The sequence below is a fragment of the Macaca nemestrina genome, chromosome X (assembly GCF_043159975.1).
Source record: "Macaca nemestrina isolate mMacNem1 chromosome X, mMacNem.hap1, whole genome shotgun sequence".
Taxonomy (NCBI): domain Eukaryota; kingdom Metazoa; phylum Chordata; class Mammalia; order Primates; family Cercopithecidae; genus Macaca; species Macaca nemestrina.
Genome location: NC_092145.1, coordinates 25,779,097 through 26,023,527, shown reverse-complemented (window position 1 = coordinate 26,023,527; position 244,431 = coordinate 25,779,097). Strand labels below are relative to the sequence as shown.

General features: G+C 46.2%; 4 protein-coding genes and 1 pseudogene across 5 annotated transcripts; 3 read left to right on the top strand and 2 right to left on the bottom strand.

Annotated features, from left to right (window-relative positions):
* Nucleotides 1-10,832: 10,832 nt before the first annotated feature.
* LOC105468457 (apelin) lies at nt 10,833-20,490 on the bottom strand. The gene is made up of 3 exons (XM_011718627.3): nt 20,064-20,490; nt 14,102-14,273; nt 10,833-13,403 (listed from the first exon to the last, which is right to left on the bottom strand). Exons 1-2 carry the CDS (start codon nt 20,128-20,130, stop codon nt 14,107-14,109), a joined length of 234 nt encoding a protein of 77 aa, XP_011716929.1. The 5' UTR covers nt 20,131-20,490; the 3' UTR covers nt 10,833-13,403; nt 14,102-14,106.
* Nucleotides 20,491-110,970: 90,480 nt separating this feature from the next.
* LOC105468459 (X-prolyl aminopeptidase 2) lies at nt 110,971-141,791 on the top strand. Its single transcript, XM_011718629.3, has 21 exons — nt 110,971-111,275; nt 114,094-114,167; nt 115,977-116,087; nt 117,219-117,282; nt 118,250-118,354; nt 118,609-118,695; nt 119,637-119,783; nt 122,492-122,593; nt 123,749-123,830; nt 124,154-124,349; nt 125,451-125,540; nt 126,959-127,068; nt 127,759-127,836; nt 128,955-129,026; nt 131,504-131,564; nt 132,823-132,892; nt 133,482-133,586; nt 134,313-134,372; nt 135,009-135,085; nt 139,874-139,963; nt 140,561-141,791. The coding sequence occupies exons 1-21, from the start codon at nt 111,227-111,229 to the stop codon at nt 140,753-140,755; spliced, it is 2,025 nt and encodes a 674-aa protein (XP_011716931.1). The 5' UTR covers nt 110,971-111,226; the 3' UTR covers nt 140,756-141,791.
* Nucleotides 141,792-152,160: 10,369 nt separating this feature from the next.
* Nucleotides 152,161-167,470, top strand: LOC105468460 (SAM and SH3 domain containing 3). Its single transcript, XM_011718630.2, has 8 exons — nt 152,161-152,405; nt 160,254-160,349; nt 160,709-160,855; nt 163,225-163,366; nt 164,607-164,755; nt 164,904-165,113; nt 165,260-165,410; nt 165,914-167,470. The coding sequence occupies exons 1-8, from the start codon at nt 152,349-152,351 to the stop codon at nt 166,102-166,104; spliced, it is 1,143 nt and encodes a 380-aa protein (XP_011716932.1). The 5' UTR covers nt 152,161-152,348; the 3' UTR covers nt 166,105-167,470.
* Nucleotides 167,471-177,052: 9,582 nt separating this feature from the next.
* Nucleotides 177,053-216,611, bottom strand: LOC105468461 (zinc finger DHHC-type palmitoyltransferase 9). 2 transcript variants are annotated; one of them, XM_071088881.1, is made up of 11 exons: nt 216,423-216,611; nt 215,986-216,053; nt 214,635-214,796; nt 201,601-201,761; nt 196,021-196,179; nt 186,918-187,055; nt 185,940-185,986; nt 184,972-185,076; nt 183,479-183,582; nt 182,979-183,075; nt 177,053-178,599 (listed from the first exon to the last, which is right to left on the bottom strand). In XM_071088881.1, the coding sequence occupies exons 4-11, from the start codon at nt 201,707-201,709 to the stop codon at nt 178,483-178,485; spliced, it is 876 nt and encodes a 291-aa protein (XP_070944982.1). In that variant the 5' UTR covers nt 201,710-201,761; nt 214,635-214,796; nt 215,986-216,053; nt 216,423-216,611; the 3' UTR covers nt 177,053-178,482. The 2 variants fall into 2 exon arrangements, with proteins under 2 accessions (XP_070944982.1, XP_070944981.1); XM_071088880.1 differs by having other exon boundaries at nt 214,495-214,796; nt 216,423-216,610.
* Nucleotides 216,612-216,890: 279 nt separating this feature from the next.
* Nucleotides 216,891-243,456, top strand: LOC105468566 (sal-like protein 4; annotated as a pseudogene).
* Nucleotides 243,457-244,431: the final 975 nt, after the last annotated feature.

Genomic DNA, 244,431 nt, shown 5'->3' with positions numbered 1-244,431 from the left:
TCATTCACATGCCCATTCATTCATTCGTTCATTCAGTATTTAGTGCACACTCATTAACACAGTGGTCACTGCGTATGTCCTGGGCTCTAACTGGAGCAAACAGGTGGGCTCACCAACTCTCTTCAGTTGAAAAGTATATTGAGGTGGAGGGGACCATCTTACTTCCTGTGTCAACCTCCATTGGAGGAAAAGGAGTTGACATACCCAAAGGAATGGGATCAGGGGGTCTCTGTGTGTCAAGGGGTACACGGAGAATGCTTGCTTTCTGTAGCCTCCTGTTTTTCACCTATCCCCTGCTTAAGCCTTCAGGAAACAGATCTTTGTGTGGTCTGAATCACCAAAGGCTTGGCCAGACATGCTAGAAGTTTCCAGCAGCCACAGCTATGTGAAGTTAGAATAGGCTACGTTGGGAAGTAATGAGTTCCCCATCACTGGAGATGTACAAGCAGAGGCAAAAAATCCTGCCCAGTGAGGGCCGTGTAGAGCCCACAGAGCACAGTGATTCAGAGCTCAGATTCTGGAGCCAGACAGCCAGACTTCAAATCTTGGCTCAGTTTACCAGCTGTGTGACTTTGGGCAATTCACTTAATCATACTGAGCCTAGATTTCCTCATCTGTAAATGGGAATGATAAGAGTTTCTACCTCATGGGCTTGTTGTGGGGATGGAATGAGTATAATATATAAAGCACTTAGAACAGTACATAACATATAATTGCTCAAGAAATGGTAGCTTGTATTATCCCTTGATGGCCCAACAAAGGTCCCTGCCAAGCTTGGGATTCTATATGACTATAGGTCACAAATCTTCCTGTACACGGAGAATCAGAAAGGGACTCTGGCAAGGGTAAGATTCTGTGCCGACCAGACAGCTGGCTGAGGGTAGCACCTCAGAGCTTTGAGCTCACCACTTGTGTGCTTCCAGCAATGGTTTTCCTTTCCAAGTACTTTTGGATCCAGTGTCTCAATTGGGTCTAAAGACAACAGCAAAGGGTACAGTTACCATCCCCTTGAGATAGATAGTGGAAAGTAAAGCTAAGAGGGGGAGAGTGGTTCTCCTACCAAGTGGCACAACTGGGATGAAAGCTTCCTTTCTGTCACACCACCTCACAATCCCCAGGGGCGCCATAAGGGGAGGACAGCAGTTGGGAAGGGGCAAGTCATGGGCTGGGCGGAGGAGGAGCCCAGCATGACAGTAGCCTATGAAAATCAACTTTCCACTGTCTGCACTTCTACAAGGAGGAGTTGAGGCCAAAGCCAGGGAGCAGAAGAGGGTATTTCCTAGAAATGCTGCGGGTGTGGCTGGTGTGCTCCACCCATGGGCAAAAGACAAGGCTCGGCCTGCGTGTGAGCACTCACTTGGAGCTGAACTTGGAGCCTCCAGAGCTCCCATCCCTCTGAGCTCACTCAGAAAGCTTTCCTTTTGGGCAAAGTCCAAGGGGGTCATTCAACTGTGATCTGACACTTCTGCTTTCAACCTAATAGCTCAAGTATTTAACGGATGGCTCATGGCCTCACCAAGGGCTTTTGCTTGCTGAGACTAGCAAGGTGGGCTAGTGTTTTCATGCCATTTGGAGGAGCAATGAGAAAGGATTGTTTAAAAAAAAACCTTGCCTGAGAACAAGAGTAACGCCCTAACTCGTGGCCTCATGAAGCTCCAGGTTAAAATGCACATGTCACCTGGGAGAATGGGAATTGGACAGGGGCAATAGTGAAAATCTTTAATAGCCAGCAAGGTCTGGACACCACCTGACTAGAATGTTTGCTGGCCAGAAACACGCTGTAGGGATGCACCAGCCCAGATAGAGGAAAACAGCAGCCCTGGATGTGGGCCGTGGCAAGGGCAGGGTGAAGGGAGGGTTTGCTCCTTGAGGCCTCTCCCATGAGCACACGCAGGAATCAGATCTGCCTGTGGCCACCAGAAGGTATGGAATTTCCCACAGCAGCTGTGGGGGGTGGGGCAGGGTTGGTGTACCTGGTAGGGAGAAAACTGGTGGGAACATGGGGTTCACTGAGGGAAGAGCTCCTTGGGACAGCTTGAGGGCCAGACAGCCTAGGACAGTCCTGTAAGGATGCAAATGGGGCCTGGCTTGGCCTTGGAGACCCAGATGCTGCCCTCTGCCCTCGCAGACTTCACTCCTGGTGCCTCTGGGTTGGCAACTCCTCTCCCTCTCTTAGTGAACAGGCATACGGACTATAATATGCTACACAGCGCGGAGCAAATATGCATACCCATTCGGTGTTCACACAAGCACATGCATGGAGCCCACGTATGCCCATGACCTGTAGAGGCACCCTCTCACCCTCTCAAGTCAGGGGGGCACACCCGCAAAATTGTTCAGACTCAGAATCTTGGAGTAGAAGCAATTTTAGAGCTGCCCCCCTTAAAAAAAGTCGTCTTTGATTAACACCAGTCAGCCACTCCTCTACACACACTTTGGCCTTTGCTCGTTCTCACACCTCCTGCCGAACAGGAAAGAGGAGATGACCTCGGGAACTTTCTTATAATGGCCTGTGCCTAGACTTGGCGCAAGCCCCAAGAAGTCCCTGCAGTTCCAGAACTGAGCCAGCAGGGGGCAGCCTCTCATGATACACTGGGTTTCCCCCAAAGAATAAGCAGGCTTGGAGGAAAAAGGGAGGCCGAGCGCGAAGAAAGGGAAACATATAAGAAGTTTCCAAAGTGTCAGGCCATCAAGCTGACCCAGATGCATGTAGCCAGCCACTCCTGTGGGTGGGGAATTCTCAACGCCTCATATTCAGCTGGTGAATTTGATAGAGTCTGGGCAAGTTATCGGAAGAGGATGTCTTAGTGACCATAGTACATCCTGCTTGCCCAGCCTAGAGCCACAGAGGAAATCAGCCAGCACACAGGAGTTCAGCGAAATCTCTCATTCTGCAAGTCACAGACTCTCTCAGGGCCTGCCTGCTTCGTTGTCTGTGAAATGGGTTTAACAATAAACCACATCTGCTTCCTCCCACCTTGGTGCTTTGGACACAAGCCCTGTGCTCCCTCTGCTGAGACCTCCTTTCTCCAGCTTAACTCCTGCTCACTCCTGAAGTGTCAGCTCCCACTTTACCTCCAGGAAGCTTTCGCTGACTCCAGATGGTGCACTCAGTGATAAACTTCCTAGAGGCCTGTTTTTCGCCTCCGGGGCCCTTGCCACAGTTCCTGGTTAGACATTCGGTTTTGATTTTTGAATAACATCTGTTTCCCTCTCCAGGTTATAAGGAATGTGGTACAAAGTAGGCCCTCAATAAACATTCAGTGAATGCTGAGAAATGAATTCCCATAGCCCCTTTACAGATCAAAAAGCACTTTCACATGCAAACAGGGTGGTCTTCATGGCACCCGCTAAGAAAGGTGGGTTTTTTTCCCCCTGTTACACGCACAGCACTCTCTACCGTACCAAACATTTTAACTTCAGAAACTTCAGTCACTAGAAGCCCGAGAGGGAGCCGGAGATTCTTACTTCCATTTTAGAAAAGCTAAAGCTGAGGCCCAGAAAGGTGAAGTGACTGACCCAGGCTTGGAACTTGGAGGAGTCAGGATGTTTAAGTCTCTGCATCCCGTGCTGGAAGGTATGATCATTATATTCCCTTGTTATCACTGTCAGCATCATCACCTCCATCGTGGCTATGGCCATGCCTAGTCTGGCGAGGAAGTGTACGGTTGGCGAGCACAAGGGCTTTTGGAGGTGGCGGGGAGAAGTCTGGGTTCCAATTCTAGCCTCACCTGCAGGTGACCTTCAGGGCTAGGAGAGCATCCAGGGAGGCTTTATGGGGGGAGGCAAGCCTTGGCTAGAAGTTGGAGGACGCAGAGAATTGGAGGAAGGTGGAGAACCTGGGAAGGGAAGTCTGGGGAAACTAGAAGAGCACCGGAAGTGGGGTTTGGGTGACTTAGGCTGCGGCTTTCCCTGCTTCTGCTTCCTAAAAGATGGGCATGAAGCTCCCTCCCTTGCAGGTCCTGCTGAAGCCAGTGCCCAGGCTGAAGGCCAGGGGAACATCCCTGGGGTTGCAGGGGAGAGGTACAGAGGGCACTGTGGCTACAACAGCTAGTGAGGGCTGTCACACCCTCACCACACACCTCCTTTCAGTGGCGTCTCCCAGAGGAAAGGTGAGGACCGAGTCTTTCTCCACTGTTCCTCCTCCACTGTCCCTTGCATGGTGTCCTGCACAGATTAGGCGTTTTTGTTGTTGTTGTTGTTGTTGTTGTGTTTGTTTGAGACGGAGTCTCGCTCTGTCATCCAGGCTGGAGTGTAGTGGCACAACCTCCACCTCCCAGGTTCGAGGGATTCACCCGCCTCAGCCTCCTGAGTAGCTGGGACTACAGGTGCCCACCACCATGCCCAGCTAATTTTTGTATTTTTACTAGAGACGGGTTTTTGCCATGTTGGTCAGGCTAGTCTAGAACTCCTGACCTCAGATGATCTGCCCACTTCGGCCTCCCAAACTGCTGGGATTACAGGTGTGAGCCATCGTGCCTGGCCAAGGGTAGGTGTTTTTTAGCTGATTGTCCGGGAGACTGATTATTTGGGGTAGGGGTAGGCCAAAGAGCTCTTTCTAGGCTTGAGTTCTAAAAGTTTGGGCATAGATTGAGAGAAGGGGAGCTCCTTTTGAAACTTACACAAGGCCTGGGACCTAAAACTTGACAGGCAATTTGGGAGTGGGAATGGGGGTGGGGCAGGCTGTGGAGCTGAGCTGGGGAGTAGCCCAGAGTAGAGGGAAGGAGGAAAGAGGATAATCAGATCAGAAGATCTCTGCGGTGCTGGAGGTGGAAGGGGCGGTGTGGTGAGATCCCCTACTCCATCCCCCTGCACTCCTCACTGGGACCTTTTTTCTCCCTGCTTTGTTTATCCTCCCTTATCTTTCCATATCCCTCACATCTGAGGAGTTGGGAATTTCCAAAGGAGAGAGGAACTCCAGGCTTCCAGAAAGTTCAGGAGCCTAGAGACATGGGGGATGAAACCCCCCATAACATATGCCAAAGTCACCAGCCTCTATCCCTACAGCTGCTGGAGAGGGAGCCAGAGATGTCTCTGCCTAGAAGGAAAAAGGGGCACCCTCTTCCCAGCAGGCCTCCCACAGCCCCTAAATCACAAGCAGTTCTGTTGCCCTGGGACTGAGGGTGCCAAAGCGAAGCCCATCCCCTACAGACGAGAGGTGACTGCAGCCCTGGAGGGAATGATTGGCATTTCAGCAGTGCCTTTGCCTTCCTTTAAAGCAATGCCACCTTGTTTCTCTCAGTTCGTTTGCACATACCACAGAAGATCTTTAGACTAATGGCTTAGCCTCTGAGTGCCTCAGTTTCCTCAGCTATAAAATGGGATTGTGATGGGAACTGAATAAGTCAGGACAGGTGAAGCTCCTCAGTGCTTGGCACATGAGAAGCACTCTATATGAGCTTCCTAGGACTATCTAGCTATGTTCTTTTAAGAGTTCACTTACCCTTTCTGAGTCCCACTTTCTTCATTTGTAAAAATAACAGGGCTTAGGGTACTGAATGATCTGTCAGACTCAAGTCAGCTCTGCCCTTCTATGATTCTGTGTGTTTAAGGTAGGGAAAGCAGAGATTGTCATCCTATGAAAATAGATGAGGGAGAACCAGGACCCCTAATAGATGAACAGACCTGCCTGGAGTCGCACAGCCAGTTACTGGCCAAGCTGGGGTTAGGATCCAGAGCTCAGAACCCCAAGTTTCACACCACCTGGCTAGCTCTGCAGCAGTGTGCCAATTTTTTAACACTCAGAGAAGATCAGAAAGCATTTAATTTGTGCAAAGGGGGAAGTATGGAATGGAGGTTCCAGCAGCCACTGGGGTTATGGGAAGCTTGTGCAACCCACGTAACCTAGCAGTGGACTCCCTCATTGGCTTAGGTTCCCATTTTCCTGCCATATGCCCAGTTCTTCTCCCAGAGCTCCTCCCTACAGGTCCCTGGGTCAGGTCCTGAATTGCCTCTGGAGAGCAGCCTGAATCACCCCCCACCGTTAGCTGGGACCCCAACAAAGCCCTAGTCACAAGCAGGTGCTTCACATCTACCCACCCAGGTGTCCTGGGCAGGTGAGTAGGCTGAGGCCCAGAAAGGGCCAAGGAAAGACTTTGCTAAGCTACCCAGAAAGCCCTGGGTAGAAGCAGATTCAGGACTGGAACCCAGGTTTCTGAGCCCCTGGCCTTGTGCAGAAAGGAACCCCAACGGCCAAGCAGGTGTCCTGAAACAGGTGCCTGGCTCCAGACTTCCAGACAGATCAGATGTTAATGGTGAGCACTTAACACCTTTGGAGAGGCCTCCTGGGCTGCTGCCTAAGCTAAGCTTCTACAAAGAAAAATGCCGAGGACCAAATCTGTCCCTGGGGAGGCCCTGTAGGTTATCTGGGAGACTAGAAAATTCCAGTGGCTGAGGCACACTCATGGTGGGAAAGAGGACCCTTAGCAGGAGCAAGGAAGCTGTCATAGTTTGTTTTCTGTAGCCACAGACTGGGTAACTTATAAAGAAAAAAACTTTATTTAGCTCACAGCTCTGGAGGCTGGGAAGGCCAAGAGCATGGCACTGGCATCTGGTGAGGGCCTTTTTGCAAATCATAACATGGTAAAATGGCATCACATGGCAAGAGGGCAAGAGTGTGCCAGCTCAGGTCTCTCTTCCTCTTCTTATAAAGCCCCCAGTTCCACCATAGGGGCACAATCCTGATCACTTTATTTAATTTTAATTACCTACCAAAGGCCCCACCTCCAAATACCATCAACATATGAATTTAGGGATTAAGTTTCCAAAATATGAATTTGAAGGGTTCATTCAAGCCATAGCAGCAGCTGACCTGAGCCGGGGACAGACCCAGGTTTGAGGATCTACTCACCCATGAGTGGCTCTGTGAATTTGAACAAGTGACCTCACCTCCATGAGCCTGATTTTTCATCTATAAATTGGAGATAATGATGGCTGCCCTGTCCAGTTCTCAGGGCTAGAATGAGGCTTAGCAGAGATAATAATAGCTCCCACTTAGTGAGCTCATAACATGGGCCAGGCACTGTGCCAAACACTTTCCCTGCATCATCACAGTCAATCCTGACCACAGTGCTATAAAGTGGGCAGCAGCATCCTGCCCAAAGCAGAAACATGGGCTCATCCAGATCAAGACCCTTGCTGCAAGGTCACACAGGTGAGTAAATGGCGGTGCCAGGATTTGAACCTTATCTGACTCCAGACTTCTCCTTCCACTGGAATCACTCTGTCAGTATGATTATTATCAGAGGCCATCTCATAACCAGTGTATTAAATCACTTAATTCTACACTTTGCTGCAGAATGTAAGTCTTCCCCTTGTGCTCCAGGCAAGGGTTCAGGGGCTGAGTTGAAGGGCTTGCTGATGCTTCATTTGAGACAGAGCTGGGCAAACTATGCCCTGCCACCTGCTTTTATAAAGTTTTTTTTTTTTTTAACACAGTCATGTCCACTGGTGTATATATTGTGTATGGCTGCTTCTGCACATGCCAGAAACTTTACCTGCGTCATCACAGTCAATTCCGACCACAGTGCTAAAAAGTAGGCAGCAGCATCAAACTCAAAGAGGTTTGAGTTGGGATAGAGACCATATGGCTCAAAAAGTCAAGAAAACTATCTGGCTCTTTACAGAAAAAGTCTGTTGGCAGCTGATTTGAAACATTCAAGGAAGTGTCCTGGATGCGACTTGGACTTTTGGCTGAAGTCCAAGACAGCGGCAAGGGGTGTCCCTTGCTGGGCTCCTTCTCTGAGCACTGGCCAGTACATAGGAAAAGCTGGATTTTCAAAGGAGTCCTAGAGAAGAAGCCTTCCTTTGGAGAGTTACCGAGAAATGCTGGCTAAGTCAGCGGCCCTTCTCAAGCCGGGAGAGGAAGACATTGAGTAAATCTCTGCCATCTCCTCTGGCAGTTAGCTGGCACAGGCACACTCTGGTCAGAAAGAAACTTTGGATTGAGACATTTCAGTTGAATAACCTTTAGGCTTGGAGAATTGAATTCTTTAAGGACCTCAGAATGGCTGCTCAGGCCAGGCCTCACGGTTCCCTAAATGCAGAGGAGCCCAGCCCCTACAAGGGGTACCGAGCCAGCCAGGCCTACGGGAGAGTCTGAAATGTTAGATTTCTAAGCAGTTTTTTTAAAATTTATTTATTATTATTGTACTTTAAGTTGTAGGGTACATGTGCATAACGTTCAGGTTTGTTACATATGTATACTTGTGCCATGTTGGTGTGCTGCACCCATCAACTCATCATTTACATCAGGTATAACTCCCAATGCAATCCCTCCCCCCTCCCCCCTCCCCAAAAGAAATGAAATTCTGACACATGCTATAACATGGATGGACCTTGAAGACATAGGTTACATGAAGAAAGCCAGAACCAAAAGGCCACATATTGTATGATTCCATTTATATGAAATGTCCAGAAAAGGCAAAGCTACAGAGACTGAAAGCAGACCAGTGGTTGCCAGGAACTGAGGGATTTGGAGAGAAATGGGAGTGGCTGCTAATGGGTACAGGGTTTCTTTTGAGAATTATGAAAATGTTGTAAAATTGATTGTGATGAAGGTTGCACAACTCTGAAAGTATACTAAAAACTACTGAATTTCACAATTTAAATGGGTACATTAATTGTACGGTATGTGAGTTATATCTTAATAAACTGTTATATTAAAAGAGAGAGAGAAAAAAAAAAGATTTCTAAGCAGTTATGGCTCATTTTACACCACACCTGGGGTCCTGAAAAGCTGTGTGTGGTCTGAGTCTGTTTGCCTCCCTAATCTCTGTCATTTCAGAGGCTGCCTAATTCCGGATGGATTTGAAAGAGTGTTGGTTTTCAGGTTCTCTGCCCCCACTCGTCAACCTCTCAGCTCAGGACCTCCAGTCCAGCAACAATCAGTTAAGTGAACTCCTATTTCTTTTCCTAAGCTCTGCATTTTGAAAAACAATGCCCTACTCTGCTTCTGTTGTATTTATTTGGTCAAGATATCTCCAAAGGGTAGTAGCAACGCATATCATATGTCCAGCCTTCTTTTGGTTTGAGGTCTAATTATCTTTACAGAAGCCACCAATTTTATTTTCCTTATCCCCTGCCCCAAGGAGGTCACACTTGCATCCACCCAGTAGTATCCAGTGGACTACATATGTTCCATGGACCCTGGTGGCTGCTCCCCCTTCCTTGTCCCCGCCGTCACTGCCCATCATCCTTTCGCCAACTTAACCAAATGCTATTGTGCCTTCTAGGGCCTGTTTTTATCACACTTTTATTAGCTTTCCCTGATCCCACCAGTCCATAGCGTGCCATCTTGTACTACGAATTCGTATTGTATTTACTAAGAATATCAAACACAGCTAGGCGTGGTGATTCATGCTTGTAATCCCAGCACTTTGGGAAGCCGAGGCAGGCGGATTACTTGAGGTCAGGAGTTCAAGACTAGCCTGGCTAACCTGGTGAAACCCTGTCTCTACTAAAAAATAATAAATAAATAAATAAATAAATATACAAAAAATTAGCCAGGCGTGGTGGTGGGTGCGTGTAATCCCAGCTACTTGGGAGGGTGAGGCAGGAGAATCGTTGGAACCCGGGAAGTGGAGGTTGCAGTGAGCCGAGATCACGCCACTGGCTTCCCTCCAGCCTGGGAGACAGAGCGAGACTCTGTCTTGGGGAAAAAAAAAAAAAAAAAAAAAGAATATCAAACACGTTTTGTATCTAATTCTTCTTTCTAGTTAGGGGACCTTCTGTAGTACTGTAGAAAGAGTTTGCCTTGTGGAATTTGAAGACCAGATTCTAGATTCACTTATCTAATTCACTGTACACTTATGGGTCGGTATTAAGTTGTCCTGCCCCATGCTCCACCCGCTTCTCCTTGCTTTCACGTGAATTTAGAACTTTGGGGATGATTAGGGAGGTTACAGACTAATCAGCATAAAGTCAGTCCACCTGAAACCTCTGCCTAAAACCAGTTCCTCTGATGACCTGTTTGCCTAAAAGTCAAACTAGTAATTTTTAAATAAGGCATTTTGCACCAGTTTTCCCAAGAGGCACTTCCAACGTAACATGATTTTTTTTTTTTTTTTTTCCCAGATGGAGTCTGGCTCTGTCACCCAGGCTGGAGTACAGTGGCGTGATCTCAGCTCACTGCAACCTCTGCCTCCTGAGTTTAAGCGATTCTCTGGCCTCAGCCTCCCGAGTAGCTGGGATTACAGGCGCCCGCCACCATACCCAGCTAATCTTTGTATTTTTAGTAGAGACGGAGTTTCACATGTTGGCCAGGCTGGTCTCAAACTCCTAACCTCAAGTGATCTGCCCGCCTCGGCCTCCCAAAGTGCTGGGATTACAGGTGTGAGCCACTGCACCCAGCTGTAACACTGCATTTTTAAATCACTATCACAACTTGCAGCATTTTTTCAATAATGAGATTGTTTTGTATGCTTGGGGGTGACTTTTTCTATTTTCTCTCCTATTGAACATTTTTATGACTTTTTAGGGAGTTTGTGTGAAGACCCTTTCTTTAAAATTGTATATTTCTAGCACTAAATATTTGTCAAATCTATAGGATTTCCCATGAGATTTATCAAATGAACCCATTTCGATCCCTCCTCTCTGCTTCTCACTGAGTTTTGCTTTGTAATGTGTATGCATGTGTGCACCTAATGGGTTTATTAACCAAATTAGCATGTACCCAATGTTCCCTTCTGTTATGCAAGATATTGGCATTTTGACAACAAGCATGAAGTGAGACAGATGGGGCAGAATTATATTCAACTCTTTGCATTTTATTATTCAGGCTATCTCATTTATCAAGCAACTCCACTTTGTGAAACATAAAATGATACAAACAGTCATTATCAAATGTATTTATTACTGAAAACATAACATTTTTCAAGAAAGGCAAACCGGCTAAAAAGTCCTGAAAGTGTTCAAAAGTAGATAAAATAGCAGAAGACACCCACCAAGGATACAAAACAATTTTTAGTAGCGATCCTGCATTTAATCAGCATGTTCTTAAATAAATTGCTTTTGAAAAATTCTTTAAATGACACTGCCAAAAAAATGAGGACACCCAAACAGATGCCAGAAAACCTGTAAGGGCTGGATTTTATGTGACCTGGTCATTAAGCATAGGGATTCATTTTGTGAGCTCGTGGCAAATCGGTTTGAGGCCAGTTGACCTAGAAGCGATTTGGGATGCAGGCACTTACCTCCCTGCACGTGCAATATGTGGGCATGGGGACAATCATGGCCCCCAGGGGAAAGGAACGCCCCTCCTGAACATGACCTCCAAGAGTAAGGGCGAACTGTCAGCTTTTAACTGTTTATTTTAAAGACATATTTACACAGAACAATCTTTACAAACACATTGAACACAGGGGAAGGGAACAATTTTTTAATGAACAGGGCCTTAATATCTTTGCATAAATTAGTATAAGAATCATAAACAACCACTTTAAATAAGGCAGCCCCCCCAGCCCACCCACTACCCTCCTCTGTTCCCTATCTCCCAGCTTTCTCAGCCGTTCCCCACTTTCTCCCCTTCCCCACGGGGCTGGGCTTGGCTGCAGGTCATGGCAGGCCGATGAGGCAGGAGATACAGAAAGGAAGCGGGGAAAGAAGGCCCAATCCCTGATGGGGGCGTCAGTGGCAGAAGAGACTTTCTGGGCATCGACCAGTCCCCACTCCAAGCATGAGCCTTTAAGCAGCAGCAGCATTAGCAGCAGCAGAGGTAAAGGAAGGCTTGTGGGGGGGCGGATAGGCAAACATTGGGGTTATTGTGGGACTTGGGGGGCCCTGACTCCCCCGTCCCCACACACACAAAGTTGGGCATCAGGCTCTTGTCTTCCCTTTCTCCCTCCTGGGAAGCCTGCTCAAGCAATAGGTGAGAAAGCTCCCTCCAAGGAATGGCTGGTGACGGCCCCTCACGGAAGCTGGGGCCTCCCGGGGAGAGGGTGCTATTCCTGCTGCACTTCCTCCCATCCTTCTTTCCTTCCTTCCCTTCCTTTGCTTTCTTTTCTTCCTCCTGTCCCTCCTTCCTTCTGCCCTTCCCTTCCTTCTTCTCCCCTCTCCACCTCCCCCAAAGGAAAAGCCCTGGAAGGAAGGTCCAGTCAGCACGAAGGGAAGGCCATGGAGTCCAAGGATTGAAGGCTACCTCATGCTCCTGAAAACCAGCACCACTGGCGTTGAACGGTAGTCTCAGTTCCTGAGCTGCCCCTATGAGAGTACCCCGGGTCTGGGAATGCTGCCAGAATGGGGGCAGCTGACCAGTTATGGAACCTTCCAGCCCAGCTGGGGGAATGGTGCAGCAGGGGTAAGTCAGGGAGGTGGGAGCAGCTCCGGCCCTACAACAGGATAGTTCACAGCCAGCTTGCCTCTCCCTTCTCTTCCCCTCCCAGCCACCCCCAGCCCCAGCCTCGGGAAAAGGCACTTCATTTGCTTTGAAAAGACATCATCAAGAGGGAAGAGAACATCATAAAGTAGGAGATGGGAGACCTGGTCCCCATTCCGGCTCTGCAATGACTCCGAGCAGGTCACTCCCCTCTCCAGGCTTCTGTTTTTGCAGGCGTTTGCCTAAGAAGGCTAAGTGGATCTCCAAGGGTCCTTTCAGTTCTAATATTCTGTGATTCTTGGCAAAAACAACCTCTTGCTTGGCTTTTACTCCTGGGAGGGTATAGAGCCATGTCAGACCCAGCACCCTCCCCTCCTGACTTAGAGTTTGGGCTAGCTGGGGATGGGGTGTGGGGACAGGAAGAAGGGAGTATTGGGAGGCACAGTAAGGCAAGAGAAGTGACAAAGGACTTCATAGGCCCCTCTCCTTTACCTCTTCCTTAACTGAGTAAACACCGATGCTCCACCCACTTCACCAGAGCTCCCCCCGCCACACTTCTGTGCCCCCAGTGTTCCCTGTCTGGATCCCCGCAGCCAGCACCTCTTAACTAGAGTCTCCCCTTGCTTTTCTCTGCATTCCTCCCTGGAGGCCAGGTGAGGGGTCCAACTGACAGGAAAACAAGGGATCTGCTGGAGCCCGCAGAAGGGAGCATTTCCACCCCGGGCCCAGGGCAGACATGAGGAAGGAAGGCCCAAGTGAAGGGTTGGGGCGTTAGATGAGACAGGCAGGGACTAGAGCAGTGGGGACCTGGAGAAGAAGGGAGGCTTTCCGGGGCTGGGTCTCCAAAGTCAGTCCAGGGAGGGGCCAGGAAGATGGACTGGACGGATCCTTGTGAGAGAACGGGAATCATCCAAACTACAGCCAGAAACACGCCACTGGGGGAAGCAGGCAGGTGAGAAGAGCCAGGCCCATCGGTGGCTACAGCAGGTGTGAGGTGAGAGCTGAATGGACGTGAGGCCTCCAGAGAAGCAGACCAATCTATGGAGGAGACAGAACCACAGGGGGTGGGCACTTGGGGGCCCCTTCAGTCCTAAGGAGACAAAAATGACAACAGAGAAGTCATGGACATATCCTAGACTAAAGGAACTCCCCAGGAAAGGAGAGGAGACCCCTTTCTCTCTCTTCCCCCAACTCCACTCAGCCCAAACCTCAAGCCCAAGGCCCCTGAGTTGGTGCCTGCCTGTCCCCATTGCAGTGGGACAGCCAGCAGACCAAGTGAGGGACAGAATTCAGCTCTCCTCTCTCTGCTGTCGCCTTGGTTCTTCCCTCCTTCTCACAGCTCCAGGCAACCACAGCCACAGCTGTCCTCTTGTTCTCTGCCTGTGAGCCCCTAGAGCTCTCTGCCTCCTTCCCCAACTCTGGTGACAATCTACACTGGACATCTGTAGGTTTGCCCTGGGCACCCCTCCCCAGCCATTAAGGTCCACCAGAATGTCTAGAAATCTCTAAGCAGGCCAGCCTCCCCAACCCCAGGCAGCAGGGTGGAAGGAAGACTGGCCCCAAGTGTCAAGCCCCTCTCTGGGCCTCAGACGAGGAGATCGTCTGTAAAATAAAGGCGCTAGACAGCTGCCCCATAAGCTGTCTTGCCAACTCTAAGTCCCTATGCGTGTGGCGCCAGGACTGCTTGATGGATGTGTCTGGCCAGTGCTGAGCTGCAGGGTCACCCGGCTTCTAGGCTGTCCCTCTCCCTCTGCTTTAGCGCTGTCCACTGAGCAGAGGCTCAAGTACCTGCTTCAGAAAGGCATGGGTCCCTTATGGGAGAGGCGGGGCCGCTGGCGGCGGAATTTCCTTCGACCTCCCTGCCAGGGCCCTGGCCCGTTCCTCGACCCTCTGGGCTGCACCAGGTGGCGGACATTGCCCTCTTCCAGCCCATTCCCATAGGGAAGCTGCATCAGGGGCCCTGCAGGAAGGAGAAAGCCTGTTAGTGAGGAAGGCTGTTGGAAATGAGCAGGGGCCGCAGACCACAGGCCCACGGGAGGGGTGGTCTCTCCATGTGGCGGCACTTCTCATAGATTTTCTTTGTTTCTCTTGTTCATATTGAGGGAAAATTTGCCATTTCTGCACTGTCCTGGCACAAACGGAACCTACTACTCACATCTTGCCATTGATGCAGCTGATTTTCTGTCCTTTTGACAGTTATATCATGTTGCCGACAGGCACAAGTGGGTTCTTTGGAACATCATTGGGGGGTGTGCACTTTGGGGCGTCATGCCTGTACTTGGCTGGGTGGCAGGAGGCAGTAATCACCATGGCACCCCTGCGACTGGTACACTTCAAACATTTTAGACATATGACATTACAATGACCCTCCCACCACCATGTACCCATCACCCGGATTCAACACTTATCCAGATGGAGTCACATATGCTTTAGTTATCCCTTTTCTATTTTCCTTGACTGCAGTATTTTAAAGCAAATCCCGAACATCACGTCATTTTACTCCTACATCCTTTGATATGCAGGATGACCCACTTTTGAGTACTAGGGAGCTCATATCTCGCCCCTGGGTGTCTCATCGGTGGTTAGGCCTCTCTAGGGCACCAAGTCCTCCCAGTGGATGGGGCTGGGCCAGGCAGGTTAAGAGGGAGGGGTCTCCGACTCAGCCTGCCTCATACTGTCACCAGATTTAGAAACCTGAGACCAGATTTAGAGACCAATAAATACTGCACGAATATTTGAAAATGAATAAATGAGAGAATGGTCACCTTCAGCAGCATGTCCGTGCACCAGGAGCGGGGTGCGCTGCTGCAAGTTGGTACCTCCCCATCAATGCCCTACCTCCTGAAATTCCTGGATCACACCCTGCATCCTGTGTCTCATGTAAATTCCTTCCATTTCAATCTCAACTGGCTTCTATTCTGCACTCTGGGGCTCCTCTTTACATCTGTCCACATCTGTCAGGAGGCTTAGAGTAGAAGCTTCCTGACACCAGACTGAGCCCTGACAATGGAATCCAAGTGGGGCAGGGTATCCTTGGGTGCAGTAAGGGAAAAGTCATGCAGGCCGACTCTCATGAAGCCTACAGTCCATGCAGGGAAGCTGAGCTGCTACCCCCAAGACAAGCCTGGTTGGTGACAGCAGGCTGTGTGAGGAGATGAAATGGTGCCGGGGAAGAGGCAGCCAGGCAGGGTACTTGTGCAATGCCCAGTACGGGCCTGTGCAGATACAGCATCTGAGGCCAGAGATAATGAGTAACAGTCTCTCTCCCCCTGCACACCATCTGATTTGCCTGCATCTAGATTCCTGTCCCTTGAGCCCCATTGCCATCTACCCAGGAATTCCCACCACTTGCTCACAGTTTCCACAGAGCCTCCCATTGGATGCTCACACCCCAGTGATACCGCTGGCAGTTCCCCCTTCCCCTCTGCCTCTGCCTCCAACATCCCCACACTGTTCCTTCCTTGGCTCCTTGGCTCTTGTGAGTCCTCCTCCACTTGCACACAATTTCCAAGTGTTTAGGCTCCTCTTGGGCCAAAAGTGGGTGGGTTTGGCCTTAGGGCTCTCTTCCCCCAGGGCTTCTGGGCCTGCAGTTCTCCCCACTCACACCCAGACATACCCACCCCCTCCACAAATACATACATAAACACATATTCTCCAATCCTGCACCCTCCTTCCCTCTTTCCCCAAGAAAAATCGCCAGGTCCATGAGGACCCCGCTGTTGAGTTGGGTCATTTGGTTAGCTAGCCACAATTCCATGCCAACTTGTTCCTTAAATTCATAACCTATGAGAATTAAAAGAAAAATTATCTTAGCACTTTGGAGCAGTAAGTATGGATGGAACAAGTGGGCTGCTTCTGTCTGACTATCACAGAGCTACCCTCTTGGCGCCATCTGTGAGGGGGCTGGGGCTGGAGAGGGGGAGGAGGGAAAGACCTTCACTAAGCTCCCCACCACAGCTGCTTCAGCCTCTGCCTTGAGTTCTGGGGTCCCCACAAGGCTCACCGTGATCACTGAGGATGGATCTGAATGATGCTGATAACGCAGGGGAAGGACCTAGGGGCCTTGTGAAGTGAACCAAGTCAACTCTTGGCTCTCACCTCTGCACCTTGAACTGCTGGGGGTGCAGAAGGGATGGGGCAGTGGCGCAGGCCATTGTAGCTCAGGGTGGTGGCAGACATGGAGAAGAGAAGCACCGTGCCAGGAGGGGGAGGGCGTCATCTCCATGTGCTCAGCACCCAAGATTGTAAGTCTGTGGCAGTCAGAAAGGGAGGGCTAGAGGCCGTATGTCAGGATGAGGAGCAGGGTTGGTGGTTCTGACTCTGGCCAGGAAGATGTCTAGACTCTAGGTCTGCAGAGAACCGCTCTGAGCTGACTGAGCCCCCAGCCAGGCTCTGGAGACCAGCCCCAGGCCTCTTGCATCCCTCCCATTGGGTGGGGGACTCATTGTCCTCAGCATCACCGAGCTCTGCTGGCTCCTCCCGCACTCTGAGCCCATCACCCACCTGTTTCCTACTTTTGATTCTGAGTCTGGCTCACCATCAGATAAGCTGACACCTGAAACCCTGGCTTTATCCTGTCCAAAGGAACAAATTAGAGGTTGTTGATTCTCATCACTGCAGAGGTCTTGACTGTACAAAAGAATTCCCCTTTAGAAATGGAGGCCAGCCCTAATGCACTTAAATATTTTCTTCTAGCTCATTTGCTACGTAAAAGGAGGCTGGAGCAATCTCCCAAACAATCTTGAGCCTAGAGAGATTGGAGCCATTGCCTGCTGAAGCGCCATCAGCCATGAAGCTATAGCATCTCTATGCTGAGAACCGCAGTCGGGGGAGGACAGGATTTGACTTTCATGCAATCTGAACTCCAACCCTGCCAACGCACAAAGAGGTACGTGCGACTTTTCAGGAACATGCCAGCCTCATCAGGAATGACGCACCTGTTTTTCCTCTCAGTCTGGCCTGTCTTGTGATGACTTTAAAAGCCCAAATGTGTCCTCCGTTGGGGACCCCGCTGGCAATGCCCCTCCACTGCTCTGTGGTCCTGCATGTGTCTCTTTGTCTGCCCAGCCCTCCATCCTAGTCGCCTTCTCCAGGGCCCTGTGCTGTCTCCAGTGCCAGCTTTGCTGCCCTGGGATACATCATGCTCTGTCTGGCGGCCCTCTGCTTCCCTTGCCTTAGTTCTTTGCGTGGAGAGGCCTGGCTCAGGTTACACGGGTGCTTAGTGCTAAGGACTGGGGATGGAGTGGAGATGCCCTTCCCTGAGCAGGAGGGGTACAGTAGGCTCTCCTCACACTCCCACTGTGACTGCAGGCTTTGAGCTGGGCCTGCAGAGGGGGAGGAGAAGGGGAAAAAGAGAGGTACTCAGAGACTGAGGGACACTTGGCCCTGGCCCAGGAGTTCTCAGACTCACAAGAGCAAAGTGTATCCGAGGTCAGGAGGCAGTGGAGGAGTGTACACGGTGGTATCGGGGTGATGAGAGGCGGTGTGGAGAGGGGTCGGGGGCGGACATTCCAAGTCAGGACAGACTGTGGAGAGGAGGAAGTATGGTTTTCAGGCTGGAACTTTGACTGGGGACTCTGGCCGGGGACAGCATGTCAGTCTGGGCCAAGGACAAAGTGGTTCTGGGATTCCTACTTCTAACCCAGGACAGGAGCCAGCAGGAGCAGGACATGTGTACCTGGACCCTTGGCTGGTGGCCACCTCCAGGGACGTGCCCCTTCTTGGCTCCAGGAGAAGTCAGGGAGTAGAGAAGTCAGTGAGAGCCCTGAAAGTTTCCAACATGAGGCTTGAGCAAAATGTGAGGGCAAGGAATTTACCCAAATCAGAGTAGACAGATTACCTAATGAAGACGGGGGTATTAAAGCACGAAGTGGCAGACTCTGGACCAGCCACACCGTGTTCAGGCATCCTGGCCAACTTCCCTTCCCTTGAAACCAGCTGTCTCCCCTTTGCTAGTACTGTCCCAATGGCTGGGCCCCAGGAGGGTCTGAATGGTTGTCTATTGGCTAGGGGTCTCCCCACAGCCTGTGTGGGGAGCACCAAGTGTGCAGATCCAGAAGCCCCACCTTCCTCTGGAACACTCTCTCTGCACCCAGTCTTTTTCTTCCCTGAAGGCACCACGCTGGACTATTTGCCTGTGGTGGTATTGTACAAGTATCATGCCTTGTTAATGACACCAGATGGTAGGCTCCCTGAGGACAGGCTGGTATGGTGTATCATTTGTATCTTACATTTGTATCTTACATTAGTATCTTTTGCTCCCTCTGTTACCTGCCTGATAGGAGTTTCTGTGGAAAAAACCTGCCCACTTCTTACTGTCGTGGTGGCTGACTTCATGCTCAGGTCTTGAAGAGAGAGATCACTGGCCAGCTACCTGGAGGCAGGAGGTGCCAGCCCCAACCACCACGCCTTTCTGAGAAGTCAGGCAGTATTCCCAGGGCCACAACAGGGCCAAAAAGCAAGAGCAGAGAAAGGAGGTGGCCTGTGATGAGAGGCAGGCAGAGCTGGCTGGACCCCTCGGAGGCTCCTGGGCTGCATGCCACCCTCCTGTTCTGGAGGGTTTGGAACCACGTAGGACCCTGTGCCCTTGCCCTAGGAAACTCGTTGCTCTGCCTTCTCCTTCTTTCTGCTCCCACCTCCCTGTGACTCCAGCCATGGTCCTGGCGTTAGTCCACCTGGTCTTGGCCTTCCCCTTGTGTGGTGCCAGGCAGGCAGCAATGACAGCCAGATCATAGGACTGTGGCAGCTGGAGGTGGGAGCTGGCAGCCCCAGGAGACATTGACACGCAGAGGACAGGCAGCCCGGGATGGGGCTGCTGGGGCGTGGGTGGGGACCAGGCTAGGGGCGGACGTGGGCACTAGTGCCAAGTATTGGCAGGTGAGGGCAAAAGGACACCCCTTTCCTGAGCTGCAGGGAGGGGTTGGGTCAGGTGCTGTGCTTCCTCCTTTGGTGCTTAGCGACAGGGAGACTAAGGTGAAGCATGCCCATGCCTGGGACAGAAAGAAAGGCTGGAGCCAGGATGTAAGAGAACCAAGTATCTGGGGGTGGGATGGAGGCAATGGGGAGGGCATCCTGTGCAGGGGAGGAGGCCAGCCAGGACCTTGGGGTTAGGGAGGAGAAGACCAGCCCAGCCCGGCTGGGCCCGGCCCTGCCTTAGGGAGGCTGCCTCTGCTCACACATGCAGGCCAAAAGGAGCAACAGCTGGGCTCCATGCCGCCACCCCCTCCGCGCACTCCTGCCTATGCAACAAGTGTCACGTCTGCATGTTGGCACATCATCCCCGGTTTCCCGCGCCCCTGGACCGGCGGGAGGCTCCCAGCCTTCAGGGACCAGAAGACGTTCAACATGGGAGCCCAGCCCACCCGACTCTGGTCAGTTCCTTCCATCGATCCACGAGGGAGCGGGCATGTCCCCGGCCTCCACCCTCACCACGCGGGGTGCAGGGCATGGGGCACGCGGCGCACACCTGTGGTCCTGCGCTCCTGGGACTGCGAGCGACAGTTAGGAGGGTCAAGGTGACGGGCAGATGATGCCAGAGGCCAAGTTGAGCCCCGCAGAAGAAGCAGTTCTTGCGGCCAGCCGCCCCATGGCCCGGGGCGCCCTGTCAATCTGCTGCCTGGCGCTGGCCGGCGCGTGGCTGCTACTGCACGGCTCGCGCCGGGCTCCCCGGGAGGCGGGGAGAGTGCGAGGAGGGCGGAGGGAAAGGAGCGCGCCGGCTGCAGCCCGGGCGAGCGGGAGGGCGCGCACTCACCTCCACACACCGCGGTCAAGGAGAGCCAGAGCAGCAGGAGCGCCTGCACGCAGAGCCGCAGATTCATGCTGCTCCTCGGGCCGCCGCGGCCCCGGCGAGCCGGCGCGGGGGAGGAGAGGTCGGGCGCCAGGAGGCCAAGAAAGGCGCAAGCCGCGGCTGGCGCGTGCGGGCGCGGAGCTCGGGAGGCTCCCTGGCCGCTGAGTGTGCGCGCTGAGCCCCGCCGCTCGCGCTGGCCGCCTCCGCTCTTCTGCAGCCTCCTCTCCCGCCGCGGGGCAGCGCCGCGAAGCTGGCCTCGGCGGCTCCGGGAGCGGCAGCGGCGAGCTCTTTCCTAGCAGCTGGTTGCTCAGCCGCGGCTGCAACTGCCCCTGACCCCGGCTGCCAGCGAGAATGCTCCCCGCTCACTCCAGGGGCTGCATTTTGTAGCTTGTGGCTTGGCCGCGAGCCCACTTGGTCATGTGGTCATCGGGAGGGCTAGAGGGGGGGCAGGAAGAGGGAGAGGGAGCGAGCCTCCCGCACCGCCCCCCTCCAGGCACGCACTCTGCAGCCCCAGCCAGAGCGCAAGAGGGAACCCTGAGGTGGCCCCACAACAAAGGCTGCGCAGCCTCTCTGACAACCCACAACCGCTCCCCGGACAATGCCCGTCTGGCCGGGGGCCAGAGGGTTTGCAGAGACCTGAAGGATTTCAAACACAGGAAGCATTTGGGGCGGTGGAGGGGCACACTTAACCCTTTCTCACCTTGCTTCCTTCACAGCTGTCAGGAAACCTAGGCGCTTAGGGAAGGACTCAGTCTGGGTCGCCTTCACTCACGCCCTCTACCTCTGACCCTGACCCTGGTCCTTGCCCTTGCCGCTGGCCAGCTTCAAGGGTTTGGTCAAGACACCCACACACTGGCCTTCCTCTCTCCTCTGCATTTTCAACTGGCTCTGAATTGGGGGTGACTGCCTAGGCTTGTGCCCAAGGCTTAATTGCCCAGCACCCTCATGTTCCCTGCATCCCCCAGGAGGCACCCTCTACCTGGAATGCCCCCACCCCACCTTTCCGTGAGCAATTCATTCTTGCAGCAGCACCTCAAATCCCATCGCATCCAGAAGCCTTCCCGGGATAACACTAATCCAGCAAGGGTTGCCCCTCAGCTCCTCCCCACTGTTGGGACATGCGACAGCTCCTATGGTGTCCCCTTTCTTGTTCCCTGGAGCTGTCCTCATTCTAGTTCCCCATCATGATAAGAGGCAGGTGGTTTACCCAGCTCCACACAGTCAAGGCTGGATTCATTTTGGGTGTACTTGGGATTCCGGTTTAGAAGCGGGTCCTGAAGTTGTTTGCCTTTCCAGACTGGACTGTTAGCTCCTTCTGTAGCTTGGGAGCTCCCAAGGCATGGGGCTGCCTCCCTCATTGGACTGGGAACCCCCTAAGGTAGGATACTGTCTTCTCACTCTTCTGGATCTCTCCAAAGTCCCCAATATCTTGCTCTGCACATAGGTGGCACTCAACACATATTAAAAGACTGAATCGAAAGGTGTCTCCACCTTTCAGCAAGCTAGGCAGTTTGCTTGAAGTGTAAGTCCAGATTTACACAAAAGATACATTGGACAGGGTGCATGTGTGCCATAAAAGACATGAGAGACCACGGCATATTTAAAATATTTTTGAAATGTTACAAAAATCCTATATATACACAATGTATTTATTATCAGTCTGGCTCCGCCAGAAGGGTTACCTCCATAAGGGAGGGATCTTTGCTTTGTTCACAGCTGTGTCCCCAGACCTAGAACAGTGACTATGACATGACTGGTACTCAATACATAATTTTGAATATATGAATGAAATTTTCAAAAACATCTTTACTGCCTAAATTCAGGTAGCAGGAAGGGAATAAGATAAGGTTCCCATTACTAGCCTATGGCCCATTAACCACACTCAAGTAAAAAAAAGCGTGTGAAGCATGGTACCCCTCTTCATCCTTGAGACCCAGGATATGAGTAGCAGGCATGGGTAGCAGGAGACCATTCTCCCTTCACTGTTCCCCTGGAAAGAGTTTTCTTTCTTTTTCTTTTCTTTTCTTTTTCTCGCTCTCTCTCTCTCTCTCTCTTTTTTTTTTTCTTTTTTGAGACGGAGTTTTGCTCTGTTGCTCAGGCTGGAGTGCGATGGTGCTATCTCGGCTCACTGCAACCTCTGCCTCCTGGGTTCAAGCAATTCTTCTGCCTTAGCCTGAGTAGCTGGAATTACAGGCATGCGCCACTACGCCCGACTAATTTTGTATAAATTTTTAGTAGAGACGGGGTTTCACCATGTTGGTCAGACTGGTCTCTAACTCCTGACCTCAGATGATCCACCCGCCTCCGCCTCCCAAAGCGTTGGGATTACAGGCGTTAGCCACCATGCCTGGCTGGAAAGCGTTTTCTAACCAGGAGGAGAACATCTGGCTTCTAGTCTCCACCCTCATTTGCTATAAGGCCTTGCCATCATCACCTCAACTCACTGGGGTTCATGGAGGTGATAATCTCTGCTCTACCCACTTCAAAGTTGTTATGGGACTAAGTGAGATAATGTGCCTGAAGGTACTGTGCAAATTAAGAATAAGCCCTTGCAGAGTTGTTTTTAGGAACCTTGGTGCTCCAATCCTTGATTGGACAAGCCCATGCACACCCAAATAAGTGTCCCCCATAACTAGGTTAAAAGAAGCATTCATATTTAATTGCACATTTACTAGGGTGTGTATGGCATATTGCTAAGTGGTTAGAACACATAGCGCTTTCCAATACAATAGCTACTAACCACATTTCCAGTGAAGTTTAAAATTCAGTTCCTCAGTTCCACTGACCATGCTTCAATTGCCCATATGTGGCTAGTGGCTACTGTATTGGACAGCACAGAATAGAATCTTCAATCATTGAAGAAAGTTCTATTGGATAGAGCACTCATTCATTCTTCTTTTTTCTATAGTCCATATTCCCACCCTACCTTGCCTTCAAAATGTACAAGGTGAGGGAAAAAAACATAAAAGCAAACCAATAGAAATTCAAGCCAAGCTGAAGGCATGCGTTTACAGTAAGATTTAAATATCTGACACCTGGAATAATCATTTTTTAATTGAATCCTTCCTTCATTTAACCAAATTACATCCTTTTTTTTTTTTAGAGGCAGGGTCTTGCTCTGTTACCCTAGGGTGAAGTGCAGTAGTGCGATCACAGCTCAAAGCAAGCTCAAACTTCTAGGCTCAAGTGATCCTCCCACCTCAGCTTCCCAAGTAGCTGGGACTGCAGACATGCACCACCATACCAGGCTAATTTTTAAATTTATTTTTGTTTTTGTAGAGACTGAGTCTCACTGTGTTTCTCAGGCTGGTCTTAAACTCCTGGTCTCAAGCAGTCCTCCCATCTCGGCCTCCCAAAGTGCTGGGATTGCAAGTGTGAGTCACCATGCCTGGCCACATCTGTTTTTGTAGTCCCAGATCCAAGATTTCATCTTTCTTTCTCAGGACACTCTTGCCCACAGCAACTTTGCCCTCTCCATAACAGCTATGGCTGTACCTTTCATTGGTAGATGCTCTCACGGTGCATTGGGAGCGCTTTTGCATCTGCACACTGTGCTCTATGAGCCTGCTGTAATTCTGCAGAGAGGACCCATCACCACCATATCCATTCAGGGGTCAAGGCTTAAGAGGCAAGGAACACAGCTCTGATTGCCCACTGTCAACCCCTTGTAGGCTCCCAGATATCTTAATATCAGATTGAAATGACCAGTTTTTGAATATCTGTATCTATTTGCCAGACTTTAAGGTCACTGCTGTGATAGCAGGTAGCACAATGCCTGGCACATAATTGATACTTCACAACTGCCTGTCAGGTAAGTAAGTAACTGTTGGCCCAACTCTGTTCTGTCTTTTGTTCAGGATGATACTATTGAATGAATATCAGCAGAATAAATGTTTTAAGGCATAAGTCTCCAATCCCTGGGCCATGGACCATTATGGCTCCCTGGCCTATTAGGAACCAGGTCTCACAGCAGGAGGTGAGCAGCAGATGGGCCAGTGAAGCGTCATCTGTATTTACAGCCGCTCTACATTGCTCCCATTACCACCTGAGCTCCACCTTCTGTCAGATCAGCGGTGGCATTACATTGTCATAGGAGCATGAACCGTACTGTAAACTGCACATGTGAGGGATCTAGGTTGCATGTTCTTCATGAGAATCTAATGCCTCGTGATCTGTCACTGTCTCTCATCACCCCCAGATGGGACCATCCATTTGCAGGAAAACAAACTCAGGGCTCGCACTGATTCTACATTATGGCAAGTTGTAGCATTATTTCATTATATGTTACAACAAAATAATAATAGAAATAAAGTGCACAGTAACTACAATGCGCTTGAGTCATCCTGAAACCATCCCTCCTAACCCTAGTTCATGGAAAAGTTGTCTTCCATGAAAACAGCCCCCGATGCCAAAAATGTTGGGACCACTGTTTCAAGGTATTTCTCTGGAGGTGGGAAGGAGGTACATGAAACTGTCCACACTCTCCTGCCCTGAGGAGCAAGTAGCTGTGAAGTTGCTGGAAGCGTTGCTGCATTTGGGGCTCAGGACCTGTGGTCAGCAGCAGGACTGTTTCCAGTCAAGGTGAGGGACAATCCTGGAGGCAAGGGCAGGACTCAGTGCATTGTTGGGGACAGAAATGAGATAACTGACTTATGTGAGTTCAAAGTGTGACTTGTCCCCCTCATCAGAGCTATGCACACGCTATTCAGTTCTGCTTATTGTCCTATGCCACCACCAGCCACTGCTGTTCAGTTGACTCACCCACCTCTTTTGTGGGTTAAACAGTGTGAGGCATTACAAAGAACTCAACTTTTGGAGTTTCACATAACTGAATTCAAATCCTGTCCCTCAATCCCATTTGTTAGCTGTGTGACCTTGGGCAAATTATTTAGCTTCTCGGAGGCTCAGTTTTTTCCTCTGTTAAATGAGGATAATAATGGTACCTAATTTTTTATGTGTCCCTCCAAAATTCATATGTTGAAAAAAAAATTTTTTTTGAGACAGTTTCACTCTTGTTGCCCAGGCTAGAGTGCAATGGCATGATCTTGGCTCACCATAACCTCTGCCACCCAGGTTCAAGCGATTCTCCTGCCTCAGCCTCCCGAGTAGCTGGGATTACAAGCTTGTGCCACCACACCCAGTTAATTTTTTGTATTTTTAGTAGAGAGGGGGTTTCTCCATGTTGGTCAGGCTGGTCCCGAACTCCTGACCTCAGGTGATCTCCCCGCCTCAACCTCCCAAAGTGCTGGGATTACAGGTGTGAGCCACCGCGCCCTGCCTCATATGTTGAAATTAAAAGCCCAAGGTGATGTGTTAAGAGGAAGAGCCTTTTGAGATTGATTAAGTCATGAGGGCTGCACCCTCATGAATGAATTAGTGGTCTTGTAAAAGAAGTTGGAAGGGGCACCCTAGTTCTCTTTTTGCCCTTCCGTCCCTTCTGTCACATGAGGACATGGTGTTTGTACCCTCCAGAGGAAGCAGCATTCAAGACACCATCTAGTAAGCAGAGACTGGGCCCTCACCAGACACAGAAACTGCCAGCGCCTTGATCTCAGACTTCCCATCCTCCACAACTGTAATAAATAAATTTGGATTATTTATAATTACCCAGTCTCGAGTATTCTGTTATAGCAACAGGAATGGACAAAGACCTTATGGTTGGGAGATTAAATGAGATAATGTATGTAAAGTACTTAGCACAGTCCCCAGCCCATGGTAGCTGCTCATTCGATGTTAGTTTTCTCCTCTTCCTGACCTGCCTCTCCCCCCACCTTTGGGTCTGTCCTCTGGCCTTCTGAAACTGATGAGGAAGAAAAGGCTCTGATATGGTTTGGATCTGTTTCCCCACCAAATCTCATGTAGAATTATAATCCCCAGTGTTGGAGGTGGTGTCTGGTGGGAGGTGACTGGATCATGGGGGCAGAGCTCTCATGAGACTGGGTAATTTATAAAGAAAAGAGTTTTAATTGACTCACAGTTTCACATGGCTGGGGAGGCTTCGGGAGACTTACAATTATGGTGGAAGGCAAAGGAGAAGCCAGACACATCTTACATGGCAGCAGGAGAGAGACAGAGGGAGGGGAAACTGCCAAACACTTTTAAACCATGAGATCTTATGAGAACTCACTCACTATTATGAGAACAGCATGGGGGAAAGGACCCCATGATCAAATCACCTCCCACCAGGTCCCTCCCTCAACATGTGGGGATTACAATTCAAGATGAGATTTGGGTGGGGACACAGAACCAAACTATATCACTGCCTAACCTCAAAAGTCACACTCTTCCCTCACTGAACATCAAGAAGCAGTTTCTCACTTTTTGGGTCCACCTATCACTTTATTTGAACTTCTAGCACCTAACTCATACTGTCTTGAATTAGGAAGCCATGAAGCACATAGTGGGTAAGCACATGGGTTCTGGAATAAGGCAGCTCTGTCTCTTACTAAATAGGTTACTTTGAGCAAATTGTTAACCTTTCTGAGCCTTAGATGCCTCATCTGAAAAAAGGGCTAGCACCTAGCTCCCATTGTTATTGAAAAGACTAAAAGAATCAATACCTATAAAGTATTTGACTGAGTTTTGTTCTTATAGTAAGGGAAGCATTGTGTAAATGTTACATATTCCCATGGGTATTTGTGTATATCTGACTAATATGACATAGTAACACTATGTCTCATTCATTTTTATATTCTCACTAGCAGTGCTGTTGCCCAAAGCAAATACTCAATAAATGTTTGTTGAATGAAAGAAGGAATTGTATATTCATATTAATAATTGCTCTAGGTTTATGATCCATATCAAGTGTCTTTATTTGGGCAAAATCATCACAACTTGTCCAACAGGTTCTTAGATGGGTCAACACTAACAGCTAATAGACATACACAAAGAGGTGACCATCTTCCCTCCCCTCATTGTGTAGTAGTTGTTTTTACTGGAGTAATGCAAAAAGTAGAGTGGGGAGAGGACATCTGAAGAAGGATCAACCTGGCCAGCAATCAGAGAGATTTCACAACAGCAAGAGCCCCAACCCCTCATCATGCAGATGGAGAAACTGAGGTCCAGAAAGGAAAAGCGACTTACCCCAAGCTACACAGAAAGCTGGTGGCAAAGTCAGGACAGAGCCTAGGTTCAACTAAATCCCAACTCCTGTTTTTCCTTCTGTGTCTTCCCAGGATAGGAGTAGTGCTCACTGGCCAAGCAGTCCCCTAGCTGGCTGCAAAGGCACAACAAAATGACTGTGGTTAGGCACAGGATTCTTATTCCACAGGCCAGCCCTTTTGGAGCATCTCAGAATGAGTCTTCCATTGTCACTCATCTAATTTGTTCCTTAAGACATAAGCTAAATTAATGAGCAAAAGAAGTTCAGTAGCAGCAACATCGGGAAAAAGTATTTATGAAGAGCTTCAAAGCTTACCCTGCCTCTGAAGCTACTTAACAGGAACTTGGGGGGAAAAAAGCACAGGCCAGCTGCTAGTTGATGCCTCACTAACTAGCTTCATGACAAATTATCTTTGCTCAGTTAACCACCACCAGAGAACATGAATTTTTCACTCTCTCATTACTGAGTATTTGTCTTTCTGATACTAATGGCTAGAGTTGAGCTTTCTAACTCATTTATAACCACCAGAGCAGCCAGCACAATGCTTGCCATAGAGTAGTAGATGCTTAAGCCATATTCATGAATTCACTTTCCCATTCTGGGTGTGAGACGATTTAAATCAGAGGACATGATGTTCATTATGTGAAACTCAGCCTGGAAATTTACTCTGTGAATCAAAAGACCCTAATGATCATTTTGAGGGAGTAATCTCTTTGTTGGACTTTGCTGGGGTTTCTTTTTCAGCTAACTGTATGATTCTTGTCTTGATGCCCAATGCCTCTTAATTGTGATCACCAGCTAGGTCCTAAGCCTGGCCACAGACCAAGATCTTGTCTTTCACACTTGCCTTCTTCCCAAGCACACAGAGTCAAATACTAGCCATCACAAGGTATCACATTTGCAAAAATTAGAGAAGTAGCCACTTTGCAGCATAACCACATTATCTCTATTCACATCTCAAGTGTTTAATACTATATTCAAGTCTCTGCATGCTAATTCCTTCCATAGGGCACCTTTCAGCCACAGCCACATGGGCTCCAACTGCCCTGGAAATGCTTATTCCATTTTTCTGTTTCTTCCAACTTCTTTGCAAACTACATACCTTCTCAGATCGTACGATATATTTAAGGAACACCAGGGGTTCCCACAGATATGCCTTCCTTGACACAATACCCAAGTACCTGAAAAATGTTATGTCAATGGAATTCAGATAATCAGCTATATTTCAAATGTCTTTGAAGGGTTCACAGTTTATTAGCTGAATAAGTCCTAAGAGAGATTCTCCGAGGTGAAGAACTGTTCTTCTATTCCTGCACCCAGCCCAGCCCAGCCCAGCTCCACAGAATTACCCCCTTTTCCCTACATCCTGCTTAATTCCTTCTGATCCTCTCCCATAGCCACACAGGTCCCCGTTCCTCCTGTTTGTCTTTCAGAGCAGTTTCATTTCCTCTGCACATCCTCTATGACGTCTCCCAGGAGCCTCCATCCTTCCTCTCTCCTACAGTCTATAAATACCCTGGTCTCCCAGGGGAGGCATGTGAATGCCTTCCTTAAGCAGCAAGGCCCTGTGAGCTAGGATAGCCACTCCCAAAGGAGCAGGTTTATCTCCAAAGTCCATTGAACCTTTCTTCCTCTTGCTTTGCTGGTTAATATTATCTGGGCTTATATCTTGAAGGATATTATATGTCTCAAATCTGGCACCTTTGTTTGCAGAGCCAGGGCAAAGACTGTTGAGGACAAGGTATTGAGTCTATGACCAGTTCCGTTATGGGCTTAGAGTTCTGGGATAATAAGGTCAAAGTCAGAGAGATAATGAGGTCAGCTTTGTTCTATCCCAAACTCAAGTTTGGATTGACACCCATCACCACCTGAATCCTAACCATGGCCACAGACTGAGATCTTTTGAGGTTCTCACTTTTTGACTTTCATACATTTCCCATACACATAGAGAGAGTCAAATATTGTACTAAAATTTAAAATGTAACACTTTTGGAGAAAAAAGAAAGAAAACTAGCCATCTTAAAGCAAAACTCTATGTGTTAATTTCTCAGGGATGCTATGACAAATTACCACAAACTTGGTGGCTTAAAGCAACAGAAGTTTATTTCTTCTCACTTCTGGAAGCCAGAAATATGAAATCAAGAAATCTCTAGGGTGAGAAGTTTATGATAAATTAGTGAAGTGATAGACATGTAAATTAGTTTGATTGAATCTTTCTACAATGTATGCATAGATCAAAGCCTCACATTGTACCCTATAAACATGCACAATTATCATTTGTCAATTAAAAATAAATAAAGAGAAAATGAAAGTGTAAGGGAGAATTCTTCCTTGCCTCTTTCATCCCCTGGTGGCTCCAGGCATTCTTTGACTTAGGGCTGCATCCCTCCGATCTCTGCCTCCATCTTCATCTTCACATGACCTGACCCTTTTGTCTATGTGATATCCTTCTGCCTCACTAGGTTCTCACTCCGTTCGTTACTCAGGCTGGAGTGCAGTGGCGTGATCATAGCTCACCATAACCTAGAACTTCTGGCCTCAAGAAATGCCCCTGGCTCAGCCTCCTCAGCAGCTGGAGCTACAGGCACCACCACAACCAGCTGATTTATTATTTTTTATTTTATTTTTGTAAAGACGGGTCTTGCCATGTTACCCAGGCTGTTCTCAAACTCCTGGACTCAAGTGATCCTCCCACCTTGACCTCCCAAAGTGCTGGGATTATAGGCATGACTGCCTCACTCTTATAAAGATTGTCAGCATTGGATTTAGGGCTCACCTGGATAATCCAGTATGATCTCTCTTGAGTTCCTTAACCTTTTTACACCTGCAAAGACCATTTTCAAATGAGGTGTCAAATTTACAGGTTCCAGGGGTTAGGACATAGACATATCTTTTGGGGGGCTACTATTCAACCCATTACACCCCACTACCTCCATTTACATTTCTGGCATGCTGGAATCAACAGAGCATGAATTTTCTGCCAATTTAACCTCCAAATAGCTGTCAAATCTACACTTCTCTATGTTTCTGCTGCCCTATTCTTGTTCCAGCCCTGTCATTCCTCACACATCATTCTCCATAGCAACCAGAATGGTTATGCCAGTTGGCTTGAAAACCTTCTGTGGCTCATGGCTCTTAGGACCAAGACCAAACTCTTAACCATGGCATGCGAGGCCCTGCATAATCTAGCCCCTACCCACCTCACCAGCCTCTTCTCTTGCCTCTCATCCTCTTTCTGTCTGCAATGCCATGTCCCTCCTGTCACAGTGCCTTCCCAATACTTTTTCCTCCTACTGAACGATTCTCTGCCCCATCTTCTGGCTAACGCCTATCATCCATCAGCTCATCTCTAATGTCAAATCACTCCTCAAGAGATGTTTTCTTTGGCCCTCAGACTGGCTGAAATTCCCCTGTAATCGCTTCTCATAGTTCACAATTCAGTTAGTGTTCAATTAATGTCTGGCTCACCCTATCCACCCCTCACTGTCCAACTAGACTGAGCTCCATAAGGGCAGGGGCCATGGCTGTCTGGTTTCATGACTGTGTCCTCAGCATCTAGCCAGTATCTAACTCATAGTAGGTGTTCAGTCATTTTCTGAATGAATACATAAATGAATTAATGAATGAATGAATAGGTCTGAACATCTGTGCTTTGGTCCCTCAAGTTCTTTTCCTAAAAAATGAGAAAACAATGTTTCTCTCCCAGGGTTGAATAAGAGTCCAAACAAGAGAATGAAAGGGAAGGAGCTTTATAAACCATGAAATGCCTTACTAATTGGAGGAATTATTACAATACTGGCCAATGTAACCAGCCTTCTGGGGGAATGGGAAGCGCACTGTGCACAGCTTAGGGTTAGCAGGAGGAACAAGGGTGAAAGCGGGGAAGGATACTTGAGGTCTACATTCCTCTGGATAAGAAGAGTTTCTGTGGCTCTGCTATGTAGGATAAAATTACAAGAACATTCAATTCCCCTGCTTCAGGCTTGAAGCTTATAACTTATCACCCTCTGGGATCAAGAAGAAAATGCCATTCTGCTCAGGTGTAAATATTGCCAGGAGTCACCTCGGGTATTTAGGATTTTGATTGTCTTCCTTTAAAGCATCTGACCCAGGTGCAGGCTGAGGATAGGGTGACAGCCTCCTGGGCTGGCTCCCTCTTGACTGGTGCTTCCCATAAAGTGATCTGTCAGCCGTGGCACTTGCTTAAGGCACTGCCCAGCTGACAAATGGCTTTGAAGTGTGCCTCTTGGCTTTGCGTTCTTCCACTTCCTGGTCTTCTTGGCTTTCACTGTTAGCAGCAGGCGGAGGGGTTGGCAGGGCTGGGGGCGGGGTGCGGGGGAGGTGGTATCACCTCCTTCCTCTTGCTTCTCTAGCACGTCCATCTAAAAAAACATCCCAGGAGGCTTGACATTCCAGGTCTTTGGTTTCTTACATTTGATTTCCCTAGACCCCATCAAGTCATAATCTCCTTTCCTGCAGGAAAGGGATACTTCCACCTCTTCCTCCATATCCTCTTAGCTCCTTGCATTTGGGTCAAGAGACCTAAAAAGGCCATTTCTTATTTCCATCTTGTCTTCCATTGTTTTATCCCCTGGGATATCTATGCATTCATGGCCCTGAGATGCCTCACTGGTCTGGAATGTTCAGGGCGAGCCGATCCTCTGAATCATAGACAAAGAAACTGGAAATAGGAGTGCTCATTAGGCTGTCATTTCCCCAGTTTCCTCCTCTGACCTGGATGTCTTTCCACTGGTTTGGTGGTGTGCTTCCCTACTCTGTCCCACTGGCTTTTGAGGTTCTGTCTACATAGCCCCAGAGAGGTGAATAACAGGAGCATGTCTACACATAATCCAAGCAAAATCCTCAGTTTTGTCTCAATGATTTGGGCATCCCAGTACAAAGGACTACTTCAGTAGCAGGCTTTGGGATAATTTTCTCTAATAGTTACCACAGAATTGAAGCTGGAAAGGACCTTGAAGTTTATCTGTTCAAAGACATCCTCCTTTTTTGTTTATAGCACTATAGAGGTATAATTGACATACAATGCCTGCACAAGTTTCATGCCGTGTACAAAAGTGTACAATTTGCTAAGTTTTTACGTATACATACTGTTATGAAACCATCACCACTATCAAGTTTTCATCAATCCCTACAGTTTCCTCCCACCTCTTTGTAAACTCTCCATCCAGCCCCTCCCCTCTGCTCCATCTCCAAGCAATCACTTGGGGATAATGCTTTCAAGCAGTCACCTGGGGATGGAGGAGAGAGGAGGGGCTGGAGGGAAGGTTTTCTTGTTAATATATAGTTTGCATTTTCTAGAATTTTTAATAAACAGAGTAACACAATATGTACTCTTTTTTGCTGGCTTCTTTCACACAGAAAAATTATTTTGGGATTTATTCCTGCTGTTGTATGTATTAACAGTGTTTTGTGTATCAGCAGGTCATTACTTTTGAATTGCTGAGTGGTTTCCACCATATTTTGTTTATTCATTCACCTGTTGATGCACATGGATGGTTTCTTTTTCTAGTTGTTGGCTATTGCCAATAAAACTGCTATGAGCATTCATATACAAGTCTCTGTATGGACAAAGTCTTTCATTTCCCTTGGGTAAATACCTAGGAATGGAATGCTAAGCCATATGGTAGATGTGTGTTTAACTTTTATAAAACTACCAAACCATTTTTCAAAATGGTTATACCATTTAACATTCTCACCAGTAGAGTAGGAGAATTCCAGTTCCTCCATATCCTCACCAACACTTGGTATGGTCAGTCTTTTGTTTGTTTTCTTTATTGTGGTGAAATGTATATATAACAAATTTACCATTTAGACATTTTTAAGAAGACCTCATTCATGTATTTTTTAAATGTAGGTAATTACACATAACAAATTTTAACTGTTGTTAAGTTTATATTTTATTGGCATTAAGTATATTTACATTGCTCTGCAACCATTACCACCATCCATCTCCAGATCTTTTACACCTTTCCAAACTGAAACTCTGTACCCATTAAACATTAACTTTCCATTTGCACCTTCCCCAGTCCCTGGCAACCACCATTCTACTTTCTATCTCTATGACGGTAACTACTCTACTACCTCACATAATCGGAATAGTACTTCGGTCAGTCTTTTTAACTTTAGCCATTCGAATAGATCTGTAGTGATATCTCACTGTGGTTTTAATTTTTGTCTCCCTAATGGTTAATGAGGTTAAGCATCTTTATATGTGTTTATTTGCCATCCAGATATCTTATTTGGTGAATTGTCTGTTCAAATATTTAGTCCATTTTTTATTGGTTGGTTTTCTTAGTATTGAATTATTTTAACAACTTTATTGAGATATCCCTCACATACCATACAATTCACCAGTTTAAAGTGTACAATTCAATGGTTTTTAGTATAGTTACAGAGTCGTGCAACCACCACCGTAATATAATATTAGAACATTTTTATTATCCCAGAAAGAAACTCCATATCCATTACCAGTCACTTCCCATTCCCCTACCCTTCCATCCCCTGGCAACCACTAACCTTCTTTCTGTCCCTACAGGTTTGCCTTTTCTGAGCACTCGTATGAATGGAGTCATACAATATTGGCCTTTTGTGTCTGGCTTCTTTCACCAGCATAATGCTTTCAAGGTTCATCCATGTTGTGGCATGTATGAGAAATTTATCCCCTTTTACTGCCAAATCATATCCAATTGTTTGGATATATCACATTTTATCTATCCATTTATCAGTTGATGGATATTTGGGTTGTTTTTATTTTCAACTATTATGAATAATGCTCTATGAACACTTGTGTACATATTTTTGTGTGGATGTATATCTTCAATTCTCTCAGGAATATACCTAAAAATATTTACTTAGGCCATATGATAACTCCATGTTTAACCATTTGAAGAACTGCTAAACTGTTTTCCATAGCAACAGTACCACTTTCCATTCCCACCAGCAATGTGTGAGGGTTCCAATTTCTCTATATCCTATCCAAATACTTATTTCTGTTTTTGTTTTTATTATAGCCATTCTAGTGTGTGTGAAGTAGTATTTCCTTGTGGTTTTGATTTTTCATTTCCCTTATGACTAATGATGTTTTATGTATTTGTTGGTCATTTGTATATCTTCTTTGCGGAAATGAGCCTTTGCCCACTTTTTGATTGGGTTATTTGTCCTTTTATTGTTGAGTTGTAAGAGTTAATTACATGTTTTGGATACTAGGCCCTTATCAGATATAAGATTTGCAATTTTTTCTCTTATTCCATGGGTTGTCTTTTTTCTTTTTCACTTTCTTTATAATGTTCTTTGATACACAAAAGTTCTTCATTTTGATGAAGTGGAATTTATCTACATTTTCCTTGGTGCTTTTGGTGTTGTATCTAAGAAAAAACTAATCTAAGAGCACACAGATTTATACCTATGTTCTAAGACTTTTATAGTTTGACCTCTTACGTTTAAGTCTATGCTCTATTTTGAGTAAATTTTTATGTGTGATGTAGGGAAGGAGATCAACTTCATTGTTTTGCTTGTGGATATCCACTTGTCCCAGCACCGTTTGTTGAAAAGACTATTTTTTCTCTCATTGAATTGTAAACAGTATTGTTTCTAAATTTCAGTTTCCAATTGTTTGTTGCTAGCATATAGAAATAAAGCTGACTTGTATATATTAATTTTGTACCCAGAAACCTTGCTAATGTTATCTATTAGTTCTAGTAGATTTCTTGTAGATCCTCCTGGATTTTCTATATACATGATCATGTTATCTACAAATGAAGACAATTTTACTTCTTCCTTTTTAAATCTAGATGCCTCTTATTTCATTTTCTCGCCTCATTGCACTGGCTAGAACTTCCAGTAAAATATCAAATAAGGGCAGACATTTTTGTTTATCTCCTGATCTTAGGGGGAAAGAATTCAGTAGTCAACCATTACATGTTATGTTAACTGTGGGTTTTTCATAATACTCCTCTTCAAGTTAAGAATGTTTCCTTCTATTCCTAGTTTGTTGAGAGTTTTTCCTGGGGATATACCCAAAGAATTATAAGTCATGCTGCTATAAAGACACATGCACACGTATGTTTATTGCGGCACGATTCACAATAGCAAAGACTTGGAATCAACCCAAATGTCCATCAGTGACAGACTGGATTAAGAAAATATGGCCCATATACACCATGGAATACTATGCAGCCATAAAAAAGGATGAGTTCGTGTCCTTTGTGGGGACATGGATGCAGCTGGAAACCTTCATTCTAAGCAAACTATTGCAAGAACAGAAAACCAAATACCACATGTTCTCACTCATAGGTGGGAATTGGGCAATGAGATCACTTGGACACAGGAAGGGGAACATCACACACCGGGTCCTATTGTGGGGAGGCGGGGGGAGGGATAGCATTAGGAGATATACCTAATGTAAATGATGAGTTAATGGGTGCAGCACACCAACATGGCACATGTATACATATGTAACAAACCTGCACGTTGTGCACATGTACCCTAGAACTTAAAGTACAACAACACACACACACAAAAAAAAGGATATTGGATTTTGTCAAGCGCTTTTTCTGCATCTACTGAGATAATCATATGTTTTTTCCCTTCTTTTGTTTATTAATATGGCAAATTACATTGCTTGATTTTCAAATGTTAAGCTGACTTTGCCTTGCTGGGATAAACCCCACTTGATCATGGGTGCATCCTCCTTTTTCTATATTGTTAGATTTGATTTGCTAAAATTTTAGCATAGATGTTTATAAGGGATACTGATCTGTAGTTTTCTCATAACATCTTTTTCCTTTTTTGTTATCAGGGTAATGCTAGTAATAAACTTAGCTAAAATGAAAAGGGAAATATTTCTTCCTTTACAATTTTCTGGAACAGTTTGTTTAGAATTGGTATTATTTCTTCTTGAAATATTTTGTAGAATTTACCAATAAAGTTATCTGACACTGAAGTTATGTTTGTAGAAAGGTTTTTAGCCACAAAGTCATTTTTTAAATAGAGGGTTATTCATAGTGCCTGTTCTTCCTGAGTGAGTTTATGTGTTTTGTGTCTTTCAAAAAATTTTCCATTTCATCTAAGTTGTCAAATTTATTGGCAAAAAGTTGTTGTTCATAATATTACCTTAGTATTCTTGTAATATTTGGAGAATCTGTAGTTATGTCACCCCTGTCATTCTTCATACTGGTAATTTGTGTCTTCTTTCTTCTTTTCCTTATTAGCCTGGCTAAAAATATATCAATTTTATTGATTATCTCTAAGAACTTCAGATGTTGTCTAAGAACTTTCAACTCTAAGCTTTTGGCTTAATTTGTTTTCTCGATTGTTTGTTTCTTTTCTATTTCTTTAAATTTCTGCTCTGATTTTTATTATTTTCTTTCTTCTACTTTGGGTTTAATTTATTTATCTCTTTCTAGTTTCTTTTATTTTATTATACTAGGGTTATAAGTATAATAACTAGGTTTAAGTTCTAGGGTACATGTGCACAACGTGCAGGTTTGTTACATATGTATACATGTGCCATGTTGGTGTGCTGCACTCATGAACTCATCATTTACATTAGGTATTCCTCCTAATGCTATCCCTCTCTGCTCCCCCAACCCCACGACAGGCCCCAGTGTGTGATGTTCCCCACTCTGTGTACAAGTGTTTTCATTTTTCAACTCCCATTTATGAATGAGAATATGTGGTGTTTGGTTTTCTGTCCTTGTGATAGTTTGCTGAGAATGATGGTTTCCAGCTTCATCCATGTCCCTACAAAGGACATCAACTATCCTTTTTCATGGCTGCATAGTATTCCATGCTGTATATGCACCACATTTTCTTAATCCAGTATATCATTGATGGACATTTGGGTTGGTTCCAAGTCTTTGCTATTGTGAATAGTGCCACAATAAACATACATGTGCATGTGTCTTTATAGCAGCATGATTTATAATCCTTTGGGTATTTACCCAGTAATGGGATCACTGGGTCAAATGGTATTTCTAGTTTTAGATCCTTGAGGAATCGCCACACTGTTTTCCACAATGGTTGAACTAGTTTACACTCCCACCAACAGTGTAAAAATGTTCCTATTTCTCCACATCGTCTCCAGCACCTGTTGTTTCCTGACTTTTTAATGATCACCATTGTAACTGGTGTGAGATGGTATCTCATTGTGGTTTTGATTTGCATTTCTCTGATGACGAGTGATGATTACCATTTTTTCATGTGTCTGTTGGCTGTATGAATGTCTTCTTTTGAGAAGTGTCTGTTCATATCCTTTGCCCACTTTTTGATGGGGTTGTTTTTTTCTTGTAAGTTTGATTGAGTTCTTTATAGGTTCTGGATATTAGCCTTGTGTCAGATGAGTAGATTGCAAAAATTTTCTCCCATACTGTAGGTTGCCTGTTCACTCTGAGGGCGGTTTGTTTTGCTGTGCAGACGCTCTTTAGTTTAATTAGATCCCATTTGTCTATTTTGGCTTTTGTTGCCATTGCTTTTGGTGTTTTAGTCATGAAGTCCTTGCCCATGCTTATGTCCCAAATGGTATTGCCTAGGTTTTCTTCTAGGGTTTTCATGGTTTTAGGTCTAACATTTAAGTCTTTAATCCATCTTGAATTAATTTTTGTATAAGGTGTAAGGAAGAGATCCAGTTTCAGCTTTCTACATATGGCTAGCCAGTTTTCCCAACACCATTTATTAAATAAGGAATCCTTCCCTCATTTCTTGTTTTTGTCAGGTTTGTCAAAGATCAGATGGTTGTAGATGTGTGGTGTTATTTCTGAGGGCTCTGTTATGTTCCATCGATCTATATCTCTGTTTTGGTACCAGTATCATGCTGTTTTGGTTATTGTAGCCTTGTAGTATGGTTTGAAGTCAGGTAGCATGATGCCTCCAGCTTTGTTCTTTTTGCTTAGGATTGTCTTGGCAATGCGGGATCTTTTTTGGTTCTGAAAACTATGATAACTGATTTAGGAACTGTGATGTTAATTTTATGTGTCAACTTGACTGGGTTAAGGGGTGCCCAGATAGCTGGTAAACATTATTTCTGGGTGTGTCGTGAGGATGTTTCCAGAAGAGATTAACATTTGAATCTATAGCTAGAGTAAAGAAGATTACCCTCACCAACACAAGTGGGCATTATCCAATCTTTTAAGGGCCTGAATAGAAGAAAAGGGTAGAGGAAGAGCAAATGTGCTCTCTCTGCTTGAGCTGGAATATTCTTTTTCACTTGCTCTCAGACATCAGCAGTCCTGGTTCTTGGGCCCTCGAACTGGAACTTACGCCATTGGCTCCCTCATTCTCAGGCCTTTGGGTTTGGACTGGAGCTACCTGGCTGGCTTTCCTGGGACTCCAGCTTACAGACAGCAGATCTTGGGAGTTCTTAGCCTCCATAATCATGTAAGCCAATCCCTCGTAATAAATATCTTTTTATATATCTCCATATCTATCTATCTCTATATCTCTATATCTATCTATCTATCTATCTATCTATCTATCTATCTATCTATCCTATTGGTTCTGTTTCTCTGGAGAACCCTAAATAATTCAAGAGTATTATTGCTTTCTAATATAGGCATTTAGTGGCATCCTATGAGTTCTATTATCTTGTGTTTTCATTTTCATTTGTTTAAAAATACATTCTAATTTTCTTTTTGACTTCTTCTTTGACTTATGGATTATTTAGAAGTGTGTTATTTAGTTTCCAGATATCTAGGCATTTTCCAGAGATCTTTCTGTTATTGGTTTCTAATTTAAATTCATTATAGTCATAGAATATACTTTGTATATACTTTACATAACTTGAATTCCTTTAAATTTATTGAAACTTGTTTTATGACCCAGAATATGGTCTATCTTGGTACATGTGCTGTATGCTTTTGGAAAGAAAGTACATTCTGCTTTTGTTGGGTGGAGTGCTCTATAAGTATCAATTAGGTCAAGTTGGTTGATAGTGTTATTCATATCTTCTATATTCTTACTGATCTTCTCTTTGCTTATTCTATCAATTATTGAAAGATGAGTCTTGAAATCTGCAATTTACAATTGTGGATTTTTCTATTTCTACTTGAAGTACTGTCAGGTTTTTTTTTTTTTTTATTATACTTTAAGTTGTAGGGTACATGTGCATAACGTGTAGGTTTGTTACATATGTATACTTGTGCCATGTTGGTGTGCTGCACCCATCAACTCGTCATTTACATCAGGTATAACTCCCAATGCAATCCCTCCCCCCTCCCCCCTCCCCATGATAGGCCCCGGTGTGTGATGTTCCCCTTCCTGAGTCCAAGTGATCTCATTGTTCAGTTCCCACCTATGAGTGAGAACATGCGGTGTTTGGTTTTCTGTTCTTGTGATAGTTTGCTAAGAATGATGGTTTCCAGCTGCATCCATGTCCCTACAAAGGACACAAACTCATCCTTTTTGATGGCTGCATAGTATTCCATGGTGTATATGTGCCACATTTTCTTAATCCAATCTGTCACTGATGGACATTTGGGTTGATTCCAAGTCTTTGCTATTGTGAATAGTGCTGCAATAAACATATGTGTGCATGTGTCTTTATAGCAGCATAATTTATAATCCTTTGGGTATATACCCAGTAATGGGATGGCTGGGTCATATGGTACATCTAGTTCTAGATCCAGTACTGTCAGTTTTTACTTCAGGTATTTGAAGCTCTGTTATTGGGTACATAAACATTTAGAAATGTTATGTCCCCTTGATGAATTGACCCTTTCATCAGTATGAAATGAACTTCTTTGCCTCTGGAAAATCTTTTTGCTTTGAAATCTACTTTATCTCATATTAATATGGACATTTCAGATTTCTTTTGATTAGTGTTAGCATAGTATATCTTTTTTCCATACTTTTAATCTATTTCTAACTTTGGAGTTAAAATGTTTTTCTTATAGGCAGTATATAATTGGCTGTTGCTTTTATATCCAATCTGGTAATATCAATCCTTTATTTCAGTATTTGAGCCATTTACATTTCACTTAATTATTGATACACTTAGGTTTAAATCTATTGTTTTGTTATTTGTTTTCTATTTGTCCCATCTATTCCTTGTTACATTTTTTTTGGCTTGGGGATTAACTGTATGTTTTTGTGATACCATTTTTTCTCATTTATTGGCTTATTAGCGATAACTTTTTGTGCTGTTATTTTAGTGATTACTTTTAGATTTGTTATAAACATCTTTAACTTACACAGTCTACCTTCAAGTGATATGTACCACATCACATATACTATAAAAAATTTACAATATTGGGGGGCGCACCCAAGATGGCCGAATAGGAACAGCTCCAGCCTCCAACTCCCAGCATGAGCGACACAGAAGACGGGTGATTTCTGCATTTTCAACTGAGGTACTGGGTTCATCTCACTGGGGCGTGTCAGACAGTTGGCGTTGGTCTGTGAGTGCAGCCTGACCAGCAAGAGCTGAAGCAGGGCGAGGCATCGCCTCACCTGGGAAGCGCAAGGGGGAAGAGAATTCCTTTTCCTAGCCAAAGTAAATTGAGTCACACAACTCCTGGAAAGTCGGGTAACTCCCACCCTAATACTGAGCTTTACCAAGGGTCTTAGCAAACGACACACCAGGACATTATATCCCACACCTGGCCCAGAGGGTCCCACGCCGACGGAGCCTCCCTCATTGCTAGCACAGCAGCCTGAGATCTAACTGCAAGGTGGCAGCGAGGCTGGGGGAGGGGCACCCACCATTACTGAGGCTTAAGTAGGTGAACAAAGCTGCTGGGAAGCTCGAATTGGGTGGAGCCCACCACAGCTCAAGGAGGCCGGCCTGCCTCTGTAGACTCCTCCTCTGAGGATGGAGCATAGCTAAACAAAAAGCAGCAGAAACCTTGGCAGAGGTAAATGCCCCGTCCGACAGCTTTGAAGAGAGCAGTGGATCTCCCAGCACGAAGGTTGAGATCTGAGAATGGACAGACTGCCTGCTCAAGTGGGTCCCTGACTCCTGAGTAGCCTAACTGGGAGACAACCCCAACTAGGTGGAGACCAACACCTCACACCTCACACCTCACACGGCGGGGTACACCCCTGAGACAAAGCTTCCAGAGCAATAATCAGACAGCAACACTCGCTGTTCAGCAATATTCTATCTTCTGCAGCCTCCACTGCTGATACCCAGGCAAACACGGTCTGGAGTGGACCTCAAGCAAACTCCAACAGACCTACAGCTGAGGGTCCTGACTGTTAGAAGGAAAACTAACAAACAGAAAGGACACCCACACCAAAACCCCATTAGTACATCACCATCTCACCATCATCAAAGACCAAAGGCAGATAAAACTACAAAGATGGGGAAAAAGCAGGGCAGAAAAGCTGGAAATTCAAAAAATCAGAGCACATCTCACCCTCCAGAGGAACGCAGCTCATCGCCAGCAACGGAACAAAGCTGGATGGAGAATGACTTTGACGAGTCAAGAGAAGAAGGCTTCAGTCGATCAAACTTCTCAGAGCTAAAGGAGGAACTACGTAACCAGTGCAAAGAAACTAAAAACGTTGAAAAAAGAATGGATGAACGGATAACTAGAATAATCAATGCAGAGAAGACCTTAAAAGAGCTGATAGAGATGAAAACCATAACACAAGAACTACGTGACAAATGCACAAGCTTCAGTAACCGACTCGATCAACTGGAAGAAAGAGTATCAGCGATTGAAGATCAAATGAATGAAATGAAGCGAGGAGAGAAGTGTAGAGAAAAAAAGAGTAAAAAGTAATGAACAAAGCCACCAAGAAATATGATATTATGTGAAAAGACCAAATCTACGTCTGATTGGTGTGCCTGAAAGTGATGGGGAAAATGGAATCAAGTTGGAAAACACTCTGCAGGATATCATCCAGGAGAACTTCCCCAACCTAGTAAGGCAGGCCAACATCCAAATTCAGGAAATACAGAGAACGACACAAAGATACTCCTCGAAAAGAGCAACTCCAAGACACATAATTGTCAGATTCACCAAAGTTGAAATGAAGGAAAAAATGTTAAGGGCAGCCAGAGAAAAAGGTCAAGTTACACACAAAGGGAAGCACATCAGACTAACAGCAGATCTCTCGGGAGAAACTCTCCAAGCCAGAAGAGAGTGGGGGCCAATATTCAACATTCTTAAAGAAAAGAATTTTCAACCCAGAATTTCATATCCAGCCAAACTAAGTTTCATAAGTGAAGGAGAAATAAAATCCTTTACAGATAAGCAAATGCTTAGAGATTTTGTCACCATCAGGCCTGCCCTACAAGAGATCCTGAAGGAAGCACTAAACATGGAAAGGAACAACAGGTACCAGCCATTGCAAAAACATGTCAAAATGTAAAGTCCATCGATGCTAGGAAGAAACTGCATCAACTAGTGAGCAAAATAACCAGCTAATATCATGACAGGATCAAGTTCACACATAACAATATTAACCTTAAATGTAAATGGACTAAATGGTCCAATTAAAAGACACAGACTGGCAAATTGGATAAAGAGTCAAGACCCATCAGTTTGCTGTGTTCAGGAGACCCATCTCATGTGCAGAGACACACATAGGCTCAAAATAAAGGGATGGAGGAAGATCTACCAAGCAAATGGAAAACAAAAAAAAGCAGGGGTTGCAATCCTAGTCTCTGATAAAACAGATTTTAAACCATCAAAGATCAAAAGAGACAAAGAAGGCCATTACATAATGGTAAAGGGATCAATTCATCAGGAAGAGCTAACTATCCTAAATATATATGCAGCCAATACAGGAGCACCCAGATTCATAAAGCAAGTCCTTAGAGACATACAAAGAGACTTAGACTCCCACACAATAATAATGGGAAACTTTAACACCCCACTGTCAACATTAGACAGATCAATGAGACAGAAAGTTAACAAGGATATCCAGGAATTGAACTCAACTCTGCACCAAGTGGACCTAGTAGGCATCTATAGAATTCTCCACCCCAATTCAACAGAATATACATTCTTCTTAGCACCATGTTGCACTTATTCCAAAATTGACCACACAGTTGGAAGTAAAGCACTCCTCAGCAAATGTAAAAGAACAGAAATGATAACAAACTGTCTCTCAGACCACAGTGCAATCAAACTAGAACTCAGGACTAAGAAACTTAATCAAAACCACTCAAATACATGGAAACTGAACAACCTGCTCCTGAATGACTACTAGGTACATTACAAAATGAAGGCAGAAATAAAGATGTTCTTTGAAACCATGAGAACAAAGATACAACATACCAGAATCTCTGGGACACATTTAAAGCAGTGTGTAGAGGGAAATTTATAGCACTAAATGCCCACAAGAGAAAGCAGGAAAGATCTAAAATTGACACCCTAACATCACAATTAAAAGAACTAGAGAAGCAAGAGCAAACACATTCAAAAGCTAGCAGAAGGCAAGAAGTAACTAAGATCAGAGCAGAACTGAAGGAGATAGAGACACAAAAAACCCTCCAAAAAATCAATGAATCCAGGAGCTGGTTTTTTGAAAAGATCAACAAAATTGATAGACTGCTAGCAAGACTAATAAAGAAGAAAAGAGAGAAGAATCAAATAGATGCAATAAAAAATGATAAAGGCGATATCACCACTGACCCCACAGAAATACAAACCAGCATCAGAGAATACTATAAACACCTCTATGCAAATAAACTAGAAAATCTAGAAGAAATGGATAATTTCCTGGACACTTACACTTTCCCAAGACTAAACCAGGAAGAAGTTGAATCCCTGAATAGACCAATAGCAGCCTCTGAAATTGAGGCAATAATTAATAGCCTACCAACCAAAAAAAGTCCAGTACCAGATGGATTCACAGCCGAATTCTACCAGAAGTACAAGGAGGACTTGGTACCATTCCTTCTGAAACTATTCCAATCCATAGAAAAAGAGGGAATCCTCCCTAACTCATTTTATGAGGCCAATATCATCTTGATACGAAAGCCTGACAGAGATACAACAAAAAAAGAGAATTTTATACCAATATCCCTGATGAACATCGATGCAAAAATCATCAGTAAAATACTGGCAAACTGAATTCAGCAGCACATCAAAAAGCTTATCCACCATGATCAAGTGGGCTTCATCCCTGGGATGCAAGGCTGGTTCAACATATGCAAATCAATAAACGTAATCCAGCATATAAACAGAACCAAAGGCAAAAACCACATGATTATCTCAATAGATGCAGAAAAGACCTTTAACAAAATTCAACAGTCCTTCATGCTAAAAACTCAATAAATTCAGTATTGATGGAACATATCTCAAAGTAATAAGAGCTATTTACGACAAACCCACAGCCAATATCATACTGAATGGGCAAAAACTGGAAGCATTCCCTTTGAAAACTGGCACAAGATAGGGATGCCCTCTCTCCCCACTTCTATTCAACATAGTGTTGGAAGTTCTGGCTAGGGCAATCAGGCATGAGAAAGAAATAAAGGTATTCAGTTAGGAAAAGAAGAAGTCAAATTGTCCCTGTTTGCAGAGGACATGATTGTATATTTAGAAAACCCCATTGTCTCAGTCCAAAATCTCCTTAAGCTGATAAGCAACTTCAGCAAAGTCTCAGGATGCAAAATCAAGGTGCAAAAATCACAAGCATTCTTATACACCAGTAACAGACAAACAGAGAGCCAAATCATGAATGAACTCCCATTCACAATAGCTTCAAAGAGAATAAAATACCTAAGAATCCAACTCACAAGGGATGTAAAGGACCTCTTCAAGGAGAACTACAAACCACTGCTCAGTGAAATAAAAGAGGACACAAACAAATGGAAGAACATACCATGCTCATGGATAGGAAGAATCAATATCGTGAAAATGGCCACACTGCCCAAGGTAATTTATAGATTCAATGCCATCCCCATTAAGCTACCAATGAGTTTCTTCACAGAATTGGAAAAAACTGCTTTAAAGTTCATGTGGAACCAAAAAAGACCCCACATTGCCAAGACAATCCTAAGCCAAAAGAACAAAGCTGGAGGCATCATGCTACCTGACTTCAAACTATACTACAAGGCTACAGTAACCAAAACAGCATGGTACTGGTACCAAAACAGAGATATAGACCAATGGAACAGAACAGAGCCCTCAGAAATCATACCACACATCTACAGCCATCTGATCTTTGACAAACCTGAGAGAAACAAGAAATGGGGAAAGGATTCCCTGTTTAATAAATGGTGCTGGGAAAATTGGCTAGCCAGAAGTAGAAAGCTGAAACTGGATCCTTTCCTTACTCCTTATATGAAAATTAATTCAAGATGAATTAGAGACTTAAATGTTAGACCTGAAACCACCAAAACCCTAGAAGAAAACCTAGGTAATACCATTCAGGACATAGGCATGGGCAAGGACTTCATGTCTAAAACACCAAAAGCAACAGCAACAAAAGCCAAAATTGACAAATGGGATCTAATTAAACTAAAGAGCTTCTGCACAGCAAAAGAAACTACCATCAGAGTGAACAGGCAACCTACAGTATGGGAGAAAATTTTTGCAATCTACCCAGTTGACAAAGAGCTAATATACAGAACCTATAAAGAACTCAATCAAATTTACAGGAAAAAAACAAACAATCCCATCAAAAAGTGGGCAAAGGATAAGAACAGACACTTCTCAAAAGAAGACATTCATACAGCCAACAGACACATGAACAAATGCTCATCATCACTCGCCATCAGAGAAATGTAAATCAAAACCACAATGAGATACCATCTCACACCAGTTAGAATGGCAATCATTAAAAAGTCAGGAAACAACAGGTGTTGGAGAGGATGTGGAGAAATAGGAACATTTTCACACTGTTGGTGGGAGTGTAAACTAGTTCAACCATTGTGGAAAACAGTGTGGCGATTCCTCAAGGATCTAAAACTAGAAATACCATTTGACCCAGCCATCCCATTACTGGGAATATACCCAAAGGATTATAAATCATACTGCTATAGATACACATGCACACATATGTTTATTGCGGCACTATTCACAATAGCAAAGACTTGGAATCAACCCAAATGTCCATCAGTGACAGACTGGATTAAGAAAATGTTTCACATATACACCATGGAATACTACGCAGCCATAATAAAAGATGAGTTCGTGTCCTTTGTAGGGACATGGATGCAGCTGGAAACCATCATTCTCAGCAAACTATCGCAAGAACAGAAAGCCAAATACCACATGTTCTCACTCATAGGTGGGAACTGAACAATGAGATCACTTGGACACAGGAAGGGGATCATCACACACCAGGTCCTATTGTGGGGTGTGGGGAGGGATAGCATTAGGGGATATACCTAATGTAAATGATGAGTTAATGGGTGCAGCACACCAACATGGCACATGTATACATATATAACAAACCTGCACGTTGTGCACATGCACCCTAGAACTTAAAGTATAGAAAAAAAAAAAACTTTACAATATTATATGCCCATTTCTCCCTGCAACCTCTGTGCTATTGTAGTCATACATTTTGCATTTACATATGTTATAAACCTCACACTACATTGTTATTATTTTTGCTTAAACAGCCCACTATTAAAGATATTTAAATACTTTTTAAAACATCTTACCTATTTACCTGTGTAATTAATTATTTCCAGTGTTCTTCCTTCCTTTGTGTAGATTCATATTTTCATCTATTATTCTTCTTCCATTTCTTGTAGCGTGGGTCTGCTAGTGATAAATTCTTTGAGCTTTCATACAACTGAAATGTTTTTATTTGGCCTTCATTTTTGAAAGATATTTTTGCCTGATACAGAATCCCTGGTTAACAGTTTTCTTTCCTCTTTCAGTGTTGTAAAGATTTTGCTTCATCGTCTTCTCACTTATATTGTTCACAATGAGAAATCTTTTATTTGTCCCTCTGTATATAATGTGTCTTTTTTCTCTGGTTGCTTTTAAGATATTCTCCTTATCACTGGTTTCAAGCAATTTGATTACAAGATGTCTCAGCATAATTTTCTTCATGTTTCTTGCACTTGGCATTTGTTGAGTCCCTTGAATCTGTGGGTTTATAATTCTCATCAAATTTGAAAAAATTTTGGCCATTGTTTCTTCAAACTTTTTTCTGGTCCCTTTTCTTTCTTTTTCTCCGTCAGGGATTCCAATTACACGTATATGAGGCCATCTGAATTTTTCATACTGTTCACTGATGCTCTATTCATTTTGTAATTCTCTTTTCTATGTGTGTTTCATTTCAAATCATTTCTATCTCTGTGTATTCAAGTTCACTAATGTTTTCTTCTGCAATGTCTAATCTTTTATTAATTCCATCCAATGTATTTTTTACCTCACATATTGTGGTTGTCATTACCATAAGCTTGATTTGGCTGTTTTCAAAAATATCTTCCAGCCAGGCATGGTGGCTCATTCCTGTAATCCCAGCACTTTGGGAGGCCGAGACGGGCGGATCACGAGGTCAGGAGATCAAGACCATCCTGGCTAACACGGTGAAACCCCACCTCTACTAAAAAATACAAAAAATTAGCCGGGCATGGTGGCGGGCGCCTGTAGTCCCAGTAACTCGGGAGGCTGAGGCAGGAGAATGGCGTGAACCCGGGAGGCAGAGCTTGCAGTGAGCCGAGATCGCGCCACCGTACTCCAGCATGGGCAACAGAGCAAGACACTTTCTCAAAAAAAAAAAAAAAAAAAGTCTTCCATGTCTCCACCTAACTTTTTGAACACACAGAATACAGTCGTAATTAACTTTTTTATCCTTGTCTGCTAATTCTAACATCTGTGTCAGTTCTGCTTTGATTTCAATTAATTGATTTATCTCCTCCTTATTAGTCACAGTTTCCTGCTCTTTCCATGCTAGGGAATTTTTTACAGGATGCCAGACATTGTGTATTCTACTTTGTTGTTTGTTTATATGTCTTAATTTCTATTATCAGTGGTTCTCATCTAAAGGCAATTTTGTTTGTCTGAAGACATTCTTTGTTGTTACAACTGGAGGGTGCTGTTGGTACCCAATAGGTAAAGGCCAGGTATGAGGGTAAACGTCCCGCAATACACAGGACAGCCCCCACAATAAGAATTATGAAGCCCAAATATGTCAATCATTCTGAGGTTGGGAAACCTTGCTGTAAGTATTCTTGAGTTTTGTTCCGGGACTTAATTAAGTTTGTTGGAAATTGTTTGATCCTTTTGGGTCTTTCTGTTAAGCTTTGTTAAATGAGACCAGAACAGTATTAAGTTTAGGGCTAATTATTTCACCATACTGAAGCAAGAACCTTCTGTGTACTCTACTTGTCTTAGTTCACTCAGGTTGCTATAACAAAATACCAAAACTGGGTAACTTATAAACAACAGAAATTTATTTCTCACAGTTCTGGAAGCTGGAAGTTTGAAGCCAGGGCACCATCATCATCTAGTTCTTGGTGAGGGCCCACTTTCTGGTTTGTAGATTGCTATTGCTTCTTGTTGTACCTTCAGAGGACAGAGAGAGAGAGAATGACAGAGAGAGAGAGAGAGAGAGAAAGGAATCAAGCTCTCTCCTGTGTCTCCTAAGGGCATTAATCTCATCATTGGGGCTCCATCCTAGTGACCTAGTAACCTCCCAAAGGCCCCACTTCCTAACACTGTCACCTTGGGGGTTAGGATTTCAACATATGAATTTGGGGGGCAGGGGGTACATAAAAATTCAGACTGCAGCACTACCCAATACACTAATTTTAGCTGCTTGGGAGCAGGCACTATTCCCAGCCCTGTGTGAGTTATGAGCACTGTTCTTTTAACTATTTGGGATAGTCCCTTTTCAAACATTAAACAGTTTCCTCACGTGGGCTAGTGAATCTACATTGAGTTTGTTCCATCCTCACTTCACTGCTAGTACCCAACCTCAGAACATTCTAAAGATGCTTAACACTCATTATATCTCACCCCCACCCCAGACCTACTCCTCCTCCTGTATCTCCAGTAAATGGTGCCAGTCCCTTAAGTTAGAAACTCAGGAGTTGCCCTCCACTTCTCCCTCCTCATCACTCCAATATTCAAGCACTTATCAAATGCTGTCAATTTGATCTTGCCAGTGTCCCCTGCACCCTGTCCTTACTTTCCAGCCTCCCTGTCCTTGCCCTTTTTAGACCATCATCATGTCCTGCTTGGGCCCTTCATGTGACAATCCCAGCTTGCATCTCCAGCATCCCCCTCCCCCTCCGCCATACACCCTCACTTCCAGTGCTGCAGAACCTTTCATTGCTTATGAAGCAGGCCTTGCCCTTTCACAACTCTATGCCTTTGCACACGCTATTCCCTTTGCCTGAAATATAGTTCTTCTGTTTTCTGCCTGGCAAATTACTTCTCATACCTCAGATGTCACCTTCTCTGTCAAGCCCTCTTTGATTTCTTGAGGCACCTATTCACCCCTGCCCCTCCATGCTCCTGCTATGTTCTGTTTACACTGCGTTAACAACACTGGTCACATCTGTTTGCACTGATGCTTTCCCTATTGCTATAGCTCCTAGGGATCTAACAATCCCTATATGTGCTTGCTATGGACTGAATTGTGTCCAACTTCCAAAAAACTCATATGCTGAAGCCCTAACCCCCAATATCACTATACCTGGAGATAGGCTCTTCAGCAGGTAATTAAGGTCAAATGAGGTCATAAGGGTGGAGCCCTAAGCAGATAGGACTGCAGCCTTATAAGAAGAAGAAGAGATCTCTCTCTCTTCCTCTGCCGTGTGAAGACATAGCAAGAAGGAAGCCATCTACAAGCCAGGAAGAGAACCCTCACTAGAACTTGACCATGCTGGCACCCTGATTTTGGATTTCCAGCCCCCAAAAGTGAGAAAATTAATTTCTGTTGTTGAAGCCACACAGTCTCTGGTATTTTATTAAGGCAGCCAGGCTGACTACTACAATGCTTAATGCATGGTGAGTGCATTTTTAAATGAATGAAAAAGGAAGAAAGAAACAGAAAAGGGAGAGGTGGAACAAATGGGGAGAAAGATGAAGAAAGTGGAAGATAAGAATAAGAGAAACTAAGGAAACAGGAGGAAGAAGGTAGAGGATGGGAATGAGCTCATGAAGGAGCCAATATCTCAGTGGAGACCATGCCAGTGTCAGGGAACTACTGCCAACAAGGAGGCAGGTGGGTACAGGATCCAGGGCCAGTGGTGAGCATCCAGGCGAAAGACTTTTACGAGTGTGTGTGTGTGTGTGTGTGTGTGTGTGTGTGTGTGTGTGTGTAATTTTTTCCCCTAGAGGTAGCCTAGAGTGGCCACCTTTGTGCTTTTCTCAGAAGCTGTGTCCTCATTGGCTGGGCAACAGCTGGGTGCCCTTGCCTCCCCAGCCAAAGGCAGCCGCTGTCCACACCCGGCTGCCTGAGGGACAAGGAGGGTGTTTACCCAATGGCCTGTGTCCTCAAAGGACTCTGCTCTCAGTTACACAGCCAACAGCTGGCCCCGAAGGGGCCTCATCCTAGCAGCCGCGACCTGGCAGCTGCTGCAGCGTTTAAGTTTCTACTATGAAGATGCTTCCCCCATCCTCATGCCTCCTCCCAGGGGTGGGCATGAGGGGCACTTACGAGCTGAGACCTCACAGGTGACATTTTTTAAGCTGCTCGTTCTGCATGAACAGTCCCCAAAACGAACACTAGACTTTCTGTCGCCCAGGGCTTGTGCAAATTGGTTTCAGACTCTGCCACCCACTGCCGCAGACAGCAGCGCTCTTCCCAGGAAGAAGACGTTTCCTGGCAGGGTACCGGGACGGAAGGGCGGGGGCGCAGGGCAGTGCCAGCCGGGCCCAGGAAGTGAACACGCTGGGCCCGCGAAGCAGCGCGTCGCCTGCCCTGAGGGGGGCAGTGCAGCGCCCGCCGCGCGCCTTCGCCAGTTCCCTGGCACCGCTGCCCTGTCCACAGGCCGGGAGAGGGCGTGGCAGCGCGCCTACGCGCCGGGGGCACTGGGGATCCCGCCCCCACGCTGGTTCCCGCGCTTGCAAGAGCCTCAGAGCCCAGAGACAAGGGGGTGTCGGCTCTACCCACCTGGCCCAGCCCGAAGGAACAGGGCCAACATTTTGAAACCAAACCAATAACAGAATTGGAATACTTTTGATGGCTTTTTATTTTCCTTTTCTGGAGGAGAGTTGTGGGGCGGGGGTGGGGAGCTGGTGAAGAGAATCGCAGGGCGCTGCGGCTTTGAGGGCGGGTTCCCTGCGCAAGCAGCAGTGCTCACAGTGCGAGCAATCATGGCTAGGCCCAGCCCGCGGTTAGTTGGGTGCAGGGACGTGACAGGACCGCGAGGGCTGGTTCTTTAGTCTATTGTTCCCACTCCGTAGAAAGGACTCCTAGCAAATAATATACTGCTAGTCCCAGCTTTCCCATTGGAATGGAACCCCTTGCTTTGCTTTGCTGTCGCTATTCAGGATGGGGATTTTGTCCATGCAGAAAGACATTTACATTATCTACACTGGAATGCCGGCCCACTAGCCTGGCAAAATGCTGGGCCAGCTATTAGATCGGGACTTGTGGAGGAGTGGAGATTTGCCTCCATTCAACAAGTCACATACTTCCCTGGAAGCTGGGAGGAGCACCCCTAAGTCCACCCTCTCCTGCCTGGCTCCTTGGTAGTGCTTCTCAAACATTATCACTTGGACAAATCATCTGGGGTCCTTGTTAAAATTCTGATTTAGAAAATCTGGGGAATCCAGTGCCACCCGAGACTGCATTTTTAACAAGCTCCCAGGTGATACAGCTACTGCTGTGCACCACACCTTGAGAAGCAAGGGGTAGAACATTGCTCTCAACTGTGGCTGAATATTAAAATTAACTTGAGGAGCTTTAAGAACTAATTAGGCCAGGACCCCCACCCCCAAGATACTCTGATTTAATTGGTCTGGTTAGAGTTAGGCTTTTTTTATTATTATTTTATTATTATATATATTTTTTATTTTGAGACAGGGTCTCTCTCTGTCACCCCTGCTGGAGTGGCGGGATCGTGGCTCACTGCAGTTTCAAACTCCTGAGCTCAAGCAATCTTCCCACCTCAGCCTCCCAAGTAGCTGGGACAACAGGCACAAGCCACCATGCCCAGCTAATTTTTTTATTTGCTGTAGAGACAGGGTCTCCCTATGTTGCCCAGGCTGGTCTTGAACTCCTGGGCTCAAGAGATCCTCCTGCCTCAACCTCCCAAAGTTCTGGGATTACAAGTGTGAGGCAGTCACTATGCCTGATCTAGGCTTTTTTTTTTTTTAATTAAGCTTTTTGGGTGATTATAATGGGCAGCAAGATTGAGAGCTACTGGTATAAGCAGCTATGAGGAAGGACTTTGGCTGTAGCCAGACCTATTGATTTCATACTGGGCCCAACTGTAGGGTCCAGTTTATGACCAAGATTAGGAATTCAGTTTGTGATCAAAGAACATAATTGGTCCATCTGGCTTCAAACAATTCATCTTACCTCACGTTCATTCAATCTTCAAATATTTATTGAGCCATTGTGTTGGGCACTGTGCTAGCTACTAAGGATTCAGCAGTGAGTGAGACAGACATGGGAAGGTGGTGACATGTTTAAGCAGGCAGGTGTCATGATCAGATTTGCATTTTAAAACGATCAGTCTGGCTGCAGAGTGAACAGATTGGAGAGGGGCCAAGTGGCTGTGTGCAGAAGCTCTTGCAATAAACCAGGTGAGAAATGGTGGTGTAGGCCAGGGTGGTGGTAGGGAGGAGCAGAAGAACTCAAGGGTTACTGAAGAGGTGAAATCAACAGGACTTGGTAATAGATTTGACGTGGGAAAATGTGAGAGAGGGGGACTGTCAAGGATAACTGCTAAGTTTCAGACTTAGGCAACTGAATGAATGGGGGCACTGCAGAGAAAAAGAGGCCTGGAAGAGGACAGTATTTGGAAGGAAGGTCATATGTTTGGTCCAAGTGAAGCTGTCAAGTATGTAGTTAGATAAGCTGTCTGAAACTTAGAGGAGAGATCTGAGCTACAGATGTAAATTTGGGAATCATGAGGATAGGGGTATGAATCGATCACCTGGATAAAGCTTGTAGAATGGTAAAAACAAACAAAAAAACAACTCAGGGTTTGAAGAACTCTATCACTTACTGGATTGCTCTTCCAAGGTTCCTACTATTGGGCTATGCTAACCTTTCTGCTTCCTAATCACTGTCATTTTTTAAATCTCATTCATTAAAAACTTTTGGTAAAACAGTTCATGGTTTTCTTCTCTTCCAGAAACCCTGCCATTCTCATGGATGACTTCTACACTCATGCAGACATCCCTTCCAATGTCGTGTTCTCCCTATTCTTTGACTTACTCATCTTTGCCTCCTGCACTCCTCCTCAAGCTATACTCTGGCACAGTCACACCTTGGGCTTTGACATTGCTTTCAGCTGTGCCACTTTAAAAATCACTCTTTCAAGCCTCCCCGCTCTGCTGCCTTCTCATCTTCCAGTTTTCTTGTGTAATTATTCCCATGAAAACTGTTCTTCAACTTCATTAGGATGGCCAGCCCACTGACCCTTCTAATTCTTGCCACTTTACCAGCCCTCTGCTTTCCTCACTTCATTATCTAGCCTAGAGTCTGCTGTTTGTCAATTCAATATCAAAGATTGGCAGAGGCTGCCATGCTCCCAACAGATCCTGGATAAGAGGAGGGGAGGCTGAGCTCTTCTGTGAGTGTGCAGAGGGTATTAAAGTTGTGTGCTGTGGATTAAAATTCAGATCTGGGTGTTCTGGGTGACATAGGAAGATGAACCCCTATTTTGTTTTGAAAGTGGGCGTACCTGCCTTCCATTCTTGCCTGGACAGGCCACAGCCCACCTCAAGCTACTAAAGTGCCTGGGGGCCAGAGGCAACATGTTCCTTAAAGAAGCAGCTGTGGGTCAGCTCAAGTGTTTGAGCAAGTGTTCAGATAAAGTTCCGGAATACTGGGTCTTGGAGCATAAGAACGTGATATTAGCCTAGACTGTTGGAAGGGTAGGTGTCCCTGGTCATTTACAGTTAAGGACCTTAGATCTGATGTTTGAGTAGCATGGACTTGGGGCTAGGGTTGAAGCTGGGCCCATATTCCAGCCAGAGGAAATAGCAGAGATAAAGCAAAGGAGGTGGGATGTGTACAGCACTCCCAGCCAACAGTGAACAATTTAATTGGCTGGTACAGGGTGTCTGGGAAGGAGTTTGAGACTCCACTGCCCATCCTGATCCTACACTTGGCCTTTTGCCATTTGAGAAACTAATTAATAGACACATATTGTGATAGAGAGTGAGATTGTTGGGGGTCGGAGGGTCCCCACCCGGGAATGACTGGAAAGGGTCTGCACTGGCAGACTTAGGCTCTTCTTAGAAGATGTCACCTATTCTAGGAGAGTTGTGACCAATTTAAACCAGACACACTCTTGGCCCTTTTTTGCGTCATGGACCCTTTAGCAATCTGTTGAAGCCTTTGGTCCCCTTTTCAGAATAATATTTTTAGATGCATAAAATACAAAGGATTTTTTGATTATTTCTTTAATTTTTATTATTATTATACTTTAAGTTCTAGGGTACATGTGCACAACGTGCAGGTTTGCCACATATGTATACATGTGCCATGTTGGTGTGCTGCACCCATTAATTGGTCTTTTACATCAGGTATATCTCCTAATGCTATCCCTCCCCCTTTCCCCCACCCCATGACTGGCCCTGGTGTGTGATATTCCCCACCCTGTGTCCAAGTGTTCTCACTGTTCAATTCCCACCTATGAGTGAGAACATGTGGTGTTTGGTTTTCTGTCCTTGCAATAGTTTGCTGAGAATGATGGTTTCCAGCTTCATCCATGTCCCTACAAAGGACACGAACTCATCCTTTTTTCTATGGCTGCATAAAAATATAAATGATTTAAATGGAAACCAAGTATAGTGAAATACAGCTATCAACTTTTTCTTTTTTTTTTTTTTTTGAAATGTGGTCTCACTCTGTCTCCCAGGCTGGACTGCGGTGGCACAATCATAGCTCACTGCAGACTCAAACTCCTGGGCTCAAGTGATCCTCTCACCTAGACCTCCCAAAGTGCTGGGATTGTAGGCATGAGCCACTGTACCCGGTCTCCAACATATTTTTTAAAATTTGTGATATCTGCGCTTCCTTATTAGCATATTATATAACAAAATCTAGCTGTGAGTCTTATAACTATCACAATTTCAAAGCAATGATGAACATATTGCTATTCAAGAGACCTGCTTCATTCTAATGTGATATGAAAATATGTGTAATTTCTGCTGGTGGCCAAGTCACAGGTCCTGTAATACTATGGTGGTTTATTACCTGCATTCATGATTGAAGGAAATACTAAAATGTAGCTTAAAGATTGCAGAAACAAAGATGCAATTTTCCCCATCTACGTTCATGAATCCTCTGAATTCCAGCCACAGACCACTTAGAGGAACAGGGACCCCAAGTTAAAGATCCACATAGCTTCCTGGTGTTACTTTGTGGACATTCCCTTTATCTTAGTCAATTGGGGCTGCTATAACAAAAGCCTACAGACTGGGTGGCTTATAAACAATAGAAATATATTTCTTACAGTTCTGGAGGCTGGGAAGTCAAAGATCAAGGCACCAGTAGATTTGGTGTCCAACGAGGGCCCAGTTCCTTCATGGATGGCAACTTCCTAGCTGTATCCTTGCAAGGTGGAAGGGCCAAGGGAGCTCTCTTGGACCTCTTTTATAAGATTGCTAATACCATTCATGAGGGCTCTGCCCCCATGACCTAATCACCTCCCGAAGGCCCAACCTCCTAATATCATCATGTTAGGGGTTAGGATATCAACATATGAATTTGGGGGGACACAATGTCTCAGATCATAGCACCCTTTATCTCAAGTCTCCTTGCGGGAGGACTCTTTTCCAGGAGCATGGTTGGTGATTTGGTTTTTAGAAACAGGCTGAGGCTTGGCCTTCCCTCCACTGCACTCTTAGAGCCTGGGTTGTTTGAGTTTCTCTTGTGGTGGGTAGTACTTTCCACTTCAAGTAGGGTTCCTCTTTCAGCTCATGTCAGCTGAAGGTCTGCTAAGTACAAGGCTCTGTGCTAAGTCCTGGGCACAGGAAGTTACTCCACAAAGAGATGGTTATCAGTAATAATAACTCCCATTTACTAAACACTTTTCACATGTCAGACACCATGTTGACACTTCATTCACTCATTCATTCATTCAGCAGAGATTTACTGAGTGCCTACTATGTGCCACTGTTCTAGAAGCTGTAGGTAGAGCAGTGACTAAGACAAACTCCCAGATCACATGAAGCTTACACTCTAGTAGGGGAAGACAGACGATATACAAAATAAGTAAGCAAGGAGTGTGCCAAAATAGGATAAGTGCTATGGAGAAAAACAAAACAGAGAAGGAGGAGAAGGAATGCCCAGAGAGATGAAAGCAATGTCCGATTAGTTGACCAGGGAAGGTCTCCCGGAGGAGGTGGACATTTCAGACTAGGCATGAATGATGCTAGTGAACCTTTGCAGATATTTGAAGGAAGAGCATTCTAGGCAGAGAAAATAGCTAGGCACGGACCCTGAGGCAGGAATGTGCTTAGCTGTTTGAGGCATGTGGAGGAGGCTGGTGGGGCTGGAGAAGGGTGGGTGAAAGGAGGAGTGGTAACTACGAGAGCAGAGAAGAAATGAGAGGTGGGGGTGCCAGATTGCACAGGACCTTGGAGGTCTTATGGTGACCTTGGCTCTTACCCAGAGGGTGATGGGAAGCCATTGGAGGGACTGAACAGAGTCCCCACAACAATGCTGCTGCATGATAGTATTAGTATTCTCATTTTCAAATGAGGAAATGACAGCTCAGAAAAGTTGAGTGACTTGACTAGTGAGTGGCAGAGCTGAAACTGGACCATAGACCTTTCTGGAGGTCACATGCCTCCTCCCTCCACCAGCCCCAGGCTCGGAGTGGGGCCAGCATGTTCTCTACTCCCTTCTACTTCCTCCAGACTGTTGTTCCTTTGCCATATCCCCAAGGACCATACAGTGCTCTCTGTCCACCATTCTTGCTGTATCCACCAACCTCTGCTACTGGACTATGAGCGCTTTACTTACTGAGCATCTGCAATATGCCAGGTACTATGTTAGATTCTGAGCATAAAACGATGAATAAGAGAAGTCAGCTCCTTGCTCTCCTGGAGCTTTTATTCTAGTGGATGGGAAAGACGGGTAAGTCGGAAAATTTCAAAAAGCTTTTTTTTTTTTTTTTTTTTTTTTTTAAGAGACAGGGTCTCACTCTGTCACCCATGCTGGAGTACAGTAGCGTGATCATAACTCACTGGGCTCAAGTTATTCTCCCGCCTAAGCCTCCTAGGCACATGCCACCACACCTAGCTGTAGCTATGTGCGTGTGTGTGTGTGTGTGTGTAGAGATGGGGTCTTACTATGTTGCTCAGTCTGGTCTCAAACTGGGCTCAAATGATCCTCCTGCCTCAGCCTCCCAAAGTGCTGGGATTATAGGCATGAGCCACTACACCTGCCAAAAAACTCTTTAGTAATAAGAGGCGTGCAGAGAAAAGAGAGTAGCTATTTTATAAAGAGGTGGGGAAGGTCTCTGTGAAGAGGTGACATTTAAATTGAGATCTGGATCATAAGAAGGAACCATCTCAGAGGGAGAGCATTCCAGGCAGGAAGTATGGGAGCAAAGGCTCAAAGGTGGTCATGAGTTTGGCCTGTTAGAGGAACAGGAAGAAGATGCATAGGAAGGGATGGGAACATGGCAGGAGGTCAAGGTAGAAATGCAGGGGCCAGATCAGGCAAGGCCTTCTAGGTCATGAGCATATGGGAATCCACTGGAGTGTTTCAAGCAGGAGAAGGAAATTATCTGATTGGTGTCTTAAGATCATGCTGACTTCCTTATGGAGAATGGATTGGTGGGGAGAGGGAGGTTGTAGAAAAGTGAAAGGATTTAGGATACGTTTGGTGAGGAAGTCAACCAGATAGCCTAATAGTTTAGATGTCATGGATGAGGGAAAGAGAGGAATCAAAGATGGCTTCTATATGGGGGCTTGCACAACTGCATGGATGGTGTCTGTTCGGGTTGCTACATCAAAATACCTTAGACTTGGTGGCTCATAAACAACAGAACTTCTTTCTTATAGTTCTACAATGTGAGTCAAAGATCAAGGCACCAGCAGATTCAGTATCTGATGAGGGCTCACCCTCTACTTCATAGATGGCACCTTCTTGCTGTGTCTTCACGTGGCAGAAGGGGCAAACAAGCCCCCTGAGGCCTCTTCTGTATGTGCACTAATCCCCTTCACCAGGGCTGTCTCCTAAAGTCCCCACCTCTTAATACCACTGCACTGGGGATTAGGTTTCAACATATGAATTTTGGGAGGAGAAGGGGGACCAACATTCAGACCGTAACAGAACTGAGGAAGGCATTGGGGGAGTGAATTTGGAAGAAACGTTGAGTTGTCTTGAACATATCAGTTTGAGATACCTGCTAAACATCCACATAGTAGTGTCAAGTAGACAGTTGGATTTATGAGTCTGCAGTTCTGAAGAGCAGTCTAATCTAAAGATATAGAGTCCGAAATATTGTCATTATGTATACCCACCTAAGCCGAGCACAGTGCCTGGCATATAGCAGCCAGCCTAAAATTTGGGTTGGTTGTTTGAATGAATGAATGAATGAATGAATGAATGAATGAAATTCTTATAGCTTCAGAATGAGATAGATCTTGGTTCAAATTTAAATCCTGGCTCTGCTACTTACTAGTTTAACCTTGAACAAGGTATTAAACCGTTCAGAGCCTCAGTTTCCTCACCTGCAAAATGGAGATAGTAACAATACTTATTCCATAGGGTGATTGTAAGGATTATACTAAATAAACCATGTAAATCACCCAAGGTGCTTAGTACAGTCCCTGGTGCATAGTAAGCATTCAGTAAATTGGTGGCTGTTACAATATTCAAAATATGAGATAGGCCCCAAGAAAGCAAGCCTTGGACAGACACTCCAGAGGGCAACCCCACAGGGTGGAACAATGTAGCTCAGCTATATGTATGAGGCAGTAATGCCTAGTGGGTAGGTGTTGCTCCTTTGAACCAAACTGTCTGGGTTCATAATCCCGACTCAGCCACTTAGTAGCTTACTTAACCTCTATGTGCCTCAGGGGGGGTTAGAAATTATTATTATTTAATCTCTAAAATAGGGATAATAATAGACCTACCTCATAGGGCTGTTGTGAAGGATTAAGTGAGATAATCCATGAAAAAGGCTGAGAACAGTGCCTGGCTCATATTAAGGGCTCAATCAGTGTTAGGAGCTATTATCACAGGGATGTAGGAGGGAGGGGGATGCAAATAGGCTTCAGCTGTGCCCTTGACCTCCCTCCAGAGAAGACAGTATTCAGCCCTGCCAGGCAGCAGAGCCCGTTTCATGCAGCTCTTCTCTCCCAGCACTCTCCTTCCTACTCCTCCCCGGCTGTGGCCTCCCAGTTTTTGCAACTCCCTGAATAGCTTATGAACCTTTGCCAGGGTTGGTGTGGAGAAGGCCAACTCCTCCAGTGGAGAGGGCTGCAGAAACTCAGCCTCCCTTCACACTAGGGAAAGTGTTAGCCACAGACTACAGGCAAAGAGAATCCAGATCCCCGAGCTGCCTGAAGTTATCTAGAAGCAGAGAGAAATAACCAACTGAGACAGTCCCAGAGGGCCCCCCCAAGCTTCTTTTCCATTCAAATGCTCTCTTTGTTGCTAAGAAGCAAACCTAGCCCATCCCCACTGGCACCAGCCTGCCCATTGTTTCCCTAAGAGACCATCCCAAGCCAAGTGCTAGGGCTACCTCTCCCTTACAGGAATGGTAGCCTGGAGGTCGCACTGCAGTAAGAGCATCATATAACCAAAATTCTCCACAGCTAATGGTTCTAGAACAGGACTCAGGTCAGGTGTCATGGGCAGACCCATAAAGGGTCCAATCACTGAGAGCATTTGACCTGCCTCTTCCCCCCAGGGTTGGCTACCTGTGGTGATTAATGCTCTGAGGCCTCTGACATCTGAGCAATGGACTGACATCTGAGCAATGGACACAAGGCTAGAGCCTAATCCCACGTACATTTGATCAAAATGGTAGGCCTTGTGGGTTTGTTCCACAGGTGAGAAAGCATTAAATATTCCACTGGAAAGACACAATGGAGAGATTGCATAAGTAGATGGTTCTTTAGCAGAAGGAGATAGATGGATCTGAAGTGGGAAGTGCCAGAAGAACCCTTTCTCTAACCAGGAGGGGCCTCTTTGGTATCCTTGCAGCTTTTAGCTCTCAATGTGATCAGTAGACTGTCTGCTTGACTTACCCAAACTCCCACTTCCCCTCCTTCTGTCAGGTATCTCCCTGAGGGCTATTTATCTCCTCTGTGTTCACCTTCCATTCAGCTGAGAAAGAGGAAGGAGGATTTCCCAGCTCTGTCTTCACCCATGCTTTTTTTTTTTTTTTTTTTTTTTTTTTTTTTTTTTTTTGGAGGCAGAGTCTTGCTTCGTTGCCCAGGCTGGAGTGCAGTAGCGTGATCTCGGCTCACTGCAACCTCCACCTCCCAGGTTCAAGCGATTCTCCTCCATTTCACCATGTTGGCCTCAGGTGGTCCTCCCGCCTTGGCCTGCCAAAGTGGTGGGATTACAGGTATGAGCCACCATGCCCTGCCCTTATTGGAGTTTTACGGGCATATTCTGTGATGTTGAATGTCTAGTCTATAAAGGATTGCCTAGAGAAGACAGGGGGCTTAAGGAACCTTTGAATGCCCCCATTGGTTTTGGAGAGGTGGTGAGACTTTTGGACTCAAATAATGGCTACTGTGATGTTAACTGTCTTTATTGATTTATAGAAGCTACAAATGGTGCGGTGTACAAACCACCCCAAACCTTGGTGGCTTAAGACATCAGCAATCATGTTATTACCTCTCGTGGTTTCTGTGGGTCAGGAACTCAGGAAGGGCTCAGGTGGTGGTCCTGGCTCTGGGTCCCTCATCAGGTTGTAATCAGTGAGTGGCTGGAGCTGAAACAGTATGGGCTGGGGAGAATGGGGCTGGAGCAGCTGGGGACAGGCCAGACACCTCTCACTTCATGTAGTCTCAGAGATCTTCACATGATCTCTCCATGTGAGTCGGTTTGGGCTTCCTCGCAGCATGGTAGCAGTCTTCCTCACAGCATGGTAGCAGTCAGACCAATCACAGGGTGGCTCGTGGCTCCAAGTGCAATTATTCCAGCAAGCAAGGTGGAAGCTGTATCCTCTTCTAAGACCTCGCCTTGGAAGTCATCTAGCTTCACTTCTGCCATAGTCACAAAGCTGCCCAGCTTCAGGGAGAAGGAACATAGGCCCTACGTCTCAATGGGGGAGTGTCAAAGTCATACCGTAATATGCTCATGCGGGACAGATGATACTGTCACAGCCATTGTGGGAAAATACTCCCTACGACACCAATCCTACTTCCTGCTGTTCCTTCAGTTGAACCTCAGACAAGCCTTTTGCTTTTTTGCTTGCAGCTGTCAGCTGGTCCCTTACTCTGGGTGCCCTTCTCTCCTCTCCAGTGCCTTTGGGCCCCAATTGGAGTCCTACCTCTTAAAGTTTCCCTAAAGGCTTCCATAAGCACAACAAGTGGTAGTTTTCCTTTATTCATAGCAAGCAGATATGTTTGATAGGCCAAAGAGTTGCTCCACATTTGGTCAGGGCCAGTCTGACCAATGGGTAGGTTTCCACATCTGGGCCCTAATGCCTGGCCAAGTGAAACATCTAGATTCTGAAACGTCCTCCTCATTCTTCCAGGGTCTCAGAACCTCAGGATGACATAGCTTCTGGCCATAAATGCTAGGACAGAGCTATGTTCATAGTGCAATGTCTCTTCCAAGGTAGGCATGTGGGCAGATGAAGCTCTGTGCAGAAGGCCTTGGCAGTCAGATGAGAGATGGCAGTAAAATGTGTTGGCAAGGGCCTTTGGCTGGGAATCAGGAAGCCAGGGTCCCCGAACCAGCTCTCTGGCTAATTTGATGCCTTCATGATCTGAGACAAACCCCCCAATCTCCAGTGGACCTCAGTTTCCCTACCTCTGCAGTAGAGCTTGCCCTTCCTATCTGTGTGGTGAGCAGATAAGAAGAGAGACAGGGCCGGGTGTGGTGACTCACACCTGTAATCCCAGCACTTTGGGAGGCCGAGGCGAGTGGATCACCTGAGGTCAGGAGTTCGAGACCAACCTGGCCAACATGGAGAAACTCGTCCCTACAAAAAAATACAAACATTAGCTGGGCGCGGTGGCAGGTGCCTGTAATCCCAGCTACTTGGGAGGCTGAGGCAGGAGAATCACTTGAACCCACGAGGCAGAGATTGCAGTGAGCAGAGATTGCACCATTGCACTCCAGTCTGTGAGATAGAGCAGGACTCCATCTAAAAAAAAAAGAGAGACAGGAAGAACCTCTCAAGAGTAGAAAATGCTAATAATTCTTGTACTGTATTTGTTTCTTCTCTCAGCCACCACTTCCTTCCTCTCCAGCATGTAGGCTCCAAGGTAGTGGGTGAGTCCGTGGATGCATGATTATGGAACTGGGATGGGCCAACAGCCTTTCCCTATACACATACAGTAGGACTCAGGTAGGCTGGGTTTGGCAATGTGGCCATTCCCCAGTTGCTGAAGGGCTTACCCCGGCGGATTTGGTGAGGCTTAGCAAACAGTTAGGCACAGAACTAACAATTCCACCCTACTCTGCTCCAACACCCACTTCCCCACCCCCATTAGAATGTTCCTTATTAGGCTACTAATTGGCTGTGTGGCCTCAGGTGGATTCCTTCCCTTCTCTGGGCCTTAGTTTCCATTGAAGAAAGTGAACTTATCACCACCCCTGCTTCTGGAGAGGAGCTTAATTATTTCTTGACCCCCATCATTTCTATTGTGCAAGGGTGGCATGTGGTCTCTCCAGGGCTGGGAAGCATTAAGTCAGAATAGTTGTCATAAAAACAATACATGCTTTCCTCAAAATATAGGGGGCTCCCGTAGGCACCTTTACCTCTTGGGACTTAAAGGTTGGCTGAGGCAGAGTGTGGGCCCAGAAGTTAGCAGACCAGCGAGGCAAATCTGGACGTGTGAAGTGACCTTGGCTAAGTCAGAGAATCCCAGACGCGCAGAGCTCAAAGGCACTGCCAAAAACCTCAAGCCCATCAGCTGTCGGCCTCCAGAATGAATGTGTCCCAGATGACGTTCACATGGCCACGTCAGAATTTGGGGCAATTCTCCATCAGCTGAACCTTCATCCCCCTTCCTCCCACTCTGGAAAGCATATCACTTCTCGCGGCTTCTGAGAAGAACTTGCACATGTGCACAAAGGCTGGCCACTGCAGCACTATTTGTAATAGGGAAAAACTCAGAACAACCTAAACGTCTCCCACCAGGGGATTGATTCAATCAATTATGGGACAGCCATATTACAGAATGCTATGCAGATACTTTTTTATGTATGAGGCATAAATGTGTGGATAAAGTTATCCAAGACCTATTTTTAGTTTATTTTAATCGACAAATAATAATTGTGTCTATGGAGTACAATGTGATGTTTTGATGTACAGCTAGCCCTACTTATTCATGGGTTCTACATCCAAGCATTCAACCAGGCTTGCATGAAAAATATTTGGAAAAAAATAATGGACGCTGTGTCTGTACTGAACACGTACAGACCTTTTTCTTGTCATGATTCCCTGAACAATATAATAACTATTTACATGCCATTTACGTTGTATTAGGTGTTATACATAACCTAGAGATGATTTGAAATATAAGGGAGGATATGCATAGTTTATATGCGAATACCATGCCATTTTATATCAGGGACTTGAGCATCCTTAGATTTTAGTACCTGCAAGCAGTCTTGGAACTGCTATATGTATACATTGTACAATGATTAAATAAAGTTAATTAGCATATCTAGCACCTCACATACTTATCAATTTTTTGTGGTGAAAAGCATGTTGTTAAGTGAAAAAAAAAAAAAAAAAAAAGCTGTGGGGCCGGGCGCTGTGGCTCACATCTATAATCCCAGCACTTTGGGAGGCCGAGGCAGGTAGATCACCTGAGGTCAGGAGTTCGAGACCAGCCTGACCAACATGACAAGATCCTGTCTCTACTAAAAATACAAAAATTAGCCGGGCTTGGTGGCGTGTGCCTGTAGTCCCAGCTACTCAGGGAGGCTGAGGCAGGAGAATCTCTTGAACCCAAGAGGCGGAGGTTGCAGTGAGCCGAGATCACGCCACTGCACTCCAGCCTGAGCGACAGAGTAAGACTCCATCTCAAAAAACAAAAAACCACCTGTGGGACAATATGTATGATACAATATATATGATAAAACATACACAACTACATATTTCTATAGGTACTTTACATATACATGTAATGTATGCACGGTATGCAACTGCAAGAACAAAAGTGTAGGATACCCCAAACTCTAACAGTGTTCGCCCCCAGTAAAGGGACTAAAATGAGAAACGTGTCTTAAGGAGTTCTTTCCAAAAACCTAAATACTTTGGATTTTTGCCAACGCGAGTTGATTCATCAATTTATTTTCTAATTAAAAATGCACTTTCACAGTAAAGCATATGAAAAGGGGCACAGAAGCAGATTAGTGGTTGCCAGGGGTTAGGGATGGCTTATAGGGAAGGGGTGGGCATAGGTGGGAAGGAGTAGCACGAGGGAGTCTATTGATGGTGGTAGTTATGCAAAACTATACACGCAATGAAACTGCATAAAACTGTGCACACAAACACGCACACACAAATGGGTGCATGAAAAAGATCAAGAAATCTGAATCAGGTCTGGAGTTCACTTAGTGGCATTGTACTGATATTATGTCCCTGGTCTTGACATTGTACTATAATTATGTAAGATGTTACCAGCGGGGAAAGCTGCCTGAAGAGGACATGGGACCTCTCTATATTATTTTTGCAACTTCCTGTGAGTAGTTCTTTGAAAATAAAAAGTTTACTAAAAGGGGGGCACAAAAAGCTTTTTGAATATTTGGAGGTGATGGAAGTGTTTCATATCTTGAATGTGGTAGTGGTTACATGACTGTGTACCTTTGTTAAATCTCATTGAACTTGTACACATCAAAGGGTGAAATTATGCCTTCATAAACCTGACTTTGAAAAATCTCAGGCCAGAACTGCTCTCATTTATTAAGATGAAGAAATCATTTACAAGCTTGTATGCTTTGTCATTTATTTCAAAATTACATGCAACACACTTCACGATGACCAGTGACGCCTGTGCCCAGTGGGAGGTCCCCGTTAGATGCTCAGCCACCTCCAGCGATGAGGAGCCCATCACTTAATATTGCAGCCCATACCATTGTCAGGAGAACTGTAATAGAAAGTTCTTTATTAGGCCTGTAATCCCAGCTCTTTGCGAGGCCTAGGCGGGTGGATCATTTGAGGTCAAGAGTTCGAAACCAGCCTGCCCAACATGGCAAAACCCCTTCTCTACTAAAAATACAAAAATTAGCCGGGCGTGTTGGTGCATGCCTGTAATTCCAGCTACTGGGGGTGCTGAGGCACGAGAATCGATTGAACCCGGGAGGTGGAGGTTGCAGTGAGCCAAGATCACACCACTGCACTCCAGCCTGGGCAACAGAGTGAGACCCTGTCTCAAAAAAAAAAAAAAAAGACAAGAAAAGAAAAAATAAAGTTATTTATTAGGCTACTAGTTAGCTGTGTGGCCTTGGGTAGATTACTTCCTGTCTCTGGACCTTAGTTTCCTTATAAGAAAAGATGACCTCTGAGATCCCTTCTCACTCTAACATTCTAAGTCTCTAAAACTGGGAATTTACCTCCTTGTAAGTTTTGACCTGGTTTTGCCTTCTGGAGTCACACAGAACTTAACCCCTTGTGTGATGCCAACAGTCAGCCAGCCCATCGTACACTAGAAATCAGCTAGCAGCTCAGCTCCCTAGGGCAAACATCATCCCCTGGCCTTTCCCATTGTCCTCCTAAGAAATGGAGTTGCAGGATCTGGTGTTGGTTAGGATCACAGGATCAGGAGTCAGGCAGCCTGGAGTCTGACTGTGGACTTTGCCACTTCCCACTGTGTGACCTTAGGCAGGTCACTAGTGCAATCCTCAGTGTCCTATCTGTAGAAAGGGAATTAGTAGTACCAGCCTCCTGGGGAGGGAGAGGGCATAGGCATTAAATGAGGTAACTTGTGTAAATCAGGATGTGTGGTAGGCAGGATAATGGACTCCCCAATATCTGCACATCTTAATCCCCACAACCTGTGAATATATTTTGTTACAGTGGCAAGATGGAATTAAGACTGCTAATCAGCTGACTTTAAAATAGGGAGATCAGCTGGGCATGGTGGCTCATGCCTATAATCCCAGCACTTTGGGAGGCCAAGGCAGGTGGATCACCTGAGGCCAGGAGTTCGAGACCAGCCTGGATAACATGGCAAAACCCTGTCTCTACTAAAAATACAAAAAATTAGCCAGGTGTGGTGGCACGCACCTGTAATCCCAGCTACTTGTGATGCTGAGGTAAGAGAATCGCTTGAACCCAGGAGGCGGAGGTTGAAGTGAGCCAAGAGCGCACCATTGCACTCCAGCCTAGGCAACAGAGCGAAACTCCATCTCAAAATAAAATAAAATAGGGAGATTGGGGAATGATCTTGGATTACCCGAGAGGCCCAATATCGTCACGAGGGTCCCTATAAGTGAAAGACAGAAACAGGAAAGTCAGACTCAGAATGCAGCAATGTGAGAAAGACTCCACTAGCCATTGCTGGCTTTGAAGATGGAAAGGCATCCTGAGGCAAAGCACGCAGGCAGCCTCTCGAAGCTGAACAAGGCAGGGAAACAGATCCTCCTTTCGAGCCTCCAGGAGGAACACAGCCTTGCTGCCCCTTGATTTTAGCCCAGTGGGACTCCTGTTGGACTTCTGGCCTACAGAACTGTAAGAGAATACATTTGGGGTTTGGTTTGTTTGTGGGGTCTTTGGGGGGATTGTTTAGTTTTGTTCTTGTTTTTGTAGAGACTGGGTCTTCCTGTGTGGCCCAGACTTGTCACAAACTCCTGGCTTCAAGTCATCGTTCCACCTCAGCCTCCCAAGTAGCTAGGACCACAGGCACACACCACCATGCCTGGCTAATTGTTTTTAAATTGTTTTGAGGAGGTCGGGCACAGTGGCTCATGGCTGTAATCGCAGCACTTTGGAAGGCCAAGGTGGGCGGATCACTTGAGCCCAGGAGTTCAAGACCAGTCTGGCCAACATAGCAAAACCCTGTCTCTACTGAAAAATAAAAAATTAGCTGCGCCTGGTGGTGCATGCCTGTAGTCCCCACTGCTGAGGAGGCTGAGGCAGGAGAATCGCTTGAACCCAGGAGGTGGAGGTTGCAGTAATCTGAGATCAGGCAACTGCACTCCAGTCTGGGTGACAGAGCGAGACTCTGTCTCAAAAAAAAAAAAAAATTCTTTTGTGGAGATGAGGTCCTTGCTATATTGCCCAGACTGGTCATAAACTCCTGGGTTCAAGTGATCCTCCTGCCTCAGCCTTCCAAAGCTCTGGGATTACAGGCATGAGCCACTGTGCCTGGATCATTTGTGTTGTTTTAAGCCACTAAATGTGAGGCAATGTGTTGCAGCAGCAATAGGAAACTAGTACAGATGGCTGCCACTCCCTCCTGACTGGTCTCCCTGCACCCACCCTTGCATCTCCCAAATTCATCCCTCACAGCACAGCCAAAGCAATGTTCCCAGGACCTTAGTCAAACTAAGTCTCATCCCTTAATACAACTCGTCTCCCTATACCTCAAATGTGCCCCAGGACCTTTGAACCTGCTGTTCTCTTTGTTTAAAAGATGCCATGATCCCCTAAGTAGCACCTAATCTGCTTTCATAAACTAGCTCAAAGATGAAAATGCTGCTTCCTCAAGGAAGGCTTGAGGAACCCATCTGGGTCAGGTTCTCTGGGTAATAGCTCCCTGTCCTCCTCTGTAGCCCTTGTAGGTTTTAAAATAAATCCATGTGTTGATATGCCTCGGGGCTTATTGCCTGCCTTTGCTACCAGGCCTGTAAGCTTCCCAAGGGCAGGGACAGTGTTTGTCTTACTCACCTCCCTTAGCCCAGTCGCTGGCACAAAGGAAGCACTTAATAAATGGTAGCTATTATCATTATTTTATTTCTGAATCCTCACCATTCTGATCACCTCCCCAAACACTCCCTAGTTTGAAGCGTCCTTTCTGTAAAGTGGTACCCCTACCTTGGCCTGGTGCTCCAGGGGTGGTATGAACAACAAAAAGTAGAAACTGACAGTGCTGTCCCCACCTACTGGGGACATACCACTTCTATTCATGCTGCTTAAGGCTGCCTTCCTTTATCACCAATTTCATCGTACTCTCAGCTGCAACAGAGCTGGAGGTCACTTACACCTACCCACCCACTTGCTGCAATCAGGACATCTGCCAAGCCAGCTCCCAGCCATCCCGTTTCTGGATGATTGCTTTTTGTAACCTAAGTTTCAGCTTTACTCTCATTCCTGTGGGGTCCCATCATTCGCTTGGGCCATTGTTGTAACCTGTCCCAATCTTTCCATGTCCCTATTCAGCCAGCCATCCTATTAACCAACCCTCCTGGCCTCATGTCATCTACAAAACTGAGCAGTGCGCGTCCCTGTGCCTGCTTCCAAATCCTGGCCAACAATATGGTGTAGGACAAAGGCCAGGAGCAAGGCTCTTGGAAGTGCTACTGGAGAGTCCCTGAGGCCCGGTATCCATCTCAGGGGGCAGCGGAAGGGGGTGTTTAATCAGCAATTCAAACTGTGCCCAGACCAAGTTCTTACAAGGCTGTGAAATTGGGAATGATAGTAGTTTCCTAGGGTTGCCATAAGAAAGTACCACCAACTGGGTGGCTTAAAACAACAGAAATGTATTTGCACGTATCCCTGTGTAATAAACCTACATGTTCTGCACTTGTATCCCAGAACTTAAAGAAAAATAAAGACAAACAAAAAAAAGAAAGAAAAAAAAGAAAAGAAATGTATTTGCTCCATTCTTGGAGGCTACAAGTATAAAATCAAGGTATCAGCGGGAAAATTATCCCTCCAAAGGCTCTCAGAGAGAATCCTTCCTTGCCCCTTCCAGCTCCTGGTGACTCCTGGTGTTCTTTGGTTCATGCAGCATCACTCCAATCTCTGTCACATGGCCTTCTTTCTGTGCACATCTCTCTCTGCATTCTTGTAAGGACACGGATCGTTGAATTGAGGGCCCACCCTACTCCAGTATGACCTCATCTTACTTAACTAATTACATCTGCAGTGAGCTTATGTCCCAATAAGGTCACAATGTGAAGTTTGGGGTGGACATGAATTTGGGGGAAAACGCTATTCAACCCACTACAAATAGCCATTCTTTCTCACAGGAGCTTCATGAGGGCCCAGAGGATAAGGTAGCACAGGGCAGGGCTTCTCAAAGTGTAACAGCCAAGAAGCACCTGGGGATCGCGTTAAAATGCAGATTTGGAGCCAGCCAGCCTGGGGTGGGTCTGCATTTCTCACAAGCTCCCAGGTGATGTCCTTGCTGCCTGTCCTGCTTTGAATAACAAGGATGTAGGTGAAAGAAAGTGCTTTGAAAACAGGTGTCAGGTAGGGGGATTACATTTCTTTTGTAATGAGTTTTTCTCACACTCTTGTTTCCCCGCACCTGAATCTTGTGTGAACTGTAGAAGAACAGAAAAAGTGTTTTCATTTCAGTCCCCCCAAAAGCAGACCCGGAGACAAGGACTTGGATTCAGGTAGTTTATCGGGGAGGTGGACATAGGGAAAGGGAGAAAAGGGAGAGAAGCCAATGAAATGCCACATTAAAGAGCAGGTTGCCCTTAAGGCAACTGGAGCTCCATCCTGCAGAGGACCACTGGGAAACTGTGGGGACACTCCTCAGAACTGTCCTGTCAAAGAGTTGGGACATTTGCCCACCAATTCCCCTCCCCCATCAGTTGAAAGTTACCCTGGGGATGTCAACTCCTCCACACTCTCCCAAGTGCTGCGGAAAGTCCTCCCTCCAGCAGAGAAGTTGCAGGTGTCCGAGGTGGAAAATAGTGGCATGCTGCGAACAGCCCTGTCCCACAGCTAGGTGACCTCAGCTAGGCTGAAGAGATGGGGGAGGGAGGGGGGTCATCATCATCTGCTACAAAAAGCTTCCGGGATTTGCATGTCATCTGTGTCTCTACTATTCTGAGTGCATGAGAGACTCAGAAGAGCTCTTGCTTACAGTTGTGATTATGACTGTCATCCAGCACCAGTGAACACCTTGCCCATAGGGGTGTCATGGGAGAATCTGCTGATGGCCTGCTGAAACCCACATGTGCCCTCGCCCCTCCCCTAGGCCTGCCTTCCCATTGGTAAAATAGTTTATACTATGGGTGCATGTGGAGGAAAATCCACCCCAAAGTAATGTAATCAGTGCTTCAGGGTCACCTTAGGAAGAAGATACTTCCCTGCCTCACAGTTCCTACCTTCACCTAGTTCAGTTGATCTGCACTCTTGACATTCAGTGTTACCTTTTATCCACATAATGATCCTATGAGGTAGTGGCTATGATTGTCCCCATTACATAGCCAAGGACACTGAGGGCCAGAAAAACCAATATCACTTATCAAAGGTCATTCAGTAAGTGACAGAAGTGGGATTCAAACACAGTCTTTCTGATTAACTAGACTCTGTGGATTCCATAGGAAAAACTAGGTAGTAGGCTCTCATGAGATTTAAATCACTAATCTAACCACACTTCTAGGCTGACCTGCTAGATGAGAACAGCAAGAACTGCTTTTATTCACATGCAGCTTCTTGTCCTATTAGAACACAGTGGGTCCATTAGAGGCTGATTCTTCACATTAAAAAAGAATTTACAACAAGTAAAATCGTGTATGAGTCAGTGTGTATTTACTTTTTATGAGTCAGTGTGTATTTACTCTGTGTTGGTATTTACTGGGAGGGATGGATTCACTGGGATGAATGGATTTTTCTTAGATAATTGGTAAATGAATAGATGCCAATTCTAATAAGCAAAAGATGCCATGGAGAAATGAAATAAATTAATTCAATGATTCAATATCATCAGTTTTCAAAACGTCACTAGAGAATTTCCTCAACTAGGGACTTTTCCCAGCACATCAAAGGTAAGATTTTACTCCCACAAGCATGTCAGGAACACACTTATCCACAAAATACGACAAATCCATCTTCTTCTGTATTTGGGGCCATTTTCTCTCCTTTTCTAAGCAGTGAACTTCCCGAGGGAAGGAAGGGTATAGGTTCTTTAGACTTCCCTGCACACTTTGTGGGCAGGGCCACAAGGTGTGTACGCAGAGAAATTTCAACCCCTAAATTCAGGATGCCAGCACTTGAATCCACAAGTCTCTTGGAGAGGGAGGGAAAGAGAGTTTTTCTACATTTCTTTAATTCTTGATGCTTTGGGGGAGGACACATTTATTGCTCACCATGGAGAACCCAGAAAAGAAGAGCCCCCAGTCTCTGCCTTGAAGGAGCTGACAGTCCATTGGAGAAACAAGTGGAACACACTGGAAACAACCCATGCACAATACAGGAGAGCTGGGGAAGAAGCGACTCTGACTGTAAGTGCTGAAGGGGCCAAGGGGCTTGGGAAAGGGAGAGATCAGTGTGGACCGAGAGGAGAGGAGGTGGAATGGAAAGAGCACTGGGCTGGGAGTCAGGAGTCCTGGGCTCTAGACCAGATCCTTGCCTAATTCTGTGTCATCTGATGTGTTCACTTCTCTCTCTCTCTCTCTCTCTCTCTTTAGACAGGGTCTCGCCCTGTTGCCCAGGGCTGGAGTGCAGTGGTGGAATCTTGGCTCACTGCAATCTCTGCCTCCTGGGCTCAGGTGATCCTCCCACCTCAGCCTCCTGAGAAGCTGGGACTATAGGTGCGCACCACCACACCCGGCTAATTTTTGTATTTTTAGTGGACCCTGGGTTTCACCATGTTGTCCAGGCTGGTCTTGAACATCTGAACTCAAGCCATCTACCCACCTCGGCCTCCCAAACTGCTGGGATTACAGGTGTGAGCCACCACTCCTGGCCATGTTCACTTCTCTCTTACAGATCACCCTCAACTATCTTGCAGTTTAGCAAGATGGTCAGAACTCCTCCAGATGCACGTGATGCCCCAGGAGGAAGAAGGTCCATTTATTCACCCAACATCTTCTGAAGCCATATGCACCAGGCACTGTGCCAGGCACTGAGAAGCAAAAGTCAAACAGCTATGCTCAAATAGTTGCAGCTCCTCACCCAGCTACTGCTGCTTTTGCATCTTTGCTTGTGTTGTTTCATTCCCCTGCACCACTCTCCTCATTTTGTCCTTCTAGGAAAACTATCGACTCTTCAAAGCCCTGGCCAGGAATCACCTTGTTTGCAAAGACTTCTGTCTTAGGACGTTCAGGTTAAACAGAATACCATAGACTGGGTGGCAAAAAAATATTTATTTCTCACAGTTCTGGAGGCTGGAAGTTCAAGGTCAGGGCGCCATCATGGCGTGGTTCTTGGTGAAGGCCTGCTTCCTGGTTCGCAGGTGGCCATCTTCTTGTTGTATCCTCACATGTCTCTTCTTCTAAGGGGCTCTAATCCCATCATGGGGGCTCCACTCTCATGACCTAATCAGTTCCCAGAGGCCCTACCTTAATACCATCACCTTGGGAGTTAGGATTTCAACATATGAATTTTGGAGAGACACAAACATTCAGATCACGACAACTTCCCTGAGCTCCCATTCTACCCTCATGCCCAGCAGAGTTACTTCATTCGTCCCCTGGGCTCCCGTCAGTGGACCTGCATCAGTGCCCTTACTCTGCTGGACTGAGATGGTCTCTGGAAGCCCCTGGAGGACAGGCATCAAGACATATCTTTGTTCCTAGTGCTGCAAAAGGCCTGGCCCAGAGCAGGGGCTCCTTCAGTAAATGTTTGTCAAATCACACTGAACCAAATCAAACTGAATAGGATCTCCATCAGATTTCAATTTCATTTGTTTTATGGTCACCTTTGGGAAAAAGGGAGCTTAGAAACATTTGCTGTCTGTGACAGAGAGGATACCGAGAGAGGGGCTTGGAGGCGTTTGATCAAATGGAACATTACAAAAGAGTCTATAAATGGAGATCAGTGCTCTGCTGCCACCCCTACCTCATGCTCCAGTTGACAACCCAAACTCCAGAGGGGCCCATTTAATAAGCCAGGACCAGGCATTATTGGTGTGGCAGCTGCAAAGGTTCACTGGGCTGGGGATGCCCATCGTGCTGACATAGCTGTCCTCCCTCCCCCCAGAGTTGTGCAAAGCAGCAGACTTGTACCACAGATGAGCAGAGGGGTGAGGCTGATCAGCCCATGGTGGGATGGCCCTTGGCCTCCGCTGTCTGTCCATCTTGTACCCAGCCCCACTATGGGCAGAGGGAGAAGGCAGAGAAAAATAATAAAGAGTAGATGGCAGAGTCTACGCTTACATCCCTACTTCATCCTGAGCGACCTTGTAAATTAGCACACAGGGCCCAGGGGACAGCATGTGTCACAGCTCAGTTCGAGTTCAGCCATTTCCACCCCTGGAGCACAGAAAGCTGGGGCAACATCCTGGCGCACAGGGGGCAATGCAGTCTCTATGTTTTGGTGCCACTTTTCTGTGCTGTCTTGGAAGCGAATAGAATGTGACTCTTCCCAACCAGAGAAGCTGTGAACACCACAGGTCTGCCATCTGTATTCGTCCAGGGGCTTGTTGGGGTCAATGCAGCTGGGATAAGGAGAAGGAGCAGAGGAGAGAGCCCCAGTGGAGGCCTGGCGGCAAAGACTGCCCCTTATCATGAGACACCATAACACTGTGGCCAGAGCTGGAGGCCAGTGCAAGAGTGGGAAGAGGGGTCCAGACTAGACCCTGCTGCACACTGTTAATACTCCATCCTTCCATGCAGAAAGGCCCAGAGCTGATGAGTTAAAGCCTGCGATGAGGATGGCAGGCAGGTGAGTGATGGAGTAGACACCTGGGACAAACTTCTAAGCGAGTGTCTTTGCAAGAACCTTAGCTTGTTTCTGGGTACAAAGTTCCATGTCCACCGCCACCTCAGAGTTTAGGCCCCAGAGGAGGCCTATGCATAGGATTCAGGCTCAATCTGAAACAGGTCTGGGCTCAGCCTCAGTCTGTGGCTGGCAGCCCAGTCCAGCTCACTGGGCCCGACGTGGCCTGCGTCCATGTGCTTGGCTTCATTAACACCAAGCTCTGACCAACCCCAGTGACCAACCCCCTGCCCAGTCTCTAGGAACAACTTCAGTTAAAACTTTGTAAGATGCCAGTAAATAGCACAGTAATGAAATCCACAGATGAGCTAAAACCGGACTGTTCAGAATCAGCCAAGGATGAGTTGGAGTCTCCAGGGGGCCCAGCAGGCTAGAAATATGGTGAGGAAATAACCATGTGAAATTCAGCCTGGGAAGGGGCCAGCAAACGTCATGTGCATGCTGCCAAATTCTCCCCACAGTTAGCAGGAAGCGGGAGGGCTGCGGGGAGCAGCCGAGCTAAGGGAGACAGAGAGGCGGGATGTGGTAGGGGCTCAGAGCGGGTGGCCCTGGTCCAGTCATTTGGGGGTGAGTCTGTAGAGACAGTACACGGACTAAAGAGCAGGCCCCTGCCCATGTGGGCCCAGAGCAACTCCAAGGCAGGCCAGCAGGACCAAGGAGTTCCAGGGGGAGCAGAGCTTTAGGCTGGACAGGAAGAGTATTATGGATGAGTCATTCGTGGGACAGCTTTGTGTCAAGGTACCAAGATCTCTGATGCTCACCTGTCCACTGGGGAGCCCCCAGCAAGCCCAGGAAATACTAGAGGCAGCAAATACGGTAGTGATCCAGTCAGACAGACCCAGGTCTGACTCCTGGCCCTGTTCTGAACCTTTAAACTAGTTATCTAACTCCCATCAGCCTCAGTTTCTTTCTTTCTTTCTTTCTCTTTCTTTCTTTCTTCCTTTCTCTTTCTTCTTTCTTTCTTTCTTCTTCTTTTTCCCTCCCTCTCCCTCTCTCTTTTTTTCTTTCTTTCTTTCTTTCTTTTTTCCTTCCTTCCTTCCTTCCTTCTTTTTCTTTCCTTCTCTCTTTCTTTCTTCTCACTCTGTCACCCAGGCTGGAGTGCAGTGGTGCCATCTCAACTCCCTGCAACCTCTGCCTCCTGGGTTCAAGCGATTCTCCTGTCTCAGCCTCCCAAGTAGCTGGGATTACAGGTGTCCACCACCATGCCCAGCTAAATTTTGTATTTTTTTTTTAGTAGAGACAGGGTTTCGCCATGTTGGCCAGGCTGGTGTGGACCCCCTGACCTCAGGCGATCCACCTGCCTCAGCCTCCCACAGCGCTGGAATTACAGGCATGAGCCACTGCGCCCAGCCTAGCCTCAATTTCTTCATCTGTAAGATAGAATGTTAGACTTTCTTCATATGGTGTCCTGATGACAAAATAAGATAATACTTGTGAAGCAATAAGCATAATTGTTAGCACACAGCATCAGCCAAGAGGAGGAGGAGAAGGAAACCAATGACCCCTGGTGCTGCTGGAGCCTTGTGTCCTTCCTTGTCCCTTCCCCTCAGAGCCTGACCTCCTTGGGGCTATAAACCAACTATTCTCTCTTCAGCTGGAAAATAGCTGGCCCCTCCAAACACTATTCTCTGCCAATGCCTCGTTAACAAGGCATTGCCACTTTAATAGCCAATCATGGTCGACTCTCTTACTCCATCCACAACTCCTGCATAAATGGAGACAGCCTTTACCTACAGCAAAAATATTGCACTTTGAGCTTTTCCTCAAAGATTTATTTTTAAAAAGTCCTAATGTGTTATTTGTAATAGACTACATCTCAACATCGAGACTGGTTAATTTTGGTTGCTGTAGCCCAATGAGGGCCCACACTATGGATTCCATCCTTGTGGACCACTTTCCTGCATTCTAGCCCTAGCCACGGCCTCAACCCTAATTGAACCCAAACCCTGGCCTCAGCCTGAGCCCCCAAGCTCTAATCTGCTCAGGCTGAGCCCCCAAGCTCTAATCAGATGAAATGTGAAAGGCTTAGGCCAAACTCATCTCCACTGTAGGGAAAACAACCTAAAGACATCTCATGGCAATGACACTGGCTTATTGGCTCCTTCTCTCTCAATTATGAGCACTCGGTGAAACTGAAGTTGCATAGAATAGACTCCCCCAAGGAATGGGAGACCCTTGGAACCTACCCTTTAAGAATCTGTCATCTCAAGTTGGTAATGACAACAGCTAGGAATCCAAGGACAAGCCACAAATGGATATGGTGTTCTCTCTTGTTGGATCAATACTAAAGGACCTGTGGGGCCTGCTGCCATGGTGAGGAAGAGCCTTTGAGGGTACCCAGGCTGGACTGGATGTAGGGAGTAGGCTGCTGATCTCTCATAGATCCAAGAAGTGTTTGAGCATCAAGTCTTTCTCATCCTTCAATGCCCTTGAATTAGAACAACCTCCAGCAAGAGGTTGACCCACTGGTAAGATTCATTGCCTGGGAACTTGGCCCAGACCGCAGCAGAGAGCCTGGCCTTCATCTAGGCTGTTGCTTTCCATGAGCAGTTCTTGTCTGATACTAGGAAGTGTCCTGTTGGATTTTCCAGGCCAGCTCCACTTTCCCGCATCTTGTGCCTTAGTCAGACCTTGTGTCCAGAATTCTGGTTCAGAACATGTGTTCTGTATAAACAGGAAGCCTAGAAAGAAAATATGTAACCAGCTCTTATCACCTCCATCACGTCAATGCCCCCTTAACACAAAGGCCTTCTCTGGCCAGCTCTAGCTGGCTATATTCTTGCTGTTAACTTGCTTTTAACTGGGTCCTTATGTCTAGCTACTTCACAGAGTAAATCCTAGCTCCCCATCTTCTGCCTAAGGGGATGTGTCTCCCCATCAGGCTGAGAGTTCTCATGGGCAGGGCCTATCCTTTCCGCCGTTTTGTGTTCCTGTGAACAAGGCTCTTGCACCCAATGGACACTTTTATTTATTAATTCATCCAACATATATTTGCTGACTGCCTGCTATGTGCCAGTCTCTAAGTTAGGACATTGCAGTGAAAAATCAAAGTTCCAGCCCTCATGAACCTCCCATTTTAGTGGAAGGCAAAGGGGAAGGCCTAGAAGTGGAAGCCAAGAGGAGGCACTTGTTCAACCATCAGGTCTTGAGCACCCACTGTGTCCCGGGCTTTAGACTAAGTCCTAGAGGCACAATGCCATAGCAGAGCCACTCGGTCAGGAGGAGCCACCAGCCAGGGCAGCGTTCTGGCCACCCTCCCAAAGGAAACGTTTCCCCCCAGGATCCTGGCTGGAGGTGGTGCCACTGGCCCTGGCCAGCCACCTACTACCATCCCCATCCCTTCACCCTTTTCTTCACCACAAGCAGCACAGTTGGTTGTGCTGTGGAGAGTCGTTCACCCATACATCCACAAGGAGCCACATTGGTGTTTCCTTGAAGGCCAAGGAGAAGAAGAGGTGGTTCCCAGGTCAGCCTTGGAGAGAGGCATTAGCATCCTTCCTTTGGGGGCTATTGTTAACATCTCCATTGCCTGTAATGACCAACTGACCAGTGGGGGAGTCAAAGCCCATGGCCCCTCCCCAGCTGCCCCCACAACCTTCTTGTTCCAAGTGGACAGTCTAGCAAGGCAGGTTTCTGGGAGCCAGGGCCCTACTGTGGAACTGGAGGAGGCCCAGGAAGATTTTCTGGCCTGGGATTTGGCTGAAAGGGGAGAAACAATTGCTTTGAGAACAAAACACCAGACCTGAGGACTGATCCCAAGCAAGATGTCAAGATAGTGACCCCAGGAGGCTAAAGGGATCATAAGGTGAGCATGGAATTGTGCTGCTCAGATCTCTCTCCAATAGAACCTTCTGCAGGGAGCAGAATTAACTGACAGCTCTAGCTGCCACACTTTTGGATGTATGGTGGTGTTCACCATAGGCTGCTCCCAGTCAATGACTAAGCCTGGCAGGGATACCAGTTCTGGCCCATTCCTGCCTGACATGGGACTCCTCCAACAGGCAACCCTTGCTCCAGGATCTCCCATCAATCTGACCAGACTTCCTCAGAGCTGCACTGCAGCCCAAAACTCTTCCTACTCCAGCCTCCTCCTTTACACCTCTCCTTTCTCAAGTGTCAGTCCTGCACTGTGGTCTGAAGGTGCTCCCTCCTTGCTCCTGCTTCCATCTTTGTATGCAGATCCCCACCCCTGCTCCTTGCTCCTGCTTCCATCTTTGTATCTTTTGCAGATCCCCACCCCCTCCCCACCATGTAAAACTCCTGTACGTTTAATCCCATCTGATGTCTACTTCTCAGAGGACCCAAGCTGACCTAGGAAACAAAGATCCCGTGGATCGGGATGAATAGGTTAATGGATACGTGTGCCCCCTGCAGCCCTAAAGGACCACTACCCACTGCCAAGAGAACATTGTTTTCCCAGGTCTGTAGGAGGAGCTGAGTGTGGGGTCCTTTCCAATGGCCTAGAAAAGGTCCCAGCCTCACACGGCTCCCATCCTGCTGAGAACCTGCACCAACCCTCTGCTCAACTCAGGGGTCTCCATTTCCCTCAAGCAGAAAGCAGTCTTGGAAAATTCTCCCCCAACATTTCCAAATATTTATTTATTTTAATTCAAAAACAGAAATCCAAATGTACTCACTTTACCCAAGAACTGTGTCCTTGAGATATTAAGTGCAAATTAAATTGGGGGGAGGTAGATCTTATTGTACATGCCCCATGGGCCTCGCAATTAAAGGGAGCTCTGCAGCACATCAAAAGTCAGTTCCCATGCCATGTATCTGAGTTGAAAATAAAACTGATGACTATGGGTAAATGACAGTAAGACTGGTGTACTGTACAGAAGTCAAGCAAATGGCAACTACAGCAGGTCCCTGGCCCTGGGGATCTCCCAGCCCACCAAAGACAGACAGGATCTACTTGGAGAACAAATCCAATCAGACCTTGATGGTGACAGCATTGCTCATTCACTAGCTCTGAGAAGGAGGAAAGAGTTTAGACAATAATAACTAGGGATGCCGCTGAAGGTCGGTGCCCGGGCCTGGGCTCGTGGCCTCCCTACCACTACTACACAGAACTACCCCCTTCCTGCCTTTCCCTGTCTGTCCCAGTTGCTCTAGGGTCCTCCTAGTCTGTGCCTGGGCCTGGCCACACGGTTTGCTGCCTGGGGAGGCCCTGGCATTGTTCCCAGTACCAGAGGTGGGGGTGAAGACATGTGGGCTGACTGGAGTGTGGCCAGCCCTCAGGGCCCAGCTGCAGGGCGCAGGGCCAAGTTGACAATGCCAGCCACTGGAGACAGAGTGGCAACTACTGCTGTCGCCTCCAAAATACCAGTTGAGGTTTTCTCCTACTGTGGGGTTTAAAAACTATTTCAATTTCTATTATGCCTTTGTTTTGCCCTATTTTCTCTTTTCTTTGTAATAGTGTTGGTGGTTATGCCTGGAGGTGAGATAGGGGAGGGCAGGGCAAGAACCAAGAGAAAGCTGAAGTCAGCAGAGTGTGCTCTGGTACCTCGCAGCTTCTCTTCTAGTACTGCCCACTCCCACTGCAGGGCCTAGGCCTCAATGGCAGTCCCTCCCAGGGCCTATTCTCCATTGACAAGAATCAGCAAGGCTCTTACTCCACCCTATTTTTCCCCGATCATGACTTCCTATACCGTGGCCCACTCTTAGCATCCATCTGTCTGCTGGTAAATGAGGATATTCACTTTGTCCTGGGCCACCTTCTCCTCTCATTGCACACTCTCTCCCTAGACAGTCCCACCCACACCCATGGCCTCAGTTACCATTTACATGCCATAAACTCCACATTTATTTCTCCAGCCCCATCTCCCCTCTGATTCCTAGACCTACATATCCAGCTGCTCTTTCCGGCTTGGTGGCTCACAGGCACCTCAGACTCCACATGGCCACAACTGACCTCATCATCTCCACTCTACCCAGCCACCAAATAAACACAACCCTCCAAAAAAAAGAAAAGTATCTTCTGCTTCAGTATTCTCCATCTCAGTGGATGGTAGTACCATCCTTCTAGCTGTTCAAGTCAGAAAACTGGGGCCCATCCTGAACTCTGCCCTTTACTTCACCCATCACCTACATCCCATCTATCAGCAAGTCTTGTCAATCCCATCTTCTATGGAACTCTCCACAGTTTTGATATCTCCCTAGTCCCACTGCCACTCTTTTAATTAAGACCTCCATCAACTCATTCATAGACAACCTAAATTACCTCTTAATTTGTCTTTCTGCCTCAGTATTTACCTCTTGTCCAGTTAAGAGACCACCAGGTGGCCACCAGATTTTCCTTAGATACAAATATGATCATGTCTCTCCCCTGTTTAAAAGCCTCTACGGGAACTTCTACTTCCAACCACATTGGAGTAAATTGAAACAGACTTTTTCTTCTGCCATTAAAAAAAAAAAAAACCCTAGAAAATGGACCAAAATACATGAAACAGTTATTTTTAGACATTGGACAATAGGCAGTGCAGGACTGTGATCCCTGAGAGAAGGTGAGGTGAGGTCTATGATGGCCTTTGGTTTCTGCCTTAAGGCACTTTCCGGACCATAATATGGGATGGGGAAACCCCAGAAGAGCATAGTGATCTCCTGGAGTTAATGAGGAAAAATATTAGAGTTTGGAAGACTGAGGCAGCTGGAATTTTCAGGTCAGAGTTCTAGAAAGGAAAGAGCAACATAGAAAAAAAGAGCTCCAGATATCTACATAGGGAGCCTCTTGATTGACTTGCTGAACACTAAGCTGTACATACATAGGTGACACTACAAATCCGGGCAAGAACTACCAGGAAGCGATAGGCTGAAATTCCCAGAGTCCTGACAAGTATAGGAGACATGCAATCTCCAGCTAGCCAGAGTAGAGAAACCTTATGGAAAATCCAGGGCATTCAGTCAAGGCTGCCAGAAGAGTCACACCTCACCAGTAGGGATAAACTAGACCTACAATAAATGATACTCTAGACCTTCTCTAATAAACCTTAAAAACAAGTAGTGAAAGGCCCAGTCTGATATACAAGAAACTTAACTGCTTTCTAAAACAGAACTCAAGATTTCTTAAAGGAAGACACAAAATCTAGACACTCAACAATGAAACATCCCCAATGTCTAGAATCCAATTAAAAAATTACTAGACATGTAAGGAAGCAGAGAAAATGTGCTGCTTCCATAGCCAGGAAAGAAAAAATCAGTCAACAGAAACAGCCAGAAATGACAGAGATGATAGAATTAACAAACAAGGACTTCTAAACAGCTATTATAAATATGCTCAAGGATTTACAAGAAAACATGGATCGAGTGAAGAAAATATAAAACATATATTAAAAGAGCCAAATAGAATTTTTAGTGGTAAAAAATACAATATTTAAAATAAAAATTTACTAGATGGCCGAAACAGCAGATTAGACACTGCAGAAGAAAAGATCAGTGAACTAGAAGAAATAGCAATAGAAACTACCCAAAATGAAGCACAGAGGGAAAATAAAAAGTTATTTTTCTTAAATAACTGATTTCATACAGGCTGATAAAAAGTTAACAGAATGAATGGGTAAACAAAGTGCACTATATGCATACAATGGAATATTATCTGTCCATAAAAAGAAATGAAGTACTGATATATGCTATCACATAAGTGAGCCTTACACTAAGTAAGAAGCCAGCCACAAAACACCACAATTTATATGATTTCATTTATTTTCATTTATTGTCCAGAATAGGCAAAACCATAGAGACAAGTAGATTAGTGGTTCCTTAGGGCCAGAGGAGCCAGAGGCATGGGGAATTGCTAAAGGGTATAGGGTTTCTTTGGAGGTAGTGAAAATGTTCTAAAATTGACTGTGGTGATGGATGCACATATTTATGAGTATTATAAAAGCCACTGAAATGTATTCATTAAATGGATGAATTGTATACTATGTGAATTATATATTAGTAAAGCTGTTATTTAAAAAATTCTAATAGAGCTTCAGTGACCTGTGGTTCAATATCGCACAGTCTAATATATGTGTAATAAGAGTTCTAGGAGGCGCTGAAGGCAGAAAAACATTTGAATAAATAATGGCTGAAAATTTGGCAAATCTGATGAAAACTGTAAACTATAGATCCGAGAAACTCAACAAGCCTCAAGAAGAATAAAAACGGAGAAAATCAAGCCAAAGCACAGTATAAGCAACTTGCTGAAAACCACTGATAAGAGAAAATGTTAGTACCAGCTTTAGGGGAAAAAAAAGACACATTATATACTGCTGAACCAAACTAAAGATAACCACATGCTTCTAAACCAAAACATTGCAAGCCAGAAGACAATGAAGTGGTATCTTCAAAGTATTCAAAGACTTACACTATAAGAAATGTTAAAGAAAGCTCTTCGGGTTGAGGGAAATGATTCCAGTTGGAAACACAGACTTACAAAAAGGAATGATGAGTGCCAGAAATGATAAACATGTGAATAAATAAGAAAAGGCTTGCTTTTCTCAATTTTAAAGTTTTTCTTTAAAAGACAATTGATTGTTCAATGCCAATGAATTATTCACTTGAAAATGGCTAATTATGGCCAGGTGCAGTGACTCATGCCTGTAACCCCAGCACTTTGGGAGGCCGAGGCAGGAGGATCACTTTTGAGACCAGCCTGGCCAACACAGCAAAACCCCTTACTAAAAAAAATACAAAAAATTAGCCAGGCCTGGTAGCACATGCCTGTCATTCCAGCTACTCAGGAGGCTGAGGCAGGAGAATCACTGGAACCTGGGAGGTGGAGGTTGCAGTGAGCCAACATCATGCCACTGCACTCCAGCCTGGGTGACAGAGCCAGACTCTGTCTAAAAAAATAAAATAAAATGGCTAATTTTATATTATGTGAATTTCACCTCAATACATTATTTCAAAAAAATATAAATGACTGTTTAAAGCAAAAACAATAACAATATACCTTGTGTTTATATTATATGTAGAAGGAAAAGATATTACAACAATAGCACAAATGATGGGCGGTACAAAAGTATGCTGTTGTAAGGTTCTTACTTGTCCATGAAGTCATATAATAGCATCTGAGGTAGATTGTGACAGTTAAAAATGCTTGTTTTAAACCCTCGATCAACTGAAAAAAAAAAAGTTTTAGCTAATAAGCCAATGGCAGAGATAAAGTAGAAAAGAAAAAGATTTCCATTATTCCTTGATACTTATCTCTCGAGGAGGTAGAGCTTAATTCCCACCCCCTTGACTGTAGTCTGAATTTTTAGTGACTTGCATGTAATGAATATAATTTCTAAAGGGAAAAGCAGTAACTTTACAGTGGGGAAACCTGGCAGACACCACCTTGACCAAGTGGTCAAGGTTAACATTACCAGTAAGTCATGTCACTATCATATACCCCCTGATTTGATGGGATGACAAGGACACATCACCTCAATGGTATTCTTTCCAAAAATCCATATCCACAGACCAATCAAAAGAAAATATCAGGCAAACCCAAATTGAGAGACATTCTACAACACGCATAACCAGTGCTTCTCAAAACTGTCCAGGTCATCAAAAAACAGAAAAACCTGAGAAACTGTCATAGCCAAGAGGAACCTCAGTAGACATGATCACGATTAATTGAAGTGAGATCCTGGAACAGAAAAAGGCGTTAATAGGAAAACTGGGAAAATCCAAACGAAATCTGTAGTGTAGTAGTATTGTACCAATGTTAATTTCTTATGTTTGAGAAATATATTATGTTTATGTCAAGTGTTTATGAAAGGTTGGATGAAAGGTCTATGGGAACTCTCTATTTCACAACTCTTCTATAAATCTAAAATTATTTTAAAACAAAAAGTTTTTAAGAAAATACTAGGCCGGGTGCAGTGGCTCACGCCCATAATCCCAACAAGGCTGAAGTGGGCAGACTGCCTGAGGTCAGGAGTTCGAGACCAGCTTGGTCAACATGGTGAAACCTTGTCTCTACTAAAAATACAAACATTAACCAGGCGTTGTGGTGCACGCTTATAATCCCACTTACTCAGAGGTTGAGGCAGGAGAATCATTTGAGCCCAGAGACGGAGATTGCAGTGAGCCAAGATGGTGCCATTGCACTCCAGCCTGGGTGACAAGAGCGAAACTGCATCTCAACAAAAATAAAAGAAAACACTCAACCCAAAAGAGGGCAAAAATAGAGGAAAAAGTTAACAAAGAATAGGAAGGAAGAATAGAAAACAAATAGAGAAATGGATGACCTAAATTCAACAATAGCAGTAGCGACATCAAATGTGAGGGGACTCTAAGCAGTACAATTAAAAGTTAGAGATTGTCCTACTGTATTAAAAAGAAAATTGGACTCAACATTTTTGCTGTCTACAAGAAGCATGTTTTAAGCATAAAGACACAGATGGGTTAAAACTAAAATGATAAAGATGCACCAGGAGTGGCTATGTTAATTTCGAAGTAAGCTTTAAGACACAGAATATTACCAGGAATAGAGATGTTTAATGATAAAACAGTCATCACGACAATATAACAATCTTAAATGTGTATGTACCTATTAACAAGCTTCAAAATACATGAACTCAAAACTGACAGAATTGAAACAAGAAATAGACAAATTTGCAATTATAGTTGGAGAGTTCAACAGTTCTTTCTCCGTAATGGATAAAATAAGTAAACAGAAAATCAGTAAGCATATATAAGACTTAAACAACACCTTGACTGGAGAGGTGGCTCACACTTGTAATCCCAGCACTTTGGGAGGCCAAAGCAGGCAGATCACTTGAGGTCAGGAGTTTGAGACCAGCCTGGCCAGCATAGTAAAACCCCGTCTCCACTATAATAAAAACACAAAAATTAGCCAGGCATAGTGGCAGGCACCTAAAATCCCAGCTACTAGAGAGGCTGAGGCAGGAGAATCACTTGAGCCCGGGAGGCGGATGTTGCAGTGAACTGAGATAGCACCACTGAACTCCAGCCTGGTTGACAGAGAGAGACTCTGTCTCAAAAACAAAACAAAAACAAACAAAAAAACCCCACTTAAACAGCACCATCAATCAACCTGACCTAATCAGCATGAATAGAACACTGCACCCAATATCTGCAGAATACACATTCTTCTCAAGCACATATGGAACATTCTCCAAGATAGACCATAAGCTGGACCATCAAACAGGTCTCAATAAATTTAAAAGGACTAAAATCATGTAATGTATGTTCTCTGATCTCAACATAATTAAATTCAAAATCAATAACAAAAAAGATATCTATGGAATCTTTGAATATTTGGAAATTAAATGATACACTTCAAAACAATCCATCAGTCAGAGAATAAATCAAAAGCAAAATTGAAAAGCATTTTTAAATGAATGAAAATGACAGCATGTAAAAATTTGCTGGATGTCACTAAAGCGGTATTTAGGGGGAAGTTTATAGCACTCGATACCTATATTAGGAAAGAAGAAAGGTCTTAGATCAATGACCTCAGCTTTGTTAAAAGAAAAACTCTAGACAAATTAAATTTAACGGAGTTAAATTCAGCAAAGACCAATTTGCAAATCAGGCAGCTTCCTAAACCAGAATAGATTTAGAGTGACTCCAGCACTGCCATGTGGTTGGAGAAAACTTATGTACAGAAAAAGAAAAGTGATGTACAGAAAACGGAAGTGTGGGCTGGGCAGAGTGGCTCATGCCTGTAATCCCAGAACCTTGGGAGACCAAGGCAGGCAGATCGCTTGAGCCCAGGAGCTCGAGACCAGCCTGAGCAACATGGCAAAACCCCAACTCTACAAAAAATACAGAAATCAGCCGAGTGTGGTGACACACGCCTCTAGTCCTAGCTACCCAGGAAGCTGAGGAGGGAGGAACGATCGCTTGAGACCCAGGAGGCAGAGGTTGCAGTGAGCCAAGGTTGTGCCAGTGCACTCCAGCCTGGGCGACAGAGTGAGACTCTGTCTCAAAAAGAAAAAAAGAAAAAGAAAGAAAAAGAAAATGGAAGTGAGGTACAGAACCAGCTGAATTGATTACAGCTCAATGTTTGCCTTATTTGAACACAATTTGAACAGTTGGCCACCTGTGATTTGCCAAAACTCAGTGACTGGTGCAAGAGCAGGTTACAGTTTGTTTACACATCCAGTTAGGTTACAGTTCACTATGCCCAGAGAAACCTTTAGGCCGAACTTAAAATACGTAAGGAGGCAGTTTCATGCTAAACTTAATTTCACAGCTTCAAGCTTAAAAAGCTAGAAAAGGGCCTGGTGCGGTGGCTTAAGCCTGTAATCCCAACACTTTGGGAGGCTGAGACGGGTGGATCACGAGGTCAGGATATCGAGACCATCCTGGTTATCACGATGAAACCCATCTCTACTAAAAATACAAAAAATTAGCTCGGCGTGGTGGCGGGCGCCTGTAGTCCCAGCTACTCGGGAGGCTGAGGCACGAGAATGGCGTGAACCCGGGAGGTGGAGCTTGCAGTGAGCCAAGATGGCACCATTGTACTCCAGCCTGGGTGACAGAGCGAGACTCTGCCTAAAAAAAAAAAAAAAAACTAGACAAAGGAAGAACAAATTAAGCCCAAAATAAGTAGAAGAAAGGAAATAACGAAGATAAGAACAGAAATCAATGAACTAGCAAACAGATAGAGAAGATAGATGAAACCAAATGTCAGTGCTTTGAAAATATCAATAAAAATAATAAACTTCTACCTAGGCGGTATTAGTTATATGATTGTGTATATTTATCAAACTCATTGAGCTGTATACTTACAATGGGTGCATTTTATTGTCTGTAAATTGTACCCAAAAACATGGACAAAAGATTTGAACTGAGACTTCACTAAGGTAGATGTAAAAATGGCCAATAAACACATGAAAAGATACTCAACATCATTAGTCATCAGTGAAATAGAAATTAAAGCCACCATGATATGCTAGTACACATTCACTTAGAATGGCTGAAAAATTTTTTAAAATAACTATACTAATTGGATATAAATCAATGAAAAATCTATAAAGCAATGAAAATTACATTTCTCGCTGGAGTACAAAATGGTACATCCATTGTGGAAATTAGTCTGATAGTTTCTCATAAAATTAAACATAAGCTAATGCTTTGGCCCAGTAATTCCACTTGTAGGTATTTATCCAAGAGAAATAAAAACATATGCCCACAACAAACCTCATACAAGAGTACTCATAGAAGCTTTATTTATGAAAACCCCAAATTAGAAATAACTCAGGTGTCTAGCAATAGGTGAATAAATAAACAAATTGTGGTATATCCATAGATTGGATCAATGGTATACCAATACAATCATACATCACATACATTGAAACTTTTATGGATATACAACATATACAATGGCATATTAATACAATGGATATTCAGCAATTAAAAGGAATAAACTACTGATACATGTTACAACATGGAGAACCTCAAAAGCATTATGTAATTGAGAAGCCAGACACAAAGGCTAGATACCATATAACTCTGTTTATTTGAAATTCTAGAATAAGTAAAACTAACCTATAGTGACAGGAAGCAAGATGGAGGTAGTCAAGGGTCAGGAGTGGGAGTGGGATTGCAAAAGTCTTCAAGGACATTTTTTTGCCATGATGAAAATGATGTAAATCTCTATTGAAGCAGTGGCTTTACACACAGGGCCACTCCTAAGGTGCTCAGAACCTGGCAAAATATATTGTGTGCAACCCCTGTCTACACACAATATTTGAGTCATCCAAAATTAGTGTGCCAATACCATTCTGGCTGACCCACTTCCATGCACTTCTGTCAAAGATATATTGCTTTGGCTAGTGGAGCAATCCACTTACCATGCTGCTCTCCTGGAACCGGGTCTCAACCAAAAGTACCATAGATGATCCCGTAGGTGAGAATCCTGGAGTTCCTTAGGACATCTTGTGGGTCCCAAGCACAGGAGGGGGATGTCTAGAGACTCAAAGAGTGCTTGGAAAAACACAGACCAGGTCCTATGTCTAGGTGGGACCCATTCTGAGCTAAGGAAAGCCCAACCTGAGGACACCACTGATTCCGGGGCAGCAGTCTCAAGCCGCTGAGCCTATGTGAACAAAGTCAGGGCAACTGTAGCATGGTGTGCTGAGACCAAGGCTCTGGTCTCAGACATTGGCAGGAACCTGAAAATTTTAAGGAAAGTGCTGCAAAGTGCAGTGGGTTCCTCCTGAAATGCAGGGCATGGGACAGAAGCCCCATCTGCCCAGGTCTAAGGTAGTACTGGTTTACATGGGTGCAGACATTTATCAAAAATCATTGAATTGTACACTTACAATGAGTGCATGGTATTGCATATAAATTATACCTCAATAGAGAATACTTACTACCAAGAAAGAAAACCCTGTAGTCTCAGCTACTCAGGAGGCTGAGGCAGGAGATTCACTTGAGCCCAGGAGTTCAAGGCTATAGTGAGCTGTGATCACAGCTGTGAACAGCCACTTCACTCCAGCCTGGGTGACATAGTGAGACCCCATCTTGGAAGGAAGGAAGAAAGAGAAAGAAAGAATGAATGAAAAAAAGAATGAAAGAAAGAAAGAGGAAGGAAGATAGGAAGGAAGGAAGGAAGAGAGGGAAGGAGAGAAAGGAAAGAGAGAGAGAAAGAAAGAGAGAGAAAGAAAAGAAAGAAAGCAATAGAGAAAGAAAAAGAAAGAAAGAAGAAAGGAAAAGAAAAAAAAGAGGAAGAAAGGAAGGAAGGGAGAGTGGGGGGAGGGAGGGAGGGAAATGAAGAGAAAGAAAGAGAGAGAGAAAAAGAAAGAAAGAAAGAAAGAAAGAAAGAAAGAAAGAAAGAAAGAAAGAAAGAAAGAAAGAAAGAAAGAAAGAAAGAAAGGTAAAAGGAAAGAAGGAAGAGGGGAGGGGCGGGGAGGGGAGGGGCGGGGGAGGGGAGGGGAGGGGAGGGGAGGGGCGGGGGAGGGGAGGGGAGGGGAGGGGAGGGGAGGGGAGGGGAGACCGTGTATTCCCAGGCCCCATTCTGGACAAATCAGAATGTCTTCTGTCTGGACACTGGGAATTTTTCATCTGTTGGTTCTCAGTTGCCTAGACAATTACATCCAGGGTGCACTTTCCAGCCCAGCCCTGACGTGCCTCCCCATCCTCAGCTCCTGATACTCCTTTTCTTGACGCGTACTCCAGACACACTGAACTTAGAACCAGTCGCTAAAAGTGCTCACACCCCTTTGCAATCCCGTGCCTCTACATATTAGGTTTCCCCTGCTTGAATTCACACCTTTTCCATGCAAGAAATTCCTACACATCGTTCAAAATCCATCTGAAATACCACTTTTTCTGTGTAGTCATCTCTGACCACCCAACAGCGTTAAGATGGATGGAGGTGTTATTGGTGGAGGGTGTCCATGTTCTTGGTGTTTTGAAAAAAGAATTGGACAAAACACGCAAACAAAGCACGAAAGAACGAAGCAACGAAAGCAGAGACTTATTGAAAACGAAAGTACACTCCACAGCGTGGGACACTCCACAGCGTGCAAGTGGGCCTGAGCAGCCACTCAAGGGCCCAGATACTGAATCTTCTCGGGTCCAAATACCACCTAGAGGTTTCCCATTGGTCACTCGGTGTTCACCTCATGTAAATGAAGTGGGTCTGCAACCAGTCTGATTGCAACCAATCAGAGGCTGAAGTGAAATTACTACGGGCACACTTTTATGCAAAGATCTGATTGGTTGCAAACAGTAACCAATCAGAGACTCAAGTGAAGTTAACATAGTTGCACTTCTATGCAAAGGAAGACTTGGCCTGCAATCAGTCTGATTGTTTGTGGACAACCTATGGAGGCTGAAGTGAAGTTTCAAAGTTACGCTCCTTTGCAAATGTCTAACAACCAATCAGAGGTACTTTCAATTTCCCATCGGCCATGCAGAAAAGGTGGGGGCTTGCAAAGGGAGTAGCCTCTGGTCCTTTTGTTACTTAGGCATGGAAAGTTAGGGTTCTCCTTTCAATTTAGTTCTAGGAACTCAGCGTGAAACTGCCTTAGGTTCCCTGACTCCAGAACCTATTATCCTGCCTCAGAGAGGATGATCCCTCCTCAGTGACCGGCAAATCTTGGGACATACTTTTTATGGCTGTGACTCTTGGTCGAAAGTGGACTGTTGGTACCTGTCTGGGGGCTTTCCCTCATATCTAATTGCAAATTCCTCCAGGGCAGGGACCATACCTTCTTCAATCTAGCACCTAGCACAGTGCCTGGCAACATAATAGGCTCTTGATACAAGCTGTTCAATGAACGAATGAATCAGTGAATGAATGTCTTCTCCTTTGGGGACTCTTTAGTGGGAGCCTTCATTGAAGAGTGGTTGCACCACAGAGTGACCTATAAGCAAAAAAATTTAAGAGCTGGGACAGCCTGGGTGGGGGGATGTTATTTGGTCAGGGAAATATTTTAACCCCGTAGATTATGTCCCTGAGGTATTTCAGCCTATCCAGGACTTGTATTTATGAGATGGCCAGCGTCAGGGCTCATTCTGTGGTCAAAATTAGGTGTTAAATACCCATTATCATCACCATCATCATCATTATCCTTTATTGGACATTTATCATGTGTCACATGCTGGTATAAACACTCTTGTATATTAGCTCATTTAATCTGCACAGTAACTCTGGGAGGAAGGGGATATTGGGTTGAACCATAAGAAATTGTCAATATTCAATCTTTTTTGACTCACAAAATAGCATTTTCATATGGTTCAACCTAATGTTACCGAATTCTTTTACCAAGGTTCAAGGAGGTGAGTCCCTTGCCCAGATTTCAATGTTTATCTCTCTGACTCCAGAGCCCTTTTGCTATTTTCCCTACACTGCCGACTTCTATCAGTTGTAAAATCCCTGCTATAAGCCAGTCCACGGGGTCTAATAAGTCGGACAGGAGCGGGACTGGCTAGGGTTTCAAATGCTCTTTTGCCGCGGGGAATGAGCTGACTTGGTCTGAAAATGTTAGTCTTTTAGCAGTCGTGTTTCCAATTTCTTTTTAGTCTCTCACTCATCCAGAATCCACCTCCCTCACCACACACACACACACACACACACACACACACGCACACACACAGAAGAGTCAAGCAGCTGACTCACACACCATGCCGCAGTTGCCTTGACTTTGTTCACGTAGGCTCAGCAGCTTGAGACTGCAACCCCAGCATCAGCAGTGTCCTCAGTTGGCACCCGGAGGAGCTATTGCATTCTCCCCTTTATTGTGGAGATGGCTGGAGCCGGTGCTCTTGTCCTGGGGGAAGACAGCCATTGAGATTGGCAGAGGCTTAAGTATGAAGTCAAAGGCAATGCCTGATATCAGAAAAGACCCAGGCAGCAGTGGGGAAGTCCTACCAGCTGGATCTTTGAGCCTTGGACAGAACCAGCAGCAGGTAGGGCAGACCCCAACCCCACTGATATCTCTGCCCCTCGCTTGCCAAGCCCTGTGAGCTGCGCACTGGGGAAATACACCTGGCAGTGCTGGAGGCTGGGGAGGGAGAGACATATAGTACAGTAAGCAATGACCCCCCAGGAGAGGCTCACAGTGATCCCCACCCCTTCACAGTGTGAGGGCAATGACAGAACATTGTCCGGATTGGGGATGGGCAGGAAATAGAGGCCAGGGAAATGCACATACTCAGAGCCTCAGACATCAGGTGGGCCTGAGAGTCCTGGCTGAGGAATGGGGGGGGGGGGGCTGAGTCTGGACGTGCAGGCAGACTTCCCATGATATTCTACCTTGAGATGAGTGTGGTCAGGAGGAGAGTCCAGGTTGGCTGCGAGGTAGATCCGGGGCTGCAAGCCCTGGGCCACAGGAGAGAGGAACCGGAAAGGCTTCCTCCAAGAACCCCAGAAGCCTCTGGCCTTTCCGGGCATAACTAAAAAAAGAAACAGATAGCCCCAGGATCTTACTCAAAGAGAGCCCAAAGGCTTGCCTTCCTGTTTCTTCTCTCATGAGGGGGCAGCCTGAGATGCCACAAAGCACCCCAGGCTGGAAGTTAGGAGGCCGGAGTGCTAGTCCCATCCCGCCGGCCAGAGCCCTCCTCTCCCTGGGCTTTAGTGTTCTCCATCTGCACAAATGATGAGGCAGGATGTGTCAAGTGGGGAGGGCAGTTGATTCTACCGGAATCATGGTTTTCAAACTTTTGCAGTTTGGAACACTTTTTTTAAAACAAAATCTAACAGGGCAGCTCAACATGTAAGGTGGCAGATGAAAATAGAGTTGCTCTCAGCCTATTCCCCTCCCCAGAGGCTCCCCTAGAACCTCCATGGTAGCCCAGAGCCCCTTTTAAAGACCGCTGGGTTAGAGAGGTGGGCCTCCAACTTGAGTGTGCACCAGCATCACCTGGAGGGTTTGTAAGAATAGATTGCTGGGCCCACCCCTAGAGTTTCCGACTATGTATATGGGATGGAACTGAAAATTTGCATTTCTAACAAGCACCCAGGTGATGCGGATGTTGCTGGTCCAGGGACCACACTTTGAGAACTACTAGGTTACATTCTACCCAAGGGCCTTCCTGTGATTCATGTCCAGTCATTCAATATTTACATTAATCCACCTCAGATAGATTTTCTGTGATATTAAAGCATAGGAGAGCACCTGGTATTATCCCTGGCACATAGTAGGCACTCAGTCAGAGCTGGTAGGATCCACTCTAAATGCTCTGCCTAAAAGTCTGTTTAGGTGTACAGTCATGCTAGCTACTGGTCAAGGAATTCACAGAAGCAGAAGCTTTTCTTTTAATAAGTTTACAGTCTGCCATGGCCCCTCCACCCACCAGGAAATAACACCCCCACTAATTCCATCATTAGAAGTTACTCCATGTTAAACATTATCCTTTCCAGATATTCTCTTTTTTTCCAGGTAAAACCCCTGGGAAGGGGTAGTTGTTCAGTCCCTGACCCCTCAGCCTTTCTTAGATGTTTTCCCCATGTGGAGGTGACACAGCTCTGATCCTCTAGGACTTCTTCCAGGGCAAGGACCTTACCTGTATCATTCTCCCCCACATACCCCATGGCTCCTAGCCCAGTGTCTGGCACAGAGTGGGCACCCAGTACAAGTTTGCAGAAAAGAATAAAGGAAGCATGTGGTCCCCAACTTGACCCAGCCCACGTAGGCCACCAGCACCCCCATCATGGCCAAGGCTGCCTACTGGGGAACTTTGGAGGGCACATGGGGAGGGCAGGTCTCCAGTCACACGCACCTGGGATTGCTGCCCAGGAGGTTTTGCAAACTGGCTCCAGGAATGTTCAGGGCCTCCCATTCCCCACATCCTCCTTTTCAGCCTCACCACGTTCTTAAACAAATTGGCACTGACCCTGGTGACAGACTCGATCATTTCCCTTTGCTTCGTGATTGTGTTAAGTGACTGCCAAAGGCCTGTTCCTGAATAGTCAGCACATTCCTCAGGACGGCAAGTGGGAGCCCATCTGCTCCTGGAGCGCTTCCTTTCCTTTATTGTGCTATTTTGGCTTCAATTTCCCATTTGGACAGGAGCATCTTCCAGCCGGTGGGGAAGGGGAGAGGGTGGAGAGGAGCGCCACAGTCTTCCTTCATTTCTCACTCATCTCCCTAGTTTCTCTGGAAATAAATCAACAAATATTATACTACGTGCCTGGCGCTGCTCTTAGCTTTCCACATGTGTTCATGGAGTTAATCTTTACAACACCGCTATGAGGAAGGCACAAATATTACCCCCATTTTCCAGATGAGGGAACTGAGGCTGAGAGAGGTAAAGTGACTTGCCCAAGGTCACACAATATGTGATAGAGCTGGGATTTGAACCTAGACAGGTCTGGCTCTGAAGACTGAGTTCTTACCCATTGGCTCTACCACCTTGCAGGGTGTGGATTTCTTGAGGCTGTGGATCTGGGCCCAGTGGTATCTGAGGCCATGGTCCTTTCCCTCTTCACTGTGTGTCAGCAGGATCCAAAGTCAGTTAGATTGAACACAGAATTCCAGCCAGGCGCGGTGGCTCACATCTATAATCTCAGCACTTTGGGAAGTTGAAGTGGGAGGATCACTTGAGACCAGGAGTTCAAGACCAGCCTGAGCAACATAGCAAGACTCCAACATTACAAAAAAAAAAAAAAAAAAATTAAAATTGGCCAGGTGTGGTGGCGTGTGCCTGTAGTCTCATCTACTCAACAGGCTGAGGTGAGAGGATGGCTTAAGCCCAATACTCCAGCCTGGACAACAGAGCAAGACCCCATCTCTTAAAAATTTTTGAAAGAAAACAGAATTCCTTGCAGATCAAAAGGTTTTCTTCATCCCTTGCCACTGACCCACTCATTTAATGCAACATTTGAACTCACAGATGCTACACCAATGTGGACTCTACCTTTGGGTTATAAGGGGCTGATGTAGTAATGCTAAACAGCTCATGGTGTGCTCTTCTCGATGTACCTTGCCTCATTTATGTCTCACATCAACTCTAAAGCAGGTTGTAGGGAGAAGCTGAGGCTCAAAGAGCCCCCAGCCAACCACAGACCCAGCATGTGGGCAATTCATTACTACACTAGATGCTAAACAGCCAGGTAGCTTTCGCTAGGTGTCAGGTGTTGTCTGAACATTCTCCCTCATTGATTCATTCAACCCTCATAACAATTCCATGAAGTAGGTACTATTATTATCCCTATGTCCCTATTTCACAGATGAGGAAGCTGAGGCACAGAGAGGTCAACTAACTTGCCTGAGGTCACACAGCCAGAAAGTGGGAGATCTAGGATTTGAACCAAGTCTGTCAGCTTAGACCGTTGGGTTCCTAGTGTGTGCTCTTAACCACTACACTGTGCTACCTCTTGGCACTGAGGTCACCTCCGGGCACTTGAGGTATCATGATATGATAACCTCCTCCACCTCTTCTCCTTGTCTTCCTGCCATTCCAAATTGACTTGATATTTCCAAGAACCATAACTCTCAGAGGTTCTGGAGTTCAAATTACAGCACTGCACTCGCTAGCAGGGTGACCTCTGTTTCTTTCTGTACCTCAGTTTCCTCATCTGTGGAAATAATATGGTAATGAGCCCATAGGGTGGTTGTGAGCATGTAGGTCAGGCACAGTGGATTCCCCCATCACCACCACCACCTCCTGTTGCATCTTCTCCAGCCCAGCCCCAGCATCCTGAGTGGGGAAATGGTGCTTCACGCCCTTTCACTTATCAGTCTCACCCTCCGTGTCTGTCTCTTCCTGTCTCAAATGAAAAGCAGCCTTCAGTTACAGATTCCCTAGCCTTTTCAAAACTTGGTGATTACAATTCCTCCCAGGAGATCAGAGAAACCCATTTCCCTAGCATTCTAAGCAGGAATTCTATTGTCATTTGTTAACTCAAACATGGCCAAGGTGGCCCAGCCCATCTCCTTTCTTCCACACCCATAGGGGACATAGAGAATAGATAACTTGACTGGAACAGATCCCAGCAGCACCCCATGGCCAGAGTCCCTGAGAAAGAAATTCACAGCAAGGAAAGGCACCCATTTCAAATAATTATTTGGAATATGATGATTCCTTGAAACATCAGTGACTGTGCAAGTGAGCCTCTCCATCTTGTCATCTTTACAGAAAATGTTGAGGTACTAGACAGGGAATATAAATTTTCCAGTATCTTTCCCTGTCTTCCTAAGTGTCCCTGTCCTATAATCCCAGTCTTGCCTCATTGCTACTGGTGTCTTATGTCCTCAGCTCAGTGGGGTAGAGCATAGCGCTACCTATAAGCAGGCAGATAGGATTAGAAAACAAAGTCCCCTTCACTTAGCTCTTCATCCACAAAGCAAGCTCTAACCCTGGCCACTGACTGAACACTAACCCTAGCCTAGAATGTTCCCTAACCGTGTTCAAAGAATGAGCCTAAACCTTGGTAACGGACTGCCCTTAATATCATTCACAGACTGAGTATATAATTGCAGAGTGAAGAAACTCCAACCTGGAGAGGTAATGCAACTTGGCCAGCATCACACAGAACCAATCCTCCATCCCAGCCATATACTGACCGTGAATTTTAGCCACTAAGAACAAGATTTCAAGCGTGTGGATGTATCAGTGCAAGTGACCTCTACCACTAAGATTCCAACTCAGAGACAGGTGAGTGAGTGGGCACCAGATCTTTGTCTCTGAGGGAGATGCCACTGTTCCAGTCTTCATGGAGTACTGGGGCTATTAAAAAGAATTCTTGCCTAGGGAGAGTGATTTGTATGATGAAAGAAATCAATAAATTGCTATTGAATGCAGTCCAACCTCACTTACTCAAACTAATTGGAGGTAGCCTTTCAAATTAGTGAACCATTGTATTGTAGGTTACTTGTAAAGAAACGAAGCTTATTGTTTTGAATAATTCACAGTAGCTTCAAGTAAGCTAACAAACTGCAGCTTAATCGAGGTCTTAGGAGACTTGCCTTAATGAAATGAAAAGAATCCCCAGCATCAATCATTCGTATGCAAAGCGTCCTGCCAAGGAAATGATACAGTTTGCTGCCTTGAAGTATAGAAACTCAATGCACAGAGTCCATTTATTCAATTCATTTATGACTTTGTTGAGACTAGACAAAGTCAAGACAGATAGGGCCCAAGCTATCCCCATTTGGTACTCATGGAGTGTCTTCTAATGAGGTTTTACTGTAAAAGGAAACAATCGGAGAGCAGCAGGTGCAATCCATCCACTGATGAAATAAAATATGGTTTTGGAATACTGTCACTTCCTTTTATTTTTTTTTTTTCCTAAGAAGACATTAGAAAAAAAGTTACCAACTCAAGTCAAGTACCTCGGTGCTTTGTCAAAACCTGGAACAAACATTAAGGGGAAAAAGCTCTGAAGGTCGAGGAAGGGAAATAAACAAGAAGACTAAGTAAAGCATGAATCATCCATTACCACCTGATGGCTCCTTAAAAATAAAAATAAAACTATGCAAGGAAATAAGAGTCCATGCCACAGTCAGGCATGTTGATAGGGAACCTGGCATGGACTCTTATTTCGCTGAAAGAACTGACCTTTGGCTTCTGATTTGAATTGCCTTTTCCTCAAGGCCTTGCAGAGCCCACCTTGTTTCCCAAAGACTTTGAGGTTGTTAATGACAATGAAAAAATAATGACAAAATAAAAACAGAGAATTAGGACCAGGGAAAATATTAATAGAAAGTTTTAAATCAAGAGTTAAAGACCTGAAAGGTCACATAAAGTTGCACTACAGGTTTCTAAAAAGAGGCACAGTTGGAATTCAAACCAGTTCAGTCCAACGGACCACCTTCAGAAGGAGCACAGGATCCCCAGATGGACCTATCTATAAGTGTGATCATGGGCTAGATACCCAACTTCTCTAAGCCAATTTCCTCATCTGAATGATGGGCCTAATCAATATTGTCTATTTCATAGGCTGTCATGAGGACTCAACGAGATGGTGTCTTTAAGCCACTGAGCTCCACTGTCTAGCAGAGAACGCGTGCTCAATAAATGGTAGCTATGAGAACAGATACGAAGTCTCCACGATGCAATACAAAGTATTTGCCCGTAATGGCATGTCATTTAATCCTCGCACCAGCTCAGGCCTTGGACCCAGGATCACAGAGAAGGGAGAGCAGAGGAAGGAGGGAGTCCTTGGGGAAGCTTCCTACAGAAGGTGGTACCCCAGTTGGAGCTTCCGTAGGATGGGTAAGATATGAGGAGATGGAACTACAGGTGAAGAATGAGCTGGAAGTGTATGGGGACAGTAAGAAAACCTACTAAAGCAGATGGCCAGGTAGGAAATGAGGTTATAGAGAAGAGGATAGGGCAGGATGGGCTCATGAGCTTGCTTGAATCGGGCCAGATGGTGAAGGAATGTGGATGTCATTTGACAGGAAATGGGGAGTCATTGAAGGATTTTGAGCAGGTTGAGCAGGGGAAGGATGTGACATGTTTGAAGGGATGTTTTCAAAGGTGGAGTCTGTCTGCTGCTGTCTGCTGTGTGCAGGCTGTGGTGGGGGTTGAGAGAAACAGAGACTGGCAGACCAGCTGCAGTAATCCAAGGAAGGGACATGATAAGAGCTCAAGCTAAGGCAATGGTGACGGAGAAGATGGGCGGTTTCCAATTTCAGTTAGGGGCACCGGAGAGGGATGATTTGACATACTGCCTTTCTAGACTCAAAATTCCATGAGGACAGGGACCATGCTCTCCTTGTTCATCACTGTACTCGTAGGACCTAGCAAAGTGCTTGGAGCATAGCAGGCGCCCAGCAAGTGTTTTATGAATGAATGAATGAATGAATGAATGAATGAATGCCTCTATGCAGACAGACACTGAATAAGAGTGGTTGCTTGCTCAACAACAAGCAATAGTACAAGGAAAACAAAATAGAGATTAAAAAAAAAAATCACTTTAACTGACTTTCTTTCACCGTCCCTGGACTACAGCAACAATGTGGTGTAGGAAGGCAGCCCAGGAGAAAGCCAGAGCTGACTGGGAAAGAAGCCCTTTAAAGCAGAGCCTGTATCAGCAGCGATGCTTTGTAGGAAGCATGCCAACCGTATGTCCCCTGGACAGTTCACACAGTGTAGAAACATCACAATGCAGGTAAATTATACATAGGAGAAGAAAAATGGCAGTATTTACCTCACAAAAGGATTACCTGAGGCTCCATTTAAAGTAGCAAACTGCCTTTCTAGTGTACTTATTTTGAGACCAGGACTTGACTTACTGAAACTGGGTTCCCATCCAAGACAATATAGAGTAATTGTCTATACTGGTAAGAGCCTTGATTTGGGAGTCCAGAAACCTAACCTTTGACCTAGGCAAGTAGCAGAATGTGGAGGTTATGTTCACAGGCCCTGGAACTGGGCCGCCTGGATTTGCATCCTGGTGCAACACTGACTGGCTGTTTGGCCTTGGGCAACTGGCTTAGCCTTTCTGAGCTTCAGTTTCTTCCTCTGTAAAATGTGATGATACAACACCTAATTCTGCCTCGTGAGGTTATTGTGAGGATTAAGTGAGGTAATGCATGGAATGTGTTCAGCAATAGCTAGAAGGTTTCAGTAAGTATTGGCTTTCACTCTTAATCCTAACTATATGACCTTAGGCAAGTCACTTCCCCTCTCTGGGCCTTGGTTTCCTCATGAACCTGAAGCTTCTTTCAGTCATACCTTAGGGGTGTGGCCCCTACCTGTACTACAAACTCATCATCTATCACACATAAAAGCATCTCCACCCTCTGGGGTCCCCAGTTGATAACTCTGCCCATACAAGGACCATTGGGATTCCTAGAAATGAGCAAAGGCCCAAATAGACAAGACTAGGATAGACTCATTTTTCTTAGTATATTTTGTAAAAGTTCCAACTCACTCAGCTCCCACCTCTAAATTTTAGCCCCCTCTTTTCCTCCCAAGCAACCTTGCTTCCTTAACCATCTTCATCCCAGACCCTAAGGGAAAGGATGCTCAAGAGCACTGCTATCCTCTGGACAGCTCCCCCAGCCAAACCCCCATTTGGATCCCAAGTTTTTGCTTTAGGTTTCTCTTCCCCAACCCCAACTCCAACCCAGGAAACTGCAATCACACCAACCTCTGCTGCCCTCTGCTGTCTGGTTCCAGATGTGCTGGTTCCAGTTGGGCCAGTTATGTCAGCTTCCAAGGACCTGTCAGTTTTTCTAGGCCCTAGCTGCCACTGTTACCTCAGGAATACAACTCAGATGTCCTCTGCAATATCCGTGCTGTCCCTTAATCTGGACAAATGCACAGTCTTTCCTATTCAGACTCGACAGCCAAGCCACATCTGGTGTAGTCCATGAGTTCAGAACTGTTCTTTTCAGCAAAGAAAGGAAGCTGCTAGAGCCACCCATATTCTCATCTAAGCCCCCTTCTCAAACATTCTGCAATCATTTATTAAGCATTTGCTGTGTGCCAGGCACTGTGCAAAATGCTGAATATGCATTCTTATTGAATCCTGGCATCAACCTTCCAAGCAGGTAAAATTATTATTATTACTTCCATTTTAAAGATGAAGAAACTGAGACTCAGAAAAGTGAATGTCTTGCCCAAGGTCACAGAGCCAATGAATGGCAGAGATGGGACAGAAAAACAGATCTACCTAGCCCCAAAGCTGGTGTTCTTAACCACTGGCCATAGTGTGGAGGGTAGCTTGGAGGGGAAGAGAGTGAAAGCAGACTAGTCATTTAGGATCTATGGTAATAGTCCAGGGCAGAAAGCAGAGGAAGTGATGATCTTTAGATCCATGTAGGAGGTAGACTTGACAAGACATGGTGTCAAGGCAAGGGGGAGGGAGAGGTCTGCAATGACCCTCAGAATTCTGGCTTAGGCAACTGGGTGGACAGGGACATGTTGCAGCATGGGGGAAATGAAGAGATCCATTTTGCACATGTGGAGTAAGAGACATCCAGGTCGGGAAAGTAGGGAAGGTCAGTAGGCAATTGGATTTTTTTTTGTTTTTTGGTTGTTGTTTTTTGTTTGTGTGTTTGTTTGTTTTTTGATGGAGTCTCATTCTGTCGCCAGTCTGGAGTGCAGTGGCACGATCTTGGCTCACTGCAATCTCTGCCTCCTGGATTCAAACGATTCTCTTGCCTCAGCCTCCTGAGTAGCTGGGACTACAGTCAGGCACCACCATGCCCGGCTAATTTTTTGTATTTTAGTAGAGATGGAGTTTCACCATGTTGGCCAGGATGGTCTTGATCTCCTGACCTTGTGATCCGCCCACCTCGGCCTCCCAAAGTGCTGGGATTACAGGCATGAGCCACCGCACCCGGCCAGCAATTGGTTTTATGAGTCTAGAGCTCAGGAAAGAGGCCTGGGCTGGCACCGACTTGGATATGGGTGAGAGTTGAGTGTAACTCATCAGAAGAGAAGAAGGCTGAGGCCAGGACTTCAATATTTAAGGGGAAGGGAGAATAAAAGAAGTGTAGGAAAAAGTCTAAGAAAAAGTAGGCACAGATGTAGGAGAAGAACTAGGAACAATTGTCAAGGAAGTCAAAGAAAAGGAGAGGTTCAATGAGGGAACAGTTCTGCTAAGTCGACTACCACAGAGAAGTCATTGCCCTTAAAATGGCCCTTTAGATTTGGGGAGTAGAAGGCTGTTCTGGTTATCTATTGCCATGTAAAAAAACAAAAACAAAAGCAAAAAAAACCTTAGTGGCTTAAAGCAATAAACATCATGGTATTATCCTATCATCTCTCATGGTTTCTGTGAGTTAGGAATTTGGGGTTGGCAAGGAATCTGGCTCAGGGTCTCTCCTATTGTTGTAGTCAGAGAGGGGCTGGAAGCTAGAACATTGGGTGGCGGGGAGCTGGGGGCTGGCCTGGGGGCTGGCTGGCCTTCTCTTTCTCTCTCTTCCTGTGGTCTCAGGGCCTCTCCATGCCACCTCTCTGCAGCGGCTACTCTGAGCTTTCTCACAGTCTGGAGGTCTCCGGGCAGTCGACCTGCTTGTATGGCAACTGAAGACCAAGAGAAAGGGTCCCATGTGCTATAGACAGAATGCTCGTGTGCCTCCAAATTCATATGTCAAAACCCTAATCCCCAATGTGATGGTATTTGAAGATGGGGAAGTTTGGGAGGTGATTAGAGGTCATGAGGGTCCAGCCCTCCTGGTGGGATTTGTGCACTTATAAGAAGAGACCCAAGAGCCCCCTTTCTCTCTACCCTCTCCTTCCCTCTCTTTCCACCTGTCATATCAGGACATAGCAAGAAGACGGCCACCTGCAAACCAGGAAGAGTGTTCTCACCAGACACCTGATCTGCCAGCACCTTGATCTTGAACTCCTCAGTCTCCAGCACTGTGAGACATAAACGTTCATTGCTCAAGCTACATCCGTGGTAATGTGTAACAGCAGCCCAAACTAATATACCATGTTTCTGTACATCAGCAATGACAAATCCAAAAGGAAATGAAGAAAACAATTCCATTTACGGTAGTATGTAAAAGAATAAAATATTTATCAATAAATTTAACCCAGGAAGTGAAATACTTGTATTCAGAAAACTACAAAACATTGCATATAGAAATTAAAGAAGACCAAAATACATGGAAAGTTCCCTTTCACCATCTGCCATTGGTCAAAATACTCATAAAACCCTGCCCAGTTTCAAGGGGAGTGGACAGAGACATCCCCTCAACCTGCCACCTCTCAGTAGCGAGCACCACAAAGGTCATTAATGACTCTAGCAAGAGCTCCTTTGGTGGAGTGGTCGGGCTCAAATCAGACCACTGTGGACGAGGATAGGGGTAGACAACTTTACAGAAGGGCATACAATACCTGGATCAATGAAAAGACAAGGTATATTCCAGGATGTTTTTAAAAACTCAGACATTTTCCCCAGATTAATCCAAATGTCTAACGCAATCTCAGTTTGAATCATAACAGGAATTTGTATAGGACTTGATGAGCTGATCTTGAGATCATCTAGAGAAGGAAATATGCAATATGGCAGAGAAGTGTTTGAAAAATGGGCAGGAAGTCTTCCACTACCAGCTATCAAAGCACAACACAAGCTATAGTAATTAAAGCAGTGTAATGTTGGCATCACAACATAGATCAATGGAACAAAAGAGTCTAGTACAACCCCACGTATAGGTGAGACTATAATATACACTACATAAGGCATTGAAAATCAATGAAGAAAAGGTATACCCGTCAATAAATGGTGTTGGGACAATTAGTTGTCAAATTGGAGGTGGGAGGGTTAGGGCGCAATATTCTTGAATCTGTACCTCTTGTCATATCCAAATACAATTCCCAGATGGATTAATGAGCTAAACACATGCGCACTCACAAAAAAGTATGTGAAACTCTCTAAGAATGTATAGGACAGTATTTCCTTGTTAAGTAAGTCACAAGTCCTAGAAATTATAAGAGTATCTTGATAGGTTTTTGGCTACACACAAAAAAAATTTCAGTCTCTAAAATTAAAAACAAAGCTAAAAGGGAGAAAATATTTGTCAAATAGATAAAGGAAGAATGCACAAAATATATAAAGATCTCATTTTTAAGTTAATAAGAAAAAAAAACCAAACAACCCAATGAGAACATGGGCTAATGAAAGGAACGGATACTCAAAGATGAAGAAAAAAATAAAAGGCAAATAAAACATAAGGAAGCATAGTCAACCTTTACCAGCTAGAAGGTAAACACAAAGCAGCAAGAGACCAATTTTCACCCATAAAATTCGTAAAACCTTAAACCATTGATGTTATCCAGTGTTGATAACGTTATGGAAACAGCTATTTTATTGGTAGAAGTGTGAACTGCTACAGCTTTTCTTGGAGGGCAGTTTGGCAGAATCTACTGACATGACAAAATTGTGCACTTTTCTATTTCTAGATGTGGATCCCAGATCAATACTTCATGTGCATGGATTTTCATGGCCCCTGTTTGTAACAATGCAAAGTCAGAAACAACCCGAAGGTCCATCGGTCATGAAATGCAAGCGGGGTAGGGATTTGAGGACAAGGATAAAGGTCTGGAATCTCCCACAAGGGCAATGGAAAATATAGCTGACTCAAGACAGGGAAAAGGATTGCCAAGCAGCACCAAGAGGCCTGCTGAGGTTGGACACCAACAATTTGAAGTGATCCCAACCCACAGGGTTGGGATATATTCTCCTGTACAGAAGACAGATGGTTCAAATGTCCTGGGGTTTACTTATTTATTCAACAAATAGTTATGAATGCCTACTAAGCTCCAGGTAGTGTTCTAGGCCCTGAGATATAGCAGTGGATAAAAATAAACAAATAGATACACAATATAATGTCAGGAAAATACTCTGAAGAGGTAATAATACAGAATAGGAAATAAAGAGTGGCAGAGGCACTGTTTAAATAACGAGATCCGGGAAGGCCTCTCTGAAAAGGGGACATCTGACCAGAGGACTGAATGAAGCGAAGGAATGAGCCATGTTGGCATCTGAAGAAAGAGCATTCCTGTTAGTGGGAATGATATATGTAATGACCCTGGGATGGGAGCATGCTTTACTTGGGGATGGACATTGGCAGGATACATAGAGTGGAAGCACAAAGGAACAGAAGAGTTAAATGTGCTAGTAAAAGGGAGGTTGGAGTGATGGGTTATATAGTTTGAGCCAAATAGAGAGGGAAGGGAAACCAAGGGATGCTGAGAAAGGGAGAGGAAGAGCATAGGGCAAAGGACAGGACGTTTCGGTGAAGTCAAAAGTCAGGTGCAGTAAGAGTGAAGGAGAGAAGCACAGGAGAGTGTGTTCAGAGAATGGGGGGCTGGAGTTCAGTATGTCAAAGGACAGCGATCCCAAGCAGTGGCAAGGCCCAAGATGCTACTTTGGTTGTGGGAGGCTGAGGAGGAGAGGAGGAGTGGAGGAGTGGAGGAGAAAGGGCCTTGAGCTGAGGAGCTTTGGACTTGAAGAAGAAGGACATTAGATGGGTCATTTACAGGAACCTTGATATGATTTATGGTAATGGCAGATGTGTTGGGGAGAGGCAACCATGAGCTAGTTGCTGTGGTCCTTTCCGTGACTGGGGAAGTGTTGAAAGGCAGATGATGGGACCTGTGACAAAGGCAGTAACAGAACTAATAGGGGAAGTCAACCTTGCCAGGAAATCAAGGAAAGCTTCTAGACCAAATGACATTTGAGGCAAGACTGGAAGGAAGAGGAGTTCACAGAGCAAAAAGAGGAAGGAAGGGTGGGTATTCTGGGTGAAGGGAAAAGAACAGACAAAGACCCTGTTGCTAGAGGAGACATGGTAAGAGGGACTGAAAGAATGGCATATGGCTAGACTGGAGATGGCAAGGAGAGGGGCATAAGATGGCTGAGAAGTAAAGAGATCAGGTTCCTGGAGAGGACAGAAGGTTGGGAGAGTGCCCAAAGACCACCAAATGAAGGGTTGAGTGAAATCGACTAGAACCTTGGTGAGCCCCAGTGGTGCTATAGCCATGCATCCTTATGCAGTGCAAGGCTCAGGTTGCTGCTCAGGTTACAGCTCAAGTTGCTGCTTCAGAAAGTGTAAGCTGTAAGCCTTGGCAACTTCTATGTGGCATCCTTATGCAGTGCAAGGCCCCTGAGGGGGCAGCATAGGTTTGTGACATGCCTGGCTGGGCTTTGAACTCAGCCAGGGCTCAGGATCTGACTCAGTCTGTGACCACTGAAGTGAACCAAGCTAACTGGCCTACACAGGGCTCTAGCCAGATCCACTGGTTCTCACTAGCAAAGTTCCTGAACCATAATCACTGATAATGTTTGAATATATGTCTCTGCCAAATCTGATGTTGAAATGTAATCCCCAATGTTGGAGATGGGGCCTGGGGAGAGATGTTTGTGTCACGGGGCAGATCCCTCATGGTTTAGTGCTGTCCTCATGATAGTCAGTGAGTTCTCAAGTGATCAGGTTGTTTAAAAGTGTGTGGCACCTCCTTCTCCACTCTCTCTGTTGCTCCCACTCCTGCCATGTGAGATGCCTATTCCCTCTTTGCCTTCTGCCATGATTGTAAGTTTCCTGAGGCCCTCCCAGAAGCAGATGCCAGCACTATGCTTTCCTGTACAGCCCACAGAACTGCAAGCCAATCAGACCTCTTTTCACTATAAATGATTCAGTCTCAGGTATTTCTTTATAGCAATCCAAGGTTGGCCTAATACAGAAAATTGATACCAAAGAAGTGCGGCATTGCTATAAAGATACCTGAAAATGTGGAAGCGGCTTTGGAACTGGGTAATGGGCAGAAGATGGAAGAGTTTGGAGGCCTCCAAAGAAGATAGGAAGATGAGGGAAAGTTTGGAACTTCTTAGACACTAGTTAAATGGTTGTGACCCAAATGCTGTTTGTGATGTAGACGGTGAAGTCCAGGCTGCTGAGGTCTCAGATTGAAATGAGGAACTTATTGGGAACTGGAACAAAGGTCACCTGTGTTATGCCTTAACAAAGAACTTGGCTGTATTGTGTCCATGACCTAGGGATCTGTGGATGTTTGAACTTCAGATTGATGATTTAGGGTATCTGGCAGAAGAAATTTCTAAGCAGCAAAACATTCAAGAGGTACCAGGCTGCTTCTAACAATCTATGCTCAGGTGTGGGAGGAAAGGAATGACTTAATGTTGGAACTTTTATTTAAATGGGAAGCACAGTGTAAGAGTTTGGAAAATTTGCACCCTCACTATGTGGTAGAAAAGAAAAGCCCAATTTCAGGGGATGAATTCAAGCAGGCTATGGGGAACCACTTGCTAGAGATATTTGCATAACTAAAAAAAGGCATTTCAGAGATCTAAGAGGCAACCCCTCCCATCATAGGCTCTGAGGCCAAGGAGGACCAAATGGTTTCATGGGCCAGGGCTAGGGCCCTGCTGCCCTGTACAGCCTCTGGACACTGCTTCTTGCATCCTGGCCACTCTAGCTCCAGCCTTGGCTCAAAGGTCCCCAGATACAGCTCAGGTTGCTGCTTCAGAAAGTGTAAGCTGTAAGCCTTGGCAGCTTCTATGTGGCATTAAGCCTGTAGGTGTGCAGAGTGCAAGAGTGAAGGAGGCTTGGCAGCCTCTGACTAGATTTCAGAAGATGTATAGGAAAGCCTGGGTGCTCAGGCAGAGCCTGCTACAGGGGCAGAGCCCTCATGGAAAACCTTTGCTAGGACAGTGCAGAGGGGAAACGTGGGGTTGGAGCCCCCATGTAGTCTCCACTGGGGGCACTGCCTAGTGGGGCTGTGGGAAGGGGGCCCCAGTCCTCCAAACCTCAGAATGGTAGATCTACCAACAGCTCGCACCCTGCACCTGGAAAAGCCACAGACACTCAGCAACTGTGAGAGCAGCTACAGGGGCCAAACCCAGCAAAGCTACAGGGGCAGAGCTGCCCAAGGCCTTGGGAGCCCACCCCTTGTGTCAGTGTGGCCTGGATGTGGGATATGGAGTTGAAGGAGATTATTTTGGAGCTGTGACATTTAAAGACTGCCCTGCTGGGTTTCAAACTTGCATGGGGTCTGTAGCCCTTTATTTTGCCCAATTTCTCCCTTTTGGAATGAAAATGTTTACTCAATGCCTATCCCCCCATTGCATCTTGGAAGTAAATAACTTGTTTTTTATTTTACAGGCTCATAGGTGGAAGGAACTCATTTTCAGATGAGACTTTGAATTTTGGACTTTGGAGTTAATGCATCAACTCCGCAAACTTGTGTTGAGCCCGCTTTTTGCTGGGCTCTGTCCTGGACAGGACCTGTCCCGGATCTAAACATTTATAAAAAGCAAGCTCCTGCCCCTGGGGATGGGTGACCTAAGACAGAAGAGTTGTTGAGAAAGAAAAAGGTCAGTGTGAGTCTTTGAAAATAGAAGCTCCCATAAAATGTTATGGAAGTCTCCAAGATGAATTTGAGGTGATGAGGGCTTGGTAGACAAGATGACTTTTGTGCTGGACTTTGATGGATGGAGAGAATGTGGACAAGAAGAGATGGGTAATGTTAGGGAGGAAGGCCTTGGCCACTGAGCTGAGGATATTGAATTCTACCCTGAGGGAGTGGGAGCCATGGAGGATCTTCAGATTGGGGTGACAATGAGGCCCAATGGACAGAGCATGGGCTTTTAAGTTCCCCAGACCCAGGTTTGAGTCCCAGCTCTGCCACAGGTCAGCTTGGACCTAGGCAAAGCCACTTTTTTTCTCCAAGTCTGTCTTCTCTTCTCCTGCTGAGAACTCTGCCTGTCTCCCAGCATGAGACGCTGGAATCTGATGGGAGATTATAAAGGGAATTTGGAAGCAGAGATCACATGCTGTGCCCACGAGGCCAAGCGTCCCCAGTCCCTCAGCCTCTGAGGTCACATGAACAGTTAGACTGGGCATGTGCTAGCTCAAAAGTCTCCTTCCCACCTGCAGAACTGCAGAACCTCAGGTATCGTTTCATGATTTCATCCTCAGTAACTTGGAACATCCCCAGGGGATGCTCTGCAGGGCTCATATCCCCCTTGGGTCTCTGACTTCCCTGTTGCCACCAGCTATTCCAGGCCATAGCACTGTCCACCTGTGCTTCCTCAGGCTGCTTTTCACATTACTGCTGCCAATCTGCCCCTAGACTGCTGTCCTTCCCTGTGACCACCTTCTCATTCATACTCATGACATGAGTTGTTATTGTGACCTCATCTGTGATTCAGGACACCTAGTGGTTGTCACCTGGCAAGAGAACATGTAAGTCAGGAAGGTGTATTCTGATGGAAGTCAAGGAGGCTTTGGTGCCCAGAGAGGGCAGGCTCATGTTGTAAGTCAGGGTGACAAGCCTGGGGTGGCATCAGGATGCAAAATAAGAGACACAGACAGGAGATACTCTAGAGAAGATCACCTCCGATTTCAGAATTTGGCTTTTAGGCTAGCCTTGGACCAAAAAGTAAAACAAGCAGAAGTCCACTGCGTGAGCAGGCCAGAACAAGACTCTAGTGACGCATGCATCTTCCAAACAACTTTGATGCAAAGACTCGGCCATTCAACCCTCCCCACCTTGAATCATTTCTTTCCACTTCAAGCCTGTTGCCAACTTGGGTTGAAGTCTCTCAACTGATAAGAGTAAAGACAGTGGTTTCAAAATAGGGAGATAAGGAAGGAGCTGATGAAGGCAAGTGAAGTTATCTTTGCCACCAGGGCTAAGGCTGGGACCCAGAAGTATGAAACCAGAGGGCTGAGTATTACGTGGGGACCATCCCTGGGCAGAGTCCAGAAGATGCAGGTGAAATCCATGTTTAGTTTGCTTGCTTCAGGGATTGGCCCTTCAGCTCAGCTGATCTTTGCTATAACAACTGCCATTTCAGGAGTGCTGGATGCCAGGGAGAGAAAGAACAAAGTACAGATGAGACTGGCTTTATTTAGTTCTAGTATGTGAGTTAACGAACATTTGTAGAACATTTACTCTTGTCTCCGCGAGGCATGTTCTGAGAGCATCACAAATATTAGCCCATTGAATCCTCATAACAACCCTAAAAAGTTAGTACTATCATTACTCCATTTCACAGGTGAGGACACTGGGGATTCAGGGAGATAAAGTCACTTGTCCACGATCACACAGCTAGTGGGTGCCAGAGCTGGGATTGAAACTCAGGCAGATGGCTTCCAAGTCAGTGTTTCAAGGCTCAATTCACTGACAGAAAAACAGGACTGTGTTTGTCCTCAAAGGCTATATTCAGGGGTCTTCCCATGCACAATCCCATCAGCTCTGCCTGCTTGCCCTTCAGGATGGCTACTACAGTGAACAGAGCGGGGAGGCGGCTTTGAGGGGGCATTTCCCAGTGCTCTGGTCTCTGGGAATAATTTCACTACCAACTCTGGAAGGGGTGGGAGAGAGGAGCCTGGGGAAAAGGCTGCGGGAGCTTCAGCAGTTATTGAATGACAGCATTCTCAAGTTCTCCTTGTTCCTGGTCTGTCCTCTGAGGCTGTGGGCTCCTGCCCTCTGCTTTTATTCCTGAGAATGAAGTTCACTGAGTCACCTCAATCATTTTGACTCTGCCCCTTCGGAGACTCCCATGAAGGTCCTCTTTCCCTCTTCAAAATGGCCTATTTTGTCATTCTTGGATTGTTGAAAGTTGCTTTAAACTTGATGTGGACATAAGCAGACTGTAAATCCATTAAAAATAGAAACAAAAGGAATGGTGGCCAGGCATGGTGACACTCACCTAGGGTCCCAGCTACTCGGGAAGCTGACGCTGGAGAATTGCTTGAGCCCGGGAGCCTGTGGTTGCAGTGAACCGAGAACATGCCACTGCACTCACCCTGGGCAACAGAATAAGACCTTGTTTCAAAAATAAAAATAGAAACAAAAGGAATGGGCGGTTTGCCTCTGGGGCCCTCCAGGCTAGGTGAGCACCCAACCCCATTGGGTCTGTTTGTCTCTCTAAAGCATTCCTCTCTGGGACATCACCTTCCTCGAACCCAAAGAGCAAGGGTTCTGTAGAGCATTTACTAGGAGCTGACTTGATGCTGCCCTCTGATTCAGCTGGGCGTGAAGACAAGGCAGGCCTCAGCTTCTCCACTTCCCTCGTGGGGAGACACTTCGGGGTAACCAAATCGCTGTTCTAGAAGCTATGGCAGAAAGAGCATTTCCAGTTCACCAAGTTAGTCTTCTCAGAGCGCCCAAACTCCCCTTTCTGGGTCTTCTTCCCTCTTCAGTGGCATCCTTCAAACCCTCCAGATAGGGGCATCTTTGGGCTTTCATTTCCTCCCAGGTGTGAGTGACTCTAACAGCCTCGGTTCCCCAGAGTGCAGGTTCAGAAAATGCAGTGGAATGGGACTCCCCAGATCCCAAGGGAAGAGCTGGCATCACTTCCTCAGAGTGGGCGCTCCTGGGGGGACTCATCCCAGCTCAAGAAAGTAACTCTCCAGTCACAACCAACTTTCCCAAGGGGTACAGTGGGAATTGCCAAGCACTGCAAGAAGAGAGGACACTGGCTTTTCCAGCCAGCTTGGAGGAAGAGGAGGAGGCAAAAAAGGAGGGGGAGGAAGAGGAAAAAGGAGGATGAGGAGGAAATGGAGAAGGAGGAGGAAAAAAGAAAAGGAGGAGGACAAAGAGGGAAAAGGAGGAAGAGGAAGAGGAGGAGGAAAACAGAAAATGAGGGGAAGGAGGAAAAATGAGGAGGAGAAGGAAAAGGAGGAGGAGGAAGAGGGGGAGGAGGAGGAGCAGCAGCAGGAGGCAAATCTCCATCCCCACAGCAAAAGCAGGTGCTGGAGCCAGAGCCCAGAGTGTGGGAGCTAATGGGAATCAGCTTGCTGGAGGGGAGGGGACCAAATTAAGGAATGGCGGGGGCTCGGCTGCTGAGAGGGGGCTGGGAAAAGCAGGCTGATTGAGACCAGCTGTTGTGCCTCTGTCTCTTGAGATCTTTGGACTCTGCCCAGGATAGCCTCACACCCTATCATAAACAACTAGGAACTTGCAGAGTCCGCCTCGGGCAGCCCAAAGCTCCTCTGGCTCCCAGAGCCCTCCAAAACAAAAGACCACAGAGGCACTCTCCATCCAGCAGCCAGACGCCTCCTTCTTGACACCAGCCCCCACCCCTTGTCTGCTCGCGCCCAGGAAAGGCCTGAAGGAAGAGGCCGGGGAAAGAGCCCTCCCTCTCTCCCTTGTCCCTCCATCCACCCAGCGCCTGCATCTGGAGACCCTATGGCCCGGGCTCACTGGGGCTGCTGCCCCTGGCTGGTCCTCCTCTGTGGTATGTGCATCCTAGCTTCCACTGGAAGGCACCTCTGACCTCTCCCCTCTGAGCTCAGAAAGGGTTGGAGTGAGGGGTGGGGCACGAGTCTCTTTTTCTGTTGCTTCCTCTCTCTGACTTGAGGAAGAGGCACCTCAGGGCCAGTGTTGGGGGCCCTCGTGACTTGGATCGAGTCTGGTTTGGCACCTTTACATTCCCCCGTTAAAGAAAAAATATTATTCTGACACTCGTTAAAACGGTAAGGAAAACTTAATTTAAGACTACCGCATTGCAATAGAGGAGAGAGATGGGACTCAACTCTGATTACAGAAAAGACTTCCAGGGATCTGTAGCCAAGGAGCAGAGTGAGGGGGTCAGTGGATGGAAAAGTATTAAGAGGAGATAGCAAGGGTAGGGGGATTCTTGCTGACAGCAGGCCAGAGTGATCAGATATCAAGGGTGTCTAAACTGACCTAGCAAGATTCTTGCTAAGACTGGGTGATGCAGGCCTGGCAAGGGCAGGACAGACACAGAAGGCCAAGGTCAAGGCCAAGTGGAGAAGAGGCTTTGGGGGAGCCTAACTAAACTTTGGTCAGGGAGAGAGTCTTCATCATTCCTGCGGCACCCTCTCTGTCCTCAACTAGGTGCCCAGCCCAGCGCTCCCACCTTAGCCTTCCTTCCTTTGTTATCTGTCGGCAGGGCCTGATCATTCAGTGTCCAGTTCCTGAGCACCTACCCAGAGCCAGGCCTTGTGCCAGGGACCACAGAGTCATTCAGCTGCAGAGCCTACTCTTGGGAACCCCTGCTTTGCTGCCTCAGAGAACAGCATATTCTGGTGTCCAGAGAGACATAAGTTGGCTGTATCCCGCTTCTTATGTTAGCATCTCAGTGCCAACATTTTGCCAGGGATCTGTTTCTACAGAAATGGGTGTTCATTTTCTTAAATAAACAGTATGAGTCACATCTGATCCTTGAGTTTATGAGACCAAGACAAAATCACGCAGAGCGTTCATGGTGATGAACCCCAGCCACCCTCCTTGCATCTGTAGCTCAACCCACTCAAAAGTGTGGCTGGGTGTGGTGGCTCATGCCTGTAATCCCAGCTCTTTGGGAGGCCATGGCAGGTGGATCACTTGAGGTCAGAAGTTCGAGACCAGCCTGGCCAACATGGTGAAACACCATCTCTACTAAAATTACAAAAATTAGCCAGGCATGGTGGCACACACTTGTAATCCTAGCTCCTCAAGGGGTGGAGGCAGGAGAATCGCTTGAACCCAGTAGGCAGAGACTGCAGTGAGCCAAGATCATGCCACTGCACTCCAGCCTGGGCAAAAGAGGGAGACTCCATCTCAAAAAAAAAAAAAAAAAAAGGTGCAGAGGGGTGTTGGGTGCAGTGACTCACGCCTGTAATCCCAACACTTTGGGAGGCCGAGGCAGGTGGATCACTTGAGGTCAGGAGTTTGAGACCAGCCTGGCCAATATAGTGAAACCCATCTCTACTAAAAATACAAAAATTAGCTGGGTGTGGTGGGTGCATGCCTGTAGTCCTAGCTACTTGGGAGGCTGAAGCAGGAGAATTGCTTGAACCCGGGAGGCAGAGGTTGCAGTGAGCTGAAATCGCCCCACTGCACTCCAGCCTGGGTGACAGAGAGAGACTCTGTCTCAAAAAAAAAAAGGGGTGAGGCCAGGGGGAGTGTAACGTCTCCCCACACTCAGGGCCCCATTACCCTCTAGGGAAATCCCTCCCTAAAAGACAGAGGGGTTAGAGGCAAGAACTATCAGAGACCACTGGGCTTTCAGGGCAGGAAGGGACTTTGTCTAATTCAAGCCCCTCCTTTCCAGAGGTCCAGAGCCTGGAGAACTTAGTCCAGTGCCTGGCACACAGTAGGCGCTTAGATGTTTGCTCAATATTGGGGGGGTCACTCTTGAGTCACTCTAAATTTGGGGCAGAGCCCTAACTGGAAACTAGATCTCCATATACTCTGTCCCTTCTGTGGCATCACCCTTTCCAGGCCCGCCTCTCATACTTGGCAGAGTGGGAGGACAGAAAGGACACTCACCTCTTTTGTATTAAGATGGCCTGGGTTCAAATCCCTGTTCTACCACTGACTGCTGGTGGCACAAGTTAGACAAGTTACCAGATCTCTCTGGGCCTTGACTTGCTCCTCTGCAGAAACTGAACAATAATTTCCACCTCATAGGGATGTCACAAATATCAAATGAGATACTGTAGGTGAATTGCTACGTTCAGTATCTGGCACATAGTAGGGTGTCTTTAAATGCTAATTAATCCACCTTTCCCCACCATGGAAGACTGGGATTTCTGTCTAATATATTGAAAATGAGCCTGGAACGATAGGCAAAGATTTGGACTATAAGAAACAGTGCAAGCAGGCCTTAAATTGAAGTCAACCCAGTGTATTATACAATTAGATTTATAAAAGGCTAAAATGAAGGTGGGGTGATTAATTAGTGTGATCCTCTAGAGCATTTCAAAGAAAATTTGATAACAAAAATTTAATTTACACACAACTTTTCCACTTCACTAAACCCTGAAAAGACCCAATTAGATTAGAAGAAAAATTGATTTAATGAGCACTAAAACCCATCCAAAAGTGGCAATCACTTGTCTATGAAACAGATTTATTTGATTGTGACCCAGGGTGCTATCCAATTCGACCTGATTTCCTATGAAATGTGATTATTTTTATCCTCAAGTAGAGCTGGCCAGCTTCGTGCGTTTCAAAGGACGGAGGCCCTGCGGGGCGGGCTGAGGTCCTTCCCTCTCTGGTAACTAGCTGGTCCCCAAATGACCCTGGGTTTCTCTCCGGGCTTCTAGCTTGTGCCTGGGGCCACCCAAAGCCAGCGGATCTTGGAGGGCAGGATGTGAGAAACTGTTCCACCAACCCTCCTGTGAGTAGCCCCCGCCCCCGCTCCCGCCCCGCGCACAAGCCCCCTTCCCCCCAGCGCACCTCCCCGCCACCCTGCCCCACTCACCCCTGCATTGAGGCACCCCCGCTGTGCCCTATCGTCTTCTCCATCCCCCATTCGCTCAGTTGGTAGCCCCTCCCCCTATCAGGCTTTCTCCTGATTTCCGGACTCTGGGGCCCCTACCCCTTCCACTCCCTCCCCTCCACATCAGTGCCCTCCCCTCCCTCCCACTCATTCCCCGCAGCAGGTTATCTGCTTCCGTGCTGATCTGGGTCTGGGAAACCCCGCTAGGAGGTGGGAGGAGGGCAGGAGGGCCCTAGCTGGCCTTTGGCTGAGGCCAGGCAGAGGCTAGGAAGATGGGAGGGAAAAAAGACAAATTCTAGAGTGACAGCAAAAGGAGAAGCACAGAAGGGAAGAGGGAGGAAGACAGGGGTTAGAAGAGGCAACGGAGGCCGGGCACTGTGGCTGACACCTGTAATCCCAGCACTTTGGGAGGCCAAGTCGGGTGGATCACCTGAGGTCAAGAGTTCGAGACCAGCCTGGGCAACATGGTGAAACCCGTCTCTACTAAAAATAAAAAAAAATGAGCTAGGCATGGTGGCGGGTCCCTGTAATCCCCACTACTTGGGAGGCTGAGGCAGAAGAATTGCTTGAACCCAGGAAGCAGAGGTTGCAGGGAGCCGAGATCGTGCCACTATACTCCAGTCTGGGCAACAGAGCGAGACTGTCTCAAAAACAAAACAAAACAAAACCAAAACCAAAGAAAAGCCAAAGGAAGGGCAAGAGAGGGAGGCCTAGGGCGTGAAGATGAGGAAAAGGTCCCGCAGAAGGGGCTTGAGTAGTCAGCTTCCTAGCTGGGGAGCAGAGTGATTCTTTCTACAATCAGAGTAGGGGCTAAGGGGTAGGCATGCCAGCAGCACTGTAAGCCATGGGAAAAACGCAGTACATCTGCTAGCAATATCAACTTTATGGGACCCCCTAGGGCAGGCAGGTGGGTGGGCGAACCACATTACTTTTATGTTAAAACAAACATGGATATATTGTGGAGTAGAAAGCAAAACAGCACAAACGAAAACATGCTTTTCGTTTTAAAGCTAAAACGACCTGTAAAGAAATAGAGAACTGGTCTGGAAAGGGTCTTTCTGGGCAATATCTCAAACTGTTGGGGGCATTCATTCACTCTCCTCTGCCATTTGGGACCAGTGGGTGGCAACCTGAAAAAGCCCTGCCAAGGGAAGGTTGCCAGATAAAATACAGGACACCCAGTTACATTTGAATTTTAGATAACAAATAAGAATTTACTGCAAGTATGCCCCAAATTGTGCATGTTTTAATGTAAGTATTACATTAAAACATTATACATTGTTTATTTGAAATGCAAACATAACTAGGTGAGTGTCCTGTATTTTTATTTACTAATCTGGCAACCCTACCCCAGGTAGCCAAAGAAGGACCATCTGCATGGCCTGGCCCAGTGCCAGAGCTCAGACCCCTGCAGTTCTCACCCACACCCGCATCCCAGACTCAGGTCCCGTTACTGTCACAAGGGGTCCCTTTCCAAACTCTTCAACACCTCCATCTCCACCCAGCCCAGGCATCTTTATCTAGACTAAGTGGTAACATCAGTTGCCGCCCCAACCCTTCCCAAGCCAGGTCAGCCTAACTTTCCCCAACCCCTGCTTCAGGAGAGGCTGGGGGTTCTTCTGGAGGCCAGGGGCCCATGTGTGATTTTCTTTAAGCAACATGTGTATCTGTTTGTTTGTGTCTCGATATCTTCTTGTCATCTGTCAGTACCTTCCAGTTACTGTGGTCAACACCACAGTGTCACTCACAGCCCTCCGCCAGCAGATGCAGACCCAGAATCTCTCAGCCTACATCATCCCAGACACGGATGCTCACATGGTAAGAGACAGCCTCCCTCCCCCTTGCCCTCTCTGATTTCCTGGGTCAGAGACCACAAACAGTAGCTGTTAAAACTCAGAAGATGAAGACAGAGAAAGGATCTGACAGGCAAAGGGAGGGAAGTGGAGAGCATGGACATGGTAGTTTTAGGGCAACTGAAAGAATGTATCCTTCTACATAGGCAGGGAGACATTGCCAAACCTCCTTAACCTCAAGAAATTAAACTATAAACAACTTCAGAATCAATTTTCATCAATTCCTAGAAGGCAGATCCAGAATGAATGTTTAGGGTATCCCTGCCCTAGGAGGTTAGAAGGCGGGCTGGAAATTGGACTGAAAGAACTCTAAGCTCCCTTCCGGCCCAGGCCTTCCCATACTCTGTGGAATGGAGTGGCAAAATGATCCAAAATCCTGGGTTATGGGAGTATGGGGTTGATTGTGGAGGGGGGCACCCATCCCACCGTTTCCCATCACTAGCTCCACCTTCCATACCATCCACCTTTCCAACACCAGCCCATTTGGGAGAGAGGGCATTTTCAGTGTCAATGAGCTTGTTTGAATTAGTTTTCCTACATGCTGGGAAGGGCTAAGAATGTTGGGTAAGTGTCTGAACTTCCCTGAGCCTCAGTTTCCTCTTCTGCAAAGAGAAATGGGTCTGTAATGAGATCTATCTCCAAGGATTATGAGGATCAAAATATGATAATATGTAAAGCCCTTTGCAGAAGTTATGATGTTCCCAGTCTACTGTGCTTGACTCAGGAGGGAGAAGGGTTAGCTGGAGGGGAAATCCCAAACGAACCAAAAGACAGGACCCTAGACTGCATAGAATTTGCAGGGCAGGGCAACAAGGCTCCTTTGCAGAACAGTCCAGTGTTGCACTGAGTCCAGTGTGGATGGGGCGGGGCGGGGGGTGTTGAATTGCAAAAGTTACGGTTGCTCAAAGGAAGGGAAGATATTGAAGGCTGGGAGAGTTACAGAGGACTTCCTGGAAGAGGCACTTGGTATGCTTGGGCTTGTAGCTGACAAGGGGTTGGAGCTGACAGACAGAAATAACTGGGATGTGGTTGGGGGCCTTTCATGTGGGATCTGACACCACGAAAAAGGCTAATGATGGTGTTGTTGATTTCCTAGAACGAGTACATCGGCCAACATGACGAGAGGCGTGCGTGGATTACAGGCTTTACAGGGTCTGCAGGTGACAATCATTATGCAGCCCCATTGCTTTTGTTGGTAGATCCAGAGGTGGTCACAGAGGACCTAATGTGGCTAGTGTCTCAGCATCTGGGACCCCAGAACCTACTGTAGAGAAAACCCTTCTACTCCCTCTGTCTCCCTCCACCAGCCCAAAGCCATCATATTCCCCAGGGCACATATCTCATAGCCCACCAGCCATTTTCTGTGTAGAAATGAGGCAGAGGCTGCCTTCCCATGCTCATTACCTCTGCTGCAGCCAGGCCCAGTCTGGCACTCCTGGGCTCCATTTCTGAATAGTTGCTACTTCTACCTCTAACCACTAAGAATCTGCCGATTCCCTTCACATGAGGGCTCATTTGGGGACAAAGCTTTCCTTTGCCAGTTGCTTTACGGACAACATCACTTCACATGGCCAAATGAGACACAAACAGAAGCCCTTGATGAGATCACAGTGTCTGAAGGGGCCTCGCACCGTGATCCTGGCCCATTGAATGAAATCCAAGTTTCCTTTTCTGATCCTCAAACGTTCCTCCTTGGGCTTCAAACTACCCTGCCTTGTGCATCATAGGCTCTTTTTCCCTTTGCCAAAATCTCTGGATTATTCTTCCCCACCAGTCCTCAGCTGAGCCTCTGCCTTAGCGTCCCGATCAGCCACCGAGTCTTTACGCTGAGCCCCATCTTTCCTGAGAGCGCCTACTTGCAGCCAAAAGTTGACCTCACTTCTGCTGAAAGTCCACAAGCAGCCCTCGACACAAAGCAGAGGTGCCTGATTCAGGACACCTTTCTGCCAGCTCCCCCCATAGCTCTTTTTAACATCTCCTTCCTCACTTCCTTCCAATGGAGGAGAGAATCTCTTTCCAGAGGCCCCTCGTGGCATTCTCAGAGCCAGCACTGCATTGCACATCCATCAGCTAATGCCACGTTCCTCCCCTTCACCCTCACCTGCAAGTTTCTCTGTTCTGCCCCAGGAACTGCAGTGGTGACCATGAAGAAAGCAGCTGTCTGGACCGACAGTCGCTACTGGACTCAGGCTGAGCGGCAGATGGACTGCAACTGGGAGCTCCATAAGGAAGGTAGAAGGGCCGCATGGATTTGTCCCCCAAGTCTTGGGACCTGGACTAGGTTCAGGAAGATATAGGTGAGAGCATGCATGTAAGACCATGCTGGGTCCCTATGGGGAGCTTAGGAAATTTGAGGCCATCACTGACCTTCAAGGCTGATCTCAAGGAAGACACACGTGGTAGGACCGTCAGACAGAACCCCTGGCTGCAGGGCCTTGGGCTGGCCCTGGGGGTGACCTCTGCATCCCTTCCTATCTTTCTTTCAGTTGGCACCACTCCTATTGTCACCTGGCTCCTCACCGAGATTCCTGCTGGAGGGTGTGTGGGCTTTGACCCCTTCCTCTTATCCATTGGTATGGTCTTCCCTCAGCCCCTGAATTTGTCCATGCCAACAAGGGTGACTTAGCTTTCCTGGGATATAAAGAAATGGACCTTGGTAGAAGGAGGGGCGGTGGGACTATAAAGATAGAGCATTTGAAATTGTAGTTGCAGAATGTTTTGCAATGAGGATGTATTCATGGAATTGTGTAATTAAAATACATTTAAAAGAATCAGTACAAATATTTTAAAATCCATGAGTGCAGAGACCCAACCTAGAAGACTCAGTGAATCATTAAAGATCCAGTGGATGAATAGGCAGAATGTGCTTGAACTCAGAACCATCCTCTGTGCCCTGGAACCCTGCCAATGATGGTGCTGGAATCACATGGTAACCCTCTTCTGGAAGGTAGCTTAGAAGGGTCAAAAGAGTTGGGAGGGCCTCTGAGTTGTTTTTATTTAAAAAAAAAAAAAAAAAAGGCCCCTGAGAATACAACTTTCTGAGTTCTGGGGCCCCAGACAGCTGGCCAGCCCATTCTCCCAAAGGGGAGTCCTTATGAATATGTACTGAAAGGCTTGTGCTTTAGAACTGGCTTCATTGCCAGCCTGTCCAATGGCCAGAACATCACCATTCCTTTGGACTGTGACATTGAAGCCCTGATAAAATAATTAGTGCCCAAAAGAAGGACCACCCACAGCCACTGGCAATGTAAAAGACAAGCTTAGCCAATTTGTGGCGGTCAGTGTTCGAGTAGGCTCAGGGCATTAGGCTTGGAAAGCAGAAAGAGGATGAGAAACATACCCCAGCATGGGCACACATGCCGGGGGATGGGGGGGGGGGCAGGCTGCTGGGGCAGGCGCAGGGCAGCTGGGCTGCAAATGGAGGCAAAGGGAACCAGGACTAACTGCTTGAATCACAATTTTTTCCTGAGGTGTAAATGGGCAAGGGACAAGTGACTCCTTCCTGTCTCTGCAGACACCTGGGAGAGTTATAATCTGGCCCTCCAAGGCTCTAACAGACAGCTGGTGTCCATCACAACCAACCTTGTGGACCTGGTGTGGGGATCAGAAAGGCCACCTGTTCCAAATCAACCCATTTATGCCCTGCAGGAGGCATTCACAGGTGATTCAGTAAGCCCAGTTTCCTTCCCAACTTGTAGCAACGCAAGTCCCGGCTGCTATTCCGTAGGTGGCGAACTTCATCATCAGAGGTACCAAAGCAGTGGTTTGCAAACCTTAGCATGCACATGAGTCACCTGGGATGCTTGTTTAAAATGCAGATTTCAGGGCCCCCTCCCCTTGAGGAGTCTGAATCAAAATGTCCTCCGACCATACTTAGAAAATGTTGGATTAAAGAATGTTAGGATTTGAAGCAAGATGGAGTAGGAAGGGAGGAAAGAAGGAAAACAGAGAAAGATGAGAGGAAATATCCAACCCCTTTCAAGAGAGATAAAAAAGCATGATATGATTTGCTTGTCTGGTGGCGGAGACTGATTCATAATGAATCATTCAGACCTTTACTTGTGACCCTCTTGTGATGAAGAATTTAGATTTGTGAGATGGCTGGGGTCAGGTGGGCCAGGAGTGGACAGAATAAGTAAATAACTAAGTTCAGAGTCATTCTGTAGCACAGATGACAGTTCAGGTTTTGCTGGACCAATCAGGAAAGTTAGAAAAATATAACATCAATAACCTTGACCCTGTTGACACTATCTAAATACATCACAAAAGAACAGTATGTTGTAAGATTCCTGTAAGTCGTAACTAAAGTCCTGACCAGGACCGGGCTACTGATTATGAATCAGTATCTTGGCCACCAACCACTCCTATCTCCCTGGGAATTCTGAATGAGCCAATGAACTTGGATTCCTAGTAACAGTGATCAAGCCAAGAGATCCCTTTCCACATGCAAGTCCACACAATTTCTCATTTAGAAAGGAGCCAATAAAGCAGAAGGGAGATTTCAAAATAGCAGCCTTGATGAAACAAGTGAAAATTGTGTCCATTTTTCTTTATCTGTTCTGATATAAATTGTAGAATCATTCTTTCTGCATCTTGACACCATTTTAAAAGAAACTTGCTATCCAAGACTGTTAAATCATAAATAAAACTCATCTTATTCAGATAAAGAAAGTCAAAGTTATGTCGGGAAGGAGAGGAGAAAAAACAGAAAAACCTTTCTGGGGCTGGAAGGGTTTTGTCACTTCCCAAAAGTGAGGGGATGCCGAGTCATTGCACACTGCCAGTCTTCAAGAAAAAGGCACCTGGAGCTTGAGTTTGGAAGCTAAAGAACAGAGTTCAGCTTCAATAAGCTTATAGAGACAAGAGAGACTTTCCAGCCACTTGCAGGTTTTAAAGGAGAAAGGAGAGTGCAAAGGGCAGAACATGAAAAGTTCGCTACTCAAAGATACCTGTACGCACCAGACCGTTGAAATTTGGGTTCATTTGGTTTCTCAGAAAGGTATCATATTCCTGAACCTTGAAAACATAATTGCAAGTGAAAGAAGCCAGTCAGAGAAGGCCTGGCCTTCTCAATGGAATTGTACAATTCCATTTGTATGAAATATCCAGCATTGGCAAATCCATAGAGACAGAAAATAAATTAGTGGTTTCCTGGGGCTCAGGGGAGGGGGGATAGGGAGTGACTCCTTAGTGAGCACAGGGTTTCCTTTGGGGATGATGAAAATGTTCTAGAATTAGATCGTGGCGATGGTTGCACAACATTGTGAGTGTGCTGAAAGCCACTGAATTGTGTACTTTCAAAAGGTTAAAATGATACGTTTTATGCTATGTGTATTTTACACATAACATAAATTATGTGTTAAATATGTAGTAAAATAAACCTGCAAAATGTATTGTACCCAAAGCTTTGGTCATTGTTGAATAGTTTTACCGGTTTACACGAAATATTTTTCGCGTCATTAAGTTATTTACGCTCATATCTGAACCCAACTAGGACTCTTTATGGCCTTCGGCCAGCAAACTCCTAGTCCTGCCTGGTGTAGATTCTTTGAATACCTTGCAGGGGGCAGGGACAGAAGATGAAAACTAAAGTCCTAGAACCTGGATATAAGCAACTGAGAAAGGACGGTGCTGTGACACAGAGTTTAAGGACAGATTTGGAGACTGACAATGTTATCAAGACAGTAGTGTCTGTACAGATTAAGAGCGTGGACCATGCAGTCAGACAGACCAGAGTTCAAATCCCAGCTCTGCGTCTTGCATCCATGAAACCCTAGACAAGTCACTTTACCTCTCTGAAGCCTCAGTTTCCTTATCTGTAAAATGGGATGGGTAAGCATTAGAACAATGCACATGGAGTACTTAGACCAGTACCCGTGGCTTAGTAAATACTACAGTTACCGCAGAGGACAAGGTTGAACATAGCCCCAGCCCTACCCCTTTGTCCTTCAACTAGAACTGCTCTCCTGATCTCAGTCTGCATGCTTATTTATTAATCAGAAAGATATAAGAGTTACTACATCTCAAGATACCATTTAGTGTCCTTTACAAATATTAATTCATTCCATCCTCATAGCAACCCTGTTGAGGCAGATACTTATTATACTTCATCCCCATTTTACAGATGTGCAAAATGAGACACAGAGGGGTTAAGTAATTTGCCCAAGATCACCCATCCAGTAATGGCAAAGCCAGGATTTGAGCCCCATCTTAGTGCAGGGCCCATGTCATTAAGAGTTTGTTTGAGGAAAGGGTTCTGCTGCTTTTTAAGAGGATGCAAAACTGTTACTCTAAGGCTGACCTTCCAGGAACCAAGTGCCAAAGGCAAGGTCTGTCACTTACACTTTCTTTGGGCTCCTTTGCTTCTAGGGAGCACTTGGCAGGAGAAAGTATCTGGCGTCCGAAGTCAGATGCAGAAGCATCAGAAGGCCCCAACTGCCGTCCTTCTGTCGGCGCTTGAGGAGACGGCCTGTGAGTGTGGATTTGCAGACATGGGTAGCCGCCTGGGTCTCCCCAATGCCCCAAGCCTCCCAGGCCCTGTAGCACAAAGCTAGCTCCTCCCCAAATAACCGTGTGCCCACCAGTTCTTCAGAACTCCATGGCCACAGCCCGTGAGAACCAAGAAGGGTAAGGGGGCAGGAGCTCATGGCTGCAGAAAAAGGACACAAGGTAGCCCTGAGCAAGCCGGTACCAGCCCACAGGCCACCAGAGGAATGAACTGACCATGGCAGCAAAGTGCTTCCGTCTCATTAAGGGGAGGAGGACCAGCAAATGCCTCCCAACAACCTAGCCACTACCCCAGGGCACTCACACTCCCAGCTTTAGCACCCAGTGGGACCCTACTCTTTCTGGTATGGCTCAGGACTTCTTGTCTGATCCCTATGGCTGGGCTTCAGATATTCCAGGGACCCACTGGAACTGTGTGCTGACTGCTAAGTATCTGCATTTTTCTGGGGGGAAAGAGCCATAACTCTCAACAGCATCTCAAAGACCGCCCCCCTCCCAAAAAAAAAAAAAAAAAAAAAAAGATTGAGTAACATGCAGGGGTAGATGATGCAAACATGTTGCTGGTAATCTTTGGGGGCCAAAAGAAACTGTAGGGCAAAAGTGTCAGAAATGCTTGCCTCAGGCTAGGCACGGTGATTCACGCCTGTAATCCCAGCACTTTGGGAGGCCAAGGCGGGCGGATCATCTAAAGTCAGGAGTTCAAGACCAGTCTGACCAACATGTTGAAACCCCGCCTCTATTAAAAATACAAAAATTAGTTGGGCGTGGTGGCGGGCACCTGTAATCCCAGCTACTTGGGTGGGTGAGGCAGGAGACTTGCTTGAACCTGGGAGGTGGAGGTTGCAGTGAGAGCTTGCCACTGCACTCCAGCCTGGGCGACAGAGCAAGATACTGTCAAAAAAAAGGAAGGAAGGGAGGGAGGGAGGGAGGGAGGGAGGGAGGGAGGGAGGGAGGAAGGAAGGAAGGAAGGAAGGAAGGAAGGAAGGAAGGAAGGAAGGAAGGAAGGAAGGAAGGAAGGAAGGAAGGGAGGGAGGGAGGAAGGAAGGAAAGAAAAAAAGAAAAGAAAAGCTTGCCTCAGGCAGATCAGCATTAAATAGTCCTTGTCAATTCTCTTCCCAGGGCTCTTCAACCTTCGAGCCAGTGACATCCCCTATAACCCCTTCTTCTATTCCTACACACTGCTCACAGACTCTTCTATCAGGTATGGCTTTTCCTTAGTTTGCTGTCGTGGACTTCCTCCAACTTCCACCCTCTCGATGCCCCACCACTGATCCTGCCTTAATGTACAGCCCTCTGGTTGCCCATCAGCTTGGTGCCTGCCCCAGCACAACCCTTTAGAAAATCCCCTGTTGGCTTTTCCTGACTCTTTAAAACTCTGTCCCTGTTGAATCCCAAATCTGGCCTGCTTGGCTCCCTGGGGCTGGCTTCCTTTGACCTCCAGGAACAAAGGGACTGTGACTGCCTCTGGTCCTTTGCATTCTTAACAGATGCTCAGGACCCTCCTTGCCTTCCCGCCCCATCCAGGTTGTTTGCAAACAAGAGTCGCTTTAGCTCTGAAACCTTGAGCTATCTGAACTCCAGTTGCACAGGCCCCATGTGTGTGCAAATCGAGGATTACAGTCAAGTTCGTGACAGCATCCAGGCCTATGCATTGGGAGATGTGAGGATCTGGATCGGGACCAGCTATACCATGTATGGGATCTATGAAGTGATACCCAAGGTGGGTTTACCAGGCCCCAGCCCAAGCCAGGCACCAATCTCCGCTCCAGGCCTGAGAAGTCTTAATCTAAAGTGGGATGAAACCCCTCAGCCATTCAGTCACCTGGTCAGCCAACAACTGTGCAGTGAGTTCCCTTCTTGGCCTAATTGGGAAGAGACAGAATAGGAAACAGGGATGTTCGTCCAGAGAGTTCATAAAATTGTCAGGAGGCTGGAGAGTATATGGCCTGATCTAGCAGAGACTTTGGAGTCAGCCAAACTTGAAAATGAATTCCAGCTCCGCCCCTAACTAGCTGTGCAGTGACTTTGGACAAGCAACTTAGCCAATCTGGGTCTTTTTCTTCACCTATAAAATGGCAATAAGAGTCCCGACCTCACAGGAGTCGTTCAGTGGAGATTTAAAGGAGATAGTGTATATGGCTGACACATGGTAGGCGTTCAATAAATGGTAGCTGTCATGATACGTACAGGAAACTTACAGTCAGAATAGCCTGTCGAGGCCGGGCACGCTGGCTCAAGCCTGTAATCCCAGCACTTTGCAAGGCCGAGACGGGCGGATCACGAGGTCAGGAAATCGAGACCATCCTGGCTAACATGGTGAAACCCCGTCTCTACTAAAAAATACAAAAACCTAGCCAGGCGAGGTGGCGGGCATCTGTAGTCCCAGCTACTCGGGAGGCTGAGGCAGGAGAATGGCGTAAACCCGGGAGGCGGAGCTTGCAGTGAGCTGAGATCTGGCCACTGCACTCCAGCCCGGGCGACAGAGTGAGACTCTGTCTCAAAAAAAAAAAAAAAAAAGAATAGCCTGTCGATTGACTCAGGCCAGACTCTGATCCATCCCAGAGTGCTGGTGGGATCCAAAGATAGGGAGTTCACTGCCAAGCAAGGCAGTGTCAATCAAGGAAGCCTTCCTGGAAGGAGAGAAGGTTCAGCTGGACGTGGAAAACTAGGAAAGAGAGAAAGCACACAGAGGAGAGAGCATTGCCAAGAAACGGTGGCAAGTCTCACCTCTGCTGGGTCCTCCTGCCAGTCCTTTGAAAACACCCCTGTGCCTCCTTTACTGTGTCCCCAGACCTCCTTTTCTCCTCCCTGCCCCCAACAGGAGAAACTCGTGACAGATACCTACTCCCCAGTGATGATGACCAAGGCAGTGAAGAACAGCAAGGAGCAGGCCCTCCTCAAGGCCAGCCACGTAAGTCCACGTTCAGGTAGACATGGCCTTTTGGGAGTATCCAGCCTAATGAGTTAGAAAGGAAAGGCTTCCAGAAGAGCCTGAAGAAAACCCTCAATGAAACAAAGAAGCAAGCTGGGTGTGGTGGCTCACGCCTGTAATCCCAGCACTTTGGGAGGCCAAAGTGAGAGGATTACTTGAGCTCAGGAGTCCAAGACCAGCCTGGCCAACATGGTGAAGCCCCGTCTCTACTAAAAACACAAAAATTAGCCGGGCATGGTGGCAGTCACCTGTAGTCCCAGCTACTCAGGAGGCTGAGGCATGAGAATCGCTTGAACCTGGGAAGTAGAGGTTGCAATGAGCTGAGATCATGCCACTGTACTCCAACCTGGGCGAGACTAGGTCAAAAAGAGAGAGAGAGAGAGAGAGAGAGGGAAGGAAGGAAGGAAGGAAGGAAGGAAGGAAGGAAGGAAGGAAGGAAGGAGAAAAAAGAAAAGAAAGAAAGAAAGAGAGAAAGAGAAAGAAAGAAAGAAAGAAAGAAAGAAAGAAAGAAAGAAAGAAAGAAAGAAAGAAAGAAAGAAAGAAAGAAAGAAAGAGGAGGGAAAGGGAAGGGAGGGGAGGGGAGGGGAAGGAATAAAGAAGCAGACACCAAATTATTCCCAGGCGCCCACATGTACCACATATCCTTGCCCCCAATATAGTACAGTGGTTTAGAGCACAGGCCCCGGAGCTAGGGTGCCTTGAGTTCAAACCCCAGTTCCACCCAATTCCTAACTGAGTGACCTTGGCCAAGTCATTTTACCTCTCTGGGCCTCAGTTACCCCATCTGTAAAATGAGGATCATAATAGTAATCTTACAGCATATGGTTGTGGTGAGAATTCAATGAATATGTATATTGCTCTGAGCACCATCTAGCACATTCTAAGTGTTAAATGTTAGCTGTAATGATTTCCTCACACTGGCAAGAGGATGGCTCAATTTTTAAAAAAGAATTCTTGTTAAAATTAAGATAAACCACCTCATTTAAAAAAAAAAACTATCTTATAGGAAATTTTAAAGACACACAAAGATAGAGAAAATAGCATCATAATCTCCAGTGTCCCTTCACCCAGCTTCAACAATCCTTGACTCATGGCCATTCTTGTTTTGTCTATAACCCCATGTTCATTACCACCACCACCACCCCCTCTGCTGCTGGATTCTTTTAAAAGTAAATCCTAGATAGCGTGTCATTTCTGCTGTCAACACAGAACTCTTTCAAAAACAGGAACACACTGTGATCACATATAAACACTAACAAGAATTCTTTGACATCAAATAGCCAGTGTTTTTAAAGCTCCACATCCTGGAGCAGCTATCTGATCTCCATCATCTTGGAGCCTGTGGCTGCAATCAGACCTCAGCCAGCTCCTCTGTTTCCCTGCTTCCCCAACTCCAGGTGCGGGACGCTGTGGCTGTGATCCGGTACTTGGTCTGGCTGGAGAAGAATGTGCCCAAAGGCACAGTGGACGAGTTCTCGGGGGCAGAGCTCGTGGACAAGTTCCGAGGGTGAAGAGCCACGGCCATCCTTTTTTGTGTTGCAGTGGGGGCAGGGAGGGGGAATTTGTCCCCTTACTTAACGGGAAGGAAGATCCTCCTCATATGCGGGCTGGGTGGGGGAGGGCTCTGTAGAACAAGGAGAGACAGGTTCTTGGTTGGTGGGGGAGTTGAGCAGGGGGCGTTGGATTACATTTCCCGCCCCGCTGAAAGCAGGACAACTTGAAGGGCCACAACTCAATAGCGTCCCCTAGTGTCTGCTTCAGGCATGGTCTGGCTCTCCTTGGGGGAGGCTGTGGCTCAGACCAGGTCAGCCCCTGGACCACTTGAGAATACCAGGTAGAGAGGAGGATTCCCGAAGGCATGCTTGGCCCAAGTCAGGGCCTGGATTGTAGGTTTGAGGTACAGGATGCTCTTCCAGGACTGGGGGAGTTTTCAGATACAAAGAGCTGGGTTTCTTCACTACTATCCGTAAAATGGAGGTGGAGAGGGAATAATTGGTGTCTACAGTGTGTCCTCTGATCTTCCTCTATAAATGACAGGTCAAGGCTTGGGGAGATGGAACCAGGAGGTGAGGGCTGGGAGAGCCAAATGGTGTCTGGTAGAGGCAGCCGTGACCTTCATTGGATTTTATTAGATATCCCAGGCCCAGCCCAGTCCAGGGGCCGATTCATTGACCATGCCTTGCCTTGTACTTTCCAGAGAAGAACAGTTCTCCTCTGGACCCAGTTTTGAAACCATCTCTGCTAGTGGTCTGAATGCTGCCCTGGCCCACTACAGGTACTTGAGGAAAATTAATTTTCTAGGGCCCTGTTGGGGAGATCCCATTGTGTGTATAGAGGAACAGGGTGAGGGGAAGGGGATGTTCTGGGAACTGAGTCCACATTGGAGGTCTGAGGCTCTTAGCCCTGTGGGGGCTGGGAGAGGAGCTCAGTGTGGAGTAGGGAGTTGCTGTGTAATGAAAAGGCCTGAGCACTGGAGGCTAGGGGACCTGGAAGGGAGACACCATTGGATGCTTTTCCCTGGCTTCCCGTGTGTTGCTTATGTTAGCTAATGCTTAAAGCTCACGAGGTCACATGAAGAGAGGCCTGTTCACTCAGTCTGAACCAACCAAGGTGGGCCCAAGATGCAGGCTAGCCAGGTGTTTGGCCCTATAGAAAACAAAGCCCTGCAGGCCTGCCTGATGAAATGTGGGGGGCCAAGCTGACCAGCTGCCTCCGCCTGGCATGGGCACAGCAGGGAGAGGTCAGTGCCCTCCAAGGGAGTGCCTGATATGTCCCAGAATTCCCTCCCTGGTGTCCCCTGGTGTCTCCCACGCTTTTGGCTGCCTTGCCCCAGGCCCTCCTACCCACTCGGGCTAGAGTGTCGCGGTGGGTGCTCCTCCGCTTTACCACCTCTTGCTCTGCAGCCCCACCCTGGAGGAACCCTCCCTTCCTGTGCTCTGCTTCTTCTCGGGGCCCTCTGCTCTCAGAGGCAGCAGGAAGTTAGAGACAAAGGGCCGAAGGGAGCATCCAGGTAGAGGCCCAACTCTTCGCCGCTGTACCGCGCATCCTCGTGCAAGCCCCTTGGCCTCCATGGGCCTGCTTGTCCTTATGGAAAAGGAGACGGCTGGGCTGGGGGGTCTCTAGGGCTCTCCCAGCTCTCACATTCTGGACTTCACCCTCTCTCTCCTCCCGGGGTCCAGGGCCTGGCTCAGCCGGGTGCAAGATTAGCAGACCTGTGCTGAAGACAGCAGCAACGGAAGCTGAGTTCTCTTCCAGGGCCCTTTGGGATAGAATGACTTCCCCCAGAGGGACTGGCCTGGAAGCCCAGACCCCAGAGGTCCTCCCACCAAGGGCCCCCATGTGATCCAGTGCAGGGTTAGGCTGCCCCTCTCAGCATTCTCTTCCCCTTCTCAGCCCGACCAAGGAGCTGAACCGCAAGCTGTCCTCAGATGAGATGTACCTGCTGGACTCTGGGGGGCAGTACTGGTATGTACCCCTCACCTCACCCTGGCCTAGATGTCTCTGCTCAGACCTCCTGAGCCTGCCAAGAGTCAGCCAAAGCTTTCCCTTCCTGAGCCATGGATTCTTCGTCTGAGAAAGGAGAGACCTGGAATGAGCCCCAAACATCCTTCCCATTTTCACACACAGGGTCCCTGCACAGTGGGAAATACACAGAGGCTGGAACAGTGGCAGGACCCAGGCAGCACCTCTGTGGGAATTAGGAAAAGACTTCCTTTGCTCAAGTAAAATGTTTACTGTTTTGTGTGGGTTGTTTGTTTGCTTGTTTGTTTGTTTTTTGACAGAGTCTCACTCTGTTGCCCAGGTTTGGAGTGCAGTGGCGCGATCTTGGCTCACTGCAACGTCTGCATCCTGGGTTCAAGCAATTCTTCTGCTTCAGCCTCCCAAGTAGCTGGGACTACAGGTGTTCACCACCATATGCCTGGATATATATATATATATATATATATATATATATAGAGAGAGAGAGAGAGAGAGAGAGAGATGGAGTTTCACCATGTTGACCAGGCTGGTCTCAAACTCCTGACCTCAGGTGATCCACCTGCCCTGCCCTCCCAAAGTGCTGTCCCAAAGTGCTGGGATTACAGACGTTAGCCACCATGCCAAGCCTCAAGTAAAATGTTTTCTAAGTCCACGTATTATTACACAGTCTGAGCAACTATATTCAATGTCCCTGCCTGGCTACACAAACACATACACCCTACTGTCACCCACTCGTGCACACCCTGGACAGCCCTGCACCACCAACATCATGCAGACTCTCAGCCCCCTCTTCCCCATGGCACTGTTCAGGGTGGAGGTGGGGGCAGATGAGAGAAGCAACCCTTTCGATGGGCTACCCTTGTACAGTGTACAACCTGAATGCTCAGACATGACAGCCATGCAGAATAGGCTAACCTGGCCAGGCATGGTGGCTCACACCTGTAATCCCAGCACTTTGGGAGACTGAGGCAGGCAGATCACCTGAGGTCAGGAGCTTGAGACCAGCCTGGGCAGCATGGTGAGACCCCATCTCTACTAAAAATACAAAAATTAGCCGGGTGTGGTGGAGCATGCTTCCCAAGGGAAGCTGAGGCAGGAGAATCACTTGAACCCGGGAGGCGGAGGTTGCACTGAGCCGCAATGGTGACACCGCACTCCAGTCTGAGCAACAGAGCAAGACTCTGTTAAAAAAAAAAAAAAAAAAAAAAAAGGCTAACCCTATTCCTTCCAAACATGTAACCAATCATTCACACCAGAGTTGAGCTGAGCAGAGCTGACCTGAAAGATTTTCCCTTCTCGTTAAGGAAGGAAGTAGACTGTGGGAAGCATGGGGTGGGGCAAAAGAAGGGCCGCGCTGAACTGATGGAGGAGCAAGGAGTAGTTTCAAATGGTTTCCCAGTCTCTATCCTGTGGAAATGGCGAATGTGCTAACAACAGAGGCTCTTTGCTTGTTCTTAGCACAGCTCTCGGGGATCTGGAGTAGCAGACGCTCAGCTTAGCAGCCTTTGCTGGTCAGGAGTTTGATGCTGGGTGTACTTGAGATGGCCAGTGAGGAAAGGGGAAGTGAATTTGTGGGGGCGTTGCTGGAATGAAGTGTGTTCAGAGTAGGGTGAGGCCGGGGAAATAGTCACCTCACTTCCTCTTCTTTCCTTCTGAAGAAGAAGGCCACCACACCCTATGACCCAAGGAGGAGCCCCAGGGCCCTGGGACCATTTCTCCCCTCTCCCTCACCAAGGCGTGATCACAAGGACCATCCTGTGGCAACTGCTACAGCTGAGGGTTGAGAGTCAGACCTTGGGGCTGAGGCTTCACCTCAATGGAACTCAGCAAATCACTGGGTCAGATCTGTGTTTGCCATGGAGAGGACTGCGTGGAGAGGCAGTGCTTCCTCTAGGCCTGGCTTCACTGAGGTTCAGAGAGGGAAACAGTTGCATGGCCTCAATGGCCTCATCTGTGAAATGGGGATAATGAGGCCTCCTCTGCCATTCTTCCCGGGGAGCAGCAAAAGTGTCCTATAAATGGTCAATAACTATCTGAATATGAGAGTGTTATGATAACATAATCTCTCTGGACTTCAGTTTCCCCAGCTGTAAAAAGGGGACAATCCCCTTTCTGCCTCCCAGGAAACCTGGAAGAAGCCTTGCTTTGAGAACCAGCCAGATCCAAGGAAACCCAGATCTACAAAACAGCCAAAATGATGCGATGGGGGAGGAGTGTGTAGGGCAGGGAATCACACTTGTCAGACAACTTAGTGGCTTTTAACTTGATAGCTTTGCAGAGGCCTTTCACACATAGGCACTGAAGAGGTGATTTTGATTATGGTAGCTGTCTTCTTCCTTTTGCCGTCCACACATCCCATCCCAGCCCTGCCACTTATGGAAAGCACACAGAAAGCACATGGCCCCAGTCATTAGCCCCAGGCATTTGGCAGAGCAGGACGTGTTGGTTTTCCTTCTCCACAGGGACGGGACCACAGACATCACCAGAACAGTCCACTGGGGCACCCCGTCTGCCTTCCAGAAGGTAAGCATGGGCCCAGATTTCCCCTCTCCCCCCTCCCTCAAGGGGGCACCCAAGCAATCAAGATCCCTTCCATTTCAGAGGCTAAAACTGAGGCACAGGGAGGTTACGTAGTTTGCCCAAGGTCATACATGGTGCCAGAAAACCCAGTGCTCCCTGCTGCTTCCCTGGGGATATTTCAGGCCACTGACAAGGCCTCAGCCCAAGCTGAGCCTCGTCCTATTCTGGTAAATCAGTACACAAATATTTTTTTGTTGCTGCCTGTGTGCCTGGCCCTATACTCAGCAGAAAGAAGAAAGAAAGGCATCCCAAGTGGAGGAAAACAGCACAAGTGAAGCCTCCACGGTGGAAAGGAGCCAGAGGTGTTCAGGCTGGCCAGCTGGGGCAGAGGCGAAGGCATTGTCTCTGTACACCAGAGGGCCCTGGGGGTGGAGCAGCGAGCTGCCATCATGCTGCATGCAGCAGGCCAACTATGGGGCAGACATTGTGCTGGAAACACAGAGAGAGGAACAAAATGCTGTGCAGGCCTCCAGGAGCTCACAGTTTAGCGGCAGAGTCTGCTGCCTCTGGCTGTCCTGCACAAAGTGACAAGCCTATGCACTGTGTGTGGTGATGGGGATTGACCACATCGCCTCTGGAAGTGACCAGAAGAGGCCACTGTCAGCCCACCTCCCTCCCCTGACAGAGGAAGGCTAAGCTGCCAAGTCAGCAAACCTCAACCCTCATGAAAGGCCTTAAGAAAACTCAGCAGCCGTCACAACCACAGGAATGAGAGCGCTAACCTTCCACGAAGCATGCGCACTGTTGGCAGCACCTTCTGTACATTAGTCTGCCCACCTCTCCCAACAACCTTAGGAGCTAGGTCCTGTTATCTTCCCATCGCAGATAAGGAAACTGAGGCACACAGCAGTTAAAGTCACCTGCCCAAGGTCTCAGAGTGAGTGGCTGAGTCAGGATTCAGCCCAGGGAGTCACAGCCTCGGCTCACCGTCACCAAGTGTCTCCTGTAGATATTGTAATGACCCTCATAAACCAGCCATAGAGAAGCACGTGATGGAGCCCCAGCTTTGGGAAGGCCCTCTTCAGTCTCTGCTGGCCATCTTCCAGAACCTGGGCAGCCACAGATGACGATGCAACTCCCCCCACCCTGCCCACACACACCCAGGCCTGGGCCCTGCACCATGTATCCATAGGCCAAGCAACTAGAAACTCCCCTGGCTCCTCCTCCCATCCTCCACATCACCTCTTCCTCTCCCTATCAGGAGGCGTACACCCGTGTGCTGATAGGAAATATTGACTTGTCCAGGCTCATCTTTCCTGCTGCTACATCAGGTGGGTTTCAGAAACCAGGATGGACACAGCCTCAGGCCCTGATTTCACAGGACCAGGACTCAGACCATCACCCTGGGAGGCTGGTGGGGCAAGGATTTTGTCATCATCCCATCCCTTATGTAGGTGAGAAAATCCAGCCTAGAGAGAGAAAGTGACTTGCCCAACGTCACACAGAAGGTTAGCGGGAGACCCAGGCCTTGAACTCAAGTTTCTTAATCTAACACTGTTGCTCAGAGGTGAGAGACATCAGTGGGCCACAGCAGTTATGGGAGGATTCTTAGAGGAATTAGGTGTCAAAGTGCAAAGCCCTGACAGACAGGGAGAAATTATAGTAGAGGCATCAATCCAGGTAATGGATACAATGTACAGTAAGCTGGAGATAGTGATGGGCTGGTCTGGCGAGGGAACCACTAACTCCATCCATCAGCCCTTCTCCATCCCAACCCAACATCATTGCATCAGTGCATACTTAGCGGCCTCTCAGGGGCCCCTCTTCTTGGGCACCACTCTGATAGTGGAGCAGGAAGGGGCAAGGTGGACAGTCTTCGGTAAAGCCAGCTGACTGGGGTCAATCTCTCTTCCCTTCCAGGGCGAATGGTGGAGGCCTTTGCCCGCAGAGCCTTGTGGGATGCTGGGCTCAATTATGGTCACGGGACAGGCCACGGCATTGGCAACTTCCTGTGTGTGCATGAGTGTAGGTGTCTCCTCAGCACTCCCCAGCCCCCCCCTTTTATTATACTCTCTATGAAGGTAGAACATTTCACAGGTATGGAAATGACAAAGACCCACAAAGATGCCGTGATCTAACCAAGGTTACCCAGCTCCACAGGGTAAGTGAGGAATGCCAGCAGCAGGCCAGTCCTGCTGGCTGCTTGGCATTCAAGAGGGCACCAGAAAGAGGGTCAAAGTCTAGTGGCTAACTTATATAGACCCCAGAGAAATAAAAGCCAGAGCCAGGTGCATGTGATGACTCACACCCGTAGTCCCACTGTTTTGGGAGGTCAAGGTGGGAGGATCACTTGAGGCCAAGAGTTTGAGATCAGCCTGGGAAACACAGCAACACCCTGTCTCTACAAAAGAAATGTTTTAAGTATCCAAGTGTGGTGACGTGTGCCTGTAGTCCCGGCTACTCGGGAGGCTGAGGTGGGAGGATCCCAGGAGGTCAAGGCTGCAGTGAGCCATGATGGCACCACTGCACTCCAGCCTGGGCAACACAGCAAGACCCCCTCAATACCTAAATAAATAATAAAAGCCAGAGCCAATCTGGTGTGTGCCAGGCCCAGGCAGACAATGATGCAATGGACCTGTGCTTGTAGAGATGCTCCGGGATCCTCACTTACCTGCTCTTCCTTGGAAGCTGCTCACTTCCAAGCTGGTGAGTATACGATAACTAATACCATCTTTATGTCTTCCTTTCTAGGGCCAGTGGGATTCCAGTCCAACAACATCGCCATGGCCAAGGGCATGTTCACTTCCATTGGTATGGCCCTCAGGCCCCTCTACCTCACCACCCCATCCCAGAGCAGGGCTAGCCCAGAACTGCAGGCTAGGGTATACCAGCCTTCAGAGGAGCACAGCAGGCACTAGTACAGCTCGGGACTCACCTCCCCATTCCCACCCCTACACCCAGCCCCAAATGACTTGTCCCACCCTAACCCCAGCTCCGCTCAGCCCAGACCCTCTTTTTGCCCTTGGGAGTTGGTTCCCAGCTATATATTCAGACGAGATCAGGCGCGTTGAGGGTGGTATGGCCGTAGACCCAGTGGTATATCCAGACTCTGGAGTTGCCAAATGCTGGAGTAACAGGACAGTGGCATCCAGAGAGATGGTAGTACCTTCAGGACCCAAGTGGGTTTTTAGGTCTTCCCTGCTGGGCTACAGGGAAGAGAGGGTGAGTCACAGATGCCGCTGTGGGGGATCTGAGGCCTGACAGGGATGAGTTGCCTCTGCTTAGCCAAGCATCTAACCAGTTGTGGGGCTACCAGAATCAACAGCCAGGGAACAGCCAGGGGACAGCCAGGCAGCCAGTCCCTCCAGCCACTCATCAGTAGGTACAGGAAGCCTGGGCTTAGACCCTCTCCCGGCTTAATGCCACCAGCATCTCTGTGTCTCCCAGAACCTGGTTACTATAAGGATGGAGAATTTGGGATCCGTCTCGAAGACGTGGCTCTCGTGGTAGAAGCAAAGACCAAGGTAAACTGCCACCAGGATGGGCTGGAGGTGTGGGCAGCACGTTAGTGACTTTGGGCTGCATGGGAGGAAATGTTTGGGAAGGAAGATCAAAGGAGAAGGACATTTAGTGTGCAGGCATGAATTTATTTGGAGTCTTCCTTAGGAATTCCATAAGTCAGACTTTTCAAACTCACTTGCACATTTGAATCACCCAGAGAGCTTTCTCATGTTTTAAATGCCCATGCTCAGGCCCCACTCCATACCAAGTGAATCATTATCCCTGCCCTATATCATTGGTTCTCAATGCACATAATAATCGCCAGGGGAACTTGTTAGAAATAAAGATTCTGTATAATAGCAGCCAACAAGATAAAATACCTAGATGTAAACTTAAAAAGGCTTACATGGAGAAACTCTCTACTAAGGGACATAAAAAAGATTTAAGTAAATGGTGCTCTCTGGAGAGAAGCCTCAATATTATGAAGATATCATTTATCTCTAAATTAATCTATAAATTCAACACAAACCTCAATTCCAATGCTAACTGGATATTTTTGTAACTTCACAAAATGATAGTAAAGTTTATTTGTAAAAATAAACATGCAAAGATAGCTAGGAAAATTCTGAAAAAGAAGAGCAGGGCCAGGTGCAGTGTCTCATGCCTATAATCCCAGCACTCTGGGAGGCCAAGGCAGGAGGATTGCTTGAGCTCAGGAGTTTGAGACCAGCCTGGGCAACATGGCAAGACCCCATCTCTACGAAAAATACAAAAAAAAAATTAGCTGGGTGTGGTGTCATGTACCCGTAGACCCAGCTACTCAGGAGGCTGAGGTGGGAGGATCATCTGAGCCTAGGGAGGTTGAAGCTGCAGTGAGCCGTGATTACGCCACTGCACTCTAGCCTCGGTGACAGAGCAAAACCCCATCTAAAAAAAAGCAATAAGAAAAGCCAGCTCTCTCAAATTTGAACACAAACTACCACAACTAAAATAGTATGACACTGGAGATGAAATAGACAGCTGTAACAATGAAACAGAACAATTAGTCCAGAAATAAACCCTCTTATTTCCATAAACAACATGGGAATTTAGTTTACAAGAAAGCTGATTTTGCAAAACAGTAAGAAAAAAATGATTATTCAGCAAATGGACAGGGGGAACAAACAGCTAATCATTTGGGGGGATTAAACTGAATAACCTCCAAAATAAAATTCCAGATGGACCAAAGTTTTAAGGTAAGCAATGAGACCACAAAAGATGTAGAGGAAAACCTCTATCAACTCATTTATAATCTCAGGGTGGAAAAGAGTCTTTCTGTGCAAGACCAGAAGCCATGAAGGAAAAGATTAATAACTCTGACTAAATAGAAAATGGAAACAATGTTTATGGAAACAATGCCATAAACAAAGCCAAGAGATGTGTGACAAATATCTCTTGGCTTTGTTTATGGCATTGTGAGAGGGTGAATTTTCTTATTTTACCATGAGCTCTTACAAATCCATAAGACAAAAATAGGCAAAACAGGAAAAAATAGGGCAAAGGACATGAAAAGGCAATTCACTAAAATTAACACCAAATGGTCCACATACATGTGGAAAGATGCTCAAGTTCATTCTTAAAGAAATACAAGGCTAGGCGCAGTGGCTCACACCTGTAATCCCAACACTTTGGAAGGCCGAGGCAGGTGGATCACCTGAGGTCAGGAGTTCCAGACCAGCCTGACCAACATGGAGAAACCCCATCTCTACTAAAAATACAAAATTAGCTGGGTGCGGTGACGCATGCCTGTAGTCCCAGCTACTCGGGGGGCTGAGGCAGGAGAATCACTTGAACCCAGGAGGTGGAGGTTGCGGTGAGCCAAGATCATGCCATTGTACTCCAGCCTGGGCAACAAGAGCAAAACCCTGTCTCAAAACAAACAAAAAAAAAATAGAAATCAGGGCTAGGCACCTGTAATCCCAACACTTTGGGAGGCAAAAGTGAGCAGATTACTTGAGGTCAGGAGTTCCAGACCAGCCTGGCCAACATGGTGAAACCCCATTTCTACTAAAAAATACAAAAATTAGCCACGCATGGTAGTGCGTGCCTGTAATCTCAGCTACTCAGGAGGCTGAGACAAGAGAATCGCTTGAACCCGGGAGGTGGAGGTTGCAGTGAGCCGAGATCGCACCACTGCCCTCCAGCCTGGCTGGCAGAGCGAGACTCTGTCTCTAAAAAAAGAAGAAGAAAAAGAAAAAAAGAAAGAAAGAAAAGAGAAGGGGAAAAAAGTATCTTTCTTGCTCAGTTTCCTTCCTGAGAACATTTCAGGCACACACAGCATATGTATCTATCTATGTATATATTTTGAAAATTCACACAAAATGAATTCTACCATACATACTTTTCTGCATCTTCCTTTCCTGCCCGGCTGCCCCTTACTTAATAGTAAACCTAGAAGAGTGCTCTACAATAGCGCAGGGAGACCTACCTCATTCTTTTTAAGGGTTGTGGAAGAGCCACTACAACAGTATGTGGCTGTCCCATGGTTTATTTAACCAGCCGTGGATATTGAGGCTGTTTCCAAATTTTTACTATATTTACCATCAACGCTACAAATCAACATCACTGTATAAACATCTTGGTGAGCTTTTGGGACTATATCCAGAAGGTACATATCTGGCGTCGGGATTTCAGAGACAAAAAGTACAAGCATTTTTAATAGGTAATTTGATAGATATTGTCAAACTGCCCTCCAGAAAGGTTGCACCGGTTGTACTTTCTCCAACAGTGTGTGAGAGTGCCCATTTCCTCACATACTCACTAGCACTGAGAATCACCAAAGTCACTAATTTTTGCCAATCTGATAGGCGAAACATGGTATACTATTGTTGTTTTGATTTGTATTTTTTTTCTTTTTTTATGGAGTCTCCCTCTCCCAGGCTGGAGTGCAGTGGCGAGATCTTGGCTCACCACAACCTCTGCCTCCCGGGTTCAAGTGATTCTCTTGCCTCAGTCTCTCGAGTAGCTGGGATTACAGGCACGCACCACCATGACCAGCTAAATTTTGTATTTTTATTAGAAATGGGGTTTCACCATGTTGGCCACGCTGGTCTTAAACTCCCGACCTCCGGTGATCCACCAGCCTCGGCCTCCCAAAGTGTTGGGATTACAGGCGTAAGCCACCATGCCCGGCCTTATATTTCTTTAAGGATGGACTTGAGCATCTTTCCACATGTATGTGGACCATTTGGTGTTAATTTTAGTGAATTGCCTTTTCATGTCCTTTGCCCTATTTTTTCCTGTTTTGCCTATTTTTGTCTTATGGATTTGTAAAAGCTCATGGTAAATAAGAAAATTCACCATCTCTCTGTGATATGTGCTATATTTGTCACACATCTCTTGGCTTTGTTTATGGCATTGTTTCCATAAACATTGTTTCCATTTTCTATTTAGTTTAGTCAGAGTTATTAATGTTTTCCTTCATGGCTTCTGGTCTTGCACAGAAAGATTCTTTTCCACCCTGAGATTATAAATGAGTTGATAGAGGTTCTCCTCTACATCTTTTGTGGTCTCAGCCTCCCGAGTAGCTGGGACTACAGGCACCCACCACCATGCCCTACTAATTTTTGTATTTTTAGTAGAGACGGGGTTTCACCATGTTGGTCATGCTGATCTTGAACTCCTGACCTCAAATGATCCACCCACCTCGGCCTCCCAAAGTGCTGGGATTATAGGCGTGAGCCATCCATCGCACCCAACCTCTTTTATTTTTAGAGACAGGGTCTCACTCTGTTGCCCAGGCCGGAGTGCAGTGGCACAATCACAGCTCACTGCAGCCTCGACCTCCTGGGCTCAGGTGATCCTCCCACCCTTCCACCTCAGCCTCCCAAATAAGGAGGACTATAGATGGACACCACCATGCTCAGCTAACTTTTGTATTTTTTTGTAGAAACTGGTGTATTAGTCTGTTCTCACACTGCTATAAAGATACTACCCAAGACTGGGTAATTTTTAAAGGAAAGAGGTTTAATTGACTCACAGTTCCACATGGCTGGGGAGGCCTCAAGAAACTTACAATCATGGCAAAAGGCGAAGGGGAAGCAAGGATCTTGACATGGTGGCAGGAAAGAGAGAACTAGCAAGAGCAGGGAAAACTGTCTTATAAAACCATCAGATCAGCCGGGCATGGTGGGTCATGCCTGTAATCCCAGCATTTTGGGAAGCTGAGGTGAGTGGTTCACCTAAGCTTAGGAGTTCAAGACCAGTCTGGCCAACATGGTGAAACTGCATCTCCACAAAAAATACAAAAATTATCTGGGTGTGGTGGTGCCCATCAATAATCCCAGCTACTTGGGAGGCTTAGGTAGAAGGATCACCTGAGCCCAGGAGGTAGAGGCTGCAGGGGGCTGTGATCACGTCACTGCACTGCAGCCTGGGTAACAGAGGGAGATCCTATCTCAAAAAAATAAAATAAAATAATTGAAATTTAGATTTCTGGGCCCTGCCCTAAGGATTCTGCCTCCAGTAGGTTTGGGAGGTGGGCCCTGAAATCTGCATATTTATCATGCTCCCTAAGTGCTGTTGATGTGCATACTTCAAGTCTAAATTTCCAGAATCAGGAGGGAAGCACCAAAGGTGAAGCACTAAGTGGCAGACAAGGGAGCTGGCGAAGAGAAGGGACTCTAGAAGGCTCAGATCTACCCAGAGTGTCCAGGGTTGATGAAGCCCAGCTCCCTGTGTCCTCTGGGTGGAGTGCTCCCTCGTTCCCTTCAGCCCAGCTCCTCCTCCTCCCTCACTGTCCTGCTTACCTGCCTTCTCTTGTGGACTCCCAGTACCCAGGGAGCTACCTGACCTTTGAAGTGGTATCATTTGTGCCCTATGACCGGAACCTCATCGATGTCAGCCTGCTGTCTCCCGAGCATGTGAGTGCCCCTCAGCATTGCCTTCTCCCTGACCCTGGGCCTTTCCTGCCTCTGCTACCTGCCACCACATCCTCTGTCCCTTCACCTCCCCCAGGAGGGTCCACACTGGTGGCACCTGCAGACACACACTAGGGCATTCCTCCCCAGCTCATCAGAGACCCCAGAGCTTCTAGAACTTTCCAGTCAGACCAGCCTGCCCAACCCCAGGTAGTGAATAACTGGAGGGGTCTGAGATTGGGCCTCTGAGCTCAGCCACTACAAGGCCTGGAACTATAAGTGATCCCTTCCATTCTTTCGCCTCAGTCTCCTATTTTGTAAGCGGAGGATAAGAATGCCTGCCCAGCTTACTCCCATTACCGGGCCTGAAATCTACCCACCCCACCGCCCATGAACATCACCATGACATGAAACAGCCACCGAAGGAACTGCCTCTGGAAAGCCCCAGAGAATTCCTGAGTCCTGATGATGGTGGGGGACCTGTGGCAATCTGGACCACGGTGACAGCTGGAGTACCACAGCAGGGGATTGGGTGTCACCAAGACTTCACCTCTTGGCAGCTTGGCTTGGAGAGGCTCTCACCCCTTCTATCCTTCACAGCTCCAGTACCTGAATCACTACTACCAGACCATCCGGGAGAAGGTGGGTCCAGAGCTGCAGAGGCGCCAGCTGCTGGAAGAGTTCAAGTGGCTTCAACAGCACACAGAGCCCCTGGCTGCCAGGGCCCCGGACACCGCCTCCTGGGCCTCTGTGTTAGTGGTCTCCACTCTTGCCATCCTCAGCTGGAGTGTCTAGAGGCTCCAGACTACCCTGGTAACCCTCCATCTAGATGGGGGGCTCCCTTGCTTAGATGCCCTCACCCTGCACCGAACATACCCCAAGGGTCCCTGCTGGCCCATCACCTGGAAACCTTTGCATTCATCCTCCTTCTCCAAGACCAGGACCCAGGAACACGGGGCTTCTTGGCCACAGACAACACCTCCCTGCACCCCGGGGTTGTATACTGCACCCTGGGCTCCTAACCCCAGGCCCCGAGATAGGAGAGCCAGCTGGTCTCTTCTCTCCTGTGATCTCAGTAGGCCTAACCTATAACCTAACACAGATTGCTACAGCTGCTCCCCTCCCGCCAAACAAAACCCCAAGAGAGCAATGCCCCTACCACCCCAGGGTGCCATGGTCCCAGGAGAGTCCAAACCTATCACCACCTGTTGGGTATAGCCAGAGCTTTTCCCACCCAGTCAGGGCATGAAACAGCAACCCCCCACATGTGAACCCATCATTCCTAAACCCTGGGTGGGCTCTATGCCAAGTAACGGCAGAGGGAGTTAAGCCACAGGAATTTGGCTGTGGAGTAGGAGGGAATGTGGTGAGGCACTCTGGAATATGACCCTACCAGAGTTTGGAAAACAAACTTGGGCAGCCGGAGCGCGTCACTATTCTAGACTTCCCTGGCATTCAAGGAGCCCTTTGAACTTTCCAAAGTGCAGCCACAGCTACAATGCTGTTAAATCCTCCCACATTCTTGGATGCCCCTTCACCTTGTGTGGACAGTATCTGGTTTCTCCATTTTACGGACAGGAAAACTGAGCTTCAGACAGGGGATAGGTTTTGCCGAAGGACACATACATTTGGTTGAGAGCTGATGGGGCCGGATGAACCGGCACTCCAGCTCTTTCACCCTTCAGCATCATGCAGAGTCCCTGAGCCCACCTCCCAGCCCTCTCCTCATTCTCTGAACCCACTGTGGTGAGAAGAATTTGCTCCGGCCAAATTGGCCGTTAGCCACCTGGGTCCACATCCTGCTAAGACGTTTAAAACAGTCTAACAAAGACACTTGCCTCTGGGTTTTGCATTGTGTCTGCTGTGTTGCCAGAGACTGCTGTCACCTGTGGCTTTTGTGGTGGGGGAGGAAGAAGAGAGGGTACGGTGGGGGTGGGGACATGAGGCTCCTAGAAGCTCAGCGGGGGAGCACGTGGGCTTGAGAGTGTGTGTGGGGGCATGCATGTGAGTATGTGTGCGCATGTGCACAGATGCACGTGCACACCACACCCAATCAGCCAACCTCCAGCCTGTGCTAAAAAGGTATTGTAACCTTGTGGAGGGGAGAGAAAGGAGCCCTACACTGGTAAACTTGTCAAATGTTGTCCAGAAAAGTTGGGGCTAGCACCTTTGCCAAGCAGCGCACAGTTGGTGGAAGGAAAGACCCAAGGTTCTGGGTGCAGGGTGCCAGGCAAAGGCACCAGGCAGAAAAGTCTCCTGGCCTGGAACCATCAGGCCTAGTCTGCTGAGGGTGAGGGTGACCTGTGATGGTTACCATCACCAATGCTTGCATCCAGAGGCCCCAGCCCTGACCAAGCCTTACTGAGTACCCAAAGATGAACCTCTGTTTGCTAAGTCATTTGCTCCCTCACCTGCTAACCCCACACAGACAGGGACTACTAATAGAATTAAAGTCATCATCACCTTCATCATCATCACCATCATCATGATCATGGCTACCATTTACTGAGTGTTTATGTGCCACCATGCAAGAAGCTTTCCATGCATCTTCTCATTTAATCCTCACAACCTCTGAGAAGGGCCTTTACTTATTCCCATTTTACAAGTGAGGGAACTCAGTGAGGCCCATAGAGAGTGGCTCTAAGTCACTTTTTTCATTAGGTAAATGAAAAAAGCCAGATTTAAACCAGTCAGAGGACTCTAGAATCCACTCTCAAGAAAGGGCGAGTCCTGGCCAGGTGTGGTGGCTCACTCCTGTAATCACAGCACTTTGGGAGGCTGAAATGGGAGGATCACATGAGGCCAGGATTTCGAGAGCAGCCTGGGCAACACGGCGAAACCCCGTCTCTACTAAAAATACAAAAATTAGCTGGGCGTGGTGGCACACACCTATAGTCCGAGGTGCTCGGGAGGCTGATGCAGGAGAATCGTTTGAACGCAGGAGGCGGAGGTTGCAATGAACTGAGATCGTGCCTCTGCACTCCAGCCTGCGCAACAGAGCAAGACTCCGTCTCAAAAAATAATAATAATAATAAAATAAAGGGCGAGTGGTATGGCTTTCATCATTTTACTGATGGGAAAACTGAGGCTCAAGCAGGATCACACCGCTGGTGAGAAGCAGATCCACACCATAATGCCTCCCCAGACCCTGCCAGACCTTTCCCTTTGTACGCTGACACTTGCTCCTGGGGTTCTGGCAGGTCATGGGTGGCAAGACCAGGCACCTGACCAACACCCTCACACAGGCCTTTTGGCCCGAGGCAGCCCATGTGCTTTTTTCCTCAGTGCGAGACCCAGGACTCCACCTCATCTCTGATTCCCCTTAACTGCCCCTTCCAGCTTACCATTCTGGGAGGAAGAACCCAGCCCTGGAACATGGCTGGAACGAGGGCTCACAGTCACCCCAGCTCCTCCCTCCCCTGGGACCCAGATGGCCAGCCTTGACCATTCTTGCTTTAAGGGGTTAACTCTAGGTCAGGCAGGAAAACATTCAGGGCACATACACCAGGGCTGATACACAGGGACTCTTGTGACATCGTTAGGAATGAAAGATCATTAGGAACTGTCCCCTTGGGCTCTAGTACTTTGTTTTAATGTTGGAGGATGGGGCTTAGCAAACCTCTCCTCGCCTGCTGATTGCCTGGGGAGTGGGCCATGTGGAAAAGCCCCTTTTCCTAGGAGTTAAGATTCTGGGATTTGAGTCCCACTTGTGCCAGCTGTGTGGCCTTGGGCAAGTCACTTCTCTCTGGTCTTCAGTTATCCCTTCTGGAATCTCCCATACTGCCTTCTTGGTGAGGTTACAGTGAGAAGCTCATGAGACCCGGATGTGGCAGCACTCTAAACCAGGAAGCCACACAGACAAGAAATGATATTGCTGTTATTTACCCAGCACGAGTTCAACTCAGCTTCAACTTTGCAGGTAGGTAAGAAAAAGGTCTGGGATCCAAGTTTTATATATAAATAGTCGAAACTAGAAAGGCTCTGGAGCAAACATCTAGTTTATGTCTCTCCAACTATGCTCCCAGGAGCCTGAGATGCCTCAGAAACACCACAGGGACTGTCGAGGAAAACAGCTGCTGCACGAAGTAGCCCTGATGGGCTTCCCATAAAATTGTACTTGAAGTAGTTGCAGGGCCAGCTTCACGGATGTAGGACCTGTGCATTCCCTCTTTGTGCTTAGAAGGGCCCCATGCTTGGTTTAATGCTCGCCTGTCAGTGTCTCAAAATTCTCGATAATTTTAAGCAAGGGGCACGGGGCATTTTCATTTTGCACAAGGCCCCCAAAATTCCAGAGCCAATCCTGAATAGGAGCTCCATGACCAAACACACACACACACACACACACACACACAAAACCCTGGTGCAGTCCTTTCAGTGTACAGATGGGGAAACTTCAACAGCAACCCAGGAAGAGGAAGGGACTTGCCCAAGGTCACACAGTCCGTTGGGGCCAGAGCAAGGACTAAATCGCAGCATACTGACTCAGCTCTTCAATGGCTCCGCTCTTGCTTTCAGTGTGTGCTTCTGTCACTCCCTTACTGCCTCTAATGACCCACTGAGACCCAAGGAGACCTGTTGGAGGTCACACAGCTATGACAACAATGGTGATGGCAATGTTGAGCTACATTCCTTCAAGCTTCAAATCCGAATAGAAAAGTGCATAGGTAAGATGATAGGTAGATACGTACATACACAAATCGTCCTTTTGTTTTTTTTGTTTTTTATTTTTAGAGAGAGGGTCTTGCTCTGTCACCCAAGCTGGAGTGCAATGGCGCCATCATAGCTCACTATTAACCTTGAACTCCTGGGCTCAAGCGCTCCTCCCACCTCAGTCTCCTGAGTAGCTAGGACTACAGGCATGCACCACCATGCCCGATTAATTTTTTTTTAATTTTTATTTTGTAGATATGGTGTCTCTCTATGTTGCCTAGGCTGGTCTCAAATTTCTGGCCTCAAGCGATCCTCCCACCTTGGCCTCCCAAAGTGCTGGGATTACAGGTGTGAATCACTTAACAGTTCATTTTTTTAAATAACTAAGTCAACCTTTGCTCGTTTGCCAGTCAACTGATTCCGGCTGTGTGTGAGTTGGGCCCTCAGAAGGGGCTGGGCTGGCTACTCTTCAGCCAGCTAAACCACGTCAGCAGTGAATTTTACCAACTCACTGGCTGCTTCCTCAAATCAGTGGTTGGGCACTCTTGGCACCAAAAAAAAAAAAAAGAAATGTGAAAGATTCAGTAGCAATCGTTTCCTCCTTGTCCGTTCCTGCCCCTCATGGCTCGTCACAGCCAGGATGGGGAGGTGCTCCCCAAACCCCTACGCAGCTAGCCTTTGCCCAGAGGCCGGCCCATCTCTTCACTTCCTTGTTTCTTTGTGAAACAGGAACTGAGCAAGCAGCTTAAGTCGGGTAGGATGGGTGGTTGAGAAAGCCCCAGTGGTCCGTGGCAAGGCCACGAAGCTGAAAAGCTGGTTTCTCTCCCAGCGGGTTCCAGGCAGCTTCAGGCCCTCTTGTTTGTCACACCTCTTTTGTTCTAGAACAACTTGGGCTGAGGGATGTGCCCTTGACAAGGTGGAGACATAGGATATGGGCCACAGGGTCATTTGGCAGAGATTCGGATGTGGACCACAAGAGACATAGAAGCAGGTGCCAGGCCGGGCGCGGTGGCTCACGCCTATAATCCCAGCTCTTTAGGAGGCCGAGGAGGGTGGATCACCTGAGGTCAGGGGTTCAAGACCAGCTTGGTCTGGCAACATGGTCGGCAACATGGTGAAACCCTGTCTCTACTAAAAATACAAAAACTAGCTGGGCGTGGTGGCAGGCGCCTGTAATCCCAGCTACTTGGGAGGCTGAGACAGGAGAATTGCTTGAATCCAGGAGGTGGAGGTTGCAGTGAGCCGAGATCTTACCACTACACTCCAGCCTGGGGCCACAGAGTGAGACTCTGTCTAAAAAAAAAAAAAAAAAAAAAAAAAGAAGAAGAAGAAGGTTCCAAGGGGACACCAAGGGAGAAGGCAGCAGCTCCAAACAGTCACCAAGGTCCTCCTGTATTTAGCGAGGGGAGAAACTCCAGGTGGAGCCTGAAGTGAACTGATGTGGAGTCACTCACCAGATACCCAGCACTTTCTACTAGCTGGGCACTGGGCTAAGAGCACTCCCTCTATGCATGTCACCTGAGTAGTAACCCTAGTCACACCCACAGGAAAGGCCCATATTATACATTATCACTGTTACTGTCTTCACTAAGGCTCATTGCAGGTGACATCACTTGCCCAAGGTTATGCAGCCAATAGCTGACCATACAACAATCTGAATCCAGTCAGGACCACCTGACTCCATTTCTGAGAGGTGTTCTGCTCCTCCTCTTCCCTGGAGCCCTGGACAATTGTCCCCATGGGGCAGGGGCCCACTGATCAGAGACATTTGTCCGTGTAACCTTGGGACAGAGATTTATGCAGAGTAGCCCAGCACTTACTTGTCCCCCATAGAAAGTGCCCCCCACACCAGTGAGTCATGAGTGTGTTTTAATCTGAGCACCAAAGTCCAGCCTCCTCTTCTAATGGTACTTGACAGAGCTACCAGCAGGTGTTTTTGGTTTTGTTTTAAAACCAAGACCTTATCACGAGTTCAGAGTTCCAAAGATCACTGTCTTTCCCTCCCCTCCCATCAGCCCCTGCCATCAGCTGCCCACTCTGTGTGTGTTGTATGTGGGCATGAGGAATGGGTGGAAGAGTCTCCTGCCCTTGTCTCCTTGCTTTCCTCTGCCCGCCTTCTCCCTCCTGCAATTTTGCTCTTTCTGCCCTCCCTGCCTAAAATGACCACCATTAAATTTGCTAATGGGCCGGGCTACTAAAATGGGCTTCACCTTGGAAATGTCCAGGTATTTTCAAGAAACTATGTGGCCTCTGTTTGGATATTTATTTTTCTTTTTTCTTTTCTTTCTTTCTTTCTTTTTTCTTTTTCTTTTCCTTTCTTTCTTTTTTTTTTTTTTTTGTTTTGTTTTTGTTTTTGTTTGTTTGAGATGGAGTTTCACTCTTGTTGCCCAGGCTGGAGTGCAGTGGTGTGATCTGGGCTCACAGCAACCTCCACCTCTCAGATTCAAGCGATTCTCCTGCCTCAGCCTCCCAAGTAGCTGGGATTACAGGCATGTGCCACCATGCCCGGCTAATTTTTGTATTTTTAGTAGAGACGGGTTTCACCATGTTAGTCAGGTGGGTCTCAAACTCCTGACCTCAGGTTATCCACTCACCTGGGCTTCCCAAAGTGCTGAGATTACAGGCATGAGCCACTGTGCCCGGCCTGCTTGAATATTTCAAGAGATGGGGAGATCGTTACTTACTAGAGCTGAACTAGTGCCATCTGAATAGTCAAAATTCCTTCCTTGGAATAAACTAAAACCTTCCATTTATCTGTTCCCCATCATTCATACCACTTGCTTCCCCACCCCAATCACCTAGGCTAAATGTGACAGGAGTTTAGTACTTCACACGTTGACAACGACTTCCCTATACTTCACCCCTACTTAATCAACCCTAGCTATTGCAGCTTTGCACACGTGATGCGACTTCCAGATATCCTCCCCTTCCTGTTCACTCCCCTCTGGGCCTGCTTCAAGGTGGCTCTGTGGCACCTAGCGTGGTACCCAAACCAGCATCAGGTGCCAAGAGAAGGCTCCATAATTATCTCACCTCCCCGTTCAGGAACTCTGCATCAGAGGCACTTCAGCTGAGTGGTTAGTAGTGTGGGCCCTGGCCAAGACCAGACCTGCATTTAACACTGGGATCCACTGCTTACTAGCTGTGTGGGCAATTCACTTAACTCCTCTGGGCCTCGGCTTCCTCCCTGGAAAATGGGGATAACAATAGTGCCTGACTTACCAGGTTGTTGTAAAGCCCACTGCCTGCCATGAAGTATAATAATTTTCAGCTAGATGTGGGGATGGTGGGGGAGTGGAATTAAGAATCTTTGGGGACCAGGTGCAGTGGTTCACACCTGTAATTGCAGCACTTTGGGAGGCAGAGGCAGGAGAATCACTTGAGGCCAGGAGTTCGAGATCAGCCTGGGCAACACAGGCAAAAACAAACAAACAAAGAAACAAAAACTCAGGAATGGTGGCATGTGGCTGTAGTCCCAACTACCCGGAAGGCTAAGGTGGGAGGATCATGAGCCCCAGGAGTTTGAGGCTGCAGCGAGTTGTGACCACACCACTGCATTCCAGCCTGGGCAACAAAGGGAGACCCTGTCTCAAATTAATTAATTACAACTTAAAGAATATTTGTGGAGGTTTTTCCAGATATAGGTATCTCTCACTATCCAAACTCTTACTGTCTCAAATCAGAAATATATCCATTCAGAGAGTGAGAGACGCTTTTGTGCGTGCTCTGGATCCCACCTGCCCCAAATATCCCACTCGTGATCATCTACTAAATAAGAATTTCTTGGCCGAGTGTAGTGGCTCACACCTGTAATCCCAGCACTTTGGGAGGCCAAGGTGGGCAGATCACGAGGTCAGGAGATCAAGACCATCCTGGCTAACATGGTGAAACCCCGTCTCTACTAAAAATACAAAAAATTAGCCGGGCATGGTGGCATGCGCCTGTAGTCTCAGCTACCCGGGAGGCTGAGGCAGGAGAATGGCATGAACCTGGGAGGTGAAGGTTGCAGTGAGCCGAGATCATGTCACTGCACTCCAGCCTGGGCGACAGAGTGAGACTCTCAAAATAAAATAAAATTAAAATTAAAATTAAAAATACTTGGAGTGTGCTGGTATGGGAGCTGCTTTATCTGAATGTGGCCTACGATGACCTTTGTGTCTTTGGTAGCGCTACATCCACCCTCTGAGGGTTCAGGTTGATTTCACTATCAGTGGAACCCCAAAACACACACACACACATACACACCCTGCAATCCTGCAGTATTGGCACTAAATCAAGGTTCTTCTGCCCCAAATCTATACTTCTGGGTGCATCTTTATACTAAACTACTTGCCTCCCGGGGTTGTGGTAGGATTAAACATCTGTCAAGTGCTTAATGTAGTACTTGGTAAAGAACAAGTGCTGGGCAAATGTAAGCTTGCCACACCACCTAGGATGTCAGCTCCCAGGTACAAGGGGCCCTGATGGCTATTTATTTTGTACCTCCTCCTGGGGTCTAGCACAAGGCTGTGCCCACAGCAAGTTCCTAGGTCCTGCCTGCCGGCCCATTATCAAGTTTAAGATGACCTTGTTCCCTGAACTACTGACTCGTATCACTTCCTTAGCTGAGGGCTCTGTGTACCTCAAACAACATAACCTGTGAAATGCAAATATGTTCCCCAGAAGGGAAAATCTATTAAACACGTGTTTAAGGGTCATTAGGCAGCAAGGACCTGGCCTATTGGGATTCAGCCAAGGCAATCTGTTGGAAGAGAAAAGCTGGGGGAAGACAAGTCCCAATGAGGGGGTCCTGGACACTCCACCTCCACTGGCTCCGGTCCCCAAGTGGCGGGGAAGAAGTGTTGCTGATCAGAGGAGACAGATCTGAAAAGGAGAAAGAAGGAAGCCGTTGAAAACGCTTGCTCCCTTCTGTCCTGGGAGCTGGTCACCTCTCTGTATTTCTCTCCGAGGCACCCTCACCTCCCCCTCGCTGCCTTTTCCCAAGCCTCCCCAGCCCTGTGCCCTGGTTTGCTGGCCGCCTTTGAAGGTTCTGCGGTTAGTGTGTGATCTTCGGTCGCTGCTGGCGCTGAGCAAACAGGAAGCGGGCACATCCTGCGAGGCGGCCAGGGACGCAGCCGCTGCGCAGGCCCGGAAGATTCTGCGACCTGCTTCCTCCCTCACAGCTCTGGCTCCAGGTGCCCCAGGCCACTACAGTGGTGTCTCCAATCCCAGAACCCTCTGGGGCTGCCCTCCTGCCCCTGGTCACGCAGAGCCCCAGAGGCCCGATGGGTTCCCTACACAGCTGCCAGTCTACTGCATATACCAAAAAGCCCTAACCAGTTACCATGCTTGCTGGTGCCCCTGGGCCGCCTGGGAGGGACTTTCAGGGTGGAAAACACAGGCCAGTGGGGAGGAGATCTGGGGTGTGGAATCTTTTCATGAGTCTGCCTGGCAGGCTGAGTAGGCCAAAGAATGTATGGTTACAACTTAGGGAAGAAAGATCTTATCTTCCCTGAGCTCACCCTGAAGGTTGGATGGTCAGAGGGCATAAAGCAGAATCGAGGAGGAAGTCACAAGAACATCTTGGGAGCAGGGGTGGACCAGCCCAGGATTTCACAAGTACCACAGACTCGAAAGCCTTAAAAATGTGCATACCTTTGACCCCAGCAATTTCTCTTCTGGGTATTTCCCCCAAAGAAAAAACTATGGATGTGAATATTTATCATAAGTATATTCAATGAATAATTTTAAAATCTAAGCCAACCCAAGTTCATCAGCAGGGGCTTGGTGAAATAAGCATGGCACATCCACACAATGGGATGTTCCGCAGCCGTTATAAATCATGTAGTTGAAGAATATTTCATAGCATGAGACAATCTTGATACTGTATTCAGCTGGGCGCAGTGGCTCACGCCTGTAATCCCAGCACTTCGGGAGGATGAGGCAAAGAGGTCACTTGAGACCAGGAGTTTGAGGCCAGCCTGGGCAACATGGTGAAACCCCGTCTCTACAAAGAATACAAAAAGTAGCCAGGGTGGTGCGCACCTATAGTCCCAGATACTTGGGAGGCAGAGGCAGGAGAATCGCTTGAACTCGGGAGGCAGAGGTTACAGTGAGCCGAGATCACACCACTGCACTCCAGCCTGGGAGACAGAGTGAGAGACCCCATCTCGAGAAAAAAAAAAAAAAAAAAAAGATACTGTGCTTAGTGTGAAAAGCAGACACCAATAGTGTGAATTATGACCCTTTTAATTAAAAAAAAAAAAAATTAAACAGCTTTATTGAGGTATAAGTGGAGCTAAATAAACTGCACACATTTGAAGTATACAATTTGATATGTTTTGACATGTGTATTCCCCCATGAAATCACCACCACAATCAAGATAGTGAACATAGTCATCACTCCTAAAAGCTTCCTGTTACCCTGTGTGATCTCTCCCTTCCCTTCTCTCCCCTCCCCTTCTCCCCAAATCAATTATCTGTTTTCTGAGCAGTATGATTTTTGTAAAAAGAAAAAAAATGTGTATAGACAGAGAGTAGATAGATGCTTAAAACAGTATAGAGGACAATGACGGGAAATTTTGAAATTTTTTTTGTTTATGTGTTTGTGAAATTGTATCACAAATACAAATTGCTTCTGTAATAGCAGAAAGTTATTAAAGTTATTAAAATCTGCCACAGATAGCCCACAAAGTGAATATACTGCATAGGTGTTTGATAAATGCCTGTTGAATAGGATACTTGCTAGAGGCGTGGAGTTGGCTGCAAGTGCTTTTCAGCTGTGGCGGTGATAAATATACTCACACTGGCTGAGGGTATTGACTGGAGGGGTGACTGCTCTAGTGATGATGGCTTTAGGTGTGCTGATGGCTGTAGGAGTGATGGCTGCAGGGCTGATGACTGCACGGATGTGATGATTGTTGTAGGAGCAATGACTGTAGGGACGATGGTTATAGGGGTGAGAGGATCATGGGTGTGGTTGGTTGTAATGTCCGGAAGGGTGTCAGCTGTAAGGATGATGGCTGGAAGGGTGATAGCAGCAATGGTGATGACTGTAGAGGTGATGGCTGAGGGATGTCAACTGTAGAGGTGATTACCGTAGTGACTATGGCTATAGGTGTGCTGATGGCAGCGGGGATGGCTGCAGGCCTGATGGCTGTAGGGGTGATGGCTGTATGGTGATGGCTATTGATAGGAGTGATGGTAGCAGTGGTAATGGTCACAGGGGTGATGGTAGTGGTAGTGATGGCAGTGACGACCTTGCAGATGCGAGTTGACCAGGAGCATTGATCCAACAGGCAGATGATCCAACTTCTGGTTTCTGGATTCTGGTCAGTGAGATAAAGGGCTTGGGTACGCCATATAATGTCGAGTTGATTGTCCACCTCTGGGAGGATGGAGCAGAAGGACTGATGATGATTGACATGAGACAACAAGGTAGGGACTTTCTCTGACTGTTCAACCCAAGAGCCGTCTGCATCAGAATCTCTGGAGACTGAAGCTTGGACTTCCTTCCTCCCTAGGGGCCGGCAGGGGCTGCGATTGCTGTAAGAGTAGGTCACGTGTCAGGGCTTCCTGTATGCTGCTGCCGCCGGGTGTCCATGGCCCGCACCCCCAAGCTGCCACTGCAGCAGTCAGAGTGTCAGCTGAAGGCTCGGTTCATGCCGTGTCCCCAGGCAGTACTGGCAAGGCTGAGCAAGAGGCCTCTGCATCTTGACACCTAGGAGAGCAGGGACGGAGTCTCCCAGGGCGGAGGACCATGCTGCGCCGCAAGCCCTCCAATGCCAGTGAGAAGGAGCCCACTCAGAAGAAAAAGGTAAGGAGCATTTTGGGAACTCACATCTTCCTTTGCTCTGCTTTCTCGACCCATCCCCTCCAAGACTCTTGGAAGTGGGAAGAGCCAAAGGCCATATGTTGAGTCTGTAGGTGAGGGCCACTCACCTAGAGGGCAACGGGACAGGGACCCAAAGGTTACAAGAGTAACAGAAGTACAGAAGAGATGTTTAAAATTCTGGAGCAAAAGAGTTACAGAATAGATCCTTAGAAGTCTAGAGTCATGCAATTCAACCCTAGAAGGATCGGAAAAAAGATCTAAAATTATGGGCCAGAATCTTAGACTAGAATTTGAGAATGACAAAATACAATGCTCAAGCTGAACCCTAAGCCTGTACTTAATTCTTTCCCCTCTACACTGGTCCTGCCACCACTTCTGCCCCGGCCACGGCCTCTCAAGAGCCATCTCACTCAAAAGGCCCCGCTGGGCCGCCCAGCTTGGAGCCATGATGCTCACAGGACCGCTACCCTCTCCTCCACTTTGGCCATGGCCCAGACCCTGCCCACTTGGCTCAGCTCTGTGGTAGCTCCCAGGCCCCACCAGAGATGGAGCCAACCTGGAGATGGGGCCTAAGGCCATTCCAGTCTTGGGGGAAAAGGCAACCGGAAGTGCAGTGGAATGCAGGGGGCATACAGGTTCTTCCTGGGTGGGGAATGAGAAATGAAGTTGAGGTGGTGAGTAGGAGTGAAGGCCGAGGAGGGGGGATTTTAAAGACCAGGAGGAAAAACAGCTGTCATGGATAGCTGAGGTGTTCATCCTCCTGGGACAGAGACTGGACTGGAAGATTCCTTGAAGTCTCTGCCAGATCTAGGATTTCGTGGTTGAATTTGAAGATTTCCAGATTTCTTTGTTTGGGTTTGAGGATTTCTAGACCTAATTCTTTAATTCGATTGAAGAATTCTCCCAGACAGTCAGCAAGTATATCCTACACATCCAGTGGGATGCTAGGACAGTCCCAAAGCAGGCCTGAATTAGGTCCAAGAGGCCCAGGCTGTCCCCCGCCAGTTCTCCCTGGAGCTCAGCCCAGGTGCCCTATGGTGGATCCCCTTTGTCAGGGGAGCAGCTCAGAGATGGAAGCCAAGGCAGCTGAAAGACTGAGACTCAGGGCACTGGGGTGTGCATCCTGCCCCAGCTCTCAGGTCCTGGGGTGGCTGCCACTTCCGGCTGTATTCTCCCCACCCCAGCTGCTTCTCTAAGGTTGCAGTGGTGGTGGGCAGGGGAGGGGGGAGGTTCATGAATCTTCACACGGGCTCTGTCATCCCCGTCCAAACCCTGCACAGCACTAGGCCCAGCAGGCCTGCCATTGGTTGCCACTCCTAGGCGAGCAGGGTCACTTCCCCTTGCTCTCTGACTGGTGGGGGTGGGAAACAGAGACTGCTCTATAGACACTGCTAGGCCTCAAACCACACCACAGGGGCAGTGAGCTGGAGGAAAGTGTGAGAAAGAGCTTACACTTTGACACTGGGACCCCGTGCCACATCAGGAGGACGTACCTAGGGGCACACAAAGCCAGAAGTCCCCTTTTTCTTTCCCAGCTTCAATTACCCAGATTCTGTGTTCAGCAGGCAGGTGGGTCCCTGGGATTTCCCCAGGTCTCTCCCAGGAGAAGCAAGGCCCATGGGGCTCTCTGAAGCCCATGTCCTTTAAGGGGTCCTTTTGGGGAGGGTAGTCCAGGCAAACCCCACCTCAAACTCTGCCAGAGCTGGTGCCAGCCTCCAGAGCTGGAATGAGCTTGCCTCCACACACTCTGCTAGCCCCAGACTGTGGAAATGCCACCCAAAAACCCAAGCTTCCAGAAGGTACAGAGCATCTTCCCCAGGCCCAGAGGCAGTGGACTGGCTCCATCACTGCTAGTCCCTTCCTCTCAGAGGCTGAGATGACGTGGTGGAGAGGAAAGCACAAAGGCAAGAGAGGCCTCTCTCTCCTGCCCCTGCTTCTCCTCTTGGGGCTGCCAATGGAGAATGTGCCAGACGGGGGCAAGAAAGCTGAGCTGGAATCCTACCAGGACCTTGGACAGCTCATTGACTTTCTTTGGGCCTCAGTTTCCTCGCCTCTGAAAAGGGGGATAACTCCTAACCTGCCCCCCTCAAGAAGCTGTACAGATCACCCAAAAGAATAGATGTGAGAGTACCCTGTCGCATGTGTGCACGTGCACACAAGGGGGTGCCTGCTGTAGGCATGGGTGGGGATAGGGAGACACTGCGAAGAAGAACGACCCATGCCCCCAGTGCTGGCGCAGAGAACAGAAGACTTAATAGTATCAAGAGCCACCACAGAGTGAGGGCTCATCGGATGCCAGGTATGGTGCTGTGCATCTCTAAGTTTGTTCACTCCCCACGACAACCTGGTGAGGTAGGGGCAGATATTGTCATTATCCCTATTTGACACCTGAGGCTCACAGAGGTGAAGCAACTTGATGAAGGTCACACAGCTGGGAAGCTGCCGAGCAGGGATCCAAGCCAAGATTTGTCTGACTCCAGAGTCTTGACCCCTTCTTTCTCCACTCTCTTGTCCCCCTGTTGATCTCAAAGGCGCTGGAAGAGTCTGATGAGCATAAAAGATTCAACCTATCAGCAGGAGAGCTCCGTGGGGCAGACCCAGATAGTTGTGGAATGAGTGACCTTCCAGCCAGCAAAGCAGAGGAGGGTGCGGGCCCTCTAGAAGGGTAGGGCTAGGACACGGCGCCTCCCATGGATCATGAAGGATTGGAGAGGCCCCAGGGTTGGGAGACAGACCTCTTAGTTGCCCTTTGGAGACTTTCACTTCCTTCAAGTTTTTGCTCTGCGAGCCCTTTGATCTGATTTCACCCAAAGGCCAGTGTTGGGGTATAGGCAGTGGAGAGGGATTTTTCCTGGACTTGCTTCCCCTAAGGATGCTCCTACTCTACCACATCCCTGCTTTCTCCCTTCCTACAGCACACCTCTAGTATAACCCCCCCCCAACCACCACCCCGCCAGCATGCACTTTGTATTTTCAGTGGCTCCTCACTGCCCACAGGATACATGCCCCTGGCCTGGCTGGCAAGAGCCTTCCACAGCCTTTTCTACTCCACCACCCACCATCCCATCACCATGCTCTCAACATCTCAAACTTTCATTCTTGTTCAAACCCTTCCGAGCTCCACCTGGAGAAATCCTGCCTTCCCTGCATGGCCCAGCTCAAATGCACCTCCTCCACGAAGCCCCGCCTGAGCCCTTCCCCCTCTGCACTCCCACCTGCTTTCCTTGGAGCTCTGTTCAAAAACCACCTGCATGCCATCACCACTATTCTCAATCCACTGCTAACTTCTACACTGGTGGGGCAGAGCAATAGCATGACCTCTGAGGTAGCACGAGCGCAGCAACATACTTGGGCTTTCAGAGTCACAGACTTGGGTTTGGATGCTTGCTCTTCCTGAGACCAGCTGCGCCACCCTGTCTAGGGCACTTCATTTCGCATCTTGGTCTCCTCTGCTTTGAGGTGTGAATATGACGCAGAGCTGCAATGAGGCTGGAGTGAGCTGGCACACATGAAGTGCTTGGCAGGATGCCGGGCATGCGGGAGGTGTTTAGACCCTCATTGCTGGATTCTCACACACACAGAGGCGGGGCCTAGAGCTCACAGGGTGCTCAGTATATGCCTGGTACCCTGAAGGAGCAGAGGGAGTGGCTCAGGAGACCACTGGGGAAAGCCAAGTTTGCTCAGGAAGTGAGGGAAGAGGTTGCTGGCTGGGGTGGTGTGGACCTCTGAGAGATTGATCAGGGCATAGTTTCTGCATGGATGTTGCCTTTTAAGCTGGAATTGAAAAATCTTTCTATAGAAGTATAATATCCATACAGAGAAGTGGATAAATCATAATTGCTCCACCGAATGAGTTTCTGTAATGTGAACATCCCCATGTAGACAGAAGTTAGATCAAGAAACAACACTCTCAGAAGTCTAGAATCTTCCCTCATGCCCCTGCCAGTTACTACACGCCCCCTTTGCCCCAGGGCAACTGCTATCCTGACTTCCAACAGCACAGGTGAGCTCTGCCAGGCTTTGAACTTACAGGGGGAACCATATCATGTATATATACTCTTTGGTGGCCGGCCCCTTTACTCAACCATATGTTTGTGACACTCATCCATACTGTTGGGAACCTTTCTATCTCCATCCTGGGCACTATTCTTTTGTGTGACTCTGCCACAATTAATTTATCCATTCTACAGATGATGGGCATTTGCGGGTTTTCCACTTACATTGGAAGGGGGAGAAACTACAGCTGACAGAGAGAAGGGCAGAGTATTCCGGGTGGGGAAATGCCCAGGGTAAGAGGCTGGAGGTAGGTTGTAGGAAAGAGTAAGCATAAACTGACATTCCACAAGGGACTGCTGTGTCAGACAATGTTCCAAGCACTGTATGCGTACTCGCTTATTTCATCCTCACAACAGCCAGATGAGGTCAGTGCTTTTGTCTTCATTCCACTAATGAGGAAACAGAAACCTAGAGAAGTTAAGAAACATACCCAGTTTACACAGTCAGTGGCAGAACCAAGATGGGAACACTTGCCCTGATGTGAAGTGGGCTTCAGAGAGGTTCGATAACTTGCTGGAGGTCACACATCCCAGAGTTGAACTTCTGAGAAAGCTTCCCTCATGCCCCTGCCAGTCACTACATGCCCCCTTTCTCCCACGGTAATCACTATCCTGACTTACAACAGCATAGGTGAGTTCTGCCAGGCTTTGAACTATAATTATACACGGGGAATCATATGGTGTATATATACTCTTTGGTGGCCCTACATTTCAAATGTGTTGTATATTACGTTTGAAATATACTAAATATATACTGTTGAGTATACTCAACAGTATATATTTCAATATATATTTGAAGCATACTAAATGTATATTTCAAATGTAATATGCAATACAATACATATATACTCAACAATATATATTTCAAATGTAATATACAATATAACACATATATATACAATATATGTTTCAAATGTAATATATAATACAACACATATATATACTCAATATATATTTAAATATATATTTCAAGTGTAATATACAATACAATACATACTCAATAATGCATATTTCAAATGTAATATACAATACAACACATGTATACTCAACAATATATTTAGTAGATTTCAAATGTAATATACATTTGAAATGTAGCTCTTTCCAAGAGGCCCACACATTCCCCTGAGCCATGAAGTGAAAAGGGGGCCAACAGTGTATGGTACCACCTCCTCCGTCAGGCATGACTCCCAGGAAGTCCTCACCCCAAAGGGAAGCCAGCAGAAAAGCCAGCCAGGCTCAAGAATTTCAACTCAACCCTGAGTGGGGGTCACCTCTCCCTGAAAGGCGGTCAAGATATTTGGGGCTGTCCCTGAGGTTGGAGGTAGGCTTGGCAAAATGCCACCCTGGCAGGCCCTGAAACTCTATCACCCAAAGAACATGTGTTCGTCCTTTCCATCTCCCTGGGCTGAGAGTGTTCAACTAGGCCCAAGACCCAGCACCATCTCTATAGTCCTTTGTGATTATCTCCTCCCGCTTTGGACTAAAACTGAGACAGAGGGACCCTCGCACAAGGGCCTGGGAGCCAAAGGCCTCTCCTCCCAGCCCCCAGACTGCAGATTAATGACAGGAAAAGGCCTTGGGAAAGAGCTGCAATTAGAGGGCAGGCAGGCGGTGAGTTTACTCTTCCCCAACAAAGCCAACTTCCGGCCCCATGCCTGCCCTCCTGCTTGCTTTCCAGCCTCACCAGTCCCTAGGGTTTCGGGGGCGACTCTTAGCCTTCTGGTCTGCAGATCAGGCTGAGGGTTGGTGGAGAGAAGGCCACAATAGGCCCCATCAGCCTATAAATAGCAGCCTAGCCTGCCCTCCTTGGGCCCAGGCCAGCCCGATGCCCACCCTCTCTCCGTTCCCTCTTTTCCATACTAAGAGGAGGAAGTTATCCAGGCAGCTGCATCCTAGCCATACAAGAGGAGGAAATAAACGGAAGGTGGAGGAGAGAAGGGGAAAGAAAGGGAGAAAAAGAGAAAAGAATAGTGGAAGGAGACAACCAAGAAAGGAAGATGGAGGAGATGCAGGTGAACCAGAGTGGTCACCCTGTGGTCATGCTTCCCCCTCACACCCACCTATGGCCCCCTTTTCAGCTCCCCAGGGCAACACAGAAGAGGCTTTCTGACTGAGGCTGCAGGCACCCCACCCATCAGGCCCCAGTCGTGCTAGCGTCTGCTTGGCCTGACCACTGACCTAGTTTCTCATCAACTACCTCGCTGTGACTTTTAGGAATGTGTGACCCCTGACCCCCAATTGCTGACTTGGCTTTGGTCAAGACCCATCAAGAGTGCTAAGCTGCCACACTGCAGTCCCCAGGAGTTGGGGCCAATTATTTGTGTGTGTGTTGGTGGGGGGCAGGTGATAGTGCCCCTGCCCTGGGAATTTGTCACTGGACACATACAACCCCTTTAGTAGGAAAGAGGATGTGAAACCTTCAACATTGTGTGGGTTTGGGGCTTCAGTTCCTCAAGCCCTTATCTCGGGTGTCTGCAGTCTATCCCACTCTATCTGTCTGGCCATCTGTGAACCCTGGTTCCTGTGTGTATCTTCTGGGCTCAACTGTTTATCTTGATATAGGCTCAGCCTTAACTTCTTGTGTCGAGGGCCTGTCCCCCTTGCCTGCCTTGCCCTGGTTTCTGGCTGCTACCTTGCATGTGCTCGCATATATATTTAAGAAAGCTCAGCCGGGCGCGGTGGCTCACACCTGCAATCCCAGCACTTTGGGAGGCCAAGGCAGGTGGATCACCTGAGGTCAGGAGTTCAAGACCAACCTGTGCAACATGGTGAAACCCCGTCTCTACTAAAAATAAGAATAAATAAAAATAAATTAGCTGGGCATGCTGGCTCATGCCTGTAATCCCAGCTACTTGGGAGGCTGAGGCAGGAGAATTGCTTGAACCCAGGAGGCAGAGGTTGCAGTGAGCCAAGATTGCACCACTGCATTCCAGCCTGGGCAACAGAGTGAGATTCTGTCAAAAAAAAAAAAAAACACCTCATATCCTGAAAACCATCTCATCAACACAAACCACAAACAATAATAGGCCATACCTAAAAGTCCAAACACTGGCAAACGTCACGGTTGCCAGCTCATCACATTAGTGGCTAAGATTAAAAGCTGAGAATAAAGAGAAAATGGTGCCTTCTACCAAATTAGCCCCAATCACGTATATCCTAAATCTGTGGGCCCCTCCTGTGAGTAAGCCTCTACTGTGGTTTTCCAGAAAGTGTCATGCCAGGTCTTGCTGGCTTCTAGTCGGATTGTCTTGCTCTTATTAGGACACAAATTCATCAGGCTAGAGACACCAGTGTGTTTGTTCCTATCACTGTGACTGGGGACCTGGCTCAGAACACACCCAGGACATGGAGGCCAGAGCCACGGGTTTTGGGAGGGATTTGCTCAGTTACACACCAGGCGATGTGCTTGTGAATGCTGAGGTATGTCTCTAGTAGTAGATACACATTTACTCTGACTCATGTAGTCTTTAACTCCAGGATTCTGGGGACCAAACTTGAGGAATTGGTGGAATTTCAGGCTAAGTCTGAGGCCCGATTGAGGTGGGAAGCTCTTGAGGTCAGGAGCTTGGTCTGTGGCCAGGGCTGGAGTGAAGAATGGGATGAAACCAGGTAGCCCCAAGAACATCAAGGTGCTTCACCCACTAGCCTGGGGCTCTCGGGGCAATGTGGCTCTGCCAGCTCTGGGCTGTGGGTATTGCGTGATGGGGGGAGGCAAGTATGTGGGCCATCAGGCAGCCATTTAGCCCACTGATTGCAATACCCACGCTTTTTCCAGCTCTCCCTTCAGCGCTCCAGCAGCTTCAAGGATTTTGCCAAATCCAAACCCAGCTCCCCCGTGGTGAGCGAGAAGGAGTTTAATCTGGATGATAACGTGAGTTTCAGGGTGTCCTTGGGGGACCTGGCTGCAGGCCCTGGGTGGGGGAGTGGGGGTGGGAGGGAGGAAGGTGAAGAGGAGATAGAATTGTTGGGGCAAAGCCCCCTTTAACACAGAGGGTCCACCTCTCCCCACACCAAGCACTCCCCGGCGTTCCTTTCAATTACAAATTAAATAGCAAACTATTTATAAATTTATAGGGCTAAGGACATGGCTGGGGCTAAGAGGGGAGGGGATGGAGGTCTCTCAGTTCCCCCCCCCCAGCTTCTGCTGTGACCCCAAGGCCTCTTGTGCCTCAAGTCCTGGACCCAGGCAGGACCACCAGGGTCCCTGGATCGCCTCTTTTGTTGTCACAGATTCCAGAAGATGACTCAGGTGTCCCCACCCCAGAGGATGCTGGGAAGAGTGGCAAAAAGCTGGGGAAGAAGTGGAGGGCAGTGATTTCCCGAACCATGAACAGGAAGATGGGCAAGATGATGGTGAAGGCCCTGTCAGAAGAGATGGTGAGGCCTGGGGACGCAGGGGATGGGGAGTCCATGGGGGCCTGGGGACCGCTGTGGCAGAATGTGAGCATGACCACCTCAATAGCCACTACTCAGGCCCGAAGGCCCTATTTGATGCAAGAAGGAAGGTCACATGGGAGAGGAAACTCACTCGTAGCCACAGACAGGCAGCCAGGCACCATCTTGAGGGTGCAGGAGGCTGGCGGGGGAAGGGGTGGAGTTTGAGAAGGGATGAAAGTCTGGGCAACAGGGCTGGGTGTGGTGGCTCATGCCTATAATCCCAGCACTTTGGGAGGCTGGGACTAATCACTTGAGGACAGGAGTTCGAGACCAACCTGGCCAACATGGCAAAACCCCATTTCTACTAAAAATACAAAAATTAGCCAGGCATGGTGGCACATGTCTGTAATTCCAGCTACTCGGAGACTGAGGCAGGAGAATCACTTGAACCCAGGAGGCAGAGGTTACAGTAAGCCGAGATCGGGTCACTGCACTCCAGCCTGGGCAAAAAAGCAAGACTCTGTCAAAAAAAAAAAAGAAAGAAAGAAAGAAAGAAAGAAAGAAAGAAAGAAAGAAAGAAAGAAAGAAAGAAAGAAAGAAAGAAAGAAAGAAAGAAAGAAAGAAAGAAAGAAAGAAAGAAAAGTCTGGGATGTTTCTTGAGGAGGTGGGCCTGGGACAGCGGCAGCTTGAAGAAAGATGAGATGGCCTGAGGCAATCCATCTACCTCAAAGCTTTGCTTTGGAACTAGCCCCTGGGGTTGGGAAGGCCTATTTTCTCTCATAGAATCCCTATAAGAGAAAACAGATTGGGCGCGGTGGCTCACACCTGTAATCCCAGCACTTTGGGAAGCCAAGGCGGGTGGATCACCTAAGGTCAGGAGTTCGAGACCAGCCTGGCCAAAATGGCAAAACCCCGTCTCTACTAAAAATACCAAAAATATATATATATATATTAGCCAGGTGTGGTGGTGGGTGCCTGCAATCCCAGATACTCGGGAGGGTAAGGCAGGAGAATTGCTTGAACCTGGGAGGCAGAGGTTTCAGTGAGCCAAGATCACACCATTGCACTCCAGTCTGGGTGACAATAGCAAAACTCCATCTCAAAAAAAAGAGAGAAAACAGCAAAGGTTGGCTTCAGCCCAGGGAGGAAAGTTGGCACAGACAGCTGTGGGGCAGGCATGACCCAAGTAGCTTAAATCACACAGTGGGTCTGGGGTGCCATGGCACTGAGGCAGTGGTGTGCTGGAGTTGGCTCATAATGGGCTTAGAGCAGTTGGTCAAACTGTCAAAAATTTTGCAAGCCAGTTGTTAAACACAACCATTATTAAAAATCAAATTAAAGAAACTTACAATTCGGTAAATTGTATTTTTTTTTAAAAGGTACACTGGGCATTGTGGTGTACACCTATAATCCCAGCTACTCGGGAGGACGAGGCAAGATGATTGCTTGAGCCCAGTGAGAGTCCAGCCTGGGCAACATAGCGAGACTCTGTCTCTAAATAAATAAATAAATAAATAAATAGTGTTGTAAAAAAGAACAAAGGTAATACAGTAAGTCTTCAAAACTTATCACTTCCTAATTCTTGTGCTACCTTTTACTCTTATCAGTGCTGCTGAGGTTACTTGCATCCATAGCATCTTCATGGTGGAAATAGCCTCGCCCTCATTTCAGACAACACATCCAGTGATGTCAAAACGGTAGCTTGACATTGGCCGTGGCAGGGAGTGTTTACAACACAGGAATTGGCAACTCATCGGGGCCAGCTGTTAAACAGTTATCACCTCACTGAGGTGTGGTGAGGTGGGGGGAGCTCTGGAGTCTGGCCGACTTGGTTGTGGGTTCCCTTGGGACTTGAACCTGAATTCCCTTGGCCTGAGTTTACAAATGAGGAGTAAGTAACCCTTGGGCCTTACTCCTCATTTGCAAACTCAGACCAACAATACCACTTACCTTCAAGTGTCACTGTAAGGATTCAATGAAATGGCAGGCAGGCCTGGTACACAGAAGCACAGGCAAAAGTATTTTCCTCTCCAGTGCCATTGTCTGCCCAGTTGTGCGGTAGCAATGGCTGAGTCCAGGTTGTGCCACTGTGGTCTTTTCTGTACGTACATCGCCACTTGAGGCTGACAAAAGCACATCCACATGGTGCCCTGGTCGAACCTGTTTCTGCGAGGTAGCCAGGGTAAGGACTATCACTCTCATTTTTACAAAAGGGGAGACTAGAACTCAGAGAGTGCCATTCAGCCTGTAAGTGGCAGAGCTGGGGTTTGAGCCAACCCCCAGCTCTTCACCAAGCCCAGGCCCATTTCCTCAGCTTCATGCGCACCCCAGCAAGGCTCCTTAAAGCTTCCCGCCTACCTTCCCTGCAGGGAGACACTCTGGAGGAGGGCTCTGCCTCCCCGACATCTCCAGACTACAGCCTGGACAGCCCTGGCCCTGAGAAGATGGCACTGGCCTTTTCTGAGCAAGAGGAGTGTGAACTTCCGGTGCTCAGCCGCCAGGCATCAACAGGTGAGTAGGGGACGCGGGGGACACCTGCCGAATCTGGAGGAAAGGACTGGGTTACAGCCGTGCTGGTGGCACTCTGTCTGGGAAGGGGTTAACAGAAATGAATGCTTACTCTTTGCCTGCTGGGAACATTCTCAGCCCTCTTCATATTAAATCTTCTCAACAACCTCATGGGGCCAGTACTGTTATCTTTGCTTTATTGATGTGGAAACGGAGTCTTAGGGAGGTTAAGTGACTTGCCCAAGGTGACCCAGTCTTGAACTCAGATGTACCATAGAGGAACTTCCACTTGCTATCCCCAGGCCCTGGAGAGGCCCACGGGCAGAGAAAGACTCTCAGTCACCCTCTTGGACCAGCCTGTCCCCACCCTTCCAAGGGGAGCTAGAGGCTACAGCTCTCTGGGCCTCTGATGCCCCAGGCCGGGGTGGGCGTATGAGGTCTCCAGCTGTGAAGAGTCAGCCTCTTGACCCTAGACCATAGTTGCTGGGCTCAGGGCATCACCTGGCATCTTCTAGAAGTCCATGGGGCAGGACAAGAGGTGCCAGCAGGGAACTCCTCCAGGCAGGGGCTTTGGGTTCTGTAGCCCCATTCAGCACTGCCTTTCTTGCCCCTCAGGTCCACTCCAAGTTTCCTGCTTTCTCTGGCTCCACAGACACTTCCCTGCCCCCCACTGAAAATCATTCAAAATGCCCACTATTCTGTCCTTCCCAGGGAGAAGGAGCCCAACTGAGTTTCTATGTGACATTGTAACTAAACATTGAGTTATTAAGCAAGGAAAGTCAAATATGAATGCAGGGGGTAGCTTCCTAGGTGCAGGGAGCATTGGAGTGGGAGGCAGGGAACATGGAGTCTAATGGACTCAGTGCTGCCAATTACAAAATGAGAAGCCTTGAGCAGTTCACTTGGTCTGTGTGACCTCAGATTTCCTGTTCACTGGGGTGTTGGCCCAGTTGGTCTCTAGAGGCTCTCCTAATTTGCCCATTCTGTGGTCAGTGAGCCATTTCTCCTCCTGTTGCCAATTCTTTTCATGTCCAAGGGCCCAGAGGTGAAGCCATGCTCCTGGTGGGTAGCCAAGGGGGTGGCTCAGAATCCCTTCTGCAGTGTAAAGCTTGCCAGAGCCCAGCTGCCTTCCCAGTGTATACCTTTGGGATTTCCAGGCAGACCCCCTGGAAGGCACCTGCTAGGCACTGTCTCAGCTGTCCTAGGACAAAGGTGAGCCTCCTCCCTGCCCCATCTCCTGCAGGCAGTGAGCTCTGCAGCCCCAGCCCAGGTTCTGGCAGCTTCGGGGAGGAACCACCTGCCCCCCAGTACACAGGGCCCTTCTGTGGCCGAGCACGAGTCCACACCGACTTCACTCCCAGCCCCTATGACCACGACTCGCTGAAACTGCAGGTAAGGTCAGCATCCGGGCTTCTCTGGAGCCTGGCAGGCTGCACCCAAAAAGGAAGCTGGACTGAACCAGACTATGAGAGTGTCAGTGGAGGCCAAGACCCCATCTCCTCTCTCCCTTGCTCCCTTCTCCTCTCCTCTCCCCCAACAGAAAGGAGATGTGATCCAGATCATTGAAAAGCCACCTGTGGGCACGTGGCTGGGCCTACTCAATGGCAAGGTGGGCTCTTTCAAATTCATCTATGTGGATGTGCTGCCCGAGGAGGCCGTGGGGCATGCCCGACCCAGCCGCCGACAGAGCAAGGGCAAGAGGCCCAAGCCTAAGACCCTGCATGAGCTGCTGGAGCGCATCGGCCTGGAGGTTTGAGCTTGGACCTCACTAGTATCTAGTATCAGGGAGACACAATTGACCCAGGGATAGGGACCAGGAAATGACAGTTATTTGGGGAGGATCTAGGCAGGGGTGGCTGGTAAGCAGCTGTGCCAGTGGCCTGCCTCTGCCCACAGGAGCACACGTCCACCCTCCTGCTCAATGGCTACCAGACACTAGAGGACTTCAAAGAGCTGCGAGAAACACACCTCAATGAGCTGAACATCATGGACCCGCAGCACCGGGCCAAGCTGCTCACGGCCGCCGAGCTGCTGCTGGACTATGACAGTGAGTGGCTTTAGGAGCAGCCTGGCGAGGGTGTGTGCCCGCCAGCATTCCAGGGATGGGAGGCTTGCCCTGGCCCTGCCCTCTGTCCACGCTCTGCCCTAGGACCGCTCTGCAGTGGAAAGGTACTTTCCACTTTGAATTAGGATTTCAGGGAAAGTGTATGGGACAAAGGAGTTGTAGAGATGATTGGGCCCAACCCACTTTGGATCAAAGGGGACCCTTAAGGCCAAAAAACGCAAAGCCTTACTTGAGGCCTCAAAGCCGAGTAATAACAGAGCCAGGATTCAAGCCCACTGCCTGGCTCCAGCTTAGTGCTAAAGAAGTGTGAGCTCCTGGACTGCGGAGCTGGCCTGGAAACAACAACTACCGGCTTCTAAGCTGGAAGCAGTGAGGAGAGGGGCAGGGTGGTGGCAGGTGCCCAGAGGGAGAGACCGCCTATGGTGCATTTCCCAAGGTCCCTCCCCCCACCCCCATATTCTGTCTCCCTCTCTCGTCCCTGGCAGCTGGCAGCGAGGAGGCAGAAGAAGGTGCCGAGAGCAGCCAGGAGCCAGTGGCACACACAGTGTCGGAACCCAAGGTGGACATCCCGCGCGACTCAGGCTGCTTTGAGGGCTCGGAGAGCGGGCGCGATGAGGCAGAGCTGGCAGGCACTGAGGAGCAGCTGCAGGGCCTCTCCCTGGCCGGGGCACCTTGAGGTGGCGGTGGCAATAACCCAAGGCTGGGCCCCAGCTGCAAAGGCTGCAGGAGTGGGCTCAGCCTCCCGTGGTGGCCCAGGCCCTGAGGACTGGCACTGAGCCTGGCCCTGCTTCCCCAGGGACACTTAGGCAGAGGCCAGGCCAGGGTCCTACAGGTTCCAGGCTCAGCTGGAGTGGTTGGGGAGTCGCCCAAGGGCACATCCCACCTGCCTGAGCCCCACCCTCCACCAGCGACTGACAGCGCAGTCCCTCTTGGCACCAACTGCTCCCCCGCCATAGCCATGGCCACAGCAAGCAGGGCACTGGGAGACCCTGCCCATGTCCCTCACCACCAAGGCCTCCAAATCCTCCTCACCCCCACACCACCTACCCCTGTCGCACTGCTCCTGAAAAGGGGGCCAAGTCAATGTTTCAGGTCAGTCTAAAAACCCTAGGGAAGCTGGCCATTTAGAAGAACCCAAAGTGACCATGGGTAAATCCAGTTCCCCTAAATAAGGCCTGAAGAAATCCACAAGTACCATTCCCACTTTCCTTCTCCTTAGCTTTCTTAGAGATTTGGCCACTAAATCCTATGAGACTTGAACCAAGTGGCTTCCTCTTTCTAGGCTTAGGACTGGTTGGGGTTAGAATGGATGATCACCGAAGGCCTTGCCTGCTCTGACATTCTGTGATATTAAATGTCTATTCTCCTGTTACCTGTGGCCTGGGACACCAGTGGGGTTTATCAAGGGGACCAGAGGGGCCTCAAGCTTTCAGATGAAATGGCTCCTCCTACCCACCCACTTTATTCCTCCCCATGTAACTCAGGACAAGCTGCAACTTCCCCCAGCTTAACACAATGCCCATACCTCACACGATATGCACCCTCCCCTTCCATTCCTGGCCCCCTCAAACGAGACTTCTCACAGGGCTGATTGCAGATGGTCAAACCTGGCTTCCAAGGACAGAATTGCCTCTCAGAAGCCAGTTGCAGATCTGGGTCCAGAGTTGGCCACTTGTGTGGGTTCTCACAAGCAAAGAGAGCACTAAACTTGACATTGGGGGTCCACCACTCCAACTTTGCTTTCTGAAGGTTTTGGTGTACACTGAGCCCCAGAAGGAAAGGAGAGTATCTGTGAATGGGGGCCTCCCTTGACCCTGGTACCAAGTCTGTGCCCTGAATCCCCAGAGTAGCCCTTCCCTGGTGCCCAACTGGCCTGGGGACAAACAGCGTCCACTACATCTAGGACTGCCGGCTAAGTGGACACACTTCTTGACCTCCTACCAGGAACTTTGGTAAAAGCTAGCTTTGGGGAAGGGGTTGGGTGTAAATATGAGAGGGTGGAAGGAGACCAGCTGTTAGCAATAAACATGGGTAGAACTAAATTACTGTCTCCAGTTATCTTTTCTATGGAGAGAGGGTTGTGGGGAGGGCCAGACCGTTCTCCTTCAAGGCTGGACTCAACAAAGTGTCCCTAACTGTCTCTTCAGGTCCATCTTTCTCTTCCCTTAAATGTTCAGTGTCCTTGACTCTGCTGACCTAAAGCTCCAGTCTGAAGCCCTAGCTGGCTCTGCCCTTCCCTCTAACCAGCTCTCCTCAGAACAAGGCTCAGGTTCCCATGGCCACAGGCTTTGCTGGGGTCCAAGAGGTGCAGGGGGAATAACTATTTCTCTCATCCAATAACTGTTCATTTTCACAGGACCCTTCAAGACCTTCACCCCTGTGAAGAAGGGCTTGCACTAAGGAGCTGTCCAGAGTCTAAGAGGGGGAGATTTGGGGTCAGCATAGCCTTTCCTCTGAAGCCACCTTTTCCTGGCCCCCACCCTGTTCCCACTAAAGCAGTACCATCTCCTGGGAGGTGGGATGGAGATGAAGACCCCTAGCTTCCTTTCTGTTTCTGCCAGAATTAACTGCCTTGGGCATTGGGAAGGGGGTTACTGGAGGGAGAGCTGCCACCAGAGTGAGGACAAGGCCACTCGACTTCCAGGCCTTGTTCTCAGCTGCATTCATCCCACCGTCCTTAGTGACTCGGGGTGCCAGGAAACCGCAGGCATGATCCTCACCAAAGATGCAAGAGCCCTAACAGCCTCAAAGCCCCAAGGGTACTGAATAATTGCAGTCATCTATGGAGCACCTCCACTTGTGCCAGAGCACTTTACATATAGCATCTCATGTAATCCTCACAGTGTCCCCCTGAGATGGGTACCCTCATCAGCCCAGTTTACAGAGGAGGAAACTGAGGGTTGGAGAGGTTGAAGAAGTTGACTAGAAAGTAACAGAGCAGGAGTCTGCCTGACTGCAGAGCCCATGTTCTTAACTCCTATGCTACAATGCTTCTCCAAAGGCCTCATCCAACAAGCATTCAAAAGTCCTGGGCACTTTAGGCAAGCTGACCCTCTGACCTTCTAGAATTTAAACAGCCACGTAAGTGCAGAAACAGCCACACAAGTGCACAAATACCTATGGACAAAGATATTCACAACAGCTGTCTGTAATAGTAAAAAATTGAAAACGACGCAAATGGGAAATTAAATGCTTTATATTTTGTTCATATACCACGCACCCATGACACATGATGTTGTAGAAAAATATTTAATAACATGAGAAAAATCTTTGTGCTTTTTTATTCTTTGATTCTATTTATTTATTTTCCTAGAGACAGGGTTTCACTCTGTTGCCCAGGCTGGAGTGCTGTGGCATGATCATGGCTCACTGCAGCTTCGAACTCCCGGGTTCAAGTGATCCTCCCACCTCAGCTTCCTGAGTTAGCTGGGACTAGAGGCATGCGCCACCACACCCAGCTAATTTTTGTTTAGTTTTTGTAGAAAGTGTGGTTATGTTGCCCAGTTGCCCAGGCTGGTCTCAAACTCCTGGGCTCAAGTGATCTTGCTACCTCAGCCTCCCAAAGTGCTGGGATTACAGGCATTGAGCCACCACACCCAACCTTCTTTAATTTCAAATTTGAAAATTACACAAATAATGTATAAACAGTTTAGTTGTAAAATAAATTTGTGTTATAGCAAGGGGGAAAGCAAATCCTAAAACATTATTAATAGGATGATTCCATTTTTATTTTAGAAAAGGAGAACATATACATAGAATAAAGATTATGAAGATCTGTACTAAATGACTACTACTGGTTATCTTGTGAGGCGCATGGGGTGGGACTAGGGGAGTGAGGGAGAAAAATGCTCACTTTCTACATCCTTGTTTTATTTGCATTTCAAAAGTACTATTTTTATATCTATGAAAAAAAGGAAACTGCATTTCAATTTTTTAAAAAATAAAACTAAATTAACAAATAAATAGAGCCCACGCCTCTGGCCTCCAATGTGGGACAGTAGCAGCAAAACCATTATCCTGCTGCCTTTTGGCACACGGTTCTGGAAAGATGATAGGTGAATAATGGCCAAAGTGCTTAAAATCCATGCATACTAGGGTGCATCTATCAGAGGAGATTCCTAAACCTTTTAAAACCCCTGTGTAATAGCTGTTGCTTTAAGCTGGGGAAAGGAAAAGATCAGAAAGAGAGGAATGCCTGGGAACATGATGTTTGGAAATCCTCTCCTACCCTGGGGAGGCAGCTCAGGAGTGGGAGTATGTCTCAGATATCAGGCCCAGTTTGGCGTACAGGATGATTACAGTCTGGAGGTAGGTAGCTGTGCAAGGACCCCAGGGATCACAGGAGTTTGGAAGGGACAGGTGAGGTGGGGCATCAAGGGAATGTAGAACAGGCCAGGGCCCTAGGGGCAAGAAAGGCAGTGCTGAGCAGGATCACAAGGCCCAAAGCTCCTCCTCCAGACAGGGCTGCTGACATCTCTTGTCCTGCCCCATGCACTTCTAGAAGGTGCCAAGTGGTGCCCTGAACCCAGCAACCAAGGTCTAGGGTGCAAAGAGCTGACTCTTCACAGCTGGAGACCTTACACGCCCACCCCAGCCTGGGATGTCAGCGGCCCAGAGAGCTGTAGCCTCTAGCTCACTCCCCTTGGAAGGGTGGGGACAGGCTTGTCTAAGAGGTTGATGAGGCAAGCTCTTCTTCTGCCCGTGGCCTCTTCAGGGCCTGAGGAGAGCAAGCAGAAGCTTCTCTAGGGTAGTTGAGGCCTAGCACTTAGGAGCTCAGGCCTACCTGAGTTCAAGTCTTGGCTGTGTCACTTCCTAGCTGGGTCACCTTAGACAAGCCACTTAACCTACTTGAGCCTCTGTTTCCACAACAATAATGTAGGAATACTAGTGCTAGCGCCATGGGGCTGTTATGAAGATTTAATGTACTAGGATAAAGTCCTTTGCACACTGTCCAGCACAAAATAAATGCTCAAGGAGTGATAGTGTGTCTGGCTGCCTCGATTTGCTCCATCCTGCTACCTCCATTTCACTCCTTTCAAGGCCCATCTGACCCTTGACCTCCAGTTAGTATAGTGAAGTGACCAAAAGCAAAAGTCTTTGGAGTTCAAATAAAGTGTTTTCAAACTCTTGCTACATCACTTACTAGTTATATGACATTGAGTAAAGTACGTACATATACATTTCTTTTCTGTGGAACAGGAATAATGATCTAATAATACCTACCTCTTGGGGGACATGAGAGAAATCAATCAGATAACTCGTACAAAGTTCCTGGCACATAGTGACATTAAATGGTGGCTATTTGACTTTTTTGTAACCTCCAGGGTACTGAGCTCAAGACTGGGCACAAAGGCCGTGTCAGTACATGCTTGTCTGAGGACTGACTGATGTTCAGACCTGTCATATCCCAGAGACCACTGATGTCCAGGCCCCCAGGAGGTGTTGGGATTCAGGGGTAGAGGGTGCCAGCTCTGGTGCCCAGAGAGGCTGGTGATGAAAGAAAGCCCACCTGAGGAGCCTGGGGCAGCCCTGGCTCTGCCCAGTCCACAGCAAGTTGATCAGCCCTGGGCATTAGACTTACTTTAGGCAACTCTCTTGGACTTCTAGGGGCTGCTAGAAAGAAGAGAATAAAGACCAGATTTCAGAAGAAAGAGTTGAGTCTAGCCAGCTCCTCACCAGTTCAGAGTTAGAGCTACCTTCTGCGTCTCCTTCCTGTCAGGAGAAGCAGCTGGAGGCACCGGCACAGCCCAAATGAAGAATGTCCTCTCTCACTTGCTTCCTCTGTATCTCACAACCTCACCTTAGACTACCCCAGCAGGTTCTGATCAGCCCCCCAAAGGCCTCTGCAAATTCCCTCTCCTAAACCCCAAACCCTATGGCACTGTGATCTGATACATGGCACTGAGGCCCCAGCCCCCATGAGTCAGTTTCTCATTTCCTACTCACAGAGCTCCCCGCCCACGGTTGGGCCATGAGAGACCTAGGGCATTAAAACAAAGGCTAAACGAGGTTTCTTACGGGAAAAATAAGCACATCGTCTCAACAAGGCCCAACAAGGCCCTTCCCCCCTCCCAAGTCAGGAAATTCAGGATGAGGTATGAGGTTTCCCACTGGGGAAAAGAAGTGGCTCTCCCACCTCTCCTTCACAATAGAGGCTACCATAGCTTCTCACACAACATTGGCCATATTACAGATTATTCAGCCAACAACACAATCAAGTGGGAAGGAACTGCCTCCCCTCTAGACTCAGCCAAGACTCCTCCTCCAGGAAGGACCTAAATAAATGGAATTCTATAGCACTTGATATGTAGGCTTCACCTTTTCCTATAACTTCACAGTGACCAATATAGCATTTGTATACCATTGCCTCTGGGACCTACCAGGGATAGCGTCAGAAAGAGCCCAGAGCAATGGCCCTCACAAAGGGACAGCCAACTTGACTGTGGGAACTTAGCAAGGCAATTTCCTGACTTTCTGTGCTAAAGAAACCACACCATCAGTTCAACCTAAATGCGGGGGTCTGGAGAGAGACTTGAGAGCATTGAGTTTAAAACAAAAATCCAACAACCAGCCTCATATCAGCCCGACTATATATAGTCAGTCCTCTGTATGCCTAAAATGGAGAGCTTATCAGTAATATCCCAAATGGCAAATAATCCTAAAAATCATTGCTGTTTCTCAACTTACGAGGGTTGGTACTACAATTTCTCCTAAAGTTAACCCTAGCATGCAGTCAATCTTCAACAAGTATTTATTGAATGTTAAATAAATGAAAGCTTCATTTCATTCAAGCGTCATATGCAGTTATTCCAACTCTCTTATCTGTCTACACCTGCTTGACAGAGGACCAATCAGTTATGCCAGAAAGCTCTCTAGACTGGGAGCCAGTACATCTGGGTTCTGGTCTTGGCTCTAACAGTAACTCTCTATGTGACCCTGGGTAAGTTACAGTATTTAATTTGAGGGAAAAAGAGAGAGAGAGAGAGAAGCATAGACTACATGATCAATATGTCCCTTTAAGCTATGTTGTTCAACAGCATCCGTGTTTTATGACAAATAATCATCATGTCTCCTATTTGGGCAGAAAACCCCAACCCTTTTAACAAGTTGGAACAGCTAAACAACTGAAGAAGGGCAAGGGCTGGCAGAAAAGGCAGTGATAAGGCAAACAAGGGAGCATGAAGAAAGTTAAGGACTTGAAATGTCAGGGAGGTAATTCTACTCTGGGTTCCAGAGTTGTAAAGCCACTTCTAAATCAAAGGCCCCTTCATTTCCTGGCCCATGGTGAAGTGTGAGCTCTAAGTTCTAATTTATTAATCAATCAATCAGAAAACCCCTTAAAGCCTGAGGAAAAATAGACAAAAGATTAGGACAATTTACAGAAGAAATACAAATGGTAATAAACATAAGGCAGAGGAGAGGTGCAGAAAGTGTTTAACTTCACTATTAATCAAGTAAATATAAACTAAATAACACTGAGATATAAGTTTACAACTATCAAATTACCATAGGTTCAGGCCAGGCACGGTGGCTCACATCTGTAATCCCAGCACTTTGGGAGGCCGAGGTGGGCAGATCACTTGAGGTCAGGAGTTGGAGACCAGCCTGGCTGACATGGCAAAACCCCATCTCCACTAAAAATATAAAAATTAGCCAGGTGTGGTGGTGCACACCTGTAGTCCCAGCTAATCAGGAGGCTAAGGCAGGAGAATCACTTGAACCCCGGAGGTGGAGAATGCAGTGAGCCAAGATCGTGCTGCTGCACTCCAGCCTGGGTGACAAAGAAGACTCTGTCTCAAAAAAGCTAAAATAAAACTTCGAAAGGTTTAAATGACATGGGTTGATTAGAGTCTTCTCTGATACACTGCTGGCAGAACAAACAGGGACAGTCTTTCAGTAAAGCAATTTGGCCATATTTATCAAGAGCCTTTAAAAGAGCATTCCCTTTGACTCAATAATCCCACTTCTAGGAATCTGTCCTAAAGAAATAATCACAAACACACCCATATTTAAGGAAGTTCATCACAGCATTATTTGTAATAATGAAAAATTAGAAACTCTTAAATGCCTGACATGTACGTGTTATAAAGTCATTAAGAAGTATTTTCAAACAACAACAACAAAAAGAAGTATTTTCAGCTGGGAGTAGTGGCTCACGCCTGTAATCCCAACACTTTGGGATACCAAGGCAAGCGGATTGCTTGAAGTCAGGAGTTTGAAACCAGCCTGGCAAAATGGTGAAACCCCGTCTCTACAAAAACAATTAGCCAGCTTTGGTGGCGCGTGCCTGTAGTCCCAGCTACCTGGGAGGCTGAGGCAGGAGGATTGTGTGAGCCTGGGAGGCGGATGTTGCAGTGAGCTGAAATTTGCACCACTGCACTTCAGCATGGATGACAGAGTGAAACCCTGTCTCAAAAAAAAAAAAAAAAAAAAAAGTGTTTTCAATATTTTCTAATGATATGGAAAATACTAAGTTAAAAAAGCAGGTTTACGAAACTACATTTACAGTTGAATTCCAGTTATGTTTAAAAAAGCATGTGCACAGAAAAAAAGACTACCAAGAAATCCACTGAAACATTACTGCTGATTATGACATCTTGGTGATTAGGTTATGGGTGATTTTTTCAAATCTTACTATTCTGTACTTCTCCAATTTTCAAAAACGAGCTTTAAATTTTTAAAAAGCACATTAAGGGTGTGAGGGGAGGAGGATGTTTATTTTCTCTCCAAGCTTTCCAAATACTAAGGGTTAGAAAGGAACCCTTGAGATAATGTAGTCCAGCGGTTCTCAAAACTAGCAGCCCTAGCACTCCCTTGGTATATATCATATTTTGCATGCATCTTTTGCCACCCTGAAATGAACTTCATAGTTAATATGACCTGCTTATGCATATAATTTCAAGAATAGTAACATACTATATTAATTAGACTAAAAAGAAGAAATAGAAAGTAATTTGTAATAGGATATGTATTTCAATATACAGATACCTAAGGCAAGACTATACTAAAGCATATAATAGAGTATGAGGTGCTTCTACCTATATGTAATATCAGTGTGAAAGCAATCTCTATAAATGAAGATTCATACAGGTATGTTATATTGGCAACTTAAATACCCATGAATGGCACTGTCATCAGTGACATGATTTTCAAAAGTTGTGAGCAACTCTTACTTAGTAAAGTTTTGAACAAAATAGAATATCCTCTTCCCCCAATGTACACAGTTGTTGCACTCCTGGAAATTCAGTGTATATATTAAAACTGTAAAAACATATTGCATTCATTTGTAAAATAATTAGGTCTAGCCAATTATACCAGTCTTTTCCACCTACATTAACATATAGAACATTGAAAGTTTTACTGATGTAGATTTGCAGTTCCCATTGCCCTTTCATATTAATCTCAAACATAAAGTTTATAATGATTCTCTTTTTTTGTGAGCTGGGCTTGCATCCTTTAAAACAAATGACATTCAGAGTTGTAGCCTTTGACATTGTTTCTAAAGCCTACCACCAAGAACAGCAAGAGATTCCTAGAATGTATTCTCCAAACTGACACAAATGCTTTTTGAATTACTGGGAACATGACTCTTCTTTAGTAGTACCAAGGCACGAGAACAAATTATCATTTTTTTAAAACCATTTACTGTGCTCCCTTGGTGATTTTCCCTGGCCTGGTCCCAGCTCAGGAGTATAAAATGAACTGAGCTGGAAGAAAAGGACTAACAGGGCCAGGCCATGGGGAGAGGGAAGGGGGCTGGGTTGCTAGGTTACTACTAGAGCCAATCCAAGTGGTCCCAGAGGGGTACCAGACACAGGACAGGTCCTTCTCTCTGCCCCACTAAGTTGGGGGCCCTCTCAGAGGAAGGGGGTCAAAAGGTGGGGGAGGGAGGCCAATCACTCACACTAGGCACAAGTAAAGAAATGAGGCAGAAGCACAAAGAAACAGACAGCCCTGTATTTCTAAAACCACTCAAGGCTCCTTCATTAATTGGCTTCCCCCCAAAAGAAAGATTTCTTTATTAAGAAATACCAGAGAGTGAAAAACCCCCAACACATACACATTTGTAGGCTCACACAAAAGTGCAGAGATTTACATATTAAATTGTATTTAAGTTAGAAAATAGATTTAAAAACAAAATACTTTTTTTCTCCAACAAGGTAAAGAGATTTGGTCAGTAGGAACGGGTGCTTTACGGGTAAAGGCAGGATGGTCAGGACAGGGAGAATGGAATTTAGCTGCTATGGAATCAGAATCCACCTCTAACCCAACCTCACTCCTGGGGAAAAAAGCAAAGGAGGAGATGATGATCTCAGCTAGGGCCAGGAAGGCCTCAGAGCTGAATGGACATGAAGAAATGGCTCAACACGGCCAATTTCCACCTGCCCCCAGAGGTTTGGGATCAGTGCCAACCATCCTGGCCTGGGAAAGTAGGGTGCATAGGAAGCTGGAGGAAAAAGGAGGAAGGGGAGAGTTGGAGACAGTGTCAGCCATTGAAAAGACCAAACAATTTAAGGCCCTTTTCCCCTGGGAAGATTGATTCTTTAATCTCCCCTCTGATCAGATAGGGACAGTCCCGGCTGGTGCATGGTATGAATGGGACAGATCTTCAGGCCAACATCTTAAACACAGAAGATTTATTAAGGAAAAGAAAGAGGGCAGGGAGTATGAAAAAGCAGAAACTTAAAAAAAAATCATTTCACACTAGAGATAAGAGATTTCCATTTTGACCCTCCCCATCAGAAAGAGAAAGCTTCTCTGTCTGACCTAAGGGTCCTCAGGAGAACACTTGAGGTAAGGCGAGGGAGGAGAGAGATCCATCTGAGCCCGGGAGAGGAGATGGGCTGAGTACTTATTAAAATGGGGTTCATATGAGTGCCAGGTTACCTGGGAAAACCTAACAACTTACAAACTCTCCAGGTTTGGCTTTATAACTTCAAGAAAAAAAAAAAAAAAAACAGAGAGAACCAGAAGAAGAAGAAGACAGGAGAGGGATCTGAGTCAGTCTCTCCCCATCTCTCTTCCAATCTCTCTCTCTCTCTCTCTCTCTCTCTCTCTCTCTCTCTCTCGAATGCTCAACTTAAATCCTGCTACAAGGAAAACAGGAAGACATGGAAAAAAGTCTGGGAGCAGCCAAATTTCATTAATTCCAATTAACTGGGAAGTATGAGATGGGAATTGATAAGGAGTCTTGATTATACACCACCTAGAAATAAACATATACCATCACTTGTAAAAGACCACTGATCAAATATTTCCAAGGGGAGGCCCTGATGAGCCTGCATTAATAACCAAGGCTCATTAGCAATTAACGGCATCCATCTGCTTCAAAACAATATCCGAATATAGAGCTTGTTCTCTTAAGTAAATATAATCCCTCTACCTTCCCGATCCTGTTCACACTATACTTCCTTGAAAGTCCTTTCTTCATAGTCCAGAATAAGATAAACTTCAGCCCAGAATGTAGTATAGATCAATGGAGAGTTTGGGAACTAGCTCTCCAACCCAAGGGTGCCCTGGTTAATGGAAGTTTGGGGAGTAATAAGCAACCCCTTCCAACCCCCACCCCCACCCTACACACAAACATATTCTTGAAATGGAAGGGGGAAGGAGGAGGCAGGAAGTTTGCATTAGACACAGTTTAATCGCCTTCGAATAGATGAAAAGTTCTGGTTTACACTCCCCCCCGCGTAAGTCATCCAGACAGGACCCTGGCTTAGAAAGAGGAAAACACAGGTGCTCTAGGAAATATAGCCACATATAATACATAAATCTTCTTCCCTGAAATAGAGCAGGTCCTGAGCAGAGCTGACTGGGGGCCACAGCCCACCCCCAGGGTGAAGTGGCTCTGGGACTCTGACGGTGGAAGTGCTGGAAGAGTGGGGCTTGGAGGAAGCCCCCAGTGTGGTTACCATAGCCAGAGGTGGGCCGAGGCCTTAGAGTGGGTTACCCAAGAGGGCAGCAGTGCTGGGCTTTCCCTCACTCAGCCGAGGCTTAATGGAAGAACTGGTTAGCATTTTTTTTTTGAGGGTACATCAGGGGAGAGGAGAGGAGAGGAGAGCCTCTCTGTGCCTTGGTTTCCCATTTGTGCATTCAAGGCCTCTGCAGGCCTCACACAGGGAGTCTGAGGGGGTAGTGTTTAAGTGAGCACTCGGGCCTCCTCTGAGGAAAACAAATGACCAAAGTGCAGACTTTTATTACTGCCATTCCTGCTCCTAATGGGAGCAGGAGTCAAAAGGAAAAACAAATTAAAAGGGGCTAATGAGAAAGGAGGAGAGATGAGACAGAGAGTGTGAAGGGCTATGCCGTTGGCATCTCATAAATTCTTACTGAGAATGGCACAGGTATTAAAAAAGTTTCTGGGTAGTCTACAAGAAATGTCAATTGCTATCTCTACTACAACTGCTTACATATATCTAATGAGAAAAGAGTGGGGCTTAGGTGTCAGAGTGGATGGGAGACAAAGGAGAAGCTACACTAATAAATACAACAAGTGGAAGGTACCTGTCCCATTCCTAAAAGGATTCATGGGCAATGCTGGCACTTGGTGGCCAGGAGAATCCTCTGACCCCTCTCTCCCTCCTCTTCAATCCTGAAGACCCCAAGAACCCAGTTAGGATCCCCTGGCCAGAGGTCTCTGTGACTGCCTCTGGACTCGGGACATGCAGCAGCTTGGGAGGATTTGAGCCAGTCTCAAAAACTTTTAGCCCCAGAATGAGACCAGTGACCCCAAGCAGGAGGGCTGGGATCTGGAGGGAAGAGAGGGGGTCCAAGGGGACCCTGTGGATGAGGCCATGGAGAACCAGTGCCAGGGCCCAGGAGACCCATTTGTCCAGTTATCAGAGGTGACTGACATCTTCTGCCACTGCCTTGAGTTCAGAAATTTAAAAAAGCTTGCAGCAGTAAAATGCCAGTGTGCAACTGGGTGACTAAAGACCAAAGAAAAACAGTTAAAAGGGACAGCTTACTTGCTCTCTGTCTCAGGTTTATCTTCTCACCTGAAATCTCTCATAGCCCTAATTAAACACAAACAAAAGTCTCTTCCATAGATAGGCTACTTCTCAGCTTCAGCTGCTTCCTGTGGTGGCTCTGGGGGCTCTGGAGGTGGCATCTCTTCAGGAGTGCTGCTGTCCTCCGGCATCTCATTTGAGTTCAGGTGTTCTGTGGGGGCCTGAGAAGGAAAAGATATCAGATTCAACACAAAGCTGTCCCTCAAAATCCAAATGCAGATAAGCCTTAGACACTGAGCTCTTCCTCTCAGCCCCCTGACCGTACTGATGCTACAGATATGCAGCCACTGACACCAAACTCAGAACCAACACCAGGCTATCATCTTCTCAGCAGAACACAACTGAAGTTTATTTGAGTTCGATCCTTAACTGTCTGTTGGGAACAGATTTTTCTATTATTATTAATAGTCATAATAATAGGGATCACAAATAATCACACAGGTCCTCCCCACTTCAGAATAAGTGTCATAACATACTTATCTAACAAGGCCTGACCCAATGGTCCTCAATCGTGTTTCTGCCCAAACACAGGTCACTCGAATAGTGATTCTGAACCAAAGAAGGCCAAGTGTCCAAATTTTCAGCTGGTCATATGTGGTTTGAAAATGTCCCCAAGTGATTCTAAAATACCACATTTCCCCACTTTGAACCAAGAATAACTAACCTAGATTGTTACAATTTGAGTCCAGACTCATTTAAAAAATAATATTAAAACTGACAACAATAATATAAACATGGGTTGCTGTAGTTTAAAAGGAAATTCAAAATTTAGGAAAGGCAAAGTAGAGAACAATTATGTATCTTATAAAAAGCATCCACTTAAAAGTATGATTCTATTTTAAAACAAAGTTCAAACTACTAAAAATCTATTAGAACTAATGAACAAGGGCCGAGCACGGTGGCTCACACCTGTAATCCCAGCACTTTGGGAGGACAAGGCGGGCAGATCACTTGAGGTCAGGAGTTTGAGACCAGCCTGGCCAACATGGCGAAACCCGGTCTCTACTAAAAATACAAAAATTAGCCAGCGTGGTGGTGGGCACCTGTAATCCCAGCTACTTGGGAAGCTAAGGCAGGAGAATCACTAGAAGCGAGGAGGTGGAGGTTGCAGTGTGCCAAGATGGCGCCACCGCACTCCAGCCTGGGCAACAGAGTGAAACTCCATCTCATAAAATAAAAACAAAAACAAACAAACAAAAAATAACTAGTGAACAAGTCTGGCAAGGTTTTAGGATATAAGATCCATATATAAAAATCAATTGTATTTCTATACACTCCAAGTGAAAAATCCAAAAATGAAATTAGTAAAACAATTTCACTTACAATAACATGAAAAATAATCAAATACTTATGAATAAATGTAACAAAAGTATAAAACTTATACTCTGAAAACTACAAAATGTTGTTGAAAGAAATCAAATCAAAACTAAATATATGAAAATACAGTCCATGCAAATGGCTCAGAATATTTAATCTTGTTAGGATGGCAATATTTCCCCAAATTGATCTATAGATTCAATGAAATCCCCATCAAAATTCCAGCTGGCTTCTTTTCATAAATAACAAGTTGATTCTAAGATTCATATGGAAATTTAAGGCACCCAGAAGAGCCAAAACAATCATGAAAAAGAAGTATAAAGTTGGAGGACTAACATTTCCTGATTTCAAAACTTACTACAATGCTAAAGTAACCAAGACAGCGTGGTACTAGCATAAGAACAGACATATTGAGCAATACAATAGAACTGAAAGTCCAGAAACGAACTCTCACATTTCTAGATTTTCAACAAGGGTGCCAAGACAAGTCTATGGGAAAAGAACAGTCTTTTCAACAAATGGTGCAGAGACAATTGGATAGCTACAAGCAAAAGAAAGAATGTGGACCCTCTACCTCACACCATATGCAAAAATTAACTCAAAATGGATCAAAAACCTAAAAGTGAGAGCTAAAACTGTACAACTCTAACAAGAAAACAGGGGCATAAATCTTCATGACTTTGGATTACATAACAGTTTCTTAGATATGACACCAAAAAGTACAAACAACAAAAGAAAAAAATAGACAAACTAGACTACATCAAAATTTAAAAATTTTGTGCTCCAAAGGACACTATCAAGAAAATGAAAAGATAACCCACAGAATAGGAGAAAATATTTGCAAGTTGTATATCTGGTAAGGGACTTGCACACAGATTACATAAAGAACTGTTACAATTCAACAAAAAAGACAAACAATCCAATTAAAAAATAGACAAAAGCTCTGAACAGCCACTTCTCCAATGAGCATATAAAAATGGCCAATAAGCACATGAAAAGATATTCGACATCATTAGTCATCAGGGAAATGCAAATCAAAACCACAATGAGATACTACTTCACACTCACTAAGATGGCTAGAATCAAAATGTCAGATAGTAAGTGTTGCCAAGGATGTAGAGAAACTGGAACCCTCAGACACTGCTAGTAGGGGTATAAAATGGTGCAGCCACTTTGGAAAACAGTTCAGCAGTACCTTAAAGGTTAAACATAGAGCTACCATATGACCTAGCTATTTTACTCCCAGGTGTATAGCCAAGAGAAATGAAAATATATGTCCATGCAAAAATTGGTACACAAATGTTCATAGCAGCATCACTCATAATAATCAAAAGGTGGAAACAATCCAAATGTCCATCAACTGATGAATGGATAAATGAAATGTGGTATATCCATATAATGGAATATCATCTGGCCATACAAAGGAACGAAGTACTGCTACATAGTACAACATGGACAAACCTCGAAAACATGCTAAGTAAAAGAAGCCAATCGCAAAAGACCACATACTGTATGATTTCATTTACATGAAATACCCAGAAGAGAGAAATCTATACTAGAAGGAAGTAGATTAGTGGTTGCCTAGGGGTGTGGCTGGGGAAGTTGAGGGGAAAGGGAGAGTAACTACCAATGGGTACAGGATTTCTTAGGGTGGAAGGGTAACAAAAATGCTCTAAAATTGATTGTTAAAATGATTGTACAACTCTGTGAATATTCTAGATCACCGAATCATACATTTTAAATTGGGATTAGCTGGGCACAGTGGCTCATGCCTGTAATCCCAGTACTTTGGGAGGCCGAGGTGGCAGATCACCTGAGTCAGAAGTTCGAGACCAGCCTGACCAACATGGAGAAACCCCGTCTCTACTAAAAAATACAAAATTAGCTGGGCGTGGTGGCACATGCCTGTAATCCCAGCTACTCAGGAGGCTGAGGCAGAATTGCTTGAACCCGGGAGGCGGAGGTTGCAGTGAGCTGAAATCGTGCCACTGCACTCCAGCCTGGGCGACAGAGTGAGACTCTGTCTCAAAAAAAAAAAGGGGGGGGGATCTGTGGTATGTGAATCATATCTCAATAAAGCTCTTATTAAAAAAAAGAAAGCTCAGCCGGGCATGGTAGCTCACGCCTGTAATCTCAACACTTTGGGAGGCTGAGGCGGGAACATCACGAGGTCAAGAGATGGAGACCATCCTGGCCAGGATAGTGAAAGCCCGTCTCTACTGAAAATACAAAAATTAGCCAGGCATGGTGGCGGGCACCTGTAATCCCAGCTACTCAGAGGCTGAGGCAGAGAACTGCTTGAACCTGGAGGCGGAGGTTGCAGTGAGCCGAGCCGAGATCACACCACTGCACTCCAGCCTGGGCAACAGAGTGAAACTCCATCTCAAAAAAAAAAAGGCCGGGCGCGGTGGCTCACGCCTGTAATCCCAGCACTTTGGGAGGCCGAGGCGGGCGGATCACAAGGTCAGGAGATCGAGACCACGGTGAAACCCTGTCTCTACTAAAAATACAAAAAATTAGCCGGGCGCGGTTGTGGGTGCCTGTAGTCCCAGCTACTCGGGAGGCTGAGGCAGGAGAATGGCGTGAACCCGGGAGGCGGAGCTTGCAGTGAGCCGAGATCGCGCCACTGCACTCCAGCCTGGGCGACAGAGAGAGACTCCGTCTCAAAAAAAAAAGCTCAAGTAATTTTTTTTTTTGGAAAGTACTTTACATACTTTAAAGATACACTTATATATCTTAAATAGGACAGCTGAGAGAGTTTCCACAACATCTGCATATTCCAGTTAGGAAGCCCCCTTCTACCAAGGTAACCACATCACTAACTCTAATACAATCCCCTGACCTCTATCTTTGCCCCTATAGCATTTTATGCTTTCCTCATCAAGGCACTTTTCACAATGTTGAGCAATGGCCTGTTTATTTGTTTCTTGCCCCCACTAGACAATGAGCTCCTTGAGAGCAGGGACGTCATTTGCCTCATTCATTGGTATATCCCTGGCAGCTAGTACAGTGGCTGGCACAGAGTCACTCAATATACACCAAAGAAATGACTAAATCTTAATCTACATCAAGGGCACAAAGATCTGAAGGCAATGTCAGGGCAGCTGTAGAGGCAGGGAAGCTGGGGTGATTAGAATACAATATTGCCTAATTATATTTCCAAGCTGTAAATTGGCCTCCGCCCTCTCTATCATTGACCCAGCCTTAAGTCAGGAACACTTACTGGGTTTTGTGGCAAGAGGCTACTACTGGTCTCTTGAGTACTGGGAGGTCGACTTCCACTTTCCTCCAGTGGCAAAATACCCCTTCGATCCAGCACACTGAAGGAGATAAGAGAGTTAACAAAGAACTGGGCATTCACCCCTCCACCCACCCAGCCTACTGAATTTTGCTGCATAGACTGGAAAATATAAACCTGTCCTTTGGCGATCTAGCCTGAACACAGCACACGCCTCTTATCTCCCATTCACTTTTTCTTCCACAAACCAGGAAATGTCACATTAACCAGGGAACAAACAAATGAAATAAGAATGAAAGATCATCCCTCCAAAACAACCAGCCCATGGTCTATGGTCCATATAGACATGGTACCAAGTGGCAAGCCCTGGGAAGACCTATTTGACACCAAGAGGCCACATTCAGAAAAACACATCAGACCAGGTAACAGGACCAGGTTGAGCTGCTCATCCCAAAAGTCCCAGGAATTTTGAGTGCCCTGAGTACCTGGGGGGCAAGGGGCCACACAGCACTTCACAGCAGTTCTTCACAATATTGCCATGGCTGTAGGGATTCTGGACGCGATTCTTCCCTGTCCATGATCCTTTAATCTGCAAGATAAAAGCCAAGGCTGACATTAAAAATAATGTTAAAAAGAACAAATAATAATAATAAAATTTTAAAAAAACACAAAAAAGAAAAAATAATAATAATGTTGAAGAAACACGTGCAGCATGGGATAATAAAAAAGTTCTGGAAATGGATGGTGGCAATGGTTGCACAACAATGTGATGCCACTGAACTGTACATTTAGGATGTGAGGGCAATCTGGCTGCAACATCTGTCTCCCCATTGATCGCCAGGGTTGAAAGACATTTAATATGGCACACTTTATATTATGTATATTTTATCATAATAAAAAAGAAATACACAGCCATGAAAAAAGCTCACAATAGAGTGAAAAAAGCAGATAACTGAATGATATATATTATTATTTTTATTTATTTATTATTATTATTATTATTATTATTATACTTTAAGTTCTAGGGTACATGTGCATAACGTGCAGGTTTGTTACATATGTATACTTGTGCCATGTTGCTGTGCTGCACCCATCAACTCGTCAGCACCCATCAACTCGTCATTTACATCAGGTATAACTCCCATATTATTTTTATTTAAAAGTACATAATATAAACACAAATAAACATGGAAACAAGTCTAGACAAGTCTAGAATATATAAATCATACTACTAACAAAGGTGACGTCTAAGAAGTAAAGTAAGAGGAACTTACTTTTTCTTTTTTGCTCATCTGTATTTTCTGATTTTCTACAGTGAATGTAGATTAATTGGTACCTTTTTTTTTTTTTTGAGACAGAGTCTCATTCTGTCATCCAGGCTGGAGTGCATTGGCATGATCTTTGCTCACTGCAACCTCCACCTCCAGGGTTCAAGCGATTCTCCTGCCTCAGCCTCCCGAGTAGCTGGGACTATAGGTGCGCACTACCACACCCGGCTAATTTTTGTATTTTTAGTAGAGACAGGGTTTTACCATGTTGGCCAGGCTGGTCTTGAACTCCTGACCTCAGGTGATCTGCCCGCCTCAGCCTCCCAAAGTGCTTGGATTATAGGCATCAGCCACCACGTCCAGCCTAATTGGTAACTTTTTATATAGCAAGGATTCATCCAGTGCAACTGTCCCTCTCCATGCCAAAGAGAGGCACCAGCTAGCCTTTAAGGACCTGTGAACAGTTAAAGGCTATATACCCACCCAACTTTTCAACCTCTTCTTCCTAATGCTCCACAAGCATTCAACTCCAAACAAAGCCCTCTGCTTTCTCTTCCACACATCTGACTTAACGATCTCGCACACCACGTTTCTGCCTGCCTCAACCTCCCAGGCCCTGGAGACTCTAGCAAGTAGTTCTCTAGCAAGTAGCAAGAGGATAGGCTTTGGGAAGAAGAATATGTGGTGAGGAGAAGAGTAAGTTGACTCACGTCTTCATTGGTTGTCTGGTTGAGAGCCACGAGGAAAGTGTGAAATCCAGTCAGTCCCACGACGGACCAGAGTGTAAAGAAGCAAATGAGGACTTCTAGAACAGTGAGGTGTGGTTAAGGAATATTGAAGAACTCAACATCAGGAGACTTGATGCCTCTACCCATATTCAGGGCACCAGTCACACCATCTTTACCTCCTGGAACGTATATCACAAAAAGTCATGTTTCCATATATATAACAACAGATGAATTCTGAACTTACTGGATAGATCCCTTATGAAAGAATTTCTAGCATATCTAGGATATTTAAGGGTTTGCCTATTTATTCATCATTGACTCTTGGAAGGGGATGTGTGGGAGTGGCCAGAGCTAAACAATGTTGGCCATCACTGCCAATGGAAATTCTGTCAAAAAACAAAATTCATGTAATCCTGGCACTTTGGGAGGCCGAAGTGGGCGGATCACAAGGTCAGGAGTTCAAAAACAGCCTGGCCAACATGGTGAAACCCCGTCTCTACTAAAAATACAAAAAATTAGCCGGGCGTGGTGGCAGGCACCTGTAGTCCCAGCTACTCGGGAGGCTGAGGCAGGAGAATTGCTTGAACCCAGGAGGCGAGCCGGGGCAACAGTGCAAGATTCTGTCTCAAAAAAAAAAAAAAGATTCATAAATGAAGAACTAGTGAGGGAAAAGAAAGAGGATGTGATTTATAGAAATCTCATCTGAACCCCCTTTGCAGAAATGCAGCCACCGTTCTGAGCAGGGAGTGAAGGAAAGAACTCCCTTTTAGTCCCGGTCATCTTCCATTCTGGTTGTTACCACTAAGACTATATATATTTTTTAATTATTTTAGACCTTGGCACTCTCTGATGTCTGAAAAACTAGATAGTGGGAGAAATGTGGGGAGAAAGCATGCTGGAAAGTAGCTTAAGAAGGCTTTAGAGGGACATACTGCCAGGGGAGGATATGTTCCAGGAGTTTCTTTCAACGTCTCCAAGAAGCCAATTTTCAAAGATTCTGTGAAATTGGGAGGAGGAGTAGAGAGAAAAATTAGTGACTTCAGTCAAAACTACACACTATCCTAGTGCCTACTCACTTCCTTCCCTCCCTTTCCCATGTTACACACTGGCAAGAGCTAAGCTCTCACTCGGGCAAGGGTGAAGAGCTTCATCTCCTAGCTGGTAGTCTCATGACTAAAGAGTTCACATTTTCAGTGCAGGACCAGGCCCTGGACTAGAGAGGTGGGTAGAAGCTAAGCAGCAAGATCCCTTCCCTTTTCCCTAGCCCCCAACTATGGACATGTGAGGGGGATATTAACAGATAAAAGAAATCAGAAATACCCAAGAAAAATCCTCTCTCCTTGCCAATACGTGTCCTTCCCTTGCTCAAAATCCAGCTCAGAACTCTTCTCTTTCCAGGAAGCTGTCTTAAGACCACTCCCTTAACTCCACATCACATCTGCCCTTAGACTGGTGTGTGTGTGGGTGTGTGTATGTTTGTGCACATGCACACATGTAGGTGTGCTTTCTATCTCCCAAAATAGACTGTGAGCTACCAAAAGACATTTCTCAGGCAAAACCCTTTTCTACCCCTTAGCACAAGGCAAGTTTTACAAGGCAGAAGAAGAGAGGATTTTCCGAGACAAAATACATCCCCAACCTTTGGGATTACCTCAGAAATGCCCCAGTACTCTGGATACAGACCAGTAATTATGGCCCCAGGCCCCAGCAGTTGGTCAGAGAAAAGGCCAACACACTGAGTAATACTCATTGATGTGCACTAAGGTTTGCAACCCTGCTCAAGAGCAGATAACAGTGCTCATTTCTAACCTGTCCTAAGGTACCTTTCACAATGGTACCACCAGGAAACCCAACCACCCTCTAAGCCGCCCTTAACTCTTCCCCCACCCCGCCCCACTCCAACAACGGACACTGCCCTGCATACTCACTGAGGGCCACATAGACGATGTTGAAGGCGAAGACATAGATTGTGAGGAGGGAGAGAGAAAGGATGAAGAGGTAGAAGTAGCGGTAGTTCCTCTTTCCAACACAATTACCCACCCAGGGGCAGTGATGGTCGAAGCGCTCTGTGGAAGAAAGAGAGAGTCCAATGCCAAAAGACTCCAGAACAAAAATCAACCCCGCCATCCACATAATATCTAATTCAAAGACCTCCAGGATCATTGTCTATTTCAGTTGTAAAAAATACAGGGTTTTATTTTTTTACTTTTTCAAAATGTTTTCATAACCATCTCATTTGATCCTCACAATTTCCCTGGAACTTGAGCAAAAGGAGATACTCTTTTCCCCACTTTACAGATGAAGAAACAAAGGCATGGAGAGGTTAAGTGATCTGCCTCACTTTGCTCATTAAAAGCAGAGACACTGCTTGTCCAAATAAAATATTAATCGGTGGGCCTGCTAAGTTCAAGAAGAATAAATAGGCCGGGCGCGGTGGCTCAAGCCTGTAATCCCAGCACTTTGGGAGGCCGAGGCGGGTGGATCACGAGGTCAGGAGATCGAGACTATCCTGGCTAACACGGTGAAACCCCGTCTCTACTAAAAATACAAAAAACTAGCCGGGCGTGGTGGCGGGCGCCTGTAATCTCAGCTACTCGGGAGGCTGAGGCGGGAGAATGGCATGAACCCGGGAGGCGGAGCTTGCAGTGAACTGAGATCACGCCACTGCACTCCAGCCTGGGAGACACAGCGAGACTCCGTCTCAAAAAAAAAAAAAAAAAAAAAAAAAAAAAAAAAAAAAAAGAAGAATAAATAGGTGAAAATAGCCAAGGAAAAATGTAAAACTACAATATTTAAAATGGTATGGCATAGTTCAATGGAATGGAAAGAGCCCAGAAACAGATCTTAGAACAGATAAGATTTTGTTGTCTAATAAACTCAGCATCACAAAATCAGGTGAAAGGAAGTATTATTCCATAAACAATTATGTGACAATTGGCTATTTGGTGCAAAATACGGATCAATTTCTTTTTTGTCTTCATACTACTTGTCATAGTAAATTCAGATGAATTAAAGAGCTAAATGTAAAAACAAAGCAAATCCATAAAATAACTACAAAGAATAAATGTTTATTTGTCCGCTATATGCAGAAGGACTTTCTAAGCATAAAAGTACTGGAAGAAAACAGATGACAAGGAAAAATAGATTTGACTCCATAAACTTTAAAAAAATTTTGTGGTTTTGATTTGCATTTCCTTGGCGATCAATTATGTGATTATTACACATTGCATGCCTGTATCAAAACTTCTCATGTACACCATAAATATATATACCTACTAAATACCAACAAAAAATTAAAAATTTAAAAATATTTTGTGTGTCTTAAAATTACCATAAAGAAAATTAAAGAGAAAAAAACCAATGGCAATCTACGTAAAGTTGTACCTGACTATGTGAAAAGTTCTTAGAAATCAATAGGAAAATACAAATACTTCGTCAAGAAAATAATAGTCAAAAGTTACTTGAAATTTGCTAAGAGAGTAATCTTAAGTGTCCACACCACACACGCACATACACACACAATGGCAACTGTGTGGTGATGAATATGTTCATTTGATTGTGGTAAGCATTACAGGCAGATACCAAAATCCACCCATACTCAAGTCACTCAGCAGCCCTGCAGAACCCACAGATAAGAAAAGTTGCCCCTCGTGTACACAGGTTTTGCATCTTGTGAATACTGTACATTTGAACCTTGAACAACTCAGGTTTGAACTGTGTGCGTCCACTTGTACGTGGATTTGTTTCAATAAATACAGTTGGTCCTCCGTATCAACAGGTTCTGCATCCACAACTAAAACCAGATCAAAAATACAGTATTCACAAAATATGAAACCCCCAGATACGGATACAGGGGGCTGACTTTTCATATCCATGGGTTCCACAGGGCCACTGCAGGACTTGAGAATGCATGGGGTTTGGTATTCAAGGGCAATCCCTGAAACCAATACCCCAAGGATACTTAGGGACGACTGTATTTTGGATCCGCGTTTGGTTGCAGATGAGGAACCCACTGATACTGTATTTATTGAAAAAAAAAAACCCTCATTATTAAGTGGGCCCATGCAGTTCAAAACTGCATTGTTCAAGGGTCAACTGTACATAAAACAAAAACAAAAAACAAACAAAAAGGAAATAGGGCAAAAACTAATAAATACCATAAAACCTATATTTAACATTTTTCCTATTCACCAATAATTCAGTGTAATACTAGTAAAACAGTAACATATTTTATGCCTGTCAAAATAAGAACATAAATAATAAAATTCAGTGCTAGTGAGAATAAGGTAAAATGGACACTCTAACATACTGCTTGTGGGAGCATAAAATGAAAGAACCTTTCCAGAAAGCAATTTGGCAGTACTTATCAAGAGCCTTCATAAAGCTTGTACCCCTTTGGCAGAATAAATCCATTTTCAGTAATTTCTCTTAAGTAAATATAAATGCACACAGAAATTTTAAGTTCAAATTTTTATTTTTATTTACTTATTTTTGAGACAGAGTTTCACTCTTGTCATCCAGGCTGGGAGTGCAATGGTGTGATCTCGGCTCACTGCAACCTCCACCTCCCAGGTTCAAGCCTCATTAGCCTCCCGAGTAGCTGGGATCACAGGTGCCCACCACCACGCCCTGCTAATTTTTGTATTTTTAGTAGAGACGGGGTTTCGCCATGTTAGCCAGGCTGATCTCAAACTCCTGACCTCAGGTGATCTGCCCGCCTCAGCCTCCCAAAGTGCTGGGATTACAGGCGTGAGCCACCGCACCCAGCTGAAGTTCAAATTTTGTATTGTTTGGGAGGCCCAGGCAGGGGAATCACGAGGTCAAGAGTTTGAAACCAGCCTGGCCAACATGGTGAAACCCCATCTCTACCAAAAAATGCAAAAATTCGCAAGTCGTGGTGGTGCACGCCTGTAATCCCAGTTAATCAGGAGGCTGAGGTGGGGGAATCGCTTGAGCTCGGGAGGCAGAGGTTGCAGTGAGCTGAAATCACGCCACTGCACTCCAGCCTGGGTGACAGAGTGAGACCTTGTTTAAAAAAAAAAAATCTATTATGGTAAAATATACATAACATACAATTTGCCATTTTAACCATTTTAAGTGTACAATTCAGTGGTATTAATTACATTCATAATGTTGTGGAACCATCACTATTATCTATTTCCAAAACCCTTTCATTACTCCAAACAGAAACTCTGCACCCATTAAGCAGTAACTCTCCATTTCCCCCTTCCCCTATCCCCTAGCAATCTCTAACATTCTGTCTCTATGAATGTGCCTATTCTAGATATCTCATATAAGCGGAACCATACAGTATTTGTCCTTTTGTCTGTTTTTTTTTTCCACGTAGCATGTTTTCAAGGTTCATCCACATTGTATCAGTACTGTATTCCTTTTTATGACCGGATAATATTTCATTGTATGTATATACCACATTTTGTTTAGCCATTCATCTGTTGATAGACACTTGGGTTGGTTCCACCTTTTGGCTACTGTGAATAATGATGCTATGAACACTGGCATACAAGTAGGTTTTGTGTCCTTGTTGTCAATTCTTTTGGCAATTGTTATGGAATGAACTGTTCCCCCATTCCCCAGTTCCATATGTTGAAGCCCTAACCCCCAATGTGGCTGCACTTGGAGGCAGAACCTTCAAGGAGGTAACTAAAGTTAAATGTGGTCATCCAGGTGGGGCCCTAACCCAATGGGACTGGGGTCCTTGTAAGGAGAGGATGAGACACCAGTAGTGTGTGAGCACAGAGAAAAGGTCACATGAGGACACAGCAAGAAGGCAGCCATCTGCAAGCCAGGGGGAGAGGCCTCACCAGAAACCATCCCTTCTCGCACCTCTATCTTCGACTTCCAGCCTCCAGAATTGTGAGAGAATAATTCCCATTGTTTGAGCCAGCCAGTCTGACGTATTTTGTTATGGTAACCCAAGCAGACTAATATAGGTATACACCCAGGAGTGGAATTGCTGGGTCATGTGGTAATTCTATGTTTAACTTTTTGAGGAACCACCAACTTTTCCACAGCAGCTGCATGATTTTACATTCTCACCAGAAATGTATGAAGGTTCCAATTGTTCCATATCCTTATGTTTAATAATTACGATTGCAGTGTTATAACAATGAATAAAGTAGAAGAATGAATAATGTCTAATGACAGAAGACTGCCTAAATAAACTTGAATAGAACCATATGATGGATTATGCAGTCATTAAAATAATATATTAAAGAAACATTTATTAAAGATGCAGAAAAATAGGATAGAATGTTAAATGACAAAAGCAGGATTAAAAACTATCATGTTACAGTCCAATTTTGCAGAAACACTAGAAGGAAATATAGCAAAATGGAGAGTGAATTTAGGATTAAGTTTTATTTATACTTTCTGTACTTCCCATATTTTCCACAATGAACATGTGTTATTTTGATGATTAAAGGTTACAAAAGAATAAAATACACCAATTTGGGCCAATGCGGTGGCTCACACCTGTAATCCCAGCACTTTGGGAGGCCAAGGAGGGCAGATCACAAGGTCAGGAGATCGAGACCATCCTGGCTAACACAGTGAAACTCCATCTCTACTAAAAATACAAAAAATTAGCCAGGCGTGGTGGTGGGCGCCTGTAGTCCCAGCTACTTGGGAGGCTGCGGCAGGAGAATGGCGTGAACCCAGGAGACAGAGCTTGCAGTGAGCTGAGATTGCACCACTGCACTCCAGACTGGGAGAGAGAGCGAGACTCCATCACAAAAAAAAAAAAAGAAAAAGAAAAAAGAAAAAAAGAAAAGAAAAGAAAAAAAAAGAATAAAATACATCAATTTGAAAGAAAAGTGAGCTGTGTACTGGTCAAAAACTAAGGCTGTAAAAATGGTCTATCTCCTGCTGAGGAGGCTACATCTTTTCAGGAAAGGGAAGAAAGGTATAGAGAAGAATGGTTATACAGATACATATTTTTTACAGTATTTTAAATCACATCTTTTCTGATAATACAAGTAATACATGCTCATTATAGAAAACTTGAAAAAAAATAAAAAGAAACATGAAGAAATCACAGCAGTGGAGGACAGCATATGAAAAAATGAAAGAAACAAAATCACTCATAATCCCACAACCTATAGATAATAAATTATAAAAATTGTGGCATATTTCCTGTATTTCCTTGCATATTTCTTTATACCTCATTATATATTTTTTTAAATAGGTAACTGACTTCACACGGTAAATGTAGCCTCTCTCCTGTTTTGTGTCATTTAGCTTTCTGGTATGAACTCTTTCCATTAGTCTAATGTATGAATGTCCATTTACTTATTTATTTATTTATTTATTTATTTATTTATTTATTTATTTACTTATTTAGGGACAGAGTCTAGCTCTGTCACCCAGGCTGGAGTGCAGTGCCACGATCTCGGTTCACTGTAGCCTCCACCTCATGGGTTTTTGATTCTCGTGCCTCAGCCGGGATCTCAGCTGGGATTACAGGCACATGTCAACATGTCCAGCTAATTTTTGTATGTTTTAGTAGAGACGAGGTTTCACCATGTTGGTCAGGCTGGTCTCAAACTTCTGGCCTCAAGTGATTTGCCCACCTCGGCCTCCAAAAGTGCTGGGATTACAGGAGTGAGCCACCACGTCCAGCTCTATAATTTATTTGGCTACTCGTCCGTTGGTACACAATTAGGTTCTTTTCAACTTTTAATTGTCATAATAATCCTGAGTTAAACATTTCTACCCCTAAATAGCTTCCCACATCTCTGATTTCATGGGACAGACTCCCTAGAAAGGGAACCACTGGCATCAAAAAGTATAGATGTTTTTAAGGTTTTTGATTACTCTTATTAGGTTGCCTTCCAAAAAGTTTGTTCCAATTTACACTTACTAGTGGAAGAACAAATATCAGGTTTTCCTTGCTAATTTTCCAGATTTAAAAACAGCAGATTGGGCTGGGAGTATTGGCTCACACCTATAATAACAACACTTTGGGAGACTGCGGCGGGTGGACTGCTTGAACTCAGGAGTTTGAGACCAGCCTGGGCAACATGGGGAAAACCCATCTCTACAAAAAATGCAAAAAAAAAAAAAAAATAGCCAGGCATGGTGGTGCATGCCTGTAGTCTCAGCAACTTGGGAGGCTGAGGTGGGAGGATCACCTGAGCCCAGGAAGTTGAGTCTGCAGTGAGGTGTGATTGTGCTACTGCCCTCCAGCCTGGAAAAAAGAATGATAGCCTATCTCAAAAAAAAAAGCATCCTGAAATCATTTCTTTGACTATTAGTCATGATAACTAGCCAATTATATTTTTATGAACTGTCTATATTTCTCCCGGAACATTAGTGCTTTTAAAAAAATTGATTTGTATGAGTTCCTTATAGTTAAGAATATTAATAAGGAAAGGGAATACTACCTCACATCAGCTCTTCTTTTTTTTATTAATTTTAAGTTCTGGGGTACATGTGCAGGATGTGCAGGTTTGTTACATAGGTAAATGTGTGCCATGGTGGTTTGCGGCACATATCAAGCCATCACCTAGGTACTAAGTCCAGCATGCATTAGCTATTTTTCCTAATGCTCTCCCTCCCCTCCCCATCCCCCAGTAGGCCCCGGTGTTTGTTGTTCCCCTCCCTGTGTCCATGTGTTCTCATTGTTCTCAAAAGAAGACATTCATGCAGCCAACAAATATATGAAAAAATGCTCAACATCACTGATCATTAGAGAAATGCGAATCAAAACCACACAGAGATACCATCTCATGCCAGTCAGAACGGCGATTATTAAAAAGTCAAAAAACAACAGATGCTGGCGAGGTTTCGGAGAAATAGGAACCCTATTGTTGTTGGGAATGTAAATTAGTTCAACCATTGTGGAAGATGTGGCAACTCCTCAAAGATCTAGAACCAGAAATACCATTTGACCCAGCAATCTCATTACTGGGTATAGACCTTCCTTAAATATCAAGTTTCCTGCTTCATTTAAAATGGATTTCGAGGGCCGGGCACGGTGGCTCATGCCTGTAATCTCAGCACTTTGGGAGGCCTAGGTGGGAAGATCACAAGGTCAGGAGTTTGAGACCAGCCTGACCAACATGATGAACTTCCATCTCTACTAAAAATACAAAAATTAGCCAGGCGTGGTGGTGCACGCTTATAATACCAGCTACTTAGGAGGCTGAGGCAGGAGAATCACTTGAACCCGGGAGGTGGAGGTTGCAGTGAGTGGAGACCACACCACTGCACTCCAGCCTGGGCGACAGAGTGACACTCCATCTCAAAAATAAAAAAAAATAAAATGGGCTTCAACAATAGATGCTGACGAGGCTGTGGAGAAATAGGAACACTTTTACACTGTTGGTAGGAGTGTAAATTAGTTCAACCATTGTAGAAGACAGTGTGGTGATTCCTTGAGGATCTAGTACCAGAAATACCATTTGACCCAGCAATCCCATCACTGGGTATATACCCAAAGCATTATAAATCATTCTACCATAAAGACACATGCACACATGTGTTTATTGCAGCACTATTTACAATAGCAAAGACTTGGAACCAACCCAAATGCCCATCAATGATAGACTGGATAAAGAAAATGGGGCACATATACACCATGGAATACTATGCAGCCATAAAAAAGAATGAGATCATGTCCTTTGTAGGGACATGGATGAAGCTGGAAGCCATCATTCTCAGCAAACTAACACAGGAACAGAAAACCAAACACTGCATGTTCTCACTCATAAGTGGGAGCTGAACAATGAGAACACATGGCCATAGGGAGGGGAACAACACATACTGGGGCCTGTCGGTGGGGTGGGGTGAGGAGGGAGGACATTAGGACAAATACCTAATGCATTTGGGGCTTAAAACCTAGATGACAGGTTGATAGGTGCAGCAAACCACCATGGCACATGTATACCTATGTAACAAACCTGCACATTCTGCACATGTATCCTGGAACTTAAAGTAAAATTTTAAAAATAATAATAATAAAATGGGTTTTGATTTATAAAAATCTTATCTACATATAGTAGTTTTTTAGTATACATGCTGCCAAAGAGAGCACCATATAGCTTTTTACCACATAAAGCAAGATATATCTCCCAACCTTTGCCTAAAGAAATGACTAGTAAGAGGAAAGCAACGCCCTCAGAATGCCACATGGTATACAGAAAAAACATTATCCAATCATGGGAACTCAAGAAAAAGTAATTCTAAAAAGAACGTTAGAAGTATGCCTGATGATATAAGCAATTTCACATATAGGTCTATCAACAGGAATCTTTATGGCCCGTTTCTCATCTTGGCCAGGGTTTAGCACACAGTAGGCAGTGATTACAACGAAGCCACATATATGTGGATGGAAGCACAGACCACTGTATTATGCACACTTATACCCGACCCTCTTGCAGCAGCAGCAGAGAGAAGAAATAAGCAGTCTGGAATCAGACCTGCTCTAGCTTCATCTTATGCTAATTATATGAACTTACATACTGGTGCTTCACCTATTTCCTCATCCGTAAAATGGGGATAATACCAATCTCATGGGGCTGTTACAAGTCTTAAATGAGAGAAAGGTAAATCACCTAGCACAGTGCCCAACATGTAGTAGAAACTCAATAAATGCTACTAGCAACTTTCCTCTTCTTGGGTTGTGTCTTAGGCCTTCCTTCCTCAATACTGCCCTCCAGTGGACTAGGAGTCTCCTCCCACTATATAAGGTGGGTCCCACGTGAAAATCCAGTACAGGAAAATCTAAATTTCAAAAATAGGTAAAGTTTATTTTTCTCATTTACTAAAGAGGTTTTTGTAAAGTTTAGGCTAGAGTATATTTAAATTGTGATTCGATCTACATAAGTACAGCTGATTTGCAGTTTTTCAGGAGCTTGTTGCCTATCTAAATTTCCTATCTAAATCTAGCTCATTTTCCATCTAAATCTATCTTCCCTCCCCCACTGATTTCTCCCAAGAATTGGTGACCACCCTGACTTTCTTGTTCAACTCAGCCTTTTCCCTAGGCAATGTCCCCGTAGTTTTACTCACCCACACAGTTGTCACAGATGCTGCAATGGGAGGCCCGGGGAGGCCGGAAGATCTTGCATGTATAACAGTATTTCAGTTTCACAATCTGGTTGTTTATCTGGAAATTCTTGATACGAGGGGGTGGTCGCTGGCCCTGGGGCACCGCACCATTGGTAGCTTCTGTAAATCAATAAAGACAGCTAATATCACAGCTAGCCATTATTTCAGCCCAAAAGTCTCACCACCTCTCCAAACCCAATGGGGGCATTCAAAGGTTCCCTAAGCCTACTGTCTTCTCTGGGCAATCATTTATAGACTAGACACTCAACATCACAGAATATGCCCATAAAACTCCACTAAGTGTATGCAGTTCTGTGGTATACATATGAAAAAAGTGTTTCTTCGAGACTTTTTTTCTGATTACAAACAAAAACATTCATAAAAAAAAATTGTTGGCCAGGCGCGGTGGCTCAAGCCTGTAATCCCAGCACTTTGGGAGGCCGAGACGGGCGGATCATGAGGTCAGGAGATCGAGACCATCCTGGCTAACACGGTGAAACCCCGTCTCTACTAAAAATACAAGAAAATTAGCCGGGCGAGGTGGCGGGCGCCTGTAGTCCCAGCTACTCGGGAGGCTGAGGCAGGAGAATGACGTGAACCCGGGGGAGCGGAGCTTGCAGTGAGCCGAGATTGCGCCACTGCACTCCAGCCTGGGGCACAGAGCAAGACTCCGCGTCAAAAAAAAAAAAAAAAAAATTGCTAAAAATACATTAAATGAAAACATCCAATTTCACTAATAATCAGAGAAATAAAAATTAAAGCACAAAGATACCATTTCTACCTATCATATTAAAAAGCAATACAAAGAACAAAAATACCCCATGTTAACAAGGGTGGGGAAAGGTCATTCTCATATCTTATCAGTGAGCAATATGGCAGCTGCTACTAAACTTTTTTTTTCTTTTAAGATGCAGTCTCACTCTGTCGCCCAGGCTGGAGTGCAGTGGTGTGGTCTCAGTCTTGGCTCACTGCAACCTCCGCCTCTTGGGTTCAAGTGATTCTCCTGCCTCAGCCTCCCGAGTAGCTGGGATCACAGGGGCCCACCACCATGCCTGGCTGATTTTTGTATTTTTAGTAGAGATGGGGTTGTATCACGTTGGTCAAGCTGGTCTCAAACTCCAGACCTCAAGTGATCCACCTGCCTCAGCCTCCCAAAGTGCTGGGATTACAGGCGTGAGCCACCATGCCCAGCCAGCTACCAAAGTTTTAAACATGTGTATTCATGTACTGACCGAGTCTACTTCTAGAAACTTATCAAAATTATAATGAGATATACGAAAGATGTTTGTATAAGAATATCTGTCACAGAGTTCCTTTTAATAGTGAAAAACTAAAAATAACTTCAATGTCACAATAGGAGGTTGGTTAAGTAAATTATGTTATGTGTATAGAATGGAATATTATGCAGCCATTAAAAATGATATAGATGAAAGAATGGTAAAAACAGGAAAATACAATATATGGCAAAATGAAAATAAATGTTAAAAAGCAATATGCAGAAAACAATACTATCTTGCAAACATAAAATATATGCATGTGAAAAGAAACGACTCGTAATACAAAAACAGTTATTGAAATAAAAGTAACACTTGCTTATTGCAAACATTTAGAAAAAAACAGAACAGGGCCAGGCACGGTGGCTCACGCCTGTAATCCCAGCACTTTGGGAGGCTGAGGCAGGCGGATCACCTGAGATCAGGAGTTCGACACCAGCCTGGCCAACATGGCAAAACCCCGTGTCTACTAAAAATACAAAAATTAGCCAGGCATGGTGGCACACGTCTGTAATCCCAGCTACTCTGGAGGCTGAGGCAGGAGAATTGCCTGAACCTGGGAGGCAGCCTGGGTGACAGAGCGAGCGAGACTCCATCTCAAAATTTTTTTTTTTGAAAAAACAGAAAGTATAAATAAGAAAACATAAATATCACTGACAGTCTCTCAGCTCAGGGATATTTATATTTTTTGGTGTATTTCCTTCTAATCTTCTATTAACAGGTAAGCATTCATAATTTTTTTTAAAAATTGAGATAATATTATAAATGCAGTTTTGTACCATGAAGTATTTACTTAATATTATATGCTGTGAACATTTTCTCACTGTTAATTTTTTTCTAAAACATAACTACTGGTAATATTCCATCATATATGTGTCCTGTGATTTATTTAAATATTCCACATTGTTGGGATTTTTACTATTTAGCTGACGTTACATGTAAAAATTTAAAATATTACAGATAAAAGCTTAAATCCCCTTCGATCACCACCTCAATCCTAGTCCCCTCCTCCCTTCCAAGAACATATTCATGTGTTAAAATTAATTTCTAAAACAGAAAGAATAAAGAAAAGAATGTTGAAGTCTAAGCAGTAATACATGAAGTTGCCGGCATTAAAATAGCTACTCATATTTAAAAGAAAAGAAAAAACGATGCACTAAGAATCCTTCTACAGTAATTTGTAAAAATCTTTATCTCCTTTAGTTAAACCCTCAGAGAAGTAGAACTACTGGGTCAAAGGGTATGACCCTTTAAAGTATATATTACTTATTACCAAACTGCTTCCCAGACAGACCGTATGAATTTGCATGCCTGCCCATCCACAGCATATGAGAGTGCCTGTCTCACTGCACCCTCGCCATGCAGTATAATTCTAAAAACAGAATATTTTTCAATTCACTTTGATTTTAAAAATATCTGCCATATGGAACATTTTTCCTTTTTTTGTGGAGTGGGGTAGATGCTGTGAAATCAAACAATAACAGTGTGTCACAAGTCTTAAAAGGATGAGGACAGCTATTCATTAGAGGATAAGTACCAGCATGCCACCTTAATATTCTATGCATATGCTTTCCATGAGGGCACCTGGGAGACAGGGTTCATAGTTCACCTTCCCCGGGAGGCCGTATCAGGCAAGGGCATCACATGACTTCCTCTCTCCCCATCCCCCACCCACAGCATACCCAGTACAGGACTAAATACAAGATGACAAAAACTTCCTAACATAAACACACATATGAACTGAAAAATGTACTCTTCTACCGAGAGAAACATGCTAAATGCAGAGGCCGCGATGTGACAGCTTGAGTCTGAGCCCCAGGCCCAGTGATCGGGCAGAAAAGAGATAACTTTGTTAACAATCTGCTGTGAGAGGCAAGAGAAAAGTCAAGGTACTGCCTTGACCCTCAGTTTCTCCATATGTGAATGGGAAGGGAACTGGAAAAGAATAACCCAGATGGAGAAAAAACAGCACTCACAACTCTTCCTCACCATCTTGCTCCTAATTACTCCTAGTTCTCTCGGGTCTCCCCAGAACTCCAGCTGTGCCAACACACGTCACCTCTGCTCTCTTCCCATTATCCCCACCCTCACCCCACCCCCAAATAGTTATAGCTCACATGTGCACAAACCCATTTCTCCTTAGCTCAACTAAAACAGGCTGGAATTTTTCAAAATGAAATCCGTTAAGAAGCCTAAGGGAAAACACAGCTAAAATAAACAAAAGAAATACATGGGCCAGGCACGGTGGCTCACACCTATAATTCCAGAACTTTGGGAGGCCAAGGCCAGAGGATAACTTGAGGTCGGGAGTTCGAGACTAGCTTGGCCAATATGGTGAAACACTGTCTCTACTAAAAATACAAAAATTAGCTGGGAGTGGTGGTGGGCGCCCGTAATCTCAGCTACTCTGGAGACTGAGGCACGAGAATCACTTGAACCTGAGAGGTGGAGGTCGCAGTGAGCTGAGATCACGCCACTGCACTCCAGCGTGGTGGACAGAGTGAAACTGTGAAAAAAAAAGAAGGAAGGAAAAAAAGGAAGGAAGGAAGGAAGGAAGGAAGGAAGGAAGGAAGGAAGGAAGGAAGGAAGGAAGGAAGGAAGGAAGGAAGGAGAGAGAAAAAGAAAAAAGAAATACATGGAAGCCTTCAAAGCACCCTCAAGGAACACAGATTGGTGCTCTACTGGCACAGCTTCTTAGTCTTACAAGTCCTGGGTCCCTTTTTCTTACTCTGTCTAGCTTGGATGCCAACTCAAGCTACCTGGGTACCAAACCTGAGAACCATTTAGGTAGGCACTGGTGGGCTCCCACTCCCTCCTAGTACTTGCATCATAGTCTTCTTCTCACTGTGAGATCCCAGGATATCTCCTCCTCTGGCCCTGGGATAGTTCTGCTTCAATTCATGAAGCCACCCTGGCTCCTAGATAATGTAGCACTTCATCTCTGTACCAAAGATCCTTATCCTGAGCTGCGGTCTGCACTCTATTGACCCTGCAATTGCTTCTTTTACCCCTCCTAGAATTCTCAGTGGTTCCTGGCGCCACAGCTGCCCCCTTTCACATTGCATGTTCCCCTAAAGCAGGGTTTTTTGTTTGTTTGTTTTTTGAGACGGAGTCTCGCTCTGTTGCCCAGGCTGGAGTGCAGTGGCGCAATCTAGACTCACTGCAACCTCCACCTCCCAGATTCAAATGATTCTCATGCCTCAGCCTCCTGAGTAGCTGGGATTACAGGCACACACCACCATGCCCGGCTAATTTTTGTATTTTTAGTAGAGACAGGGTTTCACCATGTTGGCCAGGCTGGTCTTGAACTCCTGACCTCAAGTGATCCACCCACCTCAGCCTCCCCAAGTGCTGGGATTATAGGTGTGAGCCACAGCGCCCGGCCTAAAGCAGGAATTCTTGGTTGGGGGGGGGGATAAATGTATGTGCTTCAGAAGATCTATGAATCCCTGAAATTACATCCAAAACTATGTACATGTACATGCATATAAGAGCATTTTTATGGGGAGAAGGTTTACAGCTTTCATCAAAAAACCAAAAGTGCCTCTTGAGCCACTTGCTCAAGCCCCCTCTCACTCTGTGGAGTGTACTTTTGTTTCAATAAATTTGTGCTAACCAGGTGTAGTGGCTCACACCTGTAATCCCAGCACTTTGGGAGACCAAGGCGGGCAGATCACAAGGTCAGGAGATCGAGACCATCCTGGTCAATGTGGTGAAACCCCATCTCTACTAAAAATACAAAAATTAGCTGGGTGTGGTGGCACGTGCCTGTAATCCCAGCTACTCGGGAGGCTGAGGCAGGAGAATCACTTGAACCTTGGAGTCAGAGCTTGCAGTGAGCCAAGATCATGCCACTGCACTTCAGCCTGGTAACAAAGCCAGACTCTGTCTCTAAATAAATAAATAAATAAATAAATAAATAAAATGATAATAAATCTGTGCTTTCATTGCTTCAGAAAAAATGTGTTGGTGACCACCTCCCCCAGATAAGTAATAAAACCATCCTCTTGGGAACAATACAGCAGGACCTTGGTAACAAATCCTTCCGCAAATGTGACCCAATGCAGTGAAGGACAAAGTCTATTACTTTAGACTGTTGCTACACCTGCCTTACTAAATTCACAGAGTAGTCATGATCTCAGATTCAGGATCTCAGAGAGAAAAGGCTAGAAGTGATTATTATCTGCAACTACTATTATGATTCCATTCTTTTACTGATTAGGGCCACCCACTACACAGCAGCTTGCCAGCTGGTTGGGAGACTCACCTATCTCCATTTCTATGAAAGCTGCTTCATCTGGTAGCGCCCGAGGAATCACTCCAGGGTCACTGAAGCTGGTCCTCAACAGTGTAGCCATGGAGAAAAGGAAGAGCATGGCAGCAAACACAGGGATGGCCGGAGACAGCTGAACAGCCAGGTAGCGGCACCTGAAGAAAGCAGGTAATTCAACATTTAATGATACCTACCCTATATTGATCTCCAATTGTTACCAGTATGTCAATCTGGCCCCCACAACAGAATCAGCAGCACCTCAAGGGCAGGGACCATGTTTTTTCTCTTGATTTACCCAAAACTCCTGACATATGGCTCTACCCATAGTAAGAGCTCAACAAATAATTGACTGCTGCCACCTATAACATGCAGAAGACAGTCTTGAGGACACTCTCTTACCCCCAAGTCCAGTCTATCCTATCAGCCCACCGGGAGCTACATTTCCTCTACCTCAGGAAAGTTCACACCTGCTAAGAATAGGGAAGCAACTGAGCCTGGATTTCTAAGCAACACAGGTTGATCTCACTCTGGGAATGTCCAGGGCTTTTCATATCCACTGATCTGGCATTCAGGCTGAGCTTGATGAGGAGGGAGAAAAGATGAGAACCAACCAGAAAGCAGGTTCACAGTGTCAGAGAGTATCTCCGCATGCTTCAAGACCAATGAAAACCTTCAGGGCTGTTGACTGACTCTGCAACATCCATTCCTCTGGTCTCCTCAATTAGCTCAGCTAATAAGTGACTAATGACCATCAGCAAGAAAATAAGAAAATCGTTTCTCCTTAGTACCCCTCCCCAACATCATGTTCACTCCCCCCTTTCCTCATAATGCACCTGGCAAGCTATTTCTCCTTCTCTCTGAATATCCCAACTCTACTCATCTTTCAGGTGCCAGAGACATCAATATCATCATTGTCATCATTGCAACTATAATTTATTGACGGCTCTCCATAAGCCAGGCACTGTACTAAGCTCTTCATCTACATTATCCCATCCAGTTCTCACACTAAATCTATGAAATAGATTCTACTATACCCATCTGATACATGAAGAATCTGGGACTTAGAGAATTCTTACTTCCTCCAAAAGGCTTATGCTAAGCTGCAATAATCTCTCTCTTCTCTACTCCCTGTGGTCCTCACTTCCAGAGCCTTGCATTATTTCCTAGCTATTTCTCAGTATGTTGATGGCATCTCCCTCAACCGGACTTCCTAAGAGCAAGGACCTAGTTTTATTGGACTGGGAATGCTCGGGTTTGAATTATGGCTCTACCAGCTCCTAGCTGGGTGACTTAGTTAACTTCAGTCTCCTTATCCATAAAATGAGGATAATAACAGTGCTTGATGAAGTCACTGTGTGGATCAAATGCACTAGTATAAAGTGCTTAGAACTGCACTTGACACACAGTAAATACTAAACACTAAGTAAAATGTTAGCTATTAACATTATCACCACGATTCCGTATCTCCCAGAGCTCTAATATAAGTAAGGGAACAAAGAAGCTATCAATAAATACTTGTTGATCTGAACTGAATTTCAAACAAAATAAATAGGAATATGTGAGGAGAGTTATCGCTGACCTATTTTTATCCTCCTCCTCCTGAGGCACATTTCTCCTTGAAAACAGAGTTTTCACTTGGAGGCAGACTATAAGTGGAGGAGCAAGGAGCAGAGGGAGAGGAGAGAAAGTAAGCTAAGAAAAACGCTTACCTCATCAGCATGAGAAGTAAGCAAGCTGCTGGCCATTCAAAGCAAACGTTTAACCCCGGTTATATATTCTCTGCAGCTTCGGAACAACCCCCATGAGGTCCTCCCCTAGCTCCCTGCCACACACACAACTGCATGGGGGGACACAAGCCAAGTTTTATATTAGGCTAAGCAGTTTTCGATGAAGGTGAACATATGTACTGAACCTGGAGGATGATTTTAGTGACTTTTTTGTTTGCTTGCTTGCTTATTTTTAACAAAATCCTTCATCTTAGGTTGCTCTTTAATGATTTACTTCCTTCTCCTAAAAGCCAAGGGTTGGGGGGAAAATTGGAGAATTGAAGGATCTGGCAGCTGAGTTCAGGGTAATTAAGGTTCTTACATATCACTAGCTTGTGGATTACCTTATTTTCCACTACTCCTTTTCACTGGTACAGATTAACCAAAAAGGGAATTCAGAAGCGAAAATCACCTCCACTTATCAGGAACCCAAAGGATGCAGGAGAAGAATGAGGCTTCATTTCATGAACAAGCAAAGTGAAATCACCACACTAACAGCAAATAGGAATCTTCCTGGCCACTGCCCATCACTAAGATCATTCTTGAAAACAAAGAAGTAATGTCTCCAGGACTCAAACTGCCCTGGATGTATCATCTCCAATCAAAAGCCTTAAAAAATCAGATCTATCTGATTGGCCACCAAAGAGAGTTTAATTTTTTTATTAAAGGGAAAACATACAGAGTGAGTAGAACAGCAGCAAAAAATTCTAAATTAATGCTGCCCCGCTGCACAGAAGGACCCAAGCTTAACTAAGTCCAGTTCCAACACCTGCTTGTAGGCCAGACAAAGGACAACTTAGACTTGAACTACGCTACGCCATCAAGGATAAAGGTCTCTGTAATCTCCACACAGAGCATCTTCTGCACCTGCTAAAACAATCCACTCTGTATGTCAACAAGTACACAACAGGCCTATTGTATTGTTCTCCTCCAGAGATGAGGCAATTGGCAGCCAGTCATCTCTAGTGAGTGGGTGTGGCTGTGAAGCCAGATGTGGGACCAGCAGGCCTTTCTACTCTGAGTAAGGGGAAACTTCGAGCGCCAGCCACTACGACTATTGTGAACTGCAACCCATAGTGTTTGTCTTCAAAAGTTATGATAAAAAACCCACCAATACCCCTGGTGGGGGTATTTGGGAAGGGAGGATTGGGAAGATGTTTGTCAAAGGACATAAAATTTCAGTAAGGAAGAATAAGTTGAGATCTATTGCCCAGCATGAGGACTATGGTTAATAACGCTATATTGTATACCAGAAAATTGCTAGGAGAGTAGATTTTAAGCATTCCCAACATTAAAAAAATAAGTATGTAAGGTAATACATATGTTAATTAGCTTGATTTAACTATTCCAAATGTATACATGTATCGAAACATCATATTGTATACCATATATATATATATATCCTTGTGTGTGTGTATATATATATCTTTTTATATATGTATATTTGTGTGTGTGTATATATATATCTATATATATATATAGATATATAGATATATTCAACTTTTGTCAATTTAAAAATACTTCAAAAATATCACCCTAGGCTAATCCGATAATTGCTATAAGCTGGAAGTCTGTCTCTGACAAAAATAAGCTATGTGAAAGTTTGGTGGTAATTCCCAATACAGACCTCCAAAGTCAGGAGTATCCTCAAACATCACTAACTTGTCTTAGATAAAGACTAGATCAGTCAAGCACGGTGGCTCACACCTGTAATCCCAGCACTTTGGGAGGCCAAGGTAGGTGGATCATCTGAGGTCAGGAGTTCAAGACCATCCTGGCCAACACGGCAAAACCCCATCTCCACTAAAAATACAAAAATAAGGCCAGGCACGTTGGCTCACACCTATAATCCCAGCACTTTGGGAGTCCAAGGTAGGCAGATCACAAGGTTAGGAGATCAAGACCATCCTGGCTAACACGGTGAAACCCCATCTCTACTAAAAATACAAAAAATTAGCCGGGCGTGGTGTTGGGCACCTGTAGTCCCAGCTACTTGGGAGGCTGAGGCAGGAGAACAGCGTGAACCCAGGAGGTGGAGCTTGCAGTGAGTGGAGATTGTGCCACTGCACTCCAGCCTGGGCGACAGTGCAAGACTCTGTCTCAAAAATAAATAAATAAATAAATAAATAAATAAATAAATAAGCCGGGCATGGTGGCATGCGTCTGTAATCCCAGCTTACTCGGGAAGCTGAGCCAGGAGAATCGCTTGAACCCATGAGGCAGAGGTTGCAGTGAGCTGAGACTGCACCACTGCACTCCAGCCTGGTGACAGAGCAAGACTCCATCTCAAAAAAAAAAAAAAAAAAAGACTAGATCAGATCTGTCATCCACAAATATAAACTGTTTTTGAAACTCCCTATATCACTCCTCGGAATAATAATATCCATATACTTCTTAAAACAGAACTCTCCTGTATTCAAAGTACCAAGAGGCCTTTCTCCTTCCTGGGGATTAGAGTTCCTTTTCTCCCTTATGAATTTTATAAATGCAACCATGTCCCAACTAAGTCTTCATTTCTGCCACCTGAAGAGACATCATCATTTTAAGCCATCCTCTACTGACTTCTTGACTGTCCTCAGGCTACCATAGCTGGACTAGACAACTGGAATCCCACATGTCCCCTCAGGCGGCACGGTGGTATTGACCAGCAGTAACCATCAGTGCCAGGCTGGGCTCATGTGTCATGTCCCATCCCCCATCCCTAGCATGCTAGTTCACTGGAGGGATGATGGTAATGACACAGACTTCAATTCACATGAAAACACTCAGAAGAGATTCATGAGTAGAATGGGTAAGAATCTAGACAGAGAGCTATGCCTTACAGATTGGCAGCTTGGATTGGTGTTCTGTACAATACACTGCTTCTAAGTCTCCCTAATAGCTTTCTTGCTATGTTTTTTGGTTTGTTTGTTCTTTTATCAATGTAATCATTCAGCCAACAAGTATTTGTTGGTTTAACAACTAAAGAACAAGGGAAATAGGAGTTAATTTTGTTGAGGAAAACATAACTGACATATGAAACAGCTAAAGAATAAGATGACTGATAATCAAGTGTTAGAACGGTGACTCAGCCTCTATGGGCTGTAAGTGGTCAGGGAAGAGCTCTGTGGGGGAGCTGCTGGCTGCTTGAAACTGCTCCAGTAGCAGCTGGTAAATATGGCTTTAAGGAGGAAGGCCCAAGGATCAGAGCCCCACGATACTCTTTGGTCACACATGAGAGAAATAAGCCTTTGCTATAATACCTCCCTGATATAGATGGCCATCTGTCCTCTTACTACCTACCTGCTACTGACTGAATGTCTATATCCCTGCAAAATTCATATGTTGAAATCTTAACATCCAATGTGATGGATTATGGAGGTGGGGCCTTTGGGGGGTGATTAGGTCACCTAAGGCTCCACCCTCATGAATGGGATTAGCATCCTTACAAAAGAAATCCTGGCAAGCTCCCTTGCCCCTTTGGCCATGTGAACACACAGAGAGAAGACAGCCATCTATGAACCAGAAAGCAGGCCTTCATCAGTCACCAAACCTGTAGGCATCTTGATCTTGTACTTGCCAGCCTCCAGAACTGTGAGACACAAATTTCTGTTGTTTATAAGCCACCCAGTCGATGGTATTTTCTTACAGCAACCAGAACAAACTAAGACACTACCTCTAGAACACAATAAACATGTAGAACCACCCATAAGACTGTTCCAAGATTTTTCTGATGACCCTCAGAGTCTGCTGAGAGGGGAAGTTTCCCTTAACACTAAAAACATAATTTACAATCAGCCTCCAGATTTACTTCTATGTGAAGGTCAGAGAAAAATGTACAACCCTCTTTTGCTCCAGTAGCAATAAAGAAAATTAAACAAACAGGGACATTTTCAATTCTGAAGTGAGAAGCCATCCTCTCAACAAAATCTCTATCCAGGCAAACCTGCTCAGTGGTTTTCAAATTTCAATTATAATAGCAAAGTTCAAATTTCAATTACAATATACCCCTGCTCGAGAACTTAGAACCATTCATTGCTGCCTATTACATTATGTCCCAAACTCCACAGGTCAGTATTCCAAGGCTCTCCATTAACTGGCCTTATCTAATCATCATCATAAGGCCCCTGTCTTCCCCACTCCATTCCAGAAACATCCCACTAATTAATTACCCTGAATTAGCTAGCTTCTTGCTACTGCAAATAGCCTAAGGTACCTCCTTTGTTCTTAGCACAATACCAGCTCCAGCATCTCTGAGGAGAAAGATTTAGGAGTCTCTTCTTTCCCTCAATAACATCTGAACTGATGTCAACATGTTGGGAAACATCCCTGTTCTCTGGGCTTGCTTTTCCCAAAACAGAGGATCACTCTATTTAATTAAGACTCATCCTCAAAAGATGGGAGAGGCATTCAGTGGGGACTGACAGTGTGAAACTCATTACCACAAAAGGTAATAGAGGCTGAAAATGTAGAGAAATTCTGAATGACAGAACCATAAAGAATTATTAAAGGAGCCCGGTGTGGTGGCTCACATCTTTAATCTCAGCACTTTGGGAGGCTAAGCCTGTTGGAGCACTTGAGCTCAGGAGTTCAAGACCAGCCTGGGCAAGATGGCGAGATCCTGTCTCTACAAAAAATACAAAAATTAGTCAGGTATAGTGGCTCATGCCTGTAGTCCCAGATACTTGGGAGGCTGAGGTGGGAGGACTGTTTGAGCCCAGGACGCAGAGGATGCAGTGAGCCAAGATCAAACCACTGCACTCCAGCCTGGGCAAGAGAGGGAGACCCTATCTCAAAAAAAAAAAAAAGAAAGAAAGAAAGAAAAAAATGAATTATTAAAAGAAAGCAAACTGCCACCAGGTGCGGTGGCTCATGCCTGTAATCCCAGCACTTTGGGAGGCCGAGGCGGGTGGATCACCTGAGGTCGGGAGTTCGAGACCAGCCTGGCCAACATGGAGAAACCCTGTCTCTACTAAAAAGTACAAAATTAGCAGGGCGTGGTGGCGCATGCCTGTAATCCCAGCTACTCGGGAGACTGAGGCAGGAGAATCGCTTGAACCCAGGAGGTGGAGGTTTCAGTGAACTGAGATCACGCCATTGCACTCCAGCATGGGCAACAAGAGTGAGACTCCGTCTCAAAGGAAAAAGAAAAAAAGAAAAAAGAAAGCAAACTGTTCAGGAGACACAACCCAAGGAACTCTTGGGAAAAACTCTTTCTCAAGGAACATACTTTATCAGGAAGTTAAGTTTAGCTAAGTGCTGTAACAGATTGATATCAAAGAGGCAACTATGCCTTTCTAAAACTCATTTGGTTAGCCAAGTCACAGACAGAATCCAAAGCTAGATAAAGCCAAGACTGACCTCCATAGAGTCATTCTCCAGAGAATGTACTCTTCGTGAGCACAATATAGTCACTTTTTCCTCTTCCCAATCTCACATAAGGATGCTCTTCAGGAACCTGGACCTTGTCACTGTGGGCACTAACATTCTGGCATGTCAAAGTTTGGCTTTGGTCTACATAGTCTTGTGTCTCCTCAAACCTAGTAAGTTCATATTATCAGGTCTGCTTTTTCTATTTCACCTGTCTTCCAGACACGCCTCCCCTTTCTTTTTCTTTTTTTTTTTTTTTAGATGGAGTTTTTCTCTTGTTTTGTTGCCCAAGCTGGAGTGCAATAGTGCAATCTTGGCTCACTGCAACCTCCACCTCCCAGGTTCAAGTGATTCTCCTGCTTCAGCCTCCCAAGCAGCTGGGAATACAGGTGTGCACCACCACGCCCAGCTAATTTTTTGTATTTTTAGTAGAGACAGGGTTTCACCAGGAGTTGGCCCAGCTGGTCTTGAACTCCTGACCTCAAGTGATCCACCTGCCTCAGCATCCCAAAGTGCTGGGATTACAGGCATGAGCCACTGCACCCGGCCCACGCTGCCCCTTTCATCAGGATAACTCACTAAGTAACAATGTATGGAGCACAAATTGCTCGATTCTTCTCCAAGTCATCCTCATCTCGGCAGCAGGGACCAGGAGTGGCCACAGCAGTGATGATCCCTCATTAACTCACAAAGCTCCTGATAGGCTTCCCTGTTCCTGCAAGGCTACCAGAAATGCCATGCTGCAACACCATCAATTCTCTGCAAAGATGCCTTCACTTTCTAGGAGCATAAGCTTGGGAGACCCCAAGAGCCTAGATGCCATTGGGTAACACACACACTAGCTCGCAAGAATCCTGAATATGCTGGTCTAGTATTTGGTACTATGTACACTTTACTAAAGCATGTGGGTTTGAATGTCTTCAGGATTCCATAGCCAAAGGATAACAATGAAAGGTCGAAATTAGAAGAAAAAGCCCTGAGACAGTATAGAGACATTGGCTGGCCAACTCATCTTGATGAAGGAACCTCACTTCTGTGGGCCTGGTTTCCTCACCCACACAAGAACGGAGATAGTCTCAAAAGTCCTTTCCAGCTCTACCATCCTATGATTCTGCGGGTCAAGATTGTTAAATTTTAAGTACATCCAGAATGTTTTAATTCAGCAACACTTATTGGCCATCTACTCTATGTAAGGCATGGTAGAGAGCACTGTGGGGGCTACACAGCCATTGAACATAGTCTCTGTCCTTGAAAGAGACTAGCTGTAGGGGACAACAACAGTGAGAAGTGTAATCACCATAGAGCTCCAAACTATAAGAAATGTCATGTGATTATCTGTTGAATGAGTGGTGTGCACAATTAGCCCAATGAATGCAGAAATTACTGGAAAGTTTTCATGAAGACTCAAGAAAGAATTTGAGGGAGGGGTAGAATTTGGATACGCTAGACAAGTATTTTTTGTATTGATTACTATTGATTACTAAACAGTGTTGTAAAGCTGTTTTCAGTTCATCCAATTCAATGACTCTTCTGCCAATATATACATCAAAAGCTCTAATGGGGACCAATCTGACAGAACCTGGTCTGACAGTGCCTTGATAAGATTTCCTTCATATACAGAGGACAGAGTGAGACCATAAGCACTGATTATAGCAGTAAACTGCTTCTGCTTCAGGGGTCAAGAGTCACACAGTCATTCTTGCCACAAGGAAAGTCTGAGGACTTTGGCCCCACTAGTGGCCTGCTCAGAAAGCTAAAAGAGAAAGCTGGAAGCCAATTCCAGGAGTCAGTGCACTTGTTCCTTTCTCCGGGATCACATTTTATCAGGAAGTTGAATTTGCCTGAATACCTCAATAGCCTTTCAGTAGCTGGATGGCTCCTAGGTTGTCAGTGTCATTCTGTTACAGTGTCCTGACACTTCAGGCCAAGCTGGTAGCTATGTGTTCATCGCACAAGCTGGATAGAGCTTGAGCAGAAAGAAGTGAAAATTGTTCATATGCTCAAAGCTGAAATTGGCAATACACACTCACATTTCTTAAATACCTCACCCTAAGAATTAATTAGAAAATCTTTTTTCTTTAAGCATTATACCATTTTCACTCTGCTTTTAAGTTTAAATACGTTTGCCATGAATACAATTATATTTAAATATAGTAACCTACTGGTAATCTATAATCTCCTTTCATGTGTATTTGAGTCTTCCAGACAAACACAGAGTTATACAGTTATACAGGTTCTTGGAGTTGCAAGAGGCTTAGTGAATATTTGGCCAAATTTCTACTCTGTGACAGCGGCCCTGAGAGAGACTCCCCAGCTTCTTCAGAAACACTTCTAACAGGCCAGGCACAGTGGCTCATGCCTGTAATCCCAGCACTTGGGGAGGCTGAGGCAGGTGGATCACTTGAGATCAGGATTTCAAGACAAGCCTGGCCAACATGGTGAAACCCTGTCTCTACTGAAAATACAAAAATTATTTGTATTTGGCAGGTGTCTGTAATCCCAGCTACCCGGGAGGCTGAGGCAGGAGAACTGCTTGCACCTGGGAGGCAGAGGTTGCAATGAGCTGAGATCATGCCACTGCACTCCAGCCTGGGTGATGGAGCGAGACTCTGTCTCAAAAAATAAGTTTAAAAAAAAAAAAGAAAGAAAGAAAGAAAAAAGAAACACTCTAACAATACAGAGCTAACTGGCCCCAGGGTGGAACAACCTTTTTTTGTTTTATGTATTCAATCTACTATCTGTCCACTGAAAATTACAGGTCACTCATTTGAAAAGTCTTCTAGAAGATATGTAAAGGCATAATCCAAAAATAAAAGGACATCTGCCAGCACTGCTAACACTGTGCGTTCTTCATTAAGGGGCACCCACATGCCTGACCAGACTCCTCAAGCCATCTGGCTGGCCCAGAGCTGTGCTGCAGGCAGCTATAAATCAACTCACACTTGTTCCTAAGCACCTGCTGCAAGCAGGACCCTGCTACTAAAATGCAGCTCCAGATGTGCCTCAAGAGTTGGACTATCTTCCCACAAGGCAAAAATGCAGCAGCCAGAGGATGTGGAGTCTCTACTCCTAGACAATGTAAGGATGAAAATAGATTACCATTTGTCTATTCAGATACCCTCACCTGCCTGAAGGCAGGGGGCTAGATCAACTGATTACCTGAGGTCTCACTAAGTTCTTTTTTCTTTTTTTTTTTTTGAGACAGAGTCTCACTCTGTCACCCAGGCTAAGATCTCCGCTCACTGCAGCCTCCACCTCCCAGGTTCAAGGGATCCTCCTGCCTCAGCCTTCTGAGTAGCTGGGACTACAGGCGCACAACATCCACACGGGGCTAATTTTTGTATTTTTAGTAGAGATGGGGGTTTCACCATTTGGCCAGGCTGGTCTCAAACTCCTGACCTGACCTCAAGTGATCTGCCTGCCTCGGCCTCCCCAAGTGCTGGGATTACAGGCATGAGCCACTGCGCTAAGTTCTAATACTAATAAAGCAGCCCACATTCTGCTCCCCAAACCGTGCCCCCACTATGTGGTGGACAGGAATTTATAGACGCCAAAGAAAAAGGCCGACCAGAAGGAGACTTCATTCCTCAGAGGCATGCTGGTGTACCTTGTACCACCTGTCACTGGCTAGGCACAACGCAGCCACCACCTAAAGTGTCTATGTGTTTATATATGACAGACACACACACATACACAAGCACGCACATTCACAAACACAAATTCCGCCATTCTCAGTACAAAGTATTCATCACCAGGGTCCTCTCCTCTTTGGTCACATTTCCACCTCCCCACTCTACTCCTCTGCTAACACATTTACTTCCTTCTCCCCTCTTCTTCCCACTACTCCCTCCTCCAGCCCTATCTTCAAAAATATTTAGTCTTTCACACACACAGCTGGTACTCAAGGAAGTTTTACAAATAACCTCACCCTTCAAAATGCAAGAAACAACCTGGGGGGAGGGGGAAGTCATCATGGTGGAAAACTCAACCTGCCTCTGTCAAACAGCAACGTGGCTAATTAGAAGCTTCATCCCACCAGCGGTTTTCTTCAGAGGCCTGCAGGGGCCTCAGTGGAACAGATTCCAATAAGATTCTTCTGCTGGCTCCCAGATACAAAAGGGGACAAATGGCAATAGCTCCAAATTTCAAGTACCCCTGGCCAGTCAAACCAGAGGTTTCCTGGGCCCAGAACTACCAACTAACTCAAAGCCTGGGAACAAGGCTCATCTCTGTTTGGAATGGTTGCAATAATAAAAATTTAACCATGGGGGTGGGGGTGGGGACAAAAAGAGAAAAAGGGAGGAAGAATGATAAAGAACAGAGGTCAGCTATTCACTTCCAAGAAGAAGCAGGGCAGGAATGAGGCAAGGAAAACTTGGAGAGAAGGGTGAGGAGAAGGAAAAACGATTTTTAATACTAGGAACTTATGCCTGCCTGACTACACATGCTCACTGGTACCACACACAAGCACGTGCATGCACACATGCACGCACACACCCTCAGTCAGGAAACTCAAACTGGAAAGCAAGTAAGAAGCCTTCAGCAACCTGCCTGACTTCGCTAAACACTTCACAAAGTCAGCAGTAGCGGCAGCAGCAGCAGCAAAAAGACCTTTAACAAAGAGTTCCTCTGACCTTACTTTCCCAGCCCCGTTATATACTGGGTCCCCCTCCTCCCCCTGCTGTTACTCAAGCCAGCTGCAACCATCCAAAAGTCTGGCAAAGCAGCCCAAAAATCACTCTGGGTGCATTGGGAAAGCCTGAAGCCCTCACAGAAGGACAAAAAAATGAGCCCCAAGGGACCAGAGCTCACTTTACTTCCCCACTAGGCTGGCCAAGGTGCCCCCTCCTATCTCCCATGGCCACACCCCAGCATGAGGCCTCCATTTCCAGGTCACCCATGTACATACACCATAGCAGGCTCACGTCAGGTGTGGCTTACAGTCCACACACACACCTCTTGGCTCTCAAAGGCCTCCTCACAGTAATCCCAAAACAATTAGCACTGCTCCCATCCCTAGAGTGTAGAGCATTCTCAGCACACCCAGGAGACACGCCACAGTGCCCTAGAATCCAACCGGCCACCTCCCCTAGAGACGAGACCTACACAGACTTCAAACAGTGGCTCGAGTACAAGGTATTACACCACAGAAAAAAATCACTCCAAGGCTGGTACCAGGCATACACAGAATATAGAGTTGTTTACATTCAGTGATTTTGAGGGAAAGAAAGAGCAACTCACTTCTAATAAGCACGTATGTGCCACGCACACAACTAGTATGTGGTCCAGCTGAGGCTGGAACTAATCCGTAGGTTCCCAATTCAGTTGGCTTTTCACCGTAACAGCTAGCTGAGAGCTGAGCCTTAAGGAAACAGGGCCCAGAATAACAAAATAGGTGAGGATTGCTGAGTGATGTAACAATGAGGGGTGCCCTTAGGTTTGTGTGCAGGGGAGGCCATCTGTCATTCAGCTTCTAAGGAGACCACTAAAAGGGAGAGGTGAGTAATTAAGACAAACTTCCTTATTTCCCAAGTCTATCAAGGATAGCCCCAAACCAGTACTACAAAATTGGTATCAAAGGTATTGGTCTTTTGGGGAAGCACATACTCTGTGATGACCATGAAGCAATGAATTCAGCTGGCATCATCTACAGACATTGCTCAAGAGGATGCTAAAGTCATCCAAGGACCAGCCCCAAACTCCCCAGAAAGCGGGTTCTCCCCCTAGACCCAAAGTAACCATAATCAGGCAACTCTACTCAACCAAAACTCACTCAAAGGCGAAGAAGAGTGTACATGTCCCCAGGATGAGGAAAAGGGTCAGGTAGAAAATGCCCTTTTGCCGGGCCATCATGACCCGGCCATCACAGCAAAAGGTGTTCCTGCCTGGGAGTTTCTCCCATTTCCGTGTCACCTTCTTTCTCACCACCATCACAGACATGATTGGAATTCCTGCTCCAAAATGGGTTTTGCGATTACACAAGAGAAGACACAGAGGCTGAGCCCAGCTTTGAAATCGCGTTGCCTGCTATTCCTGCCGCTGGGTCAAACATCATCAAAAGTCCAATTGCCAGCCCTAAGAAAAAGCAGAAAAAGAAAAAAAATGAGGCAAGAATAAAAAAAATACAGTTCAACCCTCCTTTCCCAGAGACAGAAAGTTGAAAACTGACTGAAGGGGTGGGGACGGGGAAGTGGGGAAAAGTTTATTTCCAATTCGTGTTTGTTCTCTACAAGAAGATATGATTAAAGGTTCTCAAATAAGGAAAAGGGCTAGTATTTCCTCTTAAATAAGCCTCTATGCTTCCAATCTAATGCTGGTGATCTGATCATCACAGAACCTTGGAACTAGAGAGGATTTTATAGGTGATCGTGCCAATTATTAATACTTTGTTTTGTAAATGAGTAAAATGAGGACCAGAGAGAGGAAATAACTTATCCAGGGCCACACAGCAGCAATGCTGATACTGCTAACTTCAAGTCAAGGGCATGTTCCACTATGCCACAATGTTCTTTCAACATCATTAAAAGGACTCTAAAAATAATAGTAGAGTTTCTGTCCTTATAAAGCCTCCCTCCCTTCCTCCACTTCACCTTCTTTCTTCAATTAGCCACTCGAATATGAATCACAGCAGGGAACAAGTCACCCTCTGGCAGGGCCGGGAGGTTCTGGACGCTCTGTGCACATACGTGCATTGTATTTACACAAAACAGATTTCCCCTCATCAAACCCTCTGCAACTTCCTGAGTCCGGGAAATGAAACAATCTGGCTGGTCTAGCCTAACATTTGTGGGAATCATAATGAAACCACATCAGAGACCTGTAGGTGAAAGGCTGACTTAAGCAGGAGAGATTCTGGAATGGTTGGTGACTGCTGATGGCTGGTTGGGGGGTGGGGAATGGCAGCAGCTAAGAAAAGTCACAAGGGCGCTTTCTGGGACATGTCCTAAGTACCATCTCTACTCAGCATCCTGAATTCCCAGGCCCAGCCTTTCTCAGCCTCTGCCACCCTTCTCCTCCGCTCAGGTGTGGTGCTGTGGCCTCTATTTACCGACACCACATGCCCCACGCTGGCAGGACTGAGGCGGAAGCCTGCAGCCCGACGGACAGAGGGAGAAACAGCCAACTCGAGATCATTCCCGGGCTGGAGAGGGCAAACGTCCAAAAACAGCCTAGGAGCGGAGCAGGGAAACGAGAAGGTAGAAGGCTCGGGGAAGGGGAAGGGGGCCCAGAGGTGCAGAGAACCCGTCCTTTGTGTAAAACTAACCTGGAAGATAATCTCCTCCCGATAAACCGGCCCAGCGGGAGAAGGGAGACCACGAACGGGGAGCCGGCCTGGAAGAACAAAGATCAAAATCCGTCGGGAAGCAGCGACCGGCTCCCCAGCGGGGGGCCGGAGGCCAGAGGCAGGAGATCGGGGCCGGGCCGCGCGCGCGGCCTCGCGAGGCCCGCCCTGCCTCTGCCACGCCGCGGACCACCGCCCCAGGCAGGTTGGGACGCGCGCCACATCCACACGCACACGCAGCCACACGCTCGTACACACTCACACACGCCCCGCCACGTGTAGTCACCCCGGGCCAGGGGCTCGGCGGCTGCCGAGTTGAGAAGGGCGGTGCCGACGTCCCCGCGTCCCCGCGCAGCGGAAGGGGAGGCAGCCCACCCTGCAGACCAGCCCGGGAGACCCCCGCCCCCACCCCTCGTTACCTGAACCACGGAGACCCAACTCGGCCGGCAGCTGACGGCAGGAAGCGGACCGTCCCAGGGGATCGCGTCGGCCGCCAAAGGTGGCAGCGACTTCTCCTCCCTGGGCCGGGAGGCTGTCTCCTCCTGACAAGGGGCCCCAGTGGTCGGGGCCCTAAACCAGCTGTGGCAACCGCCCACCGCTGGCCAAATGGAACGCTCCTCACGTCACCAGGTCGCTCCAGTAGTTGCTCGCCCTCTATTGGCCGATCGGCCTCGGCGCCTCCGCCCCGGCCGCCCCTATCCCGAACTGCCATTGGATATGTCGAACGCCACTCGACGATGCCTCCGCCCACTCCTCCACCCATCTCCCTGCTGCATGCCCACCTGCCCAGCCACTGCCAGCCTCTCTTTGGGGTCTGAGCGCCAGTATGTGAAGTGTTGCCTTCTATTAATATAGTTACGCAGAGACGGAGGTGAAGGGTAGTGCCGATGGGAGAGTGAAGGGTGGAACCAGCCTGCGCGCGCGCACACACACACACACACACACACACACACAGAGTGAGATGCTGAAGCAACGCTAGCTCACAGATCCGGGTGCTCACCCCAAACTAGGTCTGTCGTGGGCCTCTCCAGCCCTACTTGCATTAAAATCAACCACAACTTGAGATTTTACTCTTTATTGGCATAAAAACAAGTCCTCTGCCTCCCAAGTCTCATTCAGTAGCCAGGGACCCCATATCTGTCCCAGTCACCCTAGCCTGCATCTCTAAGGCTTTCAAATCAAAACACACAAACAAGCATAAAAAAGCATGTTGTAAAGGATAAATGTCCCAAGAACATATTATCATTTTGCAGACCTAAAACAACTAATTGACATTAATGGAGTTAAAGAAACTCCACTGAGAGGACATAAATTCTTCCAGGTAGGTAATGAAGTAAAGATTGCCAAAAAGTTTGTAAATTTTTATTCTGTTTGGAGAGTTTATGATAACTAAGGGGAGAATCTAATGCAGAATTCCCACCCACCAACCAGATTGATTCTTTCCTTCTGCCACCCAGCTCTGCATTACTGCCACCATGAGCCACTGCTACTGAGCTGAGTGAGTTGCATGCATCAAAAGTTTGAGATTGGGCTGGGCGCGGTGGCTCACGCCTGTAATCCCAGCACTTTGGGAGGCCGAGGCCAGTGGATCACCTGAGGTCAGGAGTTCAAGATCAGCCTGGCCAACATGGCAAAACCCCGTCTCTACTAGAAATACAAAAGTTAGCCGGGAGCAGTGGGACTTGCCTGTAGTCCCAGCTACTAGGGAGGCTGAGGCAGAAGGATTGCTTGAACCCAGGAGGTGAAGGTTGCAGTGAGCCAAGATCATGCCACTGCACTCTAGCCTGGGCGACAGAGCAAGACCCCTGTCTCAAAAAAAAGAAAAAAAGGTTTGAGATTGAGGTGGGGAAACAATTAAACAATCGAGAACCACAGTATTGTATTATAGGGTGACTTTAAAAGACACTAGGTCTGTTTTCATTAGTATGGCTCTTGCCTTCCAAATATAAGAGGAAATATGAGAAAAGGTTGAAGGTGGCATCTCCTTTCCAAGTGTAAGAGGAAATAGGAGAAAAGGTTGAAGATTGGAGGAGAATGCCAACATTACCAGCCTAGGTTTTCCTAAGCATGAGAAAAATTTCAAAGTTTTAGAAATTTGGTATTTGGAATTAGTACAGAAGAGACCGTCAAAGCTCTTCTTAAGGCAGTTGTATGTTAGTTGAAGGACCACATACATAGTCAAGAACTATTTTTCATTTACAGTATTTGTGTCACACACGATATGAAACAAAAAGCTACATAATAATTACATTTGACACTTTCATGGCACCTTTCAAAACTTTCAAAGGATTTAAAAAACACTAGGTAATTCTGAGATGTGTGGTAATTAATTTTCAAAGGAAAGTTTGTCTTTATAAAGCTTCCATTGTTCCTTAGCACTCATGCTGATTACAATCATCAGTTTATTCCTCATGAAGGGTACGATCAGTATTATTGCCTCCAATTCTCCTGCTTTGAATTCTGGAGGGTGCTGGTATTGCACACACTTGGTATGGGAGGGAGAAGAACTTCCCTAAACCTCATCAGCTCTCTGGATTTCCAAGCCTGTATATATCAGATGCCCTTAGGAATAGTATGGTCACCCCAGCTGCCATCCTTCTGACTATGGAGCAGTGAAAAATAAGCCTCTGTAGCACTCAAACATATTTTGTCCATAGCTCAGGTGCAGGTGAAGCCTGAGGAGTCCTGGAATCGATGTGTCATGGCGACACATTCCTGAGCTCTGCCCCTCCCTGCTCTGGGTCACATTCCCTCTGAGATTAAGTGGCTATGTGAGTCAGGTTTGTTTTATTACAATCTATTATTATTTATGCTCACCACTCAAAGAAAAATAAGGAAAATTTATGTGGACAAATATCCCATAGTACTTCCTTCTATGTAATTACATCATTTTATATAATCCTTAAAGTCTTAATACACACACAACTAAATTGTGACTATAAAATGAGACTGCTTTTTCCTATTCTTTCCTCTTCTCTTTTCAACAGACTTCCCACTTTTTACATCCAAGTCAGTGTTGGCTCTTTTGAAAAGAGGTTATAGGCCCGGCGCAGTGGCTCACATCTGTAATCCCAGCACTATGGGAGGCCAAGGTGGGCAGATCACTTGAGGAGAGGAGTTCGAGACCAGCCTGGCCAACATGGTGAAACCCCATCTCTAGCCGGGCATGGTGGCAGGCACTGATAATCCCAGCTACTCAGAAGTCTGAGGCATGAGAATCACTTGAACCTGGGAGGCAGAGGTCTCAATGAGCCTAGATCGCTCCACTGCACTCTAGCCTGGACGACAGAGCGAGATTCCGTCAAAGAGAGAAAGAGAGAAGGAAGGAAGGAAGGAAGGAAGGAAGGAAGGAAGGAAGGAAGGAAGGAAGGAAGGAAGGAAGGAAGGAAGGAAGGAAGGAAAGGGGTTATAGTCATGTGATGAGCACTAGAAGCAACACAAAAAATCAAGGTATAGCCTTCCAATTTATAAGACAGCTCCTTGTGTTATCATATATGTTCTGGAGTATTTGTTTAAAAATACCTGTCTCCATATTTATGCTTTGTGTGTGCGTGTGTGTGTGTAGGTGTGTATAGGTGTAGGTGTAATGTGCTGTTTGATCCTGAGTGCCACTACTGGGTTGAAGTTTTCCTGGTAGTGTTGCTTCAAAGACTCTCTTCTGTAACCATCCGGAGACCCATTCAGTACTACACCCAGGAGCAGACATAAAGCGTCAGCCCCCATCCTGCTTTTGAATTCATGATAGCTCCTTTATTCTCTATTTTCTGTAGCCTCAAACTTGTCATGTCACCTTGCCCTCCTCCCCCCACACACGGCCCTTTCCACCCCACCTCTCTGACTTGCACATCTCTTTCTGCTTTCTGGCTATAAATATATGTGTGTGTAGAATGAATTGATGAGCAAAAGAATGAACCATGGAATGCCCTACCCACGCATGATGAGCTAGTATTCTTAAGCAACATCTGTTTCTCTGAGGTCTGGGCTGCTATCACTGACATAGAAGAGCCAGGATGGTAGGTAGCTCAGAAAGCACATAAGCCTTATGGCCAGACAGAGCTAGGTTCAAATCCTGGCTCTGCTACGTAATAGCTTGTATAACCTGTGGCAAGTAATTTATCCTTTCTGAGACTATTTCTTCATCTGTAAAATAAAGCTAATACCTATTTCATGGAGTTATAAAGGGAATTGTGTGCTAACTGTCTGGCATGGAAGAGAGACACAGTCAATGCTGTATGTTATAATGCCATCTCCATTACTGCCCCCTCCCACCTCCCTCCCTTAGCCACCCTGCTGACTGGGGTAGAGAGGTAGAAAAAATGAGACCCATTCTTCACTGTATAGAGTCCTTGTCATCCATGTGCCACTACGTTTTCATAGCCTCTAAATTCATCACTGAATTGAATCCTTATCTGACTGGGTTTCCCAGTCCCCTACTCCACCCGGGACTGGGGAAAGCCTGGATAGTAATCTCGTTCCAGTAGAATGGCTGATCCTTAGCCTCATCTTCTCAAGTAAATCATCGACATTCCTGCCACGTTATCTGTTTCAACAGGCAAAAGGTAAATGGGATTGCTTTCACTGAGCACCTCCTATGTTCACAGCCCTGTGCTGAGATTGTTGGCTTCTCTTGGGAACTGAGCAGCACCTTAAAGACGTCCTTGCATGGCCAGGCACAGTGGCTCATGCCCATAATCCCAGAACTTTGGGAGGCTGAGGTGGGTGGATCACCTGAGGTCAGCAGTTCAAGACCAACCTGACCAACATGGCAAGACCCTGGCTGTAATAAAAACACAAAAATTGGCTGGGCTTGGTGGCAGGTGCCTATAATCCCAGCTACTTGGGAGGCTGAGGCACAAGAATCGCTTCAACACGGGAGACAAATGTTGCAGTGGGCTGAGATTGTGCCACTGCACTCCAGCCTGGGCGACAGAGCAAGACTCCATCTCAAAAACAAACAAACAAACAAAAAAGATACTTTTGTATGAAAGCCAAGCATGCAGAAAGCCCCCTCCCCCCCCACCGCCCACACCACACACACACACACACACACACACACAAACAGCCTGGGATGGCCAGGAAAGTGTTTATCACAATACACCTGAACTGCCCAAACCCCGGTCTCTGTTTCTGCCTCAGATGCATGGCTGCTCCCACTGGTTCCCAATTTGACTTCATCTCTAGACTGTGGATTTCTGACTCTGCCTGGGATGGCTTTAGGTCCTATGCTTGAACCCTCAACACCAGCCCTAAGACAATCCTCTCATTAAAAAGAATCATAACAGCAATAGAAACCATTTATTGGGGACCTCATCTGAGCCAGAGATTGTAGTAGGTGCTTTATACATTTAGATTATCAGATTACGGTCTAAACTTGATGTGCAAGTGAGAGCATCTGATACTGACCTGGCACAACCCTAGTCTCTGACTCCACCCAGCTCTCTCATTCCAAGAGCTGACCTCAATCACTGTGCAGTCCAAAAATAGAACCAGTTTATCAGTCAATCATGAAGTATGTATTAAGCAGCCACAGTTTTCTGAGCCTGTACTAGGCAATATGGGAAATACCAAGGAAGTATATGACGTGATCCCAGCCTCCAAGGAACTTAAAATATTCTAGGGGCAAAAAGACTTGTGCCTATGAAGTCATTAAAGGTAAATACAAAACAGTGCAAAGTCAGATTCTCAACTATGCATAGCACAGTCTCCAACCTCTTAAGGAGATCTTGCCTCAAAGTGTTGTAGCTTCTCAAATACTATTGGTACAGGAGTAAATTGGTAAAAATCTTTCAGCAGGGCTATTTGGCCTTATCTTTTAACATTTTGCATTACACAACCACTGACCCAATAATCCTACTTCTATCTAGAAATACTTGCACAAATGTTCAAACATATATGTTCAAAGATGTTCACTACACACATTGCAATCGTTTGTGAATGTGCATAATTGTGTATGTGTAATTGCAAAAATTAGCAAACAAAAAAGGCCGTTAACTATTGGAAATCCACATAGTGCAGTACCATGCCACTCTTAAAAATAATGGTATATGACATTCATACAGAAAAGAGCAGACCACTGCCTTCCTATATGTGGGTATATTTCAATGGAAATTTTACATTAAAATATTTTCTTGAGGCCGGGCACGATGGCTCACGCCTGTAATCCCAGCACTTTGGGAGGCTGAGGCAGGTGGATTGCTTGGGGCCAGGAGTTTGAGACCAGCCTGGCCAACATGGCGAAACCCCGTCTCTACTAAAAATACAAAAATCAGCCGGGTGTGGTGGTGCGCACCTGTAGCACCAGCTACTCAGGAGGCTGAGGCAGGGGAATCACTTGAACCCGGGAGGCAGAGGTTGCAGTGAGCCAAGATCGCACCACTGCACTCCAGCCTGGCGACAGAGTGAGACTCCATCTCAAAAAAATAAATAAATAAATAATTTTTTTTTTAAAAAAAAAAGAAGCTCTGGAAGCATATAGGCAGGAGCAGAAAGGCAAGAAGGAGGCCTCAGAGCAAAAGAAGAAGGACAAAGACAAAAAAAAAAAAGACTCGGAGGAGCAAGACAAGAGCAGGGATGAGAACAATGATGAACATGAAGAAAGGCTGGAAGAAGAACAGAATGAAGAGGAAGAAGTAGACAACCGAATAGGGTGGGAGACTGTGGCACCTTGGAAGATACCACTTGGGATGAGATGTGCTACATGTTTCTGTGAAACTTTTTAATGCTGGGCAGAGTAGTCTCAGGCAGAAGTGCCTGAAAAGATCAGAATAAAAACTGACATCAAAACCAGCACTTCCTAAACTCAAAGCACCTGAGTAGCAGAATCCTGTTTTGCTTCACCAATCTGAAGGTTATGACTTTTTGGCAAGAGGGATTCTGACCGGCTAAATTAGTCAGTTTGATCACTTTTGGTTACTTATATGTATGGTTAGGTGGGTTTTGATCCGCAGTCTTTCCTATTCCCCCAAATAAGTAATAATAACTTCCATGCTGCCTGCTGTGTTCCAGATCACAGAGGCAGCCAAGGCTCAGGAAAAATCGGGGCTTTGCTTATGGTCAGCCTATGTTTGATTGCACAGTCTTTGACAATAGTAGCTTACTAAGATTGGTCAGAACGAGTAAGCTTTAGGATACTACTAAAATGCTGTGGGAGAATAACAAAATCTGTTCTGTCTCTTCACTTGACAGAAGCATTAACTGGGTTTTGTTTTCCATAGACCCACTGGGCTCAAAACCTTTCTATATTGCCTGTAGGTGTTCGACCTGCTGGGGTGGGGGTAATCTGGTCACAAATGTTCTTAAATCAGCAGTTTAGAATGGTATTCATCAAGCAAGGGTGCCAGTGTCTTACTTTTACAAAAGCAGATGGCATAATGTCACATGTACCTTACTCTCTGCTACTGTACAGCTTTAGGATTTGTCATCACCTCCTGGAGAGTGTAAAACCCCAGGCTTCCTCTTCTTGAAGTCCATCTCCCAGACTTGTGACTATGGCTTTTCATTCTTCAATTCATGATGAGTTCCAAATTTTATTTCCTCTAAACACAGCTTCCTCCCTCTGCACCTCTTACTTCCTTTCTCTTTTCTGCCTCTCCTCTGCTCCCCATCCCATTTTCTCCTCTCCTTCCTTTTCTCACTTCTGTCAGTCTAGGAGCTTTGATTACCTGCTTAGTACTCCAAAGTGTGAGTTCCTCTGATCTCTTGATTCCTTAGGTCTAATCTCATTGTGTTTGTTGTTGTTGTTGTTGTTTGTTTGTTTGTTTGTTTTTGAGATGGAGCCTTGCTCTGTAGCCAGGCTGGAGTGCAGTGGCATGATCTTGGCTCACTGCAACCTCCACCTCCTGGGTTCAAGTGATTCCCCTACCTCAGCATCTCAAGTAGCTGGGACTACAGGTGCACGCCACCATGTCTGGCTAATTTTTTGTATTTTAATAGAGACAAGGTTTCACCATGTTGGCCAGTATGGTCTCGATCTCTTGACCTCATGATCCTCCCGCCTTGGCCTACCAAAGTGCTGGGATTACAGGCATGAGCCACCATGCCCAGCTTTGTTTGTTTATCTATATCTATACATATCTATACATATATATACACACACACATCTATACATATATATAAATATATATATATATATATATATTTTTTTTAAGAGATGGGGTCTCTGTCCCACTCTGGCCCAGGGTGGAGTGCAGTGGCATGATCATAGCTCACTGCATCCTTGAACACCTGGGGTCCAGTGATCCTCCTGCCTGAGCCTCCTGAGTATCTGGGACTACAGATGCGTGCCCCCAAGCCCAGCTAATTTTGTCTCATGTCTTCTAAAAATTATTTTGTGAAGCCCCTCTGAACCTTAAGGGAAATCTGATGTTGCTCAGGAATCCAACTCTCCCCAAACCATCCTCTTTTTTTTTTTTTTTTTTTTTGAGAGGGAGTCTCGCTCTGTCGCCCAGGCTGGAGTGCAGTGGCGCGACCTCGGCTCACTGTAAGCTCCGCCTCCCGGGCCCACGCCATTCTCCTGCCTCAGCCTCCTGAGTAGCTGGGACCACAGGCGCCCGCCTCCGCACCTGGCTAATTTTTTTTTTTTTTTTTTTTTTTTTTGTATTTTTAGTAGAGACGGAGTTTCACCGTGTTAGCCAGGATGGTCTCCATCTCCTGACCTTGTGATCCGCCCGCCTCGGCCTCCCAAAGTGCTGGGATTACAGGCGTGAGCCACCGCGCCCGGCCCCAAACCATCCTCTTTAACTGCTTCTAAAATATCTCTGTTGGCCTTTCTTAGCCTTTTTCTGTTTCCATTCAGTGCTCCAAGCACTTTTCGTTTGTCTCTAAGTTGAGCACTTGGGGTTTGACAGGTAGTAACATGTAGTTTGACACTGTTAACTTGTTAAATAAATATAGTGAAAAGTTTGTGAGTGAAGAATGCTGAGAAGATTGTAATGCTTTGTACAAATAAAGAACACTCTTGTTAAAAAAATATATATATATATATATTCTCAATAATTAACTGTGTGCTGACAAGCAAGTGTCCCCTATATATTAAGCCTAACATTTACATTAATAAAATATAACTTTCAGGCCAGGTACAGTGGCTTGCACCTGTAATCCCAGTACTTTGGGAGGCTGAGGTGAGCAGATCAAGTGGGGACAGGAGTTCGAGACCACCCTGGCCAACATGGTGAAACCCTGTCTCTACTAAAAATACAAAAATTAGCCAGGCATGGTGGTGCATGCCTGTAATCCCAGCTACTCAGGAGGCTGAGGCAGGATAATCACTTGAACCCAGGAGGCAGAGGTTGCAATGGGCCCAGATCACACCACTGCACTCCAGCCTGGGCAACAGAGCAAGATTCTGTCTCCATAAACAACAACAACAACAAAAGAATTAACACAGGAAGTGGGCTTTAAGAAGAATAGACTTTATTCTGAGTAATAGACAAAATAAGGAAGAAGCTGGAAGATAGCAGAGATATGGTAAAGAAGGCATATATCTAGCTTAACTACAAAAAAAAGGCAAGCAAGAATGCCATTTTCTAATAATAAAGGCAGCTAGAACATGGAATGATAAAGAGTAATTGATGGAAATTGTGACATTGGAACTATAAAGAAGAAAATGCAATCAAGGCACATCCCTTGGCTTTACACTGAAAAATATTTATATACTTATAATAATGTAAACACTATCTTTATTGGTTTTCAACTTTTGGAATCTAACCTAGAGACAAATCACAGGAAATTTAACTATGATTACAAAGTATAAAGGAAATGTTAACAAACTTAATGTACAAGCGATAGCTTACAGAAGTTGGAAAGTAGACAGAATTAGGGGAGGTGGAAGGATGTATAGTGGCATTAATACTCTAATTTTTTAAAAGTGTACAATTAGAGATATTATCTATAGGTGAACAAGAAATAGAGGTTTACATACCTTGTATAAAGGCACAAAGAGGTCAGGCACAGTGGCTCATGCCTGTAATCACAGGGCTTTGGGAGCCTGAGGTGGTGCATTGCTGGAGCCCAGGAGTTCAAGACTAATTTGGGCCGGGCGCGGTGGCTCAAGCCTGTAATCCCAGCACTTTGGGAGGCCGAGGCGGGTGGATCACGAGGTCAGGAGATCGAGACTATCCTGGCTAACGTGGTGAAACACCGTCTCTACTAAAAATACAAAAAAAACTAGCCGGGCATGGTGGCGGGCGCCTGTAGTCTCAGCTACTTGGGAGGCTGAGGCGGGAGAATGGCGTGAACCCGGGAGGCGGAGCTTGCAGTGAGCCGAGATCACGCCACTGCACTCCAGCCTGGGAGACACAGCGAGACTCCGTCTCAAAAAAAAAAAAAAAAAAAAAAAAAAGACTAATTTGGGCAACATGGCAACACTTGTCTCTACAAAAAAATTAAAAAATTAGCTGGGCCTGGTGGTGCAAGTCTGTCATCCCAGCTACTCAGAAGGCTGAGGTGGGAGGATCACTTAAGCCCAGGAAGTCGAGGCTGCAGTGAGCTGTGATCACATCACTGCACTCCAGCCTGGGCAACAGAGTGAGACCTTGTCTCAAAAAAAAAAAAAAAAAGGCACAAAGATAACCAAAAAGGCATACAAACAAAAAGATACCATTAGAATGATTGCCTCTGAGGAAGGAACCCAAACAGAGAAATTAAAACTAGTGATACATTAGGAGGAAGAAAAAGGCAGCGCTGCAGCAGAAGTGAGCTAAATCCCCACCTATCAGAGCAGGAGGTCAATAGAAGATGTCTAGAGCTGGTAAACCAAGGAAGGATTCAGAAAAAAATGGATTATTGCAACATTCCCCTTACTGGTCTCCCTGCTTCCCCCCAACCGCCTTTTAGTCTGTTATTCACAGAGCAGCTAGAGAGATTCTTTTGAAACCTACTTCCACCCATGACTTGTCCAATGGCTTGCTATCTCACTCAGAACAAAGGCCAAAGCCATGACAATGGTTTACTAGGCCTTATGCCATCATCTGCCTCACCATCCCCCAACCCCTGCAGCTCCTGCTACTCCCCCTTGCTCATTCCTCACCAGCCCCAGGAGCCTCCTTGCTGTTCCTTGAGCAAACTGGACATGTTCCCACCTCAGGACCTTGGCACCAGCCGTTCTTTCTGCCTAGAATTATCCTTCCCTAGACATTTGTATGGCTTTCTCTATCACCTTCTTCAGGTCCTTACTCAAATGTTCACTTCTCAGAGAGGTTTTCCCTGGCTACTCTATTTGTTTTTGTTTTTCAGACAGAGTCTCACTCTGTCACCCAGGCTGGAGTGCAGTGCTGCAATCTTGGCTCACTGCAACCTCCACCTCCCGGGTTCAAGCAATTCTCCTGCCTCAGCCTCCCAAGTAGCTGGGATTACAGGCACCCACCACAATGCCAGGCTATTTTTTGTACTTTTAGTAGAAACGAGGTTTCACCATGTTGGCCAGGCTGGTCTCAAACTCCCTACCTCCAGTGATCCACCTGCCTCGGCCTCCTAAAGTGCTGAGATTACAGATGTGAGCCACCATGCCCAACCAAGAGCAGAGATTTTCATCTGTTTTGTTGGCTATTCCATGCCCAGTGTTTAGAACGTTGACTGGCACACAGTAGGTACTTGCTTCGGGTTGAATAGTGTCCCCCAAAATTCATATACAGAAATCCCAGTACCTCAATATGAAACTATGTTTGGAGGTAAGGTCTTCACTAAAGTGATTAAATTAAACTGAGGCCATTGGGGTATGGCCCTGATCCAATATGACTAGTGTCCTTAGAAGAGGAAGAGACACCAGGGACACACATATACAGAGGGACAACCAGGTTTGGAGGCAGCAAGGCAGCAACCATCTGAAAGCCAAGGAGAGAGGCCTGGAACAGATCCTTCCCTGATGGCCTTCACAGGAAACCAGCCCTGCCAGCACCTTGATCTTGAACCTGCAGCCTCCAGAACTGTGAGAAAATTAATTTCTGTTGTTTAAGTCACCTAGTGGTATTTTGCGATGGCAGCCCGAGCAAACAGGCACAGTGCTCAACTAATATATTGTTTAAGTAAATGGATAAACAGGTGAATATATATGGCAGAAATCATTAGAAAAACCCAAACCAGAAACAGTTAAGTGGCAGTTCTTAGGGAATGGGACTACAGGTAGGCAGGGGCAAGGCAGGAGATAGTTGCTTTCTATTATGAGTGATTTTTATTTACATAAATGCATTATTATTATTATCATTATTATTATTATTTTCAAGATGGGTCATGCTGTGTCACCCAGGCTGGAGTGCAATGGTGCAATCTTGGCTCACTGCAACCTCAACCTCCCAGGCTCAAATCATTGTCCCACCTCAGCCTCCTGAGTAACTAGGACTATAGGTGCACACCACCATGCCCAGCTAATTTTTGAAAATTTTTTTGTAGAGATGGGGGTCTTGCTATGTTGCCCAAGCTGGTCTTGAACTCCTGGGCTTAAGCAATCCACCCTTCTCAGCCTCCCAAAGTGCTGGGATTATAGGTGGGAGCCACCTTACCCAGCCCAATGCATTATTTTGATAAAGATTTTTAAATGTTGATTTTTTGAGACAAGGTCTTACTGTGTTCCCCAGGCTGGAGTGCAGTGACTATTCACAGGCTCAATCATGGTGCACTATAGCCTTTAATTCCTGGGCTGAAGAGATCCTCCCACCTCAGCCTCTGGAGTACCTGGGACTACAGATGGGCACCACCACATCCAGCTTAGATGTTAATTTTTTAAAAGGGGTTTTTTGGGAGGCTGAGGCAGGCGGATCACCTGAGGTTGGGAGTTTGAGACCAGCCTGACCAACACGGAGAAACCCCGTCTCTACTAAAAATACAAAAATAGCTGGACATGGTGGCGCATGCCTGTAATCCCAGCTACTCAGGAGGCTGAGGCAGGAGAATCGCTTGAACCTGGGAGGCAGAGGTTACAATGAGCCAAGATCGTGCCATTGCACTCCAGTCTGGGCAACAAGAGCAAAACTCCATCTCAAAAAGAAAAAATAAATAAATAAATAAAAAGGTGGGGGGAATTTACAGAACAAAAAACATAAGTTTGTGGGGCTTTATACTAGTGGTTCTCCATGAGGGTGATTTTGCTCCCTTCCCAAGGGATATTTGCCAATGTCTAGAGACATTTCTGGGAGAGTGTTACTGGCATCAAGGATGCTGTTAAGCATCTTACAATGCACAGGACAGCTTGCCACAACAAAGAATTATTCAAACCAGAATGCCAATAGGGGCGAGGCTAAGGAACCCTGCTTTACATAAATGTGCGGATCATAGATGCAAAACAAGTTATTAGGGAGTGGTATGACTGTTTAGTAAGCAGAGTCAACCTATGAGAAGAACATGATATAGGAAACCCACTATACTATCCCACAATACATTCTTTTTTTTTCTTTCTCTCTCTCTCTTTTTTTTTTTTTTTTTTTTTTTTTTGAGACAGAGTCTTACTCTGTCGCCCAGGCTGGAGTGCAATGGCACGATCTCGGCTCATTGCAACCTCCGCCTCCTGTGTTCAAGCGATTCTCCTGCCTCAGCCTCCCGAGTAGCTGGAATTACAGGCATGCACCACCATGCCTGGCTAATTTTTGTATTTTTAGTAGAGATGGGGTTTCACCATGTTGGCCAGGCTGGTCTTGAACTCCTGGCCTCAAGTGATCCACCCACCTCGACCTCCCAAAGTGCTGGGATTACAGGCGTGAGCCACAGCACCCAGACCCACAATCCATTCTTTAGCGCCTCGGTTAGAGAAAAATTCTAGACCAAGTGATAGTTCCGACTGCAGTGCTAGGAATATAGGAAGCATAGTAAATACAGAGTTCTTTACTGACTTCTGTCCACAGGTCCTGTACAAGCCTTCATTATCTACAAATGCAAATCCCATATTACCTCACTCTCCCTTCACTGCCTCTTCCTGCCAATCTAATGCCTCCCCTTGCTCTTCACGAGTCAACACTCAACACTACCGTCTTTCTTTTATCCCAAACCCCAATTCCAACATTTCTCCCAGACCACAACTCATACTGTAATGCCTTCTCTACATCTCCTTTCTGTCATTTACACAGCACCTCTTTGATGAAATTCTCTCCAACTTCTTGGAAAAGAGTCAACAATTTCTCCCTGATTCCATCTTGCATAAAACCGCAACCCCCTCCTTGCTCAACAACCTACCAAAAGCACCTACTTTTTATACACATATGCAATAAATAAATATTAAACGTCTGGATGTGTTAGGTGTTCGGGTTCTTGTACACTCATGATAAAGGTGTCTGTGTTCATGTTATGCCCAGCTAGAAGTGGTTTAGACAAATGTCTGCTGATCTGGTCTGGGAATATGATTTCTAAGGAGGAGTTTGAGAAGGAACAAGGGTGGTCACTGTTCCATGCTACTACTTGGAACATTAGTTTTTCACCTTGAAGAGCAACACTTTTTTGCTGCCAGGTACTGAGAGCTTGCTAAGGAGGGGGAAATGTCCTGTTCCAGATTCAATGCACTGTGGAATATCTGTAAAAGGAAACATAAGAAACTTGTAATAGTGGTTACCTTCAGGGGAAGGAACTGGAGAACTTGGAAATAAGGGAGAAAGAGAGACCTAATATTCAGTGTATGCCCTTTGGTAACTTTGGAACTTTGCTCCATGTGCATATATTAGCTATACGAAAATATTAATTTTATATCAGTATATTGTACAAAGCTATACTTTTATTTTTTGAGACAGAGTCTTGCTCTTGTTGCCCAGGCTGGGGTGCAGCGGCACGATCTCAGCTCACTGCAACCTCCGCCTGCTGGATTCCAGCAATTCTCCTGCCTCAGCCTCCCAAGTAGCTGGGATTACAGGCATGTCCCAACACACCCGGCTCATTTTTATATTTTTAGTAGAGACGGAATTTCTCCATGTTGGCCAGACTGGTCTTGAACTCCTGACCCAGGTGATCCGCCCATCTCGGCCTCCCAAAGTGCTGGGATTACAGGCGTGAGCCACTGTGTCCGGCCAAGCTATACTATTTGGATCTTAAGTCAAACCTCTACACAGCTACAATTGGATGTAATATTATCATATTTCTTATATTTAAAACTGAGGTATTAAATATGTATTTCAGCAATCTATTAGACTCTGAATACCACACTGTGAAAAGACTAAAAAGAAATTAGGTCAGGTGTGGTGGTTCACACCTGTAATTCCAGCACTTTGGAAGGCCAAGGCAGGTGGATCACTTGAGCCAAGGAGTTCAATGTCAGTCTGGGCAACGTGGCAAGATCCCCATCTCTACAAAAAAGTCAAAAAATTAGCTGGCCAAAGTGGTGCACACCTGTAGTCTCAGCTACTTGGGAGGCTGAACTGGGAGGATTGCTTGAGCCTGGGAGGATCGCTTGAGCCCAGGAGGTCAAGGCTGTTGTCAGCTATAATCACACCACTGTACTCCCACCCAGGAAACAGAGGGAGATTCTGTCTCAAAAAATAAATAAGAATAATTGGAGGTCTGAAAAAGTTGCAGTGACAAAATTTTAATTACATTTCAATGTACGATATATAATTGATTGATCAGGAGTTTTAAGTACTCTAGGCCGGGCGCGGTGGCTCGAGCCTGTAATCCCAGCACTTAGGGAGGCCGAGACGGGCGGATCACGAGGTCAGGAGATCGAGACCGTCCTGGATAACACGGTGAAACCCCGTCTCTACTAAAAAATACAAAAAACTAGCCGGGCGAGGTGGCGGGCGCCTGTAGTCCCAGCTACTCGGGAGGCTGAGGCAGGAGAATGGCGTGAACCCGGGAGGCGGAGCTTGCAGTGAGCTGAGATCCGGCCACTGCACTCCAGCCTGGGCTACAGAGCGAGACTCCCTCTCAAAAAAAAAAAAATAAATAAAATAAAATAAAGTACTCTAATACAGATTACAAGTGAAGAAGACCATTTTATCAAGGAATACATAGTTCCCTGTCTTGTTTTAATTTGAGTATAATAAGGACAGAGACCAAATACCTTGGGGTAAAAGAATGCTTTATTGAGAACTCCTTTTCCTCAAAATTTCTGCCTTTTCCCAGTGACTATAAGACCAAATGTCACAAATTTTAAACACACACACACACACACACACACACACACACACACATATACACACACACTGAAATTTCCCTTGTCCAAACTGAGAGTCTAACATGAAGATACACTCCTTTTTCATCTGACTTCTAAGGCCTGTCTAAACTTGAGGATGTCTACCAAACCTCTGGCCATCCAAGACAAATGGTCCCCATTCTTTTTTTTTTTTTTTTTTGTCTTTTCTTTTTACTTTATTTCTTCTAAAAAAAAAAATGGGACACATGTGCAGAACATGCAGGTTTGTGGAACCAACCCAAATGCCCATCAATGATAGACAGGATAAAGAAAATGTGGTATGTATACACCATGGAATACTATGCAGCCATAAAAAGGAATGAGATCATGTCCTTGGCAGAGATATGGATGAAGATGGAAACCATCATCCTCAGCAAACTAACACAGAAACAGAAAACCAAACACCGCATGTTCTCACTGATAAGTGGGAGTTGAACATTGAGAACAAATGGCCCCCATTCTAATATACCTTCCCCAGGCAAGTCCAGGAAATTAGTTTTCATTCCCACTGATGAGCCTCACTCTACTGGCACCTCCCAACACATCTTGCTTCTAATCTCTGAATTCATTTGCACAAAAGCTAAACTGAAGACTAATTTCAAAAGGTGATGTGAGTATGAAAAAAAAAAAAAGAAGAAGAAGATGAAGAAGAAGAATGTGCTTTTTAACCTTTCTCTTCTAAATGGGGAAGGTATCAGGCTAAGCAGAATCCCAGTCATGCTATCTACCTTACCTGGAGCTATTCCGTATACTTTCTGTCCCTCTACTCTCTGTGTTTCTGTTCTGGGTTAGATAGATATCCCATCAGTTATTACACTTATCTGTGGCAATTTAATCTCTCTATTTATTTATTTTTTTTTTTTTGAGACAGAGTCTTGCTCTGTCATCCAGGCTGGAATGCAATAGCGTGATCTCAGCTCACTGCAACCTCCACCTTCCAGGTTCAAGCGATTCTCCTGCCTTAGCCTCCTTAGTAGCTGGGATTACAGGCACGCACCACCACACCCGGCTAATTTCTGTATTTTTAGTAGAGACAGGGTTTCATCATGTTGGTCAGGCTCGTCTCGAACTCCTGACCTCAAGTGATCCACCCACCTTGGCCTCCCAAAGGCGTGAGACGCCGTGCCTGGCCTAATCTCTCTAATTCTAAAATAAAAATATCAGGCTGGGCTTGGTGGCTCACACCTATAATCCCAACATGTTAGGAGGTCGAGGCAAGAGGGAGTTCAAGACCAGCCTGGGCAACATGGTGAAACCCCATCTCCACAAAGAATACAAAAATTAGCCAGACATGGTGGCACATGCCTGTGGTCCTAGCTACTTGGGAGACTGAGGTGGGAGGATCACTTGAGCTTGGAAGGTCAAGGCTGATGTGAGCCATGATCACACCACTGCACTCCATCCTAGATGACAGAGAGACTCTGTCTCAAATAAATACATAAAATAAAAAGTCATCTCTTCACCCTTACTAAATCTATTCCTATCTAACAATAGCTTAATTGGTTGTGCATGTACACTGACTGTTGTATAGGCTGCTCAGGCTGCCATAACCAAATACCACAGACTCACTGGCTTAAACAACACAAATATATTTTCTCAGAGTTCTGGAGACTGGAAGTCCCAGATCAAGGTGCCAACCAATTTGATTATTTGAGAGTGCCCTCTTCCTGGCCTACAGAAAGCCTCCTTCTTACGAAATAGGAAAGAAGAAACAGCAGCATCCTATTCTCGCACCCTTTAACCAAGGAAGTGCTGAGATGCTAGTAAAGTCTTGTATCAAAGCAAACAAATGCCACAACATTGATTTGTCTTCTTTGAATCGCCATTCCTCCTAATATCCACTAGGTCAAAACTCTGCCTGGGAGACTAGAATACAGACACTGGCCTACCCTGTCCTATTCTGATTGCAGGTTCACAGGAAAATGGTAACTATGTCCATTTAACTCACTCTCTACAGTATTGTTGGGCAGAGAAGCATTTAACTGCTTTTGATGACGACGATTATAGAGAAAAATGAAATATAAATGGCTACTGACAAGTCTCATTGTAGCAACTTTTATAACCCCATTATTAAGGAGACGAATATTTCCATATTCCTAAACAAGAGGTAATAACATATCTAAAGCCTCTTTGCCCCTCACTTATTTTGTTAAAATGCTATTCTCATTTATTCTCCATCTTTTTCCCCTTGGTGTGCATTAGTTACTATGGAAACATCAGGATATCATAGTTTGGGCTTATCAACATTCTCAAGTTCTATTAGAGTATGAAGGCAATTTACATCAAGGTGTTGGAGAAGGGGGTTGTTCCTGAAGCTTACAAATGAATGAAAGAGAAAATAAAATGTATGGCACAGCCAGACAAACACAGGCCTTATTCAGACAGCACCAGAGAAGCGTTAGGAGTTCATCTCATCTGCCCAATTTATCTACCAGAATCCTGACTGTAATCAATGAGGTCTGTCAAGTAAAGATACTTATGTATAACAACACCACCATGAGTTCTTTCAACTCAGAGCTTTAGCAGAAGAGTTTTAAAAATTAGTTGAGTGACTGAACAACACACACTACAGAATTTATTATATGCACATTACTGAACAATTGACTTCGTTATAAGCAAATACACACACACACACACACACACACACACACCAAGTACCTCGAATATGAAGTCCACATTCCAACCATCAGATTAACCAGCCTACATGTATCTGTATCTATTCTTTCCACGTTTCATCCTATTACAATATATGAGAGTCCCAGAAGAGTTCAACCACGTTTATGATTTCAACTATCACCCATATGCTGAAGATTTCCAAATAGATATTTTGATCCCAGACCTCTGCCCACTTGTGTGTGGGTATCTAGTATGTATCTCCACTACAATGCCTCACATACAATTAAAACTGAATTTATCTTGTGTATTAGTCAAGGTTATTGAGGGTTCTCCAAGATATATATATATATAAAAAATGAGAGAGACAGAGATTTATTATAAGGAATTGGCTCATGCAGTGGTGGAGACTGAGAAGTCCCATGATGTGCCATCTGCAAGCCAGAGATCCAAGAGAGCTGGTAGTATAGTTCCAGTCCAAGTCTCCTGAGAACAAGGAGAAGCAAGGTGTAAGTTCCAGTTCAGCTGCAAGAGAAGACCAGTGTCCCAGCTCAGAAACAATCAGGCAGAGAAAATGAATTCTCCCCTACCCTGTCTTTTGTTCCATAAAGGCCTCCAACAGATTGGAAGAGACTCACCCACACTGAGGAAAGCAATCAGTTTTACTCAGTCTACCAATGTAAGTGTTAATCTCATTTACAACCACCCTCACAGACACCCACAGAATAATATTTAGCCAAATATCTGGGCACCCTTTGTTCCACTCAAGTTGACACATAAAATTAACCACCACATCATCTCCCCTCTGGAACTAGATAGTACCCCATATTCTTTACTCCAGTTGTGATATCACATCCGCCCAATCACTCAAGATAGAACTCTTCAAATCACCTTTGCCTCCTCCCTCTCCCTTATTCACTGTATTAGGTTAATCACTAAGTCCTACAATTTTATTTTTTTTTTTTTTTTTTTTTTTTTTTTTTTTTTACGGAGTCTCACTCTGTAACCCAGGCTGGAGTGCAATGGTGCAATCTTGGCTCACTGCAACCTCCATCTCCTGGGTTCAAGAGACTCTCCTGCCTCAGCCTCCTGAGTAGCTGGAAGTACAGGCACCCGTCATCATCCCTGGCTCATTTTTGTATTTTTGTAGAGATGGGGTTTCTCCATGTTGGCCAGGCTGGTCTTGAACTCCTGACCTCAGGTGACCCGCCCACCTTGGCCTCCCAAACTGCTGGGATTACAGGTGTGAGCCATCGCGCCCAGCCAAGTCCTGCAAATTTTACCTTCTAAAAAATTCCTCAAATTTGTCCCTGCCTTGGCTGGGTGTGGTGTCTCACGCCTGTAATCCCAGAACTTTGGGAGGCCAAGGCAGGTGGATCACAAGGTCAGGAGTTTGAGACCAGCCCGGCCAACATAGTGAAACCCCGTCTCTACTAAAGATACAAAAAAATTAGCTGGTGTGGCGGCATGCACCTGTAATCCCAGCTACTCGGGAGGCTGAGGCAGGAGAATCACTTGAACCTGGGAGGCAGAGGTCGCAGTGAGCCGAGATCTCGCCATCACATTCCAGCCCGGGTGACAGAGCGAGACTCCATCTCAAAAAAAATATAGATATATATATATTTTGTCCCTGCCTGTATATTTCTGTTACCCATGCCAGTGATCACAGTTCACTGCAGCCTCAACCTCCTGGACTCAAGCCATCCTCCCACCTCAGTTTCCCTAGTAGCTAGGACCACATGGGCACTCCACCGCCACCATACCCAACTAACTTTTTTAATTTTCATAGAGACAGGATCTCCCTATGTTGCCCAGGGTGGTCTCAAACTCCTGGGCTCAAGCGATCCTCCCACGTTGGCCCCCCAAAGTGCTAGAATTACAGACATAAGCCACTGCACCTGGCTTATGTTTCTTTTTTGACATTATCTATTAATGCTATGAGAGACAAGGAATTGTTTTTGAAACAGTCTCACTCTGTCGCCCAGGCTGGAGTGCAGTGGCACCAGCATAGCTCACTGCCACCTTGACCTCCCCAGGCTCAGGAGATCTTCCTGCCTCAATCTCCTGAGTAGCTGGGACCACAGTTGTGCACCATCATATCTGACTGATTTTTTGTATATATTTTGTTTTTGTTGTAGAGATGGGGTTTCATCAGTTGCCCAGACTGATCTCAAACTCCTGGGCTCGAGGGATCTGCCCACCTCAGCCTCCCAAATTGCTGGGATTACAGGTGTGAGCCCCCATGCCCAGCCAGAGATGAGGATTAAGCTCAATTCCACCATTCCTACCTTCCATCCACTCCTTCCAATAAAGTTGTAGCATTATTTTTATTTCCTCTAATAGGAATCTTTTTCACTTTAAATAACATACATCCACTTATATTTTCTGTTTAATCAACCATAGATAGTATCTCCTTAACAACTTACTTTGCAAGATGAAGATATATTAGTGTTCTATATTTCTCTCTAACTCTCCTTACCCCTACCACCCAACCTATATCCGTTTCTCCACATCTCTATTTTCACCCTTTTCCAAGCCATCATCTTAACAAGCCAGGTGCTCCAATGAACCACCCAGGGAATGGTGATGAAGTGGATGAGGACAAAGTGATGGTAAAGCAGCTTCATGGGTAGGAAACTCACATCTCTAAGAAATGCTGTGCAGAATTTGTTAGCATCTCTGAATTCTTGGAACATAAGAAAAATCGCACTAAAAATCCACCTGTCCTCCCCATGAATGACAGCATGGAGCCAGTGCCTTCAGAGGACTTTTGTACAGCTGTACCAAGCCACCAGTCACCCAGTTCAAGCAGCGACAGTCCCAAGGAAAATGGTGGCAGCTAAGGGGACATAAAGGAGAAGCTGGGTGCAGAGTCTGTCTTGCACTTAAAGACAGAGACTGCCCTACCATCCGCACCCCAGAACATAAGCTATTTACCCAAAGGCAAAGTGGCCAATATTAATGTGACTCTTCAGGCATTACAAGGAGACAAGGGAGTGGTAAATCAGTTGAGCTCATATGTGCTGCTGGCCCCTCTGCCCAGCGCCAACAGCATCTTTTCAACGACAGCAGATCCAGCTCACTGAGCAGATCTGCATTCAAGTGAACTCATGGGCCTCCCACATCCTCCACTCAAGCTAATACCCTGAGGACCTTAGATAGCCACATGTCCAAGCAAGTTTCTGCAGCTGTGGCTTTGCTCAGCCAGAAAGCTGGAAGCCAAGGTCTGTCCCTGGACACCTTAAACAAGCCAAGCTATCTCACCAATTTCCCTTCTGCTGCCAGCTCTGTGACCCCATGGCTGACACCCTTCACCCTGAAGCTGGATAGGACACGTGTGATCCTGAACATTGTGTCTCAGCTCCCAAGTGCTTTGCTACCTCGGGCTTGGGTTCTGTGCTCTTCCAGAGTCCTTTCTCTACTGTGGCATTATACCCATCCAAGAAAGAGAAAGATAAGCCACCAAACATCTGAGATGTATGTCGAACCCAAAGACGAGGCCATCCTCTACAAGCACAACTGTAAGAACTGTAGCAAGGTTTGGGAGACTGGTATCTCCTTGCAGATCCATTCCCACATGCATACTGGAGAGAGACCCTTCATGTTCTCTGTGTGTGGTCACGGCTTCACCACCAAGGGTAACCTGAAGGTACACTTTCATCAATATCCCCAGGTGAAGGCAAATCCCCAGCTGTTTGCCAAGTTCCAGAACAAAATGGTGGTAGGCAATGTCACCCCATGCACTCTCTGTACCTGTTCCCATAGATGAATCCAGTCTCTCTTTAGACAGCAAATTTGTCCTTGTAACAAGGACCCCCTCCATAGAACTATCTCAAAATCTTTCTTCGGGCGCTAACCCCAATGACCACATGGGTGGCTCATTGCTGGGCCTTCTCCAGAAAGTGAGAGTGGACCCACACTCCCTGGGGTGGGGCCAAACCATAATTCCCCAAGGGTTGGCGGCTTTCAAGGGAGTGGGACCACCAAGCCCGGGTCAGAGACCATGAAATTGCAGCAGCTGGTAGAGAACAGCAACAAGGCCACTTCTGACCCCAGTGAATGTCTCATTTGCCACCGAGTCTTAAGCTGCCAAAGGTCCTTCACAATGCATTACCTCCCTTGGGAAAACTGGCCTCCATACCTTGTCTACACAGTCCCTGTACAGGGCTTCTGATAGGTAAGTAAAGAATGTTGCTTTCTAACAGGCCCAGGAGCCCCAAGTTATCTTGGGACCTCAAGAGAAGAGGAAATTTACCCAACTCATAGGTATTTGATGGTACAAACCCATGGATGGGTTCGGCTTTAAAAAAAAGTCTTACCTGGCCGAAACTGTGGTTCATGCCTGTAATCCCAGCACTTTGGGAGGCCAAGGCGGGCAGATCACGAGGTCAGGAGATTGAGACCATCCTGGCTAACATGGTAAAACCCCGTCTCTACTAAAAAAAAAACACAAAAATTAGCCGGGTGTGGTGGCACGTGCCAGTAGTCCCAGCTACTCGGGAGGCTGAGGCGGGAGAATCACTTGAACCCAGGGGCGGAGGTTGCAGTGAGCTGAGATTGCACCACTGCACTCCAGCCTGGGCAACAGAGCAAGACTCCATATAAAAAAAAAAAAGAGGCTTATCTAAGATTCCTTATGGAACAGAGTTCTGTCAAAGACAGCTTTAAAAGCTTAGTTAAAAATAATTGTTCTTGAAGCCAAGGCAGGTGGATCGCTTGAGGTCAGGAGTTCAAGACCAGCCAGGCCAATATGGTGAGACCCCGTCTCTACTAAAAAATACAAAAATTAGCTGGGCGTGGCAGTGTGTGCCTGTAATCCCAGCTACTTGGAAGGCTGAGGCCCAAGAATCGCTTGAACCCAGGAGGCGAAGGTTGCAGTGAGCCAAGATCATGCCACTGCACTCCAGCCTGGGTGACACAGTGAGACTCCATCTCGGGAAAAAAAAAAAAAACAACTAACAATTATTATTATTATTGCTGCACTTTATACAAATAATCAGGCCAAGTATAATAAAGCAAATTAGTCTTACCATGATTTGTCTTTAGTAAAAATGGGAGACTGGAGAGAGAAAAATTGTTTCAAGAACGATGATACACCTGTTATTAAATTATAGTCTCATTCGTTGTTTTTAAGTTTTTCCCACAATTTAGACTAACCGTGCTTATTCCTGTGAACCAACCAGTGATCTCTGGCTGCTGCTCAGAAGAAACAAGAGGGATAGGTAATGTAAAAATCTGGGTCAGTATTCTAATTCTGGGCACCTATTAGATTCAGCTAGCAACACCATATCCATATTATTGTTGTACTCTTTGTGTAGGAACGCAGGATAAACTTACTCAACATTTTCTTAAATTGAATACTTATTACAGATATCACCTTTTGTCAGAACTCAAGAGTTATGGATGGACGTCACCATACTTACACTTTCTGACTGAGCTCCTCTCTACCCTGAATACAAGAGACCCTAATAGGTAGGCAGGAATATCATTGCCCAATTCAGCCTGAAGAAGTTACAGAAGATGGATCTTCGTCTCTCGATAACCCTTAAGATTAAGGGTTCCCGGCCAGGCACGGAGGTTCACACCTGTAATCCCAGCACTTTGGGAGGCCGAGGCTGGCGAATCACCTGAGGTCAGGAGTTCAAGACCAGCCTGGCCAACATGGCGAAACCCCGTCTCTACTAAAAATACAAAAATTAGCCAGGCATGGTGGCATGCACCTGTAGTCCCAGCTACTTGGGAGGCTGAGGCAGGAAAATCGCTTGAACCCGGGAGGCAAAGGTTGCAGAGGGCCGAGATCGCGCCACTGCACTCCAGCCTGGGTGACAGAGCAAGACTCCATCTCAAATAATAATAGTAATAATAATAATAATAATAGATTAAGGATTCCTTTGTAAAAGGCAGGGGAGAAATATGTCAGAGGTGTTCAAACCAGAGTGCCTCCATCCTGAATAGGGGCTGCGTAAAATGAGGCTGAGACCTACTGGGCCGCATTCCCAGGAGGTTAAGCATCCTAAGTCACAGGATAAGATAAGAGGTCAGCACAAGATACAGGTCACAAAGACCTTGCTGATAAAAACAACATGTGGTAAAGCAGCAGGCCAAATCCCACCCAAACCAAGATGGTGAGGAAAGTAACCTCTGGTCCTCCTCACTGCTCATTATATGCCAATTATAATACATTAGCATGCTAAAAGACACTCCCACCAGCACCATGACAGTTTACAAATGCCAAGGCAACGTCAGGAAGTTACCATGTATGGTCTAAAACGGGGAGGGACCCTCAGTTCTGGGAGTTGCCCAACTCTTTCCCGGAAAACTCATGAATCAACCGCCACTTGTTTAGCATGTAGTCAAGAAATAACCACAAAAATAGCCAACCTGCAGCCTTCAAGGCTGCTCTGCCTATGAAATAGCCATTCTTTTATTCCTTTACTTTAATAAATTTCCTCTCACTTGGAAAAAAAATACATTACCACACCCACACTGGGGAGAGACCCATCCAATGTGAAATTTGTGGCCAACCTTTTTCTACCAGAGGCAACATAAAGATACTTCTCAGGGTTCACTGAACCAACTTATCCATAAGTACATAACCCCATTAGTCAAAAGAAATTTACCAACATGGTCATGTTGCAACAACATATTTGGATGAACATGGGCACTCAGATTCCCAGCATGCCCCCGCCAGAGAATCCCGGTGATTTTAGGGGTCCTGAGCCAATGATGGTCAGTGAGAATGGTAATACAAGTGCCATCTGCCATGATGATGTTGAAAGAAGACACCACTGTGGACAAAGTCAGCATCCAGGATGCCCCCAGTAGCTACTCAAAGGTCCTCATACCTCTTCTTAGCATCCACTTAATATCACCTACCTTAGGGTTTGCCATGAAGGCTTCCCTAGCAGTCACCAGGAAAGTGGGTCCTGTTCTTTCTGGCCTGCAGTGGCAGAGGAGCTGAAAAAACAATTTAGTGGAGAGCAACAGTTTAATGACTCATTCTCACTGATGGGACACCAGAACTATTAGCCAAACTCCAGATGCTGTGGAAACCACATCCTTCCAAGCACGCTCCCTGGCCAGTAGCCAAGCAGAAAGCATTATGTCAAAGTCTCCAGATGCTGGGGGCAAAGCTGAGCACCCCAAGAACAGCCACACTGAGATGGGCCACCTCCCATCAACGTTTTTCTAAGTCCAGTCAACCTATGTCAAAGTTCAAGTTTTGACAGGCTTGGTGACCAGTGCTTGTAATCTCAGCTACTAATGAGACTGGGGCAGGAGGATCACTTGAGCCCAGGAGTTCAAGGTTGTGGTAAGTTATGATTGTGCCACTGCACTCCAGTCTGTGCAAAAAGGAGAGACCCTGTCTCTAAAAAATAAAAATGAAAAAGTTGAAGTTCCTGGTGATACAGCTAGGAGACAGGGAAACACTGGGTAGAAGAGGGCAGTTCCCCAGCAAAGGTCCCACCCTCAAGCCTGGATACCCACAGCCCTAAGTAAGAACAGGCGTTCATGTTTTCGTGTCAAAAATGTTGCCTTTTGGCCCATCACACCCCCTATCCTGCACCCATATAAACCCCAAACCCGAGGCTCCAGAAGCAGGAGATGAGGAGATGAGCAGACAAATGGCAGAATGGCACGGCACAGGAGAGAAGAGAAGAAACATCAGGAGGAGTTTGGCTGGGAATGGTTGGAGAATCAGCCACTGGATGGCCAAACTCCAGGGGAAGATCATCTTCCCACTCCATCCCCTGTCCAGCTCCTCATCTATCCCACTGAGAGCCACCACCACCACCTAATAAAACTCTGCATTATCCATCCTTCAAGTCCATGTGTGACCTGATTCTTCCAGGATTCTGGACAACAACTCAGGACACAGAAAGCTGTCACACTGGCCCTCTGCCTTTGCAGAAAGGTAGAGGGTCCACTGAGCTGATTAACACTTAAGCCATCTGCAGATGGCAAGGCTAAAAGGGCGCACTATAACACACGCCCACTTGGGCTCCTGCACCTGTCTGTCTGTTTACTCCCCCTCCTGTAAGAGGTTTGAGCAGCAGTGTCGACCAAACAGACAAGCCACACCCCTGTCACACGACCTGTGAGGGGGCTCAGGGAACTCTCCGCTTTCACTGGCACATTTGTTGGATCCTCAATCATGTCCCTGGTGTTAGTGGCCCAGCCACACTGACCAGGCCAAGCAACCCAGCTGCACACAGTGTGAGAAGAACTTCTCGTCCACTAGTGCTCTTGAGATTCACAAGTGGACTCACACTAGAGAATAGCCTTTTGTGCGCAGCATACATGGGCAAGCTTTTACCGCCAAAGGCAACTTGAAGGTCCACTGTATGACTCATGGAGCAAACAATAACTCAGCATGCCAGAGAAGGAAGCTAGCCATTGAGAACACTGTGGCTCCATTAGGTATGAATGGAAAGAATCTCAGAAATGTTTCCAGGAAATCCTGGCCCCTTCAGTGAAGGTGGTGGAACCAATACACCAACATGCTTAACAGTAATCTTGTCATGAAGACTAGCAAGATCTCTATGACCCAGAGTGGTGGTGTTCCCACACTCTCAGTTTCTGTGGGGGCCAACTCTGCTGTGAATAACACTACTGAGTCCAAGATGGATGGCTCCCAGTCAGGTATCAATGCCAATGTGGAAAAACCAGGTGCTACTGAGACTGTTCCCACACACTGGTTCCCTCACTTCCTGGAAGAAAACAAGATTGTGGTCAGCTAAGCTAAAGGGGAACTTGCCTGGAAGAAGAAATGTAGACAGAGTGAAATGTCTAGACCAAGCTTGTTCAACCCTCAGCATGCAGGCCACATGCAGCCCAGGGCGGCTTTGAATGTGGCCCAACACAAATTACAAATTCGTTAAGTTTCTTAAAACATTCTGAGATTTTTGGCCGGGCGCGGTGGCTCAAGCCTGTAATCCCAGCACTTTGGGAGGCCGAGACGGGCGGATCACGAGGTCAGGAGATCGAGACCATCCTGGCTAACCCGGTGAAACCCCGTCTCTAGTAAAAAAAATACAAAAAAATAGCCGGGCGAGGTGGCGAGCGTCTGTAGTCCCAGCTACTCGGGAGGCTGAGGCAGGAGAATGGCGTCAACCCGGGAGGCGGAGCTTGCAGTGAGCCGAGATCCGGCCACTGCACTCCAGGCTGGGTGACAGAGCGAGACTCCGTCTCAAAAAAAAAAAAAAAAAAACATTCTGAGATTTTTTGTGATTTTTTTTTTTTTCAGCTTATCGACTATTGTTAGTGTTCGTGTATTTTATGTGTGGCCCAAGACAATTCTTCTTCCAAGGTGGCCCAGGGAAGCCAAAAGTTTGGACACCCCTAGTCTAGACTGTGATTTTTATTCTTGTATTATTTTTTATTTGTATAAATTTATGGGGTACAAGTGTAATTTTGTTACTTGCGTAGACTGTGTAGTGGTGAAGTCAGGGCTTTTAGGGTATTGATCACCCAAATAACCTACATTGTACCCCTTAAGCAATCACTCATTATCCACCCCTTGCCTTACCCTTCCAAGTCTCTGTTATCTAACATTCCACACACTACCTCCATGTGTACACTTTATTTAGCTCCCATTAAAAGTCAGAACATGTGATATTTGTCTTTCTGTGCCTGGCTTGTTTCACCAAAGTCAATGGCCTCCAGTTCCATCCATGTTGCTGCAAAAGACATAATTGCATTCTTTTTATGACTGT

Excerpts from the sequence above, each read along its gene's own strand:
- LOC105468457 (XM_011718627.3), bottom strand. The coding sequence starts at position 20,130 with ATGAATCTGCGGCTCTGCGTGCAGGCGCTCCTGCTGCTCTGGCTCTCC. Across the intron at positions 14,274-20,063 it reads CTTGACCGCGGTGTGTGGAG|GGCCCCTGATGCAGCTTCCC; the intron begins GTGAGTGCGCGC and ends TCCTTCCTGCAG.
- LOC105468459 (XM_011718629.3), top strand. The coding sequence starts at position 111,227 with ATGGCCCGGGCTCACTGGGGCTGCTGCCCCTGGCTGGTCCTCCTCTGT. Across the intron at positions 127,069-127,758 it reads CTCGTGGACAAGTTCCGAGG|AGAAGAACAGTTCTCCTCTG; the intron begins GTGAAGAGCCAC and ends TGTACTTTCCAG. Across the intron at positions 135,086-139,873 it reads TGGTAGAAGCAAAGACCAAG|TACCCAGGGAGCTACCTGAC; the intron begins GTAAACTGCCAC and ends GTGGACTCCCAG.
- LOC105468460 (XM_011718630.2), top strand. The coding sequence starts at position 152,349 with ATGCTGCGCCGCAAGCCCTCCAATGCCAGTGAGAAGGAGCCCACTCAG. Across the intron at positions 164,756-164,903 it reads ACGACTCGCTGAAACTGCAG|AAAGGAGATGTGATCCAGAT; the intron begins GTAAGGTCAGCA and ends CTCCCCCAACAG. Across the intron at positions 165,411-165,913 it reads GCTGCTGCTGGACTATGACA|CTGGCAGCGAGGAGGCAGAA; the intron begins GTGAGTGGCTTT and ends CGTCCCTGGCAG.
- LOC105468461 (XM_071088880.1), bottom strand. The coding sequence starts at position 214,661 with ATGTCTGTGATGGTGGTGAGAAAGAAGGTGACACGGAAATGGGAGAAA. Across the intron at positions 201,762-214,494 it reads ACACTCTTCTTCGCCTTTGA|GTGCCGCTACCTGGCTGTTC; the intron begins GTGAGTTTTGGT and ends TGCTTTCTTCAG. Across the intron at positions 178,600-182,978 it reads GCCTCTTGCCACAAAACCCA|GCCCCCACAGAACACCTGAA; the intron begins GTAAGTGTTCCT and ends TTTCCTTCTCAG.